The sequence below is a fragment of the Agelaius phoeniceus genome, chromosome 1 (assembly GCF_051311805.1).
Source record: "Agelaius phoeniceus isolate bAgePho1 chromosome 1, bAgePho1.hap1, whole genome shotgun sequence".
Classification (NCBI taxonomy): Eukaryota; Metazoa; Chordata; class Aves; order Passeriformes; family Icteridae; genus Agelaius; species Agelaius phoeniceus.
The window spans coordinates 38894699-39183056 of NC_135265.1; the positions used below are offsets into that span (position 1 = coordinate 38894699).

A 288358-nucleotide genomic window follows, 5' to 3' on the forward strand; every position below is an offset into this window, starting at 1 on the left:
TCTTTAAGGGGCAGAAAACTGCTTTACTGCCTCCAAGGCATTTCTTTGAAACAGGAACTGGAGCTGATCTGTTCCTTCATAGTCACAAAAGTGTTTCCTGACCTTAAAATTCACCAGGGATTTATTTGGTTGGGCATTTTAAGGCATAATATTAGATCACAATAGCAATCTTGATCTAACAAATACCTTCTAAAAGCTTGGACAAAAACAAAAACCAAATTTTACTTCTTACTGAAATGGCTTGTTTGAAGTTTTGCTTCCCCTCCATAGTTTCAGAAGGTTATTATCCTCACTTTGTTTTAATTAGAGCTTCAAACCAGCACTATTTATGCTGAGCAAGCCGGGTCTGGTCCAGCTGGGCCACATTTAGCACACAGGTTGTTCCCTTTGCACTGGGATAGGCAGTATTGCTGTGCCTGCTGGGCTGGAAGCAGGGATCAGGGATCAGCTGCAGTCTGAGAAAGAGAAGGCAAGGGCAGCTCCTTGCCTACTCATGCTCTTCACTGCTCAGCCTCATCTGCAGCAGCAGCTGCAGCTTTGGGCTAGAGCCTTACTGTCTGTGCTCCTCAGAGGATGGTTGCTGCAGCTGTAAACCCCAGAACTGCAGAGCAGGGAGAATTAGCAGCAGTGGAACAGCAACCCCACAGCATATCCTATCTGATGATAGTATGGGTCTGTGTGCTCTTCTGCCAAGGATGAGACAGAAATCAGACATCCTGCAAAGGAGGTATTGCAGATCCCTCTGAAGGCCCTGCAGCACTTCCCCTTTCTTCTCTGGCTTGCAGACTTATAGGGACTGGAACTTCATGCCTTCACATCCTGTATTTCTGCATAAGCCCATGAGCATTCCCTGAAATCACCATCCTCCCTGCAGCAAAAAAGTGCTGAGACCATCTGTGACTACTAACAGCCCCTGTTACTCTAAACTTTAGGCTAAAGAGTTTAAAACTTCTTCTCTAGCCTCCAAGAATACTGAATACACCAAACAGCTCCAAAACCATCCCTGGAAGAAGCAGCCTGTCTGCTCCCCAGCAGTGTAAATCTTCACCTTAATCCTGCCCTGCAAGTGTTCATGCCTATGGAAATTGTGTGTTGTGTAGATTACACAAATTTGCCTGAGGGGTGGCCTGTCTGAAGTACAGCAAGACGGTCCAAGTGTTAGTGGTAAATCTTCTGTAGCACACTTTGTTCTACCCATTTATTTTGTTTTAAGTGACTTGAATCCTTTGACAATTTAAAAAGGATACACAAAGCATAACCTTATGATCATCTTCACTCAGATTGCTACAATTTAATGATGTATTAAATAATAATAATATGGTGAAGCAGTCTCAGTTTTCCTGTGTTCATTTTTATCATGTTCTGCAGTCTTCCCACTGCAGGTTGTGAACTCTTTGGCTCTCACAGGGTAATCATGAACAGGTTGAGTTGGCATTTGGATAGGAAATCCACAGGGAGGCCATAGTAGTCATTTAGATTATTCAATTACAGAAAGAACACTTTTCTCATTGTATTTGTAAGAATTCTTCCACATACCTGGAGAGACAGCCCTGCTTCTCAGATAAAGATTATCAAGAAGCTGTAGGCCTTCATGTTTTCAATTTTGTGGCTCCACATTTTTTTTCCTGTGGAAGTATATAGCTATCTGCAATGAATAGAAACCTAAAGACAAAGGGCTTGCAAGGTCAGCTTCATAGTTATGCTAGCATTCCATAAAAACAAAGGTATTTCTGGACTGAAAGTTTCCCCAAAAAATCACCGTTTCAAGCCACTTCTCAGCCTTCTTTTTAATCTTGGCACCTGATTCAAATCCAGCTGCTGAAGACTACCCCTTAAAAATATAAGCTTCAGGAGTTGTCAATAAAATCATGTGTTCTTTTCCATCATCACGTGTGTTTTGAGATAGGATAATATTGTAATGTCCAGCAAAACCACTGCCATTTATTTCCCAAAATAGACCTCAGCATAGGCTGCCTTTCAACCATCAACACTGCCTACCATTTCTGAGAGTTCAGAATCAAAAGCACCTAGAAGGAGGAAAAATGCAGATACCAAAAGGTTCCCCTGTTCAAGGTTTCTGTTCACCTGATGGAAACCTGCAGAGACAGAAGGTAGGTGAAAAGTATTGGGCTGCTTCTACTCTCTTCTCCAGGGTTACCTGGCTACCAGGATGGGCCTCTGAACAAGTCATAACTCTCTACTTCTTATAGCAGGCCAGAAGGTAGAAATAAACTCTAATGAAAATGTATATTGGTCATAGTCCTTCTTCCAAAGCCAAAATTCCTACACCAGTAACCAAGGTAAAGGAATAAAGTAGCTGCCACAATGGAAGTCAAGAATCTACTAGGTAGATTGCCTCTTTTAGTGTTGCTTTATTCTAAAAGAGCAGAGCAAAATCAGACCCAGCAGAATACAGAATGAGAACCCATTAATTTCAAATGTTGTTAATAGGGAATATTCAAGGAAAAAAGTGATACAAAAATACAAAGGATTTATTTGTCTGGTTTTGGTACAGTGCAGAATAAAAATAAAATTCTTACTAATGCATCACTGAAATGAACAATCACTGTCAATTAGTACTTGCATTCAATATTTTGTGAAATTATTTTACAGTACTCTCAATCTTCAACATTACTACTAGTGTGATTTTGCTTAATGTATACAGCATCTCATTCAAATGCTGCCACTTCTGTTAAGTGCTTTTTATGAGTTATTAATGCTCCATTGTTTTGCATGTACTTCATTCTTCACCATCAGTGACAAGATTTTTAATCTTTATACAGAAGAAACCAGGCTCAAGCAAGAATGACCTGTCAAGAATGCTTATAGCTTTGTGGCTAGCTCTCTCCTGAGTGTGATTTAATCGATGTGGTGCTGCCTGATAACATACAAGATTCAGTAACATAATAAAGTCTAGATGTTAACCATTTGAGACCATCAAAGAGAGAGGTATAGACAACTGGGGATTTGCAACAGCACAAAAACCAAGTCATCTGGGACATCCAAGTTTCTTTTTTAACAAGTGGTTTGAAGTGGGTTTTATTTAGATAGGGCAACTGCATGTTTCCATTTTAGTGCTGCTTGAGGTTTTATATTATTGTTATGTAAAGTATGGATGGCAAAGACAAAGATGTCCAAGTGCAGTTCTGTCACTGATCTTTATGTGGAGATCAGTTTAAGCCACCTTTTTGGGCAGTCTTTGAGCTCACTGTTGAGCAAACATAGCACTTGCTGCAATATACATTTATCTGGTATGAAGTGCACTAGTGCCACCAAACCACATATAACCTAGAAGACAGCCCTTGGACACCATTCCAGTACATATTTCAGGATAGACACTGTTGGAAGGAGACTTAGGAGGGCTATTAATGTGCAGCCATGATAGGAAGAGAGGTGGGCTACTGCAGTGATGATGGATAGGTGACTGAGGTCTTGGTAAAAAACCTTCTGCAGTGCTTATGGACTAATCTTCCAGACTTTTATTCTGCTCCAGTGGATAAGCACTCATGCCAGGGTCTATCCCTGAAAGCTATGTGCCTCCTCTCCTGTCAGTCTACTGCACCTGGCAACAGGTCCATGCTTTCCCTAACACGACCTTGCTAAGTCAGCTGGAACACTTTAGACGTTTAAATTCACTCTAAATCAGTCCACTAGCTCTCCTTTATCCACCACATTAGATTTAAACTGTCTGCTCTCACCTTTAGTGCCCCGCATAACTGCACGCTTTCTGCGTATAGAGGTTTGCTCTCTCCACTTAACAGTGACATCAGTCTTGATGTCCCACTTACCTACCTCTCCAGCAAGCTTTTCTGTCTCATGCTGCCTGGTTTGTGAGATGCAATGCTGATTCTGGTTCACTGAATTTGAACTTTTCATTCAAATCCCTCCTTTTGAGTTCATTTCAGTGGTGCCTACAATTAGTGGCTCACTGATCATAATTATTTTAAATAAACCATTTAGTTAAGCAATTGAGGTGTTTACAAGCACCAACAGCTTAACAGCTTGATCTTACTGCTGTAACGTGTGAGGTAGTTTCTCACTACATCTCCTCCTGCTGTTTATTACTCCTTTTTTAATCTAAAGTCAGATAGTAAATTCTTCAGGGAAGTGATTATATCATTCTTTTGTTCAGTGCAATGTCTGTCATGTTTTAGGGCACAATAAAGTGCAACACAGAAAATGCACAATCTGGTACCTGAAATCCAACATAGACTCAAACCCATTGATACAATTAAGAAAAAGTAAGTCTTAAAACCCAAATGTCACGGTGGGTTTTCAGTGACCAATAAAAACAGCAGAAATCCTTAATAGAATAACCATCTTAGGTGAAAGGCTTCATTTACAAGGCTCCTTAAAGAAGCAGTGCCACACTTCAGGAAAATGGGGAAAACATTAAAACAAATAGTTCTACAGAGGTGCTTAAAACTCAGTAGACTGAATGAATGAGAATGGCCTATTTCAGTCTATGTAAGCAGGCAAGAATGTCTGTCTAGAAACAGTTTTCCAGGACATAGCTGTCACATGCTTCAGATGAATGTTGTGCTTGCTTCTAGTACAGCTGAAGTCTATGACTTAATCTTATCTGTTTAACATCCAAGATTCCAGTTTTAGATTTTGGCAGCAAGCATATGCTCCCCCTGTGGCAACAGCATAATAACATTATAGAGTTAAAAAAAACAGATCCTTTAAGGCTCAATTACCTCATGAAACTATTTTAAAATTCAGGGTGAGCAAAACTGCAGTATTTCAGTTTACAAGCATCATTTTAGTTTACAGCTGTTTTAAAGGACCCATTCTAATGTTTTATGTCTTTCACCACCTGCAGAACTGAATGAAAATACTTATTCTATTTTGCAGAGGGCTACCAGGACCAAAAGAGCAGAGCTAAGTGAGAAAGAATAAAGTATTTTAAATCAAAGATAAGATCCAGGATAGCTGACTTTTATTACCTCTCTGCAACCCTGAAGATAGGTTAAAAATCTTGCAAGGCCAGAATAAAAACAACCCACAGGCAAGCAAGAATCTTTAAATTGGTCTATTCCCTAAATTAGTATTTATATTAATACCTATAATCCTGATACAACCAAATCAGGTTTTTAATAATTTTAATTACTGTTTTTTAACATCGTATGTTTATAAAAGGATGGGTCTCTTTAACCCATGGAATTAATTCATCTGCATTCTAAATTCTTTGGGTAGGAGCTCTCAGTGATTATTAATACCAGCTGGAGGCTCCATGGTAATATAAAATAAAGAAAAAATGGGATATATTATAAAGAATAAGCCAAATCTTGAAAGAGCACTAACTGGGGCCAGGAAAGACATTCCCCTTCTCAAAATAGCAAAGATTAAAGAGAAAAGCTATGAATCACAAAATGAAAAAAGAAGTAAGTGAAGCAGGTAAAAGAACAAGGTAAGGACTGCAAGGAGGGAATAGCGGAGAGTGAAGGGAGGAAAGGTGATGGAGTTAAAAGGAATCACTCTCTTTGGTTTGAGGTTAACCAAAGGGTTAACCAAAGAAATTATGTTACCACTGGAGGAAAGAGAGTTGAAGGTTTAAGTAAATGTCCTGGTCCAGGACTCCAAGCAGAAACCCCAAGCAGTGCCAGCTTTTCTGCAGAATAGCTGAAGGATTCAGTGAGCAATGCCCCAATGAGCTTTGCCCATATGCAGGAGAGAATTAGGATTGGAAAGAGCAGGTCTCCCTCCTCGTCTTTCTCTTTGTGAGCAGTTAAGGGATGCTAAAAGGTACAGCATGCTAGCTTTGTTCTGACAGCACAGCAGGTACAGGTGTTGCCCTTCACACCAGAAAGTTCATGCTGCTATACTAATGTTTATTAACTGCAGCTCATACCAGAGGGGCCAATTCTATTACAAAGTGGGCAGGCAAGTGTCCATGTCCTTTTGTCCTCTGCAAAGATGGCCCCAAGGTAGCACGTGTGGTTTCACACCAGTGTACCTATTTACTAGGCACCAATATGAGGCCATATATACACTTCACTCAGAGCAGCTGTCTGGCTGCAAGGCTTTCAGCAGAGCTGGGAAAATGATGGGCAGGGGGGAGGGAAATTCTCTATGAATTATGGAGTTGGTCAAATGCCAGAAAAACTGGTCTGTCAAATAAATGATTTGAGGAAAACCAGCCACATTCACTGAACAGTGAAGAGTTTCTTCACGTTAGAGCATATCCATCTACATTTTCAAGCTGATTCTGAACCAGACATAATTTCCATTCCTTCATGTCTCTTCATGGCAGGCACTGATAATCTTTTCATAAATAGTTTTAGACCAAGAATTATTATGTGAAGAAATGTATGAATAACTTTGAATTACAAGTAAGTTAAAGAGTTTCACAGTCTGTCCATGAACTATGTACTAGTGAGGAAAAGCAGCTATCTTCACTGAATAAATAATTTGTTCAAAATTACTTGCTTAGTTCAGACTTACAGACTTACCAATTTGGCCTAGATTCAAGCCAGTCATTAAGTGAAAAATTGTTTCCTGAAACTCATCCAACAAGAAAGGTCAATTTTCACAAACCTTACATGTATTTAGTCATTCTAGGTAAAACATGATTTTTTGTAACTAGCTCATCAGCATCACAGGTCTGAGCAGTGATGTCTGCCTGCATCTGCAGACAGTCCGGATCATTAACTTTGGGAAACGTGAAGTGCACCATGAATGTCAATAGTGTGGGAACAAAGTGCTCTGGGATCCTGTCAACAGCCCCTTGGGATGAGCATGGATGTGACAAGCACAGCAGCAGGTCCCAGACAGTCACTCCAGAGAGTTTAAGGACTGAAAAGCTTATCTACAACCTCCCCTCCTTCCAGGTGCTTTTCTCCAGGGAAAAGCCTGCTGCCACAGCAGAGAGCTGTGCAAGTAGCTTCTTGCTACTCCTGCTCTACAAAAGTGAAGAGGGTCCCCCTTGCCCTTGTCATGCCAATTTGGAGCAAGGTCGTGGTATAGCTGTCCATAGTAAGGATGCTATTTTGTTCCTGAAGTTCACTTCTTTTGGCAGCTTAGGTAATTCCTGCTTCTTGTTCCTTTAGCAATGTCTCAGTTGGGTATGCAAAGGTCTCTCTGGCTGTATGGTGAATTAGATCATGAACTGACCAGGAGCAAATATAACATGTAAATAAAAGTTATTTTTAACCAAGATGGGATGAATGGGGAAAACCAGCTTTCAGTTACCAATAGCCCACTGCCTGGCTTCTGGAGTAAGCAAGAATTCAGTGCCTACAAACTTCCTCAGTGCCCAATGAAACATACTTGGCAAAGCTATCCTCAAAAGCCCAAAGACAGGGACAGAGGCCCTTCAGTCCCTCATTATCCACCTCCTCAACTCACTTTGGAACCTTGTATCTATGCTGGAGATATAGTTCTTTGGCTGGGTTTTGTAAAAGTATGTTTGACTGGGTTTTCTTTTTATTTATTTATTGTTCTCCATTTAGTGATGTGTCTGCTCCACAATTTAAGAAGGTTACTTAAAGTATGTTTTTATTTACATATGATCTGTAAAATATTTGAGACAGCTATGCGGAAATAATTTGAGATAAAGTGATAAGACAATCAAGTATGTGGTTGACAGCTGGGGAAAAGGAACAATGTTAGAGGCACATTTTAGCAAAAACAGTACTAATGTATTATACATTTATTGTACCCTGTAAACACTTAAACACTTGATTAAGCCTACTTCTATTTAAATCAAGGAAGCTACACCCACACAGAAAGCAAAAGGATAAATAGGAATGTGGTGAATTAGGTCTAAACTGATGTGTAGTAACACATAACACTTTAATAGATTTACCCAAACAGGTGCTATGAGTGGAAAAATAATATTAACATCAGAATAAACGTTGCACTAATTAACTCCAGTTTTAGATTATCCCTAGATATATCCCATAAAGAGACAGCAGGATTTCCCAAGTCTCAGAAACATAAAATGGCCTTTGCAGCATTTAAAAAGGAGATTACATTCTTCAGCTTTTTTGGTTGTTTTGTTTTGGTTTTTTTTAAGGTTGTACAGCTAGCAAAGAGACCTGCTAATAATTATGTAAATTATTTGAGTCAGTATGAACTTCTTTGTTTAATATGTACCATGCTGTTATGCATATGACAATGTTTAATATTAAGGTATTGAGGCCATAGGGGAAAATCTTATTCTTAATGAATTTGAATACTGCCATTCATTACACTTTTTAAAAAGAAAAACAATTAAGGACATCTTTCCCTAGACCAGGCTGCTCAAAGCCCCATCCAACCTGGCCTTGAACACCTCCAGAGATGGCTCACCCATAACCAGGCAACCTGCTCCAGTGCCTCACCACCCTCACAGTACAGAATTTCTTCCTAATATCCAATCTAAATCTATCTTATATGCCTTTTCCCTAAATGACCACCATCCAGATGTCATTAAAAGACATTTGGGTGAAGAGCTTGTTGCCCTGATCACCTGCACGAAGCCTACATGCAACTTCTCATCCCCTGCCCATACGCCAACCACAAATGTGGCTCTGGAGGCTGAGGGGTAGGACAGTAGAAGAAGGCACCCATGTATAAACCATTTATAGGGTAAAAAACCCAAGAAACATCAGAGAATAGGAAGATTTGCCACTCTCAATTCTAATATAATTTCACTATGCACCAAGTGTTCCTGCTAGTGCCAGAGAGCACAATCAATTAACAGGATATTTTAAAGACCGCTGCACTGTTTCTACAAAACATCACTTGTAGGATGCTGGTACCTTTGCTCCAAGACTCATCTCCCCTACACATGTGAGTCATTTCTGCACAAGTTAGTTTCATTCCAGATGTAATAGTAGCATAGAACTATCCTCTGCCAGGCCTCTTTCCATAGTCTGTAACTATGTTACCAGCTATTGACTTATGTCATCTCTGAGCTATGTCATAAATTTATAGGCAGGAAATAAAAATCACTCAACTGAAAGCAGTCCTTTGTGTGACTCTACCTTTCTCATGTAAGAAATATGTGCATTTTTTAAATAATTGGAATAAAGATATCATAGTTCCTCAGGTATGTAGTTTTTGATAGCATGGAAGAAGCATTATTGCAAAGCTTCTGGGTCTTTCTGGAAGAACTAGTAGGCATCTGAAGGTAGGGACAGTGAAAACCTCTGAACCAGCCAGTTGAAAACCTACAGTGATTCCTGAGAACTCAAAAGATACTCTGAACTCCTGGTTGGAATGAGTTCCAAATTTTCATAGATTTTTTTTGGTGAGCCATTGTGTTGGAATAGCAACCTCTTCAAATCAAAGTCATGGATATCAACTGAACTCCAGCAAAGGTAGGTTTTTCCAAACCCTAAGATAGGATTATGTCAATGAAACCCTGACCTCTTTCCAGCACTTCTCTCTGTCATGTAAAACAGCCTTTAGTGAGGATTCACCCTAAATCACCTCAGCAATAAGGGGTTTCCTTAAACAGATGAGAACCAGAGCTAAGTGAAAGACACCACAAAAGAAGAAACAGATTTTTGCCTACAAACTATGATCTAACCTCAAACTTTGATTTAACCTTAAACCCAAATCCTCCTAAACAGGCCTAAGGCAGCAGCAGTAGTGACGCAACTTGCTACCCACAAGCATTCAAAAATAGTGAGGCAAAAATCACTACTTTGGCTTGAAAAGCCCAACATTGAGGGGTGAGAGCTTTTGCTGAGAATTTTGAAACCATGGGATTCGTTTTTTCAAAAATTTTTACATGGTTTATACAAACCTGAGATTCTTCTCATGGTCTCAGAACATCTGAATATGATGATTTCAGGAGAGCATTCCACTTCACTAAAAATATTAATATGTAGACTGCCAGCTTGCCTCTGCAATATTACCAGCAGAAATCTTCTTTTGGGGCTGCAGGGAACTCAGTTCAGCAACAGAACAGCATGGTAGGAATTCCTGTAGGCAGGAGAGGAAAAGAAGAAGTGATGAGAGTTGGAGTTCCTGTTAGCACCTCCTAGAAAAGGACACACATCATTTTATCATTGCCTGTGGGACAAAGGATGGTTATGCTACTGCATGTCCTCACTTTGTGCATTTTCCATCAATTTGTGGTTCTGGCTTGAAAAGCTTCAATGTGTCAAATCTGGATTAACTGAGCACCCTGTAAAATTCAGGCAGCAAAAATATTTATTTTCTGATTTGCAACTCAAACAGATATCACTAGACTAAGGTAACTAGAAGGCTGAGACAACTGACATAAAGATGGGCTGGGTACAGGTTTATAGTGGTAACTGAAATGGATATTAAGAGTTTTACACATGCAAATACAGTGCTGATGTGCTGAATCACATTTGGTCACATTTTCTGTCCCAGTCCTCATGACTGATTCCTATTGTGAGTCAGCATCTGCAACAAGAGACTCCTGTAAAAAGTTTGGCAACAGCCACTGTCTCATTTGTACCACTTTTAAAATAAAGGTTTCTGACAAAATCATTGCCTGTTCTTCGGTTTCTATTAGCATTTTAAAATATACTTCCTCAATACAGATTTCTTGGCTATTGCAGGTTAAAAATGACATGGCACTTGTTCAGTGTAAGAAACTCCCTCAAATCTAGATATTTCAGTCCGTAAAACTCCAGTGGACACACTCAGACACACTCATTCCTGTAGGAAATGCCATGTGCCTGAAGAGCAGCTTTCTCTGAAAGTAGAGAAAGATGGGAAGGGACAAAAGCAAGAAGTGGGTGCACACTGGTTTCCCACTGACCTCTTAGGATGTATTTCAACTTTCTGCTTTTTTCCATGTTTCTCCTTCCCTCCAGCCCTAGAGAGCATGGGAAAGTAAGAGCCAAGGCACAGCTTTTGGGTGAGAGGATTCTGGTATGGATTAGGAAACCTAGACAAACTGCTGAGCACTGTACTGTGCCTTCCACAGGTCAGCTGAATGCCCTTACCATCTAAGAGAAGCCAACAGGAGAACAAATCTCTGTATTATGTCCTAAAATAACCCAGAGTGGTGCTTTCCAGGGGGGTTTAGGACAAGGCAATCAGTCCTATTATTATTTTACTGAGGGAGCTCTCTTCAAATGCATGGTGATAGAGCAATAATCTACAATGTACATCCTTATCATCACTTGTGAGTCATATAAAACTCCTCCATTATCATACACCATAAAAAGATTAAGCCACATGCACATTTTAAAAGGTAATTATTACATTTAAAGAAATGAAACAACATTATGAATTGTATCAGTACATTATTTAGCACAAGAGGCGGCACCAATTTATTTTTTTTCTATTAAAGCAGTTTTTCATAATTCCTACTTTCTTAGAAAATAAAAGCTTAAAGTCAAGCACAGCTGCTGAAAAGCATTAAAGAAGCCTGTGTCTGCACTGCAGAACCAAAGCAGTGGGAGAGGTGTCAGCTAGCCACAGAAAAGGGCAGATGAGATAGGGAAAGCAGTAACAAGTGGGACATGAAATAGTAGGAGACAGCAAAGATTTACAAATTAGTTACTTGTTGCCATTCATTCCATCTATATCTACATAAGAGCAAAATGAAGTTTAGAAGAATCACAGTTTTGAAAATGTCGGAACGTTATGATAATATCAAAGCTGATCACCAAAATCTCCAGTTTGATTTACACACACATTACTTACAGGATCTGGTTACATCTAAATAAATGTGCATTTGGAAACAGTCATTCATGTGGTTGGGTGCTTCCTCAAAGGCATATGTACAGTCTGTTATTAATCTTTGGAAATCAACTTTGTTCCTTACAAACACAAATTCATGTAGTACTTTTTATATTTCCAAGTTCTTATATAATAAAATGCATCCTTTCAATCAAGGCAATGCAAGCTGACGTGCTTCTCCTTTGTGAAGCAGATGTTTTAATTGTTAGATAAGCTCCTAATGGTTTGCTTTCTTTTAAAGGAAAGCGAAAGTATATGAATGACCTCTCCTTCCCCACGGCTTTCAGAGCAGCTACTTTTCTTGAAGATTAGGAGTCTCTTGGACTCCAGCCCCAGCTTCTCTTGTATCTGCAAACTAGAGTCTGAATTAGTTTTCTCCTTTAACAAAAACTCCTGCTGTGTTGAGAATCTCTTAATTACTTTTCAAGCTTCTCCTGTTATTGTGAAACTCTGAAAATCTGATTACTGTGCTAATAAAGTGTGTGAATGCAATTTTTTTTCTATTTCATTTGAAGACTTCAAAATGCAAAGATACACAAAGTCACACAGCAAGATTGCATTAATATAAATATATGACTAGTGTCAAATGAGAACCTTATGTGAGTAAAATGTAACTGTGGGAACTATTGAGTCCACATCTGATAACGAGAAGTACTAAGGAACAAAAGTTGACAATTTAGGTGTTCAGAATTCTTTATCAAGATAGTTTATAAGACAGAATTTTTGTTCCCTCTGAGAGCTAAGAAGAAACTGCATTTAGAATCATAGAATCATTAAGGTTGGAATAGACCTGCAAGATCATCAAGTCCAACCTTTGACTGAACTCCACCCTGCCACCTAAACCTTATCACTAAGAGCCACATCCAGTCATTCCCTGAGCACTTTCAGGGATGGTGACTCCACCAACTCCCTGGACAGCTCATTCCAATGCTTAACAACCCTTTCAGTGAAAAAAATTCTTCCTAATATCCAGATGGAACCTCCCCTGGCACAGCTTAAGGTCATTTCCTCTTGTTCTGTCCCTGGCTGCCTGGAAGAAGAGATCAATCTCCATCTCACTACACCTTCCTTTCAGACAGTTGGAGAGAGTGATAAGGTCACCCTGAGCCCCTTTTTCTCCAGGCTAAACATCTCCAGCTTCCTCAGCTGTTCCCCACAGGATTTGTGTTCCAGACCCTTCACCAGTCTCATTGCCCTCCTCTGGACACCCTCCAGCCCCTCAGGGTCTTTCTTGAAGTGAAAAGCCCAGAACTGAGCACAGGATTTGAGGTGTGCCCTCACCAGTGCCAAGCGCAGGGGGAAAATCACTGCCCTGGTCCTGATGGCCACACTACTGCTGATACAGGCCAGGGTGCCATGGGCCTACTTGTCCACCAGGAATGTGTTGGATCTTGTTCAGCTGCTGTCCACCAGCACCCCCAGGTCCTTTTCCACCAGGCAGGTTTCCAGCCACTCTGCCCCAAGCCTACAGCACTGCAGGGTGTTGTTGTGACGCAAGTGCAGGACTCAGCACTTGGCCTTGTTGAACCTCTCACAAAAGACCTCAGCCCACCATCCCAGACTGTCCAGATTCCTCTGTAAAGCCTTCTTACCCTCCAGCAGATCAACACTCCGGCCAGCTTAGTGTCTTACTGAAGGTGCACTCAACCCCGTCATTCAAATCATTGATAAAGATATTAAACAGTGCTGGCCTTAGTCAATTTCCTACAACCTTTATCAAAAAAAAAACCCCAAATAACCCAAGCCAACAACAGGGTGGAAAACCTCAAGTCCAAGAACCTCAAAGCAGTGTGAACTTTCGCAGGTGATAGTGGTGCTTCAAAGGCCACCAGACAAAAGATTCTGAACACACAGTCAGAGTGGTTTCAGTGGAAATTCCTATCTTTTTATTAGCAATAAAGATTTAAAAATCTGCACAGTCAAAATTATATAGTACAAGGCCAAAAAGGAAAACAGAGCTCTACAACAGGGAATTGCAAATGTGTTATGGTTTAGCAGATGGTCATCTCTTCTGTATTAGATGTCTTTATCCTGGGCTAACTGTATCCATACAAATGGCAAAGAAATTCACAAATCTCCAAACCACAGCTGAGCTAACCTGATTTGAACACAGTGGGCCAGGATGGAAGTGTTTTCTCTTTTTTAAGACACTGATGCATCTGGAGGAGAATTAAAGAAATCTCCTGCGGGAACGGCCCCAGATGATGAGACCCTTCATCACCTCATTGGTTTTGTTTGTGAAGAAGTTTCTTCTCCATTACTGTCTTTTTAAACTCTGTCTCCTCAAGTTGATTTGGGATGTACATTCCTTCAACAATTCTTTCTTCCTTGGTAATTCATCCTTTGATATGAGTAGCTGGACATACAAGAAGACTTAAGCTAGCCAATATTGGAAATCATAGGGGAGACAACAGAGAGCCTCACCTTAAAAATACACGTGCTTAATCATCACAAAAAATGTAACAGTGAAAGGGCAGTGTGCCAGACTTTGGAATTGGTGATGCTGACATAAAACTAAAGAAACATGGCTGAATTCTATGAGGTTTTTATTTTACTTTTAGAGAAAGTAAAGTGAAGGGGAGGTGCTTCAATAAGGCCAACGGTGCTGGACCTCCATGGTATCTGTCAAAGCAGGCTGCTCCACACTGCCTACAGAAATTTAGCAGGAACATAAGCCATTGCCCTGCTGAAAGCAGCTGATCAGCTGCATCCTGCCTCAGGCTGAGCTCCTGCAGGCAGTCTTTTAGAAACCAGACATCTGCCTTCAAAAATGGCACTCAGTGTTAAAAAAAAAGGAATGGAGGCAAGGCATATCACTCTCTTCAAGCACCAGGCATCTGCATATTTATGGTGCTCAAACTCTCACACCAGTCCCATGAGTTTTATGCCACTGTTCAGCCACCGATCCTCTGCTCCTGAGAGATATCTAGGTGCATGGGCTATTACATGCAAATTATTACTGCTTGGAAAAGCAGAGGCCTCCTGAGCCTCCCCACGGAGAGCTGGGGAGATTTTCACTGGCATTATACTGCCTTTGGCTCCTTGCATTTCTGCACTGTCCACACAGCCCTTCTTCCCTACCTGTGAGCCCTGGTACGAGGAACCATTGTCACACATGTAAAAACACATCAGTGTTTTGTTAACATTTTATCTGTCTGCTAAAGCTATTGTGCCAGAAGAGGAGGGAGGGGGGAAAGGAGTAGAACAAAGGCTGGTTGCTTGCTGGCTGTTTGTCCTCAAGAGGCTGATGTCCTGACGTCACCCAGCAGCGATTTCCTGACATCACCCACCAGCATGGGCAGAGCTGAGCATTCCTCTTTTGGTTCTTCTGCTGCTGTTCAGAGTGACAGTTCACTGCTGATTATGCTGCTGTAACAAATGGGAGGGAGAACACTTCTGTATTTTTTTCTCCTGTAAACTCAGAGTAAATTAGATTTGGTGCTCTGCCAAGAACAAAATACAGTCCACTATTGTAAGAATTGTTATGGGCCAGATCTTCAAATCTTTACTACTGGCAAAGTGTGTTTGTCCAAATGTTGAGTTAGTAAAGATATCTGATTTGACCCAGTACATTTTACATCTCTGCCTTTAATTCTCTTCCTCGCAGAACACACAAGTGAATACAGCCTTTAGAACAGAAAAAAATTATCTGCTTAAATAAGCAGTTCAGGATTTCCAGCTGTAACTATACCTGATCTGGCTGATTGAAGATCTTTGTTTTAAAACAGTGCAATTAATGTTTATATTATACAAATGTGAGATCAAATATGATCCTAACTCTATTTGCATGGGTGGAATAAAATAAATCCAATGCACCAGGAGGAGAAGGAACATCTAAATAATGTAATATATAGGAGCCACAATAATAACTGCCTTACACAAAGTTGGAAATTACTTCTGTTTTCCTTGCTGCTTTTTTCTAATACTTGTTATTTTTTTTCTCCAAAGCCTCTCAGAGTCTGAATAAAAGAATACTTGTGACATTTGCTAAAATTTCAAAGTGGATCTGTCCACAATTCATACATGTTGACTTTTCCTAAACTGCTAATTTCTAGCCAAAGTCTTCTCTTTTGCACTTCACAAGGGGGGCAGAGCAGACAGCTTAATCCAATCCCAAAAGGGCAAATGTCAGACTAATTTATTTTTTGATGACTCCCACAAAAGATTTTAAATAATTCCAAAATAGCTTATACATGCATGTTATATGTCCAGACATTAAAATCCAACAAGAAGAATCCAGTAAACAAAAGTTTCATTATAATTGATTTGCCTATCTCTGTCTCACAAAATTTTCCCAGCATTGTCTGGATGCAATGATGCCTGCTGTCATGAATACAAATTACATGGTTTAGTATCTCTTCTTTGCTGTGAAAAAATGATTAAAATAGAATTTTAAATGGAATCATTTTATAAAAGGTTACAAGTTATTAGAGAAAATGCATTTTCACTGTAAATTTATTTTTAAAGGACAGGATACGGGATGGCGAGGCATTCTAGAAGGACCAGAGAGTAGTGGAGGAATTCCAGTGTTTCCATGTGAAAAAGGTGGTGCTTTAGTAATAATCTTTTTTGATAATGAGATTTGTTTTAATTAATAGTCTGTTTAACATGTGCATTCCATTATCAGGAATTATTGTGCTTCAGAGGCCTCTCAGTGGAAGTAAAGACACAGTGGAGGATGCTGTAAAGATGTTTGATGTAGAGGAAGCCACACTGGCTCCACAGCTGTGAGGAACAGATTCATACTATCATGGTGCTGTGAATGGTGACTTCTGCCAAGGAGTGCTTTAGCTTGGAGACTCAGTCTCTACACCAATGGGATCACCCATGCCAGGCAAACACTACCTCCATAAAGAAATGGACAAATGCATTTTTCACCAGGGTAGAAAATCATGTGGAATCACATTGCACAGTAATACAGATTACTAAATCTATAATGGCCATGTTGAACAGGTAGAGTAAAAAGTTGTCTAATTTTTGTTTGCATATAAGGGATAGAAAATTAAAAATATTACCTTCTTCTTTTTCATATCCTTTCTACTCTTTTTGCTTCCACAACTCACCTCACAAAATAGTGAGACTAGACACTCTAGTGTGCATCTATTTCTGCTGTCATAATACATTCTCAAGAGGTTTGCAGTAAGATAGGGATAAAAAAGCTAAGGCTTAACCTGCATGAAGGAATAAATATTGGTAACTGATACCCACTGAGAGCAAAGCTGAGTGCTTCACTCTGGCAGAGGAGATGTGAAAATTACTCTGCTATTTTCTTTACTGAGAGTACTATACCTATGATAACATGTACCTCAAAGATTTACACTGGTGTAATTGATAATTATATTTGCTAGCCTTCCAGATGTTGAGTTGCATGTTATTTTCCTAGGCCCAGACCCCTCCCTTAACAATGTTTAGGAATATAGCTGCTTTATACTACTGTTAATTACAGAGGTATGAACTGTCCCTGAAGTGATCACACTTATTCCCTTCAGTAAGTGGACGTAGAAGAGTGCTCAGCCTACTGAAGGTAATGTCAATCCCATCTGAGTTTACTGAGTTTATGTGTTAAACCACTTAGTGACTGCAGAGTATTGCATATAGAAAGATTGAGATTCTTCTGGGTGATCGCCATCTGGGATTGCTGATCTGAGGCAAGGGTGTGAAAGCATGCAGTCTGTGTGAATTGTCTGTATCCTCCCAGTTGCTGCTGCTCTGCGTCATTCTTTGAAGTATTCCCTAAGGAATGGCACACTACCCAGCTGAATCAAGCATGGTTAAGTCCTGCTATAATGTCACATTTCCAAAGCTGGTCTATTGCAGCTTGAAATAAGTTATGCTCTTTGTTTGCGTATATAATTTTTAAACCTAAAAATACTTTTACAGAACAGAGAGAATCCCCCCGTGAAAGTATGTTGGAGGAGTAATGATAAATCAATAGCAGTAAGATACTTGGGGCTAGCTTTTTCAAACTATTCTCTTGGTCTATGCTTACTCTGTGAATCTCACTGAAATTTAATTAAAGAATATTCCAAGACATTGATTCTGGAAATAGGGTTGGCATTTTGTGTTCAGTCAGATTGGTTTTGTTCTGCATGTAAAATGATTCCAAGAAATCATTTTTTTTATGGCTGAAAGTTAAGGGAAACTCTCTCACTATTTAAGTGACTCCCTCCATACGAAGACTGACTTATCAAAGCATTCCTTTTTTATCACTTAAACAGCACCTTGGACCACAGCATTTGTGCTAAACTGTAAAATGACAGCCTGGCCAGAACACACAGGTATTATTCAGAGAGCAGCAGAAGAAAGGCCCCAAAGAGACAAGTGTCCTTGTTAATGTCATTGTTCTAATACTGCTGACCTGACCAGTTTGCTGATCAGTACATTGAAGGAAGTAGAGTCTCCTAGGAGCTGAGGCCCTTCTTTTCTCAGCCAGAAAGTATTAAAAAGCTAAGGCAGTTACTTTAGTTTTGGCCCTTCAGATCCACATAGCTCAGATCTAATGTACAGTTTATGTCTGGCCCATTACCCATATAACCCCATAATACCATAGCTAGTTAAAGAAGACTCTCTTCTGACAGTACTATTCCTATTTTAATCAAAATCTCCCCCTTACTTCTACTATCTTTGGGAGTTGCTGCTAATCTGGAAATATTTTCCACTTCTGAAATAAGTCATTAATGAGAGAGCTACTACTGTGCATTTGAATTCCATCTAGAGTTCTCCAGGTATGCTAAAAGTATGAAACAAAGCCACTATAAGGTGTTCAAACTAAAGAGGAAGATCATCAAGTAATAAATGCTATTTTGTAGGAGGTTAGGGGGCATTACCAGATTAATGTATGTCCCAGTATAGAGAAGGCTGCAATTTCAATGATTGCTTCAGATTTTTAGCAATTCTGACTTTTAGTGTAGATGGCATCTTTGTGGATTTCATGCAGGGAGCATAAATAGCTGCTTTTACTTACAACTGCAGAGACCTGTACCCTCATGATGTTATAACAACATCTACAGTTATGCAGGAAATAATACTAGATAGGTATCTGACTGGCTTTGTCTTTGAAGGTGGCTCAGGTACTCAGTATCTGGAAGACAGCAGCTCTCTGATTAACAGCCTCCCAATTTGTCATCAACCAACAGTCTGTGGGTTACAGTTTGTGAAGTGAGGGACTAAGGCACAAGTTCACACATCTGAAAAGAAAAAAAATTCACAACAGATTGGATTGGGGGAGAGAAGATTATCCAGGGACAAAGTCAAGAAAAAGAATGTGTCTAGAGAGACAACAGGAAAAAATAGAGCTGTTGAAAAAGGAAAGGGAAGAAGGAAGACAAAATAGCAAGCTGTTCAGGTATGAAAGGTTTATTTGAAGAAAAAAAGAGAAAAAGTAGAAGGTAAGTGACAAAAATGGCAAAAAGCAAATACAAAGGCAGAGAAAGGACAATGGGAGGCTTACTCAAACAGAATTAAATGTGAGATGCTCACCACAGTTTTTTCTCCCTAGTTCACCTCTTCTCCACTTGCTGTAGGGGCCTTGCTCTTACTTTGGTTTTGTGTATTTTTAAAGCTTAAAATACTCAGCTCCATCTTCATTATCTCAAGGTAGTTAATGAAAGTGGACTTCATTCCAGATGCCAAAAACCTGTTTCCTACTAAATAAATTAATGAATAAGGCCATAAGCTGACAGACAAGTCAAATTTATAACACATTATCATCTGTTCCCTGAAGGGATAGGAGGGATAAAACAGCTTATTCATGGGAAGACACATTTTGCCTTGGATCACAACCTTTTAGGGCAACATCCTGTGGAAAGCTGGCATTATACAGAGTTGTCCTAACAGCCACAGTGGCTGCCAAAGGTGAGCTATGAAAGTAATCCCTGGCCTCAGACAATGAAGGATGAAGCATCACAAGAAAGCATAGGGGAATGAGAGGGGCTGTGGTTTTTCACTTTCACATAGGGCATGTGTGTTAAGAATCCTCTGAAGAAGACAGAAGGCTACCTGGTAGTTTGTGTACATGGAAAATCTGAAAAAGCCTGTAAACAAAAGAAGAAGAAGGTTTTGCTGAGGCACATACCCTCCCACAGTGCTTTTGGTTCCATGATTCTTTGCAAGAATATGTGGCTTTAGAACATAAACTGTGACAGAAGTGTGGTTTGGAGAAAAACGTTTCAAAACCTACTGTATTTATATGAAAAACTGTTAATAAAAAGAAACCAGAAATAGGCTTCATCTGAAAAACTGAGGTATCCACTACGGACAAAGACGACGAGTATTCATGCAGAAGGGAAACACATGGCAAATGAAATGTGTTGTTGACTGATTTATTTTGAATGTTTTAAAGTAAACATTTTCAGTGATATTTTTCTTTGCAATAAAGTTAGTTGGTTGATTTCTTCATGTCCCTGAGATACAAGGCTAGATGAGGATCTAAACTGAGATTCCTTGGGATAGCACACTGAGGCATACAGCCTTAAATCTTTGCTACAAGTAGTGAGTTAAGTGGGTCCCAATCTTGATCTCACCTAAAAGAATGATAGGTAGAGGTCTACAGCAGTAAATAGTGACAAACTAAACAGAAGGTGTGGAAGTGTTGGCTGCTCTTCTCACAGGAATCCTTACAGAGGTTACCAGACTTCTCCCTGAGGTTGCTGCTAACAGTGGGGAGCTGAACAGCTCTCACAAATCAGCTCTAAACCACCACAGCCTATTGGCCTGTTAAGGTAAACCAACATTGATTTTGGTTTATGCTGAACTGCAAGGTTCAGAAGCCAATTTGCAAGCCATTCAGTCTCCCCTGCTGCAAGGTAGATGCCTATGGAAGCCAGCAGAGATGGGGATGCTTTTTTCTGCTTCAGCCACTGCACTTTCACCTGCCACTAGCTATGCACCAATACCTTTATGGGAAGTTCACTGTGGAGAAGACCACAAAACAAACAACCTATAAGAATCTTCCAGCTTAGTCTGAAACTCTGATAATAACCACTTGTAGTTTGCTTAGGATCTCTGTCTTCCCATATCATTGGTAAAACTGTAAATTACTGTTGCTTCCAAGACTGCAGCTGCAACATGAGATGTCAAAAGTATATTTTTTCTGCTCCCAGAGTGAAAAGTGGTATTCAAATCACCTTTACAGCTATGCTGTGGAACATTAAAGCTCTTGTAGCATTCACTGATTCTTCCAACAGTTTTATCAATATTTGGCATCTCAACTTGAAGGATTCATAAATCTATACAAATTTAAGGGGGGGGGGGGGGGGCTGCATTTTTATCATCCATGTGACTATTATGCACATTTTGTGAGAGGAACTGAGAAAAGTTACTCATTTGTGTAGTGACACAAGTTTGCTTAGCTCTTCTTACTTTATATTTTACGTTTTAACAGAAAAGACTGTTCTTGCTCCATGACACTTATAACAAAATCTGATGCCACATAAAACTACACAAGTTTGGAGTTTCATTGTAAGTTTAAAACTCAGGTAATTTTTAGAAAAAGCCTTATTATGACATTCATTAACTTTTCATTTAATCTAGATACTGTTTTGAGCAAACTTGCCTATAGATACATTTTGGTGATCAAACTACATGAAGTAAAAAAACCCACATCACCCAAGCTTTGATGCTTCTAAGTCAGTTTTGGTTTGCATTTTGAGTTCCAGACCAAAGCCACAGTTGAGGGAAAAACTGTTATGAATCAAGAAATAAGCCAGAATAAAGAAAATGCGCATGTGAGGTTCTTCTTAAAAAAAAAAACCCAAAAAACAAAAAAAACCACAAACTTTTGCACAGTTTTCTATTTTCCCTATAAAATTAAAGAGTACTTTAAGCCTTCCTTCAGAAATGAGTAAAGCTGAAGTCTCCTGTCGGAGAGCTTGCCCTTGTTAGAGTTTGAAACAGAGACAGATTTTAAGGAGCACATTCCCTGTGGTACATTCAGGGCTGTTTTATTAAAACACATACATGACAAATAATGTATGGCAACATTAAAAAGGGTTTTATAGAGGCAATTAGGATTTTGTCCAAAGTCCATTAATGCCAATGGAAACATTTCCATTTATTTCCAAGGAGTTTGCAGTAGGTCCACATGAAAAAAGAAGTACACTGGTCTCTAAGTCTATCCTAGTCCACCCAGGTGAGAGGAAACCTGTGTCTGATTCAGATGCCTCCCTTACTTTCTGGGCTGCTACCAATGGATTTTTAATTACCAATAATGGACAGACCATTATATTTAAATTACCATCCAATTTCTGGCCCATTGTTTCAGATCTGTGGGCTCTGTGAGCAGATGCCGAGGCAGCTGTGCAACTCCCAGCTTCCATGGCATTTCACCTCAAGAGAGATGTAGCACAGCAAGCCATTTAGCTGGCATCCCCGCCACCGGGAACTTTGGTCCGGTAACACAGCGCAATCCAAGCTGCCGGCATGCAGGAGGGAAAAGCTATTGCTGAATCTCTTCCAAAACCAAATTATATCTCCCATTGTCTCAAAGGAATAATAAACCCTGGCTGGCTGATTGTGGAATATAATAATAATCTAGCTGAATTAGTGGGCATTCCTGGGAGTGACTGATTTCTGCTTTTTCCCAAGAGCATTTTTTTTTTTTTTTTAGAGATAATAATTCTTCTCTGGAAAATGGGATTTTATGTATACATAACTATATGGAAACTAAATTTAAGAAATTTAGAAATGTTAGAACCATACTCCTTGTGTGTCCATAAAAAATAAAATCCTCTTAGCAAAAATACATGGCTGTTGAAAGTGCTTTTAATGACATAATGTCAGGGCCCTGAGGGCACCGGCCAGCCCAGTTCTCCTTGCCCAGCCTCCCCTGGGGATTCCACACCCTGCCCAGGGTGAGGAATCTCTCTCCGTGTGAGATCCCCAGGACTGTCAGCTTCATCCCAAGGGAGGTTCCCAAGGTCCAGGGCAGAGCATAGTGCACTGTATTGGAAGGAATTTCAAACAAAAATGTCCTCATTGAGACTGACCATTCACCCATCTGTTTGTCCCACTTTGTCTGAACTGGATGTTTGAAAACCTCACTAGTGCATCAGCACACAGTTGCAGGGTGTGTTTGAATGGTAACACACAATTAGTTATTTTAATGTATTTTTCCAGTTAGTGGTGGATTGTGGTGATTTCTTGGTTTAAATAAGTCATACCTTTGATCCCAAGAGTAGGAACCCAGCCTTGATGTCATCAAGCAATTTAACACCTATTTGTGACCCCGACAACCATGACTCACAAGCTAAAGATCCTGTAATCTTGCCTGCAGATGTTGTCCTAGCAAAGCAAGCATTCCCAATTGCACCAAAGCTGGGGCAGAAACATCTCTTCAAAATGTGAAGTGGTTAGAGCTTTGACTGAGGGTATCAGAGACACAGGCAAAAGCCACCTGTTTTCCCAGAGGGACTCTTAATCTCACATTGCTACCTTGAAAACATGCAGTGGTGTTGCAAGGGGACAGGGGACTTCCTAATCTCTCTTGCTAATGCTGTTCCATTTTGAACGGGATCATTAAATATTAAAAGAGTGAAAGATCAAAAGATAGAGAATGACTTTTAGCCTGTTTGCTAGGCATTTCACGTTTTCAGTTCCAACCCAGTGAAGATGTAGGTACGTTTTAGAAAGAATAGACACAATGAGAGAGAACAAATAAGCCAAGCACCAAAATGCTGTAATGTTTAGGACACAATTCTGAGAGTTATAAACTGTGGGGGTTTTGTCCTTTCAGCAGACAGAATTAAATTTCTACTTCCCACATTATCAGCGATGCCTCTATCAGCAGATTGGACAGGCTAGAAACAGGAGATCATGAACTCATTGGTGACACTGGCACCATGATCCAACCAACTCAGCTAAGGTACCTGTAGTTAAAGCCCCAATGAGAGGTGTGTACCCACAGTTGTGGAACACTCTGAGCCACTGTCATCTCTCCCTACCACTTCCTGATGACTAGGTTAAGTGGATAACTACTCAGCCAAATATTTGTGGACCTCCACTGTCTAAATATCTAGCTCTGGTTATCTATCTCCCCTGAAATGTGCGGCCTCCCCTGAGAACTGTGTACTTCACAAGCTTTTACAGCATGAATAGCTAGAAATTGCAACAGATATCAAATTGCCTTTGTGGGCCTAGTCCTCAGCTATGCTCTGGGTTCCAGTTCCAAAACTTTGTCAAACACAGGAACCAGAGACAAAGAGAAACTGTGTGCTGGATTCTTTAATTGCTTTCTAGTTTTCCAAATTAACTGTAAAATGCAAGAAGCATGGATTTTGCAGAGGTAGAAATGCCTATGTAAGAAGCAAAGTTGGTCTAAATAAGAGTTCACTTGGATTAAAATACAGGAATTAATACAGCTATGGAGGCTCTCAAATGAGTTATGGGGCTAAGCAAAATTCCTTCAAATACCCATTATGAAAAAGTAAAGATGTCCGAGAGTCCACTTTTGTGTGGCTCAGGGCTCTGAACTGTGGTTAGGATACAGGAAAAAAGTCTGCTTCCTTGGGAAGTAGATATGTGTTCCTGTCTTGGGCTTTCCAGCTTCCTCAAATAAATGTTTGCTTGATCTGTGTCCTCCTCACTGCCTCTCCATGACTTTGCAGTCATGGGAACAGTTTGAAGGTGATTAAGAGAATACCCTGAAGTTGCTGCACCCACTGCTTGCTTTGTTTGATGCAGTTGAGGAAAATGAGCACTTGCTGTTTTGATTCCTGCTCCCTGAAGTTCTACAGATGTAGCTTATGGAAGAGCAGAGAGAAGCTTGCCAGGTTTTGCCTAGACCTGTAGGCAAGAGATTCCATTTATTCCCTGCCATAGCTACCACCAAGGATGAGACAAAAGATGTTTGATTTTTTCTCCCTTTGTTTGTCCTTGGACCTAGCCACTGGCAGCTGCTGTATTGGCACCAGTTGTGTATAAGATTCCATAAAGCAGAAGGAGGAATTTAGGTTTATAAAACTACAGACATTCCCCTTCATCCCTTCCAATTGCAGCCCAAATCAGGCTCTCTGGCTGGGATGGTCAGGAAACAAGTGCAAAAATGTGACTAGACTGACTTATTACTGCAGGGAACTTCCACTTCCCTGGGGGAATCCCCGGTAGAGAATGTGGGTATTTTCCACCGTGCACGAGGCAGACAGTCTGCTTTAGATTGATTGTGGTCCACTGGGTTCCTGAAATGCATTTGGTCACTCCTACTGAAGGGACTGAACGAGCCTGCTTATGGGGTTTGGTTTGCTGTGGAGGATGCAGAGCCTACACTCTAAGCATGCATTAATCATGCATTAAACATAGAGAACATTAGCCCACATTTTTCTGGAACCTTAACTTTATTAAAAGGGAACATGAGTGCCCACGGCTTCTTTTTCACTGTAAAGATGTAACTTTCCCAACAGAACCACAGAGATCCTCAGAATTTTACCCATCTTTTATCAGAAAACCAAGCTCTGATCCTGTGAATTAAGATGTTATGAAACCAACAGAAAATAATAGGAATGTGGAGGTGCTGAAGAGTGTAGAAGTAACACCTAAAACACCCCAATTTTCTTTTCTAACCTATCTTCACTTTTCAACATTTTCTCCCACATATGGTGATGAATTAAGACAGGCAATGCAGGGAATTCTTCCAGTTACAGGTCAATGCATTACAATAGCTCTGGAGATAAAGATTTTTCCCTTCAGTACATGCAATACGAGATTTTTTAAAGCAGCGGCTTAGTCTAGGATTCAGTTGTCAACAATTTCTGTTGTTTCCGTGAAACTACCATGGAATTATCCTGTGCAATTATCTTGCAGTTAGGCTCTAAGTGAGGCTCTAAACCAGCACACAGAAACAAACCTCTGTTCCGGACACTATGCAGTTAATTTATTCCCTATCTTAAACAAAAATAGAGGCTTTCATTAAGGACACCGAAGCAAGTTATTACCTTCCTCCTACCCACTCCTAATATGTTTTATCTTTATTCTTTACAATCCTAGATAGCAAAGCAGCAGAGAGCCACCAGGATTTCTGATGCCACATGGTTATTGTCCCAGTTGTTTGTTCTGGTTCCAGCTGAGTGATAGTGGGAGCAGTTCTGCTTCTGAGCAAAGGGGAGGAGGAGCTGCAAATTCTTCGTTTTTTAGGCTAGAATTAAAGAGACTTTAAAAGCTGTTTGCCACACAACTTACAACTCCTTTTGTATTTAATGGCCTGAAAATATTAGAGTGAATAAATGCTAATGATTTGGGGGTTTGCAGCATTGTAGAGCAAATAAAGAAGTCAGGCTAGCAGTAACTTGCCTCTGTGTTCACACAATCATTTTACTTCAGAATGCATTATTTGAATAACAGGCTTACCTAGTGTTCAGGATTCAATCAATGTTTTTCTTGATATAGGATGTCATTTTTTAAGTGATGAGGACATACACAATTAACTGAAAACTCAAATTTCTGCTGCAGATATCTGCTTTGCTATGCCACTTTATTCCACATGCTGAGAGAAGAGAAACAGAAAGAAGAATCCTGATCCCTGAATCACTCAGATACTGCATTTTCAAACACAGATGGCACTTCAGAGATCCGGGTACCTTTGAATTTCAGTTTACATTTGCCAACGTACAGAGCGGGATTCATCCACGTGGCAACAAAAGCAAAGCAAGATTGTAGGAAAAAAAAATAGTTTATTCTCACACTGCATCTATCTACAAACAGGAGAAAGAGAACTACCAAATAGGGAAAAAACAGACAACAGGTAGATCCTCTGGATGGTCCTTACAGCTTTGTGCCGTCATAGTAGCATAAAGAAAACCAACTATGGGAAAAGAATCCTGGAACAGCATAAAGCTACTACAGAAACTCCTCACTCTGTGCCCCCAGCACAGCTCAGGATGGAGGACCAGACCAGGGCCTGCTGCTGAGAGCTGCCTGCTGTCCACTATCCAAACAGCCCCACGGGGCCCAACTCCCAGCAGGGCAGAGATGGGGGGAACAACACAGGCTTTGACAGCTCCTGTGGAGCTGGAAAGTGGAATCAGGTAAAAAATGAATAAAGGCACCTTTGTCCCCATTCCTCCAAGCTTTGCTGATAATAGTTCAGATGGATGAAACAAACTAGCTCATTAAGACTTGGCTGGAAAAGATTGATGTAACAATCAGGCACATCATGGACGAATGAATATTATCATCTCACTTTTTAATATAAAATAATAAAGTTTTGAAAGAGAGATATGCTATCACAAGATAGTTGTCTTCACCTATACCACAGTTGAGATTTCTCATCTTTTCTCTACCTAAGAAAACCAAATCCCTTTTACCAGTTACAATTTGACAATGGTGCTCATTCAATGACTTTAACAGTGATACATAAATGACATGTCCTTTTAAATGGGAATGAACAGTAGTGCATAAACAGAAATGCAGAAAAAAAAATCAAAGTTGCATTTTCCTATTTCTTTTTTGACATGGAACAATATTTCCCTGTTTTTTTTTAACTAAACAGAAATGGATAAAATTCACTATAATTGATTACAGATCTCACTATAGCTAAAAGTGTAAAAATACCTAAAAAATCTAAATAGATCTATTACTTCTTTAAATAAAACACTTCTAAATGGAAACTTTGCTCAGGTTTCTCCAACTTCATAGACTTTGACTGACATATCTGCCCTTATAACAGACACTCAAATCAAGAGCCCTTAACAAAAGTGTCCTTAACCATAATAGTTTTAAAGCATGACTGCCTGTGCCAGGTGAAATGAACTCCGGTGTGTCTCCACAAAGAAGCTCCAAGTCTCTGTGAGAGTAAAGAACTCACGTTGCTTGCTTTGGATGTGTCTGGTGGTGTAAATAGTGTCAGCTTTTAGAAACCACACTAAACTAAGCATGGGGGGGGAAGTGTAACTGTGTGCCTTAGCACTCCAGCATGGGTGAAATCTAACAGTGAAGCATTGCCACTCACTTCAAAAGGGCCAGGATTCAACCTATATAATCCAAATTTAGAAAAGTCTTCCAAAGGATTTTTGAGCAATATTATGCCACCTTTAACATCTGAGGGCCAAACACATTATTTTGAAAGGTCAAAAGGATAAAAATGGGAGCAGCTGACTACCCTGCCCTACTCTCTTTACACTGCACAGGTAGGGCTCATTCAAAACCTCTGCTTTTAAAACAGGGCACACCTCAGTGTGTATGTTCTTTTCATAAGGCAGTACAAACCTTCTGCCTAGTTTAGTTGTCCTTAATTTAAGCCCTACCATTTAGGGCTCTGGGCCAGAGGTTACACACCAAAAGAAAAAATCAGGGCCTGACTCGCGATGACTCAAACCTCTCACTTGGTGCTGAAACACTTCAGTGCTCCCTTGATTATTTTGGCACTGGGAAATTATGACCCAGATTCTGGGACACTGTATGGCCCCATCCTGCCCCTGTCTCAATTAGGCTATTCACTCAGCTTCTTTCTCTGTGCTGCCTGCAAATCCTAGCAGGAAAGATCTGTAATGAAGCACCATGAACTGCCACCAAAGAGACATCCTGAGATGGGCCGAGGAGTTAACACAGATCAATGTGTGCCTCCTTTTAAGGCACCCTTATGCTGTCAGAGCAACACTAAGGAAATATGGTTAGAAGAATCATTTAGAATTTAATTTTATCACTTCCTGGATGGTTTTCAGGAGGTCTGTTTTCAAATGACTGAAAGGAAAAAGCATGGTTTAAGTGATTTTAGAAAAGGCAGCCATGATGTCAAGAGTGTACAGTGCACCTTTCAGCACAATGAGTAGCATTACTTGCAGGAGGTTTGCATTTTTTGAAGGACTTTCACACCTCATATTCTATTAATTACTTCATTATTAGTTCTTCCAAGAAAGTTAATGTATGCTTAGCAGATAGAAACCCACCTAGCTGACATTAGGAGCTTTTCTCCATCACAAGCAAGAAAATATCTTGTAAATGCACACAGAATAGGAAGAACTAGCTGACTGTGGTATTTTTAGGTTTAGGTGAAAATATTACTGGGATTATTTAGCAAAGAAATAGGAGGAGGAAATAAACCAAGTAATTTAAAAACAATTTCTCAACAAAGAAAATGATCAATTTTACATACAGGTAAACTGCAAAAAACACTCATGCTATCTGGATATAATACAAGAGCAGGTATCAATGATGTTTCTAATCCTTATTTACCTCAGTAACGCTTCAAGTTCTCAACTTCTGTATGTTTGGTGGCATAAGCTCCACCTACACCTCAACCATAAGTCAGAAAAAATACAATACTTCACAGCTCAAGCAGGGAGAAACTTTTCCTCCTACATGTGGAATGGTAAGAACGCGTTTTATTTTTTTAACTCTTTTTAGTTGTTAAAAGAGGGAAAACATTTTGACTTGGCATTACCCCTTTAGCCCTTAGCTGGTATATTTCTCTGTTAGAGGAAGAAAGGTTTGAGGTGATAGTTTACATAACATAGCTAAGCACATTATGTAAAGATTAAAGCAGCAGGGTCGGCACAGGGACAGACGTGTCTCATCGCCCAGTGCAGCCGGGGTTACCTGACAGCCAGTTCTGCTGGAGGTTTGTTTTCTTCCAGGTTAATATTCCCACTAAACAACTAACATTTAAGTGCGGCTCTGCCTTGGCCTCTCCCATTCCTGACTGCGATGCTTTCCACAGAGGCAATGCCTGCCTGCGTGGGAGGTGAGGTTCATTTACCTGGCCACAATCAGGCGACTGCGCCTATCTCCAGCCGGGATGCTGCACGTCACCGGGGCCGCCAGCGGCCGGGGGCGGTTTGTGCCACCCAGCCGTGCTGATGCCACGCAGCGGTCGAAACTACCACGGTGACACAAAGTGTGGCCACCGAGTGCCAAGGGCCTGGGCCCTGGCTGCAGGCCGGCCGAGGCACGGCGTACCCTCACGCCGCCCCTCCCCAGGTACCGCGTCCCTGCCCGCCCGGGGCATCGGCCGCGTCCCCTCCGGCTGCTCCCGCAGAGACAAAGGCGCTGGGGAGCTGCGGGCCGCCGGGACTGGGGAGGGGGCGGAGGAGGGGGCGACTGCCGAGGGGAACAAAGGAGCCGAAAAAGACGAGAAGAGCCAAGAAAGTTGATACCGGCCTCCGCCGCCCCCTGCCCTGTCCCGGCCCGCCCCTTGCACCTCCCGGACTTTCGTGTGGGGGCCCGCAGCAGCCCGGCGGCGGGGAGAAAGGCCGAGTACCCTCACCTCCATTTCCCCCCCGCCCCGAATCCCCGGCCGAAGGTCCCAGCTCGCCCCATCCCCTCCCATCTCCTCCTCCTTCTTCTTCTGCCCCGCTGACCCCGCCCAGCCCCCGGTGCTTCCCTTTAACGCGCGCTCCCGCCGCCGGCTCTTGCCCCTCCCCCGTGCCCGGCGGCGCGCGGCCTCCGCCAGCCCCCGCGGACGCGCGCGCCCCCATCCCGTCACTTCCCCCCCCCCCCCCCCCCCCCCCCGTTCCCTTGCCGAAGCCGCGCGCGCGCCCCCGCCCTCCCGCCCCTCCCTCGGGCCCGCGAGCGCCCGGGATAATTGGCTGGCGGGCGCGCGCGCGCGGCGCCGGGCGGACGGGTGGGGGCGCGCGCGCGCGGAGGCGGCGGCGGTGCGCGCGCGCGCGCGGCAGCGGCTTCACTTCTCTCCGGGCAGCGGGGGCAGGAGCGGCGGCGGCGGGAGAAGCGGCGGCGGCTGTCGCTGCTGCTCGGGAGAGACGGGAAAGGGGAGAGGAAGCCGAGAGCGAGGAGCGCGGGGCAGCGGGCTCATGACTCAGTGAGCGGCTGTAGCCCCTTTCCAGCCCCGCGCCCGGCCGGAGTCGGGGCGACCGCGACGGATTGTCCCGCAGCTTGTGCCCGGCGCCAGCGAGAGAGAGACCTGCGCTCGCCTGCAGGTAGCGGCGGCTTTCCCTCCGTCTCTGCCGGGGTACACCTACCTCTGCCCCGGCTGAGCTCCCCGTCTGCCTCCCCTCCCCCCGCCGGGCTCCTACCCCCCCGTCGCTCGCCATCCCTCCCCCACGGCAGCACCCTCTCTCTTCCCCACGTTTATCTGCCACCCTCTGTCTCTATCTTTATCCTTCATCTTCCCTGCCCTCTCCGCATCCCCCTGGTGCTGCCTGGTACCCCCTTGCCCCCCTTGTCATCCTCGGCCGTGCCCTTTCATAGCAACCGTCCCGGCCGCCCCCCCCCACCGCCCCCGGCCACCTCGGCATCTCTGGCGGCGCTCCCCGCTCCCCCAGGCTCCATCCAGCCTCCATTGCTCCTCAGCACCCCCACACCCTTTCAGCAACTCTTCCGTGTCCATTTGTCCTGCTCGCCCTGCTGCGGGCGGGAGCAGCGACCACCCCCGCTCCCCACCCCCGCTCCGCATGGTCCCCGCGGTACTCTCTGCGCCCCTGGGGCGCCGGGGTACCCCCTGCCCCCCACCACGACCGAGCCTCCTGGGATGCGCTGTCCCCACAGCCCCCGCCGCAGCGGTGGGCACCCCGGGCTGGAACCCTTCGGGAAAGGCACTAAGCCCCCACCCCCGCGCCCCAAGGAGCCCCGCAGCCCAACCCTCTCCCTTCCCGCATGTGCCCCCGACGTCTTCCTCTCTCAGTCTCCTCCTCCTCCTCCTCCTCTCCTCGGTTGTCTTCTACTTCTCACCCCGGCCCGGCCGCCGCCCGCCCGGCCGTGGGAGTGCGGGGGGTGTGTGGTTCTGGGGATGCTCGTGGCCCCAGCCCCTCCCGTGCAGCGGGGGCTTCCCGACGGGAGAGTGCCCACGCGGGGCCGTGGGAGCCCGGCACTGCCGTCCTGTCCCGTCCCGTCCCATCCTTCCGGGTGCCCCTCTCAGTGGCGGAGCCTCCTCTTGCACAGACTGGGCTCTTTCTGCCTCCCGTCCCGCGATGCTGTGGTCTTTTAGCCCTTTATGGTTCCTAATGAAGATGAAGTAAGGCGGCTGCTGCCATTGCTGCTCGTGGTGGACCCTGCAGAAATACTCAATTTATCTTGGCTTATAGGAAATTACGAGCGCTTTAGAAAGACATCATCACTAGCTCTGCCGCCCTTGGGACCCATCTGCACATTGCCAGAATCTTGCTGTCCCCGACTGGTGGATTTTTTTTTTATTTTTTTTTTTGGTGGTGTGTGATATCTGATGATGACTGGTGGTTTGGGGTATTCTTGTCTTATTTGTTTTTATTGTTGGTTTGTTTGTTTTTGTTGTTGGTTTGTTTGTTTTTATTGTTGTTGTTTTGGTTTTGTTTTTAGTTTGAGGAGGAAAGGGAAGGTGCCGGTGGATATATTTGACAAAAGCAAAATATTTTGGACACCCTTCACTTCAAATCGATAGTTGTAGTTACACTTGTAATCTCTCTCGGTGCTGATTCATCTCACGTTAAGGCAGAGACTTTTAAGTCCCCCTTCATTCCTTCCTCTGCCCCCTCTGCTCATTTTTCTCTGCACAACAGCAGGGAGGTTAGCAACCCCCGTCTGAATGTAGAATAGCCTGGCAGCCGGGAACCTGGACATCGTGTGTCTTCCTCTCGCCCTGTCTGACAGTTTCAAACACACTTACAGCTCAAGGAGTATCTTGTGTTTCTGTCTGTGTTAGTGGCAGCAAAATGTTTTCTTCGCGGTGTCATCCTCTCAGTTGACTTTTTCCCCCATTCTCTTACTTGTTCATATGTTTGTGTGTCTTCTAAGTTTGACCCCATTAGAAGTGTCTTAATTTCAGGCCCCTTAAAACACACTTTTACCGCAATATTGAGCATCCTAAAATTGCAGGTATTGTGAGGAGAGGGAATAGAAAGAGTTGCCTGGATGTTAGAAAGAGGAACAGGGACAGAAGGAGAAAAGAAAAAAACACCCAAAAGCCAGCAACATCCCCCCCCCTCCCCCAGAAAATAGCCAGACATCAAATGACAGATTTAAACATTTTCCTCTTGTACATGCTGGCATTACATATTACAGTAATTATATGCTCTGGGCTACTGTTACAGTGTTTGTCTGCTGGATAGTAACCTGAACTTATGAAGTGAATACAGTTGTTTTTTGGATAATAGTAATATTTATAGCCAAGATTATTCATAGCAGATGTCCTATGCATATAAGCATTATTAAATATGCTTTTAACTTTCTGGCCTGCAGTGTTAAAGCCTATGTATATTGTGAAGAGAGAATTTTTCTCTTTAAAATTAGATGTATTAAGCAAAGGTCAGAAGTAAAATCTAGGGCAAATAAAGGCCAACATTAAGTGTTATAAAAAGAGATGAGGTTGTATTTTAGCTTTATATGGAAGCAAGGAAAATGGGTACTTACTACCAAAATTGCATTATAGTTGCATATTTTGACTTTTCAGAATGTGATATTTTTGTTGTTTATTACCTCTAAGTGTTCTGCTGCTTTACCTTGAAATCTCACAACCAAGATTTAAATATCTGAACATCAGCCTGTGTAAATTTATGAACTATGTTAAATGTATTGTTGTAGCTGTACTATAGGAGAAATTGTTCTCTAGGAGTGGACATTTTTTGTATTTTAATTTTAGGACAGAAACTCTGCATTATTTCAGTTACCTTAATGAGCAGGTTTGGTGTTGTGTATTTATATATATTTAGATTCGAAAATACTGTTTTCTGTTATAAAATCAAAAATGCAGCTTAAGCTGATGAAGGGAAACTTTAGTCACATATCTATTGATGGTATTGATGGCTGTTTCTTTTAATGCCTAAACATTTTGAAGGGGTGCCATACTTCTAGAATTCTTTTTCAGTATAGCTTCACAAGATAGACAAAAGAGACCTAATTCCTCCTGAAGTTAGTTGGATGTGTCAATAATGCATAAAGAGATTATTTCTTCTACTCCATAGTGTGTATTATTTGATAGAATTAGATCTTGGCAAGGGTTTTTCAGTATAGGAGTACATTTATTTCTATTCTGTAACAAGAACACTTAGGCCTTTTTAAAAAGCGTCCTTTTCAACATAACCCTGTTGGCATTGATATTAATTTACTTTTCCTTTGCTGTCTCTTTCCATAAATATGTACAGGGAGATGAACTTTGTTTAATCCATAGAACAAGCATGGTTGTATCTGAGCCTGAAATCTCATTATTCTCCCTTGAGCAAGCCTTAAAACATATAATAGTCTAGGTGAATAGTTTTGTTCTTAATTGTGATGATGTCTGTACATAGGTAAGAGGAAAAGACAGTTGAAGTTCACAGCAATTTGAAACTCTTTGTGTATGAAAGAGCAAATTCTTCATTCAGACAGATTTGATCAGAAAACCACCCAGATATATGGGGATTGTGTGGGTGTAAGCAAGTAACATTTGGGCCTGTGTGCTTTTTATTAAAAATCTGTAGAGAAGGATATGTAACATAGGTATCTAAAGTACAGATTTGGAGTTAAAGGAAATACCTGGATTTCACTTTGGTTTTAATTTGGTTTTGGTTTTGTTGGTTTGGGTTTTTTGTTTGGTTTTGGGTTTTTGTTGTTTTTTTTTTTAATCAGTTACCACCAGATATGCAAATTCAGTAAGGGTTTTTCATGGACATCTGCCCTTCATTAGAGCAGTTTGAGAGTTTGAGAAGTCACGGCAGCTGTAACAGTGGGCTTGTAATCCCTCATCTGTCGGCATATTGTTATACTATTTAAAATGAAGGAAGACATTGAAATAGCTAACTAGTATCAGAAGTGTGTGAATAAAGCATTAACTTGACTTCTGAAATATGCTGAGGTTTCTTGCTGCTCGTGTTCTCTGACAAGTTTGTTGCTTCATGTTGCCTGAATGGAACGTCAGGAAAAAAACTTGGTTATATCCTTTACCAACGTGCTCACTGCTTTAGTAAATACAAACAGTCCTGTGTTAGAGCATTTTAGTTCTGTGTTTCCATCAAGCATGCCAAGATGTGGATTTTGTAATGTGGAAACCCACATTGTACACTTGGAATGAGCCCACAGATTTATTTCATATGGGATAACAGAGAGTGCTAAGATAGTAATAACTCTCAGTTTTTAACTAGCTGTGGTGGATTTGAACTGGTGGCATAGTTGATGGGACAGCTAACTGATGGTATTGCTGAGTGGTTGAAAAGCATAATTCACAGTGAATGGCTTTACACTTGCAGGATTATGTTTCCCACTTAACTTCAGTAACTTCTGGTTTTCGTACATATATATATGTGTGCATGTGTGAAGAGTTTGGCAGGGGGATTGGTTTGTGTGTTTGTTTTGTATTTTTTGTTTGTGGGTTGGTTGGGGTTTTTTGGGGGTGGCAGTGGTATAGGGTTTAAAATTGCCAGCTCCTGAAATATTGTTAAGATGCTTGTGGCAAAACTCTTCAGTACAAGGATTACTGAACTACTGTGGCACAAGCATTATTTTATTAGGACAAAGACATATATCCCATGTGTTCTTTCCTTAAGCATGTAAGAAATATAATTAGGCAATTTCTTCTCAAAAAACTAACTTCAGTTGTTTTTCTTTGTTCAGTGCAGCATCTGCCATGTCTACAGAGGGGCAGAGAGTGGATGATAGTCCAAGCACCAGTGGAGGCAGCTCTGATGGAGATCAGCGTGAAGGTGTTCAGCAAGAACAAGAAAGGGAGCAAGTTCAGCCCAAGAAAAAAGAGGGGAAAATATCGAGCAAAACAGCTGCTAAATTGTCAACTAGTGCTAAAAGGTACAGTGTTCTTCCTGGTTGTTTCTTCCTTTCTCTTCTTTCAGCTGGCCATCAGATCCATGTATTGACTCAGTATATTAATTTTCTGATTGTTTTATTACAACATTACTGTATCAGTGTAATAACCTTTTGAGATTGGTCACAATAATGAGACCTGTATACTTTTCCCTTTCTTTGTCAGTTTGCCTCTTTCACATGGTTTTAATAGTTGCTTGCATGATAAAAGCTGACATTTTTTTATTGCTAATAAAACTCAGACAGTTTTGTAGCCTTATAAAATATATCTCTGTATATGTATGTATGACTGATGTTGAAACTTGTCAGTATAACTTACAGTTAATTAGCCATAAACATTTCAGACAGTTCAGTAACTCAGCATGTTAGGACTACCATAATACCTCTTGCCATGAAGTACTGCCTTTTCTTTTCCCAGATGGTCAGGTCAGAAATACCTGAGTGAACAACAAATGTATGTTGGTTTCATTACTTTGAACTGTGATCTGTTTTAATACTCATTTATTTTCCCTCCCTTTTCTGATTGAGATGAAAGGTTGGTTTGTAGAATAGCTATTTAAATTATTCTATGCTATCATGTCCATCTCCAGATAACGATTGTCTTGCTGGGACCAGACAGAAGGAATTTACAGCTTAGTGTTGCTTCGTTAGTACACGTATGGTTGTAAGTCTGGGCAAGTGGGATTATAGCGATTGAAGTTAAAAAGCACTCATAAAATAATCTGACAAGAGACCAATTCTGCAGACTGTCCTAATGCAGAATTCCCAGATCTCGTTTCTTTGCTAGTCCAAGGCAGTGTAAACTACCAGACAAAACACTGGAGTTGTACCACTGTGGTGCTGTGGTAAAGGAGGAGCATCGAGCCCCTGCTGCCATAATTTATAACATATGCATGCAGTCAGAGTCTGTAAATAATACTATATAAATATGTGCGTACATCTAGTCAGGATTCGAGTCTTTGTTTTGCCCTAATCTGTCCCTTACCAATTAAATCCATTTCTAAAGTATCTTTAGATACTTTAGTGAAGATACTAAAGTATCTTCTGTCTTTCCAGTGAGGTACTGTCATGTCATGCTTTTCTTCTGCTATAGATTCCTTTCTTACAGCTAGTTTTCTTCATTTTTAATTCCCTGGAGAAATACTTTCTGGACACACATTCCTGCTGTGACATTATTAGGAGATTACCTGGTCATATCACTTACAGAATGGCCAGCAAAACTTGCCTGTGTTTCCTTCTATGACAAGAAGGGAAAAAAAAACACACCCAGCTTTCACTACAAATCATGATGTTATTAATGTAGTTAATCCTCACAGCCGTTATGGTTTCTGGTCTTCTCTTTCATCTGCTTCCTGCTATTATTATTTTTTAAATATTAGGAATATTGGATTAGTCATGACTTTTAAGGTCATAAAAACAGTTTCCAGCATCTTTAGAAAGCAGTCTGTGTATTCTGAACTTTGTACAATGCCTGGTGTAATGATGCTAGGATTCTGACAAGGGCCTGTGGACACTATCCTATTAAAAAATTAATAATGATATGTCAGAAATTGGTCTATTAATCTGAGCTTTGTATCTTCAAAGCTTAGAGCTTTTATCAACAAGCATTTTACAGTGATAAAATTACTTAAACCTTTTAAAGTTTAATCATATCTGCTTATGGTTCTGCTGAACCTAATTATGCCATCAGTTGCTGACTTCAGTACATTTGCCAGTTAGACTCTAAAGCTAGTTTCACATGTGTAGTAATATTGATTATACATTTTAGAAATATACATTTGATTATATATTTTAAAAGCTGACATGACTTACAATAGTTCTGTAGATATGTGTACATTTTTGAAGAGAAATATAATTTAGGAGTGCGGATTCTTGGAACACTTTCTGGAAGGATTACAGAAACAGTTGTTGTAGTAATGGTTTTTTTTTGTATAATTTTTTCCCCTTTTTTTGTTTTTGAATATTCAGTAGTTTGTCATTGTGTTAGAATTGGAATTGCACCTTCTCTAATTTGGACAGGTTTTCATATCACAGGTTTTGTTTCTGTGCTTTTTAATTAAAATCAGTTATGTCTCAAGAAAGCCAAGTCAGAAATTAGAGGCTAAAAAGGAGGGGAGTTGCATAAAGGAAGGAAAAATGTCTTAAAGTCCTCAATATGTAATAAGTATTCCAAAAACAGTCTGTATGAAAGATCTTCATAGTAATATTGTTATTTTAGTTCATTATGAAAGAGAAATAGTGCAGGTTTAATAAAGCCTTACTCTGGTACCTTTATTATGGTGAAAGGAGTCAACTGCCAAACAATCAGTAAAACACTCAAACAACAGAGTGTAGCACAATTGTGGCTTTTGTCAAGATTCCTTAATTTCTTTAAAAGCTTTGAAGCAGATTCAAAAAAACAGCACCAGCAAGTTCACTGTAGCTAAAGTCACAGACTACAGGCTTGATTCTAACCTGAGTTTGGAAATCAGATTTTCTCACTTGGAAAGCTTTTTTGTCCTCATGGAATTCTAGCCACAGTTTTTTCGGATTGCATTATGATACCCTCTGTATATGGAGGAAGGTTTGTGCATCTCTCTTTGGAAGACTCCTGTTTTGCTTTTCATTTGTGTTTTATGGAGTCAGTAAAAGAATTTTCAATAGCATGAGGTTTTATAATAATCAAGATTTATCAGCGTGCTGACTTTTGCTTATGTAGTTGTAAACTGCTCCGTCTTATGTATGAATATAAGCATGCAGCTTAACTGCTTTCCAAAGTGATCTGATTACAGAGGCTGTGTGAAACCACTCATATTTCTATTTCAGTAAAATTTTTGGTACTGAGATATGGAATTTCTTCTGTTAGCATTGCTGTGGATGGCATCAAGAAGGCAGAATGCCATCACATGCTGTCCTTCTCTGTTAATACTTCAGGACTAGCTGCTATACAGGTGTAATAGCTTACAGCATATGTCGTGCAGTGTACCGGTCCTTCAATTTTCCTCACCCAGAGGGCATCACCTTAAATAGCAACCTTTCTTACCCAACATGTCAAGATTGAGAAACTCACTGCATATCACAATTACAGTTCAGACATGGAATTGAATTGCTGTCCTTGAAAACAGCAGGCATCTTGTTACCTCTTAAGTAGCAAATCTTGGCATGACCTTTGGATTGAGAGAAGTGTAACCATTCTTGGCTGACATGGTAGCTCAACAAATAAATGTATTGTTTTGCTTGGCTCCTGAAGTTGCTGGTTGAAAATCTGTAAACCTTTATGTCCAGTCCTGACATTTTTAAATAAATATCTGTGCCTACAACAAATTGTGAACTGTACAACTTTAGTTGTAATCTTTTAATTATTCAAAGAAGTTGCAGCCTTAAGGAGTAGCAAATAAGTGATAGATTAAATTGGTTCAAAATTCAACAAAAGTGAGTATTTCCTGCCCCCCCTCATCTTTTTTTTTTTCCTGAGAGGTTTATCATAGAATCTGGAAATTATATTTAGCATGTTGAATATGATGGCAAAATATGGAGTGCTTTTTCTTACAAGAAATATCCTTGTAATTTATCCATCTTTTAATAAGCAGGTGAGAATATTTCTTTTCCTCCAGTATGAAACTAACCATCTTTAGATCAATTTCCTGCACAATTTATTTAGTATTGAAATACATACCAGTGACTGCATTTTTAACTATGTTCTAAGTAGTATATTCTTTGATATAAGCTATTGATTCATCTGGCTTTTATGGGTAGAGAGACATGTAGTTTAGAAAAGCAGATGTGGTAGAAAGAGTTTATTGTCATGTGGTCCTTTATTTCATTTCCTATTAATAGGAGGTTGGGAGATTCTCTAACATGTTCACATCTTTCTTAGCTTTATGGAATTGTCTCATGAAGGAAACAACTCAGTCCCTCTTGGCTTGGTACAGTAGTAAATATGTGTCTGTGAGAATTAATAATATTTGAAATCCACAATGTACTTTCATGCTTCTGAATTTACGAGTTGATTAACCATTGCACCATTACTGGAAGGCAACTGTGTTTGTTCTTTTCTGTAAGTTATATGGAGGGATTTTTTTTTATATATGTGTGTGTATATACATGAGAGAGAAGAGTCAGTTGACTTCTCTAAGACCAAACAAAGTATCAGATCTGACATTGCAAATTAAATGTCTTATGTGTGCAGCCCAGGGCTTTGATTACCAGCAAGGGCCCACCCCCTGCCCTTGTCCCCATTGTCCAATATGTAATAAACCATAGTGTCATTAGTTTAAATATAAACTGGATATATGTAATTATTTCAATATAGAGGGTTTTTCCTCTCTGACATTTTTAAACATAACTGTTATTGAGGCAGAATATCCAAATAAACAGATGCCAGAAAGGACCCTGAAAAAAAATTTTTTGTTGCCGGAGGCCCCGTTTCATGGCGGTGAGTCCTCTGTGGTCAGCGAAGGAAATGAGGCACGTCCTCTCCCATGGCAGATTCTGAGGGCAGCTCAATGGGGATAGAGGCGAGTGCCAGGGCACGTGCAGACAAAGGGCAGCTTGCACACTGGAGGTCTCTATCAGTGCAAGGCTCTCTGGGATGCTGTCCGATGATTTAATTGTAACTTTGAATGCTGTGACATGTGAACAAGCTACGTGTCAGCTGTTCTACAGAAACTGTTTATGAATGAGCTCTCAGCGTGAATGCAAGGTAAATTAAGGTTGCAACAAAAGAAATGTAAGGTGTATAAATTAATTTTAGTTTGGGACACCACAGAGCAGGAGAATAAACATGGACAGCTTGCTGAGGAGCAATTGATGGACAGTATTGTACGAATATGTTTATCTTGTTTGTATAAAAATGATCATGAATTAAACATCTTTGTCTTAGGTATTTTTGCAAGAGCAATGATGTCTTTTGAACATTAATAGACAGTACCATCTGATCAATTTTTACATCTTGAGGCAGAAAGGTGGTTTGTCTGTGTCTGCTCAATCACAGAATAGCTTGGTAAAGGGCCATTTTAGTACTCTTGGCATTAGAAGTTTTGGGTTGAACTAGAACAGATGGAGAAAATGACACTGTTTTGTTTTCAGAATGTAAGGAACGTGGGTTAGGATTTAGGAGGAAGAATGTAAAGATTTTGATCTAGGACTGAAGTTGTTGAAGTTGTCAATCCATTCTTGACGTGCCTCATACTCACTCTAATGCCATGAAATATTAACAATTTTTACAACTATATGTAGAACAAAGGAATGATCTCTGACTCCAAAAACAAGTGCAATGCCATCATTCTGTAACTTGAAAAAAGGCTGAGAAAGCAAAACAACTCATAAACTACAAAATTTAAGTTTCCATGCAGCCTAGGTTTTCTGTAGTTTGAATTTGTGGTAGTATAAGTTTCAAAATCATGGCAGAATTTTGTAATATACAGAAGAAATATTTTAAGCATTCCCATAGTTATAAGATCTCCCTTCTAAAAGTTGTGATTTGTTAGGATTGTTTCAAATGGGCTAACTTTTAAAACAACATTTTTGTTGTCCTTAAAATTCACTAATTAAAAAATGGGATGACTTTCAGTGTTACTACAATGATTTTGTGTTTGATTAAGCAGACTGTGCCTGTGTTTTTATAAAAAAATTATAATATTTATTGGAGGAATTCTATATGCTGGAGGTGCAAACATCTCAATGAGTAGAAAGAGCAAGTAAAGATCAAATTGCTTGCCCTCTACAGAAATAAGCTTGTGTGTTTGTGTGTATGTAGGGTATATACACTCAGCTATTCAAGGACTTGACTTGTAAGCATCATCTTGGGAATGTCCAGAAATCCTTAACAACAAAGTTGCCCTCCCTGGAGTTAGAACTCTGGCAGGATGCCTGTCATGTCTTTATGGGGTGACCTGGAGGATATGGCAGAATCCACGCTAAAGTTTTCAGATGGCAGCAAGCTGGGTGTGAGCATTTGGTACATGCAGGGGCATTTTATATTATATATGTCAATATACCTGAATGCTTATTTTGGTAAGCCATTTACTTTGCCTGTATTTATATGCATAGAAGTTAAAGAAAATCTAAGCATCTGGAAGAGTATTTTTATCTTTTCAATGCTGTCATTAGGTCTTAATAAATGATTATTACCTCTGCCTACAAATCTTACTCATGTATGTCCTGATTATTTCAGAATGTGAATGATAAAGGCTTGAGTTCCTGGTTCAGGCAGTTCTTCTACTGCTGTTGGTCCATTTATTCATTAGAGCCATAAAATCAATTCTTAGTGGCATAAGGGGAATTTTGATAGTGGCTGTGAGACTCCTAAACATGCAAGATTGTGTTTGGATTGTAGCAATATATAAAGAATTAAGCTGCTCTTTTTTGCTTTATATATGCCAGTATACCTGAATGCTTATTTTGATAAGTCATTTTCTTTACCTATATTTATATGCAAAATGGATAGCAGTCGTTTTTAACAAGATATGTGTAGGTCAGGCCTGAACCTTTGGCTTGTGGCTTGAGCACCTATCTCAGGAATTTGAGTGGTATTATTGTGTTATTATTTCTTTTTTAGTGTAGGGAGTAATAGAAATAGCAATCTGCTCTGTACATGAAATCTTGTGAAGGAGAAGGCAAAAAGAAACTACTAAAGATGTATTGAATTATTTTTCTTTTCCTTCCTCCTTCTACATGTTTATGTTTTTGCACTGAAGTAGCCTATGAAAAAAGCCTTGGATACAGTTTATAGGGAAGGTGGCATTCGCAGTCCTGTTTATGGCATCATAGTCTGGCAAGTCTTTGGGAACTGTAAACTCCTACAAGTTCCTTTGGGAGCTCTGTATCATATTCTGCATACTTAAATTTCTTCAGAGGTCAAGATGCTGGCTCTGATGCAGATGCTGGTGTAAGGGAAAAGAGCCCCCATTGCCAGCTGTGGCAGAGATAAGCTATTCAAGGACTTGGCTGGGAAGCATCAGCCTGGGAATATCCAGAAATTCTTAACAACGAAGTTGCTCTCCCTGGAGGAAGAGCTCTGGCAGGATGCCTGTAATGTCTTTATTGGTGATCTGGAGGACATGGCAGAGTGCACTGAGAAGTTTTCAGATGACAAGCAGCTTGTACACACCAGGGCAAGGCTACGGCTCAGAGGGATCAGGCCGGGCTGCAGGAGAGGGTTGACAGAGAACTCATGAAATTCAACAAGGACAAATGAACACCGTGGATGCGGGGAGGACTTACCCCTTGCTCAGATACACACTGGGGATCATCTCTGCTCAGAAGGATGTGGGAGCCTTGGCAAACAGCAGGCTCAGTGTGAGGCAGCAACAAAGGCTGGGCTGCCCCCTGGGAGGTATTAACAGAAGCATAGTCCACAGGCAAATGAAAGAGATTTATCTGCCTTTACTCAGCTCTCATTAGACTGTACCTGGGATAGCATTTACCAATTTTATCCCCTCAGTAAAAAGAAGGCAGGTATCAGAGCAAGTCCAGCAGCAGGTCCCCAGGCTGACCAGGGAGCTGGAGCACTTCCCTTTGGGGGAAGCTGATATCAGCCCCCCAGTATATGTAGGAGGTTGTGAAGTCCTGGGTGGGCTTATTCTGGGCAATTTTCCTTTGAGCTGGGGGTTTTTTTCCCTGCCAGTACAATATACATTATTAAGAAGCTAAATATTCTGGAGGGCAAGAACTGCAAGACATATAGTCAGAGGGGAAATAGAGAAAGAGGGTATATGAGATATTTAGTAATTGTGTAAGTGAGCCAAGGAGCTGAGATTCCTGACCTACAGAAAAAGTGTGATTTTCTAGGTGGCTGCTCATGGCATTTGTTCCATACTGGATGTTCATTTTTCAGAAAATATTTAGTTTTTATTCTACATGTCTTGCACAGTTTCATGAAACAATATAGATCAACTTTCAGTCAGAAATTCTAAGAATTATATTTTGTTACTATTGATTGATGTAAAAATGTTCATAAAGTTGAAAAAAACAGATGGAAAAAAAGGTCCTGATAGTATCTTTTTTTTCTTTTAAGAATTCAGAAAGAACTTGCAGAAATTACATTAGACCCTCCTCCGAACTGTAGGTAAGTTCACCTGGATTTTATTAATTTGGAATATGGAAATTAAATGTATGGATCTGTGGAAATGGCATAGGGGACTGAAGTAAATTTTAGTTATTTTTTGTACTGATCATTTAGTAATTTTGGAATAAGAGCTGAGAGATAATATGTTGCCTACATATAAAGAATTGATATGACACCCTTTCTGGTAACAAAAGTAGTGGCATAAATGGATGAACTCTGTGATGCATTAATAGATACAGGACAAATACCAAATCATCCTTCATTTCAGATATTAAATCAATAGTTTTTTTTTGATTCTGTGAAATGTAATCTTGGTGGCAGTTGCTGGGTATGTTTGGCTCCTTTCTTTGCAACTTGTTAATACACTGTGAATATAATGGAGAAAGGAGAGTGTTATAGGCACAAACTGTTAGTAATTTTCTGACTGTGTTTGTTGCAATCAATTGTGATATTCAATGGACACTTTCTGAGTTAGAGTATAGCATCATATAGACTTTCTGATAATGACTGTGTGCTTGCTTGGTTTCAGTGTTTCATTTTGTTGTGGTTTGATTTGGTTTGGTTTGAGAAGTGGAGGGGCAGCTTGTGTTTTTTTTGTCAGGTATATTTCCTTCTGGTATGTTTAAAATTGGCTTTGAAATGAATGATGAGGTAGACCTTGAAACCCTCACTGTCTGGTGGCTGGGGCTGTGTACAGTTGTTTTCAGATGGCTGTCTCGGGCTTCTTATCTGTCAGCTTGTGACATATGGTCAGTGTTGGAGCTGGGCCAGGGCTGTGCATTGCTGTTTAAAGAAGTCCCTGCTACTGCACCTCTCATGGTGAGGGGTTGGGCTCAGTGCAGAAGAATAGCTTCCACCCAGTCCTGTCAACCCATCTCAACTGATGTGGTTAGTAGGTTTCATTCTGTTACTGAACTAAAAAGAAAGATTGATAGAAATGGCTGATTGCATGCAGCGTTTATAATGAATCCCAGTATGTTTCGGTATCGAATTAACTAAGCAACTGGTTGTAAAAATGACAGTCAGCTTTATTGTTTTGGTCTCTTGACAAAAGTGTGTGTAAGAAAATACTCTAACAAGATTTGATGTGGTTGTGCTGGATCTCAAGATATAAGTCAAGTGGCTATGTGCCAAGGCGCTGCTTAGTGAAGTAGCCTTGCAATAATAGCATTCAAAGAGTATTTCAGTCAATTAGGATGAACAGTTTTTTGCTGGATAAAACATTTTAATAGCTAAGCTGTTCTGTCATACTTACGACTATGTGTGAGTCTTCAATCACATCAAAGCTGTTTCATGTGGCAGATTTTACTTCGGTGTTGATGACTGATGCCTATTAGCGGATTGATTTGCTGAGATGAATATGAAACTTCAGTCTGTTGTAGAAGAATGGTTAAGTCTTTGAACTGAGAGTAAAAGGCTTACAGGTTTTTACAGCAGTGTCATTTTTTTCTGGTTTTCTGAAGCCTTCTCTTTATAACAAAGCACTTGTTTCAGTGTACAAGATACTATTATATTTGATTTTTTTTTTGCTAGCAAGTGTAAAGTAAGCATTGACTGTCTGAGTGGAAAGCCCTTTAGTGACTTGCAATTTACAAAAAAAAACCAAGTAATCAGGAGGTTTCATGGGTTTGTTGAATTATTTACACTAATGATAAAACAGCAATAAAGTGCACTCCATGATGCTGTTTTGCAAAATCACATCTAACTTCATGTGTCTGCTGCTTTAATGCAGTTCTTAAGATGCAGAATTACTTCATGTTGTAATAGATTGATAGATAACCATTAGTAACTTTAATATTAGCAAATATGTTTTTATAGTCAATGCAGAATCACTTCATTTAGTTTATGCTTTGTTGACATAGTCTAAACAGTGTTTTCATTTGAACTTCATCTATCTTCTGTTATAGTTAAATGTTACAAAATAAATACATCAGCCAGGCATGATTCTTTAGAATAATGAGGAAAGCTGAGCTATTGTACAGTATATCTTAAAGTACTGATAGATCCTTTCTTAGTTTTAGTGAAATTTAGGTCATTGTTAAAAGACATGTTAGCTTTTTCTATTAAAAAGCTTAACCATATTTCATAAAGGTAAGTTCATTCCAGATGTAGGTTGCTTGAAATGGTTGTGATTCCATCTTACTTTCACTGTATGTACTCCTTCATATATAAAATAAATAATGACTGGGCAATAGGAATGTGATAATTCTGAAAACTAAATGTCATAGGAGGTGTGAAGGAAGTATTATTCAAGAATACAGCTATCTTAAATAGCTGCTTAGGAAGATCTGATAGAAAAGCTGTTGAGCTGAATTGGAACTTAGGTAGAGTATTGCAAAATAATTTGCAAGACTTTTCATTAACTACAGCAGGCCAAAGCTTCAGGTTTCTTCCATTCATGAAAAAAGCCCCAAATGGAACAGTATCTGTAGCACAGTAGCATCCCTCAATTGCATGGCAGGCTACACAGTCACTACAAGCTCCAAGGCAGCTGCAGCTTCCACTGCTGCAGCAGCTGTGATCTTAACATTTCCCCTGCCTCATCCTTGTGAAGAGAATAGACTGTAAAATCTTTGTGTTTGTTTGGAAGACAAAAAAGTCTTGCTCACAAATGTGCCTTGGAATCGGCGGATTATCACTGCTGGGACTTGCAGCATCTTTCCAAAACTGTGGAAAGCTGTGGGTTTCAGAGTTCCTACAAAATCTGTCACTTTGGCTTTAAAAGATTTAATACTATAAGAAATTAGAGTCGCCTGCCTCCCTACTTCCTTTTCTGTAGTTTGGGTACTGGGCAATGGAGTGAGTCCTCTTGGCTCCACAAACTTTGGCTCCTTCCTCAGGACTGAGACTGTATAATGTTCGACATGTAAAAAAGCCAAGCTGGGGAGGGGGCTGTGCGGTGTGGGAGGTGAGCAGTGTAATCATTGCTATTTTTGGAGGAAGGCATGTCATAAAAAAGCCTGTTATACTTCACATTTAACAGAAAGAACTGGATGGTTTTCAGTATGTGTTGTCCCATCCCTTCCCCTATTTTACTTTTGTAATAAGCTGAATTTACTGGCAAGGACAGTCCTGAATTCAAAGCAGTACCATTTATGTTTTAAATCTGCAGCATTGTGAAATTTGAGTTTGTCAGGAGATGGTATACCTAAATTGTAGACATTTGCCACTCCTGTCTTTTTTTTCCTCTCATTGAAATATCAAAGCTTGATTGCTAGAAATGGCACACATATTATGCTCCTGAGTAGTGCAGAGTATAGCTTTTCTCACAGGTGATAAGATCCTCATATTTAAGTGTCATTTTCCTATATTGCCTTACTGAAAGGGAGGAACAGTTGGAAATACTTGTAGCTAAAATAATGCCTTTTCAATCTTCCCCATATTTTCAGCTGCATTGTGCATGAGACAAATGATTTCATAGAATGCAACTTCTTGTGTAGTATTTCCCTTCTCACTGGCAAGAGGACAACTTCTCTGTGACAACTTATACCAATTGCTTACATGGGAAAATAATATTTGGAAAGTATTTCATGTATTTTTAGCTTCTTTCAATGTGAACTTAGCAGCTGGAAACAAGGAGAGCCAGCATGAAGTGAATAGCAGCTCTCTGTGGACGCCACTTGGAGCAACTGCTCAAAATTTTCCTATTAAGTAACCAATCTTACCTATCTTCCCCTTCATGTTTTCTTTTGTTGTTCTCTGGTGTGCTTTTTATCATTCTTCTCTTTTCTGTTTATTTACTGCAATTCCTATTACGTTCTTTACATTTCATTTCTTTTACCCTCTAGCAATGTAGGTGATGCTTGGGGCTCAGAAATACACTGTTAAGGACTGTGCAGCTTAGTGGGCAGAATGACTCATTCTAAAACAATAAGTTTAAAATCCTGTGTGTAGTCTTATCTCTTCCATTTGTTTGGAATCATTACATTAATTCCTTGCTTTTTATACTGTCTGCAAAATTGATAAGCAACCAGCATATGTGATTCTAGTATTTTGCTTTTGAAAACGAATCACACTGATAATACTTAAAACAGTTCTCTTTGGGATGATGTTGAGAAGAGCCAAGTGGAAAGGCAACATTTTCAGTTTGACTTAGGGAGAGAGGTCAGTGTGCCTCGTGGATATCTCTTGTACTATTAGTGACTGTATGGAGTCCAACATTTCTGTTTAATACTGCTTTGACTCTGTTTTTGCTGAAATGTTGAGCCACTCATCTTCACAACTCCATGGGATTATGTGAATTCCAACAATTTGAGTTACTGTTCTTGGGACCATGTTTATACTCCTACCTAGCGCTCCTTTAAAGCTAAAGGGATGGCACAAGTGTCAGGAGCAGAAAACAAAAGGGAGCACAATATCAGGGAAGGACTGCGAGAGAGAAGGTGGTCAGCCTTGCTCTAAAATGCAGAGGGAGAGAAGTGGAGGGACCTGGAGCAGCAGGTACAGCAAGTATCTACCCTGCAATTGTGCTCAGTGATTTTGATTGTTTGACTTGGGGAGGAATCAGTCTGTTGCCACAGGCACACGGCTGTGACTCATGTGATGCTAATGTGTGAGCAGGATGAAAAAGTGGAGTAAGAAATGCTTTCTCTGAACGTTTTTCTTTGCAAACATTTCCAGCCTGAATTCAGGCTCCCTTCCCATTGTGTTACTCATGGAGTTTACGGTCTGCCTGTATAGACTTATTTTCATCCGCTGCTAGTCACCTTCATGAGAACATATGACACAGAACTTTGTATATACCTTAGTTTGGTCTCTTTAGAATTTACAGCAAATAGCAAAACTTAGTCAAAAAGATAAGCACGAAAGTGGTTTATACTAGAGTGCAGGATCCTGTTGGTTTTGAATCCATGATGTATCAACAACCGAGGCTAAGGATGGGTGAAAGATTTCAGTACTCATTGCAACAGCTTTATGTTTTACTTTTGAGTCCCTTTCTGCTTCAAAAGCAGCAAGAAACATGTCCCAAAGATATGAAAGTTAACAATCACACTGAGATTATATTTTATAATAGAAATCATACTGTATTTTGTCACTTGAATTAGATTGCTGGGTTTTTTAACTGGTGAGGTTTTTATATTGTATTACCTTGGTACCTTGAAGTAGCTTGGGTGAGGTTCCTTTTTAATATGTAATTATACTTTTCATTGCTTTACTTATTTTCTTTTAGACAGCGCAGAACCATAGCTCATGCTTTAAGCTCTGAAGTATGTAACTATATTAAAACATTTCTTTAAAAATATCTGTTTATTTTCACTGTAAAAATGACCTTTCAATGTCATATTGTTTACAAAGCATCTGTTTTTTAAAAATAACACAGATGTTTCTTTTCATGGGTCTTCCATGTGTCAAGATGTAGTGTATTTGGAAGACCATCAAAAATATAGCTGGTTTTTTTAGTGATCTGATATCTTTGAAAATCTATGATATGAAAAATTATTAGAGGGCACTGAACTTTTTTTTTGTTGTTGAATAAACTAAGTTTTCAATATCTGCTTGATTGCATTGTTGCTTGTGGTTGTGGGGTGATTTTTAGGATTGGTTACATGCAACACTCAAAAGCTTCAGGATGTGTTGTCGCCATTGGTGGCTTGAAATGTTAGCAACCTTCATGAAGGCAGGAGAGGAAATAAAAGAAAGAAAGGCAGTAAAGGGAACCTGCCTCTGGCTGCCTGCCAGGTCTGGCAACTTCACTCAGCGATGACGATGTAAGGAACTGTCTGACAACACCCATTAATACCTCCCAGCTTAACAATACCTCCACATGATTTCTGCCAGTTCTCCCAGTTTTTGAATGATGACAACTTCTCTCCCAGGAGGAGAAGAAAAGAGAAACTAGTGTTAGAGAAGAATAAGAGTACTTCAGCCTGCACCCTGTGAGTGCAGATCTGGAAGGTCAGGGAGATGCCAGAGCACATCCCATGGCACAGCTGAAGCAGGAAAATGAGGCTGGGGCATAAGGAGGGGTCAGGAAGATCACTCGTTCCTTGAAGCAGGAAAGGGCAGAAGAATGCTCAAAAAGCAGCCTGTGATGGATATGGGAGGGTTCCTTGATATTTGCAATGTGCTCTGTGTAGAAGATAACTAAATCTCTGGTTTCAATTGTAACTTGGGGAAGGTGGTGTGAAGAACTGTAACAAGTGTAAAACGAAACACTTTGATGCTTTTAGTGTGGGGAATTCTGAACAGAGAAATTCTTTTCCAGCAGTTTCATATTGAGTTACAGCTGGTCTTTGTAAGTCAGTCTCCTACAGTGTACAAGAGCAGTCTCCAATGCTTTCAGCTCCAGAATTTTTCAGAACACCTTTCATAGACATTTCTTTTGCCTTCTCCTAAATAGCTAAACAAAGGTGTTGGTTTAGGGTGGGAGATTTTTTGGTTTGTTTTTTTGTTTTTCCTATGAGCCAGAATTTGATTTCATTATAAAACTGGTATTTTATATGCATGTTTTTGTAATCTCACTAAAGCCATCATAAAATGCACACACACACACAAAAACCCTTCCCCCCAACCCCTAAAAGAAGTGCATTAAATAAACAATCATTGCTTGCCAGCAAGGGAAGCAAAACCACCTTGACTGAGATATCATTGCTAGAAGACTTTGCAAAGAAATACCTGAATGGGTAGATTTTATATATAGTTAGTTATTTTTGTGGGGTTTTTCTTTTTTTCCCCTGCTACATGTAAACTAATTTCTAGTATGAAAACTATGTAAGGGTCAATTTCTTTACAGAAATTTGATAGAGGAGAATTATTTGAAAGTCTGTATTAGGTACTACTGCACTGAACAAGCAGGCACTGGCATTTCATGATAATCATGTAAAAAACATGCTTTTATCAGCAGCTCATTACCCTTTAGTAATTTACTCATTATTGAATAAATGAGGGAAATGGAAGATATTTTGTCTGTTGGTTGGGACTGACAGCATAATGAAGTATTTGTTTCCTTCAGTAAATGGCACAATCTCTTAACTGCCTAATACTGTTGTCTTCAGTAAACCACATTTGAGGAGAATTTGAATTCTTCCTTTCCCTGTAGTACTTAAATCTACTCCCTTTGGAAATGTATTTAAAAAAAAAATCAGTTCCAATACCACAATTGTACAGCTTTTTAGCAGCTATTAACTTTGGGGGGGGTATTCTTTGTTTGTTTGTTTTGGCTTTTTGTTGTTGCTGATTTTGTTTTGGGTTTTGCATAGTCGTGACAATTTAAGGCAATGCTGTAATTTTTCTTTTGCTCTTGATATATATGGAAAGTGTGGAGATTAACAATTAAGAGATTGAATTTAATGAAATTGTTTTCCAAAATCTCCTGGCAGAAAAGCTGCAGTTTAGGACTGAGAAGTCATGAACTAGTAACAGAGCATGCTTTGCAATACTTTGGAAACAAACTATGAAATTGATCTGGATGCTGTTTTCTTGGTGAGCAATAAAACTTATTTATGCTGTACTTACACATTTGCAGCTTTGTTACAAGCTTTTTGGGGTATCTAATTGGCTGCAGCTTTGAATCATGTAAACATGCCAAATGTTACTAATTACAATTAAGATATCTACTTGAAATAATCTTTGTTTTCATTTTCTCTGACAATTTTTTTTCACTTATTTACATGCCTTTAATTTTTCATTTTAACAGTTCTTGCAACACTTTAATTTATTTTTGTTTCAAGGCTGTGGAATTGGATTAAACAGGGTTTTTAAATACTTCCATGTTGCTTGGAAAGAAGCCAGTTACTGTGTATTGGCTTAATAGAAACCATGCTTAGCAGTGCCTCACATATGGCAGCTCGTGTTTGTGTGGTAAGGCATTATGTATTTTAAATATTACCTTTTATGTGATAGTCAAATTTATGCCAGAATCTGAAGTTTCCTCTGATTAATGTTAACATTCTGGGGTTTTTTAGGGAGAAATGTGTAGTCAAATACCTAATTTACTGTCTGCTTGGCACAAAAGCCATATTTATGTGGCCTTTGTTAACTGGAGATGCATACTGTGCCTAGAGAAGGATATAGGTGAGTGATAATATGCTTTCATGACACTTGTAGCCTTTTAATGTTGTAAATATTGTGGAGGCCAAGATGGTGATTCTGTAAGTAAGACTGAAATACAAGGGTTTGTGTTCAGTTAAGTAGATTGAGTTACATTTGAAGAATAAGCTGTACACAGTTACAGCAATTACTCTTAGAGTAACGACATAGCTGACAACTTAAATCTTAAATTTCTAAAGGTCTTTTCTGGTTTGGGTGTTGTTGTATTGGGTTTTTAAATTATTTATGTCTTACTGTAACTTTTATAGAATTTGGAGTTTAGCATAGCCTCTAAGAATTTTAAAGCTTTTAAAGGTATTTGTTCTGGATTATCTTGCTGTAGGCAGTCTTTTTGTATAAAATTCAGCAGTGACTTCATAGTAAAATTTCTTTATCAGAAAACAGTGTTATTATGCAGGGAAAAAATAGTGAATAATTCCATTCTTTCAAAATGATTGCCTCATTTTTAGTACACATTGGTTTTTGGGGTAGGAGGACTTTTTATTTCTGCTAGATTAGCTGATGTTTGATTTAACTTTCGTTTAGGAGGTACTGAGAGTAAGCACCACTGAATACTCACATCATAAATCTAATAGAGATTTTTATCCTTTTTATTATAATTTTAAAATTGTCGAAGTAAATTCTATTCTTTCTATGACAGAACTGCAGTATCTTCTGCATATATCATAATTCTATGGGTAATGTAGAAAATCTATGGTAACAAACCGGATTTTACTCTTTAAGTTGTTTTAATTCTAAAGTGGCTTTTATTTTTAAGTGTGTTATTACAGTACTTTATGATTAGTCTGTTTACACATAAGAAAGCAGTATTTAGAATTTTATGCTTCTGAGCTAAATAGATACATATTTTTTAAAGATAATTAAAGTATGCTTGGGATAACTGGTGTCAACTGCATGGTCATTTTACCATAGATGGAATCCAGAGAATTTTAAAATTCTGTACAGTCTCATTATTTGCTATCTTAGATAGCCTAAATGGGATAAATATATGTATTGCATACAAAATTAGGCATGTTAGAACCCTACCAGAGAAGATAGATGGAATGTAATGCATTTAATTTTCAGAGAAGTTTAAGACTGAAAAATTAGATGTCTGCCTAGTATGCAGTTTCAGATTTGTTGATATAAATAATTGATTACTAAGCTCATAGCTGTGGCGTTTAGGGTTGCAAACCAGGGATTTTAAAAAACCTTCCAAATTCGGGGCTTGCAGCCAGGTTGGATTTGTAGGAATATTGGTTTAAGAGTCACTGCAGTAAACTCAGTGCCAGGTTTTGCTGCAGCATGAAGTAACCATGGATGGGATTCATTAAGCATTCTAGGTTAAACTGTTGGCTGGAGTTAACTGGGCTTGAGCGTTCCACAGGAATTTTGAGAAAGACTCTAGTGTGAAAATGGACCTTCCCATTATTTCAGATTTTGTTGGATAGCTTGAAAGGCAGGGCATTCATGACTGAAACCTTTCTTGGAAGAGTGTCTGGCTTTTGATTACAGGAGAAAAGTTAGCCTTGCTCCATGTTACAGTGGAGCATGTTCCTTTTTCTGCAGCAGGGATCATGGGACACACTTGGGTTTGCTCAGTCAAAATGCTTCATGGGAGTGCACTTCTTGGCACTGCACCTCTCAGAGAACTCATACTGCTGGCTGGGTCAGAAACAGAGCCGTGGCTTCTTGTATCTCCTGCATACAATCTGCCACATTGCCTGCCAAAAACAATCCCTGGAGTCACTTTGTGCCTCAGGTACAAAGAGCAGGTTCTTTGTCTCCCTTTCCTGAGGTACTTGTATGAGATCTGCTGTAGTTTGGCTCAGAGAAATACTTGGCTGTAGTGGGGGTGAAAACCCAACATCCAAGGTGCCCTTCCTCATAATTGGCTGTTTGTTTATTTGTGCTCTGTTACACATAAAATAAGACCTGTCAGTCTATAAAACTTTCTAAAAGAGGGCTGCTTCACTGCCATGTCTTATTCACAGCAATGTCCTGTTGGTAGCAGCAAGAACAGTAAAACACTTTGACACACAGTGTGCACATTACAAAAATGAAGTGTCATATCAAAAATGGCTGTAAACATTTTCACAGTCGCTTGTCATTACATGTTTGAAGGTGGGAAATTTTTAGAGAAGACAACTCAATCTCCTTCCTTCCCTGCATGTCCAGGCTGCCTAGAAGGGAAGATGAATTTACTTAGTATGGGATTTCAATGGGCTGTTGTGGACGTGACTTCTACAATTCTAGCTGTCTGAGTACATTCCTCAACAATCTATCAACACAGTGATTAAGTATCAGTGCAAGAGGTCTATTTTGGTTTTTTTTGGGGTTTTTTTTTGTTTGTTTGTTTTTTGTTGTTGTTGTTTGTAAGCTGCAGACTTTGAAGAATAAGGTCAGGTGATAACAAGTATCATTGCTGTGTAATACTGTCTAGCTGATAGGCATCACATAATCAACTCAAAAATCTCATTTGTGTCTGGAATTACTGTGGTGTAAATCAGATTTAAATTCATGATTTAAGTGTAATGGCCTTCTGCATCACAAACCTTCCTAAGTGATATTTAATTAATAATGTATATTAATCATGACTCTTTTGGCATACATCTGGGGCTGGCATTTTCAGGTAGCTACAAATGCGGCCTCAAAAGCCACAATGTGGTGGCTGTAGGATGATGCATTCTGAAGATGTTCTACAACAACCTGCTTGCTCCTTACTGAACGCAAATAGCTGAGGGATGACAGCTATCTCAGTTTCAGTAGAATCTTTATGATTTATATGATAATGATAATTTTATTCTGCTGCCAGTACAGAGCACTTTGCAGACTGATATCAAGGTTAATTGTCACTTTGAGAAGAAGTGAAGCACAGTCTGCCAACCTGATGCTGTGCTCAGCTGAGAAAGATAATTATTATTCAAGTAGTATTTAAATGAGCCCAAATGCTGATAAATACACAACCAAAATACTTTATTTTTTTGCCTCTCATGTTTATTCACTGTGCTAAAGAATGAGGTCATCGCTATGTAGAAATACCACTAATGGACGCGGTAGTAAAGACATGCTGAGTATTTACAGGACTTACAAGGAGCGGGTTCCTCCTCCCCCTATGTGTGGGTTGAAGGGAAATACTTTTAACTTGAGTTCCTCTTGTCAACACATCCTAATTCTTCTATGTGGCTGGTTGCTTGTAGCAGTTGTACTGTTACCATATATATGACTGCCTATGCACTGTGACCTGACCTGACTGGAGCACCTGAGGCGTTCACAGTTTGTACCAGGACTTGTGACTTCTAGGGGTTATTCTGTGCTCTACGTATCTCATGGTGGTTTTAAAGGTAACTTCAATTTTTTTCCCTCTGGGCTTGGGGAATTGCAAGCAGCTCAGCACCCAAAGGAACAGTGCAGAAATATGCAAATATTGCTATAAATTAGAAGGTTGGGTTTTTTGGTATTCCTGGTAGCTTCACAGCTTTTTTAAGGAGATGATCAGCTGTATGCAACAATGCAGTTCTATATCCCAGAAAGCAATGGGGCTGTCCCAAAAACTGGGACTGACTTTATTCAATTTACATAACCCCTTTCATCCTAGGGTCTTCAAGATCAAGGTTTTACTGTGAATTTCAAAAGATTTCTGTTGAGTAGAATGCATGCACTTCATTCCACCTGCTACCCCTTGGGAGGATTTGTTTTTTCATCCTGTGCTGTTTGAAAATTATTGGCTGTAGGAGTTTCTTAGCCTTGAGAACTCTTAGTTAATTTTGATACAGCTGTATATATCTTTATACTAGCATTGCTGTTCTTTTCTGCACTGTCAAACTGACTTTTTCCGAATTCACATGAAAACTTGCAATCTATGTTTAGCAATTTTTTTGTTGCTAATATTCCAGTGAAGTAGGTGGGTTCTGTTTGCTTGGGGTTTTTTTTAGTTATTTAGGATGTTAATTTGATAGAATTTCTGGACTAAATTAATAACTGATGTATCTCTACTAGACAGACTATATTATAAATATGCCAAGAATTTGCACAAAACACAGTAAAATTATAGAATTGTTACTTTCAAGACTTTAAGAAGTAAAACAAAACTTGCCTTAGTGATTTATGTCAAGGGAATGATTTTTTTAATGACAATTCATAAATTCAAGGCTAAGCTGGTTGCATATCATTACTTTGTAGGAGGACAGTTTATTACTTAACTGGCAAGAGACCACTTGTTTGTTAATTCTGTTATTTCATATGCGTTATAGTCCTGTGGCTAAGAAACATAAGTGCTTAAATGGCTTGTTTTCAGTCCTAAACACTTCCATACGTTCCTGTAGCATTTTTAGAGTCTGTATGGCTTAGTAGCTTTCCACATGACTAATGCAGATTTTAACAAGCAAAATGGAAAAGGGCCAACTCATAATTGTTAGTGCAGTGGCATAATCACCCATAGATGGTTTGTTTATTATAGCTCAGCAACAGAAGAATGTTTCAAAGAGAAAACACGCGGGCATGATTAGTAAGCAGCACAGTGATGCGAGACTGTCCAACTACAGAAGCTGTCTAGCTGGGTTATTAATTTACTTCAGGATATGCTTTCATTTTTCTTATCATAAGGGGCACTGATAATGTCAGATTTTAGTAGCCATTTACACTGAGTTATTAAGAAAAAAATACATGAAAGGATTTTTTTTTCCTGGGATAAATGGATGTGTTGAAGAAGTGTGGTGAATGCTGCATGTTGTACAAACTACCAAACTGATTAGAGCTTGCTTAATGCAAATATGAAAAGAGGAAAAAATATCTGGCAGAAAGACAATTGTTTTTGAACAATAAAATGTTTAATCAGATGATTATCAAAGATATAGGTAAGTAACTTCAGCATTTATATTGTAGCAATTACAAAGGCTACAAAATAGGCATTCTTTCTGGCTGTGTATCGATTGACACAAAATGGAATTGGAAATAGCAGTGCAGTGTGATAAGTAATGGGGTGAAGACTCAATTGCATAAGATTTGCTGTTACTGCTCTTCAGTCTTACTTTGCTGAATTTATTGGAGGCAAGCTTTAAAACAAAAAATAAAACCAAAAAGAAACAAAAAATGCTTGTCCATTAAATAGAAAAAGATACATTTTCTCCTTATATGTGGAGAGACAGTGGTTTAGTATCTGTTTTTCAAGAGTAAATACCATTCAGTCCTAAAATTTCCACTGAGTTTGCAGATTAATTTTGCCCACCATTTCACTCACCCTTTAGCAAAACAGTTGGCTTGCAAGCCTTACACTCTTCCAGCTTCTGCTGTGTGTTCTTTCATACCCCTGAGACAGTGATTTGAATCATCAACTTTTTCTAAATATGCAGGCTGCAAAAGTTGATGAATTGGTTGAATTAGTTTTAAACTGATTTTAATTAAAATGTGTCCAGATTTTAATTCTTTAGTTTCTGTCTTAGGGTTATATTAAGTCTATTGATGTTTAAACTGAATCAATGGAAACCGTGTTTCTAAATGTTCTTTCAACTTTTTGACCATTTCAGCCAAAAATAGTCTTAAATTATGTGTTTTTCTTGACCAGTGAAAGTTTATACATAGGCAAGCCTTCAGCTAGGTGTCCATTTTGCTTCTTTATTCCTTAGTTCTTCCTGAAGAAAAAAACCCCAGAAAGTCCAAAAATGAAGTAGTGTGTTGGGGAAGTATCAAATAATTGTAGCTAACTTCTTCACCTCTTCAAATTTTATTGGTTTCAGTGATTTTGTTGGACAGGAAATCTACTTTAACCCAAAAGATATTTTTGGAGGCAGGATAAACATATGTTGTACAACATCATTTTTGATGGCATCTGCTGTACAGCTTCTATAAAATGAAATTCTCTAGAGAACAGAATATTCAGGGATATCTTAGGCAAGTGAAGTAGAAATAGCAAGAAGGAGTAAAGAAGGTGAAGCCAGGCTCTTTTCAGATGTGCCCAGTGACAGGGAAAGAAGCAACAAGCACCAAGTGAAACACAGGAGGCTCTGTCTGAACATCAGAAAACACTTTTTTTTTACTGTGAGGTGGACCAGGCATTGCCATAGCTCATGCAGGGAGGTTGTGGAGTCTCCATCCTCAGAGATACTCAAAAAAAGTCTGGACACAGTGCTGGGCAACTGGCTGGAGGTGGCCCTACTTAAGGTGGGAGTTTGGGCCATAGGACCTTGTGAACCTCTGCTGTTTCTGGAATTCTGTGATAATTAAATTGTAACTTGTTCGTTGTTTTTGGGGTTGGGTTGCTTGTTTCCTTTTTCTTGTTGAAAAGCGTAAATAGTCCAGCATTTTTTTGAGCTGGTCATTAATAGAACCTAAGTTTCAGTTTCTATCCTTTTTTGTGGGCTGAAGCAATGAAGGTGAGATGCAGTTTAAAAACAGACAATGTGTGATGGTTGCTTCACATTCTGTGAGTTTACCTTTATATAACATATAAACATGTTCATTGTGAACTTTGCTTTTGTTATAGCTTAATAAACCAGATGCAGTGTTTCTTTTTGGATTAGAATATGGCTTGTGTTTGCAGATGACTGATTGAAACTAAAGGTTGAACTTAAGAGAAGCCATGAAAGGGATGTGCACAACTTTTGCCCTTTTTGAAATGAGTTAATTTTTGGCCTGACATTTAAATTCACTAATTAAATCTTTGATTAAAAATTTTACAGAACCACTTCATTTGAGCAGCATGCAACTACTTTTATCAACTGGATTGAACTGTTTTATATTTAGACTTCTTATAAATAAAATTGGCTGACTGTTGTCTTTTAATAACAGCGAAGTTTAATACTGTTAAGTGCTTCCACTTGCTTGTTTTACTGAAGTGTATATACAGTCTTGAAGAACTCTTCTTTACACTGAACAATTTAGTTGGGGGGTTTTTTACACATTTGAAAGTTACTGGACTCCTTTGGATTTATTCCATGTTCTTTTGAATGAAAAACAAGAGCCAGCCAGCACCTTAAGACTTTCTAAATAGATGCAGCTGAAATCCCTCCTAAACTTATAACCCGTTTCACATACTCAGACACATCCAACCCCAAATACAGGAAGAGATCGATCAGCACTTAACCTCAGAGCCATCCTGCAGAGTTGCCAAGCCTCTGTTATTAGCAGTGGTGTGGCTCCTGCTCTGCATGAAGGAGGATCCCTGTCTGCACTAGCACTCTCTCCCTGGAATGCCAGGATGGGTGTAAATAGTTTAAATAACCCCTACACTTATTACTCAAAAATATTCTTTTATATCAGAGCAGTAAACATTTTGGTTCTTTCATTTTCTTCTAAAAGCAGTAACTAAATATATCAACCAAAAAAAGAAGCAAATTATACGCTTAAACTTTAATTGCCTTACAGTGGCATTCAATCCTCAAAAAAAGGCCTTGCTGATGACACACTGAGCACTGAGTAGGTTACATGAAGAACGAGCATTGAATACACTAATAAAAAGTCTGGACCTGTATTGGCTCGTTGCACTCATGTCACATACACTAAGTTTCAAATTTACTAAATTTCAGAAGTTGACTCTTGAAAGGCAAAAGTGGCTTTCCTGAGATGGAAAATAGAAGCATCTTTCACAAAAGAAGAATTTATCTGAGGGTTGTGTAGCAAAAAGGTTGGGAGACATTATTTCAGCATATAGACCGCATTAAAAAAAATTTATATGATGATTTGTTGCTTGACAAATAATCTGGAACTCTGTCGAATAAGAGCATATGGGTCAAGATCATATACATGTAATTTGGTGTTGAAATTTCAAGTTTATGAAGTTTAGGAATAAAATTAAAAAATTTATGAACATGTGGGGTTTTTTTTTAGCAATGTTTCTTCTGTTTCAGAACTTTTTGTTTTAAAAGGCCCCAAACCAAAACCTAACCTCAAATCTCAAAGAGACTCTTTGAAGATTTTTGCCTTAAGCCTAAGTATGTTGATCAAACTGGAATACAGGTGTTGCATCATTTTGGTGGGTTTTGTTTTTCTTGCTTCAATTTGATCAAATATATATATGTAAAAAAAACCCCTAGTTGTTCCTTGCAGTCCATTAACTTTATAAACCATTTTAATTTCATTTGTGGACAATTTGGTCCATTCCATACTGTGAAGCTTTGCTTCTCTTAAATTGAAGCCTTAAGAGTTAATGCTTCTGACTTTGAGTGGCTTGCTCCAATAATTTTATTATTACAGTTGGAATTTTATTATTTAATTACAGTTTAGTAATTAAAGAGCAGGCAGAGAAACTTTAACATTGTTTTAGGTAAGGGGAACAGTAGGAGAGGGATGTCCTGCTGCTGATGATCCAAGTAGTGTTTAAAAAAGAGGCTTTCCTTCCTAAACAGCCACATGATTCCTCATGTAAGAAATAAATATTGCTGAAAACCCTTTTGAAAATAGTTTCTAAATTGTTATCCAATTTTAAGTAACCAATCCAGAGGATAAATTTAACAAGAGCACCTCTGCAGCCAGTTTGTTCTTGTATAAACATTCATGTTGTAAATTGTCATATGTTTAAGCAAAAACTTTATTTACACCTTGTGGTTAGTGAACCTGTTCATCATTAAAAATGCCAGTAATAGAGCATGTGACATAGCAGTGGCCTTTTCATACCACAGAAACTAAAAGAGATTATGCTAACCATGTAATCTTGTTGACAATAAATGTTGAAAATTAGGGAGAAAACTGAGTGTATTCATGGGGACTTAACTGGGTTATAAGTGGCAAGAATTTGGGAAAAGTACTCCTTGTAATGGTAATTACCTAAAATAGCAATAGCATTAAGACAAACAAAAATATTTTGAGTACTTGAAGCTGAGAGCATCTTTCTTGCTGTGATAGCTTCTGTTCTTTATTCCTAAGTACTAGGAAAACTAACTATTTCATATTTTTGGTAACAAGGTGTCCATCCCTTGTGGTGCTTCGTGGTTTGTTCTAGACACTTTAGTTACCTCTCTTTGTTTATTTGTTCATGTTCTTCCCTTTCTTGTTACAAGGGGAAGATGGGCCCTCTGGATGTGTCACTTGGGTTTATATGGATAAAATGATCAACTCCTGAATGCATTTTTGGACTGTTGTTAATTAATACTACTAACTTATTGGAGCCATCTGGCAAGGCTTTGCACATCATCCACCAGTGTTCTCCTGAACAAATTCTGAGCATGCCTTGGGAGAAGGGAGACTGAAGGAGATTCCTGTCCAACAGTTGTATACTTTGAAGGATGAGGGAGTATGGACAGGCTGTTCTGAGCCAGCTGGCCTTAGTGCCAGCAGACAGTGCTGGCATGTTTAATTTACTGTTATAGGTGCAGTCTTTGTCTTATAAACCGTCCCAAACAGAAACTGCATGAATCTAGGCACCTTTCCATGCTGGGCATATGTATGAGGGGATATATATAATTTTTCTATTAGATTGCTTCCAGGTTTCCCCATTGCTGCTGGGTGCTATTGAAAGAGTGACTTTCATAGCTGTGTTTGGGCTGTATTTACTCAGAGCAAGGGCCACCAAGTTATGCTGGGAAATACCTCAGTGTGGGCCATGGTTTTGCATAATTGTCTAGACAGGATGTTTTGGGAATGTAACCCACTCTTCTGAATACAGTGTTGTGTTAGTATTTTGGAATTTCTGCTCAGCAGTAGTATAGCTATTCACATCTCTTAAAACATGAACTTAATAACACTAATGTTAAAAGGTGGTAGAGATGTCATTAAAATCATGTATAAATTGAAAGGGGCTTCATGTGCTGAAATGGAAAAAGGCAACATCATGCCTTGCTTGTACCAAAGCAAGGCATGTGGCTTGGTTTATGAGTCAGAAGTTTGGTGTATGAGTCCTGCTGGTTGCCAAAGTATAGCACCTGTACCCCATTTATTTTTCTGGGGCTTTTGGCATTGATGATGGTCACTGTTGCTGGCCTTCCAATGTGGAAACACTATTCTAAGGCTGTTGCTTTAGGTATGCCTCTGTAAGCTTGTCAGATTCTCTCAAAAGGTGATATGGGGGAGGGGAGGGAAAAAAAGGAAAAGGAATTATTGGAGGATTTTGTTGGCCAGAAATACAAGACTTCACTTTGTACTGGCAGAAAGTGATGCTTTTTCAAATTTAACTTTCCAGGCATAAAACACATAAGAGCTTCCAACCCAGTCCCAAACCAGAGTGGTTGTTAACCTGGTCAAAAGTTACCAAAATGTACACTCTAATTCTTTAAATGGCTGCTTGGTCACTTTTTCTATGGGATCGTAATTGATGGTGTCAGTTTTAATAAATAATTAAGCAGTTCTCTCTCTTTGATTGTATAGCAGGATTTGTGGATTATAGAAGTCTGAGGACTAAGTGTGACTGATGAGAATGGATGGCACATTACTATCAATCTTGTCACTTTTTTTACCACAGGTTAAAATTGAATTTGAGCTATTGACCATCACTCAGCATATTTGTCCTCTCGCTGTGTGTGGACCAAAAACTCACTCAGGCAATTATTAAACTTTGTGTGCCTGAAATAACCAGTGCTAGTTACATAGCCCCAGTGTCAGTGTTCCTGATTTTATTTCTTTAATTATTTACTCCATGTAGAGTGTGTGAATCTCTTGTTAATTTCTTAATTTCATTGAGCCTAATTTTCTTGTAGTTGTGCTTTGAAAGAAATTTACACTTGTATTTACTATTGCAAAATCAAACTCTCTATTCATTTCATGTGGTGAGAAAGGGCTTATTTGACTCTGATAATTATGATGAATGCTCTGTAGTTAAAAGCCATGGTCAATAAATTAAAGTATTCTAATAACATTTGTTCTTCTCTGTGTCTGTGCTTGACATAAGGACAAGTGTCTTTGGCTGATTCTGCCTGCCTGTTTTGATTTTTTTTTTTCTTTATTGCCTCAGTTATAGGCATGTCTCTTTTTTTTTTTGAGTTGTCTCGTTTTTGTCTGAGTTGCAGTTCATGATTCATCATCTTGGAGTCTTTTCCACTCTTCAGTCACCTTCAGTCCTAAGTGGAATTCTGATTGATTGTACTTGATTCCTAACATACCTTTCTGTATCATGATGTCCAATAATCAAGATGTTGTTGGATGTTTCTTTATTTAAATGTGTGAAGGGAGAGAAATAGACCATTTCTATCCACTGTATTTCTTACTTGTTTTTCCTCGCAGATTTCTGGTTTTCTTTGTCACTTTTGTTTCAGGGTTCACCAAGCCCTTGAATATGGTTGGAACATGGTAAATATTATGTCTGCCATACCAGCCTTTCCCCTAACCTAAACCAGATCAGTCAGTGATAATATAATGTAGTATAAGAAGAAATATTTATAAAGAAATAAACCTTCTTTTCTTTGAGAGAGACTATATTATTACTACTTTCAGGAACTGATTTGATCACAGTCTATGGAAGAATCCTAACATTCTTTTAGGGTTATTTTCACATAAATTTAAAGAGAAATGCTGCATGTACACATGGCAAGCTTGGCTTCTTCCATATCCCAAAAGGTTGTATATGGATTGATTATTCCCCCTTGGTCCCTTGCCCCATGACTTCTGTACCAGTATCAACTCTATTCAGTCCAGAAATTATCCCTCTCAAAAAAAATTTGAGCTCTTCTGTAAACCAGTTTCTTCACTATGCTCTGATCAATACACTCCAGAGCATACAAAATGAGCCCAAAGCTTCAGCCTAACTCATAAAACTTGCTTCCTGATTTCTCCCAACCCTTCCTCCACTGTCAGCACTCTTAGGAACCGTGGGCACCTGTTTCCCTCAAAGCCTCTCTGGGATACCACACAGATAGCAAGTCAGGTCTGCTGCTTTGGTGCTTACAAGTCTGGACATGATATGGTCTTCCCTGGTATAATTAAACTACATGTGTGTTTGATGTTAAATCACTGTCCACTTTCCTTCCCGCTGTATGACAGTTTTTTCTCCTGAGCATCTCCCAACAATCAATAATAGGCAATGATATAATGAATGTCAATTGATCTGTGCTGTCCCTCATGTTGATGTATGCCTCTATTTATATGTGTTTATTTTCAGGATAGTTTCATTTTCTTTGGGGTTTTTTTTTTTCCCTTTGTTAGGTTTGTGGGGTTTTTTTTCTTTGTTTTGTGGTTGGTGTTGTGGTTGGGTTTTTTTTTTTGTTTGTTTGGGTTTTTTTTTGGCCAAACTCTGTTCAAAGGGGAGTATTCTTTATGCCTGGCATCTATAAGCTGCCTACAACAAGTACATACATGCTGCACATCCTACATTAATCAAGGAATCTTCAGTTGCCAGGTTGGTCTTAAACAATTGCATAAGGCCATAGCATGCTCCAGAAATTATTCATGTTCATAGCTGTAAAGTTGTGCCTGTGTGTGTTCCAGTAGAGGCCAGAATGTCGGTGTCCAGCCAGTACACACCTTTTGTACTCTGAATGAATTGATGGTTTGACTATCTCCCTTCACCATGGGGGATGCAGAGGATTAGGGAATATTGCAAGACCCCTGTTAAAGCCAAAACAAGCTTGATTCTAAGGTCTGTGGAGTTGAACTTCACCTTTTGATGGGGTGGGAAGATATTTTGGTAGACAATTGAAGGTCCATTAAAATAATTCAGAGCACTAGTACAGATGAATAGATAACTTTGTTAAGCTGAGTGCTACATGAAACTTTTTCAATTAAAATGAACTGTCAAGCCTGTGCTGTTGGCATCAGTGGATGAGGAACTGTGCCATGTTTAATGCCCCCACCTCCGCACCAGACTCTGCTCAATCCCTAAACTGGGATTGGTCTACAATCCCAATTTACAATTTATATCCTCTCCAGACTGAGTATCAATAAAACATGAACATATTGAGTACATATAGTCATTATACATTTAAAATAAATTCATTTCTGGTATGACTGTCTGGAGGCTAGAAGCCTTTTATCAGGTATAGACCTCAATACTGTATTATTTTACTTGATATATTGTTTCATTCACAAAACACCATTTGTAATATTTGCAGACATCCTAACATAATATTTGGTTTCTAGAAATAGCTAAATAGCAAATAAGATTATGTTTTTGTATGACAGTCATATGTACTCTGTACCATTCTCTGGAAGGATAATGGAGTACTACTATGTATTTAAACTGGCTTAGCTTCTGAACTCTATTTTAAACCTTCATAGCAGTAAGCTTGTATGCTGTAATATATACTCATTTCTGTAATGCTAAGCTCACATTTATCAAAGCTACAGCTTCCAATAAATGGCCTAGTTTGTGAAAGCACCTCCTATAGCTACTACTTCTTCTTTCCTTTATGATGAACAGATATCTAGTTTTTATATTATTTTTATGTAATTTTTAAATCTGGTTTTTCAATGGCAAAAAATTATACAATCGCCGTGTTGTTTCCGAAGTCTTCAGAGAGGAAGCTCAGTGGCTAATTTCAACCAGTTTGACAGGAAAGTAGGAGTCTAAGAAATGCTAAATTCCTACAATAAGCCTACACACCATATGGCCCAAAGCCCACTTGTAATCCTTGTAGCTATTCCTTTCGTGTGCCAGTGGCCAGGGGGCAACATGTTCCCTTTCATCACATATTCAACGGATCGTCTGGAAAACAGGAGAGCCAATTTCTTCCAACAGTTTCTCCAGTGAATAAGCTCACAAGCAGCACAAAGGGTCAAAACCCACTTTTTGACTTCCTTTGGATAGGCAGAAGTCCCTGTTTAGGAATATGTTTAATATTAAGAAGGATCTGAGTTTCGGAAGTACCTCCAATATTAAGGGATCTGCTGTTTTGGCAAGAGCTAGAGCAGACAATTTTCATGATACTTTCCCTCCTGCTCTGTGCCTCAGGCTGCCAAATACCAGGTGCTGTGGGAGGACAGTGAGCTGACTGGTGTTCTTTAAGTGATATGGAGTTCGTCTTTGAACTTCAGCCTTCAGACATCTGATAGAGCTGTTGTTTTGCAGGCAGTAATTTTAAGAAAAGGTGTGAGGGGCTGTAGTCTCAGGGCTGGTTCCTGGTAAAGTCGTTGACTGTCAGTGAAGTGCCTGACGAGATTCAGGCAAGATTCAAGATTTCTTTGGTCAAAGGATGGGAGGATATTAATTCCTGCAGAACTGTGATTACTCCCCAGGTTCTTCAGCTATCTTTTTGACAAGAAGACAGTGCAGTATCTTTCTGGATCAACAAGTAAATGACATACCTTTTAGTATGCTGTAGCCAAGGAGATAAAAGTGCCCTCTGTCACAATTCTCATACTTTCCTAAAAGCTTGTCTGGGATTAAGAGCATACTTCCACTGTGTCTGAGCATATGTGCAAACCTACAGTTGTTGATAGTTTAGCTGTCAGGTATATTGAATTAATATTCACCTTCCAAGTCATACAGTGATATGATGTTAGCATAGACCACATTTAAAGATAGAACAAGAATCAAAACAAAACTGTGTTATATTGTGGGGGCTGGTACATTCTGGAGAAGGAAGATGAGAGAGCAAGGTGTTTATTATTATTATTAAGAAAATTGGAATTTTAGTTTATGCTTGCTATTTAAGTCTCTTTATTGTAAGTGGGACAGTTTTATTGGTGTTAAACTTAGTAGTTTTCTCAATTCCAGATTTCTGTGCCTACTTTTAATCTGTGTAGAGGTGTGAATTTTTATTGTCTTGCTCAGATGACGTGCTTTTAGGTAAGTGTTCTTGTGACATGCAGTTTACCTGTGTATGTGTATCAATCCCTTCTGCTACTTCTTCCTTCTCAGGACTGTCCCCTACCCTCAGTGGCCAGATTTCAGCCAATGCTGACAGAAGGAAAGAGGTTTCAGAGACACTGAATTCATATGAAGTTCCTGAAAATCAGATGACTAATAAAGAAGATTCTTTTGCCCTGTGGGAATATTAATATGCAAATACAACCCATATTAGACATTAGAGAATGCCCATGGGAACTCAGCCCTGAAGCACAAACCCATAATAAGCTGTTGCTTACTGGCACTGTCTGTTTCCTGTTTTTACCAATTGATCTCCAGTTTGGAGCTTTTGCTTGTTGTGAGGGCAGGAGAGAAAAAATAGGATTCTCTATAAAACTAAAAAACTGGTTCACTTCTGTTTCTTTTTAAATTGTAGCAAGTTTTGAAAATTTTGTTACTATTCTTCAAAGAAGTAACTTTGGCTAAATCTGCCTTTTCTTTTAAAAGACAGTGTGCAAAGGGTTAGATGTCCTTGAATGAACATAAGTTGCAGTTTTTCAATAATCTCATGCTCTAGCCTTTATCTGACAGTTGTAACTGGAAATATCTGTTTCATCTCAGTTCTTGAACTAGAGTTAATCCATCAATTAAGCAGCAATTTGGTTTATTTCTCTTTAATTCTTAAATGGGAGGAAAATACTTTAATTAAAGTCCTGCTAAATATTAGGAAACAAACGTGGGGCACAAAAACCTTGTAAAAGAAAAAGTAGTGGAAAAAGAAATATTATGCTGTTCAATTCTTTTTTTTTTGATTTGCAGTTATGAGAAGCGCCTCATATTCATAAACATATGGGTCTATTCCAGTGTGGTCTGTAGAGACTGTGTCACCCTGGATCAAAACTGAGCTCTTCTTCCTAGACAAGCTATGGATTTAAATTGGATCCACCAAATACACATACTACTGCACGTACATTACACAACAGTTTAAAGAATTTCTTCTTCTAGAGGGGTAGAAAGATACTATGTAGAATTTTTACCAAACTACATATTCAGGTCTTCAGGTTTGTGGTGTAGTAGTTTGTGTCAGTCCATCCCCTGCCCCCCCCCCCCCAAAAAAAAAAAAACAAACCCAAAACCTAAAATCAAAAAACAACCAGAAAAAACCACTGACCATAACAAATAACAACTTAGGCAGTCTGTTTCTTGGATAGAAGATGTAGGTCTGGCTTACATTTATGATTCTCATGTGTAAGCTACTGATTTTTTCATTCTGGAATGAACATCAGCTTGATAGGGGTTGTCAATAAAAGAGATAGCAGCATGGAGTGGATAACTGATGTTACAGTGCTGCACCAAGTCAGGAACAGTCAAACGGATTTTGTAACATATATTTATCTGGGACTCTAGCACGGGGTTCCTAGGAAATCATCTGTAGGTAGAATTTGGATCACCCTCCAACTTTTCTTGGATCCTAAGCCACTGTAGAAATTGCTTTTCCACCAGTCCTTGGAGAGGAGTTTGTCTCAGCCCGTCTTTTATGCTGACTATAGTTACTGATCCCTTAGAGTTGCGATTTGTGTTTCATTGGCCACATTTCTTTTGCCCTTATTTTCCTCCGTGTCCCTTGCACGTGTGCTGCGTGTTGTTCTGAAACAACACCAGGCGTCCTTCTGTCCTCTGCAGTGTTTGACGTGCTTTGCACAGAGACTTTGCTGGGTCAGGTGTTACACCTTCATCTGTTGAGGAGCTGATTAGCATTAGAGCTAATGATAGATACTCCTGCTGATAGCGCTGAAATCCAGAGCCCTAATGCCGCTCAATGTAAATAGATACGGCTTTGCGTTTCAATGCAATGTAAACAGAAAAGAAGCAGCTCCCTTTGAAACGCAAATGATTTCAGCATTAGGGTGTATTAGTGTAATGACAGCAGTGAAGTAATGTCTGCTGACTTCTGAGTAGGTCAAGTAGCATGTAGTGTTTGGAAGACCTGTGTTTTTTGTGAATAAATATAGCTCAAACTGAGACAACAGCTTCTGTAAAATGAATTTATTCTAATACAAAAAGACTGACTTACACAGAAATGTGTTTGCATTGTTCAGAATGATGGAAAGTGTTCTTAAGCTGCACTTGATTGCTCTAAAATTTTCAGGTTTTTGGTTATTCCCCAAACCCATAAAATAAATAAAGGTATCTTGTATTAAATAGCTGTATTTTATGAGGAATTAGCATACAAATGCTTGAGACTGAAAGTTTATAATGCCTTTTATCCTTTTTATGCTTATCTGTTTTAAATAGCTTCAGTGCTCTGTGAAGACAAAGGCACTGGTGTACATGCCGCTGATAATAGACAGTGTGACCGTATCATGTATGCTTCCTTAATAATGTCTGACATTATCAGATTGATTAACTCAGCAGGGGGCTTTAATCAGATTTAACTACTGTTGGCAGCTGTACACTGGCAGAATAGTAATACATCAGGGAGTAATATTGAACTTCTTTTATAAGCAGTATTAATCTTGAAACTAAAAAATGTACCATAAAAATTATCATTATTTCTAGTACTAATGCAAAGAGAAGTGAAGCTTACACATTGCTTGCACGATCTCAGATCTCTTTTGGATTGTGCTTTACCAAATTTTCTGTTTTCACCAGTGCCAAATATTGATGGTCTTCAGATTCTCCTTTGGTAGTTAATGGGAGTGTATCTCAAATGTAGATATTTATTTCAGGATTCAAAAGACCAATAAATCATTTATTGACTCAATGACTTAAGCAGAAAAAATAATGAAAATATTTCATGGCTACAGTTTTAAGCATTTCTGTATGTGACAAAGTAATGATAGTTGGGTTTTCTGCTTTGTCCTTTTCAAGTCAAATGCCATATTATGACACATTGCTTTAGTTTTATTTCATGCAGAATACTCTCAGTATTAATAAATAAAATGCCGCCTTCAAAGATGTTAATGTAACATTCATTCATAGATTAATAGGTCAGAAGGGACAACTGTGATCATCAAGTGTGACCTTCTGCCTATCGCATGACATTAAGATTTTCCGAGTTCATTCTCGTTTGAACTAAGGCATGCCTACTTGAAAAGACTGACTTTTGATTGAAACAAATTAATGAAGGGGACAAGCATAGTCCTTGACTATTTATCTCAGTTGTACTTCGGGTAAATTGAAGTCTGGGTTGGTTTTGGGGGGTTTTTAAGTGTAGTTAAATGCTGATTCTGCTGTTGCTACATTGTGTTTTTCATTAACTTTCCTTGCTTTATATTCCTTTATAACTTCCTATTTGAAAGCAAAATAATTCCAGTTCCTGGACCATTCTTGGTCTACAGTAAGCTTTTTAGGTTTTGACTACTGTTGTGTGAGGTGCCCATGTTCATCTGGTGTTTTGTGGCACATTATTGAGTCTTCCTTCCCAAATCAAATTTTGTTATTCTGAATGTACTCTCTGCACTTTTGTGTCTTGCATATAAAAGTTGGTGTTTCTTGATATTCCAAAGCTGCTATTTGCTTGTATTGATCTTATCAAGAAGTTTGGGTTGTTTGACCTAGGCAGTTCAGGGTTTTTCCATTTCTCCCATCTCCGTTGAAGCTGTAACTGTTATCAGTGATGATTTAGTTTACTTCAGGTTGTGAATATAAATGTGAAGACACAGAGCACCAATACAGGTTACTGCTAGACTGTTTCAGCTCCTCCTTTTTCAACTGAGCCTAAAGCCCTGCCATTTTATTTTCTGTCTTTCTTATGTTGCAAGTAGATTGGAAGAGTATGACCTTCTCTCTCCTCCTCTTCCAGATTATGAGTCTTAGATGACTGACATTCCATAGCTGGTACAGTAGACTGAGCTGTGCTTAAACAATCATTTCCTCATCAGAACAATTTTTTCAAATTTTGTGGAAAATTCTTTATAAATAGTCTTTCACACTGCCTAATTTGTAATTGGATGAGTAAATTAGTATCTAATTTGTAGCATCTTTAACGTCCTGTCAGGTATTTTTTGTTTCCATCTCAGACTCTGGTAAGAGGTGTTACACAAGGGAGCTTTGCAGACAAGCAAATGATGCAGCTGACTGCAGCTTGGAAAAAGTCCTTATTTATTTTTCAATGGTCTGACATATCTTCAGATTCATAGAGTTTCATGTCCATCTCTTCAAGGTGAGGTTGGACGGGGCTCTGAGCAACCTGGTCCAGTGGAAGGTGCCTCTGCCCACAGCAGGGAGGTTGGAACTAGATGATCTTTGAGGTCCTTTCCAATCCAAGCCATTCTGTGATCATTGCTAAAAAAGAATAAGATCATTGGCAGGAAGTTAGGTGAGGAAATTATTAAAAGTGTTAATAAATAATAAAATCACAATGAAATATGTGAATTATTTTATAGAAATCTAATTTGTTTTTTTCCCAGACTACCAAATTTCTTGCTACAAATGGTAGTGGTGATTACTGAGCTGATATTATAACTGCTGTAATGTTCCTGCTGCTTTGTTGAGTTTATAATGGAAGCATCTCAGGCAGTGACAACTGTGTGCACTTCATTATGTGTATGACAGACTTTCATTTATATAGTGTAAGCAAACAAAGAGATGTTATTTTGGATGTATTTGTAATTATACAGGAAAGTGCTGTTGGAGACCTGTAAAATAGATGAGCACTGATCACTACAGCAGAGGTGGAAGAGAGTCAATTATAACATACATTCAAACAAATCAAAGTAGCATTTGAGCAGTTCAAAAATACTATCATTTCAATAAGATGCAGTAAGAACCATCAAAAGTGTTGATAGTTCTCCAGTATTTCTGCATACTTGAGGGGGAGGGAGGTGAGAAAGATAGTAAGTTGATGAATATGTCAGGTATGAAGAGGAAATGCTTCTGAGAACAAGCAAATGTTTAAGCAGAATGTTACTAACATTGCAGTAGACATTGGCATCTGGCAGTCATGTAATTTATGACAGTGTGTATTTAAGCAGCAATTGCCCAGAAAGGCGGCAGATTATAAAAATGTACATAAAATTTTTTTTATTCTCCTTGTGCTTTTGTTATTGAGATTTTTTTTTAATTTCACAGCCATCCTTTGTAAGTCTCGTACCTCTGGGGCTGCCTTGCCGATCATTAAGGTGTTTTGATACTGTTTTTGAATGACATAGTTTTACAGATTACTTTCCTTCCATGTGACAGAAGGTGTTCTGTGCCACCTTGACAGATAAAATTGTTACCAGTCTGATGTTCTGGGAGCCCTGTGGGGTATACTTGTATGTATTTATTTGAAAATGTGTTATTTACAATTCTCATTTTTTTGTTTTATGTCTTAAGGCCTCATTAAATTGGTTTGTGGATCAAAATGAGTCTCCAGATTTACAAAAACTGAAACAACACAAAAATATACCCCAGAAAATTAACAGTAGTGATTCAAACAAACCTTTTAGAGGCATATATGGCTCACATAGTCTTATGCAATTCTATACCTAAATATGCATTTCCATGTTTTTCCTTGTTCAGGATAGGCTTGAATAGCCTTGGCTGTTTACAGTCCCCTCAGCTAGTATCTGTGTTGTATTTTTGTCACTTACTCACTTTAGCATAGGAAGGTAGATTGAAGGGGTTCAGATAGTCCAATGTGTTTTTATGTGGATTCGGTTGTTATTGGTAAGGCAGAGGAAAGAATAAATTCACTGGAAGGACTTTACTTCAAAGAGTCATGTATGGGATTCAAAGATAGGTTAATCAGGTTCTCTACTTGCTGGCAGATGTTTTGCTCCATGTCCCCATGAGCATCACCTGCTCTGGAGAAAAAATATAAGCTGTTTTACCAGCAAGAATAAATTAGAAAAACAACCAAGTCAGTGTTAGAACAGTGAATTCAGTTGTTGGAAGAAATAACTTAATGCTAATAAGTTATTAGCATTAGTATGCTAATAACTAGCCCACTTCTTAAAATTACTGAAAGATAATGCATTACCTATATATAAAAAAAACTTAGTGAACTTGCACAGTTAAAGATTTTCCTTCCTTACCGCTTAGATTTTTGCAAAAGGGTTTTTACCTTCTGTATCAGTCTTTGAATACCAAGTATCTCATGAATTTGAAGCTCCACTTGCCTCTAGCAGCTGGAAGGAACAGGCTGTCCAAAGTATTTTGGAGCTTGTGAGGCTGAATGCTAGGATTAGATCGCTTGCTTCTTTTGCAGCCTGCCTGCTGTTGCTTTAAAAACGGATTTTGAAAGTCTTTCACACAGTTCCCCAGGGTTATCTGGGTTATCCTGAGTTTTCTTTTTCCAATGAGTCATTGCTACTACTCATGATAAGCTTTTCTGTTTGGCTTTTTTTTCCACTGGTAGAGTGAGATTCACATACTTATTGCTACTTTAGTTTGGACATATGGCTGAAGAAAAGAATCACAAGTTTTAAAAAAAAGGTAATTTTCATTCTGCTCCTGTGTGCAGCCAGATAGAATTTTCTTTAGGCTTGGGAATACAGCCTTACTGGTTTACAGTTGGTTATTACGTTCATAATTGGAAAATTGCATTTTTACCCTAGAAAGAGAGGAAGCTACTTTTGCTGCAAAACATAATTATTTTTCATAAAAACTATTATTGAGTTAGATGACAAAGTGGTTATAAACCATTTTCCACTTGTCACTGCTCAGAAGAGTGGGTTTTTACAGCCCTGTTGCCATGGACCATCAAATTTTGTTCTAGGCAATTGAGTTTGGACTCAAAGATAGGACAAATAAATCCTGGAACTGTAATACCAAATAAAAGATCATACACTTTCTAGTGGGATGGTGGGCTCAATTTATTTAGTGTCTTAGAAACAGCAGAACTTTATATCTGATGAGAAAGCTTTTAATTGTCAGAGAAAACAGCATTAATCTCTTCTATAAGATCCAAGGAAAAAAAATAACTGAATATGAAAGGACAAAGGATGAGAGCAAACAGCTGTCATCAATAGATGTGTTATAGTGAACTCAGCATGCTGGAGATGTGTAGAATGGATCATCACTCCTCTAAAGAAAGTGGCATTTTCACTCCAATATTGAAGCAAATACAATTAGAGATACACTGACAATCTGCTTCTTGTGGGAGTAGATCTTGCATCAAAAGAAAAGGTTTTTCTTTTGCTGTGAACTATAACTGTAAAATAACTAGAATGTAGTAATTTGGGTCAGATCATTGTAGCAGAATTTTTATTTTAAATATTCTTTTAAAAATACGATATAATCCACATTAAAGTTGTGAAACAAAGATGCACTTGTTACTGTGTCAAGCATTGTTCTTCAACTTGGGGCACTGAACAAAAGTGAAAATAAGTTTCTGCTTTCAGAGTGGGAGGATATTACTTTTAGTTTAATAGTGTGGCAGTCTTGAAGCTAAAATGCTAGTTTTTATTTGGAATAAAAAAGCTGTTAATTGTTTTGTAGAATGCTATTGAAAATCCATTAATATACGGGAGAGCAAAATCGATTGTGCATCTGTTCACATTTTTACTGATCTTTGGGAAAAATGTCACTGCAGATTAGAAGAGTTCTGTCTTGGGATCTAAAAAATCTGTATTCTTCAAGCTTTATTAAAAAAACGACAGAGAAATGGCTTGCAGTGTCAGTGAAGGTGTGCTACCTATATTCATTAACTTTGCAAGAAGGAGATTGGAGTTATGTTGTATTATCATAAAAGGTGCTAAATTGTTCTCCTTCTGGGAAAATGTATCAAGAATTTGGTGCCATTTTAACTCAACTAAATTATTAATTCCTCCCTTCAATGGCCAGGACACTTACTGGGTAGCTGACTCTCAAAGAGGGTCAAGAGCTAAGATCTGCTTTTAGTGCTGTACAGAGCTTTTTATCAGAAAGATTGCAACTGTGGCACTAAATAAACAGCTGATGGGAGAGGGGTGGGCGTGAGAAGATGGTTGTAATGCTTAAGGAGAGAGTGAGGGCTTCTCTTTATGTGTTTTCCTTAAATAACTGGACTTTCTGAGAATTCTTACAAAACTAATAACTGTGTCCATCCAGCAAGCTGTCACCATTATGATGGAGCTAGGCAAGGATTCAGGGAGAGATAGGCACAGGTGACTGATTGTCTAATTTATGTCAGTTGTTCCAAATCTGTCCCAGCAAAGAGAATGAAAACTGTAGCAGGACTAAAAAGTGCAGTAGGACTTTAAGCTACTAAGCAGGACTTAGAACTTAGCAGGACTAATACTGCAGTAGCATGTCTAAATATGCATCACTTCTGTTATTTTTGTGTATCCCCATTTAATTCCAATCTCAGCTGGCTTACTTGCAGCTCTGTGAACTTCCAGGTCAGAGTTCTAGAATTCTTGAGTGGGATCCTATTTTAATCAACCATTTCTGTTAAATGAGCATGTTCAGTCATGGACAATTTTAAGCAGCCTACTGAAAGTAACATAGTTATTATGTCATTTCATATTGCAGCTATTTTACTTTCAAAACTACAGTGCTCAGTTTTTACATGCTGTTATTTTAAATTCTGAAGAAAATAAACAAAGATTTAAGTAATCATCTGAAAATGTTAATATTTTTATTTTTATATACGCTGGAAGACACACTAATAAAACCAAAAAGTACACAGATGTTTAAACAGTATTTCAAATAGGGTATCTACATGTTTTAGCCAAATTCAAGTATTTGTTTCAATTAAACATTTTAAATGCCAGAATTGTATTGTTTGAGGCTTTGAATGTTAAGAGTTCCTCATCAATCACATCATTGCTCTTTATGGTATTTTTGCTCAAACCATTGGCAGTATTCAAGGTTGCCAGGATGCTTTCTAGCAAGAATTCATGTTTCTTTGATACCATTTTATTTACAAATCTAGTAAATAAACACATCAACAATGTAAAAAACATTTTCAGTAATTTAAAGTTTCCCTCTAATTCTTTTCCCACAATATTGTCCTGCTTTGACTTTCTAGGCTGCAGTTGGGAACCCTAAGGGTTGTTATTCTGCTCAGTACTGAGGGTTGCCAGGCCTCTCTGGGTCAGCATGCAACTTTCACTAACAAATTCGTATGAGAGCAGGATGCATTTTGCCTCTCTGTTTAGCTAAAAACTGCAGGACAGTGTCAGGATAAATTTTTGTGATGGATACTGTTATTAAGCTTCGGAGGAGGGTGGAGTTGCCTTAGTTTAGCTTAAAAATTTTGATTCCATTTCAGACAGGTTATCAGTAGGCAAAAGGATGTCAATTATCTTGTAGAAATCAACTTTTCAAGTTACGTCCTTGATTGTTCAGTTAGGCCAGTCAGGGGATTCTTCTACAAAAATAGATCTTGGAAGAAACAGGAGGCACAAAAAGCATGGACAAAAGAAAGGAACAGATAGGAATGTTTTCTTTGCAGATGAGTGCTTGTAATTGCACGGCAAATCTCCACAAAAACTGACAGCAAGAAGAGAAGGAAAGTGAAAGAATAGTGTGTCATATAGAATGGGATCCTTTTTTCTGAACCTTAAAATTACTCAATCTCAGTTGGTAAATAGTGTGAAACCAGCAGGGAAGTGGTGAACTGTTTCACTCTTATGTGTAGACCTGTGCATATCCTGTCCTGCTTAAAACAGGGCACAGAGGGCTCTATGTAGTGCCCAAACAATCAATTTGTCTAACTTTTCTGTGTGCTTATCTCGAGAGATGAGACACAAATGCAGCATCCACAAGGACGAAGCTCTGGGAAAATGTGCTAAGGGATGCTGAAGCATCTGTGAAACATCACCTAAGGTTGTCTTTCCTGGAAGGATTATCAGATAGAGCTCATGTCAACAGAAGACATGCCAGAGAGGATGAATCGATGCCAAAGGCCAGAGCACACAGTCCCAGCTGCAAGCACTGAAGTTCCATCAGGACCATGAAGTCCATTAGCTGTTCTTTTCTCAGAGTATCCTTAGCATCCTAACATTTTTCTCTGCCCATGACCACAACATCAGAGGAATGTCAGGCTGTGCCAGGGTCCTTAAGCATTTAACCTCCAGTAAAAGCCCATGCAGCTCCATCTCTAGGCAGGTTTGTGCAGGCTGTGGTTGAGCCAGTGGCTTATATTACTTTCACACAGCTCACTTCAAGAAGCTTCCCCATCTCTTACATTTCTTCCAGATAAAGACATCATGCCTTGCCCACCAGTCCATACAAGACTTTATCCAATTTGTATCATATCAGGATGCCTTGGGAGAATAATAATTAACATAGGCATTATAGTAAAAGGCAACAAACTGCTACATCACTAGACAAATCTGCCTGCCAGTGATGCAGCCATGCCTTCACGTGGAACCAGTTCCTCCTTATGACATCAGCTTCTTTTTTTACATATGCTAATCACACTAAAATCAGTTGTTTCAAAAGTGAAGTGTTAAATTTAATCATTGTGCAAGTCACACTGCTGATGATTCAACTGGATTTCAAGATAACAGTAATAGCATCTTAGTTACTGTGTTAAATGTACAATTTTTTAGAACTATGTTCTTGCAATCAATAATTGGAGTTATTATATTGAGCATACCATTATTTTTCTTACTTCTTGTTAAGCTTAGTCTCAGGTTTAAGCACCATTGTAAAGTAGAATTCATTTTATGACTGTCTTAAGTGTATCACAAAAATCAAACAAGGTAATAGGGAACAAATGTAGACATTAAAATTGCCCTGCCAGTTTTGCAAAGGATTGTTCAAACTCAACATGACGAGTATCTGAATAGTTATCTTGTGTCAAAGACCACATTTATGCACTTAGCTTCAAAATGTGATGCAGCAATTTCATGTTTTGTATAGCAGTTTTTATGCCTGAACTCAACCTATATGTATGTATATTCTCTAAATGAATGGATTGAAAACTGACTGCCTGAACAAATAGGGGTTGCAGAATTAGTGCTTTTGAGAGAAGTGATCTAACCAAAGGACCAAAGCCCCTGCTGCCACATTTAGGTAATTGGATTCTGTCATACTTTCTGAGACAATATTAAAAACATAATTACGTATTTATAGTAGCACTTAGATTTCATTCAGTGAGAACTGATGCAGACAAGTGGGAATGTCATTTTGAATTACCCAGTATCACTGCATGTTACTGCAATGTAACAAAAATGGAAAAATGTACATAGGATGTACTAGAGTACTGCACATGGGAAAGAGAAGGAGTGTGGAGTGTGTCCAGGGGGTTGAAGCATCTCTCCCATGTGGAACACTGGGAGACTTGGGGTTGTTTAGCCTGGAGAAGAGAAAGTGAAGATTTTATGGTGGCCTTTCAGTATGTACAGGGAGCTTAAAGGGGCAATAGTTTTAAACTAGAAGAGTGTAAATTCAGACTGCATATAAGGAAGAAATTGTTACGATGGGGTTGGTGAAACACTGGAGCAAGTTTCCCATAGAGGTGGTAGATGCCACATTCCTGGGTGGCTGGAAAGGGTTGAAGAGCAACCTGGTCTAGTGAAAGGTGTTTCTGTCCATGGCAGGAGAGTTGGAACTGGATGATCTTTAAGGTCCCTTCTGACCCAAACCACTCTATGACTCAATGATATAAAAGTTAGGGAAAGGAATTTTCATAACACTGGTATAAAGTAGTTCTCCTTTCTTACCTGAAAGAAGATTCCATGCACAGGAGCATTCTGAGTGCAGTGGCTTTTGTTGGCCCTACAGCTTTCAAAGCACCAGATCAAAACATGCAAGTTGTGGATGTAGACAAAGGGCAGCACACAGAGGAGTAACACAGACCAGGAGAGTCTTCAGACATGGGCCTTGCCTGGAGGTGTAGTTTTCTGTGCTCTCTCCCATGTGAAACCCATGTGAAATTCCCATATGAAACCATCCAGCTCTGTGGAAGGGCTATTTGCATAGTCATTTCTCTACTAAATTTGTTGCAATTTTTTGGATTATTGCACCTTTCAAGATTATTAAGCAGGTCTTTCTAACTTTGCCTGTTTTTCACAAGCAAAACTGGAGTTGGATTGGATTAGAAATAAAAAAAGAGATGGCTCACCTGATAAATCATGTGTTTCCTTAGCTTCAGTATGATACCATTTGCTACTCCAGGCTGCTGGCTTTTTGCTTAACTAATCCATGAAGATTTTACTGTTTCTTATATCAATCACGTATGTCAGGTAACACACCAAATTTTAACTCTGTCTGGAAACACTCCTCAAGTAGTAAACAAAAATAACAAAAAAATATGACTTCACATGAAATGTAGTGTGTTTGCATAATTTCACTATACAGGCAAGTCCTGTATAGCTGTATCTGCTGTAGTGATATATATGCAATATATGCATCATTCTGCAGTGGTGTACTGCATAAATGTAAGTTTGTATCCATTTTTCAATCCCAGAAATAATAAATTCATTAAAAATAACTGGGCCTTCTTCTTTAAACCTCCAGTTATGCTTCACAAATTCTAACCAAAGTTTCTTGGTTCCATCATTTTCCAGATATTTATTTTTCTTTCTATTAACTTTTTTTTTCTTTGTTTTTTAATTAAGCAAAACTGTTGCCCCTGACACAAAAGATATGGCTTGTTTTGGCTGGCTGCAAATTCTGCCCACCTTTTTAGAGGAAAAAGGCTTAATATTGACTATAAAGCTGCTCTCCTACCCAGTGGTCCCTGTGGTAAAAATGTATCTATAGTGCTTTTGACCTCTGATTTTAGCTGCTTGGTACAAAAAGAAGGTCAGGACAGGGGCTTGACACCTCTTGTAGGTCAGAGTAGATTCCAGACATGGTTTTTGGAATGGAGAGATGTAGAATAAAAAGGAGTTGTTCCTTTGTGCTGCTACTCTGCTACCCTGAGCAGGTGTACTAGAAAGCCTGGACACTGGCAGTGCCATCACTTCTGGGTGGTATTGAAGTCATCCATTGGAGCAGGGAGCCAAGAATGGTATGCTTGCTTTCAGAGGTCCATTCTTAGGGCTGATAATTGTGTGCATGTCTGTATTTGTACACATGTGGATTTGTACTGTATCTCAGCAGCTCATTTCCTGTTGTGTTTATTGCACATAGATAATAAAGGCATTAGCTGTATGCTAGTTAACTCTAGCTATTAGTTGTAGTTTGTTGCAAAACTGGCTTTGCTAATTCACTTCCATATTAGTCTGTTCTGTTGCAAGTTTCAGGCTTTTTCTTTTGGCTTTGTATTGCCAAATTGTAGTTGGCAGCTTTATTACATCAAACAACCGAACTTCTTATCATTTGTCAGGTATTTGTTCAGTTACTGTCTCTGCACAATCATCTCTGAAGATGCTATTTTAGCAGTAGATGCCCTTTGTCAAATAAAAATACAATGATGTGAAGTGGTGTAATTCAAAGATGATGTATTTTTGCCAGACCTGCCATCGGTCATTCAGTTGCTTCCTCTTGTTTTTCATGAAGGTATTAGGGTAGCAAAAGCAGGGAAGCTCTCTGTTTATGTGTCTCACAGTGCTAGTGAAACAGACTTTTAAGCATCTGATGCTTTCCAAATCTGTAATGTGTAAATTCAACTGATTTAAGGGTATGGATTTACAGGGTAAATTGTTTTAAAAATAAGAGTGGAAATACTTTATGTTCTCTTCCTTATATCTTTGCTTACATGTGTATAACTTCAGAATAGAGCTTCTGAATGCTCCCTATAATTCAAAGTGTGTTTTACAAAATTTGTATTTAAAATACTGTCATTTTAATTTACTGTTCCATTTATCATAAGGAAGCAAATCTATCCTACTTGCCCAGTAGCATGACAGTCATTCTAAATCTGGACATCCTCTGAATTCTCACAATAAATCTGCTATAATTCCTCTGCTTTTCTCAGGGAATTCTGAACAGATATTGATTTTTTTTTTAAAAAAGGTGTATGCAACCAATTAAAAAAATAGAACATTTATTAAGATTTTGACTTTAGTTCCTCTGAAATATTCACACTTTTATGTTCCCTTTTCATCAATGTGCACGGGGACATTTAAGATGCTGTTTTAGACAGTTTGGTGGACTGCTGCAAGCTGATGGTAGGTGTTTTCTGGCTGGTTCTGTTGGAGCTGCCTGCCCCACTGGCAGCTCTTGGACTCTGGCAGTGCTGCAGGGCTTGGTCCCTTCCCCAGCACAGGGCCAGGGATGGGGAGGAGGTGCCCTGCTGCTGGGCAGCAGTCTGCTCCCAGCTGGTTCCTTAGAACCAGCTCTGCTTCATGAGAATTAATTAAAAGAGCTCTGAGGGAAGAGATGAGTGACTTATTATGGACTGCATTCAATTTTCTTTTCTATCTTATGGGTGGAGGTAGGAATCTGGCCGTGAGAAACCCTTTTGCTAGGACTTAATCTTTAACTTTTGCTTTTAGTCACAACTGACGTTGAAAGGCAGGAGGTTGAAGGGGGAAAAGCTTTGAAAAGGACACGGCATCCCTCAGGCCCGTGGAATTGTGCGCATCTCGTCTGACCCGCATCTGGGGAGATGATGGCAGCTTCCTGCTGCCTCTGGACTCTGACAAATGAGTTCTGGCAGCTTGGAGTGCAACAGCTTAAGGTGTTACCATCCCCAGATGCTTCTGATCTCTCTGCTGGCACTTACTACCTAGGACAGAGCTCCCCTTTGATAAAAATTATTTGTTGCTATGATGCTCTGCTGCAAAATGCACAAGTCAGTATATGCCCTGTTTTCCTCTGGAGTTGATAGGTGATCAGACAGCTGTGGATGAGTTTGTCTCAAGCTCTTTCTAACAAATATATCTAATCTTATTTGTTAAAGATAGGCAGCTATATCTTCACTAGAAATTCACCTCTGATACTCTGTGAGAGGTGGGTACTTACTTGACAACATGCATTTACACAAAATGACACATCTAATTTTCTGTCCTTTAGCCATTTTGTATCATTAGGCCCAAGTCCAAACCTCATATCTGCAGAAAAATGAATATAAGTTAGGAAATTTATGTGTCTCTGCTAGAATACAGACTTTTTCCAAGAGCAGAAATGGAAGGAGAATATCTGTATCCCTCAGAGATGGCAAAGCCATTCTGGTTCACAACACACATGGCAGAAAGTTACTAATCAAAATAGGAGGAAAAGAAGTGGATAAATTGCATGATTACAGCAATTCCACTTGCTCTGAAAATGTTGCTGTCATGCCATGGCCTTGATGTTCAGGCATACATGTTCTTACCTTCACTGCTCCTGGTTGGCTGCATCATTGCACTGTTCTTTTGTCTACAATAAATTAGCAAAGAGATTTTGTAAACTATGAACACAAGACTAAAATGGATCACACAGTCTACTACTGCTTTATGGACAACTTCCTCATTTTGCCCTGATGGGAAAGTGCATCATTTCTCTGCCATGTTCAGTCCTTGATCCCTTGGTACACTTGGTGCCCACAGCCAGGCCATGTCATCAGACCATCTGCTGTCATAAAATACTATTACTTTGGGGTCTTTTTAAACTTAATTTTTTTTAATACATAAGATATTCTTGCTATTTCTTCCCTCATGCACATTCTCTTCTGCATATGTAAGTGCAGCTTTGTAGAAGAGAGGAGCTGCTGTGCAGAGTTGGCAGGAGTGTACCTGAACATTTCGAAGCCTAATCTGAAGAAAAGCATTTTAAAGTTAGAGCATTGTATTTAACTTCCTAGTGGTTTCCTTTCAACACAGAAGGGACAAAAGGATAAACTGAAGTTATTAATGTTTCATCTGTAGCTTGTTTTGTTTTTCTGTCAGATAATTGCCAAGAAGGTTCCTGTTGATCACCTTTGCAGCAATGGCGCATTAAGGTCTACTGAATGAACCAATTAAGCAATTTATATTTATGTAAAGAATGCAACGGGATATATAAAATATAATCAGCTGATGTTGTGTACTGCTTGTCTCCTTGTTTTCTTAATAATTAGGCAACATTCATGCTTTCAGTGCAGAGTGAATAAATAAATGAATAAGGTAAATAGTGAAGCCATTATGCAATTACTCATGCTTTGGCTGTATTCTCAGCTTTTTTGCAAAACTATTCACCCACTGGCTGCTGTCTACACCAAAGTATTAACCCTATATAGTAGTCATTTTGTGTCAGTCTCCAAATTTAAAACTTTCCTTCATGGTTTTCATATTCCTCAGGTGGAGAAATATAGTGTATTTTGAGAAGTTTTCAGGATTTCAATTTGTCTTGGATATAGCTCACATGAAAAAAAAATTCATGAATGTGCTACTCATTTTTAACAGATCCACATCAGAGATCAGGACCCAAGAAAAGTGAAATTATTCGTTTATATTAATATGTGGGGGTTTAGGGACCATTTGAAGTGGGTTTCATAATCAGAACTGTGGTCAGATTTGAAGAAGCCTGTTGCCCTCTGTCTTCTGGAATTAAATTAATTCAAAGAGACAGGCTTGTGAAATTAGCAGCTGACTCATTTAAGGAGGGTTTCACAGAATACCTCTTTAAGCTGGGGAAGTCCTTCCTGACAGTTGCTGCAGATGCCAAAACTTCATATGGAATTGAGGAGAGACTGGAAAAGTGCCCAAAAGATAAATTCTAGCTACATCCATGATGGATGTAGAAGCCATGCTTTCCTTAGCTGCAGAAGATCCTTCAGTTACAGAATGGAAAGCACTGGAAAATGGACTTTATATAGTGACTCTGCTGGGATCTCTTCTGTGCATGTCCCTTTAGGCCACTGTCAGAAACAAGACTGTGACCCAGGCTGGCTCAGGTATACTTGTAGGCAGAAATGAGAGTGCATTCAACATTGCTCTGCTCACATTAACACCAGAGTGGAAGTTCTGCGGGCCAATTGGTAAAATAGAGTACTACTGACCCCCATTGTATTCTACAACTTGAGACCTATGTTTGATTTTTGAGTGTCATTGGTAGATTGCTTTTTCCTGAAATATTAAGTTCGGTGAATGAAATCAAGCCTATATTTCTGGGATTTTTTCTGATTAATATTTTGGGGGCAAACTTTTATGAATTTATCCTATGAAGTTTCTGATTGGGCAAACCTTTATTGTGTTGCCTTGCACAGCAGCAAGCAATCGCCTTCGGCGTGAAACAAATTGTTAACTTTGGCCATGTAGTTAAAATAGAAGTTGTAGAAAGTATTTACTTCATTGAGGCCTAAGCCTTCACTTTTGTTGGTTTGAGTGGTAGAGCAAAATCCTGACAGTGCTCACAAAGTATACTTTTTAAATCCCAGTATACAACAAATGCTAAAGTTGACCAGGAGGTATTTTGTGCATATAAATGCAGAGGCATGTCTAGGCTGTCTTGTACAGCACTTCGTGTTTGAGGTTTCCTTCTCTCCATCATATTTCTGCAGACTGGCAAGCTCCTTTCTTAACCACCTGCAAACAGGCAGGGCAGCCAAGGCAGGTTTGCATCATCCCAGTGGAATGACCCAGTGCTGTGCAGGGCTTTTCATGACTGCCTATGCGGATGGGGCTTCTGAGGTTACCAGTACTTCCAGAAGTTTGTAGAAAGAGCAATATCTTTTTTGGGTTTGCTTTTCAATCTTTTTGGAGACACAAACTCAGTTCAGCTGCCAAAAAAAAAAAAAAAAAAAATCTCTAACTAAGTGTAGGGGAAAAAATGGCAAGAGAGAAAGTAAAACACAGAAAAGTGTCTCATACCTTAAGCTTACTTGGACCATTGAACTTCTTTTGTATTATAATTTATTGCCATAAAAACTGGAAACCTTTAATGTAACATCTTGGATTAGCTACGCAGAGCATAGTCCACAAAATCTCAAAGAGCCTCGTGGCAATGCTAATGTCAGGTTGATAGCAGTAATAAAATTTAACATCAAGCACACTCACGAGGATTAGTTTAAAATCTACTGTCATGGAATATCAGAGTACAATGAGGTACTTGATAGCCTGCATGAGCTGCTGGTAGGGTATGCAAACATTTTCCCTTAACCACAACAGATAACCATTGAGGAAGTTCAATTCCACCACTTCAGTACCAGCAACCACTATTGTTCAGTGTGTTCTAGGAAGACTAACTTTATTTTGGTGATAAATCATCCTGAGTTACTCCACAGTTCACAAAGCATATCCCATGATTTTATATTAATTCATTGTTTGGCTTCACTTTTGTGCTATCTTGCCTGGTTTCCAGCATCTATTTTAGCTTGTTCTGTTTTTAACTAAGCACAGGATTTGGCTAGGTTTACAGGATCTGTTGCAAAAATGAAAAGTAGATGATTTTGCAATTTTTGGAAGTTAAATTCTTCTTTTACTGTGTTGCTTTTCTTTTTTTTTTTTTGCCTTCCTTTTCGTCCCTACCCCCCACCTTCTTAAAATAAAAGCTTTACTGAAATTAGAGCAGTAAAGAATAATCGGAAAACATTTTTTTGAGAGTTTGGAATTTTCATCCTTTGTCCCATTTTCTGCTTCCCAGTTATATTACATTACATAAACACCAGAACAACACCTTCTGCAAATAAAGTAGGTTTTTATCTTCTCTGCTCTGTAAGACAACATTTCTTTTTTTTGTTAGGTATCTTTCCACTTTCCACTTTACAGTTACTCCAGGTGAAATATTTTATTTAACAAACACAAAGAATGTGTACTTCCAAAACCAGAAAAAGCCATGTTTTCTTTTCCCGCATTTATTCAGTATTCTGTCTGTGGCTCCCTTAATTACTCAATTTTCTCTTTTGCTGGCATTTATAAATAGCAGATATTTATTCCAAGGTATGTGTCACCTTGCTTGCAAGGAAGAACCTTTTCCAAGGAAGTTTCAAATATTTCCTATTTTTGTCTCTTTTTTCTCATCAGTTTACTCCCTGTGGAGTTCTTTTTGTGCGTGGTAACATATTTCCTACTTCTGTTGCCAAAATCTCTTTTTCGAAGTGGATCTTGCTCTCAACAGATGTTTTCTTGAGGATTTATATAGTCCCTGCTGAAGTAGGAACATTTATAAAGGAGGAAAGTGGTTGTTTGTCTGATAGCCTTGAGGGTTGTAGGTGCTCCACTAGAGAGCTCTGCTGGCAGGTGGCTCATCAGGTGGGCAAAGCGAAGAGTTGAAAAATCAAAGAATATGCACAGGGCTGTGGTGGGTTTTGTTGCTGTCATGGTCACTCTACTTTGTAGAAGAATTAATGCCAATCATTAGTCTTAAGCAAAGAAATAGTTTTATTTAAAACATTAATATAATGGCAAGGTCGCTAGCCAAATGATTTTGTTATGTTGCAGATCAGTAAAAGACGGAATCAAAAAGGTCAGTTTGAGTCTAAAAGACACATAATTATTTGGTGACACTTCAAATTAGTGATGCGTGGAAATTATAGTGAATAATGCACAGAAAATACTTAAACAATCTCTAATTCTTTGTAACTTCTTTACAATTAATATGTTCACAATGCAAAGGGAATATTGCATTAACTACAGATGAGTTTTCTGCGGCTCATTGGTATGAGAAAAGCTTTATAGGTCCTGCTATTGTTTCCCATTTTTCATATATGAGAAGAGAGATTAAGTACCATTTTAAAAGGCACAAATACGTGAAAAAGGCTATAATTACATATAATTTCATAAGAAAATATTTTTACAAATCCTGCATTTCATATTTTTTGTTCATGCTAATTAGTTCAATGGAGTAATATTAAATACTAATTTTTCCATGTCTGCCAAGATACCTGAAGGGTTATTTTAAAAGATATTATTAGTGGGACTGGATACAATGTGTGTGGTTCCTTAATGCTAATTAATTCAGTCAGGAGACAGTCCTAATTAGCAGATGTGAAACCAGAATTTTAGACAAAAGCATTCTGTTTGGTTGTGAAGTTCATCTGCTTTCTATTGCATGTACCCTTGGGAGATAATTTCAATCAAACTGTTTTGTGTACCTATCAAAAAGCATTGTGCTGGTATGCCTTGAACCATAAGTGAAAGTTTATAATGAAAAATTGCACATACACTTCATAAATATCCTCAAGATTAAAGCTAATTTTGTTAGGCCTGCTGGTATGATCACAGTTCATTTACTTTGATTACACTTATATATTTTTGCTTTGTACCCAACTATTTCACCATTATGTCAGCTAGGTAATATTGATCTCTCACTGCAACAGTACCTAAAAGCTTTTGTGAAAATTAAATGAGGTTTTTTTATACAGCCGCCAATTTCATTGAGACTATTTTTAAGTGTCTGGGAGAGTATAGGAGGTAACTTATTTCACTGAAAATATTAATTTTGTTTTCTTAAAGTTTAGCAGTTCAACAAAAGAGAAGCCTGGAGAATATTGCATTAAATATTAATAGGTCTTTCTATCAGGGAACTGGTGGGTTTGTTTTGTTTTTAACAAATACCACATCCTTTTAGACTCCTAAATCATTCTTATGGAGGCTGTTACTTTGTCCACTGCTGAAGTGTAATCTCACCGTGTCTGTTCTCACTGGCTTTATGTTGGCTCTGTTATGTTTCATGATTTCAATAATGATTTCTTTTGTACATCTGATTTAACTCTAAAGAAAAATGTAGGTATACAAACCAAAAATAACTGTCTGAAAACAGGCATATTAAATAACAATAGTGTTAGTTTTCTATTTACTGAAAAATATATACAGTAAGTTTAAGGCTTTATAAAAGGCAAAAGAAAGCCCAGTCATACTTGCTGCAGTTGTTCTGCCCCCAGATTGTAATGCTGTGAAATCTGTGATTCACACTGCAGATAGCTTCCAGTTTCTGCAGCCTAAGACAAAGCAGGAAATTATCCATGTTGTTTATTGTAGCAGTGTTAAATCAGCTGTATGGATCCAAGTCTTAGTCTGAAACAAGGCCATACATGAGTTGTCTCTTAGAGCATTGCTACTGTCACATGCTCACTGTATTTGCCCAAATATGCTGTTAACTCTCCTGCCCTGACAGAAACAACAAAAGCATGGGAACAAAAATGATTAATCCACATAGTATTCTTTGGCCGTGGGATTCAAATTTCTTGGTTAAAATTTTTGCCCTCGTTTTTTAATGCTTTAATTGACAACAATCCCAGATTTCTGAGTCAGGCAAAATGTGCCCTGATGAAGATGACAGAATCTTGCAGCGATAATTTCAGAACTGCCGACTCTGGAGCCCATACTGGCTTCTGTTCCACTATGATACTTGTTTGCCAGCAGGCAGCATCAAATCCCTTAAAGTACCTCCTGGCTGCTTCCATACTGCAGTTTAAGTAGTTTTGGAATGCCAGCAGATTTTCTCATGGAGTACTGTTTTTCCAATTCCGAATGCTTTTTTGAGGTACATTTGTAAGTAAAACTATTCTTTTGTATGAATTCTTTATAAAGTTAGGAAAGATGTAGCCTGATTAGCAATTATCAGCTATGTTTTAAAACTAACAAGGCATTTTTAATCTGACTTGATTTGCAAGTTTGTTCCAGATTCCCTCCCTTGTAAACATGTTTATTTTCTGTTGCATGTTTTGTGCTGTGTTTGCTGGACCAAACACATGTTTTTCTCTGGTTGAAGTAGATTTCTTTGAAGCCAGTGTCAGGTCCACTGAGAGCTTTAGAAGGAAATACACTTGGCATAATACTTGACAAATGAAACCCAGTAGCACTGAATGGTAGATACAAAGTTCAGGATAATTATATAGAAAGCTGATCTGTAAGAGTAGTATTAATATTTGTGACTCTGAAGATCATCTACTCCTACTTTTCTGCTCTAAGCAGGATCAGCTAGAGCAGGTTAGTTGAATATCTCCAAAGAAGGAGATTCTACAATGCCGCTTTGCAAGCTGTTGCAGTGTTAGACCACCCTCATGGTATCAGAAAAGTGTTTTCTTGTGTTCAGAGGTGAGGCTGACCTGCTTGTGGTTTCCTGGATTCTCCTTCTTGGCCTTTTTGACACTAGGAGATCTGAGTTCACCTTGCTTTCTTCCAGTCATCAGGAACCTCTTACAGTTGCTGTGACTTTGTAAAGACAATTGGCTTGCAAGGACATCAGCCCTCAGCACTCTCTGTTGCATCCTGTTTGGTCCCATGTGCCTGTGTGTGTCCACCATAAGTGTTCCTTAACCCCATCATTGTCCACTGAGAAAGTCTTCATTGCTCCACACTTTCCCCCTGGTTGCAAGGGCTTCAGATTGCTGAAGGCAGATATTACCTGCCTTTCTGAGGCAAAAGAAGACTTTAAGTACCTCAGCCCTTCCCATATCCTTTGTGACCAGGGACTGTGTCCATTCAGCAGCAGGTGCACATTTTCCTTTGTCTTCCCTTTGCTGCTCATGTGGAATCCCTTCCCACCTTCCACATACCTGCACCAAACTCAACTCTGGGTTGCTTTGGCTTTTCTGACTCCATTCCTGCAGGCCCCATATTTCTCCTGGGTCATCTCAACCCTGCTTCCATTTCTTGAATACTTCCTTTTTGTGCTTCAGTTTTGGCAGGAGTTGCGTGTTTATCCTCCTGCTGCCTTTTCTCATGTGAATTGAAATAGTCCAGGCTGGAGGTAACAAATGAAAAATCATTGAAACCATTTCCTTATGCAAAAGTGTAAGTCTGAGTGGGAATTGCTATGAAAAAAGTAAGTCAAGATTGAAAGAAGAAGGGATTTTGAGATACTGCTGCAGGCAGTACTGTAGAATATGTTATGAAAAATCTTTTAAAATATTTCAAAATAATAGACTACAGATACAGTAATAGTCTATTGTGAGCATAACCCTCTAGAATGTTGTAGAGTGTTATATGCAAGATTTAAAAGTGGTTTAAAAACATGCTCTCAATTACAATGTGAGTTTCAAATTTTTAAGTGAAAATACCTTGTCTTTTCTTCAATTGAAAAGGCTTTATAATAAAAACAACTAGTGTTGATGTGGGTGAATGAGTAAGATTTAATGAACTCATGTAAGCACAGGCTGTTACCTAATCAATTACAACATACCTGCCTATGATACAAAAGAAAATTGAAAGATTTAAATGATCAGTGATGATTGCCAGCAGCAATTGGAATGCCAGATCTGAAAAAAAAAGAGTAGGACAGTTTAGCCAGGAAATGGGCATGAACAGCCTTTTTTTTTCTTTCTTCTTTTTTTTTTTTTTTTTTTTTTTAATTAGGGTGAGATCTGTTCTAGTACATTTGCATAGCAATCCTCAATGGATGCCATAGAGTTAACATTCTTTACCACAGTGTCAGGTAAATTGAGCATGGACCAGCACCCTAGAGAGTGGCAATTTGGAATTTTATAAGTGGATAATGGAGGGAAGTAATATTGGCCAGTTGAAGATAAGAGCTGATAAGATGAGTAATGGTCAAGTGGAAATAGGGCATGAAGCAAAAACAAATAGTTTGTATTTAAGTAAAATGGAGGAGCTGGTGTTAATGGGAGGAACTTATAAAGGGGGTTATATGCTAAGTTGAAGAGCTTAGGAAACTGATCCTTGCAGGTGCACTCTAAGGAGTTTTGAATGGGGTAAACTTCATTTGCTAAAGAAATGATAAAGGAAAAGGTCAGAGAAACAGAAGGTGCAATGAAGAGATTTGATATGATCCTAAATAGGAATATACTTCATGAACGGTGGGAAAATGTAAGTCATGGGCCAGTGACAAACAATGCATTCAGATATGATTCAAATACAAAGAACTAGGATACCCAAATGAAAATACATTGCTTTAACTATCAGTTTGCATAATGATAAGGTGGGGATAGTACTTGGAGAGCAGAAGGAAGGAGGCAGGGCTGATTGCTAGACATGAGCTGGCAGGTGTTTAAAGAGATGGGGTTATATTTTGATCTGGTCTGGAGAATCCAGCATATCTAAAATAATGGCAGGTGTCTGAGTGGTCTTTGAGAAATGGTAGTTGTGTCTGTTTGGTGGCAACATTATCTGGCAAAAATTTGCAAAGAATGAAAGTAATTAATTAGAAAAAGAGTTGTAGAATGTGTCCTCCCTATCTGAAGAGGGGCTTCTGTTCTTGAGTCCAGATGGAAGAGCTACATGCTTGAATGATTGATTAGAGAGGTAGGAAAACAGAAGATGTGACAGTTCGTGTCATGTGTCACCTACTGTATTGGACAGTGATCTCATTTTGCATCAGATCAAAATACCAAAATGGAAAAGGATATGAAAATATTAATATTTCAACAGCAAATCAATCATTTCTGACACTGGTGGAGTCTAGAGGTGATGAAAGACAGAACACAAATCTATATTCTCAAAGGGGCAGGAAAATTCCTTACAAGTGAGGCTCATCATTTGTCAGTTTATCATTGTGGAAGAGAGTATTCTGAGACAAGTAGATGTGTAAAGGTAAGTTTCTTTCCATACTACCTAATAAGAAATGCATGACATTTATTTTTTAAGAGAAACAAAAATTAGAAGAGGGAGAGGGTGATTGGGGTGGGCAAATGAAGGCGAGTGTGAAAAGGTAGATACACAATTCATACCTGTCTGTCAGTCTTCCTCATCCCTGTTGTCTCAACAACCTTGCTTTTCATCATAAATTTGTCTGATAGAGAAACTGGTGAGGCACCAGGACAATATAAGTGTACAATTGTCCATGTGTGTAAAATAAATGAGAAGGCTGAAGAAGAAGGAGGTTGTTTTTGGGGAGTATATTTGACATAAAAAGAGCAGGACCATGAAGTATTTCATTAGTAATTGTCAGGAAAATCAGCAGCTAAAAGAAATAGGCAATTTTTATTTTAAGAGGTTTTCTTTAGCTTCCTCCTCTTCCCTTCCCCAGCTACAATAAAAAGTGATGCATAGAGACGATATCACATATATCAGTGAAGTGTATATTACAGTGATGCTCGTGGTTTGCAGCCTGAGAGTTGAACATTCTTCTCTTACTGAAAGGTTAAGAGACCACAGCGGTAATTTTGACATATTTTCTCTGCCATGTTTAGTCCTACTTTTTGCTCAAGATATATAAGAAATGCAAGTTACACCAAGGACACGATTCACAGAGCTACTGTGCAAGGGCAGAGCTAGCACTGCTGAAACCCAGAGGCTGGCAGAACTCAGGGTGCTGTGGGAGGGCATCTCCATTTTTATCCATGGCTGTCTGATGACTTAAGGTAGAATAACTTCTTCTTTGGCTTGCCTAGGAAAGAGGAGCAGACAATGTGGTTTTTCTCCCAGATTCTGCACTGGCCTTCTGCTCAGCTGGCTGTGTGGCTGAAGTGAGTTCAGCTCCTTGCAGGGAGGCACAAGCTGTAAATGAGCCATGGTTTCCAGCAAGGCAGCAGAGCAGCTGGGCTCCCTCGCCTCCCTCCAGTGCAGCCAGAGAAACTTCTTGAGCAGCTGCAACTGGGACAGGGCAGCAGTCACTCGGGCAGGTCAGACCCACTGCTTTGGCTATGACATAAGATGTCTTTCATGCAAGTAATTCTACTTTAGGCAGTGAATTTATATTGCCACCAGCTGTAGGGTTGGTTTTCAGTGATGAGAAGTATTCCAGTGTGTTTGAAACTTGATGTTTCTCCCTAAATATTTGGGCATAGCAATTAATTTTTAATAATAAAGTTTGCAGTTTTTTTGGGCTTACTGTAGATAAACTAGAGGTTGTGACATAGGGTAGTGAGCTTAACTGTGTCAGCAAACAAAATTGGCAGTGGTCAGAGTTGTCAGATTCTCTGCTGATGGTATCACCGACTCAAGCACTCAGAAGACATATCATTGTTTAGGAGTTTGTTGTTCTAACAAAACAAGACATAGTTACTGTTTTTGTACTGATTCAAAACCTTGTAATCTCTTGTAATCAACAAAAAAGCTTAAAACTGAAATGTCCCCCTGATTTTTTGCTTCACCTCTATTGCCTCTATAAGGATTTGTTGCATCTATGTTGTGCATGAGAGTTGGACTGCTGATATTCTACTATTTTTGTAGAAAGTGGCTGATGTATTTTACATTAACAAACAAGGAAAAATCCATCAATATGTTCTTCTTCAGATAGATACAGTCTTAGGAAAGAAAGGACGAAAATGATGGCACATTTAGCTTATTTTTCTTCATTGTGACAAAACATAAATTGCCAGCATGTACAGACCTTTAAATTAAGGACAATTTATATCAATTAATGAGTGGATAAGGATCTGGAAATTTTTTTAAAATAATTAAAATTATCTAAATCATCTGAGGTTTCTTTTGAGCATACAGTGTTTAGGATGTGAGGGAGAGGAAGGTGCTACTAGGTGACAGAGCTCTGTAAATGATAGAATTTCCAAAAGCAGGAGATTTAATGAGGAAAATCTTCAGGTTAATCCCTGCTACCCAGCATTACCACATCATAAAAAAACCTCACCAGAATGTAACAGGTTTCTAGTATTTTCTCTAAATTACTCCATTTTCTTTGAAACATGAGGACTGTGCTTTGGACATTTTTTGTTAGGTGCAGGTTAAGCATCTGATATTCCCAAATAACTCTGAAGTAAGTGTTTGAAGTTTTGTGTAAAATCTGCTTCAGTGAATTGAAATGAAAATCTCTTACTCTGTTCAGAATCCAAGAGAACATCAACTGCAGGATTTTCAGGTCCTTCTTTCTTTTTATTATTTCCTGGCAATAACTTATACTGATGGTAGAGAAAAGCTATAGAAAACATAATGGAAGGGAAGGACAGTGAGTGATTAAGTTTGCTGCTTAAACTGAATCCTCTCCAGCTTTTATGATCAGGCCTTTGGCCATCTCCATTGTTGCATGGATCCCTTGGGTTTATTTCCCTATGGAATCAGTGTGTGCAGGTTAAATTCAAGGTATATGGTGAGTTATTCTGCTGCTATCTCTATCTTCTTCACAAAACAGTGAAGGATGTCCAGCGTCATCCTTTAGATAAAGGTTGTCCCTTCACATTCTGTAAGTTTAAATAATACACAGCCAAATATTTACTTTCTTCAGAATTTTAATACTCTTAGCTAAGTAAAATAAAGAAACATTTTAAAAAGTACTCTACCAATAATTAGGTGGGAAAATATAGTTTCATTTTTGGAGTATTAGATTTATCTAGTGATATTCCAAAGCAGGACATCTCACAGAGGTCAGCTTCCTTTGTTGTCTGAATTTAAAAGGACTTGGTGACCTTTGTGATCACCAGCTGTGTCACCATTAGTGTAACACAGAATTAAAAATATTTTTTAACCAAATCAAAGAACAGCATAAGGAAGGCTGTGTAGGATTTGTTGGTCTTCATTTTAGACCAAAAAAAAAAGATAAACAGATACATCCATCATCATGGTATCTGTTGGGGCTCTCTGAAGTTCAGAGAAAGGGTTGATTTTTTTTTTGTCACTCAGTCCTTTTCAGCTGTTACACTAATACACCTTGTGACACCTGCTGCTCATGGCCATTGTTTCTTTTTTTCCACCATTTTTTCCCTAAAACATCAGCAGCAGCAGCTTGTAGGATCTCATCTTGTGCTGATGTTTTTCTTTGTGTTTTCAGTGGTGTATGTGTTTGCAACTCTTCATTGACTGTAACATCCATTTTTCATTTAGAATTAATTGTTGGTTTTGGGTTTTGAGAAGAAAATTGCAAGAGGTGATAATCTGTGCTTCATTACTGCCACTCCATAATTAAAAGCATTGGGTTTGCACCAGAGCTGGCCTTTTTCAGTGAGTACTTTGTTCTTTGACAATTCTTGCCATTTACTTTTTTAGGGAGACTAGTGAATTGCAGTGACGATTTGGAACCCGTATTTCTTGGCTATTGGGCTAAAACCCATGCACACTAAAACTCTAGCTATTTCTTTTCCTTAGTCTTCAGTTGTGGATTTAGACAGATAAACAAATAAGGAACACAAACTGATATGTCTCTGTATGTGCTGTTAATCATTTGCAAAAGCAAGGCCTTTAAAGATCATGACAATAGGAGTAAACTGATTTGAATTATCTCACTTCTTCTAGAAGCACCTGATTGGAGAGAAAAAAAAATTGAGATTTTGTTAGAAGTGCATTCGTTTGTTTGTTTTCAAAATTAGTTGGTTTTCTTAAAGACTGTATATATAAACATTTAGATTATATTTTTACAAGACCATATGGTTCCTTATTAAAACATACCAACTTACATTAGTTTCAGCTTCTTAGTAAGTGAATGTAATACTGCTGGTATAGGAATACAATCTCAGCAGATTAAAATAGTCATGCTTTCTGCTAAATAGATGGTGAAAATGCTGTGTGAATGATAAATACTTTACCTGAGACCATCTGGATTCTTGCCAGGAATGCAAGACTGTTGTCATGAGCTTTCTCCCAATTATTTGGAATAAAAATTAATCTAGGATTAAACTGTCTCTCTTAGCAGCACCTAACTGTGATATCAGAAGTGGTTTGGCCATTCACACTATTAGATTCTGTAGAATTGCTGCTGTGACAGTAAGCCTCTTTGTATGGTTCTTACTCTTTAGCAGCTGTTAAACTAGGCGTATTCAGAGTTTCAAAGGTCGTCATTTTAATTTATGAGTTTTTTTCAGAGCTCAGTTACTGATAACTTACTTGTGATTTAATGAGCAAATCCATCTTCCTTTTGGTTGATAGAATATGCATGTAAGGAACCTTTGTGGTCTGCCCAGTCCCCAGTGAATGTGCTGAGACAGGTTTTTCTGACAATGATTCAGGCTCAGGTTCTGTTTCCACAATGTGCCACAAAAAAAAAAAAATTCCCCTTAATCTTGTTAGCCTTGATATGCTGAGTTTTAAAATGTTATGTGTATTTTTATATTCTACTCAGCTCTGAGTATAGCTTACACTTAGGCCATTGTGGGGAAGGGGACACTGTTGGAGCAGTTATACCTGAGCCTTAAGTCTTTACCAAGAAGGTAAAAAAGGATCTCTGGGACTGTAGGGGTGAAGTAGGGATTGGTGGTAGAACGAGAAATTCTCTGGATGTTACAAAAACCTGTTATATTTGTCCTGGTGACCACAAAGGTGCCATAAATTTAGTGCAGCGTATTTAATTTGGTTACTGGTTTTGTGTGTTCGCATATAATTAAGACTGCTAATGTCATTGTACCAGGAATAAACATTTTCTCTTATTTTTGGCAGAAGTTGCATGAAAGGGGTTTCAAATAGCTGTAAACAAATCTGAGCCTGACTGCTTGCTGTTGACAATAATTATTCCCAGTCTACAGGGCAACTTTATGCTAAGGTCCAGTCAAGGCTCCCATTTTACAAATTTTAAATGTTTTCCCAAGTATGAATAAATTAGTCTTCACAGTATCTGGAAAAGTAAACAAATACTATCTCATTTAAACTGTGAGAAAAGCAATTTAGGCAGATGAAATTATTTGTCACATAAAGAAAAGCTGCATCAGAGCTAGAAATGGAAGCCAGATTTCCTTATGGCATGGCATGTTCTGCTTTATTAAACTTCTCTCCTATGGTTGACATATGTCCTCACATGCTATTGTCCATCAGAATTTCCACTTTGGATATTACAAGCACTGCAATAAGTTACTGGAGTACACTGTCTTTCTGAGGGTCACCCTTCAATCCACACACTGTGGCACTTGAAGCAGTGAAACCACAAAGTGCAGGAGTGAATTATCGACTATTAGATGAGCCACAGAAGTAGGACACAACACAGGCTTTGCCAGTGTCTTATTTACTTTTCAGAACAGTTGTTTTCATAAACAGTTTGTGACACTTGTGTACACAGAATAAAAGAGTTCTTTTCAAAGAGTGTATGTATTAAAAATTCATTTATTCAGAATTCATATTTGCCTACTTTAATGTATTTGTACAGCAAGGAACCCTTTGTACCTTTTTAATTGTTATTTTTTCTAGATGTTTAAGTCAATTACCGCTGAGCAGTTACACTCTGGTAGCTTTTCTTAAGTTTAGAAAGGAAGAATTACAGAACTCAAAGTAAAGCAAGCAGCTTGATCCCTCAAAATTAAACTCCCTTTTCTTATGATGACAGAAGAATGTTCTAATGTCAAGGCTGCTCACTTAAAAATAGCTGTTTAAAAATAAACCCTTAAATTATTTTTCTTCTTAAAGCTTTTTTTGGTTATTGTTTCTGAATAGATGAGCATTTATTTTTGGATGCTGATGCTTAACATTTAAAACCTTCTCCCTACTACTCCATAAAACCCAGGAGCTGTAAAAGCAGAGCTCTTTGCTGGTGGGGTGTTGAATTCTGGTAAACACTGTCTCATCTCCTGTCATCAGAATTCAGAAAGAAAGGTTCTTTCAATGGGACAGGGTGTCAGATATTACAACATGGCTACAGTATTTCAAGCCAAATATATAAAAATAAAATTGGCGTATTAAAATAAGAACCATTTCTCTTACTTTATTCTTTGAGTCACGGTTTTCCACATGGCTATGTCTGTTGCTTAATTTCCTTTGAAATAATAGAAATGGTCAGACTTATTTAATTGAGATTTACAATCATATAACCTTGACCATGGAAGTTGTAGAGTCAAGACTATCTACTAATAGTTCATTATCAGTGCACAGATTTTGGTTTTTTTTTCTTTTCTGATTTCAGAATAGGGTCAAGTCCAAGTTACATACTTTTAAAAACTGAATAAATAATACTGTCATGCTGTGTGTAAACATAGTGTTATCTTTTGTTTTCAGACATAAATTCAGTTCTTGCCATCACAAATTGCACCACCTGCAACTTGACTCCTTACTCATTTTGGATTGGAACTGCTTCACTTAGAATTGGTCTCTGACTGATTTTGTTACAGAAATTACAGCTCTTTTACAGCATGATGCTGATGGGCTTCCCCAACTCTAAATTTTCCTGAGTGGTTTCCAACCCCACAAGGGCCACCAAGAGTAGTTACAGATGCCAGTGATTTTAAGTTATTCTCTGGTTCTCACATGCATCATACTACTAGTGTGTCTGTGCAAATTTTATTCCCAAAACAGTTATTATTTGTTAGTTATGAAGAAACAATAAGATGTTAAGTTAATTTCAAATTATCTATTTTACAAATACATTGATTAGTGGGAAAAAGAAGACATAAAACATTTGGAACACAAACCCTAAAAAGGCACATTTCCTAAATACTAATCTGCAACCACCTACAATATTTACACATAGTGAATCTGTTTCTCTGATGAAATCTGCATCTACTCAGTTATAACTTGTTCTTGCTTTTTATCATCAGTTTCCCTGTGGGTGTTTTTAAAACTAAACTATGTATTTCCTGAGCAGATTATATTTTCACCTTCTGAAATGCTTCTGAATGCAATAATGTCTGAGTTATCATCTGCTTATCTTAACTTCTGATTTATCCAACTACATTGAATTTCTATAGCAGATTCTATCTCATATTTACATATTTATGTCTCAGTGCATACCACTGTACTGCAACATATACATGAATTAAGCACTTGGGCCTGCCTATTATGGGTTCCAGTTTGCATGTCTATAACCAGCTAAGCCAGGGCTATTTCGTCTGGACTCACCCTAGTGCAGAATGGGGCTCACTCCCACATGGGTCAGCATGGTCTAAAGGGGAGCTAAAATTTACAGGTGCAAACTGCCTGCTCCTCTTCCCCAACCTTATCACATTATGGCTGCAGCTTGTGAATATTGAAGAGGTTGTGGTTGAGGTTCAAATTATTAATTGAACTCTTAAGAGTATAAATGGAAATTACCTAGTCATTGTCACCAATGCTTTTGAAGTATACTTCTGTAATTATAATTCATTACCTGTGCTGATCAAGCAGTACGTTCTGTAAGGTTTCACTCTTAATTATTGGTATCAGAGCATTGAATCAGTAATATAGTCTGGGATTTCATATGCTCTTATGACAGATTTTCACTCTTGGGTTCTAGTTGGGCTTTCATATGAGAAAGTTAATATATCAATAATCCATTCTGGTACCTCTGCAAAAGAAACTTTGGCGTAGCCTCACTGTTATTAGACACAAGTGTTCATATTGGAGAAAATATACTATGCCCAGAGTTGTTGGAATATCTTTCGTATTCAAGAATTTGAATAATACTTTAATTAATTTTGCACAAATATTTGTTAGTCCTTTTTATAAAAAGCATTTGTTTATCTCTTCTTAATTATTGAGGAAAAATTGGATTCAGTGCTACCTTTATTTTAATGTGCAAGACTAAGTGCAAGCTTAGCACATTAGAGCAGAGAATGGTATTGCAGATTTTTATAAACTATTTCATTGAACTATTTAATGAAATTTCCTAAATATAGCAGACAGTATTTCTACTGTAGTTTTAGACAATGAAATTTAAGTATCTGTTGAAAATAGTTAGCACGGAGTATTTTTAGAAGAATAACAGAAAACCTCCCTCTGGCATGTTTCTTTGCTAAATGCAATTAACCATGCTGTGTCTAACTTTAAAAGGCTGGTGTGAATTTGTAGAAAGAAGCTATTGGTAAGGTTTCTTTAATTAGATGTAGTTGTTGCACCCCTAAACACCATGCATATATTTTAGTAATTAATTTCTTTAAAATAGAGGAATAATCCGTTGCAACAACATAGTTAATGAGTATACATTTCAGTTATTTAAAGAGATTTGGTAGCACATTCTAGAATCATTTCAGGCATAATATACTCATCTAGGGATAATCCTAAATTTAGCAGCTCTAAGTAGATTTAGTATGTTGTATATAGGCAACAAAACAATAAACATGTTTTACTGTAATAATTAGGATAAACCAGGAAATGGATCTCCATAGAACTTACATTATTTTTCATATCACAACTAAGGTACGCTCTGCTTTACAAAAAACACTCAAAACATTTTATTTGTAAAAAATTTAGGCAATGAATGCTAGTAATTGTGTTCATTTTCAAACTGCTGAAAAAAAAAATCAAACCTATACTGCTCTGCTATACAATTAATTCTGATCTTTTAAATTTGCTTGTTTGCAAGTCAAATCTGTGCTGTTCAGGTTCTCAACAAGTATGTCTGCTGCATATCCCAGTGACTGGGGTCTCCCAGTGTGTGTTTAAAACTGGGGTAGGACTGATGGCTTTTATTGCTCTTTTGTTGGTTTTAATCAAATGATACTCAGTGTTTCATCTTAATCACAAAGTGTCAACCGGCATTTTATGTCTGGGTAATAAAAAACACTGTTGAAATTGAAATTTCACACCAATTTTTAATTGTAACACATCCTCAGGGCTTCAACAAATGTGGTATCTGAGGGTTAATAGAAACGATTTTCTAGGAATGCTGTGCAGAAACTCTCCTCTATAAATAGCCTTTGTGAGTTACAGTACATACATTACCAGCTCTGGAAAGTGTTAAGAAGCTATGAACTTAATTCTCTTGTTTGTTTTTTGTTCAAGTATTTGTAAAATAGGCTATGGGCACATCGATCTTACAGTCTTGCTTGTGATGGTGCATTGTGTGGAATAATTGACTTTCTGTCCCATTTATAAAGTACTCAGTCATTATTCCAGTGAATAATGTAATACCGATGTTTAAAGGGCTTTCACAGGAGGAAAAAGTGGTGTGGCTCAGTTTACTGCATTGCCTGTCAGCATTTTATTTGCCTGCAGAAGCATATGCCACACCATTTCAGTTTTGCTAAGGAAGCACTGTGTGTTCTTCAGCTATGAGGAAAGCTATAATAGGAAGTAGGTCAGTGTTTGAATGTGAGTCTCTCTCGTTGGTCCTGGATCTTTGCTCATATTTTGAGTCTGGGAACAGTTTTTCTCCTAAAGATGGGGCTTTGTTTAAAAGAAGAGAGAAACCAAACATGTCCTTCACCATGGCTGGTAAGTTTTTGGGGAGTAAAAGTGAAAAACTTAAGGTTTTCACTTAAGGTCTGGTCAGCTAAGGAATGTAAATCAACTGTGAATCTTAGCATCTTTACTAAATTGCACCTATTCAACAGACCAAAAGATCTATTAAGCTGGCTCTAAGGTGTGTGTGTGTAATATGAAAAGATATGTCCTCTACATTGTTCCATCCTCTAAAAATTCTGAGTAAATGGAGAACAGTGAAATTACCAAAAAAGATGGTATGTAAATTCTGTCTTGCAAAATACCTGTGTCAAATTGGTGCAGCCCATTATCATGTTTTTCTTTAAATTGAAAGCATTCTTGGCCAGAAAATGAGATGATCATCCAATAATTTGAGTCTCAAAGGGTGGTTCTGAAAAGACTTCCATAATAACTGAGAAGTTCTTAGGATGAAGTATGAAATGCTGTTTATTTTTGTTCCCTAACTTGCTGCATTCATACTTGACTTCTCTAATTGCAAAACCTTGTGGAAACTAGATTTCAGACAGGGCCTGTTGCCCAACTCTTAAGAAAAACAGGCAAACTACAGTTTCCATGGTTTCAGACACTGCTGCTCATCCTCTCAAGGCTGTTCTGCTCTTGGTAGGAGAAATTGAGAATGTGTGAAAGGCTAAAAGTAAGATTATTTGTTTCAGAGTTGTTTTTTCATTTTATTTTGTGCTTACTGTAACAGCTAGATTTTTTCTAGATTGTTAAAGTTGAAGATGTATTTTATCCAGCAGAAGAAAGATTTCTCAATGATTTTATGAGCTGCCTTTCTTGAAAAAGGCAGTCTTAAGATTTTTCTCCCTCTGGAAAAATAGATATTTCAGTGTTCACATTAGGAGTGTTTCTCTTGGTTTCAGGGATAGGACATCAATAAACAGTTGTTCTTTACTCATCTGTAAATACAGTTATTCAAAAATGAAATGGCTTGGAATCATTAGCCATAGACTTCTGGTTTTGAAAGAACAGTGGTTGGTTTTAGTGGGCTATCTCAATTCTTTGAAGGAAATTGTATTTCCTGGAGGAGAGGAGAGGACAAAGTAATCTCTTTTTTTGCCCATCTTTCTTTGCCTTACTCCAGCAGAAAAACAGTTAAATGGTTTTCAGAATGTTTAGTCACCTTGGGATGAATGTATTTCTCTGAGGAATAACATTGCTTGCAAACTAACCTCTCACTCTTCTCTTATTTTCTTTTTTTTTTCTTTTTTTTCCCTTTAATTATCTTAATGGCTGCCTGTCAAGAGTCTGGGAGGGAGAGGATTTCTGATTTTCAAAACTTTGATTTTGAAAGTTAGTCTTGCAAGATCCACTAGTCCTTTCCTTCAGCTCCCACATGTACCATGAGATCAAAGGTGGTCAAATAGGACCAGTTGGCACCTTGGCCTCCCCAATGGCTGGAGAAGCAGTGAGCTCGAGATATTGGTAGCCCTGGTCCTTCCCAGCCACTGCTGCAAATGGGGTTGAGCTGCAGGGCTCTACAGGCAGCTGGAAGTGGCAGGTCAGCTTGAGAGCACCCAGTCTGATCCTCATCATCTTGGGGGAGCTTTGGTGGCTCAGCCAGCTGCATCAGATTTGGTTAATAGAATTTAAAACTTGTGTGGTGCTTTATGTTGTATCCTTGGTATTTTTGAGAAGATAATAGTAAAACCAACCAGAATAGTTGGTTAGTTTTACTTTTTCCCTCTTTTTCTCTCCCTAAATCCTTCTGTGGCTAGGCAGGGATGAGAGACAGTGCTCAGAAGAGACATTCCTAAACACTAGACTGTTAGACAAACAGAAAGCAGCAAGTTCTAGTAAATTATCTTACTCTCAAACCATTGGCTCTGATTCATTAATAGTGAAACTAATGTAATATTTGGTGCATCACTTAATTCCATGGTCTGGTGTGTTACTTGCCTTCCATAAGAATAGAAGCTGTTTAGTTTTTCAAGGCAGGATGGGACACCAGTGCTCCTCAAGAAAGGGATTCCTTCCCTGCAGACTCTAAGTGCTAATACACTAAATGTAGAAGTAATAAAGCTTAGAAATACATACTGGACTTTTTCCCAATTAGTTTCCATGTAATTTTACTACCTCAAATCTGATAACTTTGTGGGGGGAAAAGCCCCCAAACCAACATGTTTTTTCCAAATTGCTCTCTCCTTTCTATTAAATATTAGATAGGGCTTTGTTTTGAGAAAACTGCACTACTGGCATATAAATTATGTAAAAATTAACTCTTGCATACAAGAAAAATCAGGAGAGGCCTGCAAGTTTGAAAAAAAATTCCCTTTGCTCTAGCTGAACCTTAGTGTTATTGAAATACTCTAATCCCGTTCCCTACTATTTATGTGAAGTCAAATGAATTCCTTTAAGTATCTTAGTGTACTATTTCCTTCTCCCCTTGTCACCAAATATCATCTCCCCAGAAGCTCTATTTAACTCCCATTTCCCAGCACCATCCCATGAGCTGTTAGAAGGAGGGAACAGCTGCTTTCCCCACTGCCAAGTGCCACTACTTGGATAGTTAGCAAAAGAAGCTGATTTATGGAGTGATCGGTTTCCTCTGTCCCAGAGGCTGGATGAGTCACTCTGGAAGGAGCCTTGTGCTCATTGTCTCTGCATCTGAGCTCATACTTCCCCTGCCTTCATGTTTCCCACTGCTAGTACAATGAGCTGTTCTCCAGGGATCTCCTTTGCAGGGGGCAACCAAACCCTTTCCAGCACAGCTTAAAAGCCTCAAACAAGTATTTTCTGCTCTGCTGTTGAATCCTCTGTTCCAATGGCTTCTCTGCTTTCAGCACTGCTCACCTCTGCAAGGTCCCCCAGCCACCATTCATTCCCCATCCGCTGCTGACTCTTTGAAGGGTCTTTGTGGTTTACAGATGCAAATAAAGTCTTCTGGGGCGTATCAGCTCTGTTCCAAGAAGAAAAGGAAAATAAACCCATTTTGGAGACTTTTGAGGATCACTTGGACTACAAGTGACTGAAAAGAAAACAAATAGAGGGAATACTGTGGTACAGGGGAGGGAGACCCAAACTAACAAGAATGAGGTGACAAGTCTGGTTATTTAATTTCATTTCAGGAAGCAGTTGCAACTCTGAATTGATTACTGAGCAGTTTTCTGTGTTTGCTTTTGACTTACTTATTGTTGTTTTGTGAATGAGTCTCTGTAGAAAGTGGCGGGGGAGCAAGCATGCCTGCATTGGAAAGTGTGTCAGTGCTCTGACTCAACTTGGAAAACGCTTCCATTCCCTTTGCTTAATGGTAATAGTCATCATCTTTGTTCTTCTCTCACCAGTCTCAGTTTGTCCTGACGCAGGGATATTCACAGGTTAGGGACTTTCCTCCTCTCCTGAGTGCAGCTCAGTGTGGCAGTTGCTCCTGTGAAAAACAACGTGAAGCTGAGCAGCAAAAGAAGTGACAGTGATGCAGCATGATAACATTTTCCTCTTGCTCTTTCTCCACCACAGCAACTTTCACTTGTTTTTTTAAGACACTAATGTCCTTCCTCTAAACATTCTGGTTCTCAAACAAACGATATTTTGTCTGTGTTAGAAGTATGTGTCACTGATCTGCTTATTGACCATGTGGAGTGAATAAAATCCGCAGATACTTTTGTTCCCAGCATCAGGATGTTATTCATTAACCTTCCCTGAATTCACCAAAAGATGCTGCTCAGTGCTTTCATCTGTAGCAGTGCAGTTCTTTGGTGGGTGAATGTCACAGAAAGCAGCAGTCCTGCTCTGGTATTTAACTGCTGAGAGACTGCTGCCTCATTTTCTGCACCATCACGTAAAAAGCAGTAAATGAGAATGGAAGGCTGGAAATTTGTATTATGGAATAACAAGGAGGTAATCAGGTCATCGCACTGATCTACAGCCATGGAATGAGACTAATACACAGGACAGCTGGTGAAAGTGAACTCCCTGGATTATCACCAGATGTTGGACTGAGCAGAAGTTTAGTAATAATTTGATTTGAGAGCCCTCAGTTTGGGGAGGTATGAGAAACACACTCCTTCCTCTGGGAATAGCCAAGCTACCAGCCTTGTCCTAGACCTGAACTTTCAGTGAATATTCATGATGCCTTGGGGACCTGCCCTTGAGTTTGAGCTTGAAGTGCTTGGGAAGTGTTATCTGTAGTGTCTTTATGTCTTGGCCATTATATATCAGCACATATTTTTAGGTATGTTAGATAAATTTTTAGGTATGTTAGATAAATGCCATATTATTATTAATGGACGTTCTGAAAACGTCCATTGCTTTTTCTTCTTCAGAAGTTTTGTTATTTTCTATAGGGCTTTCCAAAAAGAAACACTTAAAAACAGTAGAAATTTGGTATTTTACCAACTCTTTGTTAATAAGAAGCAGTGGTTTCATATTTAGTACTGTTTAAAATATGTTGAAAGCGGATTTAGTGGCCAATAAGAAACACAAGGAATTTATTACTGCTTTTTTTCTGCTAATTAGCTGATACATTGTGATCTGATTTGTTATGAGATTATAATTTTCCAGTATTTTGACTGTCTCATTAGTTTAATGTTTAAGTAATAACTTGCTTCAGATAATGTATTTAGTGTTTTGTCAGTGCAAATACATGAAGAAAATAGTTTTTCTTTGTGTTTGTTCGATGCTGTGATGATATATTGAAAATTACCACTATAAGCAGCAATGTATAAAGAGTCTGTGGTGGATTAAACCTGGCTGGATGCCAGATCCCCACCAAGCTGCTCTATCACTTTGCTGGACAAGGAAAAGAAAATATAATGAAGAACAGGGAAAGATCGCTCACCAATTACCATCACCAGCAAAACAGACTCAACCTGGGGAAATTAATTGAATTTATTACCAATCAGAGCAGAGTGGGGCAATGAGAAACTAAACCACATATTAAAAATACCTTCCACCTACCCCTCTGTTCTTCCTGAACTCAGCTTCACTCCTGATTTTCTCTGCCTTCTTCCCACAGGGGTACAGGGAATGGGGGCTGCATTCATTTCACCACACGTTGTCTGTGGCACTCCTGCCTCAGTGGCAGGACTCCTCACAGTGTTGCCCTGCTTCAGCATGGAGCCCTTCCTAAGGGGCTCTGCCACCACTGGGATGGGCTCAGCCTTGGCCAGCAGCAGATCTGTGCTGGAGCAAGCTGGCTGGCATTGGCACTATCGGATATGGGGAAGCTTCTAGCAGCTTCTTACAGAACCCTCCCTGTAGCCCCCCACTACCAAACCCATACCACTCAATACCAAGTCAAATCAAGTCCTTTCAGTCCCATAAAAATGTGAATATATATTTTGAAGCACTTTCTAAGTTCTTCACAATTCTGTAGTTACTAAATTAGATGGATTTTACTCCATTCTTGTCCAGCAAGGCGCTGGATACCCATTCTGTTCTCTGAGAATGACATAGTTTAATGATTGTGAGTTTTTGTTGCACCACTAACTAATAAGCAAAGGAGTTGAAAGTCACTTAGCTCAGTGTTTTAATTTTTTTTTTCAGACAGAGAGTGTTTGGGGTTGGACAGGGCTAGATGCATCTATAATACAGATGAGGAAATTGCCTAGAGCACGTGGGCTGCATTGTACTCCCCTCAGCCTCCCCATCAAATCTGTCCTTGTTTGGAGGACAACTCTTGATGTTTAATTCTGAAGCAAAGCATTAATTTGTGAACAGATAGCCTTTGTCATCCTGCACAAACCCATGCTTTCTTAATAGAATTCCTTACTGCAAAATATTAAGTTATTGCTATTGATTAGTTATAAATTGAACAAATGAGACTATTGCTGTTATCAAACAGATACTTACAGTATTATTGCAAGAATATTGAATGATTGTCAGTTTTTCTGTCCACAAAGCAATCCACTTATAATGCAAATGGCTAATAGCCTGGGAATTTCCGTTTTGATTAGCTAATAATAATTAGCTGAAATAATTCTCACTTCTCTCTCTCAAAACCCCCCCCAAAAAAAACCAAAACAAAACAAACAAAAAAAAAACCCCAACCAAACAAACAAAAAAACCCCTAAATTCATGTTTTGCTGTGGTAAAGAGGAACATTATGGACATCTCTATAGCGAATTTTGTCTGGAGAAAACCAAAGCTGAGCTTGTCGTGACCCTCTAGTCCTTAGAAATAAGCAAACCCCACCTGATGTAGTAATAAGGTTGCAATCCTACAAAAACTCAGGCACCTGCTTAACTTTGCTCACTCTTCTTAGTCATCTTCGCTTTTCACAGTGTGTACAAGTTTTCAAAACTGGAGCCTAATACCAAGTTGTTATGCAAACAGTTTGTCTTACACCATTTTGTTAGGGCTTGCTATATGTGGAGGAAAAAGATGTTCACATCCAGGGTAGAAGGCAAGAGAGAAGATCAGGGAGAATTTATTTCTAAAGGAAATATTTCTTTCCCATTAGTCTGAAGGAGAGTTTTCAGATACATTTTGGTGAGACTATCATGGAAGGATAAGTTGGTTATTTTTTAGTCTGGTATTATTAATGACTTTTTTGCACTCCAAAGTCTTTAAAAATTGTTTAGTCATCATTCTTTTTGTTCAGTGAGGCATAAAATTTAGTATGGTTGTACTGCTTTGAAGACATTTTGGAGTATAACTGTAATAACCAGAAGATTCTTTTAATATTAATAGGTAGCTGAAAGCACACTTTGACCTGCTTTTTAAATTAAATAAACTGAAATGGTGGCTTATATTCATTCAGCCAGTCTTAAGTCTAACCAAATACAACTTAACATCTAGTATATCCTCTTTTCTGTGATAAGACTCTGAATGAAAGACGACAATCTGCTCACATTTCTTATAATCTTATCCTTGTAAGTATTTGCTTTATCTTCTGTTTAATACAACTAGGCCTGATTATTTTTCCTGTGTAGAGGAGTTTGTAGCTATTGTGTGTTTAGCAATTTGAAGGGAATCTTAAGTTTCTTCAAGGTGCTACCTTATTATTCTACAGAGTTGTTCTAGAATATGCAGTTGGGTCTTCTCTTCCGTGGCCTGGGTGCAACCAAAACATAACTGGGAATTGTACCTACCAGTATGTGGAGAATTAAAATACATTGCAAATACGGAACTTGCCTTGGGTTGCTTTCTACATCAATCTTGATTTAGAAACCATGTTCCAAAAGGTGAGGAAATAAGGTTCAGATCTGAGATGAACAAGGTTGTATAAAAGACTTTGTATTCACTTAAAATGAGTAAATGCACATATGACTTTCAGTCATTTGAAATTGCTCCACTTTAGCAAACTTTCAATGTTAATGCAATGGGAGTGCTCTGCAAGGTCACAAATGGTGAGGCCAGTCAGCCTACAGCCAAACTCATGAAGCCTGACCTTAGAGGTGTTTCTGCTTCCATGGGAAGAGAGGATTTAAAATAAGTTGTTGTCCTCACTCTTTCCCCTGCACTCCTCCCTTTATTCTTGCCTTTCTCCCTCTTCAGACAATTCCCATTTGCACTGTTTTGGCAAATGCAGCATCAGAAATTACTCTGATAACAACTAAAATCTTGACCTATTGTCCTCGTGTGAGGCGTGTTGTAAATTCTTGGAGAAACATGGAAACTAGGTCAGAATTAGAAGCCAACCTACGTTCTTACTCTTTTTTCCTCCCTCTTTAATTTAACTGGAATTCAGTGTCTTACTCTTGTCTGTAAGCAAAGTGAACAAAAATTATGGATGTGATTATAGCCTGTCCTTGACATCATTTCTGGGTGAAGTAATGTAGTGCAGGTCTCCATTGATACAGAAATAAAGGAGAGAGGTGTAACACCAATCAATATTTGTTTAACTGTGCATCCATCTTTATTAGATTAAAACTTTGGCTGATGAAAGCTAATATTGTTACTATGAGACACACAGAATTCTGTAAAGCTTGACATAGCACTGTCCAACATTTTTATATAAAAATAATGATACAAGATCAATCTGGCTTTCTAACTGAATTAGAAATTGGCAAACAAAGGGATGTCAATACACCTGTAAACCAGGCACATTTTCTGTTGGGCTCCTGTGGGAGTCAGTTCTTCACTCTGTACTGCATAACATTTTAATCAGTAAGCTGATAGGAATAAAATTACTTGGACTGTGCATGTTTCACACGAGTGATTGGGGGAGTCCTAATGACCAGCGAGGGTTATTCCTACAGAACAACACAGATAACTGATAAACTGGATGTGAGCAAGTGTTACATCCTTGTAGAGGGAACAAGCAAAGGACATCTGAGCCTGAATTCCCAATTCAATCATCTAGAAAGGCTAACATCCTTGTTTTCAGTTAATATATGGAAAGGCTAACATCTTCCTTCTGAGTTAGTGTGTGATCAGTTTGTACTTTTCATTCATAGCTGAGGTCGTTTTGATTGGCTTTTTTTATAGGTTTGAGTACTTGTCAGGAGTGAGTTAATTTGATGGGGAAACATAGTTGCAGGATTGTTAAAGCTGTGTGAAATGTGATTTCTACAGTTAAAGGCTAATATACACCTTTGGGTAGGCTGCCTGCTATTTATCTCTAGTCAAGGAAGCAATAAGGTTTGTGTGATATGAGTGCTAGTGTGGGATTTGGAAGACAAAAGTTCACTTCCACATTCTTTTATAATCTGGCCTGTTACTTAGTCTCTGTGTGTTTTAGTTGCCTATGTGTAAAATAGGAATAGTATGTTTCCCTATCTTGCAGGGTGGTTGTAAAGATAAATTTCCTGAAATTTTTCATATGCAGCGATGCTAGAACAGTGGAAGCCATAGAGATTTTCTTCCAATAATATTTCATGTGAAAAAACATTTTCAAAAACTTCCCTGTCTGGTTTTTAAAGCCAGATAACAATAAGATCCTCACAGATTGATGGTTGTGGCTTCTATTTTTTAATTTGTCATCTTTAAGAAGTGAGTTGGCAAGCAAGCAGAATAGCAACTGAAATATTCTACAAGAAAAATTCTACAAGAATATAGCAGATTTTAATGATCACTAATACATGCAAATATGTGAAAAAATTCCACTACAACTGAAATATGCACTCAATATAATCAAATTTCAATAATTTAGTAGATTGGTGTAAAGCATAATATACTAAAAAAGGGTTTGGGAATCTTGAAGATATTTGGGCTGAAAAATCAAATGCAATGGTAGGAATTTAAAATGACGAGAATGCCTTTTCCCCCTCATTTCCTCAATTTTTGTCTCATGCATCTCTTTTGTTGTGATCATGCATGTAACACACATCTTAAAAGGAGCATTTGTGTTACGGTTCTGAATGACAAAAGTGGCTCGCATATGTCAGAGCCTCATTAGTACCAGCAGCTCCTCACTGTAAAAAGCTGGGTTCCCTTGTACTTAATAACCATATCTGAGCCTGTGAAGACTTTGTCAAGAGAGCAGCAGTGCAGTTGTACTTTGTGTTATGTGCTCACTGAACTGTCATCTTAAACCAGACTTGTTACCTGGACTGACTTTCTGTTGTGCTCTTAGCTCACAGAAAATCTTAGAAAATATCTAAGTTTATTGTGAAACGATTGTAAAGTCGTTATAGCATTTTCATTAAAGGCTCTTTGGCTTGGCTGTTTAACCCTTTTGTAGCCCAGTGAGGAAACTGTAAAACATTTTAACTGGGTTTCTGACAGTTTGTTGGATTGACGCAATGTGGAATTGATGCAATATGGAAAAACTCTGAAGCACTGAAACCACTTTTATTTCTGATTGCATTTTAAAAGTTACAGGAAAAGGTAAGAAATTAAACTACAATTAAGAGCTGCTAATTATCTGATGTTTGCTGAAGTAATATGTTTTAAATATGTGCCTCAAGAAGGATTGTGTGCTAGCTGATGCACAGTACGCTCATTACTAACACAGTGGTAAACACTGTAGATTTGTCTTTCTCAGTGCATGAGGCTTGACTCACAGAGGCCTGAAGCTACTCCAGGAAAGACAAGAAACCCAGTGCTCTTTTCCCTCAAGATTCATCAAAGGATGAGTCATCTGTTAAAAAACAGAGTAATCATCAGGCTATTCTGCTTTTCTGATGACTATTACTATTAGAACAAAGCCTTTGAGCCAATTTTTTTTTTAATTTAAAAAAATAAAAATAAAAAAGAGAAAAAAGAAGACATTACTTTGATCTCATTCATGGGACTCAGACTGATTTATGGTTCAGATTCTGAACCACTGTCATAGTTAAGTCCTAAGGTGGAAAATACTGTGCCACCACCAGGCATAGCTCCAATGGCAAAACCTCTTGGCTGGGAAGCAGTCAAGACTGTATGGAAGCAGCTCCTTTGCTGATGAGGTGCTGTATCCCATTCAAGATACTGATGTAAGCTCCAAGGCAAGCAAGCACTTTCCTTTCTCTCCTTACAGCTTTCTCTCTTTGAACCTGTAACCTTATGCATATACTTTATGCAATTATGCATATACTTTATTTCAGATGGCAGCTTTAATAAAGTCATCAACAGTGAAATTATTCATTTTTACTCAGACAACATCCAAGAAAAAGCATGGGAGAAGTGGGGATGAAGATTCTCCACCAACACACTCTCCATGCAAAAAAGCCATCCCTGACTGACTGCATGAGGTTAGAGAAAATGTCTGCAAAAATGTCTTCAAAAAAGCTTCATCTCACAGAAAAGACAGCATTCACAACAGGGCTCCCCCACACCCCCTGATCCTTATCTTCAAGAAATCCTCCTGCCTGTCTAAGAGGCAAAGGAGGGAATTCACAAGGACACTCTTGGCACAGTATTTCTTTTACAGAAGGAGAGAAATGCCAGGTGATATTTTGCAAAGTCCACAGGGGTTTTTTAACACAAGGTACCTCATGAAGTAGATACTAAAACTAAATAATACCGTCAAGATTTGAAATAAAAATTCCATTGTTATGAATGAAGGTGTTTCACACAACTGTCTCAAAGTACTGCTTAGAAAATCTTTTATGATTGCAGTTGACTTTTCAAATCCTATAAACACTCTAAATGCCAAGATTAGTATTTCTTTCCTATAAATGCTTAGAACAGGTTCAGCATTGTGCTTAATCCATTTACATTTAAGTTCGAAGCATAGATTTCAAACATAGAAGCAGATGAATGTAACAAGGTGAATTTACTTCTGAAAATTGTATTTATTTAGGTCCTATGCTTTAACTGGTGTTTAATTCTTTATTCCTGCTATTGGTATCTGGTGTTTTAGACATTGAGATTATTCTCACTTTTATAAAAAAAAACCTTTTAGAAAATGATAATATACCAGAACATTTTCCAGTCTGGTTCCTGAGTGACAGCTGTGGGCTGCCTCCTTGTTAAGTTATAATTTCTCCCTTCCTCAACAAGCTTGTCTCTTTTTACTTTTGCATTACAATCTTTTGGATGCAAGGAGAGAAATTTTACTTGTTGTGTAGATCCTTTGCTCTACTCTTCTAGATAGGATGGCAAAATTACCATTGCCAAAGAGTGATAAATTCAAGTATCGTGTCCCTGAGAGCTCTCTTTAATCAAATGAGTCAATTCTCCCGTCCTTCATTTAAAAAAAAAATCTCTTTATTATGTTTTGCACAGTGGATTCTACTGCCTTTTTAGTACATTCTCTGCTATGGGAATGTAAAATTTCACATGTCATTCAGAGTAAAAACTGTCTGCCTTTGGGGGAAGATACAAGATTTTTTTAAAGTGGCAAACATAAAATAATTTTCCCTTAATGTCATCACATAAAAATTTCTAACAGAAACTGCTGGTTACATCGGCTAGCTAGCAAAGACCTTAAATGATTTCTTTCTTTTATGTACAGTACAGGTTATAATCAGACCCTGTATCAACACTGCATGCTAAGAATTTAGTGATATAAAACTTTGCATAGAGGTAAGGCAGCATTGTAGTGGCCCAAAGCCTGGATTTCTCCCTGAAGAGTAACTTTCATTAAAGCTTAATTATGAACCTGAAATTAAATTCATATCCAAAATACTTTCTTATTATTCAGGCTACACTGTTGTTATCTTGGCAGCACAGTTTGTTTCAGCCCTTAAAAGGCTATACATGGAAGGATTCCAAGTCTGCAAGTTCCAAAGCAGTCCTGGTTTTACCCTAATCTAGTAAGCATATGAAATATCTGATCAGGTTGTATGCTTTACCAGATTAGTCAGTCAATGGATGTTCTTTGAGGCTAGAAGGGAGGTAAAAAGTCCATAATAGCATTCTAATGTCTTTTTCCTTCTACTGAGTGCAATTGACAGTCATCACCACTCTCTAACATGGGCAGCATTATTCCATGAGCTGCCAGGGAGATTAAGGTCAGCACTTGAATTTGAACACTCTCTCCTGAGAAAATGGGTTTTTTTTGTTTGCACCTGCTTTATTTCTTACTTGCACTCTGCTTCACAAACAAGATGCTTTCAAAGTATTTGACTTGAGAAGTATTTTGCTAAACCATTGTAAATCTTCATTTGGCTTTTACCAAATGAAATTCTTCATGGAATTAGAGACTGTCCTGAACTGGAAGGGACCCACGAGGGTCACTGAAAACCTAATTCCTAGCCCTTCCCCAGACAGCCCCAAGAGTCACCCCATGTGCCTGAGATTGTTGTCCATGTGCTTCTTGAACTCAGACAGGCTTGGCGCTGTGATCGCTTCCCTGGGGAGCCTGTTCCAGTGCCAGCCACCCTCTGGTGAAGAATCATTTCCTAACATCCATCCTAAACCTCCCCTGACACAGCTTCAGGCCATTCCCTCAGGTCCTGTCAGTGGTCACCAGAGAGGAAGGATCAGTGCCTGCCCCTCCTCTTTCCCCCACAAGGAAGTTTTAAGTGCAGTCAGGTCTCCCCTCAAGTCTCCTCCAGGCTGAACCGACCAAGTGACTTCAGCTGCTCCTCATATGGCTTCCCCTCGAGATTCACCACCATCATCATATGCCTGTTCATTCCTCTATTCTGATCCTGGTAACAGAAAGGAAGAAAAGAGAAAGAGCAGATCCCTCTTTACTGAGCTGGCTTGCACACCAAGCTCTGAGAGATAAATGTTAAAGGTTTTGAAGCACTCTCCTGTTCTTATAAAAAATCCATCTCATTCAGAAAAACAAAATGTAACAATGCTTATACTCCAGGCAGGCTATTGTAAATGTACACTTCATAATTAATAGAACTGTACATCTGAAGTGAAAACAGAATTTTGCTGTTTAACTGATCCATAGATATAATTGCATTATTCTGCATCTACACCTTGTCTACCCTCCACTCCATTCCCTCAGCTGTCCCTGCAGCTGAGGGAATGGAGTGGAGGGACTTTCTCCAAGTGTTTTCCTCTCTAAGACCCAGGCAAATACTAAATAGCTTTGAACTGTAAAGCTATAGCATTGTAAGTTTTAATGTAAGTTAGGACAACCAAAGAAATATGGGTTAATCGCTATATAAATTATTATAAAATTGCAATTTTTCCTTTTTTTATTATTTATATATCACAAAAGTGTAAGATGGAGTCTATCATCACCAGTTTCCTCTTCATGCTTACAGGTGGCTCTTGGCAACATTATTTCCTATAATTCCATAAAATTTCTGCTGAGTTATAAGTGTTCAGATACTCTGATAATGCCAAGCAGCCAAGTGATGAAGTGGAGGAGAGGCTGTGGGAGATTGCTTTAAATATATATATGCATTAAGGGTTTGAAAGCATATCTCAGATGTTTGCACTTCTCAGTCCCATCCTAGCCACAGAGGGACCTCTGTCCAAAGCACAAGGATAGGAAGAAGAGAATTTTGATTAAGATGATAAAGGAAACAGTTTTTTATTGCCCTTGTCAGTGGGGGTCATGATATAACCGTGCCCAGGACAGAAAGAGGGGTGTTAAACATGACCCTTCTGCAGGCAGTCATGCAAGCACACTGGTGTTGGCCACCAGTGATGTGTGCAAACTGCTGGTGACTTACTCTAAAACTGCAGGCACTGTAGGATCTAAACTGTGAAGTCCCACAGACAGACACAACCATTAAACTCCTGATCAAAGCTGGGGTCTGTTTTGCTTTGCAGACCCTGGCTAGATCAACCTGGTGTCTGAATGTCCTGTGCAAATGTTTTTCATTGGTTTAGTACTATCTTGTGGATCTCTTAACCACACCTCATTGTTTGAAGCAGACAGCTTATCTCTCAGTTGAACTCTGACAACATAAATCAGTGTTGGCATTTCATTTCCCCTACCACCCACTACAAAAAAAAAATCTAACACGTGCTTACACGGCTCCTCATACAAGAGGCATTAATTTAGCCCAGGGTGTAAGCAGTGGTGTTCCTGATATTTCCCACTCAACAATTTGAAAGCCTGTAAATGCAGCCACCAAGATGATGAAGAAAGGGAATAGCACTGAGCTGAGAAAACCAAGTTGACAAGTTACAGAAATAACGCTGCCCGAGGTTGAGCCATTAATGAGCAGAAGAAAACAAACCTCATCTAGAAGGCCGCCTGTCACTTTGAGTGTTATGCTATGAATATTTAAATGAAAATATAGTAAAAGACACACCATTTATTTCTTCTCAAAATCAGGAACATTGTGCCGTAGATAAACTGTACAGAAAGATAGCATGGTTTGAGAGAAGGTGATGTGTTGCTAATTTGAAAGAGGAAAGGACCAAGCCCAGGTGGTACAGAACTTTGTGGACAGCGAGGACATACTATGTGGCAGCACAAGAACCCCAAGACAAGCAGAAGAATGGGTCTGACTCACTTAATTTTGCTTGTTTTCCATAAAGTAGAAGAAATAAGTGCTGCTGCTGGCTGCAATATGGAAGCTTTTCTTGCCCCAGTATATTCCCCCTTATATATGGCTGGCTAGAAATTAATTACCTTGACTAACATTCGGCGACTGTCTCTGCCTCTCACAAAATAAAAAAATAGAAACATAAAACAAAGACATCTCTGACACTGTACTGAACAATTTTGGCAGCTGAAACTGTGTTTAATCTATAAAAAGGTTAGTAATATTTAATACTTCAATTTGTATGCTGGGAGATTTTCTTTTGTTCCTAACAATTCTATATTTAAGATTACCAGGGCTTCAGGCAGAACTGTTTGGGTAGTAAAGTGATAAACTGACACCAGAATAAGGAGCAGAAAAAAACCCATTATGCTAACAGCAGCCAACAGCAGTTAATGGTTTTCAGCTGTTGCAGATCTAATTGATCTTGTTGCTATAACAGAAAGCAGTTCTCTGTGATTCATATGCTTTCTTACTGGAACATATTCTACTCCCTTGCTGTTTTTAAACCTCACTAACTCTGTTTTTTCCCTTTTCTTAAATGCCATTACTAACAACACATTCCATTTAAAGCTAATATTAGTCAAATAAAAAATCTGTTTAGTTTGCTGAGCCTTAAATTTTCTCTCTTCATTAAAAAGAAAGGCCAAACTACTTAATTTCAGTTGTGCATTTCTTATATGTATTAATCCCCTTCTTTGAAGTGTCACACCTAGTGCTCATTATTCTTGATTTATACCTACCTTGAAATCCATATCTGCCACAAATGTATCAGATGGGATTAAAATTATGTAAACATTTGCCATCAGCTGCAGTGTGATTCCAAAATCTCTTCTCAGTTCTGCATGTGGAGCTTCCATTGATTCCAACAGCATCTAATGTTTTCTGCAGGACGTGGTGTGAGTAGTACAACTGATACAGCTGCCTGTACCATTTGGTTTCTACATACTAATGCTTTTCTTTTTTCTTTTTTTTTTTTAATAGCATTTGGAAACTTGTGATATATTATTTAAATTTTACGGAAGCATTAATTTGAAGATTTGAAGCATTTTACTGGAATTTTAATAACACTTATTATATTAGGAGTGTTTTCTTGGTGGAATTTTATTTTTTGTCAAAAAGAAACTGGAAAAAACAGGAATTGTGTGAAAGTCAGTAGAAACATGGATTCATAGCTGTAATTCTAACTCATCAAAGGAGAGTTTGTTTTCTTATTATAAAGATGAGTGCACATCAAGGGGGAATTTTCAGTAGAAGTCTTGGGAATCTCAGTGGAAATGCACATTCAATGTTTTGATATTGTTCAGATTGCTTCTTCACTTTGAGAGCTGCCTGTCCCTAAGCAGGCAAACTGCTCTACAAAATGACTTTGCCTACTAGTTTTATGTAAAAAGAATCTTGGCTCTCAGCCTTTGCTGTAGTTGCATTGCTCCCTGTATTATTTAAGTTAAATACCATGTATTAAGAAACTTGAATCATCTTTCTCCGGGGGAAAAAATAGTTTTGTAACTGTTTAAATGTTGGAAAGTCTTATTATACTTCCTGTTCATTCCCTTTTGTTCTTGTAAAGGCATCCATTGCTGCAATGGAAAATAAAGTAACGTTTCCAGGCAGGAAAGAAATGGGGATTTTTTTTTTTCTTTTCTTCCTTTTTTGTTTCTGTTGCTGCATTGTTCTGGTTTGTTTTTTTAAAGGTTGACACAGAGCCCCCTGAGAATTTTTAGCACATGAGAGTAGATAACCTTGTTCTTTTGTTCACTCATCCCTGCCCTGTTCTGATTGCCTGTGGCTGTTTTCTGAATATTCCATTTCATATCCGTTTAACACTTTCTCCATTCCTCTTTCTGCCTTCATTCATCAGTTCAGCATAATGTTACATCCAATGCATCAGCAGAAAGCTCAACATGACCTTCAGACAGAGTCTCATCAGAGCCTCATTGGAGGAACAGTCACTAAGAACAAACCAAGGTTGTATAAATGCAAAGAACCCCCCGGCAGGAAAATGCTCAGGTTCAAATTTAGCATTGCCTTTAATCCTTTTGCTTATCAGAGACTTGACACTTAAAAGATTCTGCTGTTTTCCCCTGTGATGAGACGCTCTTCATATGCTGCCCTCCCTGGTGTCCAACGCATTTCTCACAGAAAGTTGTCCTTGGGGAAGTATGGTAACAGCTCAGAGTAAATCCTGGGCTGTAAAAGACAAGAAACTCCAGTACACCTAACTCAACATCAGAAAAAGGCTTTCCACATACTTATCAGCCATCTCCTTTTTGAAAAGCTAATAAAGGAGCATCTTGGCATACCTGGAGAATGAACATAGCCCCAGAAATGAATTGACATGAAACACAAATGATTTCTGAAGCCACTCCTAACTGTAGTTAAAGCTCAGGTTTAAGAAACACGTTTTTTCTGAATAGAATGTTTAATTTTTCCATTCAAATACTTTCTTAAAGGGATGTGAAATCAACCATTACAGTGTGAGGTGAGGCAGAGAGAAGAGTAGGTAGGAAAAGTGATGCAAATGTATGAATGAACATGTCCCATTTTCATGAACAAAGCACAAGCATCAGGAAAGGCTAATTTTACAGTAGCCTTTTATATATGAGCTTGGAAAATTTTAACTTCAAGTATTAAAACTTTATTAGTAGTGTAAAAGTCTTCTGCTTCTGAGAGGGAAAACTGAAGTGCTTACAAAAATAAAAAGTAAAACAATAAAATAGACTCATTCATCTTCTTTAGGTTTTAGAAAGAGATTGAAAGACAATAACAAAATCAAGATCTCAGGAGACAAAATCTTTAACAAAAAAAAAAAATTAAAACCCTACAAATGACACAACAGCAAATAAAGTGTACACTAGAAACCTAAGCCATCTGGCAAATTAAGTGAAAATTAATGATTAAAGAAAATCTCACTGTTTGTAGTGTATTTTCATCCATCTGTGCCCAATTATAAAAGAGTTCTCAAAGAAAGCAAGCCACCGGTAGTTAATGCCAAACTAATCTAGAAAGCCTGAAAACGTCCATCAATGTTTTTCTTACAGTTTCTAATCTCTGCAGGTTTCTGATAAGAGCAGCATTAAACTATGGTGTCATGAATCTTGCTCTCACGTTTGAAACTAACAGAGATGTACTACCTCTGATCATTTTAGATTAAGGAAATACTATCTTTCAAAAGCACGCTGCAGATAGAATTATAAAAGGGAAAACCCTCTGTTGAGATCCATTGCTGTCACAGGCCGGAGCAGAGCAGTAGCAGTGAGCCGTACCTGGGCTCTGGGAGCTGTGACCCGAGCGGATCCTGCTCCAGTGCCGCCTGGGCAGGCGGAGCAGCGCCAGTGACACGCCTCGCACGGTGCCCTGTCCTCCTGGCTTCACAGGGCTCTGCGCCCCAGGCACAGGAGCTGGGCTGTGAATTTGCAAATTTCCCGACACCTCGCATTGTACACGCGCTGCAATTTCACACCCTCAGCTCACACAGCCACCTGCACGGACTTGCTCAGTGCCTGAGATCCACACAGCAGCTGTACATTGTTCTCTCTGCAGAGAATGGACTGATCTGTATTTCAAGGAGAAGAGCCCTTAATTCCTTTCCTTATTTTGGGCCCTAGGATTATTTTGGGGCTCTATGATGACTTTCAAGTTCTGGCTGTGACACGATTCTAACCTAGCCACGTTTGCTCCACAACAAGGCACATGGTGACGTGGTGATGGGTAGAACTAGTGTATAACCTTCCTTGGGTAGGTTGTGCTTTTGTCCTTCTCAGAACAAATGGAAAGAAAGATACATCCAAAAGGCAATTTCACAAAGATTATTTGTTCTCTCTCTTGATGTCCTTAACCACTAATTGAAAAGGAAAACTAGTTTCTATACGCTGAAGTTATTCTTTATGAAACTCCTCCATATTTAGACGTAACAGTATTTTAGACCCAACAGTACCAGAAGAAATCACGAGGAACAAGTAATTTGCTTTGTGCTATTTCTTTCCCAATGTTTTTTTGTCAGAGAACTAAGTGAATGACAGAAAGACAGTAGGTAGTGATATTGACCTGAAAAAAAAAACTCTTTTTGTGTGGCTTCTTTGGTACCTGGTAGTTAAGGCATAAGCTTGCAGTTGGGTGGGCTTTTTGGTCTTGGGGATTTGGTTGGTTGGTTGGTTTTGTTTTGTTGGTAATTTTTTTTGATTTAGTTTAGTAAAAGGTTATTTTTCTTTCCTGGCTTCTTGCCTACCATATTAGGGAGAGCAGTTTGGAGCTGTGATCAATGGGGAAAAAATGGCGAAATCTTTGGGAAAGGTGTCATCATTTTCTCCAAATAACTGAACTGTTCACCATCAGATTACTAATATTGTCTCTTGAAGTATGGGCATTTTATTGATTCTCAAAGTCTTTGTACAAGTCCTCACTCCTGGAGTGCACTCAGACTTGAGAAGTTCATATATATATATATGTAAATAACATTTACAGTTTTAAAACTAAAACTCAGTGACATCTGTTTTCTTGAGTGGACCCATTCGAAGTTGTTGTACCCAACCCCTTTAAATAAAGCACTTGAATTAACCCATTACACTCTTCTCACAGCAGCCACCATAAATCAATGTTATCAGCTAGCTGGTAATCATAACATTTTACAGACCTATCAACATCCCTTACATTTTGTACATTAAAATTGTCTGTTCAAATGTAGACCCTCGTTTGATGTGTCATTGGTTTTGGCTGCAGGTCAGGCTTAGACGGTCCTTGTAGCTCCTAGGTTGTGTTGGTATAGAAGTATTTGTGCAGCCATGCAGTGAACCAGATCAGGGACCTAAGCCAAGTTACAGGGTAAAAAAACATATTAGGTTATTTTTGAGCAAGATCAATTCCCTGTACTAGCAAACGAGGCAGGAACAAAAAAAGCAGGGAAAACATGAGAACTAGTGCCAGCATACCATTGAAATGGAGGCATGTCAGGCCATGTTTTCAGTGTAAACTTCCAGAGCATTGTAAAAGATTGCTCCATCTAAATGCCAACATTAACAGTAATTCAGGAAACCTCTTTATTATTGTCCAAGTAGAAATTACGATCTCGACAAATTGATCTAGAATGCAAAACTCATTTTTTAAGCTTGGATTGTGTAATTCTTTGATAAACATTATTATTGGGGTGGGAGAGGTGGTAAATTGATTGCTATGTTACCTAAATGACTGATAATGCTATTTTAATATTGCAAATTAGATCCTGCTTCAAATGAAAAACCCAAACATACCTGCAAGGGGCTTGATTATGCCTCAGTTTTTACCTGTGTATTCCCATTTATGTCAGCGATGCTGATTAAAAAGTAATTTAGGGCTAAATTTTGTCTCAAAAGTTTCTGCTTACTCCTTATGTGCACAGCATTCATTGTTGTATGTCTTTTAATATAGTTTGCACCGTTTGTAGCTTCATATATGTATTTTATTTTCAATTCTATAGGAGTTTATGTTGCACATCACCTCTATTATTTCCAGACGTGCAGCAGTAAAAGAGGAAATTCTGGTGTGGTAGTTTGGAAGTTCAAATATATTATTTCCTTTCCACTTCTTCTCTTCTGTAGATACCCATTTTAAATGCTGTAGCTGTGTACACCATATGGACACACAAAAATTACCTGGCATATGTCACATGTAACATCATCTACATGAATTGAATTTTGATTTCACATAACCACACCTCAAAAAAATTAGAAAGTACTAATATTAAACTTCATATTTTAGGAGGTATCTTACCTGTGTCCTGTCTGAAAGTTCAGCAAGCAGATGTGCCTTGGTGTTGGAATGAAGTATTCACTTCATTCCACTTGAGGTTTTAATAATCAACCTCAAGGAAGCTCTGCTCAGCCAAATGCTGCTCAGCTAAACATGGCTAAGAACTTGCAGCTCTAACATTACTTAAAGTTGAGGCCACTTTAGACTGGAGGCCCTGGAGTCAGGGGGTTGTCTTCTGGGAAGTATTTTTTTCTTTTTCCTACTGAGAATTAGTGTTAAAACTCTTAAGAAAACTCTGTGTTTGTAAAATAGGGAAAATATTTGGGTGATGACTTAAATATTCCTTGAAGATAAGTTTTTATACATGAATTATTAAATAAGGTTTGTCACAGTAGTTTCTCTTTAGCCCACTCTCAGTTTCCAGTTTGATGTTCCTAGCATCAGAAACAGCTGCCATGTTTCTGGGATAACTCTCCCCTAAATGATGTTACCAAGCACACTGCCTGCAGGAATTCATCCCTTTTCAAAACTGTCCTCTTTCCAAAACTGTATGGTAGGAAAAACTACCAAATTAGAATTACTATTCTGTAATGAAATCACCAACCTTTTAAAACCCATTTTGAAAATTGAGAAATCTGCAAAAATTCTTGGCTTTCATTAAAATTATTAGAAATATTAAAAAGCTAATGTTCTACGAATACTGCAAACGTCAGCAGACACTTGACATGGATTCTATGCATCACCTCACTGGTTGATTCAGCTAGAAACATAAGTGTGTATATTTTAGACATATTTGTATACCTGAAAGGTTTTGCCTTGCATTTCTTTTTCTTTTAAGGAGTGTAAAGTAAAACAGATTAGTGCTTCCTGAAAAATAAATAAGAAATCATTAAAGCAGTCACGGTAAAATCAAGCCATAGGCAAAGTTGTATCTTGTACAGTAACATGATATTCTCGGTGTGTGCCTGTTTAATATCTTTTAAGCCACCCTTGGGCAGGACCCCACTGTAAACAAGCTGTCGAGTTTGACTTGGAACATCCTTTTAAAAATAACACTAATAAATAAACATTCTGTCTTCACACATTTTGCTGCCAGGGATTCTCCACTTCCAAACTTAAAAGTGTAATGACTTTTAAAGGTTTGATGCAATAACTGCAGTCTTCTTTACTTTCATAAATATGAATACCTCATTTTCCATTGGCTTAATATTTTAAAATTAAAACTTCTGTTTTATTTTATAATTATATACTGTCATATTCTAATAAATACTTATATTGAAATCAGCTCTGTTAAATTCTCTGTCTGGCAGTGTCATATAAATCAATAATGGTTATATTAGGCAATAATAGAAGAGGAATTTGAGTTTCAGATTATTAGTAGCTGAATAACAAGCTACACAAAGGAAATGGTTTGCAGTGTACAGTGAGATTTGTGCATTAAACAAAAAACAAGTGAGACACGTGACCTCAAGTCTCTTCTATGATGCTTCATCTGAAAACTGTTTATCTGAATATATCCTTCAGCTCTTCTTCCCTGTGCTGCTTTCATCTCCTTGTAGCTGCTCACTCTCCCCTCCAAGGTTCTGTTGGCTCCAGCATTTGCTGCCAGAGGGCTCTGGGGGAGGTTTGGGGTCTCTCTGGATTCAGTGCAGTGTTGCAGGGATGATCCTATGAAGCTAAGCCTGCAGTAAAGAAATCAAAACTAAAGGACTTTGGGAGCACTCCTGTCCCCCGAAAAGTGGAATGTGTTATCCCACATTCTGTTTCCATGAGTGCCCCAATGTTGCCTCTGCTCACAGGTACTTCCATGCAAACTGGGGTCTGCCTGGCTCTTTCCATTTCTGTGAGCTCCAGACACAGAAGCAGCAGGAATTCTGAGTGTGGCGTTTCACCACATCTGACTCTGAATTAAAAACATATTTTCTGAATAGCAAGCCCAAAGAATGCATTCAATTAGATGAACAACCTGAGACACTGTTGCCACAGCATTTAAAAGGAACCACATTTGCTGGGCTTCAAAACTGACAACACTTCACTCCACATTATTTGACACTTGAATTGCTATTGATTTAATCCTGCTTGCTACAACTCCTGGCCTGGTTTTTTTAACTTTTTTTTTTTTTTTTAAGTTATACTACTATTCAGCTTTATTACATGGTTTCCCTTTGGAGAAGATGTGTGCATGCATAGCCAGTGTTGACAAATCTTAAAATTTTATTGGGACTCTCATCTTTCTTGTGTTTTTGTGTGCATGTGCAGTGCTTTAGGAGATGTGTGTGCATGTTATAAAATTAATTAAAATTAATTCTTCCCTTGCTTGAGAAGAATGAGATGTCCTTTTCCTTTGGTTTCAGAGAAAACCAATAGTATGTGTCTAAAAGTTAGTAATGAAGTTAAATAAATGGATACATGTTATTACTTTATCATTTTTATTTAAGTTCTTTGAGTTAGCAATGCTAATTTAACATTTTTTGTGTGTTTAAGACTTCTACACAGAATAAAAGTGCATTTTAAAGGCCATGGAGCAGCTAGATAGGTTTCTCTCTCGGTAGCATAGATGACACTGCTGTCAAAATCAATGAAAACTGCAGAAGAATTCAGTGAGTTCTGTGTTGCTGTCACTTCACATAAGTATTACTGGCCCCATAATGCTGTTAATTCTTACTGGGTCACAAAGGACCACGGTGGTGTGTAAGGTACTCTGCGTGTGAATGGCACAATGGCTGCAGAGTAGTTTCATTGAGTGACCTTTTCCATTGTACTGCTGGAAGTTCAAAGGAATTTCTTAAGCAGTAACTGAAGGTTCTTTAATGAACATTGTTTCTCAGCTTTTACGGGTTCATTTTGAAGGATATATAAATACTTTTTTTGGAATTAATTTTCTCTGCTCCATTTCTCTGCATGTGGGATGCAAATGCTGTCTCAGTGTTGAGTATTACCATGGTTTTGAAGGATGTTCAGTACAGGGGATGTGCTTTGTGCATAAATTGTGTCTTTGACAGTGGAATTTTCGTGACAGACTGTGGAACCATCAGATAAATTTCATTTGCAATGCCTGTTTACCTGCCTCATTTTCATCCTTGTCTCTATTTATTTTGATTTAGACTCACTGTTACGTGGAAGTATCACCCTGCAAAACAGAAATTTATTTTCCCTTGCATCATATGCACTTAGAAAAAAAAAATCTAAAATGCTTTTTTCTTATTTTGCCTTACTTGGTGATCTAAGAGCCAATATTTTGTGAGCCACTAAAAGCTTAATCAGTAAAGCTGAAAATTCTGTTTTTTGGTATTGCAAGACATTCCTTTCAATTCATGGTAGGTTGTGAATTACTAGATCTTAAAACTGTAGTACCATGACTTATAGGGAATAAATTTTAATAATTTTCATAGATTATTGAAATATATTCCTTATCATTTTATTCTTCCTTTAAGACCTATAAAGTTGAACTCATGATAATAAAATCAAGTTGAACTTATGATAGTAAAATCAAGTGGCATTACATGCAGAAATATAAAAAATATTATCAATAAAAAATAAATCTCTAAAACAGATCTAAAATAGATTGTGTGCAAAAAATGTCTTATAGGTATGATAAATGGTGGAACAAAAGTGAATATTATGAGCGCTCTCTGGGGATGATGTACATTAAAATAAGGCAATATCACTGGGCTCATGCATGGTAAAATCTTAGCTCTAAAATTCATTGGGTGAGTGTAGCATTTCAGAGCCATGAGGATGTGTTACAATCACATGTGTGTATCTAACATTTTTTATACAGCTGACAAATTTAATTTCAATTGAAGGTCTGTTTAATCCCTAGCCTTCACCACAACTTCCTCAAGCACTTTAAGCATTTCTGTTACTTTGGCTTTGGTGAAAATCCCAGGTGTCACAACAATTTCATATTGTTTGGATATAAAAACTGACTTCCAGTGTGAAATGACTTTGTGTCTTGGGGGTTTTTGGAAGATTTTATTCGTTTAGGGGTTTAAGAAAAAACCAGAATGTTTCTTTGGTTCAGTTATCTAATCTTTTCACAGTCTTCATTGCTTCATGGCACTCCACTGGAATTTGACATTAACAACAGCAGAGTGGCAGTGATGTCATAGGAAATTTCTGCGGGTCACGTTTGACTTGTAGGCAATTTCTCCAAGTCTTTGATTTTCATATTCTGAAGTGCCATTTCCACCTTCTTACCTCCAGCTTCTGCATTTTACAAGAAATCTGACTTCAGTAGTTAGGATATTAAAAATATGTATTAATAAACCATGCACCTTTGAAAAGAGTTATGGAATATATCCCCTGAGGGCCGGTGATAACCTTGTGGTTCATGGTCCACAGATAATTTCAATCCTTCAAGCTCAGTATGTGCTTTCATTCAAAGAGCCAGGTGCCCAGGCTTCTGAATAGCTTCATGCAGAGCTGCCTAAACAGGTGGTTACACCTCCATATTTCTCCTCCATGGCTTAATTTATGTATGTTCTCGGGTTCACTGGAAGGAATGGGTAACTTTGTATTAACTTTATGGCAGCTTCACTCTAAAGATTCATGGGCCATTTTTATGGGTTTGGTGAGGATGTGGGGTTTTTTTAATATGGAGGAACAGAATTCATATATGTCCATCCAGATGAAAGATGTTAGAAAAAGTAAAAAGGCAGGAAAAGAAAGCAACAGAGAAATGAATGGCTAGGTTTCGAAGAAGGGTATTTCAGATGGAGGCTGAACATGGAAAATCTTCAAGAGCATGAAAGTTACAAGTGCTGATCAAAACTAAGCTCAAGCAGGAAGAGAGAAGTGGAATTGATAGACTTCACAAATGGGGAAAAGTCTCACAGAAAAACTGAGTTTCTCCCTAAAGCACTTGATAGCTCTTACAGAGTGTGAGTAGAAAGAGGGGCAGCTGATTGCTGAGCTCAAGCCTAAGAGGCAGACATGGGAGTAGAAAACGGAACCCTGGCACTCTGCTGTAAAGGGAAAGACAGGATAGGCTGCAGAAATGGCAAGCAACAGAAAGGGAAGCAGAATGAAAGTTTTAATTTGGAGACACAGAGTTTTGCAAGATTGAAGGGATAGTGCTGCGTTAGATAAATAAATTGAATGGAGAAAAGAGCAGAGGTGGAGAAAAAGGCATACATGGTGGAGTCTGTAAAGAAGATGGGAAAAATCAAAGTCTGCCTCTTTCCTGAGGTGTAAAGGCATGGAAAAGAAAATTTTAAAACCAAAACAAAACTCCAGCATTTTCCTTTTTTGAATCGAAGTGATGCTGAGACATTATCAAAATTTGGTTTTGTTGCTTTGATGAAGTGCAGGGTTAATCTGTACATGGCATTGTTTCTTACAGTGGTAAGAACAGTGCACCCAGGTGGTTCTGCTTCACCAGGGGAGAATGGGAAATCTGGGTTATGGACCTTGCTGACTTAATGATGAATGTTTTTACTAGAACTGTTTGATTCAAAACACTTTCCCATGGTACTCATACAGTCTATGTATGCTTTAATATTAAGGACTATTAAATAGCTTATTCAAGTAAATATCTTATTTAGGAAACAAAGTACTCAAGTCATCACAATTAAATAATTAATTTGGTTTATTTATGTGTTTTGCTCATTTGCAATGGTTTAAATGGGCATCCTTAGTTTTAGCACGTATGCTAATACACAGGTAAAGAGAAAAAGAAATGAAAAAAGCTTCAGTAAGAAAACAAAATCTACTCTATGATTTAACACTAATCAACCATTGCTAATGTCCTATAAAATAGTACTTAAGGTAGATACTGATTTCCATTATTAAACTTAATAGTCTTTGTTGCCTCATCTGCCTTTTTCCATTATATTAAGCATGCAGACCCCATAATTTAATTATCACCTGTTAATATTGGTTCTAAATTCATTTTTGTGCTTTTGGGCTGAAGCTGCTATGATGAGCCAATTAAAAACCATTATCTGGCTGCTCAAAGCATCACATTTGTAGTTATGCTCAGTACTACATGATTCTACAGGGACTTTCAAGATGGAACATGCTGCCCTAATGCCTTTAGGGATTAGCCAAACAAAAGGAAAAATGTAAAGGAAATTTTAAATATTTTCTCTCCTACAGGATTTTAATTTTCAGATCTCTTGCTTTGCTGTACATCACAGCTTTCCTTGCAGCTAATTTGCATAGCTGTAAAAGTGTAGTGTGTAGCTGAATTACAAGAGAGACTCCTGAGACCCTGGGTTTTCTTTAAATCCCAGAGGAAGAATTTGGTTCAAGAATGTACATAAGGTACTAATTGGAAGGATCGTGTTAGATAGCTACTATTTGAATGAGACTGCTAAACTAATAAAATACAGCACATCATAACCTCAGAGATTTGATAATGAAAAAAGGAGCATTTAATTTATGTAGTTGTTCGCAAAGCAACTAGAAAGAACAATAGCCACGCATTGTATCACCTCCATTACAATGTTTATTAATACAAATTACTCCTTTCCTCTTGTGTTATCAGCTTGTTGCTGACTTGGAATTTCAAGTGGAGGTGTTTCAAGTTGATCAAAATTTGTGCTTTTATGCTGGCTGCCTGAGAAATGGCTGATATAGATGTTGCACCACAGAATCTGTTAGAAGGGTAGATACATTTCACTTAGAAACATTTTTTTGTGTGTGTATGTCAATCTGTAGCACTGTATTATAAACTTCCCAGTCCTTTTAGTAACATGGATGTATAGTAGTCTAGTGGCAGAATATAGAAACTAAACTATTTGATCTGCTGTAGCTGCACTCATAGACTTGCAGAACACTGAGTGTAAAGGGACCTCAAGGATCACCCAGCCCAACCTTTCTTGGCAAAGGTACAGTCTAGACAAGTTGTCCCAGCACTTTGTCCACCTGAATCTTAAAATTCTCCAGTGCTGGAGAATTTACCCCTTCTTCCCCGGAGAGATTGTTGCAATGATTGTTCTCATTGTGAAAAATTTTCCTCTTGTGTGTAATTGGAATCTCCCCTTGTCTTTTCAGAGTTACTGCTTGTAAAAAGGAAGTCTCCATATTCTTTGTAGTCACCCTTTAAACACTGGCACATGGTAATAAGGTTTCCCCAAAGCCTTCTTTCCTCAAAAAGTACATTTCTCTGAGTCTTTCATCATATGGCAGCCTGCCCAGTCCTTTGCTCACTTGTGGCCTTTCACTGGACCCTTTCCAGCCTGTCCACATTGCTTTTTTATAGCAGGGACGAAAACTGAGCGCAGAATTTCAGGTGACAAGTGCTGAGTGAAGTGGGATAGCAAATTCTTTGTTTCTGCTGGTGATGCCCTTGCAGTGCAGCCCAGCATGCTGTTGGCTCTCTGCTGCAGCAGCACACTGCTCACTCAGATTGAGCTTGGCCACCAGCACCCCCAGCCCCTTTTCCACAGAGCTGCTCCCTGGTCTGCTTGGTCCCAGCCTGTGCTGCACCCTGTGTTTTCTGGTTTGTTTGGGGCTTTTATATTGTGCTGCATATACACAACACCAGGGTTTAAAGTTTCTAGAGGAGGCAGAGAATCTTCCTGTACAGAGAAATCCTCTCTTCTGAAGCACAGCTGACCTAGGAGCTGTTTTAGGGGCCTTGTTTGCCTGTGGTATAATGATGGACTATCCTTTTGCCTCAATTTGTTTGGAGCACCACTGTCTTCAACTTGGCTTTTCTTGGACCAGTTCCTCAAGTGAATCTAACATCATTCCTTGGACCACTGCAGAGTTCCCTGGCATCTCTATGGAAACATCTTCTTATTAGCATGAAGTGGAATTACTAGTTTTAAATGAGCTTGATGCTTTTCAAGGGAACAGAAAATTGCCAAAGAAAAGGCTAGCCACAGATGAAGTCAATGAGAATTCCCCAGCTGATGGATATGTGCATGTTTGGGTGCTGGTTTGTTTCGGTTTGGTTGCTTTCTGCTTATAATTTTTTCACTATTTTATTATGGATGTGTATTCTGTGTTTTGTCAGGGAGAGCTATTAGGAACAGGGCAGGAACCCTGCTGTGCCTTAAAATTAAAATGGGGAAAAAGGCTCAGGCGGGAGAAGAAAAAAAATAAGCACAGATAAATAAATGTGAATTAAGTTAGCAGGGTTAAGTAGTTTTGACCACAAATGGCAAAATAAATGCAGCTTATCATTCTTAGAAATTCTTCTGCTTTTTTGAGTTGGTCTGGATAATGGTAAGCTGTATATTATATTTTTCTCATTAAATGAGATGCTCACTCTTATTCTGCCTCCCTGTGTATTGGCTAGTCTGTTTTTCAAGTTTTAAGAAAAGCAACAGTTCAGCAGAGCTGTTTATGAGCTTTTCTCACCACTTCTCCCCCCACCCTTCTGCCTAGGGAAGGTCCGCAGGACAAACTTGAAAAAATCAAGTTAATTTGGCCCCATTCAATATTTTAGCCAATCTGTGCACACATTTGGGCACTCCTGCCCAAAGTTATTTGGAGGAACAGTGAACAAGAGCTGGAAGGTGTGAGCTGGGTGGGTTGAGGATTAGTGAGGAGATGCTGACAGTGTTGGATTGAAGCAGAGGGCAGTTGTGGAGAACATCTATATCTGACAGGACATTAGATTATTGTCCCAACAATTTTGGAGAATGTAAGATATATCAGGAAGAGGCAAGTTTTCTTTTTATTCATTGTTCGCATAATATTTGAGATTTGGGTAGTTTTAAATGTAAAGGAATCCTTTAATGTGGATTGTAGCCCGTAAAACAGCTTTGAGATTACTCAGTTTCATAAAAGAAACTCTTGCTTCCCTAAAGAGACACAGTAATTTTTCTTGTAAGTAAGCTGAATAGTATTAGTATTATCAATCACTGTGTCAAGTGAATGTGTTTCATGTTTGTGTTAGTAAGTTGCCAAGACAGTTTGGCAAAAGTGTAATGATTCTAGGATATATCACTTGACCCTTGCAATTGCGAAGTAATTTGGAGTTTAGAGTGAACCCCCTACTACTGTGAGTTCACAGTTCAATTCTTTATAGGCAGGAATGTATTTAGCACAATCCTTTAGTTTCCACAGTTAGGCAAATCTAGCAAAATTAATAATATTTTTTATAATGTAACAATTTGATCTCATTGTGTTTGAGTAAAACTAATGCTTGAGAATCACCAATTTTTAAGTATATAAAAACAATTATGTTTGGCACTGGGTGGTACACACAAACTAACTGGATTGATTTGCCTTCTTTTTTAAGAGACACATGCCTTTAGCTCAGATAGTCCTTGAAGGTTTCATCTATGAAGAACTTGCATATTATTTTGTTATATTTTTAATACTTGCTTGATAATTTTGTATTTTGCAATGATTTTCTGTGTTCTGATGAATGGGAACATTAGTCTCTCAGTAAGAGTGTCACAGGCTGTGTATATGCAGTTCTGTTCTGGGTAAAGCTCCAAATGTTCCTGCCTTCAAAGCATGTTCTGAAGCTCTGTGATTTGACTTTACATTCTGGAGGTACTGACTTTGCCGGAATAACTTCACATTTATAACAGGAATCAAAGTGGTTTGTGCTGAATGAAAAATGCTGTATCTTCCTCTGACAAAGAGGAATTACTCTTTGAGTAGAGATTAATTTTGCTGAAAATTTACATTTGAATTAATATTAAGAACTCTAGCTTTTGTGTCATTATTTACTTTATTCTGGCAGGCCTTAATAATGAGATAACAAGCTCTTTCCATAGAGTTAAAATCAGAGTGTTTCCAACATGCTGTTTTAGAAGGAATTATATTGTTGTTACACTAAATTATTGAGTGCTTATCTTCTGTTGTCTTCATGTAAGTGTTCTACAGGCAGCACAACAGTTTGGACAACTCTTTTTGTACAGAAATGTGTCTTGATAAATTGCTTAGAATGCCATGAATCTTCTTCCACATGAGGAGATGGTTCCCTAATGGCATCTGAATTTGAACATTGATTAACTGATGCCTTTTAACCATTGTGACTCTTCACATATTTAAATAGTTAGAAGGTTCAGTCAATATTATAGAAATGCTCCTTTAGAAATCTTACTGTTACAGGAGGTCATGAGGCTTCTTTCTCCCTCTCATATTGTAGCTCCTAACTCAACAGCTTCCTCCATTCAACAGTTGTGTGAAACTATTTCCATCTTGAGATGTCATATTTTATCTGGAACAACTTTTATATAGCAAGAACATAGAAAACCACAAAAAACTATGTTAGTGACATAAAACCAAATAGTACTGGAAATTGGCATTCATCAAACTTTAATTATGTATGGATTGCTTAGCTTGGATTATGGGAGATGGTAAGTGCCTTTGCTGTAACTGCTTAAGCAAGAGTAAATGGATGATAATGATTTAATATGGAATCATTGTTTATCATACATCATGCTGAGACACTTTCTTTTTTCTCTCACCTTTGGTTTATTTGGTGGCTTTATTTAGTAGGCAACTAATTAAATACAGAATAAATATCCAGAGGTCATGGTCCTAGCTATTGGTATCCTCTGTTGTAGGAGTTAAGATGACTTCTTTTTTATGGTCTTAATTTTTCCTGAGATGGGCTGGCTGCTTCCAACAAGATATCAGATTTAAAAGCCAAACATGCCCGCTGGATGCAGAGCACTTCCAACTTGTTCTCCTTAGACACAGATAGCTTGTGACACTGAATGTGATCTTGAGCTGCATCACCATAATTCTGCTGTGGGTACTGAAAATATGACTGGGCAATTGTGCCTCATTAAGGTTTTACAGTTGGCTGTTTTGAAGTATAAATATAGTTCAGAATGGAAAATGCTGTTTAAAATAAATTCAGTCTCTGCATGGGCTGTGCTACTTGTATCTGCAGTCAGCTCTTTAGAGACATGAGGTTCTTTCAGCTAAGCCCATAGAAACATTGGCTTTTAAGTCATTTTAGAGGTCATGGTGTGCAACACCATACAGTCTTTTTCATAGACTGCTTAGATTTCACCTTTCCACTCAGTTTTTCTACCCAAGTCTCTCTTTCCTGGATGTTGTTGTAGGGCCACATTCATGTATTGATGACTTCAAGCCTCCTTAATTTATTAATAACCAGTTTCTATCCATTTGTTCTAACACAAACATTCTCTCATAGATTTAGCAAATCTTTTGTCCCCAGTGTTTTTGCTGCAAGCAAGCATCTTTTTTCCTGGGCTGCATTTTTCAGCATGAAAAAAACAAGCCCCTTCAGCATCCTCCTATAAGATAGGCTTATGTTTTATCTCTGTAACAGTCCTGTTCAGCACCTAATTAAAATTGGAAGTCATTTTTTGAACATGGGTAACTGAAATGATACAAAATACTTCAGATTCTCAGTACAGGCTATACAATGGTATGAATATTCCCTGTTCTCTACTAAAATATCTTGCCTTGCCCTTTTCATGGTCAGATTCAATTATATGGCTCATATTCATCCTCTGACTGCCTAAAATAGGCTGCTGTTTCCAACTAATGAGTTCCCAGTATATACTAGGAATTCTTGCTACTAGTCCCATGTGCCCTTTGGACTGTTACTTTCAACCCAGTTCTCTTTCTGGGGTCCTCAAGATCATGCATTTCTTCCCACAGGACATTCAAATCCTCCTTCTCTAGGAAGACTCTACCTACTGACTTTGTATCCTCAAGAAAATGTATTAGCGCATCTTTATTTTTATCCTAAGGTCATTACCTAGAACATTAAATAAAGCAAGTCCCAAACTACAAACCCAGTATTTTTGGATGAGATTAGTCACTTTCATGAAGTATGGCTCCTAAATGGTGATTTATTTTTTTTTTATAGACACAATATGCATTGCTGTGAATTAGTTTTTCATGTTGCCTCAGAGCTCAGTGTTTTATACCCAGATACTACTTGAAACTTAAAACCTGGTGCTTCAGAAGCTGCAAGGTCACGTCTGATCCAAAGGCTGTCTTCTCTAAGGGCCTAGCAATCTGTCCAGATTTTCACCAAACACCAGGCAGGTTAGATAAATGGGCCTCTGTGGATGCAGCATTTGGCAGATTAGATGCCTGTTATCTGTTCTCTCCACCCGCTAACATATTGCTAATTAGGTTTGAGAGTGAGGTGAAATGATTCATCTTAGCAGAACAGTGAGTGTCTTTAGTAAATCTTTACTCTACTTCAATCCCAATCCTCTCGAGAGAAAAAAGAAAATAGAAAGTGAGAAATGGTTCTGGGGTTGTACATGTATTTTTTATGTTTGTTTCTTTGTGGCCCTTATCTCTAAAAGTCCTTAGATTATCATTAAGTCAGTGAATATGAGACATTCATGTCAATTAGTGGTAAATGCAGAATAAATTCAGATAACCATACACTGAAAATGTGAACAAAGAAGTACTTGGGATAATTCTTTTGTATGTTTGTGTAAATACAGCAATGAGAGGGGTAGTTCATCTTTATGCGGTACAGAAGACGACTACACAATGGGTAGAAAATACAAGCGCATGGAAAACAGTAAAACTGACATTCATGATCTTCCAAGCACTTGATTTTTTAACTTAATTAGGATTCTTTGAATGCTGGTTGGTTACTTTTTTGTTTACTTTTGCCCATGTGGGATACTGAGTTCTATAGCAGCGTGTTCTGTGGCAGTTCCCTTATTTCTTCACAGCCACAGTGGTGATGAATATGTCATATCTAATGATCTGCAGTACTCTAGGCTCTTTTCCCCCTGGAATAATCTGACAGGTGATCTTCTCATACATATCCTTCAGTTTAAGTTAAGAATTGTTCCTGAAACCGTGCTATATGTACATATTTCAAGGGCAGTGTTAACAAATGCCCATAGCTTGCTGTTTGTTGTAAGGGATACCAACCTGCTATAAGATATTGCAGAGCAACAGTAAGTAATTACAGTATTTGCTGAGATATGAATGGCTGGATTAAACAGATACTACATTTATATTCAACTAGGTGAACAGTGAGATTGATATATTGTTCCTCACTTGCATAATACAGTATGTACTATAACACTTAAAAATGCTCTGTAATTGCTTTGGTCCTTTGTTGATGTATAAATGGCATATTTGTATGCATCTGTGTAACTGCCTTGTAGAATTTAACAAGTTGAAGAAACATGTGACTAAATAAGTAACATTAATCTTTTTGTGGAAAAAATCTGTCTGCTCTGTGGATGTACAACTGCTGATGTTTATTGATGTAAGAGGAGAACTTGTTAGATAAGTGTCCCTTGGTCCGTAGATTCATAAGTGTTGTCTGAATATTAATCTGCCAGGTTTTGCTTGTCTCATGTGGAGAAAAATGGCAACATTCTTGCTGTGGGCACTGGGTTTGAGCTGCTTGGGTCTAGCTGATGTTTTTTTCTCTGTTCAACTGTGGGCAAGGAGCAAAAAATGTTTCCTGCTCTCTTGTGCTTTCATAAAGACAAGGGGGAAGAGATCCGTGAGCTTTTTCCTATTTGAGCAACTACCATGAAGACTGGGGAGATGAAAGATGGTTCTCTCCTTCTATCCTTCTATCTCCTTCTATCTTGGGCAGCTTTGTGTCCTTATGACGGAAAGATGCTGCAGATGTTGAGAGTGGGTCCTCCTAAAACTGCATTTTGCTGTGGGAATTTCAGTCCTGGAGTAATGACACCATTGGCATCACAAGACCAAGCAATGAACATTTCCCCACAAAGCTGCTTAGATTATTTTGAGAATAAGGACACTAGCAGCTGTCACCTTTTAAAGATACTTCTGAAGGTGCGCAAGGGGATTGGAAGTGCTTTCTCAGATCTGTGGATCATGAAGGTAAAAGATGAGGCAAGGGGAGTCAGGGTTAATTAAGGCAGTTCTGGAAACCAGCAATTGCTTATGGCTCTGTTAATCATGCAAGAGCTGCTGTGAGACTCCTGATGTCTGTGGCAGGGAGAGTGGCCAAGGATATCTTTGCATCTGATAGAGCAGTAGTCTGTTCTTCTTGGAAAAAGCAGGCCTCCTTAAGCAGTTAATCTGCAAAGGAAATAATGGAAAAGCCAGTTTAGTAATTGAAATGTATCTCCAGCTATAGGTAATAGGGTTTTTTGAATTTAATCTCCTGGCTCATGGAAGGCCCCCTGCTTGTGGTCCAGTTGGATTCTCTAAACATTGACCTTTGGAATTAGCATCCAGAAAGCTGTAGTCTTGGACTTTTGTAGAATTGTGTAAATGTAAACACATCAAATGCAGCTTCCTTGTAAATGAGGGACAAAACCATATTTGGTCATTTGCACAAAAAATAGTCCTAAACTTGAACTTTAGGATGAAGCTTGTAGTGTTTATATTCTGACATTCAGGGAATGCAACCACTCAAAAATGTTTGATGCAGAAGTTCATACAGTGAGAAATCTCATTGGGAATCTGTAATTTCCCACCCAAACAAAAAATGTTATTTGGAGAAGAGTTTGGGAGAAGCTTGAAATGCTAGTTTTCAGACTCTCTCATTTTCTTTTATTTCCTTTTAGTTTTTCTTTTAAAATTTCAAGCATTTTCAAAATTGCCCTCATGAATTCGTAAGAAAGGCAAAAAATGAAGGAGTATGTGTATAGAAGAGCAGAAAGCAGAACTGGTATTATTTTCATCCCTTAGGAGGGAGAAATGCATCCAGATGCAGAAAGGCCTCATGCAGTCTCCTTTATGGCCTGAGTAGGCTTGAATCTGCACTTTCCTTTTCCTGTGAAGATGTCTGGGGAAATGCTGTGCTGTGGCATATTCGATGGAGGTGCACTGGCTGTGTCCTTGGGGAACTGCTTGGATTTGTATAAATAATCACTCCTTGATTGGAGCAGGAAATGGAGCTTGGGCATTTCAGGGCTGTGCTTGTGTGAATTGGCTTGAGGGGCAGAACAGTTCTCTATCAGACATCAGGAACTATATTACCTAAAAAAAAATTTCTGTTTCCACACAGGGAGCTCAAGAAGATTCTTTGATGTCAGATTATAAGTGAATACAGATATCATTTAATCTTGCAATGAAAATTTAAGACAATTCATAGAAACCTCTCTCCAAATCCTTGTCACAGCACTCTTTTGATAAAGAAAGTAGAACTTCTCAAATAATAAATACAAAACATATAAAATATTTTATTAGCCTTTTAGCACATTATGTTAATCTCCTGATAGCTAATATTATGAGCAAGTCTATGTCTGGAGAGAGTAATAACAGAGATCTTAGGAATGGAAATAATGTCTTTTTAAGTTCCCAAAGAGGATTCAAAGAGTTAGTTGATTGTTATGAAAACTACTGCTCTTAGTGAGCATATTAAATCGGTAGAGCATTAATCTGATTATTTGTAAGATGTTGTCCCTTAAGAATGTATTTCACAATGTAGAAAGCTCAATTAAAATATGCAAAATAAAGCCATGAAAATGAACAGCTTTTTTCAAGTTAAATATTCTAGTGCATCTGATAGTAATATTTAGTATTGATAGATACATCATGTTCCACACTGAATCAGTAAAGTGTTAGAATAGCATTTAAATTGTAAAATTCAGTGCTTTCTTTATGAGCTTTATTATAACAGATATAAGAAATTGTTCTCAATTATTTTTCAGACATTTCAAAAAATATGTTTTATCTTGTTGGGGTAAAAAAGGAAGAAGTACTGCAGAAGGAAGTCTTGGTTAAGAGGAAGTCTCCAAAGTCCTGTAAAGCTACAGATATTTAAAAGCTTCAGATCATTATTTGATCTGGTATCAGCTTCCTTTCTGTACAGTTATGTATCACCTTTTCTATTTCTTCTTTCCTGAACTAAACCTAATTTTAATGCACCTTCTCCTGTCTGACTCTTGGAGTCCACAAGCTGGTGGTTAATGGACTAGAAACTTTTTATTCCTTTAATAACAGAAAGATTTTCAAAGTCAGCAGTGGAAGAGGAGAAAATGGAAGTGCAAGTCCTAGGGGTTAATTGCAGCTTTGTTCCCCTTCTACAAATTTTCTCCAAGACCAGGCTCTAATATTTTCATAGTGAGAGTACAAATTTTTTTCAAGACATCTGTGTTTCAATAGATAGAGATGCCTAAAACTTAAGTTGGGTATATAAATGTAATCCTGGCGTAACAATACTGATTTCGCCTGACTTAATCAGAGACTTAGCTGGGCTTTGTGGTTTCACAGAAGGCTGTTTGTTAACCACACTGTGTGGGCTCCAGCACTGCAGCTTGTCAGCAGCTCCCTTCATCTGTTCCTGGAGCAGAGGGGCTTAAAGCAGCGCTTGAAGGACAACGTGCTAAAAAATTAGCATTCAGCAGTTTTGCAAAGACGCAGCGCGAGCGTAGCAAGGTCAGGTGCATAAGCAAAGAGGGATTTCCAGTTGCCATTTCATGAATTAAAACATCAGATTTACTCATGGTCGGTTTTGTTTATGTGACTAAACTAAAAACATCAACAGCTTCACATGTGATTAGTATTAAATACTGTTCACTACATGTTTCATCATGATAGATGCCCCCAAATTCAAAGTATAGCCTGAAACCATCTTTTAGTCCCCTGAAATTCAAATGGGTTTAAAGGATTCTCTAAAAGTTCCAAGCCATAACCCTAATATCTTGTTTCTGTTATATGAACCAAGCCCTTGTGAGTATTTTACAGTATTTTTCTGGTGTTTTGTGGTTGTTATTTAAGCTTTACTGAAATACTTTAACCATATTTTTACTGTGTGTGTTTTAAGTAATGCATCAGATGTGAGACGTACCTGTCACACAAAATGTGTTTCCAACTCATGGAGATTTGAGTCCTAATTTAGCAAAAATTGCCCATGTAACATTTCAGAGGTCAGAGATACTTCTGATTTTGACTTTAACCCAGAATCAATCAAATTACTACTCTCCAGCAGGGAATGAAATTAGAATTAATTAATCATGTTGGGCCCTGCTTCATGGGCATTTTCTTTAGCCTCCTACTGTGCCCTCTGAAAGAAAGTGCTAGGATCCTGTGGTAGGCAAATACGGAAAATAAATCAACATAGTAGGAGCTAGAAATGGGCTTATACTCAGAATGATCAGGTTTACAAGCCAGACCATTAGGTACCTTCATTTGAGGCTGTCTTGCCTCAAATACTTGTGTCCACTTGTGATTTATCTTTGTTGTCTGGTGCTGCACAACTCACTGTTGCACATGTTCTCCCCCTGTGACCATACACGCCCAGGGATTTCTTCAGCAGCGCAGCATGGATAAGGACACAGCAGAAACTGGGGCTGAAGGGGTTGAGGACTGCTCCCTCTGAAGGTGTAACCAAGGCTTGATTCTTCACAAACCTGTGGAGGTGGAGGTTATCTGGTTCAGATAGGAACTTTCTTATTTAAATACTCTGTGTGGTCCACGTGGAGGGTGCAAAAGAGAGTGCAATGTGTAGTTGCTGTAAAGAGCTTCAAACTGTTGTGGGATTTTGTTTAGATTTGGCAATATTTTACTTGAAGTGGCTTTGTATTTAATACTTATTATGTGCTTCACTTCTGCATTTTATCTGCATTTCATTAATGGGAGTAGTTTCTTTACAAGCACATGCCAGGCTAAAAGAAGGATGTGAGAGACTTTGTCCATGTGCAGTACAAGTGACAGATCCTAAGTGTCAGAAGGGTTTGGCTGTGTTGGACCAAAGTGTCTTCTAAGAAAGCACCAATTCTCCTCTCAGTGTTTGAAATAGGCTGGGTGCCATAAAACACTGCTAATGCCCTATATATCAATATAGCAAAGATTTTTACATGTGTAAAATAGAAGCGCGCATACTTAATGTGGTCATTTTTTAAGAACTGAATAATGAACAATATAATGAAAAGTTGCATAATGGGAGAGGGGACTGAAAATCCCAAAAAGTACTTCAAAATCTGAAGTATTGCAACCTGTCTCTGCATTTATCAGGAATTACTGCTCTTTTCTTCAAGACTCCCCACAGTATAGCCCCCACAATTTATTTTGTGAAGTATCAGCTGATTTGAAGCAACCAGTAAGATACATTTTGAGATCATTATAGAATGTAAAATCGAATTCTTGCCACATTTGGCAAGAATCAACAGCTGTGCAGCTGCCTGTTGAAGGAGCTGGTAGGCCAGAAGAGGTGGTGGCCTCCCCAAAGACAGACAAGGATTATGTAAGGGTGTGCATCTTCTTGGCAGCTGGACAGTACTAAATAAAGCAAAAGCAAAGCCAACAATAAAGATGAAATTATATTTGTAGAACCTATAGTGGTTTGGGTTGGAAGGGACTTTAAAGATTGTCTGTTTTCCCCTGCCATGAACAGAGACACTTTCCACTAGACAAGGTGGAAAGCCCCATCCAGCCGGGCCTGGAACACTGCTGGAGATGAAGTATCCACAGTTTCTCTGGGCAGCCTATTCCAGTGCCTCACCACGCTCACAGCAAAGGATTTCCTCCTAATATGTAATCTGAATCTGCCTTCTTCCAGTTTAAAGCCATCACCCCTTGTCTTACCACCCCCTGCCCTTGTGAAAAGTACATCTCCATCTCTCTTGTAGCCCCTTCAGGTTCTGGAGAGCGCTCTTAGGTCTCTCCAGAGCCTTCAGTTCTCCAGTCTGAACAACCCCGACTCTCTCAGTCTGTCCTCATAGGAGAGGTGCTCCAGGCCCTGCTCTGGACTCACTCCCTATGGCGGTCACAGGACTCTCTTGAAGCTTGTGGCAAATCTCAGTTTCTGTCTTTTGTGTGATGGTCAGTGTAAGCCATTGTGCAGATGAGGGGATACATTCAAAACTGTAGCTGCAATTATAACTGCAGTTTATAACTGGAGTGTTTCCCAAGGGCATCCTGCTCAGAGTCAGTGAAAAATAACAGAAGTGTAACAGTTTATCATAAAAGATCAGTTACCAAGACATGTTTGCACAGGCAGGATACAGTGATGCAAACTTTTTCACATAACTAAAGTCATTTATTATGGAACTTTTACCAAAGCTATAGATAAAAATGTTCATATACTCCAAGGATATCCAACTACCTTTCTCTCTCCCTAGTAGTATTTATGCATGTAGAAAGAACAAAGTAAAGAGAGGATCATTCCCAGAGAGATACCACATTTTAAGAGAAATTCATGAAGAGATGCAGCATGCAATTCATGTTTTGATGCAGCATCTACCAGGAGGCTTACAGACTCTGTTGTATATTAGCTGAAGAAATTGTTCAGCTTTCTGAGGACTTGTATAACATTCATTTCAAAGGAGTTGTAATTATAGCAATGTCTTCTGAGAGAATATCTTTTCCTCAAAGACAAGCCCTTATTCAGGTGGTAAATGTAATAAAAATATGGTAAATGTAATAAAATCACAGCATTACCACTCAGGTCATACTCTTATGCATGTGTTAAGCAATTCTTTTCTGTTATAATTTTTCATATTTCATCTTGAAAGATTTTTTTTCTCTAATTTGTAGCTATACAGATGAGTCTCTGAGGATAAGGAAGGCTGAGTTTTCATGCCATTGACAGGCTGAGAAACTTGAATTCCAAATTTTCAGTTTCATCTTGTGACTGTTTATACTTATTTGTGAGGCTTTCCATTTCTTATATTGAGGCTGTGCAAAAGAAACTGTAGAAGTAACTTGAAGGATAAAATAAAAGACCTGAATAAATAAAACCAAGAGATCTTAGTAATATATAGAAATTAGAAAGCCCTCTTATCACAGTTATCCCTTAAAAAAAACCTCTGTAAGAAAACATCTTTCTGAATGAGAACTTCACTTTTGTAAAAAATAGAAATAAAAACCTGGGAAAAACAGAGGGACCCCAAGTCCAGAACAGTATGCATAAAACCAAAATATTTCTTTCAGTAGCTATACCCTTCTCTACATTTTGTCACATATCAGATGAAATTATTATCCCTTTGGTCCCCACTTTGAAAATTTCCTTGCTGGCAGCCTGAGTAAGCCTGAGAAGTGCAGAGCTAACTCCCATGCTGTGCCATTTGAACACTGCAGATTTTAAAAGAATATAATTTTCTTCTCATTGCTGTGTTTCTCTGTCTTTGTTAAGTGTGGGAAATTAATGTAGACTTTGGAAGAGTTCCATCAGCTCTGAAACAGCCAATAAGGAAAGAGTCCAAGAAGGCTCAAAATTCCAGCAGCAATACCTAATTTATCCCATTATTTAGGATTTATTTTGTTGTTTTCAGTTTTCTATATTACTTATGCCGTCTTTAACTGCTTGAGTGTGTTTGAGGCTCTGAAGCTCACTTTCAGGAGTTCCATACTCCAAAGACTTCACACTGGCTGCCCTGACAGGGGAGTTTAAGCAAACTGAAATGAGTTGAAAGGTGGGGTAGAGTGGCACACATCCTCAGAGCACAAGAGTAGGCAAGAAGAGATATGGGACAGATTTTTCTTTTCTTAAGCTGGTTGGTTACGTGACCCTAGAGAGGTCAAAGGACCTTGTACTGCTTTGGCTGCCCTCTGCATAATGGTAAGGCATCTCTCCGAAAGCATGGGATCCTTGGATAAAAAATTTTTGACAGCATTGCTTTATGAAGAATGTCAGAGACACAGATCTTTGTTGTCCTTGCTGTTCCAGCTGTGCTCTTAGTGATTAGTCTACCACTTGGATTTTTTTTTTTATGCCAACTCTCTTCTGTTTTTAATTCTTATGTTAAAGATTTTTAAATACGTTATTTTCCCCATCCCATTTTATCCTTCATCCTCAGCACAGGACATTGTATTTCATACAGCTCTTGTCTATTTTGCTTGAAGGAAAATTAGATATTATTTTGTTTTAGGCAGTGACTATTTTGACACCTCTGTCTTGCAGTTATTTCTCAAATGACAGAGTAACACTTTCTGTATCTGCACACAACATATTATAAAGGAAAACATGAAAGACCATGGTTATTTTATTACCATTAGATTTTTTCATTATAGGTGTTACTTGCTCCCCTACTGTTACATTGACCCACTGAAAAATTGATAAAAAGATGGTGTGAAATTGCCCTACTGTACATTCAGTTTGAGTTTGCTCTGTGCCATTTACGAACACTAAAAGCTACTTTAGTATGCAAAAGTAATACAGTTCTTGAATGTTCTTGAAGCAAAGAACACCTATAAAATTTACCTCAAATGCTTAAATAAAAAAATAACACACAACCTCAGAAAAGTTCATTCTAATTTTCAAATTGAGCATGGTTAAATATAGAAGAATTGAATGCCTTGAGAGTTCCAAGCTTATTAAAAATAATCTCCTCTTTTATATATGGGAGTTTGTGCTTTTTTTTCCCTTTAAATCTGGAACACTTTGTTTTAATCAAGATTACTGTTCTGAAAATGCAGCTTGACATATTAGCCAGCTTGAAGAGAATGGAAACTTAAACTGTCTTCTCTCCCACTATCAGCCAAATGTTCAGACCTTCACCTTTTGATCCCCTGGGCCCGGGTTCAGGAATTCTGAGCTCTCTGCCAAAGCTACAATGCAGTGTGCTCTCTCTGTAGTAGTAATTTATATGTACTGTCAGTAGGGCTGGGGCTGTCTTTAGACCCTTCTGTTGATAACCTCACATTTATTTTTAAATTTTTTAATAGGAATTAATGTCTTCAGGATGCTACCTCTTATTTACATGGAAAGATACTTCTCCAACATTATATCAAAGCATAATAGTATGAAAAAATACGAAAAAGAAAATTGCCTCAAGTTTTATCTTTACTGGGTAATACTTCTCCATCCCTTTGCATATTTCAATACACACTCACTGCTTCACAAATTTAAAGACAACAGAGCGAAGCATTTCTTGGGCTGTCCCTTCTTTTCTCCATCCCCAAAGTGGGAGAGAGCAGTTCAGGTCTGTACAGCTCTGTGGAGGTGCCTGAGATTTGGATCTCTCTGCCAGCCCCAGGCTGGGGGTGCCCTGAGGAGGATGCATAGATTAACTCCATAGATGTACAGCATATGTTGGAGGACTTGCTGATTTGTACAAAGGCATATGCTGAGTGCCTTGCTGAAGGAATATCTACAATTAGAAAAAGGATCCAGGATCCCAGTGTCAGTGTGCTCTGTGCCCACTCTGCTCCTTCTGAGACACAGTTACATTGAAGAACAGAATTACTTCTATAAAACTGACAAAATTAGAATGGTGGAGGATTTAATTAAATGAGATAACTCTGAAAAGTGCTGCTTCATCTCTTCAGAGCATCTCTTCAGAGTAGTGTGTGTTATTTGACTCTGTGGTTCCAGGGTAGCCTGTGTAGTTTTTTATGTTGACTCTGACTTATACTGGCAGTGTTCTTAGCACGTTTCTAGTTTTATAGGCAAGAAACTATAACTTGTTAATTATAATATGTTGCAAGATATGTGTAAAACAGGAGACAGAAAGAGTCATACTGGAGAAATATGATGCAACTCAGCCACACTACAGCAGTTAATGCCACTGCATCTTTTGATGTATCCTTAACCTCCCTCTTATCTGTGTCCACTGACATCTTTCATCCCATTGACGTTGCACTTAGAAAAAGTTTGGGGTTTAAGGTGTGCGAGTTGTGTGTTCAGAATAAAGATCTTCTGCAGCCCTGCTGGCTCTGCCCAGAGTAGTTTTGTGGAATACCTGATCTCAGGTGTGCACCTAGTGCCAAGCTGGAGAGCAGTTTGCTTAGCAGCTGCATAAAATTGAGAGCTTGAGAGTAATTAAAAGGTGAAGAGGAAAGGATTGGTGTTACGAGTTACATTAACCTCTGACCATGTTTTTGCAAAAGGATTTGTGCATGGTTAAGAAGTACCATTTGCCAAGTGTCAGTGTTACTGCACTTTTCTTTGATACCTGCCAAAATTCTTTATTTTTACAGTTTTTGTCTATATTTTCCTTAGGAGACCAGATGTCTTTGAAAGTGTGAGAAACACTGTTAAGTGTGTCATGAAGGGGCTGAAGGGAGAACCTAAAGCAGTTATGTTTCATTGAAATGCTTTCACATGTTATTTCTACAAGCCTTTGAATCAGTGCTGTTTCAAGTAGTGAAATTGAATTCTAGAAATAAAACTCTCATGGGTTCAATATTTTTGTAAACATTAATATATAATAGGAGAAATAGGATTAAATTTGTTTCTCTAAGTAGAGAAAAATGCAGTGTTGAAGAGGCTGGTGAAGCCACTGAAACCAAATATATTTTATGGTATGTGATATAAAATTAAAATATTCCGGAAAGAAAATGCTTATCAGTTGTAAAACAACATTGTTTATATTTATATATTTTTAATCATATTGCTCAAATCTTTTGCCTCCTAAGTTTAAATTATTTTAAATTTCTTTGCTAGAATTTCAAAACTGTAATAAAGTTTATTATTTTCAGAGTAAATATCTGCATAGCATATTAAAACCAAAACATTCAGTGTTCTCTTAGTTTATAAAACCTCCTTGGCTGATGCTTGAATTGAGAATCATATTCTTTATTACTACACAGCGGAACAATTTTAATTGCTCCCTTGAACATTACAATACTTCCAACCATGAAAAACAGCATAATAGCCATGAGAGTAAGCCTGTGTTATTTCAGTCACCTTTCCCATTTGACAGTGAAAATCATATGTTTAAAGAGAGAAGCTGCAGTCCTGTAAAAGTAATTTTTGAAAGCTACTGCTGACATGGTAGGGAATGGAAGTAAAGGAATTCCAATGAGGAATATGATCCACTTGTCCTGCAAAAAGAGAAAAATCCTAAGTGAAACTGAATGAGTAAATTTTCCAAAAAACTTTCATAAGCTATCCTTTAAATACCATAAAGTGCATTATTTGCCCCAAATACGAGAATATATTCAATACAAAAGGCAGAGTGTGACTAAGAAAATAATCTAAATGACAATTAATCAATGCTTTGTTTCTGGTTGAGAATGTTACAGGACAAAAGTACCCAACAAAATTGAGAAAAGCTGGATTCAAACTGCCTTGTACTGAACAGGAAAGAATCTGGTGAGCTTCAATAAGCCTTAGATCAGCCTGCTAGGAAAACCATTTGAAAATATGGACAAACTATTTTGGCAGAAGTCAGTCCGTTTTTTTCCTTTACTAAAGCACTTCAATGGAAGAATCTATTCAGTGTTATGCTAGTAAGAAAAAAAATCCACAGAAATTTCATAAAGATGTTGCAGGATTTTTTTTTCTTTTTAAAAGTGAAATTTTGTTTCAATTCCAGAAATGAGTATGGAAATTCATTTTCTTTTCAGTAAAAAAGTCTCATCTAAATTTTTGTTAATCTGATGCCTTCAGTTCCAGATAAGGTATATTTAGGAGAATATCAGCATTTCTGATACACAAAAATCAGCCTTCATACCTTTAGGGTAAGGTACATGCTCATCTTACTGTGAATGTATATATATAAGGGTTGTTCAAGCAGCTTAATATGGAGTTTTTTATGCCTTTCTGGGATGAAATAGAGCTATTGTTGGGGAATAGCTTTGAGTCCCACTTACTCCTCTGGCTGGCCCATGGTGTCACAGACTGCCCCAGTGGCTGCCCCAGTGCCGTGCACTGGCTTTGTCAAAATGGCACTTTGCATCCGAAGTCTTGTGCAGTGCTCTCCCTCCTGCTAATGTGTGTGGAACAGCAGCAGTAAAATTGATGCATAAGATGATGAGTTTACAAGACTCATTAACGTGACTGAAATTCTAATGATCATGTTCTCAGCACAGGCATATGGAGCACTAATCTTTAGATGCAAATCAGAAGAATATTTTTCTAAAAGGACCTTTCTGTAGTGTGATATCCTCAACAACTTTATCTGAAATGACAAACAGATAGGCCTTTCAAATAGTGTGCCTAAATAGAACTCTTAATCATATTGCATTTCCTCCCTCACCTGCTGTGTGACATTGCTCACAGATTTTCTGTGTAATTACTGACTTTTGACTAGCAGTGGAAAAAATATCTCACTGCTGTATCTGGCCATTCTTCCTCTCTCTCATTTTGAGTACTTGTTTACGAGTTCTTAGGGCAGTATTTATGTTATTTACCATTGTCACAACTGAGCAATTTAGATCATTTAGAATCACCATTTAAGGTAATAGTAAAGTGGTTTTAATATGATGTTGTAGATGTGCAGCTTAGCAAGGTTGGATGACAAAGCTCACTCTCCTACGTGGATGAAACATAAAAAGGAAAACCGAGTTAGAGCTGAGCTAGAATTATTTGCACAGAGACCGGAGATGCAAAAGGGTAAGGGAGACCTTCTCAAATCATAGGGTTCAGAATATGCCCCCTGAATTTCTAAACTCCTATTGGAGTTTGGGTGCACCTACTTCCAGTCTTAATCCCAGATTTGGTTAACAGTTTATATCTAATGGAATTTTAACTACATGTGTTCCATTAGTATTAATTCAGCATGCTATTAGTCACTTAACAAGGATCTCTTGGAATAAAATGTCTCACTGGCTTGGGTAAGGAAGGATCTGTTAGTCTCAGAAGAAAGGAATCCCACACCTTGAGAGGTGTCCCAGCTCAAGAGGAGAGTCACCTGGCATGCAGTCCACTTGCAATGTAGAGGAGAACTCCAGTTAGACTTATCCAGAGATCTGTGGTACTTCCATGTGCTCCTTATTTGTTCCTTGACACATGAATCTTGGAAAAGCCACACACTATTCACGTGTTGATCACACAGTGGGTGCTCCAAGCTCGGATGGATGTTTGCTGTCTCATCTCTTTCTCTGTGGGTGTCCTAGAGGAGTTCCTGGCCTGGCTATGGCTCGAACATTTACCTCCTTTGGAGCCTGTACCAAAGTACTGCTGGTTTGGTTAAGGGGGGTTTGGTTTGGTTAAGGGGGTCACAACCACTCTGAAATAATTCCCTGGCTCAGTGACCAGTTTGAAGTTAGACACTTCTTGCTGATCTAGCAAGTAGAAATGCTGCATACAATAGTTTCATTGCATTAATAATAGGTCTTAAAATCCCGTGAGTTTGTTTCAAGTTACCTAAAAATATCAGGCCCTAAGTTTCGTATCTCTTCCTCTTGTATCAAACTTTACAATTGTTTGTAGAATACATTCTCAGTCAGAACACAGAATCCAGGTTGTTACTTTTAGAAGATTTAGTTACCAATTTTAGAGCCAAACTCCATTTTCTTTTTGTGAGTCTGTTCTATTGATCCATTTCTCTCCAGAGGAAAATGGGGTCAATACCTTAAATTGTAACTATGAAATGAAAGGATACAGGAGAATCTTATACTGTTGCTCTCTGGTTTTCACTTTTTTAGATTCATACCTCCTGTTTATCACTGCCCCTCATTTCTACCATTTACCTTTACCACAGGATTGATCTCACACTTGCTCTTCCAGAAAGAGATCTTTTCGTGACTGGAAGAAATCAGAAATATCTGCCATTTCCTCTGGGAACTTATTCCAATGAATTACCAGTGTCATTACTAAAAATTCGTGGTTTATTTCTGATTTTAATTCATCTGGCTTTAGCTTTCACATACATATTGAACTTTGATTTGCTAAATAAGTTACCTTTAGAGTCCAGTATTCAGCAGTTTCTCTTTCACAACTTTCCAGTTGACTCAATGTTTCTTTTCCTTATAGCTCTGCAGATTTCCTCTTCAGATTTTTCTGCAGTATCTCTTGTAAATGCACTGCAGTATGCTGGGAATTCTTAGTGATTCCCTTTGTGTTTTCATGAGCTTTGGGTTCCTCTCTTACTATCACTACACATTATGGACAAGCCCTATTGACTGCAAATTCCTCTAAACATTTTGCTTTTCAACAGTCTTTGAGGCATTCTGTGTTTTTATCAGGAATCACCTTTCATCTTGATAATGAAAGTTATTGAATAGTATTTGTTTTAGAACTCATTTGTGGAAGAGAGTATTGGAACCACCTATTTGAATCATGAATATATATTCCTCAATCATGGCCATTATGTGAATGCAAAAACTTTGGGGGAAATTGTGGGATGTTGTTAAATTAACAGCCGAACCAGAAGTTTGCCCATATGTAGGACCCATAAGTTTAGCCAATTCATTCAAATGCTCTATTTCAGTGCACTTTCACATAATTTCCATCGCAAGCTTGTCTACTGAAACTGTCTAGTGCTTTTTGGGGCAACAAATCTTTTTTTCTCATAAAGGTTTAGGAATTCTTTATTTATTCTGGTTTTACATGCTGCTGTCCTAAAAGTTCTTGACAGAATTTGCAGAAATTCTTTAAATGAAACTGCATTCAATAGTGATTTGAGTATATACATTTTAGAATGGTTTCTGCAGGTATTAACTAGTTAAACCAATAACAAGGCAGAGTACTTCAATAGTCTGTTAAAGTTTGAAACAAATTTCTACTACATACAGAGCATTTTCATTATCATTTCTGTGGTGCAGCCCTTCAGCCATCTGAATTCTATATAATAAATCACAGAGGGAGAAATAAACTGTTGATGTGAAAATACTAATGGCATGTGGATGTGGCTGTTGCAAGGAGATGATATGAAAGATTCTAAAATTATCTTAATTGATAAGTATAAGAAGTATTATTCTTGTTTTACAGACTGCAAACAATTGTGTGGTGTATATTGCAATTTCCCTGATGGAAAAAGCAGTTTATAATGAAACATTAATTCTTGTGACATGCATTAATGCATTTTGCCATGCTGGGGAGAAGAGGGTGTCATTTGAAAGCAAGCCTGCATTATCACAAATACCATGTTTTTGTTTTTTTAAATATTGACTCTGACATTCTTACAATAAATTAAGATTCAGTGCCAGGATTATGAGCTTCTTCCTTCTTATGGTTTCTGCTATGTGATACCCATTTATCAAACTTAAGTGGCCTAATCAATAGAGTGTTTCCGTAGCAGATAGTAATTGCTTTAGACTTATTACCTATACTAACAGACTTTGAGTTCTTACCATCATTCTTCACTGAATATCCCAAGTTGCTTTTTACAGCAAAGGCTGGTATACCACTCTTTTTCCCTTAATACATGTTAAGTGTGTAAGATTGCTGTGGAAGAACTGATAAATGGGTGGATTATTTAAACTGACTCTCCACAATGTACAGATGTACACAGTAGCCACATTCTCCAGTTGTTTATGCTCAGTCAGTGCTGGGAGGTCCCTTGCTGTTCAATTTTATATTTTTGTTCATTAGAAGATACATTGTCTGAAATAATACTTTCATTGTGCTTACCTTTTACAAGCACTCTGCATTTTCAGATTAACTGAAAGGTTTATTGGTGCTGGTATTAGAAAAATTAAGCTTTTATGGCCAGTGAAATGTGTTTTTCTCTCCTGAGTTAATGACTTGTACACCTGGCACTTTTATGGCATTTAATGGATTTTATTTTTAAACAGCTTTAATTAAGCTTGTGGTATCACATGACACAAGCAAGCAATGGGTTTTTTTCCTTATCTCACAAATCAAGATATTAAAATGGATTAATTAATAGATAACTATGGCCTTGAGATCTTATTAGAAGACTAAATATTTCATAGTTTAAGAACTGGATTATAGGATGCTATAAACTGTAGATATTATATCATCTTTAAATACACTGAGGCTCACCCTCCTGCTTTTACAGGCATTTGGCTAATTTTTTTTTTTTTACAGCTATATACAGAAATTACCCTTTTCATCTTCAGATGTATGCCTCATATACTTGGTTTAGATTGGTGCTACTGCAGAAAAGAGAAAGATCCATACTGCAGGGTAGGCAGATCATCTAAAATCCAGAAAGCTGGATGGCTGCTTTATTCATGTTTTTCTTATGCTTGTCATTGCCTTATTGCTGATTTCTCCCACTTTGCAGAGGGAGAAATCCCAGGGTGACCTTGTCCAAACTGCACTCTACAGCAACAGGAGAAAAATACTGGGGGGAGATTTGTTTTGCTTTTTTTAAGGAAGTTGTACTCTACTCAAAAGAAGTAGTATTATTCATTTTCAGTTTTCTATTCAGATTTATTTAAGATTATCTGCCCCAAGGGATAGAGGGAAACAGAAGTGAAGGAAAGAAAATCACATATGGATATGTAATATTCATATGGACAGGTGGAACATAATGCTTTGAGCCCAAACTGTTGGGAGAAAATGTGTGTAGTTCTTAACCCTGAGAGAATCAGTAAAGCCTTAGAAGTCCAATCAAGTAATAAACAAAGGATTTAAATAATATAGCAATGACAGTAAGTATTATGGATGAATGTTTTCATTTTCATAGCTCTTGAAACTTTAATGCCTATTTCATTTGAGCTTCGACTTTTTTCATAAGGACCAGAAAGACCAACCATTAACTTCAAAATGAACCATAAACCCTGGAAGATGAAGCAATTCATCTTACTTGTGTGCATAGCATCTGCCATGGTGGATTTCCAAGTCAATCTATAGATGTTATCACACAGTAAAAAGCTGAGTGAAAATAATGCAGATTTGTAAACTTGGTGAGCCCTTCTCTACCACACTATTATTTCAAACATTTAAGGGCACGTATTCTGGATGTCTAGTACTGCATATTTAGAAAGCAAATATACAGCTGTACTGGGGGGACAGTGCTTTGCATTGAAACATGATTGAAAAAAGCCACAAGAGGAGTATCAGATTAATCACGTTTCCCTTCTTCTCCATGCATCTACTTTTCTAAGATTGTAAAACTAATATTAGACTTCCTTGATCTCTGAAAAACAGATCTGCAAGTTAATCCTTCTGTAAAAAAATTATGGCATTTATCTGCCATTTTTGTGTTGTCATTTTGCCTTACATTGGATGTTCTTATGTCATTTATAAAAATTTAGTTGTTATAACTTAGAAAAGTTATTTATAGAACTCAAGCTTTAAAAGCTTACCCATGCAGCCAGAACATTTGCCAGGTTTACACTGCCACTCTGTTTCAATGGCTAAAAGTAAAAACAACTGAAGATAGCCTAGTAAAAGAAAGTCTGGAAAGGCAGGAAGGAGGCGAGGCAGTGGTATTGTTTGTAAATGTATAAAAATCAGTATCCTAAAATTCAGAATGGCCAACTTTGACGTTTTTAGGAAATAGTGTAGTTAATTTATAAACAATTCTTATATTTACTACGCCCTTCCTGTGGAGATCCTCATTTCATCTGAAGTGTTTCCGTGGGATGTAGCAGAGAAGATAACACTTTAAAGCATTATCTTATCTTCAAGTTGTTTAGTTCAATGACATATTGAGGGACGGTTGCCACCTACTTGTTAAAATGTGAGGTGATAATAGTCGTGCTCATGGTCTCTCACGCCTGTGCTGATGCTGCAGTGCCAATGAATAAGCTGGGGTAAAAAGATTGTAGTCTTGCTGCAAAACTAGATTGTGAACTCATTATGAGAGTAAAACTTGTGAGAAAAACTATTGTTTTGACTTAGTAATTTTTCCAACCACAGTGGTGTCATACCAGCTATCTTCTGTTGCTTGTTAACAGTTGTTTCATTAAGCAGAGAAATACTTTCATGGTTTCATGGACTCATAAAAATGCAGTTTGAGGTAGCTGCTTGTGCTGAATCAAATTCTACCACGTGCTCAAGGGAAACCACAAAAAGTCCTGTTCTTCAAATTTTCAGAAAAAGGTCTGTGTCTATGATTTTGAATTTCAGTTATATATTGGGAAAGGGAAATCATAGTTATATCAGAAGTGATCATTTCAATTAAAGTAGCAGTGTAATGGTTCATCTGTTTGCCAGGACCTGTCACCTCTTTACCAAAGGGAAGAAATTACCATAATGGATGGCTTAGAGGCACAAGAGTAACTAATGTTTATGAGAAATACAGTATGGTCAGGAAAAGCTAGTTCCTTTGATATATGTATCATTGTATTTCCTCTATGGATGCTGTGTGTAGTGGGTAAGATCCTTCAAAGATTGTCAGAGCAATCCTGTAACTTCATCAGGTGTTGCCTTCATCAGTTTAATGCACATGTGTAAAGCAGTGCTTAAATGCACTTGATACAGTTTCTGTAATCTTTCATCCTTGAAATTCCATTTGCCTATAAGTGCACTGAATTCTTTGGATTCATTTACACTGAGATTTATTCAGATTAGTATGATTCACTACCTGTTTGTTTAAAAAAATACTGTGTTAACTTTCTGGACTGGGACCATGTTTTCATTACATGCTATGACTGTATTACCCAAAGGAACCTTGGCCTTTGATTTGGATCTCTTGTCACCGCTCTATGAAAAGTAATAAGCAGCTCTCATGGATTTGGTGAGATCAGTGTGTTTAGCTCCAGTTCCTGGACAGATGAGGTACTAAACCTGTGATAAGTTGGTGTTAGCAAAGGGATATACGTCATACAAATATTTGGAGTTAGAATTGTGAAGATGTCAGTCAACCCTACTTAGCTGGATGTGCTTGAGAAAAAAATCATTCTCAGCAGCACAGATTTTGGAAGCTGAGGGGATGTAGGACTCCCAAGGACTACAAAGACACTCACCTCTGTAGCTTTGTGTGCTTGCCTACAGTGAGAAGTAAAAATACATAAGCAGATAGCAATTATGACTTCCATAACAGCTATGTTCATTAAGAAGTATTGGAAAAAAAATAAAGCAATAAAAAAGAAATTACCAAGGAGATTGGGAGACATAGGCATTAAATCTAGGCATCTTAAACACAGTTATTTGCTCCCATGTCTATGCATGCACAGCTTTTATTTTGTGGAGTTGTTTTTCTTGTTCCTTGTCATGGCTACACGATTACTTAAGCCATACAATGAACTTTGCTGTTCAGATACTGTAATCCCTTCTCTGAAGTAAGATGTCATGTTTTAAAAAGCTGTAGTCCTGCTATTTTTCACTCTTGCTAATTTTTTACACACTATTTTAGCAGCAAAGGTTCGTAGTGTTCAGTGAGGTTGGGCTTGGGTCATTTTTTACATCATTTTCACTTCTGCATGTGTCATTTTTGAAAACAGATTATGTTTAACAGAATATTAGTGAAATTTTAAGGGAATGTTACTAAAATTACCTTGGCCCCCAATGCTTGAATATCTTAAAAAATCCACACCAAAGAGCCCTATTGCTTCAGTAGCCTGAAAACTTTGCTCTGCAAGCTCTGCTTCAATTGCAACTACTACTAAAAGCTTCAGGAAGCCACTGGCTTCATCAGTAGGATGTGAAGTATCTAAATTTCACAAAACAGAGTTTTAAGTTTCTGGCACACTGGTATTTTGAAGCAATTTCATTTAATGAGGCTTCCTCTTTTTGCAGGAAAATCAGTAATACAACTGTTAAATTTTACAAGGATCACCATGAGAAGAAGTTTCTGAGTATCAGGAGAGTAAAGATGATCTGTTTACAGGAGCAACCAGGAAATATATAGAGAATGGCTGAAATAAACAACTTTTAAAGAGAATGAATTGATACTGAGCTCTGCATTTCTGACCCATTAAATTGAATGCATTTACCCAGAAGTGCTAAATGCAATAAGAAACATGGAGGTAGAGCTCTGTGTTTTGATCTGTGAACAGTGACTGCTTTGGTTTCTCACACCAGAAGTATTTAAGTTGTTGCAGTTAGATATTGCAGAAAAAAATTAAATTTCTTAGATGCATTTTTTTAACTATCTTTGATTATATTCCCATCATTACAGGGAAAGATAAAGATCATTTCCCAAGATACTTAATAAAATTAAATCTTCAAAATTATTGCCCAAGTAAGTGCAAACAAAATAAAAGTTAAATGGCTTCAGTTTTAGCCACCAGTCATTTTAACACCTTTCAATCTTGATGCTGATTTAGTATTTTCAAGAGTATAGCTGCCATTGAGGAAAAAGAGCCTCTTTTAGCCCAATGTCCCATGGGTTAAATGCTCAGCCTTGTTGTTATCTTGAGTTCTTTGGCCATGTCAGATGTAGATGCAGTCAGGGACCTGCCCAAGGTACCCTACCCATGCACACTTTGGTGCTGAATGATGCACTAGGAAAGGCTTCTTGAGTGCTGGGTCATTTATGCCCCACTCTAGTGAAAAGCAAGCTTATCCTAATTTTTAAAAGCAAACAAAAAATTGTATAGTATTATAATGACTGTGGTAATGTCTCCAATTGCCAGATTGGATCCTATTCAAATCAATAGCTGGTATTAATTTGCAAATTCTACTTCAATTGTTACTACACTTAGCAAGATTCACTGAGATTAAAGAGTTAGAACCTGTCTAGAGACAGATCTTCATTTTACAATATCTGTATTGTTCAGGCCATGAGCTAATAAATTATATACTTGCGAAAACAGGCCTTCATGTAAGCTAATGTTTTGTTAGGAAAATTTACCTTCCATGGTATGTTTCATTTTTGAGATTGATTACAACACATTTTTAACACTTCTGATCACTAAAGAAATTAAAGTAGTTCTCCTCATGCTCATGTGGGTGAATGTAAAACTTATTAGCATACCAATACACACATATGGAAGATACCATGATAATTACAATTATTATCTTTTCACTTAAGGAAAAAGGAGAAAAATACAAACATTTAGTAACAAATTCCAGTACAGAGTCATCAGAAGGAAACAGTGTCACTAGTTCGGACTAACCACAACCAATTTGGCAACTTGGCATTACAAGAAATTAAGCACAATTGCAGTAACACAGAAGTCAGCTGCATTTTATTTTTATAATACCACTGAAATAGCCAAATAGGAAATGTAAACACCTACCTCTAAAATAGGTGCATGTTTGTGCCACAAATTAAAATAAGCAAAATAATTTTAAATTATTTCTATTTTAGGTGATCTTAAAGTATTTGGGAGAAAAAATGCAGGATATCATAGAAGGTACAAATAAATAATTTAATCTTTTAAGGAGAGGTAATCATCAGGCAGCAGAATATTTCATTTGGTGCAATGTCCATGGTACTACATAAAAACATTATCTTCATGCAGGAAAAAGGGGGGGGGGTGCAGTTTATGTTAGACTAGTTGGAGGAAGAAACTAAAGCTGATTAATTTAAGAAAATGACACTATATAACTTAAATAATGAGAACAATTTTGTTTAATGCAAAAATAATTTCACTCCTGAAAAGATTCTTTATTCAGGCCAGGAGTGATAAAAGAGATCTAGATCAAGTGGTTGATGGCAAAGAGTAGCCTTCAGTCAAACTTAAGCAATGGGCCTCTTGCTGCAAATGTTTGTTGAGTGCTTGAAATTTCCCAGATCTTAGCTGATGATGAGTCTAATTTTTTTTAAATGTGCCTCTTTTTTTTCCCATGTAGTTTTCTCTTGTTTGTCTGTTTAGTCCTAGATTATTTTAAAATATTTTGGGGACAAATAAAGGATATATGCTAGGAAAAAATCCTTAACAAATAGATTGAGAAAGGATCAAAATGAGGCACAAATGAGACACTTTTCAGGCAGTTTTTAATTACTTGGTTTCCAGTAATTATCATTTCATATTAATACAATAATGAGAAGCAGTACATCTGTACATAAAAGCTTTTATGAAAAACTTCCATAAAAGTTATATAAAACATATACAGTTTACTACAAATCAGTATTTTGGGCTTAGGAGTGTTAATTTTACATATTTTTCAGTTGCAAGAGTCTAGAACCTTACTGTTGAAATTTTGATTTCACAGACAAACAAACTTTTATCTTTTTTCTTTATCTCAGCCTTTTTGTTTGCTGCTCACAGTCCAGACACGTTTGAGCCTCGTGTGATCCAAGCTACACAAGTTCCTAGGCAGATTCTTTTAGGGGAATAGCTGTTCTCCCTGGTTTTCCCATACCTTCCTCCCCTTTCCCATACCTGTCTCCTGGCCCCGTTCAGTGACTGCACACTCAGTAACCTCACACAAGCTACAGTTCCACATTCTGCCCTCATCACTGGTCTCCACTGTGATACAAACTTCTCAGCCACATTCTCTGTGCTTTCCTGGTGGTTGTACTTCAGGACATAAATAATGCTGTTTCTGTTGTACTTGAAGTGACAGCGTTATCATTGTTCTCGGAGGATTTGTGTGAATACCAAGTTTGGGTTGATTACACTGAGTGTCATCTGTTCTCTAGGAAAAATGGAGATGATTCATAAAGATAATAATTTGTTTTCGTTGGGATAAATACATAAAGAAATGTGTGATGGTGGAAATCTGGGGTCTGGTGTTTAGATTAACACAGGCTTAATCTGATTTCCACTATCTGGACTAATTTTTGTAAACTTGCATTGTCACGAGCAGAAGTTCCTTAGCCCAAGGCAGTGTTTCATTTAAAGCAACACAAGCAAAGTAAACTAACTAAAGCACTGTAGATTTTTCTAAACTGTGGGAAAAAAAAAAACCCAGAAACAAGTTATTGTGGTCCTTCACAGAGGAAAGACAACCTAACAACAGTCTCATGTAACTAGCTGGAAGGATTTGGGGAGATTTCTAAAGATAATCAGTTTAACTCTAAATATTATGATAAAATCCTTGTTGCCTTTGCAAATCCTAAGAAATGGGCTTTATTCAGGTGACCTACTTGAAACTGCTGGGAACAGACTTATATTGGATGAGTCTTCACACTGGTTTTGCTGTCACAGGAGGAATTAAATAGTATTTACCTGACTTCAGTGCAGTTAGGATGTTATATAAATTTGTTATCAAATTAGCAATTTGCATTATAATTACATTGAATATAGCACAATTTTTCTTGAATTCACAAATCATATTAAGCAGACTTACAGTGTATGTTATGTTAAAGCCATATAATATGTGTGTATAAAATAATGAAATTAATACAGGTAATCAAAAACTAATAGATAAAGGTTCCAAACTTTGGTAGCTAAAAGGAAGGTCTTGGATAGTTGGTGGATTTATAAGAGGTATAAAACAAACTTTTGATAATTTTTAGAAAGGAGAATACATAAAATACTGCCTTACTCTAACATATTTGTTATTATATGGGATAAAGACCCTTATATCCAAAACTGATCTACTCTGAGACTTATCCTTCTCCCACTTGATAGAAAACTGCATGAGGCTTTTAAAAAATACACTATACTTATGTGCAAAAGGGCTCAGTTTTGTTTTGGTATTTTTTTCACTTAACATATGTTATCCATGGAGTTAATAGTTTAAGTGAATTGGGAATCTGTGATTTGTCTGGGGTAAATCTCACTGGAATAATCTCCTGTCTCTCAACACCAAGACAGGGAAACAAACCTGAATCCAGGATGTCATATTTGCTAGATCTAAGAAAAAAAGATAATGAGGGTTTTCCCCATGTTTTTGTAACAAAACAGATTTTTCATTATTTATTCCTTCATTCAGGTGGAATGGGTTTGTTATTTCAGTTTAATGCTTAATTTGATATTATTTTATTGTATCACCAGAGATTGCAAGAAACCTTACTTCCCTTTCTAAAGGGTTGAATAAAACATTTTAGTAGCATTTTGGGGTGCTTTTAACTGTAATGAAATATCACTTTTCTCCAGTTTCAGCTTAATATTATTTGTAAGTATATAACTCAGTTCACTAGCATATCTTGTCTCTCATTTCATTACAGGAATATCATTTCACCCAGGAATATCATTACCACATGTGTGCAAAAAAAAATGTTTTCCACTTTTGAAGATAGTTAATAATAATTTATCAACAAATTAACTGGTAGACAGCATGTAAAGAGTTCTAAGTTCATTTGTTGGAATAGGGAGGGTAAAAATAGTTTATGAATAGCCTGAAAATTGGCAGTGTTAAATAAAAATGGGGAATTTTTTATAGGGACTTTCTAATTAGCTTTGCTACTTTGTGTTCATTTCTGTGTACCAGGGAAATTGTAATCCAGCTTTTAAGTATCTGTTTCAGATTAGCACACCTCTTTCAAATTTTGGTTAGCATTATGTATGGTGTCAAAGATTTATTTGATTCCAAATCCGTAAAAAAACCCATAAAATGGTACTACTGGAAATACTTTAATTAGGATACTTTAGGCCATCTTTTAGCATTGTAATTTTCAAGGATAATGCCCCACTTTAATCCAGAGCTAGGTAAAATAAGAATCTGGTTTTCTACTTGCAGTCGTAGAGGAAAGAGAATTAATTAGAATTAAGAAACAAGATCTGTGTGTACTCAAAATTATCTGTATCCTTGAAGACATTTTAGCAAGACATTATGATTCACCATTTCAATTGCGTGCCTTAAATAATTTGGATTTGTTCAAAAAAAAGTCCACAGCTGATTTAATAGCTAGCAGAGGCTTCACTGAATTCATTGCTGAATGTTATTAAAACCTTTATTATTTTTTCTTTTGGGTATTTTACTGGTGTTAACTAACAAAAATCTGAACCTGTCTGATGAATATTCACAGATCCCTTCAAGAAAATATTTTGAATGTGGAAAAAGAGCTACTTCTCATCCCTTTCTCTTTTTAGACTTTATTTTCCATTATTTAGAAATGATCCTGCAATATCAGAAGTGGTTCTGATTGTCTATATATCTGAAGCTGCTTTTTTTTTTTTTTTTTCTAAGTAGAAGTAGGATTGAAAGATAAGGTAATATACCAAGTGGTAAGTCAGTCCTACAGCCTAGAGGAAACTCAGCAGGATGGAAGGAAGGGACCTAATTATCATCTATAAATACTTTCAGAGTAACTGTGTAGATGAAGGAAGGAATTATTCCCAGTCTGGGAAGATATCAAGATAAAGAATAATGGCCCACAGCTATTAGAAACAGTTTTTAACAATGGGCTACAGTTGCCATCTGATGCAGATGGTAAGTCTGCACTGAAGTCAGACTGAGGAGTTCTCCACCAGTGCAATCATTGGAACCAGTCATTCCCAGTTTGCTGATTCTGTCATTTGCAGAGAGGTCTTAGCTCACTTATTTGAGAGTGAGGTTTTGCCTGGTTTAAATAAAATCAGCTGTATGCATAGCTGATGTCGCTCTCTCACATTCCTTGTGGCCCACTGCCTTCCTCAAACTGCATTAGTCCTGATGGGATTTTGTTTTCCCTGAGTCTTCCCACATTCACTTGTACGTACCAAGCCTGGCCCAGCTGACTCCAAGTTGTACCTGGCAGCAGCAGAGCCTCCATCAGCAAGGTGGGAATGATCCTTGTTTCACTCAGGAAAATGAGAAAATCAGACCAGAGTAAAGCAGATTGAACTTCAACTCCGCCCTACAGGCCATTCACAGTTTTCTTACAGAGTATTGCCATTTTTAGGAATAAAAGGTCTGCTGGGGAGAACTCCAGAGGGAGCATGTGCCCTGCCCACATGCCAGGACCAAATTTTAAAGCAGCAGCCACAGGTCTGTGCTGGACTACCTGTAAGGCTTGGCAGAGTTTGGATAAATGAATGATTGCACGTGATTAAGGCAAGTTGGAGCACATCACCAGCAGTGTTAACACAAAGCAGTGACACACACCTACTTCTCTCTTGACTCTCAGCAGCTCCTGTCTTACTGACATGAGTGCTGTGTGTGTCCTGGATGGCAGGGGCAGGAAGAGTGGGATACTGGTGAAAAGGAATAACCATTGCATAAGAATGTGTAAGGTGCATGGAAAGCTGACCTGGTGCTCACCTGACTGGTCATTGTGGTGATAAAATCAAGCAAAATAGAAGAGACTCGTTCTCAAATGAAAATGCCCTGCCTAGCACTACCAATTATTGCTGAGAGAAAAATTTGCCACCTGTCCAATTACCAAAACCTTTTGAAGTGCCCCAATCCTGATGTCTTCCCTCCTCTTCTAGTTTCAGCTGATTTTTCTCAGCCAGATGGGAAGATCACAGCTTTAACAGTTTGGGGTGTTGCCTTGGAATGGCTACCTAGAGCAGAGGCTGGACAGAGTTAAGAGAATAAAGTAGGTATTTATTAAAGGCCTATAATAAATACACTTTGGGCAGTGCAAAAGCCTCCAAGAGGCTACAGCCAAGATGGATGATGGTCATGAGTTTTTCAAACAGATCTAAGTTTGGCCCATTTGCATATCAGAGGTGAATTGTCCAATTACAGCTTCAGGTAATGAAGTCATATTCCCCCACTTTGCTGCACCTGCCCTGATTCACTTTTGTTTATATTTTTCAGGGCCTGAGGCAAAAAGGTCTCCTTGGTTCTCAGGCCTGGAAGGATTGTTATGTCTGACCAAAGTGTGAGGACAGTTAACTAACACTCTAGATTGAGTTCAGAGTTATGAACTAATGCAGTACAAGATTTGAAAAAATATAAAAGCTAAAAACTTAAGGCATCAGGGTGTGTGTTATTTTGTAGGGGTGCAGAAACATAAAGTAACTGCGTGCAGGGAGGAGGAAACCTGGACAAAAAAGGCATGAAGTTTGCAGATGGATTACCACAACAACAAAAAAATGAGTGTGATGATGTGCACTAAAGATCCATAGTTATGTGTGTTGTTTCATAATATTTTTTTGCTACATAAATACAGTTTAATCAGTCAAATGGCATATGGTGAATAAAGGTAAGAGACAGAGTTTCTCCTGCCATCTGCTGCTCCAGAGATCATTGCCAGCATATTACAGTTCTCTTTCTGCAGCTCTCCTACAGCTTCAAATCTCAGGCTTTCAATTCCTTAGAATTGCATTCTGATTTATAAGTTTGTAGATTGTTTTTTATTTTAAAAAAATTGGTTTGAAGATATGTGGGATGATTGGGTGAAAAAGCTACAAATTCTTTTGTTTTATCTTCTTGCTTTATTGACTCCTTCAATGCACTCAGCTATTTCCTTATATTAATTTCACCTCTCAAACATCCATAGTCTTATATTCCAAAGTGTAGAAATACCAGAAGAATCAAAGCCACTGTCATCTCCTCAATTTCTCTTCTCAGAAGCAAAATGAGTAAACCAAAGTAGGAAGTTTGACCAAAATTTCCAAGATGTTGCTTTCATTTTAAAAGTCAGATACTCATTTTAGAATGTACTTTTTTGGTATAATTAATTTAGTAGATGATTTGTAAATCTTCTTGACCTCTATGCAGTGTACTTTAATGCTATTGGATGAAGAAAAGAAAAAGTAAGGTTGTGGTTTTCAAAGGATATTCATGTATTTGCATTCTGCTAGTCAGGACAGGTGATTTCAAACACTTTTAATTACTTGACTTTTAAAGAAAATGTCTTAAAATTGTCATATCAGATTCACTCCTGCAATGTCCTGAACATCACTTGAGCTCTATTTGTTGTGTTGCTCTTCACCAGCCTGTGTGCTGTTTACAGGAGAAACATTTAATTTTGGTAAGGTAAGGCATTTGGAGAAGTGCATAGTATTTTTGTTCCTTTGGTAAAGCCCCTGTGTTATGGAAGCATGTGTGTTTGCATTAGGGCAAATAGATAATTTGGTGACAATCAGAGTTTTGAAGCTAATTGTTTCATTGACTCTAATTGGCTTGTTCTTCTACTTTCTCTTACTCTAAGGGGATGAGCTGCTTAAATGGCAGCTTTTTTAGGACTGACATAATTCTTCCTTATTTTTTGAAGTCAAAAGAATAGTGCTTGCAGGGAAGAATTACCTGACTGACTATTTATGATGTTGAAGTGAGGTAAAAGGTAACCCACAGTATTTTCCATATTTTTATCCCTCAAAGTGATGAATCGTTTTCTGAGAAAGAAATAGGACCACTATAGTGAAGGGAGTATGAAAAAAGCATTTCTTCTAATATTTATTCCAAGGGGGACACATCCTAGATCTATACCAAAGTAAGCTTCCCAAAAAGGAAGAAAATGTCTCAATAGCTTCCCTACAAAATGCATTGTCAAATGTTTTTCTGTTGTCGTTGAAAACTTGTTATGTGATCTGGTGACAGTAGGAGCCCAGACAGGGGATGTGGCAGCAAGGCTTACGCCTGTTCTGTGCCAGCACCCAATGGTGTGACAGTGCACCCCTGCAGCTCAGCCCAAACCCAAACCCAAACCCACAGCCACGTGTGAAGCAGAGCTTGCTGGGTGCCAGATCATCACTGTCTTCTAAGAATGTGTAAAGTTGAAACACAGCTTTTTGGCATTTTAGTAATATTTTTTTACTTTTTGCCGCATAACAGTACCTCAGGACAAAATATAATATTGCTCTTTAATATTGCTGCTAACAGAAAATGCCGTGAAAATACAGAATTTTTCCTGATTCAGGTAGGTAGATCACAGTAGAGCACAGAGTAAAATATGGGGGCTTTGTTTCATCTCTCTTTATTCTCTCTCCCTCCCCCACTACCCTCTTCTCCCCCTCCCCTCTACTGCCCAATATTTTCTTTTTCTTTTTTCTCCCCTTAATTTCAGGGGGGTTTGAATAGCCCTGTAAGGAGAAGAAATATGCTTCAAGGAAAGAGGCACGTGGGTCTCTAGAGCACAATAGGAACATAAAATCTGTCTCAGAGGCATAATTAGGTTTGCAATTAATTAATATTTGCAAACCACTTTGAGAATCTGGGTGCAAATTATTATTATTTTCATGATGTCACTGCTGAGACAGATGAACAGGAAGTAGAAACAAAAGGATAATCAGTAGATTTGTGAAGAGCTTATACTGCCGCATTAGGATCATTAACAATTGCTTCTTCTTGTGTATCATTATTATCCAATATTGGTTTTCCCACTCTGGTGAAGGAAAAGTACAAGAGCTCTAAATTTATGAAATCTTATTGGCCAATGAGACAGAAAATACAATAAAAAATGAGAGGTGGAGAAACAAATATTTTCCTTTCAGTGATTCTGAATACCAGGTGAGGAAAGGGAAGAGTCATCAGTACAAGTAGTGTGTAATTTCATAATTTATTATTATTTTTTTATTATTGTTATTATTATTTTGTTTACACCTGGTAAAATCTAAAGTGCTGTCCCCACACAATTTTCTAATTTCATAAAGCAATTTTATTTTAATATATGCGGGCATAAAGGCTTTAGATAGTCCCCAACTGATTTTCACTGTCTGATAATAATATATTGGACAAAATAGCATTGCTATTTGTGTGGGAGTTAATGCTTTTGAAAACAGCTAATACACTTAACTACAGTGTATTAACAGTGGGCGTTCTGCTTATTTTTATTGCAAGCTTTAGCACTGTGCAATTTTCTTGCAACGTGTTAGCAATAATCCACTCCATGTTGGCACTTAAGTATTTATTGAGCATTACCGTTAAAAACTTACGGGAAAAAAATGGATATCAAGAAAACCCACATTGCATCTTGGTGTGGCATGGTGTCAATAAAAGAAAACAGTGATGAGGAAGTTTGGGCAGTTGTTTTTAAGGTTATCAAATGCTATTCCAAAAGAGATATTACATATTTATGGCATGTTTTTTGCACTGCCTTTCATAGAATGATAGAAGATGCTGAGTAGGAATGGACCCACAAGCATCATTAAATCCAACTCCTGGCCCTGCACCAGACATCCCAAGAATCACACCATGTGTCTGAGAGTGTTGTCTGTGTGCTCTTAGAACTCTGTCAGGCTTGGTGCTATGACCACATGCTTGGGGAGCCTGTTCCAGTGCCCAACCACCCTGTGGGTGAAAAAACTCTTCCTAATATTCAATCCAAACTCCCCTGACACAGCTTCATGCCATTTCCTCGGGTCCTGTCACTGGTCACCACAGAGAAGAGATCAGTGCCTGCCCTCCCTCTTCCCTTTGTGAGGAAGTTGTAACTGCAGTGAGGTCTCCTCTCAGTCTCCTCTTCTCCAGGCTGAACAAACCAAGTGACCACATAAACACATAAACTCACTTCCCTGTGCTATGCCTCCCTGGATTCCCATGGCCTGCTCGGCACTATGGAGGATGAAGGGTCATGGCACAGACATGCCTTCCCCATCCCGGGTCCTGTGAGGCTGATGGCAATACTTGGCACCATGGAAAGGGAGAGATCTTCATGGACTACTGATATTGTAGGGGGCTTTATGAAATTAGGTATTTCTGGCTGCACAGGCTAGTGGGGCTGGTGGTGGGATGAAGCTGTTTGCCAGCATCTTCAAGCAAAGGTTTAATAATGGCCTAAAGCAATTATTAAAGTGTCTGCCTTAAGTATTTGTTTGGAAAAATGTGGTTTAGAGAAACAAATACTCTCACAATTTCAAGGAATGAGTGAATCCTTACAGCTGAAAGAAGTTTCTCACATAGCTTCTGAATGCAGAATTACACATCTTGGCTGTGGTATCAGAAGTGTGCTCAGACAGTAGTGGGAAGCAGTGTCACAAGGGGTGTCCTCCATAAAAAGCCTTCCAGTTTGTGTAGCAGCCATTCATCCCAGCCTATGAAAAATGTTCTGCAGGAATGCCACACTGCAGATGGGCAGGTCTGCACAGAGCTACATGGGAAGCAGTGCTCAGAGTCAAATGCTAAACAGAAACACTAAATATGGGGAAGGTTAGGAAGGGTTTGTTTTGTTTTGAGTAATACCACCCAGAGCCCAGATACATGGGGGTAGTGCTGTGGCCAATAAGACCCCATGTCACTCCCTGGAGGATGAAGGGTAATCCATCCAACTCCTAGGGTATATCCACCTAAATGAAGGGTGTAGAATAAGTAAGTTCATTTTAACTGCACATTTGCTAGCACAGGTCTGTAAAGGAGAGCATCCTACAGCCATCTGCCATAATCTGAGATTTTGAAGTGACTGAATTCCCTAGGAAAGCCATGCTAATTTATCTTTAAACTTGACTGATAATTAGTGGGTTTGTTTGCGCAGTTATCTGATCATCAGGCATTCCTTCTTCTGTCCTGGCTGAGTCGTGAAGCAGGACTGTAGAGCACATATAATTCTTCTGCATGTTTCTTAGAGACTGATTTTTTTTCTCTTGGTATGTTGGAATTGACTATGCAGTGTCTTAAAGCATCGGGCAGGGCTTTGGTTTCATCTTAACACGGTTAATGTTTACAAGGGGTGGCAAAAGCATGAACGTTCACCTAGGCTGCTTTATTTATTCTCTTGCGTGGTGTAAAGAAATTTGGAACCTTCATATAAAATGTCTTTTTGAGGGGGATTAGGTAACCATGCAACTTTCTTTTTCATTCCCCCTTTTTGTTACTGGCTTACACCTGTCACTCATTTTTTATGTGATAGAAAAAACTCTTCTACTAATAACAGAGGGGTTTTTTTGTCTCACGGATATTTACTTTATGCTTCACTTAGTTTCATTCAAATCAAGATGCCACCACAAATAAGAACCTGATAAATCTCAGTGCCCCCTACTTTACAGGATTCCTTGAAAGATGTGTAGCAGGTGTTTACAGTTAAACATCTGCATTGTCCTTCATTAAATTTTGTTTAATGATTTGTATGCATCAGTAGCCCCTTTGATACGTGACAAGATATAAACATCAGAGGACAAAAAACTAAAAGCTTTTTTACCAATCTAGGCACTCCTAAAGAAAACCTCACAAAATATGATCCTTGTAGATGTATCTATACAAAGATTGAGAGAAATCCTTATCAAACACAGTGTTGCATTTCTTCCTGGTGTATTCTGTGGGTTCTTTCAGTGTGTTAAAAAACTTTTGGAAAAAACAGTATTTTCACTTGAAAATATAGCAAGGCCTATAGTCCCTGGTCCCCATATGTGCATATGTGGAGTGACCCAAAGCAGCTCAGTGTACTCCACACTGAGATGAGGGCCCAAGTCTACAGTGCCATGAGCCCATCCTTTAAGTCATCTCGTTGTACAAGAGCTGTTTAAAGTACTCCTTGAGCATGTTTGACACATTCAAACATACGTTTCATCTCATCTGCCTTCAAAGAGCACTTAAGTAACACAATACATGTAATCAAACATTTTTTTCTGGATGATTGATTATCACATGCTTCAAGTGCAAGTTTCTTTTAATCTCTTTTTTTCCTGGTCCAAATTAAGGCTTATATTTGAAAGGTATGGAAATGTATAGTGTTTATATGGTAATCATACTTTGCTGTCACTGTTTCAAGTCACCTTCCAGACAAAAGAAATATTAGCTGCTGAATGATCTGCTGGCTCCATAATTAACACAGGATTGATCACTCTTCCCCCATCCCCTACATTAGCAGGCTGCAGAGCCCAGCCTGCTTATGTCTCTCAAATATGTAGAGCCACAATTTCTGTCCTCCCACCAGATGCTATCCAATTTTCTGTGCAACTGAGTATAACCCTGTAACACAGGGCAAAAGCAAGCCAGTTTCTCTTTCCACAACTACTGTGGCTTATCTAAAGAGCAAACAAATTGCTGGCAACCAGTTTGTGTGGCACACCTGGCCCCCAGATTCTGACTAGGTTTCTGTCTTGAAAGCATAAGAAGGACTACCTTAAGAGGCTGCAAAAGAAAAACTTTTTCCAAACTCTACCTTCAGCAAAACTGAGGTGAAAACCTTTGCATGAGGGAAGATGGCTAGAATAATGACTCCTAAAGTACAGGAGTGCTGTTGGCTACTATTGTTAGGGATAGAGAGATCATCTGTATCTTCTTGATAATTGTCACAGGTCAAGCTCTGTGGTTTTTCTTTATGGCTCTTGGAAGAAATATAATTTCATCTTTTACAAAAAATTTTTATTGGTGAAGTGAAAGTGGAAAATTATGCAAAAATGGTTAGTAATGATTCAATCACAATTCATATTATTCACACTCGTTCCGTAATTGATGCTGATAAGAAAGCAGAAGCCTTTTGTTCAGTCCCTCAATGCTTAGAACAATGCAGTCATGCATTTCATTTTAAACTTTGTAAATTACCTATTTTCTGAAATTGCAAACAACCCATTTCTAAACACAAGCATTCCCTGTTATAATCCTTTCATTTATTTCAATGTGAACAATGTCATTCACTGGCTCCAAGCATATAACTAAAGATTCTGAATTTTAACAATTAATATGTTCTATGTTTAATACTTGGAAAATATTCAATTATATATGGTTATTTATTAAGTGGAGAACTAATTGAATGTCAGTGCTAAGCAGTGTGTCCCTGGAATTTAAATAGAAGTGTGAAGAATCCCAAGAGACTGTTATATAGCAAGGGAATAGGAGTATGAGAGTAATGGGTAATATAATATAAAAAGCAATAGACTTCAAACTTTAGGCTGAAAAGCAGGAGACTACTGTGTAATTTACCTTTTGCTGTAACTAAATAAATTGCTTTCATTGCAGCACTGGCACAATTTAGGCAGAAAGGGGCCAGTGACCCCTGCCTCTCTCCCACCCCTAGGTTTTCCCCAGCATAATAGGATTGGAACATTCTGCTGGGAAGTGAGAAATGTAGGTTTAAACTATGTCAAGCTAGAGAAGGAATTAAAGCAGGAATTAATTCCATCTTGTCTGTATTCTAACCCTCCAGCAGTATTTTAGAAGTGAGCACCTATTGTGTTATGGTTGTAAAAGGAGGAATTGTGGTACCTGAACTAGTTAGGGTGGATTTGGGGCTCTGAAACCCTAGCTGACATAAGAACTGCCTTACAGGCCATAAAAAAAAAAGATACCTAAGCTTAAGAAGGAGAAGAATTTGAGGCACACCCTTCCCTTAGTGTTTTTCTTGGCTAGTTTGAACAGCTCCCAACTCAACCTTACTGTCTGCTCTGGATTCCTTTCTGAGGCATCCTATTCTCCCACAGACAGGGACCTCAGGCACCTAGCCCAGTCCTGAGAGGCTCAGTGTGGACTCCAGGCATTTAGGATGAGAAATAATGACCCTCAGCATTGCTGGACCCACATCCCTTCTTACATATAATGCCAAACACATGCTCATCTCCTGCTGCTGCAGGAAACATCCTCAGTCGTGCAGTAGTAAACTGGCCTCAAGTTGTATGGGGCACTGTTCTGTTGGCAGAAGAAAAGCAGGCAAGAGAGATATTATCCCATCCATTAAAAAGGGATATGATGTTTGGTTAGATAGCGGTGTAGACTTTGCAGATGTGTGGTGTGAAAAATTTAAAGAAGGTGGTTACAGTAGCAACCTTATACAGGGTGTGATGTATGGATTGCAAACCATGGGCTCTGATTGATAAGAAGCAACTTGAAAGAATCCTGTTTCACAGACACACTTCAGGGGAGAGGAAAAGAAAAATAACAATACATTGGTGTATGGTCTTGATTCTGCTGTGTAGACTTCAACACTGAGCACTGAAAATGCAGTATTGTATGAAGTACTTCAACATCAGGGAAACCAGAAGTGGTAGTAATTGAAATAGCACATGGTTTTACTGCCTGGTTTTATTTTTTTGTTACAGCCTAAATTATGGCTGGTTATCTTTGATTGTTTTTGTGTTATTTACATTATAAAATGTTATCACTGTAATTAAATCCATACATGTATTTAAAACAGTTGTCATAATGTAGTTCATTTATTCTGAAACAGAGGTTCCTTATGTTCATGGGTTTTTTTTGCTTTAGCAAAGGAAATAGCTACACTGCTACAGTTATCATTAAAGCCTTATAAAGCATTTTCAAAGTAGAAATGTTTTGGTACCAAAATAACGCACATGTGAGTAAATTCATTGCATTTGTCAGGTTTTGACCAGGCCAGGCTCCCAGGCTTACAAATGGTTCCACAAAACTTTTTCAAAAACATTAAGCTCACATACCAATATTTTAATACCAGTAGTAGACCAATGGATGCTCTCTGAAGTACAGAAGATTTAGCCAGGTGTTCCAGCACTACTTATCTCCATACTGCACTTGGTCCCATTCTTCCCTCAAGTTCATGATCAGCCAGGCAGAGTGCACTGGAGCCTAAGTGGGATCAGCCTTTGAGCTATTCCCCCTTTTTCCAGTAGCTGCACTGAAATAACCCTCAGTCATTCCCTTCGTGCGGGTGTTCCAGCTCAAAATGCTCTTTTGCATCTGGCTCTGTACCTGCAATGTTTGGGAAATGTAATTGTTCTGGCACTCAGTGTTCTAGTTTTTGCATATACCTCTTTTTATATCCCTGTTATTGCTGAGAAAACCAAACGTATTTGTCTTTTGCACCTTAACCATGTTCTTGAGAACCAAATAAACATAAAGTCTATGTCTCTTTAGATTCCTATCTTCAAGTTATTATTGTGCTCTCTGAGTTTGTGGTTTGATACACTGATAGTTAAATGGAAAGATTGCTGACATTACTGGTAATTTACAGCTTCTGTGTTTGATCTGTCAAATGTACTTTCAAAGATTAAACATGGTCTGTTAGTGGTACAATTGCCTCAAACTTTTTAGGCTGCAAATTCAAGAAAGAGGAGCTGCTATTTTCCTTTAAACTCCTGTCTTTCCCTCACAGCCTCTGATGCTGTGAGGTGTTTACCTTCTGCCCTTGTTAAGGGGCTATTCTGAATTCAGGTAGCTGGAGGCATTTTAGAAGGTAATCTTACAGCTATGCTTTCTGCCTTTTATGAAAAGTAATAATTATCATATTTCTTGAGTCTCAGTCATCTCTCAGGCTGCATAATGCGAATGGGAACTCCACAGGCAAAATTAAGAAAAGATTTCATTAGCAGGCTATGATCTTAAGACATCTATTTTTGCAGAGAGCTAAATTGGTGGTGTGGTGTTTTGTTCATATGGACTATGGTTTCCTTTGAAAATATACTGCATGCATAATTCTTAGCTTTTGAACAAAAAGGTTTTCATAGCACTAAAAATTTAACAGCAAATGGTATTGTAAGTACTAAAAGGTGCACCAGAGTCTAACTCTGGTTTCTTTAATATTTACAGTGGTAACATTAAAAAAAATTTAAGACAAAATATTTGAAAACATTTTTATTTTAACCTTAGGAGACTGAAGTACAGCTCTCAGATATGTTTACAAACACTCATTACCTGCAACAAAACTGTTTTAAAAGCTCTGTTTATCGGTAGCTTAAATAGCAATACTGTTCTTTGTGGCAGGGCTTGGTTAATTTTTTTACAACTAAAAATTTAACCAGGTAAATTAATTTAATAAAAGAGGGAGAAGTGTATGTAGTATGTTAATTCAGCCACGTTCACCTCAGCCCTAGCCTGAAGCAGAGCAGAGAGGGGGTGGGAGAGGAGCACAGATCTGGTGGAGGGAAGCAGCTCATTGCCTCCCCGTTAGTGAATGGCCCACGCGGCCGCTCAGCACTAAATGTTGTCTGTTCCACGCTCTGGAAGTGGTCATTCATTAAAGTGTTGTGCTGGCAGCATCTGTTAGGCCTTTCTACAAAGACTTGGTGCCTCCATTTTTCACTTGAGCTAATGTTTTTTAAGAACTCTTAAAATAATAAAAATAAAATTAGTTTAGGGTCAGTACTTGAACCAAGAGCCTCGGCTCACTCGAGAGCACTGATTTATTATGGGATGGGGAAGGATAGGGATGGAAAACATTGTTCAGACTTATGTTTAATCAGACCGAGTGCTTTTAATTAGCTGGAGAAGAGGATTGTGAACATTTCTATTTAAGTGTTCCTGCTCAGAGAAATACTTTCATTAAGAAATGATCAGCTCACTTGGCATAAATGAAGAACTCCTTATTGGTGTCTTTTAACATAAGATGTCTTTTAAAATTGCATATTCAATGTAATAACAAGGAAGATGAAGCATCTGATAACTTCCAGCTTTTTTTTTCCTCTTACTTTATTTTTTTTAAAGCTTGGGTAGTAATTGAAGCATAATTAGAGAACTTTACTTAGATCTGGATCTATTTAATTGATTTAAGCATGACTACACAGAAGATTCATTTCAGTTGGTGCTTTTATATCACATAAAGACATTGTTCTTACTCTGTTGCTTTTAAGCTGTTCATAAAAGAGTATTAGAAATGTAATCAAGGCAAGGATGAAGTATCAATGTGGTATTTGCATCATTAAAAATTAAAGTTAAGGGTGTTACTGAGTTATGTTTTGACATGCAGTGAAATGATACTTTACTTTCTACAACACTTCTGTTGCAAAATATTTTATAAGTGTGCGAGGATTATGCAGCTAATGTCACTAGGGACCCTTTTTTTAAAATACTCACCACAAGCAGAGAAGTAAATTTTTTTTACTAGGACTAAATATTTATTGTCAAAATTGAATTTTAGGAAAGTAAGCCTCTTCAGAATTAAGTGTGAGATTATCCAAATGATGTTTGTATTAAAATCAGTACTTAGTCAAAGGCACACAAAAGGAGAAAATGTTCCAAATTTTGTAATTGTAATACTGAGGATCCCTTGTAGGAATATTTAGATTGTTTATTCTAGAATGTTTCCCTGGACAAATTCTTTTTTATGGCCCGAAACCGCTTTTTTTTTCCTCATTAAGTCAGATGTGTGATCCCTTTTACTTGCTTAATTTGAGTCAAATAAATCTTTTCCTGACGTTATATGGGGACTTACTATATTGAGTTATCGTATATTTTCTGCTAAATAAAAATGAGTATTAGAAAAGGGACACAAGCAAGCACATGCAATGCTTTGGTGATGACTGGCCTTGGCCAGAGTCTGTGCCATGGTAAATGTCATATACCTTTGTTTTATTCCAGGACAAATTGTCTTGAATATCTTTGTATTTCCTGTGTGTGTGTGCAAGCAGTATCTATGGGAAGTAACTCCTCAGCCTTCTGTCTGTGTGAGGATGCTCTCCCCCACCAAAGACAGAAAAGGATCCTCTGGCCAGTGGGGATAAGGCTGAGGAAGTGGTTTCATGATGGATTTAAGCCTATTTAAGTCCCCGGGGTCACTGGGTTTGTCCCTCACTCTCCTTTATCCGTCAGCCATTCATTGCTGCCTCTCTCTGTATCAGCACACGGCTTGTCGCTTCAGAGAGCTGCTTTAGCTAAAAAAAAACCTTTTTTTCTGTAGTCAGATTAATTTTCAGTCCAGCTGCGCAGCTGCCCGAGCACTGATGCCAGCACAAACAAGAGAGCTGGAGCACACAATCATGGACAACAGGGAGGGCAGGACTGCTGCTCTCAGTAGCAGTAAAATAAGGTGAAGTTATTCAGGGAACTGCAGCCTGTGTGTGAAACAAAGTCTCAGTATAATTACAGATTTATTTCTTTCAAATCCTCGTACTTGTGAGTAATCCTAAGTGAGCAGAACTGGGTAAAATTTCCCATTCATTCCTTTTTTTTTCATTTTAACTCAAAATATTTTTTCCAATAAACCAGGTTATTTTGCTGGAAATATATATATACACACTGATACCTTTTTTGTCTTAATTAATTGAAGGTCTTTTTGTCCATCTGTTTGTTTTTATTTGTTCACAGGGAAGGGTTTCAGTTACTCATTCTTAAATATTTTGTAATTGATTGTTTTCCCTCTCCTCCCCCCCTCATAAAGGAGCTTTTTATCTTCATGTTACAACTGGAAATGAGACATAATGAAATTAATTGACTCTTCTGCCCTGTTTGATGACCCAGGAGCCTCTGACAGTTGGGAACTGAACCCAGATCTCTCAGATTTCAATACAGACTGGTATGAATACAACCAGAGACCCTAAAGCTACAACATGTCCTTTGAACAGATTACCCCCAGCTTTTGCCAGGAACTGTCATGGAAAGCTTTTGCAGCAAACTGGCCATGGGGTCCCCTTATTGCTTTAATTACAAAGGAAATAGGTGTTCCTTCATTCAGTGTTGACCCTTTAAATTTGTTAGGCAGTGGAGCTCCTGGGATCAGAACATGTTTCCCTGCAGTTTCCCTCACTTGGGAGAATTATGGTCTGTATTAGAAAAATTAATTAACAATTTGAGAGGAAATTTCAAATGTAGATGTTACCCACACTGAGGAGAACAAAATTAACTCATTTAATGTCAGATTTTCCATTAATTATATAATTAGCCTCCTGGCACTTGAGAAGAATTTAATATAAATACACATTTTAAGTACATAAAATTGTGTGACCTTTTTTTGGGTGAAGTGGGGCCTTCTGCCTTTGTCTTTCTTCCCCTTCTTCTGGGTTGCATGTGAGCTGCAAGGTGCAATTTACTAGAGACAAGGACTATCTGAGAATATTGCAATTATAAAAGATTAAGGGAAAAATGGAGCAACTGGAGAGATTAAGAGAGACTCCCAGGCAGAACTTGTGTCTGTTAAGCCTAGTACAAGAAAATAAATAATTCTGTTCTTTACTGCAATGTTTTCTCTGTTTCTTTCTCTCTTTTTTCTTCCTCTGTTCTCCGAGGATAGACTAGACTTATAAGCCTTTAGTTGAGTGGTGGTTGTGCAGTGTAGTCTGGGCAAAGAGCCTCTCCTATGGGGCAAAATTATTTCTAAATATGCTTGGATCATTTTGGCAGTCATCACATGTGTACATGGCCTGTACAAAGAACCACCTCTTGGGGTTGTCCTGAATATCATTAACAGAGATAAACTGAACTATGTAGCAAATAGTACACTTTGCTTCTTTAACTGATTGATGCCTATATTACACAAAATGTGTGTTTGTAAAGCCCCCCACAGTTCCATGAACAGAGCAGATGTGCATGGTTGCCTGTGTCATACTGGCTTTAACTGTTCAAACTGAGTGGTGACAACAGAGCTAATGCTGTCCTGAACTACACCCCTTTAAATCCATTTGAAGCCATGGACTCAATAAGACTCGATACTGGAATTTATTTCACTTCTAAAATATAAGAAGAGTTTGTCTTGTAGCATCAGGGTATTTTGCTTTTTAAACATGAATTGCTCTGGTCTGTAACAAAGGCTTTTGACTTTCTAGGACATCATAAAAGGTTGTTCTCTTATTTTAAACTACTGCACAGCTGAAGTCTGAGAAAAGATGGGTATTTCTCTGAAGTGTTACAAAGCTTCAGCAGAATTCATACCTGATCAGGATCCTTCTGGAAAGGCTCTGCAAGGCGTGCTTCACTTACTGGGCTGGAGCAAACTCAAAAAGTGTTCCCTGTGTTGGGTGCTGCCAGTTCCAGAGTCCAGCTTTGAAGCTCAGAATAACACATATGCATTTGGGTTAGTAATTGAGCACTTATTGAAGAGGTTTCTTGAATCATGACCTGAGAGTCTAATTTGGGAAGTGCTGAGCAACCACACCTTGGCCTCAAAGATATTTGTGAGGTCTTCACATAAAAATGTCTAATATAGTTACTTAAAACCCCAGACCTCTAAATAGGACATTGGTTTGGTAGTTTGAGCCTGAACTTGCTTGTCAATGACAGCTCATGTATTTGTCAACTTTTTTCAGGCATATTTTTGGAAATCTGAAAAATTTCCCTTTTGCTAGTTGCAGCAGTTAGTTTGGTGGCAGCCAGGAATTCTGCAGCATAAAAACACATCTCCTGTCTGACCTTGAGATGTGTTCCCCTTTTTTGGAGGGAATTTTCCTCACCAGGACTTGCTGTTACCAATGGGGACATAGCAAAGTGTCATACAAGTGTTCCAGTTCAACTAGATTGGACTCACATAATGGTATTAAGTTTTTTGCCCGTGATTTCTCTAGGAGAATACCTCAACACCTTATTTTGCTGTAATGCTGAAAGTCATTGAATTACATGATGCTTGGGTCTATTCCTGGAATTTTTTGACACACAGAATTTCCGCATTCAAAATAAGTAGGGTATTTACATTGTTGAGCTAAAATACTTAGCAGAAGAGGTTTCAGTCTGAAATCAGTTGAAGGTACTCGTGATGTTTTCTGTCTTTTGGTTGGCTTCTATTAAAATGCTAAAAGCTTGAAATTAATATTGGTTTTCCTACTGCTTTTGCCTGGTGCATTCCAGAAGTCCTTCTCCCCTTGCAGCTCCTCTTTCTAAAGGCATGTAAATTTGCACAACCTCTTGTTCTTCATATTGTCCTCTCCTCAGTGCTGTGACAGCCTCTTTCAGCACTTTCAGGAAAAATGGTTGAGCTATACCCCCTCTACTGGCAAGTGGTTTTATGCATTCGACTAAACAAAATACAAAACTAGATTTGGAAGGACCTTATTTTTTCTTAGAATCAGCACAAAGTACTTTGCAGACTTGTTATAGCAGGATTGGGATAAAAAGTAAATGTTTTTATTCTCTAAGAGGAGAATCTGAATCCCAGAATATGTTCCAAATCTCATACAGTTAACTGGGAGCTTCTACTGCCAACTTGCCTGTGTTCAGTAGGAGTAATATTCAGCTTATTGTTGGCATAATAGGCTTTGTAAGAAGAATTTGCCTGCTTTATTTTTTACCATCATGGCCATAATTTCACCTATATCCTGCAACAGAAGGGGAAGAACTGAAGAACTTGTGCATATCTGTAGATTTTCCCCTTCTTCACACCTTTATCCCCTTTTTCACACAACCACGGACAAAGTCCTGGGTAGAGCTAACTGCTGCAGGAACCTCTGGAACATAAGGTCTGAATAAGCCTTCCTCACCCTATGGATAGAATTTGAGTCCACACTTATGCAGAATGAGGAAATAAGTTGTATTTAAGTCACAGAATGTTACATAACTAAAGGTTTTCCATATCCAGTGTTCCGGGATTTTGTGCTTCTTGTTGTTAGACACCCAATAGAACATATCTGAGCCCACGAATCAGTTTGTTTCAGCTTGGGAAAAGAATTTTAAGGTCATTCTAGAACTTGTCAGGGGATGAGTTTCTAAATAATATGAAGGAATTCAGAGTTTGATGACTTGCAACACGACAATTATAAATAGCATGAAACTGGAAAGATTTAGAGTGTATTTCAGTGTCAAGCTCTCAGTTGTCTTCTTTGATGCACTTCATCAGTTTGAAGGTAAAATCCCAGATCTTAGCTAAACATAATTGGTATATACATGGCATAATTCCATAAGAGGTTTCAAAGTAGAGCATCTTTGTAAATCAAGAACTTTGCAGTGTTCTTTTCACAAAGTTAGAACTATCACAAATATATACAAAAATCATGAAAGTGCAAAGTCACCATTAATCAGTTATAACAATTGTACTTCCTGATTTGATACGGCTTTGTGGATATGTTACAATCTACATTTCAGATGCAGGATTTTTTTGCTTTAAAGGTCAAATGCTTCAAATATATTGCATTCCTAATCAACGTTGCATTTTATTTGCCAGCTGGAAATGTACTTTGACTTTGTATGTTAGAGAAGGGAAATAGCTGTGAGCTGTTTTTTGGCACAGTACCATAGTTAGGAACAAGTAAAGTAAGGAAGAAGAATGAACTGAGTTATTTCTTGCTCCATAAAATTACTAAGGACAAGAAGATTGTATTTGTCAACTCCTCTGTGTATGTGATAAATGATAAACACATTAAGTCAGCAAATACACACTTTCAGCAAATAGGTAATTCTAGCTGCTGATTCCTAGGTCATGCATTTGCTTGTCAGCAAGCAGAAACAATTGAAGAGGTAATTTGAAATCTTAAATAAAAACCAGGTGCATCTTCTCTGACAGCCTTTTATTTTTGCTTTAAAGGGTAGCTGTCACAGCATGTGCTCAGTGGCCAGTCCTGCTCACTCCAGAGGCTGCAGTAATGTAGTGGAGCCAATTGACCATGCTAATATTTATTTAAAAGAAAACATCAGGATGCAGAAAATCAAGTTAAAAGGAGTCTGAGGTTAGATGTGCTCTGAAGAGGTAACGCATATGGAAGATAGAAAGTAGTTGTACTGATTTTAGAAACAATATGTGGGAGAAGCTGTCTCCTTAGGCACATGTTTGCTTCAGGATCTGTGTGTGTGTTTGTGTGTGACCCAGTCCCATTATGGGAGAGAGACTCCACAGTTTTAAACTTTAAAATGAAAATTTTAGAAGAGGTTTATTTTAGATAAATACTTTGAAAGAAGCTGACATAATTTAGGAAATGGTAAATGCTGTCTGCAGTCTAGTCCAAGTATATAATCCATACATAGACCTTGCCAGCATTCATACTTAGCTGAGTAAATGAATGTGATGCTGTAAAATCTCATTTAGCCTAATGAATAAACTCTTTATTTCCTATTCATACAGTAAGTTATTCCCAGGGAAGGTAAATGTGAATATAGACTAAAAGATCAAATTCAGTCCCTCCTGTATGTTCAGACATGCTCTCTTTAGATGTTTCTGTGCCAATACATCACTATATTGCAGCTCTTTGGGGGTGACATCTGCACACCAAATGGTTGGGGGTGAAACTCCCAGGCAGCAGACAAGGCATCATTTCCCCATAATTTTTTAGCGTGACATTGCTGACATTTTTTTAGAAGTCCTGCTTCACTCTACCCCAGCTCTGCTGTGTCCAGGGCTGAGACCCTCGTAATGTTCAGTGGAACTGTCTTTAGCTGTGTCAGGCAGTCAGACCATGGTAAGCATGACACCTCTGTGACATACCAGTGGCTTAAAGGAGAACTTAAAATGTGTATTTTTCCTCTTGACTGTCAGAGACTCCAGAGCAATCACCCTTATGGTAGGTGTATTTGGTTCTGTGTAAGCCAGGATAAATGGTGCCAAGTATCTGCTGAGCTGAATAGATCAGTACACAAGCCATTTCTAGCCAATTTATGAGGTCAGAAAAATCTTTTGCTTTCTGCAGATTGACAAAATGCAGACCCAAGGTGTTTGCTGAGATATAAATAAGCGAGTTGACTGACTTTGATCAGATTTGTCTTTTTCCTTGTAATGAAACATTTTCATTTTCTAACCTTGAATAATGTTTGGAAATGCAGAGCTTTCACCTGCCTCTTTTCATTCCCTTCCATTCTGTTGCCTCCTCTGAAGAGAGGAAGCTTTTTATGCAGTTTTCTCTAAGGGGAAAACATCTTTCGCATTGAACCTGGGAGAATTTTTATCTTATTCTATTTTTCTCTGGTAGTGTGTGTTTCTTTACATTGGATCCCATTCTGACGGTGCTGATCTTGGGACAGAGTTTTGTGTAATTATCTTTATTCAGCTGTTTAATTTTTACTCCATTGTGAGCTTCTACAATCCACTTCCATGATTTAAAAAAAATATTTCTGTAGCCTTTTTGTTTTCCTAATGATCTTCCTCAGCCAAGTTTAATCCTCAGTAAGCCAGCACAGCTCTGAATTGTATCATGACAATGTTTGTCCCATTACTTTAATTTATGAGAGTTTTTTTTACGTATGCATGTGTTAGAAAAGGGGGGGCGTTTTTTCATTCTGCTACAAGCAGCTCTAGTTGGTACTGACAAACTCTGGAAAGATATATTTTCTGATTAGAACACACTGGGGAACATAAAGAAAAGCAGGATGTTTATTCTGGTGAAAATGAAATCATGGGAATGTGTTTGTCCTCAATAGTGCACGATGTATTGTGATTGTCCAGTGTATTTTTTTTAATATGATACAACATGACAGACTCATAAAACCACAGAATGGTTTGGGTTGAAAGGGATCTTTAAAGATCATCTAGATCAAATAGGTGCATGGGCAGGGCCATCTTTCATCAGATGAGGTTAAGTGCCCCATCCAGCCAGACCTTGAATACTTTAGAGACGGGGCATCGGCGACTCCTCTGGACAGCCTATACAAGGTATTCTCAGCACCCTCTTAAAAAGCATTCTTCCTTATATCCAATCTATATCTACCCTCTTTAAAATCCTTGCCTGTCAAGGAGCCTGTCAAGGTCCCTCTGGATAGATTCCCTTCCCTCAGACCATACCAGCTGCACCCCTCACCTTGGTGCCATCCACAGACCTGCTGAGGGTGCTCTCAATTTCACCGTCTGTGTCATCAGTGAAGATATCAAATAGTACTGGTCCCAGTACAGACTCTCAAGGGACAGGTACTGCCCAATTTAAAGAAGAAGAACAGAGCCTATAAAAACCTTTTTAAATGAAAAAGAATGAAATCAAATATAATTTTGTATTGCCATCTGTTCTGAGGCAAATATGCTGATTCTTTTTTTTTGGTGGTATTTTACCTTTCTTTTTTTGCTCTGGTTGCATTCATCTGGTTACAGAAAACAAGTGTGATTCCCTGTGATAATGGGTGTATTATTCTAAGCTCTGTTATTAGGAGAATGCCTTTTGTGCATCGGTTTTCATATCTGTTAATACAGGGACAGAAAATCACAGAGCAGCAGAATCATCATATGAAAGATGTTATATTAGTCATCAAGGGAAAATTGCCAATTAAAGTATGTTACAAATGCCTCCACTCTAAATAGTGTTTATTCTGCCCATTGACAGAGATTTTGGTTGCCTATCTTTAAGTAAATAGATTCCTTATAAACAGTGAATTTGAATATGTGCTGAAGTATTCCGCTCATTAGAGGTACCACAGTCAGTTTTCTCATTTTCCTCTCCCTGCAGGATGCATTGCAGTGAGGCTGAACCTGCTTCTGTAGTTAAAGAGACTCAATTACAACAGACAGCCACCAGCACACTGAGGTGTTGTGTGAGGAGCTTGGGTCTCTTCACCTCAAGCTCTAAAACTTGTTTCCTGCTGTCGTGTGGTACAGCAGGTACAGATGTTCAACACAACACATCCTGGTTTTGAACTTCTGCTGAACAAATGAAATCCTGATTATAATGTTTCTCTGAGCTGATAACAAGTCTTGTATTCTGTGCCTGGTTTGGGTACTTATCGCATGCTCTATAATCACAAAAATCAAAAATACCCCCTGAAAATCCAAAACTAAACTCTTAAGGGTCTTCTGAAATACACCATCTTTGGGTAATTGAGAACTAAATAGGCCTTCCTTATTAATGCCTTCTGGTAGTGTACTGGCTGAAAAGTAATGCTATAAAAGAAATTTATTTCAATTCCTAGAATATAAATCTTCACTTTGTTGTCAAAAACAGTAAGCTGTTCCTTGGAAGCGTGGGTAGTGAGCATCTTATGTCCTTAAGTAGCTTCATGTGCACAAAACACTGTTGTTTACCTCAATATGTATTTTTAGTACTAGGTCCTAACATTTGGTAATGACCTGCAGATAATTAATGACTCCTCTTTATAGTACTGTGAATATTTTCATTGGCATCACCCCGTAGAAACATTTTATTAAATTTTAGCTGTTGTAGAGCAGTGACTTGCAGCTGTGCTATGTTTGACTGCAGAGAAATAGCTTCATAAAACTATTCTTTCACCCCTCAAGTCCAGGTCTTCTTCTTTGTATGATCCACAGCAAAGGACTAGGCATTGCTCTTAACATTTCTCTTTTTTCTTCCGTGTGGTTGTGTAAGAAATCTTATTGAATGAATGAAGAATGTCTTTAGTGTGGGTTGTTAAAGGATTTGAGAATATATTTGGCACGGGAATGGCTGCCCACCCCCACGCCTCAGTCAGGAGTTTCTGGTTCTGGGCTGGTCTCTGGTGAGGAGGATTGGTGTGAAGTATTTTAATGAAGCAAACTACAGTCTTTAAAATGCCTGAAAAATAATTGTGGATGTATATTTGAATAGGCATTTTTTAGATACTGATTTTTGGGCATCTGTGGTGGCTAGCATAATGTGACCTCCCCGGAAAAAATAATTTCCAATGTACATGTAAATACATTTTCTGAGATTTGGAAGTAAGTATAAGCTACAGAGCAAGAATACTGTGGTGAGTTTCACTGCAGGTCCTGAACAAGGAGCAAAAGGTACAGAGCCACTTCTGCTCATGGTGTGATTACAGGGGTAATAAGTTAGTGTCAGCTGAAGCCCCAAACCACTTGGATTTTATTTGATTCATTAGTAGTGTATTAAACTGAGAAATTCTGGTATTGAAATGTACTCTAGGTAGCTATAACAAGTATGCCAAGGCCATATGTAATGAATAACTATAATGTTTATAGCTGACAGATGAAAAATACTTGAGGCTATTATAGGAAAACAGAGATGAAAAGGAATGAAAAAAAGAACTTTTTTTTTTTGAGATAGGTCAATGCAAAACTTATAAGTAACATTGTTGGGGAATCCTAATTTCCCAAGTTGAGAAACATACATTTAAATTGTATTTGAGGCCCTTGCCACATTAAATCTCTCCTGACATTTTTATAAAATATGTGAAAGTTCAGAGATAAAGTTGTTCATACAATAAGGTGTAGGGACATTTTAGATAAGCTCTCCAAAGCTTGAAAAGTGAAAAAAAATAGGTTGGTATTTGCAGATTTTCCTCCTTCTGCGAAGTAAAATGTATTTATTTGGTTTATGAAGTCAAAGTAAGGAATGAAATAAGACAGCAGTCTCAACACAAGAGTAATGGCTGTTGCTAATACTGCTTCATTTGCAAAAACATAAAATTATTTTTAAACCACTTTTACTACCCACTGTTTATGCTAGTTTGTTTACCACAAAAGCCTGTAGACAATGGCAGAGGGATTTTGAAGGACATGCTGTGTGTAATTTCTATTTGTAAATATTATGATTCTGTATTTAAACACAGTATTTACAGTCACATCCGGGGAGGCAGCTGACTGCTCACACTTGGGAGCACTTCTTATTCACACAGGCATGTTTTTGGGGAAGATAAATAGACTTTACCTGTCAGTTTGCCAGGACCTCAGTTTCCTGAATTTCAACACAAAGGGTATTTCTTTGCTCTAAATTTTTTCTGAGGGAGTGACTGAGAGGCAGGGGGAGTTTTGTAAGGTGGTGTGATTCTTAGAAGTTTTGTCTATTTGTGTAGTTTCTGCTGTAGTAGCACAGCAAGCTGGAACATGGAATTGGCATGCTCTTAGAAGTTAAAAAAAAGAAGGAAAAAAGAAACCCTCACTGCAATAAAGAACAGAAAGTTAACCTTGAAACCAGACTGATTATCTTTCCTTCAGTTTACTAATTCATTTTCTCCTGTCTAGTGCTACTCTGTTTGACCTTTTACCTCTGCAGAGAAAGTATTCATGTAAAAGTGCTTCATTTTTTTATATTGTAGTAGGATTGGAGTCCTGAACCCAACAATAATCCCTATCAATGATAAAATTACTTGAAAGTAAGTATAAAAATGCAAATGAAAATAGAAATATGCTTTAAATAGGGAGTATTAGTTTATGAAGAAATGTACACCAAAATGTAATACAGCTAGATTTGTCAAACAAGTTGATAGACTTCCCAAGGTGATGAGTTCTCGTATTTCACACAGGAACCGACATTTCAGTTCTGAATGTCAGAGAATTGTATTTAAATCATTCTGCACAAGCAGAGACTCCCTCTAAAGCGACGGGAATGGAAGTCAACCAACAAGTGTGGTTCATATTTTCATGTGATTCTGAAATACTGCTGCAAAGAAAAAAAAAGACTTGATCAAAGCTTGGTGGTTTCAGGGACCAAACCACCATACCCTGCTTTTTTATTTTGAAGGTTTGGGGTCAGGTTTTTTTGATCATCTGAGGTTACAGTTTTAGAATATTTTTCCTAACATGATAAACTGAAAACAATTTAAAGTAGGTCAACTGGTTTAAATTTGAATCTACAATTATACACACAAGACTTTTTTTTTTCCACAAGACTTGTTAAAAATAGGTGATTTTAAAATTGCAGGCACAGCATCATGCACATTTTATGTTCTTATAAGTGGTTCGTAAATGCTCTCTTTTGTGCACTGTACTGAAGTCAGTGAGAGTTTTATCCCTGGTATCACTGAAATCCAGATCTACACTTGAGTACACAGAACTGAGCCTTCATTTCCCAGGAAAGTTGTGTGTCACTCACAGCTTCTCTGTTTTGGGGTTGGAAGGGTGACAAAGTACTGGAATTGTCTGCCCAGAGAGGTGGTGGAGTCACCATCCCTGGATGTGTTTAAAAAAAGACTGGATGTGGCACTCTGTGCCATGGTTTAGTTGAGGTGTTGGGGCTGGGTTGGAGTCAATGATCTTGAAGGTCTCTTCCAACCCAGTGATTCTGTGATTCTGTGTGAAACCAATTCAGTATCATTAGGAAAAGCCAAGTAATGTATTCCGTAAGAGGAAGAGTGCTCATGTATTGAATGCTGCTGAACTGACTTCTTCATTGTGTACATCATGTTCTGAGATTTTTCAGGACCAGTTGTGGACCCTGTGGTATCTTTTACACAGGAGTGTGTCTTGATACGAGTTAAAATCTACAGGGAATTTCTGTATTCTGACATTTTCCCAGTCACATCCACCACATTTCACAGGGATGTATGTTTGTGTACCCGAGTGCCTTTGGGTGGGAGAGGGGGTTGCTTTCCAGAGCACTGCTCCAGTCCTCCATATGCTATACATTTAATTTTAAATACAGCATTTATGTATTTCAAGGGAGCTGCACTAACTTGCTAGTGTTGCCTCAGGGAGAAAGAAATTCTTTCATGCAAAGATTGTCACGGGCAGTGAAATGATAGCTGAAAGTAGCTGGCCTTATTAAGCAAAGTTCCTGGAGGTGTTTACATGTCTATGTAGCTGTAAAATAGCCTTTCTTCAGTCCTGAATTTTTTTCCCTTTCTCCCAGTGTTTCAAGTTAATATATATATTCTTATATGTGAGCTTCTGTTTAGAAAAAGATTGTGAATAAAGACTAAATCCCATTTGCATTACTTATGTGGGTAGCTCAGTTGCTTTCAGTGTGTCTACTTGAACAAGTAAAATAAAAACAGATTTAATTCCAAATCCTTTTACTAACCAGCAGGGAAGAAGACTCATTGACCATAATAATAACAACTTAGCAGAGTACTAGATGTCATCTATAAATGATACACATTTTTTAGTCATTAAGTCACATTAAGCAGTACTAAGTTTTGCCCTCAGCATAAGTAGTCTGTTGCAATTGCATCTGTCTCTTCACTCTGCAGAGAACATGAAAGGAAGATTGTGTTTTGCCCTATTATCTAAGAAATTGCGAAGCTATGGAAAAAAGATTACTATTAATAAACAAAATTTTCTTCAAAGGGCCATGCATACAGTTGTGAGGAAACAGCTGCTCTCCCTTCCAGAATGTACAATTGGCAAGTACATTAATTTTAAAAAAGATTATTTTGAAGGCGTCAAAAACAGTAAAAGTGCAGAAACTGTGACATGAATACATATGCACATTGTTGTGATTCAGTATGATCTGACAGAGGAACACATTTTCCTCTTAATACATAAACTGGTAAATTCTAAGTCTTTCTCAGGCAGCTGGGTTTCTGCTAAATTATCACAAGCAATACAGGTGAACCATTGGTGAATTTGATCATATCCAAGTTATTTAAATAGTAATATGGCTTGAATTTTCTCCACCGTGCCTTCCTTTTGCATTAGAAATAGAGACCAGGGCATTTTTCTGTTAAAGCTCTTAAATTACATATGGTGTTTTTGAAGAGTATCTGAACAATGGTTACAGCCATTAGTAGAGATACACATCCCTAATTAATGGGTGAATAACCAGTAAAGGCAGGCAGGTGTCTGGCATGTGTCCCCATGGCATTCTCAGGGAGTCCACCAAGACCTGGCACATGCAGCCAGAGTATTCCCTCCTCCATCCATTGCCAGCAGGGCTGGAATCAGCAGTGATAATCTTAGGAGCTGGGGTGTTTTTCCACTGAGAGATGGATTAGTGTAAAATCCTGTTCATTCAAAGCAGACCAAGAAAGAGTCTCCAAGTATAAACAACTTGGACAGGAGCCATCTAGGCTAGAACTGAACCAGACCACAGGATGAACACTTCTGTAGCTCATAGCCATTTACTTCAGCTGTTTTCTTTGAATACACAAGATTTAAGCAAGCTTGATTAGGATTATAAAGATAAGCAGTAGCACATGATAAAAATAAGCAATACAGCTCTAGTGTTTATAGGTTATGCCACATGTTTTTTTTGCATTGTGAATTTCTGCATGACTAGTGCAATGTTGTGGGATTCTCCTCGTGGTGGTAGCTCTGACTCAAAAACCAGCTGTTTGTCACTTAGTGCAGACACCCAGTAATAGTACAAGTAAATAAACAATGATGAGAGCAGGTATCACCAGCAGGTGAGCCAAGGAGATGAGCTGGAACTGAAAATGGGAAAGAAAACAACACAAATGTAATTTTCATCATGCAAAAAACATCTGTGTGAGTAAAGATTCCAACTTGTTGTTGCCAAGGAAATTATAATAGCAATTTCAACTGTTGTTGGTATTTTATCTTGATGTAGGGAACATACACAGTGGTTATAAAAAAACCTGCCTTAAAAATGTGATCCTTAATTCTTCTATGACAGTCATTGTTTATGACTAACAGATTAGAAGGCTGGTTCCCTCTTACCAATTAGAAATGTCAATTCTTCATTAGACAAAGTGTCTATGATGATCCATTTCTCATATGGATCATGTGTGAGGCCCTGAAAGTAGTGAAAGTGTCACCTGAAATCTTGAGAGGAATTTTACAGAGCTCTGATTTCCTCAACTCCATCTCTGAGGTGAAGACTGCTTTCACCAGCAGGTACCTGCACACTGGCTGTTTGCCTTCCCATCCTGAGAGCAGAGGCAGAGCACTTCTCCTCCCAGCCATACCCTTTCATTGAGACCTTTATGTTACAAACAAGCATCCTTTTCTTAAAGCAATTTTGCCATCATTCTTCCCACAACAACTTTGTATGTTTCAATCCTGCTTTTAAATACAGGCAAGGATGAAACAAAGCCATTTATAGGAATGGTTTTCTAATCAGAAGTTCTGATCCATGGGGCACCGTGGAGGTGTGTGTACTGAGAAGAATGTAGCCTCATGTAGCTGTCCCAGGTGAGCTCCCCTTTCCTGAAAAACACATTGGAACAGTCCTGTTCTTATAGTGAGGTCTGTGGCATCACCATTTTTGGGACTATTGTAGCAGCAGTTGGTAAGTCCAGCAACAGTTGGTAACTCCAGGTCTGATTTTGAGAGGATTCCAGCCATTTCAGAACAGAAGACTTCCTTCATAAGCCCCTTCGTAACTTTAGCTAGAAAGACTCTCCTAAAAGATCCGAGGAGAAAATGATGTTGATGAAAAAACAAGAAATTCCTTTATATTTAATTTTCAGTTTACCCTGCCATGTATCCAGATAAGTCCCCTCACCCCAGAGACATTAAAAAGTCTCATCAATATTCTTGACTTAGAAGAAGCCACATTACTGGTCCCAGTCTGACTCTGGCACGTCACCATTCGTTTTGGCTGGCAAGTCAAGTGGTGTAAAGTTCAAACCTCGGACACTGCTAAGAAAATTGCCTGTAAATGGTAGTTTTTTTTCTCACAGAAGAAGTCAGAGAGTGGGCTGCAGTGGGGGCAGTCAGTCTCAACCAAGGGTTGAGACATTTTAAGGTTTTTTTTTACCTTGGACCTGTGGCTGGTCTCCATATTTGAAGTAAGAGGATAATTTCAAATTAAGGGAAAAAGGTTGTGAAAATGTGTCATTTCCAGTAATTTCCAAGTGTGTTTTCTTCTGTTCACCAGAGATCTGGAGAAATAAGACAGCCTCTCAACTAAATTGACTAAATAAAAGGAATCTGCTTTTGAAGTATATGGATTTCAGAATCAAATTTCCTTTTTCTGTGCCTGTTGGCTTTATAGGCTTGTTTACTCAGGAGGAAATGACTTGTTTTATAATGTGTTTAACATCATGTTGGTTAATCTGTGCCATAATAAAGAGTTGTTTCCTTGTGTAAGCAAGCATTTCACATGTAAGCATGTGTGAATCTCCCACTGAAATGAGGGGGGGTTTGTATCGAAGCCTGTTACACTGTTTGCAAAATGGACACAAGCAGACTTGTTGGTTACACAGCTGTATTATATGCTTGAGATAAACTGTAAATAGTTATTTAAATTTGCTTCTCATTACTTCCCCTCATTAATATTTTGGAACAGTTTTACTAGAAACTTATGCATAAAAACTGAAAGTCTATATAAAGTGTCACAAAACACAGAAATCTCAGAATCGGGCCACTCAGAGTAAAAAGTTGCAAAATTATCTTGTCTCATAAGGTTTCAAAATTTCTAGGCTGTTATTTAGACAACTGCCTAAGGACTCTTAAAGAATACAGTCTTGAACAAATCAAACTTCTTTAGAGGCCATTGGATATATCATTTGTGAGCTGGGGAAAGATTCAATAACTAGTGACCAGCTAGAAGCCCAGCTTTTTGAGGAACAGCGAATGTGCAGACATTGAACAATTCTACTGCCTTGCCTTGTAGCATTCGTAATAATCACGAAGTGTGGGTGTACATATATTAGAAATAACCCTGTCTAAAACATTCTCAGTTACTGAACTGTCTGACTACTGCAGATTATTTTACACTAATATTTTTTAAAGTAGTGTAAAGATCTTTTTTGGTTATGACTTGAAAAAATTTCTGACATGGAATCAGCAGTCCATTATCTCAAAGTGAAGGACATGTTAGTTGAAGTTCAGTTGATCCATTCATCACTAATACATCATGTGTGGCTTTTTTGTCATTTTTCATCATGTCTGATAAAAAGCAAGAATTTGCCATCATTTTTTTATTAGTGATCAAATCAACATATCAAATGCATTTCAAATCCAAAGCTTTCAGTGTGTTCCACACATTCATGAGAAGTCTTTCTAGTATGTTTGAGCTGGTCTGCTTTAGTCCTGTCTACCTCTCTCTCCTGCATTGCCTCTAAGGTTTCCACAGAAACTAAAAAGTCACTGCTGTTTTAAAGAATGCTTTCTTCCCTACTACACCTCTTAAATCTTCCAGCTGCTCTGGGGTTTGTGTGTTATCTGTCTGCACTTAGTCACCTCATCCTTTTAAATTAGATTTAAAATTTAAAAATACAGTGCCTGGTGGTGCCACCCCACTGTTGCATGTCATGGATTCTGATTAACTTAGAGAAGAGATAATGGTGAATTACAACTGTTGTCAGCAAAGGGAAATGTTGTGAAATTAAAAAGCAGTTATATTTTGAAAAATAAATTACAATCCTGGGAAAGGAAAAAAAAAACAAGGAAAAGCAAATTAGCAGGAACATGGAAAGAATATCACTTGGCAGCTTGCAAGGTTGGAGGTCATGTTAGAAGGTCCCAGTCTATTCATTCTTCTGTAGTGTTTTTCATTCCTGGGTACTTGTGGTTTTCTCTTTTACTAAAATAGGGCTACAAATCATGCTTGATATAATTTCCCATAGAGACAAATCAGGCTGAAAAATATTTTATCTTTTTTAAACTATACAGTCAATTTCTGGTAGTTTAAAAGAGCTGGAACTTCAGATGCTGGTATTTCTTTTAAAGAAAAAGAAACAAAAGATGTGGCAAAAGGGAATTGAGCCCATGGGTGTGTAATAGGAGGCGAATGATTGTTTCCTACTCTGAGCAAGGCAAGCCTTCTGTGGAGGGTTTTATGTAATTTTCTTCAGCTGAACAAAGCAGAGAATACTTAACAAAATTGCCATTTTTAAAATCTCATTGTGAATACTCAGCATGCTGTGATCATACACTGTGTAATGGTGTTTGCAGTGAATAAATTGCTGTAGATAGTATAATATAAATAACTATTTTGTGCATTAAGAAGCAGTTCTCTTCATGATGGTTTCTATCTCAGGAATGCTCTGAGGACAGGGCTTTGGAGAATAAAAGCATCAAAGTACTCTTTGAATAACACCAGTCTGCTAAAGCAATAGGATATTTTTAATAATTTTTGGCAGTATTATTTAGAAGCAAATAACAAAATCAACTAAGTGATACTTACTTTGGTCTTAATCTATTTGATATTAATAATGTGGCCCAGACTTACTAATTTTAAGGACAGCTCAGCTTCACAGCTTTGGCCAATAATTTTTAATGGCTCCCATGATAGGAGGGCAGATAAAATTTATCACAAGAAAAAAGGATTTGCTTCATACAGACTTTGGGCACATTGATCAGGTGTGCTGCAGGTTTGTTGCAAGCAAGAAGGAAGCAGGAAGCCCTAAGTAAACTGCATTCTCACTTTGGAGGATAAATACACCTTTAGAAATACCTTGCTAAAACTACAGAAGACTGACAATTTAAAAATGCTGTACCATACTGAATTCCAGTGGTTTCAATAAGCATATGAAGCAATGTCAAGAAATACCCTGTAATGCATTATTGCTCCTTTGGCAGCTCACTGGGATCAGTTTTCCTATATGTTCTTCCAGTCAGGTATACCACAAACATATTGATTCCAAAGTGTACATGAAAACAGTAACTGGCTTCAATAAAAAGCACACAATAAGAGCAGGATATAACCACTTTGAAAGAATTGCAGCCTGACTTAGAAAAATGTCTTAATATCCTCCTTCCCTTGCTGCTTGCCTAAAAGTACTTTTAAAAAAATAAAGATGGTCCCTAATGAAAAATGGTCTCAGTCAGAAAACTGAAAGACCTGAAAGAAAGTCTGATTCAAGATTTTCAGCTGAATTCTCTCACTGCAATGGAAACTAAGTGGTGTAAATGATTTATCTGATGTCTCTCTCTGCCAAAGCCTTTCTGAGTGACAAGTGGCCCAATCACTTCAACCTCTGTTTCCATTATGAATAATTAAGTCTAGTGAAAGATACCTACTCAAAAATCATACTTATCTAATAATATTGATATTCCAACATTTGCAAGACATAAATTCCCATTTATATTGTAGGGTGACCAAAAATACTGGATCTAGCATAGACCCAAATTCAAGTGTTAGGTCATGGTAAGGCAAGATTTTTCACTAACTGTTGACTCTATTTAAAGTAAAATGAACAACTCTTTAAAAATGTGAATGTATATTGCAACTTACTTAGAGTAAAGAATTAATTTACTTAGAGTACTTAGAGTAGATCTCTTGGGCCTCAAATTTAATGCTGAAAAATTTCTAGGTTTGGTCTAGATGATAACTAGTAAGAACAATGAGCATCTTCCAACACTTTAATAATGACATTTCTTTCCATCATCTAGATGAAGGAATTGAGGTGGTATGATAACTTTAATAACTTATTTAACTTATTATTTGAAAAGGAAGATTTTGGGGATTTTCAGCAGATTTTCAGGGGGAGAAAAAAGACATTAAAAATACTATGCATTCTAAAATTGGGGGCTTTATTTCTTGAGGAAAAATTAAGTCATCAATATTATAGCCCAAGTAAGCACTTATCTCTAACTCTGAAAGGGTTTATTTCTTTAATTGTTCTTTGATTTTACTGCCTGGAGACTAGCCTGCTAATTTTATTCATTGCAGAGGTATTATTAACCACACAACAGCACCCATTGCCACAGGCAGTCTCAGTGCTCGCTGCTATCTCTTTGTTTTTGTTTTGTAGAAGTGTATTCTTTTGGCTGCTGTGGCAACTGTTTATTACATACATTTACCAAAGTACCTCCTGATATCACTGTAGCATCTGGGTAGGCAGCTGTGACTCCCTTTCCTTTCCCTACTCCACTGTTGCTGCAGCTCCCACTCTTCTTGCTCTTCATTTTCTAGGGAAGGAAAGAAACAAAATTACTCTACTGTAATAAATCAGCCCGTTAGCATTTTTCACCCCCTCCTCACTTCTGGAAAAAGGTGCAAAACTAGTAGATTTTTTTGATGGTGTTTGATGAGGGAAAAGGAAGTGGAGTTTTAGGAGAAGTGGGATCCGCATGTACCTGAAGTGGGGAAGGATCCACCATGATGAAGGAGCAATGAATTGTCAGCACACAGAGAGAGGGTGGGAGAGAAACTACCCTCAGGCAGAAACTAGAAAATACATACACTACAAAGAGAAATAGCCAGTAACAAGGGAGTAATAAGGCTCAAGAGGTGGTGGATCAGGTGGGCTTCCGGGTTGCAGAGAGAGTACTGGGACAAGAGCAGAAGAAATTCAGGAGATAACCTGTACTGCTGGCACCATCTGTATCCTAATACTGCCTTTATCCATTAAAAAACTGCAGAAACATGGCAGTGGCTTACAGGACTGTGATGCTTCTCAATTTTTGCACTTTGTTGAATAGTGGGTTGGGGAGGTGGGTGTGAAACACCTGGCTATGTATCAGTATAGCTGCTGCTGATTTGCTTCTTCCCAGACTGGGATTATCCAGCACTCAACTTCCCCAGCACAGCCCCATTGCTCATCTCATGGTTGTCCCCAAGCACAGAGTCAACCTTGAGCTGTGGTGCAGACAAAAGCAACACTTTTGCTCAGAAGTTAGTTTCATTATTAGCACCTTAGTTTCATTATTGGTATTGTGTTCAGAATAGACAGCAGAGAGTATACTAAGTTTATTTTAATGAAGCTTCATATCTGCTTCTCAAGAGATGCATCTCATTGAAAGCTGAATCTGCAGTCTTCTGGTTTGCTACATCCATCTTCTCACCTCACCAGCTGCGCTCTTAAATTATTTTGCCAATCTTATTGTACTTTTGTATCCACTTTGCCCTCTAGGCAAATGGCTTCCCAGAAGCATTCAGAGAAAGCAGCTACAGGCAGGATCTGCTCCTGTATATCTATCAGATGTGCAAGAAATGGGATTGCAAGAAACTGTGGTAGAAATTAGAAATGAAGATCATTCTGTAATGAGCTTCTCTCCTCAGAGGGAAAACTCCTAAATATTGAAGCCAAGACTCTGCACAATAAAAGACAAGGAAGAGAAATAGCCTTCCATGTGTCTTTTTTCCTACTGTTGTAAGTTACCAGAGATAGTTGAGAGGGACTGCATCCTCCACAGACTGCAGCCTGGCTCTGATGTGTGTTTCTGTGTGCTAAGGCAATTCAGATTACATAATGCAATACTAGGAGTGAGTTGCCATAGACAATGCCATGGAAAGTGAGTTCATGGGCGTTACTGTGATATCCTGGTTCTGCTTTATTCTTCACTGTTATAAAGACTCCCTCTCTCCACAAGAATCTCTCCATTTCTTTCTGAGTCCTGAGGAATAGGAAGGCCTCCAACCAACGTGCTTTCCTGTTTTATTTGGCCTGATCAGTTCCCTGCTATGCACTGTTCATGTATCAGATCTAGAAAACCATTGAAGTTAAAATCCTACATGTTTTGTGCTACAGGCTTGCCTTTCCCTTGTGTTAAAGAGTATCCATTTTAATGGTGGATACCAGCAGGATTCAGAGACCAAGAATAGAAGGGAAGACACTGAAATAGTCCTCATTTTCCATTTTACCAGCATTACAAGTTTATGTTACCTTCAGTCACATATGCTGGTAAAGAATGTGACTCCCTCATTGAGAAATATAAGGTAGATTAAAAATGATAACATTATTTTGACCAATCTGTTTTGTATGACTACTTGATAATCAAGGTAAACATACTTATTTTTTTGACCTTCTGTATTTTCACTTTTTAAAATTATTCTCTGGAAATTACATACAATTGTGTACAAATGACAGCTAAAAATCAACCGTACTTTAATAACTTCTCCAGATAGGTTTTTATCTGGTATATCTCATGGGTGCTTTTTTTTTCATACAACTTTCCTAATACATTATTTTGCATTTAATATTTTAGGATATTTTAAATGCAGGGGAAGCTTGGTGTTTATAATACATTGCACTATTGGACAAGCAGTTCTTAGCAGCACTGCTTTCAAGTGGCTGCCTACCTAAAACATACTGAGGGAATAGAAAATACTCCATGTGGTAAGCGTATTTAAAGCAAAGTTAATTCAGTTCTAGTAGCATTTAAAGTGTTTTGCTAAGAACTGTAACTGATGTCCATACATTTCACCTGCAAGTATCTATGAAAAGCCATGGCAGAACTGAAATATAGGAGAAGCAAAGGAGAGTGAAATAAAAAGAAGACCATTTTACATGTTTTCACTCCTTTGTCCTGAATTTCATACACTCATATGGGTGTTGTTCTGGAAGAAAACTTGCTCCATGTCCACCTATTCCAGCTCTTCCACTGAGCAAACCTCTGCAGAGGTGAAGTGTACAGTATTCTGTGGAGGGTCTCATCAGCTGCAGGGGAATAATAGCAGCAGACAGCTGGCTCTTGGCAAGTCATTAATAACTTCAAGTCTCCAGGAGCTCAGCTGCACCTCCTTGGTCTTATGTTACATATTCCACTTGGGAGGTAACACTGGAAAACTGGGGAACAGCAGTTCAGAGCCACACTACAACCTCTCTGCTGGTTCCTTGATTGCCCCACCTTGCAGAGTCACTGGCTTGTCAGCATCTGGGCTCACACTGGGAGGCTGCACTGCTGGTCTCACAGCAGACCTGTCCTCCTAAGAGTCCATCCTACTACCTTAGAGTTCATGCACTTCCACCTGGAGCTGCCCAGCCACAGTTGTCTCTCCCTTGGAGCTGACTGTGTAGCAGTAGGTTCGTCACAGGCAGCCCGTGTGTGCTCTGGCCCTGGGTCAGCTGAGTTCAGGACAGATTTAGTCTGCCTTTTGCTGACAGGGTGCACATCTAAATCTGTTCTTCCAAAGATTACAGAACTTCAGGCACTGAGCTCTTTGGTGCACTTTCTTTGAGATCTGTGGTTTGGTTGCCAGTAACTTTAACAGTGCTGGAATATAAATCATACTGAATGTAAAACATTTGGGCTTCAGTGTGTTGGGCAGATATCTATGTAGAGAGAAGGGTAATTAAATCCTCTTGCATTTTAAACCTTACAGAATAAGGCTCTGGCTGACGTCTAGTGCATTGGGAATTTTCTCTGGTGAAGTCTGTTCGGGTTGCCAGTATTGTGGATAAATAAAAGACTTAACAATTAAGAAAGAAGGAAAACAAAGATAATACACCTGTCAAACTTTTTGTATTATTAATGCACAAATGAAAAACCGTGATGCTTGTGCATGCTGTTGCCCTTAATACCAGCTGTTGCCTGTGCACATGGGCTGGTATTTCACATGGCTGAACAGCCCTGCTGCCAGCAAGCACTTAAACAGGCAGCGTCAATAACAGCAGTCTTCCCACACTCCATACAATTTAAGCTATTCTTCAAATTAATAATAATACTTAATAAAGCTTCATCTCTCATTTGCAAAGAAAACCGTCAATTAATGTTAATCAGCATCCTCAGAATGTGATCAGGCTGGGCTTGTAGCTGGACGTGCCGAAACAGTTCAACTGGCAGATGGAGCGTTTTCCAACTATTCTAATTAATGACTGCTCATTTCAAATGTTAATGCAATTAAATAAATAGGCAAAACAAATAAAAATAATATACAGTATGAAACTGCCACTGTCAGAGAGATTTCTGATCAAAAAAGTCAGCCTCAGTCAAATGCAGAAAGGGCCAAACCAACCCCTCCTGGCTAAATAAGTTCTGAAAGAGCTAGGGCTAGCTTTTGTTACTTATTTCCAACCATTTCTCTGGAAATGACATTTATATCACTTCCATTTTAACCTCCTGGCATCGACTGCGGAATTGCTTCTTTAAGTGTTAGAACATTTTCCTGCAGAAAATGAGAAGGGATTCCTTTCACATATTATGGGCTTTTTTTGGTGTAAGATTTAGATTTGCCTTGCTTCTTGTCTTTTCTATTTGAAATAATTGCCTGCATTTTTTTAGGAGTTTTATTTTCTGTGAACATTGTATACCATACCACTGATGTAGGACTGCATTTGTTTGGGCTTATAAAGAGTTCAATTAGCCCCTTAATGCCTAGTTCAGTCACAATTAAACCTTCCCTGTTGACTCAGGATTGGTCTTTCTAAAGGCAGTGGAGGTGGTTTTAATTATTCATTCTCTGGTTTGTTTCTTACAGCAGTCTCAGCTGTGCTTTATTATTCAAAGGTTAATGCAAACTGAGAACTGGGTAAATTAAATTTGTTTGGCAGCTAGCAACCTGATGTATTATCGACACTGTGAAATATGGATGGCAACACTTCTGCTATTGTGCCACTTAAAAAGCCAGATTTCATCTTTAAAACAATTGCTAGTTTTGTTACTATGGCTGATAGAAAATGAATGTTCCATAATGTTATAGTCTCTGTAACCCATTATTGTTGAGAAAGCAAGGTAGTTTAGAAAGCCAAGAAGCATTAACAACTATAATAGAAAATGGATGTAGGTACCATGACTAATGAAGTGCTCTGCACAGGGCTGAGTCGTGCAGCTGTATTTAGGGAATCGTGCAGTCAGAAGTTTTAATGAAGGGAGCCCAAGGAATTGCAGGTGAAAGCAGGTTTTATTAACTTCCAGTGAACAAAACGAATAGTTGAGCAGTGAACATGACATGATGTCGTATAATAATTGTGTACCTTGGGCACATTGTGAGGCATGGAGCATAGCCAAGAGCTTTCAGCTGCTCTACACACTGAGTGATTCCACAAACCCCTGTTCGCTGCAGAAACCTTCACTGCTAACATAACAAGAACTGTTTCACAAGAAATCCCTTAAGACAATACCACATCACTTTTCTGAGATATCTACCAGCACTGCCTTCCTCTAAAAAATATTAATCAGATATCTGGAAGTCACTGTTCCAATTGATCGTAATTAAAATTCAGGTCCTGTAATCAGCAGTCTGTGAATGGAAAAGTCTTCATATGCTTTAAGAGGCCATCCTGAGTAAAATACATATTTGTATGGACAGGTATTATGTTGTATGAAAGGAGGCTGTGTTGGATTTTCGAAGAGTCATGCCCAGGAACTTTTATTAGTTAGTATTTTATTTAATCTTTTTCAGGAATTCACCATACGGGTGAGAGACTTTTCTTGTCTCATACAGGATTATGTTTTGTACATTTTGAATATTATTTCAGTACTGTGTTTTAAACCAAGGACTTTGAATTAACATAATCAACACTTCCTGTTGTATTTAACATAATTAACATAACCCACTTCCTGTTTATATTATTTAAGATAGGGCAATGATTGCAGAGTGAAGCAGCCTTCTGTGGTAGTGACTGGAGACCTTAGGTTAGGAACACGTGCAGCTGCAAGGTTGCTTGTACCCTGCTCAGTCTTTAGTACAGTCTGTGCTGTGTAATGTGTGTAATTACACTGCTGCTGACTGAGGAGGTAGGTGGATGAGGAGGTAGGTGAAAATAGGATGGCTTGTGAAGCAAGACAGTGACAAGACATCTCAGCAAAGTCTCTGTATCCTTGCACTGTAAATACTTCACATCTGCCCACTAAAATATTTGAGATAAGACAGTTGGGAATTTTTCTGTGCTTATTTGAATAATTTATGATGTGATTTTAATTCTTCTTCCTAGCTGAATATATCACTTCTCTGACAGAGCTTAGGACATCAGATGCATGTTCTGTCTAACTTAATGAATGTGATACACAATTTTAGTTTCTGGTGTTACAGCAAAACCAGCGGTACTACTGGTAGAGTATAACTGATGCAGTATATCCTTGATTGCATGTGATTATTATATTTTTGTTTTCTATTTTAGTGCTGGACCCAAAGGAGACAACATTTATGAATGGAGGTCAACTATACTGGGGCCTCCAGGGTCTGTATATGAAGGTGGAGTTTTCTTCCTTGACATAACCTTTTCACCGGATTATCCTTTTAAACCACCCAAGGTTAGTAGAAGGATATTCAAAGTCTGATAGGAGTCTTCTCCTGCTGATATTTTTTAATGTGTATGTTGGTATATCATTTTAGGATGAAACATAAAACTTTCAAAGCAATAATGAATTTTTAAACTTGACTCTTTTGATAGAAAGAATTTAAATAACTGGCTAGAGTTTGCTTGCATGCTGCCAGTATAGCTGAATGCATATGGATTTATTTAGAAAAAGGTTGCATGATTTCCAGTAGCTATTTTTTTTAATTTGGATTTGTTTCTAATATGAAAGTGCTTGTATTTGAGTTGCACCCTTTATAAATAGCTGAAGATACTTAATCTTTCCTGTTGACCCATATAATTCACCAAGGTTGTATGGCTGTCTGGACAAAAGTATGCATCTATTTCACTACCCCATATAGTATCTGCAGGTGCAAGATATTATAAATGATTGCTTTACATCAGTTTTCTGGAAGAATGTGGAAATATGGGAACCAAATTCCAGAAACTGGAGTGACAGAGATTTACAAAAATCCTTAGTAATTCTTTTTATAATTCTGTCTACAATGATTCCAGACAGAAACAGAGAACTTTATCAATAACATAAAGGTGACAGATCATTACCATGATTAACTTGAAATGTCAAACATGAAAAATCTAGTGGTTAGGAAGACTGCAAAAGAAAAAAGGTGGAATGTGGCAATACAGAGCATCATCTCTAAGCAGAGGTAATAACTGCTGAGGAGGATCTCAGAATGAGACTTTATTGCTTGATCACAGGATTATTGCAAACCACCTGTGTAATGTATTTATAAAAAAGGCAAACATGCTCCTGAAATGCATCCTCTGGCCTACAGAGAGAAGGAATTACCATGTCAGATACATGATGCTTAGAAGTCCTTATCTGGAAGACTGAGTGCAAATCTTTACACATGTGTTCAATAATAAGAAACCAGGAAAATTTATCCCACAGTGCTGTTAATAGAATCAAATAAATTGATGGGGCTGTCTTCCATGAAACAAAGTAAAAAGAGGTGTATTGTTCACCTTGCCACTCTGGAGTGTGTGTCTGGAAGACCCCCATGGAAGGAGCTATGAGATCAAAAATATTTACCTTGTTTCTGACACATTTATGAAGGGATGGGTGGGCCATGTTGGTCTATAATAGAAGGATATTGCATTAAAAGAGAGAGAAGTCAGTTCCTGTTTGATTACTTTGAGTAGATTGTTGAAAGATAAGTGCCTACATATAGAATTTTAATGCCACAGTAGTAATGTTTATAGTAGTAAATAACACTGATATTACCAGGAAAGGTTTTGTAAAATAAATGAGAGATGTGAATGTAAAGCACTTGTCATTTTGTAAATTGAACTTTTCAGCCAGTAACATAAAGATGGGTGAGTATAGCAGTATTAGAGATGGTCTAACTTTGTTTCCCACTTTTAGTGTTCCAGTTTAGAGAAGCCTTGATGTCACTGGAGGTCTTAGAGGAGTTGTACACCTTCCTGACTGCACAGTCTCAGATTTAGACAGCTGTTGTCACATGGTGAAGAAAGAATTTGAAAATGTATGATGTCTCCTTCAGTTTGTTAAAGTTCTGGGCATGCTGGGCTGGGTCAGTTCTGTTCTGTTCTTCCCCCATCCTGTTTTTCCTGCCTCCCCCCAGTCCAGCCCACTGTCTGGACAAGGTATTTTAACAAGCCCTATTTATTTACTTCTTTCTTGGGCTAGATCTGTTTGTGCTAGCTGCCATGCAAGGGTTACATTCAGTCCCCCCAAAAAGTTAAAATCATAATTTTTGGGGTATAAAATTGCTTTATGGCATATAAAATAGAGCTTGAAGTTCTCTCAGAGAGCTAATACATAAGAACTAGCTCTGAAAGACAAGTTACAGGTAGGTCTTTTGTCATTCTCTCTGTTGAATCTGTTGAGTCTTGAGGCAGTGTATGCAAGACACCCTTTTAAAATAGAAGTTGAAGGTCCAGTTTGCTATTTCACCACAAGGTAAAGTCTTTTTCAATCTGCACTCAGTTGTGCTCAGCAACTGTGTTATTTTGAGATATGAGTAATGCAGCTGTGCATTGCTTATTAATGAAATGTCAAGCAAAGAGGTGGTTCTTGTCCTGCTTCCTAATAGATTTGATTGTCTGCCTTTATCTTGATGCCAGTTGTCACTGTAAGAAATGTGTGCATCTAAATCATATGAAAATGCACTGCTTGATAAAGGATAAGAGAATTGATGATGCCATATTGTCTTAGTAAACAGCCAGTTTTATGTTGAGGGGAATTGTCATCTGTAAGAAAGTAATTTGTGTGTGTGCACAGGGGACTAATGTCAGATATAACTGTGTCATAAGCATGTGTTGAACACTTGGATTCTTACTCTGTTCACTTCAGCCACAGTTCTAAATGACCCCCCTCTTTTCAGTCCTGCTGTATGACCTCGCAAACTGTTGCTATTTCATTACACCTATTTTCCAGACCTTATGAAACTCATTCATAGGTAAAATAGATAGGGAAATCCCTTTAATTGAGCAGCATGAGAAGACCACTGCTTATCATAAGGTAGCTGCCTGTCAGCACTGCTGGGAAAGGGTAGTTAAATATGTTCTCCCCGAGCTGATCTCTAGCAAAAGAAAGGTACTGAGTATATGGAAAGTAATGCAAGGCCTCGTGGTACGGTGCTATCTGTGTGCTGGCATCTCTTCTACTTCTCCAGAAGATTTGTGATATTTTGTGCTGTTTTCAGAATCATGGATTATAGGGTTATGGGCATAGATTATTTTAGATTTCTTTGTAGTTATATTTTAATTTTTTTCAAACTCCTTATGGCTCTATCATCTTAAAAAACCTAGGGATAAAGTACAAGACTGTGAAATGTACTGAGAAAGACATAAAATGTATCCTGAGTGTTGGCAAGATTACTTCCCTGTAAGAACATAGCAGAAAGGGTCTAATTCACATTTTTCACCATGATTGAATTCATAAATTACTCCTGAGATTTCTGTGGGCCATTTTCGTCCCTCATTCACTATGAAGTAAGGAAATATTTAAACAAGTACTGTCAAAATTGATCTTCCAAAAATGTGACCACAAAAAACCTGGGAAGAAACAGAAACTGTGCTTCCCAGATGCAATTACTTGACCCAGCCTAGGGTTCCAAAGGCAAATTCCCATGTCACATAACATATTCACTGTTAAGGGGCCTAATCCACAGTGTGTTAAAATCTGCAGAAAGATCCCTTTTCCTTGTCTCTTCTCAGATGTTGTGCACTCCATTATCACATCCATACATGTGTATGTCACACATGGATCTTGAGGAGGGTAAAATAATTTCTTAGTAAGAAAAACGCATTGAAAATTTATTTTGGATATGTGTCTTTTATTTTTATTACCATCATTAAAATATATTTGTGTAAACACTGTTCAGTTTGTCTTATACAAAGTTCTTGATATTTTTTGAGGGATCCAGATTGCTTCTATAAACACTGTTGATGCCTGATCTGATCACTGGGTACCCTGTTGCATGTTGGTAAACATTAATTAGAGACCACATTTGTACAAGTAAAGATGTTCTATATTTTGGCTTTTCTTTTTAACAAATGTACAAAGTAATTTTCATTTCCTCTTCCAGATAGTTAATCTGCTTCTCTACTTTCCCTTTATCACATAAAAGAATCACTCTTTCATTCAGGTTTTGTTTAACAAAGAAAAAGTATCTATACACGTTTTCACTTTTAGGTATTTCTTCAGTTTTTGTGGCCTCCAACATTCTTAAGATTTTCAAGTTTTATCTCCATTTTCCGCATTAATTTTCCTGTGTGACCCAGTTCACATTTCAGGTTTTGTATAGCAACGTGTCACTGTCATCAGGTTTCCCTTCCAGTCTGCCCCAACAAGTCTTTCCCCTACGGATCCATAGTTTTCATTTTGTCTGTCCTTGCCTGTCAGTGTTTTTCCGAAGTTAAACCATAGTCATAGAATCATATTATGTTACTCTTTACCATCACAGAAGAAACCATGTGGTAAGATGGAGTATAATTTGCTCTCACACTGTTAATTTCTTCCCCTTTGAAGTCAGTCTGTTTCAGTATTTCAGCTTTGTCACATGCCTTGAAACTGCACTCCAAATTTTTTGAGCCAGAGGTCACTGACCTTTTCAGCTCTGCTTTCCTTATAAATCAGTGGCATTTGGCTTCACTCACAACTGCAGCACACTCATGCAGAGGAAGGAGTTGTTCTTTCCCAAAAAAGTTTACCTCTGTCTGACCAATGCAGCTGATAGGAGTGATGGAGGGCCAGCCCAGCCTAACTCTGATTTAGCTCTACAACCAGAAAACAAGATCCTTAGAACAGCTTATCTGAGAACTAGCAAATTAGTTTTGGCTTTCTGGGAGGCTCTAATCAATTAAAAATATTTCCTTGCCTCTGCTGTGAGGAAGCTGCTGTAGCACTGCAGAAATGAGCTGAGCACTCGTTGGCTGAGTCAGCAAGGAAGCGGGCGGGCTGCACGATCACCGCTCTCCTCTCGGCTGCATCCTCAGTGTCACATTGGTTTTATGAGATGCCAGAGTGAAGGGAGGTATGGAACACACTAAGTGAGGCATAGATGTGGTGATGAGCTCACTTTCTGCCAAAGGCCAGATGCTGCCAAGGCTTCAATTTCGGTCACAAGGTGAGGTTTCACTTCAGCCCAAAAATACAGCATGTAGCAGAAGGGACTGAAAAATAGACAAAGCTGTGCCCTGTTCAGAGTAGAAATGAATAAAAATGCTTAGATGACCTGCCAGGGAAATAACCTTACATTTTTTCAGTGACTTAATGACCCCCTCAACCTTTTTTAGAAATACCTTTGAGATTTCTTTTTCCTGCCAACTATCTTCCTTTCATCCTTAATGGATTCAGACAGTTCACCCCTTGGCTTTAACAGAGGAAAGGTCTCTCTCTCTGTATCCCATTCAATACCCCAAAGCTCCTTCTTTGGGGTATTGAATTATTGAATGGGATCTAGCCTTGCATAGGTGTCTCTTGTGGGAGGATGTGTGTTTGTATCTGTGGGTGTACATCTATGATTATATGTCCATGTGTATTTGAGTAGGAGGTATCATATATTTTAGCCTGGTCTGACAGAAAGAATTTCACCACAATTTCTCCCCTCAGTCCACATAAGAAAACAGTGAATTCCCCAAGTATGCAAGGTTTTGATCTGAGATCCTTTGAAATTTAGCCACCAGTACAAACACTGCAGCTTTAGGTACACTACACAACTAAAGGAAAGGCAATAATTTCATTGTCCCGCATACTGTCCCTCTGGAGCAAGAAGCTTTGACAAATCAGGAAGCCATACCAGTCTTTTGCACAGGTGTTTGTAGAAAAATGAATGCTCTTCAAGAGAACTTTCCTCCCAGGAATTGTCACTGCAATGGAGTCTGCATTTTCCTCAAGAATAATCTTTATTAATTACTTCTACTCTCATATTTGACTACGTTCAGTCTATTACAGTGTCAATTCAATTTAGCTGTGGCTGATACAATATGGATGTTTCTATCATTATCCTAGTATTCTGCTAGCTGTATTTTTGGATTTGAGTGATTTATGGAATCTCTTAATCCCAATTCTACAATTAATCTTGCTAGGGACTTTAATCTCAGCTGACTGAAAAATGGCTCATAGGACTTGAAATCTGCAATATGCTAAATGACCTCTAAATCAAAATTAAAATAACAGAAAACTGTTTTCTGTTAAGTCCTATGTTATTCTCCTATGTAAGTCTCATATGCCTAACTAACTGAAAAATTGTTCTCAGCACTTGAAAGCCTAGATGGTTTAAATCAGCTGTTGGACTACAAGGGAGGCCCTTTTCCTTTTTAAATATAATGCACAATGTCTATAGAGTCTGATCTTAACGGCAATATTAAACATCTCTTCAGGTTTTTTAATACATAATTGTAATATAGCACTAAATATCCTTTTGTGGAATTCTTCTTCTGTGGTAGACGCTTTCAACCTATTTTGTAAGTTCAGCTTCATGTCTGAGGGGGCAATACTTTTTGTTCCTGGCTTCTATTCTACATGTTCATACTTGTTTTTATATGTGATTGGCTGTTAAGGACACTTTTATCTGCAGTGTAATAGAAAAACAGTGCTTACAAGGGTAGATGCAAAAAAATAAACGTTCCTTAGTATTTCTAACCTACGTTGTTAAAATGAACATTACTAGGTAGACATGCACTCTAAATTGCATTTATCACTACTAACACAATTTACACTTGAAGCTCTAAAACTCCTTAAGTACAAGCCCATTTGTCTGATCCCTTTCTACCATCTCTGGAACCCTGATGCAGGCAGGGTTTCATTGAGCCTCCTCTAGCCCCCCTTCCCAGATATTGCCATCATAAGGGCATCCTTCAGACGCAATGCGCTCCTGTCAACCTTATCCTTTACATTCATTTGCCTCGTCATACTTCTCTCATAGCCTCTGTCACATCCTATTAGCTCTCAGTGCCGTGCTGTGCTGCTCCCAGCTCTTTTCAGCTGCCTCCTGCCCTCCCCATCCTCCTCCTCCTCGTGGTGACGGTGTGGCGTGTTCCCACAGCACTGCCTCCCGCGGCCCCTTGGCTGTGCCTCCGCGCTCCCTTGTTCTCCTTGCCCAGCCTTTCCATTTGCATCTTCTCGCTGAGAGCAGCCCGGGAATCCTTCATCCATGACAATAAATGGAGTTGGCAGGTTTTCCCAGCAAGTGAAGTCTTTGGGTGTTTGCAGGCAGAAATCAGATGCAGGGGAGTCTTTGAGAGGGAGAAATGGACAACCTACCAGCAGCAAGGCCATTGTCAGAGGCAGCAGGATCAGCCCCAATCCTGCCCTTCTCAGAACAGCTCTTTCCAGCAGTGTGAGCGGCAGAGTGCAGTTCCCATGCTTGCACCACCTGCAGTGAAACAGTTTGTTCCACAGATCACATCCCTGGGATGCTCCAGCCCTGGAAGTGTTGAAGGCCATGTTGGATGGAATTTAGAGCAGCCTGGTCTAGGGGGAGGTGTCCCTGCCCATGGCAGAGGGGTTGACATGGGATGATCTTCAAGGTCCCTTCCAACCCAAACAATTGTGTGAGTCTGTGATGTCTTCAGGTGGTGCTGAACCAGCATGCAGTAGTACAGGGCTCTGGACAGCTCAAACCCAGGTGCAGTTTAAGAAAGTGTAATGTCTCCCAAAATGACAGAATGAGACTTTTAAAGTGGAGGACATAGATGTGAGCAGAAATATGTTAGACTGAGGAATCAATAATGATATTTTATTGTCATTAAATGCAAAATATGTATTTGATAAGGCAACACCATGGAAATCTCTGAGATTTCCTTTCAATTCATTTATCTGATGATTCTTCTAGTAATTGGTAAATTGAATTGCCAATGATTCTTCTAATGAATAGCCTCCTTATTCACTTTGTTTACAATACACTAATTTATATCAGTAGTTCCTATTGATTTATTTAATCTTGATGCAAACAGCTCTATCTAACTAAACTCCTCCTGTTTTCCTTACCAAGGCTTAGGTGGTTTATCATTTCTTCCAATTTCCTGTGAATACCCAGTACACAAAGCTCTTTAAGAGGGCCTGTAGAGGCATTGTATGGGGAACATCTTCTGCCTCACAGCATTGGTTTTCATATTGCTTGTCAAATATATTTTCAGAAGACAATTTGTCTGTTGGAAATTTCAGAAGCTACATAATTCTGCTGTATCAAGCATGTTTACTACTGCATAAAATCCATGTGATCTAAAAACACATAATATGTCAATGTTGTTCCTTGTCCTCTTTTACACACACACAGATAAATATACACAGACGTGAGAGAAAGATTTTTATGCACATTACTATAAAATGAGAGCAGAATGATCAGGACAAAAAACCAAAAAGTTTTGAAGTCAGTCTGCCTAGGACTTCCCATGTATGGAATACCTAAATACCCATAGGCTGTTGGAATTGGGTGAGGAAGAAGAGGCCCCTGTTTCTTAGAATAAAATCTAGGAATAAAGTCTCATGCCTGGAGCACCATGCAGGAGCACTGTGGTGAACTGAGAGAGGTGTTCACGTAAGACAGTACAGCCTGCATGCTTTGAACTTAAAAGGGAGGTTTTATTTTATAAAAGTTAAATGGTCAGTAAATCTTAAAAAAAAGCTACTCTCTTATAAAAGAACTTTTTTGCTGACTTTCCATAAGGAACTGCTAATTGTAAGAAAGATTATGCTGATTATATGAAAATCATTTTATAAAAACTCACAGTGACTTTGTCAGAGAAAGCTTTTGATGCCTGGCAAATTACCATCTTGTTTCTATTCTGAACATCCCTAACCCAAACAGTAATCCATTTCCCTTGTCCTCTCCTTCTCTTCCTTTGTTTTCAGAAAACTTTGTACTGTTTAGGACTTTTTTTTCTCTCTCTTGGATACATCAAAGATTACCAAGGTCCCTTTTTACTTATCCTGCTGTTAAATCTGTGTGCATAATGAGTGCATTTATATAATATAGTTTATTGCTGTTGTGCTTATTCAATTTTTTTTCCCCTGAAACACTGTTCAATGAGACAGTGTGAGTACTTACTCAGCTTCATAATTACAATGAATATAATGAATAATTACTCACATTGCATACTGATTCATTTTCAGTAATATTAAAGGTGAACTCATGTGGATGCTATTATATCCATTTAAATTATTACCACTTTTGGCTACTAATGTCTTGCATGGTGCATTTTGCCAAAGAAGCACAGCACAGTTTGCATATCAGACTTCTCTGTAGGTCAAGCAAACGTAGTTACAGTTCATTATTTCCTGCTAATGCAGATATCATGTATTTTCCTTCAATAAAATTATTTATATCTGTTTTTTACCAAGTAAAATTAGATGTAATCAAGTGTTTTGAGAACTAGATGAAGTTCATTTCTTGCTGTAAACTTAAAATGTACTCTTAAATAGTGAACATCATATGGCCAGTCATTTTTTGTACACTCTTTGTGATGAATCATTAAGTATCTCAACAATTGTTCATGTGCATGCTATAGATATGTACTAACAAACTGGAAATAATCCACCCTGTCTTAGAAAGGCAGCTTCAGTGCTCATAGATAAATGAAGTGCACTCTGTAAGAAATTAAAGAGTGCTAATTAATATAAAGGTTATTGCATGAATGTTGTGTCATTCAGAGCTATATACACTTTTCATTTAGATTGTTTTATTTTTCTCATATGACTGAAGAGTGTAGGCCTGATCTTGTTTTTATTTTCTCTGAGTGGACAAATGTATTGCTTATAAAGTCTGACAAACTGAGATGGGAACAACTTACTCTCTCCTGAGCTCTATGAACATCATCATAAATGGCATCATATTTTATATATATATATATATATATATATAAAACCTTTTCTGTATGCAGTACAACTTCTTCCACTTCAGGTAGTGCCACTGCAGTTTTATTAAAGCAGAACTCCTGGGGAATATTTGAGGAAGACAGAAATTTCATCTCAAGCAGGCATGCAAGATTCCATCCTTGTAAGAAATGAAAGTTCTTGAAAGGAGCTTCCCAAAATCACAGGAATGAGAGCCCTGGGAATCTCAACTCTACTTCCAGTGTTAGCTGAGCAAAAGGAGGTTGTTTTTGTTTATTTTCAGGCTGGCTCTGGGAATTTTTCTTGTCTCCCTACACAGTCACCAGGCTCCAGTGACTGAGAAGCAGGAGGTGAGGGTTTGAACCCAAACAGGCTGATGAAAGCAAATCCTGAGGGTACACTGTAAGCCCTTGCATGTAATTTGTAAAACTAGGGAATCATTTCTTCCTCCTGATATGTTTTTGAAGAAGATTGCAACTGAATTCAGTGAAGTCTGAAAGCGTGTGAGATGGTGTACCAGGCACCATAGTGACTGTTGTGTTTAGACCTCTGTGCAAAAGAAAGATATTAAGTTATTTTAAGACTACATAATGCTGGGAAAATGGTCTTCAAAATCACTCTGAGATGCTGAAATTACTTATCTTGCCTTCAACTAGTTGCCTCCAATCACTCAACTGAAATCTATCTTAGTTTCCTCTTCCCAGGTTTTATAAACAGTCTTTTTTCAGTCCTAAAACCTACTCAGTGAACAGCCAGACATAGCTTTGCATGTTTGGCATTCAGCAGTAAATGACAGATGAGTTTATTATTGTTTACTTCAACACTGATTGAATAAAATTTGATTGAAAATAAATTCCTTATCATTACCTTTTGGAAGTTTGTTTGTAGTGCTCACAGTTTCCAGAAGGTAGTCCCATTTTTCCCTATTTCCCATAATTTGCATTTTCCTGACCTATACTTTTATTCAATAAAAATTAGGTATGCTTTTTAAATTCCAGAATGAAAGAGAATAAATCCATAGAGAACACTTATGGTTCAAGAAAATCCATAAATTTCTCCTCTACCATTTAATTGTCTGAAGGTAACTTTGCCTGCACACCCACACAGTCCTTAGAGCCCCACATGAGGTTGTTTAGGTGTTTTCATTAGGGGATAAATGGAATTAGAGTCCAGCATTTAAAGGAAACATTTAAGTGACATCAAAGGTAGAAATATGACCATAATAAAGAAAATGCAGTTCCCCTGGGAAGGTATTAACACATGGTACAATAGGAGGACCCTGCATAACCTTATAAAGTAGGTATGGTAAGCACAACGTGCAGAAAGTTCCATCTCAGCACTTCCCACATTATCAGCAATTTGAGGCACTACATGGATGAGGAAAGCAATGTGTCATCCCATTCGTACTCTGCTGCCTCGAGGTGAGAACTCTGTTACCTGCCACCTTCAGGCCACAGTTCCAGCACATTAAGGCTGTCATTAATACAGCTTCTTCTGCAATTCTAAACACTGTGATTATTTTCTTTACTTAATTGAATTGATTTTTCAATATTAAAATTAATTAATAAAATATAACATATTGTCATTATAAAATAACTAATACGTTGATTATTTAAATATTTAAATGCCTGCCTGTCTTAGGTGACATTGGTGACATTGTCAGCGCTAAGCAGCAAGCCTTATCTTGCCTTTCTCAATCTCACAGGTTTAATATGTACTCATAGTGAAAAAATGCTATATTTTGGGTCTAAGCATTTTCTAAAAACAGCCTTCCAACTGCAAACAGATGAAGTCTCATGTACAAATATCCACCAGGTGATGGCAATGGAGTGTTGAACAGCTCATGAATGACATGAACTACCTCCATTCATCTCAGTGGCTCTGAATCCTGCCAGATTCCCAGTGTCCTTGTTTCAGTGCTTCAGAAGCAGCTGAGGCAGGGGAACAAACGTGTGGCAGTGTCTGTCCTCTCTGCTGGAGGCAAAACACTTACACTTGAAATACACGCTCAAATCGATGACCTTCTCTGAAGCAGGTTGCAAGCTCAGACTGACCTGTCTATAAATATTTTAGAGGGTATAATTTAATCTGTGCAGTAGATTCAGTGCTTCCCCCACATTCAGTGAGACCACACATATCTTATTACTCAGTATATTTAGATGCCACTGAATGAAGTCCTCAAATTTTTCATTGTGGAAGTATAGGGAAGCACCTTAGTTGAGGTAAAATACTTAAACATAGGCTTTATTCCAATGGTGTACTGAAAAGTTAGCATACAATACTTAAAATTAAGCAGGTGTTTTTACTGAGTCTTAGGACATCCTGCTAGGGAGCAGTCACTGATTCACTTCTAAGTGGAGTATAAGAGTTCCTGGAGTTAATCTACCTAGGGAATAAATGAGTACCTGCAATTCCTAGGATGGTCCTCCACACTATCTCCCTTTCTGGGCACTTTGTGTAAAGTAGTTAATGGCTTTTGAGCATTAGTAACCTTCCTTGTTCAAAATAGCTTCCCTTTGTACACAGACATTTAATTTTATCACCAAATTATAATTATTTAAATAAATAACATTTTGATCTCACAGAAGACTTCCCTCCAAATGCTGAATGTGCTTAGGCTTCTAATGAGGGGGAGAAAATAGATCATCTGGCTAAAGCATTTGGATTAATTGAGATGATTGCACCAGAAATATTTTAAATTCTCAGAGAAGTCCCAGAAGTGAAGCACTTAGGCTGGAAAACAATAAGCAAAACTGCAAGTGAACAGGAAACATGAAAGAACCTATAAATATGTAGGGTATGGAGTAGCAAACTGTGGAATTATCCAATTAATTATCAATACCTTTAAATATAGAAGCATCTAAAAACTGATGAACTTGCTTAGTAGGGTTCTTTGGTGCAGAACTCACTGGTGCATGATAATGGGCTCCAAAGCATTTTTCCAGATCTATGTGGAAAAGTACTTATGAGAAAAAGTATTTATTGTTGAATGCAATGTTTTAATACCATAAATCTACTATCTTTTCTTTCCATTATTTTGTCCAAGCTTCTTGATTTAATACAAAGGGGCAGAATTTTTCAGTGTGCTAGAGAATGATTTCTGTAGGTTTTTTTTAATAGAAGTAAACCAGGTACTGTATTATTTCACTTGTATTCTCTCTTCTGCTTGCTGAGTGCCCTGATAATCCCTCTCAGATCACTGAGATCTCTGATATTGAAGAAAATGAGAAGAGCAGCCTGCCTGTCACCAGTTTGCATTACTCTCCAGACAGGGATTTATCTGTGGAAGGGCAGGGTGGGTTTGCAGGCACTCCCACTTACATTAGCACTGTCCCAGAGGAGGGAAGGGCACAGCTTCCCTGAGTCAGGGAATGCTTTGCCTGCTGTTGTCTCCTGCCTGCCCAGCCCTTCTCCTGGCAGGGCTGTTGCTGGGGAGGTAGATGTCTGAAGTTCTACATCTTAATTTCAGATTTTGGGAACATGTCGTTGAAACCACCTGGGTGTGACTTGTTATTTGCGTAGAACTGATGGAGAAATTAGTCCTTGATGACCTCCTGTGGTTTTTTTCACATTTTCCCTTCTTATCCAGTAGCCCCAGTATTCATTCTGAGCTATGAAGTCAATGTTTCTAGCTGAGCTTCTTTTAAAATAAAAAGCCTGTGTCTTCACCTTGAAAAAAGAGGACATTATTCTGGGCTAAAATAATTTCCTTGGTTTGTTACCTATGGGATCACCTGGAAGACCATATAAAATAGATACAGAAATCATCAAAATAAACTACTAAAAAAATCCCCAAAGGTGTTTGTAAACAATTCTACTGATAAAAATGTAACCTAAAATTTGGAAATAAAAGCATTTTATTTGAGAAGCCTTTCTTCAAAATATTTCACTTCAATTTTTTCAGGAGTCACTGCTGTGATGCCTCTGCTTTTTTTACAGCTTAATCTATTGTGTCAAATGATGAACAGATGAAGACAGTAAAAGAATCTGTCTTGCTCTGCCTTCCTTCAAAGTGTGAAAGAGCTGTGCACCTGAGTTATGAACATTGTCCAGATTAGGGGCTGGAATTGTTGGGGGGTTTTTTTTGCCATATACAAAATAATGAGATTGATAAGACCAAGGCAGCAGGAAGCTCTGGAAATGCATCCTATTCTCAGCCTGCACAAACCAGTTTCACTGCTGGCCACAGTTGCAAGAGGCAGAGTTTATTTCCTTTATTTTGTCTTGCCCAGTCTCCAACCATCAGTAGCAGCCTGGAAAGCAGGATGTTTGTTCCTATGGTTTTTCAGTGTTTAATAATTGTGCCATTACTGGCTTGAACACTGTTGTACCGAGACTCCCTGTCCTTTCCAGGTAACCTTCCGGACAAGGATCTACCACTGCAACATTAACAGCCAAGGCGTCATCTGCCTGGACATCTTAAAGGACAACTGGAGTCCAGCGTTAACCATTTCTAAAGTTCTCCTCTCCATCTGCTCCCTCCTCACAGACTGTAACCCCGGTAAGATGAATTAACTTTCATATCCTCATTCATTTGTCATTCACATTTGGTCAGCTCGGTAATATCTGGTTAGTGCTCTGGTTTACTGGTACCTACTGAAAAAAAAACCCCCACAAAAATGTAAATTTTAGATGCTATTCATATAAATAATGTAAAAAGAAAGCAGAATTTCAGAAGCTCAAGTGCAGTTTTAGTACTGGAGGAAAAAAAATTTATTTCAGAAAGTTTGATCAGTAGAAAATACCTTAGTATGTATAATTTGGATATTACAACCAGGATATTACCACCAAGAAATATTAATGAGTTAATAAATATTGAAAAGGAAAGCTTTCATTTAAATATGCTGATAATGTGGTCTCTGAAAAGAGTATTAATAGCACAGACAATGATAGATGCCTAATGCAGACTCTACAAATAATGAAAATTAGTTTAAATGAGGTTTATTCAATATCTTGGACAGCCAGCATGAGTATTCAAAGCAAGCTGTCATTCTTATTAACTAGCATAGCACTTAACCTCTCCCCTCAGCTCTTTTAGATTTGTTTTATGCCATTGACCACTAGGTCTGTAATTTCCACTTTCTCTTACCCTATTTACAAACACATAATTCTGACTGTAGCCTTGGAAAACCATAATATATAGAAATTACTAAAGAATCATTGAAGAAAAATTATGTGATCTGTTTATATGTCATGAGGGTTGTTGCTGGTTTGTTTTTTATTATACACTTCAATATTATTTTTAATTTGCCCTAAAGGGGCAAATTAAAAAAGGTCTAAAAATTGCTTTGAAAGGGGCAGAACGTGAGATTCTGGCATAATCAGGGGCTGAACAAAAAGCTGTAATAGAGTATTGAAATATTTCAAAACTCAAAATAAGGTGAGAACAAGCAAAGATGTGATTGACTGCTTTTATTTTCATGTGGGTTTGTTTCTGTATAGAACATTGAAACCTGTGGTGTTCCTTTCAGCTGGGAGGTGGAGTGATAGAGTGTTACCATTTTAGGCACATTTATTTCAGGTGGATTGAATGCTCTCTGCTAACGTCTCTGAAAGATTGATTTCTGTTAGTGTTTGGCCAAAAATATGCAGAAGTGTCTGTGGGTAGTCAGGCAGATAGATGACAGAAGTTACAACAACCAAATTAATATTTGCTCATGTGTCTTAGAGACCAGCTAAAGAGCTAGAGACACTGCAAAGCTGTGTAGAGATTGAGAAATGGGCAGTGGATGCGTGCTCTCCTGTAGGAATAGATACTCTCTTTGGAGGGATACAGTCATCTTTAAAGCTGGACAGTTTCCAGCCGTGATTTGAAATTTAGAAATTCACTACTTATGCCTTCTTAATCTTAAATCCTTACAGATGCTGTCAAACAACAGTTTTAGCATATCAAGTGTGTAAGAGGAATACTGAAAACAGTTATCCATACCGTATCACCATGTAGAGCAAGTTAATACACAAAAGATGGGAGGTTCTTCCATTTAGCCTCTTTCAGTTAGCAGCCATAGGCATTGTCTTGACCACAGTAAATAAAGCAATTTTATGACATTTCATTTTCAAATCTTCTCTTTAATTATGAAGTAGTTTTGGATTTTTTCACTGCTTCATGGTAAAATTTTCCCCTTTTTTGATGAATTAGCACAATTTCTTAATTTGAATCCCAGTCTCACAAGGCACTGGTGGCACATATTTTTGAAGTGCTGAGTAATTTTTGCCTTCCTTGGTAATTGCCTGTTTTGTGTTAGGTATTCTTTTATTTAAAAGTAAACTTCGAATGTTAGTGATGAACAACAGAAGGCTTGCAGAAATTTACAAGTCCTTACTTTTCATCATATTGCCTAATATGATTTTTTCTGATATCTTATCATTAAAAAAATATTGGTCACTTACCATCAGATGGAGGGATGGATGGATGGATGGATGGATGGATGGAAAGATATGTTGCTGTTACATATGCCATTGAAGTATATCACGTATATACACATAAGTAGCTACAGAAACAAGCATATATATTTTTTACAGCTAGGAGTAATTTTCTAATCCCTCAGTCTAATCCCTTCATCTAACTAGTCTGCCCTTTTCTAAAGGCAGAAACACAAGAGGGGTCTCGATTTGATAAGCAACTTTGAACTCTTTTTTTCCACCATTCATCAGCCAGAAGCAGATCAGGTCAAATGGAAAGGCAACATTGAATCTCCCACAAACATAAACAAGCAGGATGGGCGAGTCTTCCACCCTGGCCTCCCAAACGAAGAATCAAGTATCAGTTACCCCCTACTCTTACATTTATGCAAATCTTCATTAGAACAACAAATAGGAGTAAGAATGGCAGCTAATTTAGCCTCAGTCATACACAGTGATTAAGCGGCGCTGAAGCACAGCTGCAGCTTCATTGGCAAGCGCTGCTATTCTTCTCCAGCAGGCTGAGCAAATGAAAAGAGGTATTTGCTCCTGCCGCTCCTGTCATTCACACAGTAATCTACAAAAGCCACGGAGAGAGTCTCTTCCCTCCCTGGTTATACATCACCGCCCTTTGTTCCCTATCACTCCAGGCAGGAGCAAGTTTGTCCTTTTTAAACAGCTAATACAATCCTTTACTCATAAGCTGTCTCAGACCCTTCAGTCCTGATTATTATTAATTGTCTCTGTTTTGCTTGGCAGTATCAGCCACTAAACTGTGTTAATGAAAGGTCTGAATTTTGTAACAGCTGGCTGACTTTTCCATGGGGGGAAGGGGTGCTGTAGGGTTTGTGTATGACTGAACACATGTGCATTATCTGGGAGTGTGAGAGCCAAACGTATCAGAGGGATGGGAGAGATGGTGGGATGCACTAGCCCAGTCCAGGCATTAGTATTTTCCTTTGAGGTGGTACTGGAGGAGCAACAACCATGCCTTTCTACAAATCAGGGCTCCAGTCCTGTAAATACTTTGGCATGTGCATGAGCAACCCCACAAAACCTGATAGATACCTTCACCTGCATGAAACAGAGTGAGTGAATAAGTGAGTAAATGTTTATAGCCCCTATGCTTGAATACTGAAAATGCCTGCTTCCAGTGTTAGCTGCTAGGGCTGGCCTGTGTGGGCAGTTAGTTACTGCAGAGTAACTCCATGTGTGGACACTCCCCACTTTGAAAATGTATTAAGTTACAAAAACCTGTCTTGCTTGGACTAAAAGTCAACTACACTTTACGTGTTCAAGCAGAGCCTGGGGAAATTTCCATACTGCCTTAATCTGAAGAGCTTTCAAGTGCAGTGGCCATTGAGGTTTTGTGTTTTACTGAGTTTGAAGTGCTAAGCAAATTAATTATTTTTTATAGTTACAGAGCTGGTGATGCTGATCTGGGTTAGAATGTTTATTTTTCTCAGTTGACCATTGCCATCCTGGCCCTGCCAAACATTCTTGAGCCCCAGGAAAAATATCATTTGCAAATGCTTCAGAGAAAGTAAATTGTAACCCTGCAACACTTTTCTTTGCATGGCTTCCTTCTTCACATTCAAAATCTGAACTTGGCTGGCCTGATTATCCACGATGTCTGAACAGTTTTAACATCAAATCATGTCTGCTTAATAGCACCCAGCTAAGCCTTGATTAGAGCATGAGAACAAAGCCTACCTCTCCCTCACACCAGCCTCTTCCTTTCTGGTGTCATCCTCTGGCTCTGGCTCCTTACCATTTTCCCCACGTGCAAGTTCCACGGTCAGTGATGATTTTATCCCTCAGTTGACATTCTGGGAGCAAATGCTTTCCTGCTGCTCCTGGCCCTCTTCCCTGCAAGCTCCTGCGATGGGGATGTGCCAGGGGGTGCACACAGAGGAGGAGTGGCAGACTGAGATGTGGCCAGCCACAATATTGCTTTCCCACAAATATTAGGCTGAACATTTGGATGGTAGCTGTAGCCAGAGTAACAGCTGAAGGGCTCTACAGAGCCTCACTTGCTTTGCTCTTAGAAACTTCTGCCTGATTCCTAACCTGAACTGACTCACAGGAATTTTATACCCACTTGTTTTTAAGCAAGTCTTGTCCTATACCTTAAGTGACCATTTTTCTGTTTTTCACTCTTGGTGTACTAATTAAGAACCATCCTCTTCCCTTGTTGTCTTTATTGGATGGACACTATCAGACCTGTGTCTATGAGCCTCCTTCTGTAAGAGAGGCTTTCTGTTCCCCTGCTCATCCTCACTGCACTCAACCCTCCTGAATGCTCCTGACTCTTGGAGTTCACTGGGGCATGAGGAACAGCTAGGCAGACTAACCTGCTCATCATCGCCATCATCCAGGTGGAAATATTTACTGCTCCCTGTTGGATGTGCCTATCTCACTTGGCAGCCCCACTGAAGGTTATTTCTGTCTTAGCCCTGTCATTTTCACTGTTTGTCTGCTTTTACCCAATTGAGTGAAATGGTGGAGAAAGGAAAAAAGAGGAAAAGGAAAGAGGAAAAAGGAAAAAAAAGAAAGGAAGAGCAGAAGAAAGAAAAGGCTTTTGCTAGAAGGGGCAAAACATCTGCATTAACCTCTGGCAAAGGATATGCTCAAAAAACTGCCTGCAGTACCCGCTTCAGTGGGGTCAGCACTAGTCGAGTTGGTTGCTCTGCTCTCAGATGCTTCAGTGACATATTATCAGTGTAAAGATGCTTGTCTGGTTACCTTTTAAACTCACCAGAAAGTGTGAGGCAGTTTGTTTAGTGTTACCTGTAAAGTTTGCTGTGAACGTAGTTTGAAGCATGCATGTCCTCACAATAAATGTAGTTGTGAGAGTAAATGAGTGGCTCTACATTACTTTAGACAAGTAGCACTACATTACTTCAGTGTGAGACCCATCAATTTTTATAGTAGTTGCAGTTTCACAGCATATCTGAAAAGTAGAGTATTTATGTTAAAAAATTCTGCAATGTACATTGTGGCTTTCAAATATATTGTACCCTGGTTACAAGTAGATGTGCTGTTTTTTACAAGTACTGCCATGAATCATGAATTTACTGGATGGTTTCATACTTTGTTAACCCACATGAAGTAATGTGGCTGTGCATTTTAATGACTTACATTTATCTAAGCATAGATAAGCAAAGTCAAAGATCCTAAGGTTATGGGGATCTTTATGTGTCTCACTAAGGGACACAAGACATGCTTTTAAGCTTTATTCATATGAGTCATCCTTACGTTTTGCCTTTATCTTCCCTAGAAACCTCTTGTTTTTATCACAGAGTAGGTATAACAGGCAATTTTGGATAACATGCTATTGTTCTTTTTCTGTTGCAATTACAAGTTATCCATGTGGTTTGGCATGATTTAGGTTTGCCAAAAGATATTAACACCCTTACATACACCCACATGAAGGTTCTGGTATTTAAGAAAATTTGGTGGTGGGATTCAGTTATTACATTATTCTTTTTCCCTTTTTTCTTTTTTCTTTTTTTTCCCCCTTTATCGTTTTCCTAAGGGTGTGCAAGGTTCTGTACTCTTGTTGCTGAGGGTATAAAATCCCAGTTCTGTCATCTTTTGCAGAATAGGATTCAATAGTGTAATTTAATGCATATCTTTGATCCTCAATGGGATCTAAAACAGCACTTTGGAGAGTGATTTTTCAACATAATCTTAAAAGCCCTAAAAGCCTGAATGGTATTTGCCCTGCTACAAAGCTGCTGGAATTGCTGCTGTTACCAGAACCTCTGCAAAACACGAGTAGGTGGGGAGATTTAAGTCAGACAATGTGCAAGGGAGGGAACTGAATTAGTGCTTTCTCAGCCCATTTCCCTTTCAGACAGCAGTATACATTCTTGGAGGGAAGTTGGTGTCCTGCTGCAATGCCACTGCCCTGTCCCATAGCAGGTTTGCCTTCAGCAGCCATCCCAAATCCAGGTGTTGGAATTGCTCCAGCCAGGGTTCATATCTCCAAGTGCAACATGGATAGATTTGCTGTCTAGAAAGCTTTGAGCACCTCCACATTTTGAGTTTGTTTTGCTATTTGGGAAACTTAAGCTTCATCCGAATGTTTGTTCATAGCAATTCCACAGTCTCTACAAATTTGCATAAGGTATTGACAGAAATACCTGGACTGCCCAATATAAAATACAATAGCCATGGAATTGTCTTCTGCACCCCCCAGACAAAGGGGAGTAGGTTCACTTAAGCCCTCTCTGGAAAATGCATTTCCCACCAGGAGTTGAACTGGGGCTGCCAGTCTTTGATGCCCACTGACACACTCCATGCTCCTGACACTGCTTTGGGCTGATCATCTCTGGCACAGGGGCACCAAGAGCCAGAATTGCCACAGCCACTTAAAAACCAAGTGTATGTCAATGCATCAGGTTCCACAGGAATAGCTCTGCTTCTTCAGCCAGCAAAGCCCCAGCCATACCAGCATGCATTTTAATACACTAATAGATGTCCACTGTATCAATAAAAAAGATCTATTTTCAGAATTACTGTGATACTTGAAAATGCTTTCCCATCCAAAAAAAAAAGTTTAAAATAAATCCAAGGCAGCGTAATAAAGGAAAATGTAACATAGCTGTAATAATAAAATCTGTTCCATGCTGGAGCATTTGGCTCTGAGTGGGAATTTGGCTGACTTGTGGTCACAGCTCTGCTATTTGGCTTCCATGTTTCAACTTTAAAATAGCTACCCAGCCCTAGGTAATGAAGAACAGCTCTGTGCTCCTCACCACTCAGCAGCCTGGATGTATCTTCATTTCTCTCCATTATTCCATATATCTCAATCTAGCAGGAAGCATGTACCATGTTCCTCCTCATCTGGTGCTTCCCCACAGCAGAGGCTGCTTTCTGTCAGTGCTGCTTCACATCAGGTGTTCCTTCTGCAGTTTTATTAGACTTCCCAATTATCATTCCTTCTTTTCCCCTCACCCCCAGTTGTGAAGTGAATTTAGAAACTCTGGATGACAGCAAGTTCGAGGGATGAGCCATTTCTCATTCTCCTCATTCTTGTAATTTTTTTTCTTAAAGACATAATCTGCATGTTTTGCTACTATCAGAAACTGCTTCAGAATCCAATCTGATTTTTTTTTCTTTTTCATTTAACATCTTATCAGCTTTGTTCAGTTTATCAGAATGGACTCTTGGGCTTTCCTCTGCCCAAGTATATGCTGTTGTGGTTCTAGTGAAATTTTGTTTCCTTTTTGAACATTTTTGTCAAGACAAATAGAAGACATTAAAACTATAAGTACTCCTTATAAACACTCATTGAAATTATAAATGCTCATTCTTAAATAATCCATATTTGAGGAGATTTGTCAAATGTGATGAATATTCTGGAAAATGACTGAAATACTTTTAAGTTGGTAAAACAAAATTAATTTGTCCCATTTTATGAGGCCAGCTAAGCCCTGCTACTTTGATTCTTTCCTGGCACCCACAGGCTACCAGGTGCAATGTCACAACACGGTACTATCAGACATACAACAAGACAATCTCATTTTCCCATATATCCTTTTTGTAAGCAGCAGAGGGTCATGTAAACAATGAAATTGCTCTGTTGTCTGAGATTATTTATATTCTTTAGCTTGGAGCTGTTTTTTTCCCTTTTCTTCAGAGTTTGTATACCGTACTCTGTCAGGAAGTGGGCAGGTTTCTGGGCTGTTTCAGCACAATGGAAAATGCTTTCTTTGTATCTGAAGCAGGAAAATATTCTATGCCATGTCACTCAAGCATGGCAACAAGTAACACAGAGTAAATGAAAGTTAAAGCAGCCAGGAGTCAGTTCTGGTTTGTTCTGAGTTGCAACATAACCTTTCTGTTCCCTTTTACATTTCTGACATGGGTTGTCTCCAGATGAGATGAGCTTGCTCAGGAGGCTCTGGCTGAGCAAAGGCAAAGTGCAGTGTGGGGTTGCTCTGGTGCCTCGGTGCTGCTGGATGGGGGGCAGATCAAATGGGTGTTTGGCATAAAGGCCATCCTAAGAAGTTGTCCTAACAAGTTGTCCTAAGGGAGCATGAAAGGAAAATGCAGCATGAAACTGGTGGAGTTTGTTCTGCTCTCAGTGAGTGCAGAATGACTTTGTCAAAGATGGGGTTGTCTTGAGAAAAACATGAGCAGAGATCCCATCAACTGTGACAAAGTTCTTTTTGCAAGAAAGTACTTGTGTATCTATAAATACTGTATGTTCCCCTCCCTATTCTGCAGAACCTGCTATATAGGTAAATTTACATATTTGGACTGATCATATCACAGAATCTAGAACTGACTTTTTGGATTCATGGTAGCTCATCAGTGCTTTCTCTTTCTATTCCATTTAAAAGATATTGTGCTACACCACTTATGTTGTAGTGTGCATACAATACTAACTTCTATTCTATAGTTTGAATCACTTACAGCTTCTCATATTCTGAGCTGAGCACACAGTACCAATATGTTAAAGGCATTTAGGCACCTAAAGCTGCTGGCTGACAGCTGGCAGGGTTTTCAGTACTTCCCATGGGATTTACACATCTGAAGTCTCACTAGGAACCTCTCAGCACTGCCAGGAAGAGACTTGCTATACATCTGGTCTTTAAATATTTGCAGACACATACACCTATATATCTTCAACTCTGTGGACATGATCTATAAACATAGTATTAAACAGATGTAAATGCAAGAAATGCAGCAGCACGTTATGAAAATTGCATATAGATATGCATTGAAATAGAATTAATTTCCTTTGCCATGAAAAGCTGATGAAACTGTTACAAGATTTGTTCTTATCAGTTGACTAAGTCCCCTCAACATGAACTCATAACTGTGGGGATTATTATAACAGCAGGGAAAACATTTGTGAACTGTCATCCCTTTAGTAGTTCTCAGGAAAATATGTCTTGGAATATCTCCTAATTATGTGTGCAGGGGGAGGAGGCTTGGATCAGGATTACTATTGATGTTGGCCTAAATCATTGCTCTTTTCAGTTGCACTTTGACAACACCTTATGGGTAGAAGACCATTATTTGTGAGCATAGAGGCTTTTAGTGTGTTTAGATTTAGGCTATTCAAAGCTCACAAGACTTCATTAAAAAGATTAACACAACTATAGAAGTAAGATTGTTTAGAACTACTTTGTTTTAAACCCCCCATTATGGTTTCAGAAGTCTACAGTCTGTTTAAATAATTTTTTTTTCTGAAAAGTGTCTGGAAATATTTACATGAGAAAATTGGTGGGTTTATGTAATTTAGAAAGCAAATGGTAGAGATTAGTTTTAAAAATAAAATCTGGATTTTGTGGTATCCAAGGCATGATGCAGTCATTAGCTATAGCTCCAGATGCCAGTCACAGACACACTTACCCTGTTCCTTTTTTTTTTGATGTGTCTGGAACTCTGCAAAGCATGATGAGTAGCAGGAGTACAGTCACTGTCTAGCAGAAGACCAGTGCTACTCACTGGGTCAGGTGCATTGCCTGCAGCTGCTCATCCCTCAGTGGCTCAGGGACAAGTGTAACAATCCCTCAAAGCACTTTACTCACACAGTAATACACAGGAGAGGAAATTCCCTCTTAGCCACAGCTAACACATTATGTGCTGAAGATGACCTTCATGCTTTTACAATAGTAGCACAGGTGCTGCATGGCTACCAAGTTTTCTAATTATTTTTTGAGTTTCCTAAATCACCTTCTAGTATTCCTGCACTATATACTTTTTGTGTGTGCTTATTAACAATTTGATATATGAAGCATCTCTTTCTTTTAACTTTTGCTAAATATGTGTGGGGTTTTGTTTGTGTTCCTTTCTTGTCATGGAAAAGATAAACAAGACCTTTTTTTTTTTTCTTTTTTTAAATCTTCTTTACCAAATTACCTGTCACATCTTGTTTTGTGGATTTTTTCCATCTCAAAGAAATCACCTTAGATTTCAACCATTCCTTAAATGGAAAAGCTTTGACCATGCTGTTAATGATTTCTTGTCCTTTTCAATAATGTTTCTGCTCCTAATTTGTTTTTGCTTAAGGAGATGTGAGAAAAATTGAACTTCAGACATAATAATACCTAACCATCAGTTTATTAAATGTCATCTGATTAAATCAGAGACTGACTAAAATCCAAATCAGTAAAGTAGCTTTGTACATCTGTGACAAGAAATAAATGTAAAGGGATGTAACTGGCACTCATAAGAAAAAAGAGTCTTGTCAAAACACTTAACTGTTCCTAATTTTTATTATTCCTCAGAAAGGGTTTCTAGAACATCTAAAATACAGTCTTATCACAAAATGGAAGTAAAGCTGGAAAAATACACACCTGACTTTTGGGTTTGGTTTTATTTACATGAAACTTATAAAAGCTATATTATAAATAAACATACTGGACTTTTAAAAGTTGGTTGATTTCTGCTCAAGAAGTTTCTGCACAGCATTTCTTTAAGCTTAGGCTCAACCATCATTAAATTAAAAGTCCTTGGGAAAATGCATGAGTGATGGATGCTACAAATACAAAAGGTTACAATCCATTTTCTTTCCAATAAACATGTGTAATTTAAAATACTACCAGTGGAGGTTTCTTATGCCCATTAGCTCAGAGAGAAGACAGGTACTCCAGAGCATACACATAATAAATCTTTGTGTGACCCAAGACCAAAATAAGTCACAAACATTAAATGTTTAACAATGTGAAGTATTTAAATAAAGCTCTTCGTTATTTCTCATATATAAAATACAGATTTCTAGCTTAATTTCAATGAGTTCCAAGGTAAAAAGTAAACTGCCTTTTAAAATATACTCTTTTATTTTACAGTCATTAAATGTTTTTTCTATGTTTCATGCAGGTTTTGTCTGCCAGTACAGACATGCCTTTAATCACATTGGAATTTTTTTTTTTAATGAAGTAGATACATCACTTGCAGGCTTAACCCATTCTACTGAATATATTTTTCTCACTAATATAACTATATATATAAAGGAAAAATACATAAAACTAGAAAATCAATAAATTTAGACGTCACATTCTAATTTCACAATACTTTAATCTAATATTCATTATTCCCAGTCAGTAAAAATAGCTCAAATCTCAGATGGAGTAAACTGGCATCAGTCCTGCTGAGCTTTTATACTCCAGATTTTTCGTTTAGACTTTGTTCCATTTTTCTAAGTGGGAGTTTGTTTTGTGTGTTTGTTGATTTTCTTTTTCCCTGTGTACCTTTTTTAACATGAAGGCAAGGACAGATTTTCAAATTTCTTACCATACGTTTCCAACTGCCTAAGAACCACCCTCAGGACCCTAATTAGCACAACTATTTTTAAGACTGATTTTTCCTGTTCCTAAAATACAATTATTTTTGTTTCACCATAGAAATCACATTGCTTCACATTCTTTAGGCTCCTGAAAGGAAGCCTGCTACATTTGGCTAACAGATTCGCAGTAGGAATGTAGAGTCAGTCCTGAAAAGCAAAATTTATAAGCCTGGATGTGTTAGCTATTAAATCATTTAGTCTCTCACTTTCTTGCATAAGATTTCAGAAATTAGTATTCCTGAGTTATTCAGATTCTACCTTCAGAGATGATTTACACTGCTGCAAGACATGTCTCTCATATTTTGCATGGCTAATTTTCTACTTTATTCAGCAGGGGAGGAGGAAATGGTTGTTTGTTTTTTACAGTTTTGCAGATCTATCAAAGGCAACAAATAAAACAAATTATACGCAGTGTGGGTTTCAGAATCCCTATTTTCACAGCAAATTAAGTTCAGGTGCATTAGTTGGAGTTGTAGACAGCTACTTAAATAGCAAAATATATGATGCAATTGTCCCAAATATAAGGATGGGTTGTACTGTAAGATTTCATATTCATGTGGGATACAGAAATAGAGCTTTGATTAGTAAATTGTTTGTAGAATTTTCCATCTGTACAAGGCTTAGAAAAAGGCCCTTCTATGGAGTGGAGCATTTACAGCTCCAAGATGAATTTGATTTCAGAAAATTCTCAGGGGCTGGAATCCTCGTTGCTTGGGTTTTTATAATATTGATTAGATAAAGTGGCTGTATAAAGTGGCATGAAAGTAGAACTTACTGTAAGACATAATATTATACTAGCAGAAGGAATTCCTTAATGACCTTCTGTGTCTTTTTCATCTCTACCTTGCATAGCTTTTTTTCTATGGCTCAATCTCAGAGCTCTTTATGCCAATGCCTGAAATCATTTTGCAAAGTGATTATTATTTAGTCAGGCATGCCACTGGAGTCAATGTGACCTCTCAGGTAGGAAAGATAACATTTCCAAATAAAGTTATTTCAACTGTTACTGAATAAGAAATTATTGCTGTAAATATCACAAATTCAATCTTTTTTCAGTGTTGCAATGTAACTTCATTGCAACTAATCCAGGAGTAAAACTTGCCTACATGATGAATGCTACTTATTTTGTTTAACCTGTTTTTTCCTTCTAGTCCTATTAGAACCTGTTCATAATTAGGCGTAATTATATTCATGTTCTGAAATTAATCTAGAAGTGGATAGTCCAGTTGGTTGCTAAAATGGGGTCATTTTCTCACTCACCTGCTGATTCCCCAGTCATTACCTGTATGGATAGGGAATGGAGAGGCCTGACTGCTTTTTGTGTTATTGGGTAACAGTAGGAGGTGTGCTCACACAAGGCACACCTAAGTTCCTATTCCTGCTCCAATGGATGTTCAACCTGCCAAGGTATTTCAGGCCTTGGGCTATGAAAGAGTTTCATTTAGTAGGCCTTTAGAAGGGATAAAAATCTTCACTAACCCCACCTTTTGTAAATAAAGGCCTCTTGTATTCTTTTGACATTTTTATGGGATTCTTAATAGCAGTTTTGGAATTAAATTTGACAAATTAATAATGAGGTTTGGATTTAAATTTGACAAATTAATCATGAGATTTAATCGGACAAGAAGGGGAAAATCAGATTAAACCAAAATATGCAGCATTCATAGCACATATAGGCTTTTCTGTTTTCTAAGGATGAATTGCAGTAAAAGTATAAAGGGAGAGATTCAAGAGCAGGATTCAGAGAACTCCTGGATCTGACCTAAAACGGGTATGTTTAAGTTGAAGATTTTTTATATTGCTCACATTCAAACACTCTTCTAAGAGTGAAAATGGCTTTAGGACTCATTTTTCTCTCAGTGTCTAAATGCCTCTAAATGTTTAAAGACCAGACCATGCAGTAGCACCTGCTCCCTTCCTGTCCTCTGGGAGTCCACATGGCAAGTGGATCCTGTAGGACCTCCTGGTTTTCTTGCAGAGCAATCTGCCTTTGGTACATGTGATTATAGGATGTCTAACCCTTCACAAAGCATGGTCACAGAGAATAGCTTTACCCTCAGTTGCTTAGGGGCTAAACTGTTTGCTCAGGATGTGTAAGACCCATAGGTCAATCCTTTGCCTGGAGGAGGTGATTAGTGGGAAATAAGGAGAGACAAATCCAGAGGAACACTGGTTCCATTATTTTTAGACGGAAGAAATACCAAACACACGAGCATTCCTACAGAATGCTATCCCTCCCTATCCCTAGCTATCCCTCACTTAGTGAGTCTTCAGACACATGAAAAAAAACACATCCACAGTGCTTTTCTGAAAATACACTTATGACCCTATGGATAAAAGCCAGTTTAATTATGGGTCTTGGCATTTTGGTTGCTTGACAACATGTTGAGATCCGAGGGCTGTGATTTTCTTATTATCCACTCAGAGCCATCTTCCACAAGGTAAATGCATATTGCTGTAGCTTCTTCAAATTTTATCAAACCACATGCCATGTAATGTCTTTCAAATTAAGTTCTACAGTTACTAACACCATTTTATTATTTTTTTTTCTAATAGCAACGACTGCTTCCCAATTGAGTAAGTTATTATGAACAGACACATTGCTAATGTATCTGTGCTTTTAATATTGAGACGCATCCAAGCATCAAAGTGAAGTGTGTTATTTTAGAATTTTAATTGTTCCAGCATACTGGCACATCTAATAGGTGCATGTTCTTCCTTAATTAAAGACAACTCTTCAAGATCAGTACACTGTGCCTCGCTGATCCATGATTGCCTCAGCTAACTCCCAGTCAGCCAGTAAAGTTTATAGAAATCCTGCTAAAAACTGAAGACTGAAAAAAAATCTTTCTCTTTAAACAAGAATGATTTCCCTTGGCAAGATACAGAGATGAATCACTGCCAACACTTTCCTTTAAGAGCTGCGTTAATAAAATTGGGCCAGATAATACTCCTTATTTCTGAAACATCTTTTTCTTAGGCAGCCTCATATTTCACACAGGTCTGTGGTAGGTAGCCTGACAGCAATCAAACACAAGTCTAGAGAGAGGAATTAATTTCTCCCTCCACGTTACAAAATGGGTATTTTTGTAAATGGATGTTTCCTAGACTAGATTTGCAGAGCTCTTTTATTTTTTAAGATAGGTAACATTTTTTTCTCCAGACAACAGTTTGGACATTGTAATCAAGTCACGTATGCCTTAATATTTGTGTAACTGCAATCGTGCAAACTTAACAGAAGTCAAATGCATTTCTAGCAATTCTGCAGAGCTCAAAATTTAGAGTCAAGTCATGGGTGGCAGCCTTTTTTGTGACATACATCTGTACAGCCACATTTATGAAGGTATCTAGATACCTTGCCTGGGTGATGGAAAAGCTTTAGTCCAGCTTCACAGTTGGGAAGCTAAGGCACCACTGTAAGAACACTTAACTTTCTTTCTATATATATTAGAATGTTTCTATTGAATGTTGAGAAGTGAGCAGACAAATCTGTAAAACTAGTTTCTGAAAATGAGAATAATATAATGAGACTTCATTATATGTCATATTATATGGTTTCTACTGTGAACTGTAATTTCTAAAATTGATATTAGCTTCACTGACTTTTTCCTAGCAGACATTTGATCTTTCTAGAATGTGCTCCTTTCTCCTCTAGTGATGACCATTTTTTATTTTTACTGAAAAAACTGATTTTATTTGTTCTCTTTTTGTAATACAGTGTTCATTGATCGCTTTATCATTCTTCTGTATTGCCTTCAACAAGCCCCACAGATGGTTAAATACATTCTACGTGGACAGTTGAAATTGTGATTTTGTGAAAGTCAGGAATAAATTGTAGTTCAGCTTGTAGGCTGTGTAAAGCAATTCAGAGCCCTGCTACCCCCCTTTGTTCTGCCTTGAATCACGCTGTTGTTCCAGTTTGTGCGCGTGTGTTGATCAGGCTCCCAACCGCGAGCTCGTTTTATTGCTGCACAAACAGGGATTAGCGCTGCCGCGCTCCTTTTCACTCGTGCCCTGGGTTTCAGCACTCTTCTCAAAGGTGAGAGGTTAGTGGAGTAATTCAGTGGGCCACTTCACCTGTCTCTGCCCCCAAATAATTACTTAGTCTGTGCATTATTATTAATGACAGCAAAAGAGAGCAGCACTGCTGCTCTAAGATCACTGAAGGATGCTGTGATGCCTTTCAGATATTTCATTTTCTACATCAAGACTCACAGTATCCTTGACATGGTCTTCTAGGAGTTCACTGAGTTTGAAACAGGTGATATGTGGCTAACTATGAAAACTTCCCGAGGCAAAGTGACACAATAAATAAAATTACTCACAAACAATTCATCTTCTCTTAATCCCTTCCTCTTGGAGTACTAAATTGTTCTGTGACATATTTGGTATAGCATGTCTCACACTGCCTTTGCAGTTTTCGCTGACTGGTCTTTTTATAACACTAACCTGGATACCACTGAAAACACCACAAGAAAGTATAATTACATATTAAATAATTTTAAATTCAGGGTGGTTTTGGTGTGAATCAAACTGTCACCATTCGCTGTTAAGAAAACTGGTGTTTCGGTGAAGTGTTAGTTTCTGTGCTTGTCTCAGTCCTAAATTTAATTTTTTTTTTTTTTTTTTTTTAGTTTCCCTTTTGGGTCTTAAAGATTGGTACAATATTAAAAGCGAGAAAATTGGACTCAGAAATCTTGGCTTTCACTGCAAACCAGTACAGGAATATATATTCTGTCCTGCACTGCTATGTGCAATGAAAGCACCAAACAAAACGTAGCTACTGAAAATATGCACTTTTATTCTGGGGAAGTTTGGTTTTGGGGTAACCAATCCTGCCTGTACTGATGTACAAAGATAACTCCAATGCAGGTATCCTGTAATAACATAGAGAGCACATTGACTTTTCCTTAAAAAAAAAGAGCTCAAGCACTCCACATTTTTTTCATTGAAAAATAAATACAGCATAATATCTGGTAAGAGAGGCTGTTTTAAAAGAAACAAACAAACAAAAAATAGTATTCCCTAAACCAAAAACTCTTCTAAATGTGTAACTGAAGTTAAAATAACTAGAAAATTACTTGTTTCATGTCACACATCCTGTCCAAAGAATAGGAAATGTTTAATTTTTGCTGACTGCTGTTTCAGTACAGGTAGATCTGTAGAGCCTCTCAACAGGGTGCTCTCACACCTATGAGCATGAAGTCATTTAGTTCAGGAGAAGGAATAAGACCTTTCAAATTACATCTAACCTTTGGAAATTCTTCCACGTTAATTCTGTTCTTCAACTGGAGCCCAGCTCTTTACAGCCTGATACAGAGCTGAATCCAAACCTGGACCAAGAAAAAAAGTACATTCTAAATATTTGGCTGAAGAGATTTTTATAGTGCTGTGGGTTTTTTTTAGGTTTTAAGGTACTCCAGAAATCTTCTGAGAACCCACTTGTGGTGATGTAATAACTGGCTCCATCAGCTGTTCTCTATTAAAACTGCAAAATACTGCCGTGGAAATAAAATTCTACTTTATAAAAGCTCATAAAAATATATAAAATGCATACAAACACCATAATGTACATTTTAAGTCTAAATGTGTGTCTCTTTAACCATGTTGGCATTACCGATTGGAATTTCATTGCATATTGTGTGGTTGATGGGGAAGGCACACTGAAGTCAAGCTGTTAAACACACCATCTCTGTTTTTTATTTCACTAGAGAATGTTTGCTGTATTTTTAAAAGAGCATTGCAAAGCCCAGGAGATGAATTCTGCTCTGAAATTGCTATTTGCTGACATAGAAATAGCTGTAAAAATACAAGCTGAGAAAAATACAGTGTAGCAATATATTTTCATTTATTTGGGGGGAAAGTAGTTTTTAAGGAAGAATTATAGTCTGCCTTCTGAATGATAAAGCAGTTTAACTAGCATTAAACACAGCTGAAATTTTGTAATGACCCAACCTCAGCTCATCCAAATCCCCAATAGCATTAACTCCCTAGAATTGAACTGTAAATTTGATTAGCCTTACAATAGACATGAGGCACAAATGTTCTTCCTTATACAGTCATATTCAGTGGCTGCAAAAGAAGATGACAAGGTATTGTGGAGCAGTGCATCCAACCTTTTTAAGCTAGGGACAAGCTCCAGCTCACCCAGCTTTCAAAATCACATAAATACAGGGCAATTTCATGAATTCTAATATAACATGAGGATTACATATGGTGAGGTGAGGAGGGATTTAGCAGCTGCAGACTTCCTATAAATCATCCAGAAGATTTTTTTCATAGTCTAGTTATTTAGATTGACATTTTCCTTGTAAAGTACATTGCTGAACCATAGCCTCTGTCCTTGCCTGTATAATATGGTGCCTTTTTTAAACATTTTCCTTACTCATTCACTGTCCTCTGATGTGAAATTTGATCCTGTAATTCCTGTTGTGTTAATATTTTGCATGGAGTTAATCACAGTACAGGATAAAAAATTTCCTTCACACAAGTTAAAGGTTATGGAGGCATCCTAGGGTGGGGTTTTAGAAGAAATAGTAAATTACAAGGCCTAAAGATTTCTGGGTCCAGAGTTGCAGCAGCTCCTCCAGGCTGGCACAGCCACCAGCACTCCAAAGGCTGGGAAGCCCATTCCTGCCCACAGGACAGGGAAAGAGCTGTGCACAGAGGGTGCCATCCCAGCTCTCAAGCCAGCCACCACACATCTGGTGATCTCCTGCCAGGCCATGAGTTGCATAGATATGCTTTTTTATTAATTTATTGTAGGCTTATTTTAATTTCTTTCACAAGATTGTTTCAGCAACACAATCCTGGCATAGCTTTATACTCCTATCCCCTGGTAATTGTTGTCATTTGGATAAGTCCTGTTTAGAGTAAAATTCTGAAATCAACCCTGATTCATTGATGAATCATGCTACTTCTTTAAGGAAAAAAAAAACATTAAAAACTAGAGCAGTTGACTAGTTATAGAAACAAATTTCTTGCATCAAGATTAAAAATACAGATATATACAAATGGAAAATAAGAAAGCTTTCTGGTAGTGGGAAATGGAAACAAAAGAAAAATGTTGTTATGAATTTTGAGATCCAATTTTCCTTTTCATCTCTTAATTAGATAGTTTATGCAGTGGTTATTTTATAAATACATATTTGGCCCTACTAATGGATATTTCACAATAACCCTTAAGCAGTGCAGCCCAGCTGAGCACCAGGTGGTGCTCAGCCATGTGCTTCATAGCACAGGGGGGTAAATGGGGACCATTGTTTCTTCCTCATACTTGGTATTCTGTAGGATTTCTTCCTCATACTTGAGACTTTGTAAGACTTGGGCACTATAGCCAAGGCTTGTGCATGTTGGGAGTTAAATCTTTTAATTGTTTTAATTAAGATGCTTCAATTTATCTTGTAATCTCGGTGTTACGCCCGCCCGTCACGGCGAATTGCGCAGCAGTGGTGACTCGTGACTCATGAAGTGTTGAGAGATGTGTCTCCTTGGACCTGCTGCCTGGAGCTGCCCACACAGCTGCAGGGAGAGACCAATGGCATTTCTGGAGCTCACACACACTGTCTTTACATCCTGTGGCACAAATGCAGCTTCAAATTGGCTGCTACGCCCCTGCTTGGGTGCCTCTGGTCTGAAGTTTACATTTCCCTCCTTGCCAGCTGTCCTGGCTTCCCAATCAAAGCAGTTGTGCCTCCTGATGGCTTTATGGCTTCACAGCAACTGCTAAAATAAGCCAGTTCTTCAAGCACCTATTAAAGTGCCCTTTTTTAAGTCCTCATACATATTTACATGTGACAAACCTCCAGACCCTCTGACAGAGATGTGAACTAGCTGAGCCTTGCTGTCAATAACTATTTTCCTATTCCTTGAAATAATTTCCTTGCTCTCAAATGAACAAGTGGCTGTTCCAAACTGTGGGTTTGGTTTTTTATTCAATATTGTTATAACCAACAAAACACACAGCCAAATTGAAAAAAAATCAATGTTATTGCTGTAATTACTGAAAGTACCTTTTAGTAGTGTTCGCTTTGCAGCTGGCTGTGGGTGCAGCTGGTCCTGCTCATGCTACAAGAAGCAAGGACATCTCTTTGCTTCATACAGGCAGACACCAGTGAAGGGAGGCACTGGCTTGGGGGAAGCACCTGAGATGATTGAGAGTTGATTCTCAGGTCACTCAGAAGGAATTTACACACCCACAACCAAAGCTTTGTAGACCTCAGACATCTGACAGGCCGTCACCTCCACTCTTTCAGCTGCCAAACAAAACACTGCAGAGACAAAGGCTTGAACACATGGATAAATAAACAGCCCGGTTCTTTACATTCCTGGACTTGAACACATTTCCACACCTTACCAAGAACACCTCTCACTGATTCTCTCACCCCAAAGGAAAGGAGACACCGTCCCATGCTGGAAGGAGATTGGGGGAAGAGCCTGTACCTTCCAAAGCCTTGTAAAGATGTATGGTTTTGAAATACCTTCTTGCTCCTAAAAGGAGATATAGAGGAAACCCCACACCAGGAAACCAAACATTCTAATTATCATCGAGGTTTGGGGATGATGATGTGATCCTCAGTAGCCTTGCAGTATATCGAGGAAATCAATTTACAGCTCCCAATGTGAAATTCACGCTTTCGCAGAAACATTCATCCTGCGCATGAATAAACTTCCAGATTTGAACTAGATAAACTTTACTACAGCACATCACTGTTCATTGACTCATACAAGGTTTTATAAAGATCTCAGAGGCATCACTTTAAATACACACTAAACCTCAATAAGCACTTGCCACATTCCAGAGGGTAAAGCTGTGATATTCCTGCAACCCTTCCCAGCCAGATGCCTCAGAGGCCAAACCCCACCTTCCTCTACAAGCATGAAAACCAGGATATGCCTCAAATTTTGCTTCAAAGATTCCTTTCAAGTTCAACCTTTAGTCTCCATTTCTCCACAAGTCTGTGGAAGTGTTTCTTTGCACAGGGGCCTTGTGTCCAAGGAGGATGTGGGAATTTTCAGCAGTGCTCTCACACTCATCCCCAAGCTGCCATTACACTATGACAAGGTTTCACTGTTGCTACTTAGGGAAACCTTTTGTGAAGAGAAATGTTGCCCTTTCCTATTGCTCAGGTTCCCCATTTACCCTGCAGTGCTTCTCAAACTTCATTCCAGCCACAAATAACTTTTTGCTGCTTAAGAGCCTGTAGACTGTTAACCTCCTGTTTGCACAGGACAAAATCCCTCAGATAATCCCCTATACAGTTTCTCTTCCTGGCTGTGGAGTTAAAGGTGATATACTTTCCAGTTTACAACTTTTAAATTTTATCTTAGATCAGATACACTTCTTTTACACACATGCATGTAAAAATAATCCAGTCCAGGCCTCAGTGACCTCCTCTGGGTATATTAAGATATTAAAGGTAAGCTCAGGCAGTAAAGTGTTTGCAGGACTGAGACTGCAGGGACTTAGTACACTGCAGTCACAGTGATAACTTGTCTTGCTAATTTAGAAGGTACAAACTTAACATTCAAATCACAGGCTCTTCCTGAAAGTGCAGGTTATGCATGGAAAGGAAAGCGAAAGAATTTTTTTTAGCAGATATTACTCACTAATATTCACTAATTACTCACTATTACTCACTAATATTCTGTGAGATTGGCAGTCAGCCAATGAAGTGATTTTTGGCTAAGCCAACATGTTTCCCCTATCACAAACTCTTATCATCAACAACCAAACAAAAAAGTCCAGATTTACTCTGCCTGACAGAAGGCGTGACATCTTGTCCTGGGAATTTCCATGGTTAACAGCTCAAGCACCACACTCAGATTACAACTGCACCGAGAAAGCCAATGCCCAGATTGTTCAGTGGCACCATCTTCAGACAACAGCAAAGCTGATTAATACCTGGCTTTCACAAGAAGTCAGCTTCATCTGTCTTAAGTCAGGAAAAAGTGTGGTATCAGTGCCTCTGGACATGCATGGTACAATCTCAGAACATTTACTGTTGCAGCAGAAATATCAAGAGCATGTGTTCCCCTCAAAAAAGGGGGGAAAATATAAATTTTGTCTGCTTAAAATGAGAAAAAAATGTTGTCTGAAAAAGAAAAAAGTTGATGAAATACAGTCATTTGTGGGAATGTCTTGTCTTGGGTTGTTTTATTTAGGGGACTGATTGGATTTGATTAATTATTTGTGAAGTAATTCATAACCATATCATGCAGCATTCTGGACATAGGAATGCTCAGAAAGATCCCATAAATTAAATTTTAAAATCCCATTATTTGGAATTAATTTCTGTTGCTTTGAAAATAGTACTTGCTGCGCCTGATTCCTTACATTTCTTTATGCTTTGAAACTAAAAGTATTTTAAAGAAAAAAAGCAACATTCAACCTGATAATAGAATTAGAGCTCATCCTCTTCTTAGGTCAGAATATGAATAGTTGTGGAAGTTCTAATACCATAAATAAATTACATCACCTGAAGGTGAGTTTTAGCTCAAAATAAAATTATCAGAACTTTTTTTTTGTGAGGTAGAACTATAGATAATTGTTTCAGTTATATGTTTATGAGACATGTCTAGCCAATTGCCATCCATCTCACCTTCATCTCCTTCCTTCCCTGCTTTGAAAACAAGGCTGGTGTGTGTGGGCACCTTGACAGACCTAAGAGAACTGAAGGAATGTGGATCTAAAAAAGGGCTGGCGTGCATTTCACATTTTGTTTTTGTTTGTGTTTCCTTTTCAGCTGACCCCCTGGTTGGAAGCATTGCCACTCAGTACATGACTAACAGAGCAGAGCACGACAGAATGGCCAGACAGTGGACCAAGCGATACGCCACATAGGAACCTCCTCTAGGATTTGCTGGACCTGTGCAAGCACATTCACTAAGTGCATCAATAGCCCTTCCCTTCATTCTTATTTTTTATTAAATCTTGAACCATTTTGTGACAAAAGGTTGTCCTTACTTCCTATTTTTTTTTTTTGTTTCATTTTTGGTTTATTTTTTATTTTTATTTGTTCTGGGTTTTTTTGTTCTGTTAACTTGAAAGTTGTTTCCCTCAAATGTAGACAGGGAATTTTGGTTATCAGTGCAAAGAATGTTGGATCTGTAATAGTATAGAGCTTTATCAGAAAGCTTTGTATTAATGTGTGGGGTTGTTTTGTTTTTTTTCTTTCATGTGGTTTTGGGGAAAACAAACAAATTCAGAATTATATCTCATTTCTACTTAAATGTAGTGTTTAGGGTTATTTTTTTGTACTGAAGTCTTTAATGGTGGGTGCATGCTACTGGGAACAAGTTTTGTATAAAAGCTTAAAATCAAGAATCACTGTGCATTACTAAGACTGTGTTTATCACTAGCCTTCTGTTTCCCACACAAAAGGCTATTGCATTGAACAAATTAATATGTATTTTGATTTACTTAAAAAACAAAAAAAAAAGTGCTTGTAAATTTCTTAGGGACCTGCCACTTTTGACTGTGGATCAGTTGATGTACACTTGTATTATTAAAGCACTCAATAAAACACTGTGGCTGATAAATGCACTTCTTGCAGGATGATGCTTTTGAGTTTATGCAGCTTAGGCTGCTTAGTCCTCACATAATACAACTGCAGGTTAAAAAACTATTTTTAGACCTGAACTATTCACTTCTTCTCAACAATGCATTTCTTAACTTAGAATTCTTCATTGTGTCTTTCTTCATATACAAACATCTTCCAAGTTCCAAGGCCTTTCTTTCATATGTCTCTGCTCAGCCTTGCTATTCAGAAGCCTCTTGCTGCATCTTTTACACTGTGGCTTCACTGTATCCATCTTGTTACATTTAAAATAGTTGGCAATAAAAATAGCCTTGCAGTGAAGGCAGAATATTGATGTTGATTTTATACAGCAGGCCTCATTTTGCCTTTCTCCAAGCTCTTTGACTGTAAAAGCAACTGTTATTTAAAAAAAATAAATGAAGGTTTTCGATGGGAAAATTGAGCCCACTGCACCAATCATTCCCAGCACATTCAATGATAAGGGTATTTCTATTCAGATTTGACCTTCAGGCTAATTTTAGATATGCAGCCATGGAGGGAAAACTTCTATTTGGCTAAGGAAATGTGTGGGTGTTGTGATTTAGAAAATATATACTGTGATGCTGATAGCTGAATGTTCTTTGTGTTGCAAGGCCTATTGGAAAATCCCTGTCTCATATAATTAAATGTTACAGATGCTATATACAGTGCTTGCTTGCCCTCTCCCCTCTCTCCTTGCCTCTTATGTTTAAAGAAGATCTTATCTTAAAGAAGATACATTACAGCAGGGTCACTGTAAACAGGGAGACAGGGAGACCAAATCCCATCACGCTGCAACCCAATTCAACCATCATGAAAACTAAAGCAGTCAAGGTGACACCACAGGGTGTCTCTACACCCACCACTGCATTGCTCAGCATTTCCAGGCTCTTTTGTTTTTCTCTTGGTCATTTGCTAATAAACTGAGCAGACATTCAGCTTCAATCTGCTGGTGAGTTGCCCTCTGCATGAAGAAAAGCCTAACGTTGATGTAGCTGTAGATGGTTTATAACTACCACCCCAAGAACCATGGGGATCTCAAAGAAATAATAAGATCAGAGCAAATAGAAAGTCTTCTGCTGTCTGTAGAAGCCAAGTGTTTGCAAGCCCAGCCGTGCAACATTTCAAGGCCAATGGATCCTAAATGCAAACATGAAAGAACAATGACATTTCAAAAACAAAACAAAACACAAAACTCAGACTTCTCTGAACCAGAAGTTCTTACAGTTCAAAAGCTGTGCACTTTGAATTTGCAGGTAAGTTGCACAATCACCTTGTCTTGGACAATATAAAATTACTGTCTTAAGAACCATGAGGATCTCAAAGAAATAATCAACAAGGACCAACCCACATTGATTAAAGCAGATGCAGAGTCTTCTGGCATCTGCAAATTTTTGCAAGTCTGGCCATAAAACATTCTCCTCTGTTTGCAAATCAGCTCTATTTGCCTCCCAAGTAATTACTTTTCTTCATCTGCTAAACCTGGGAAATATGAAGCATTATTTAAAACCTGCTGTTGTTGCTGAGGAGAAATGAGCCATTCCCAACACAATTCAGTCTGGCAACAGAGGCCCGGTAAAAATTATGCATTGGCATAATCTCTTTTTCTCCTTTTTTTTTTCCCTTGGTCTGGGAAATAATTGCACTTTATTTTGTCTCACCTTTGCTCTTCATATCATCTCTGAATGATTCTAAATTTAGCTGATTCTAATTCTAAATTTAGCTGATTCCTGCTTCTTCTTTTATGATAAATCATCTTTCTCATTTCTTCTAGTTGGTGAAGTCTGTGTGCGGTTTCAGACAGCTTGGTATGAAGATCTTAAGTGACTTGCACATACTAAAACATTCAAGAGGTGACAGTTGGCCTAAAACCACATGCAAAGGCCATCAGTTCAGCAAATCTCAGTATTTTCTCAGGGACACACAAATGCTAAAGCTGGGACTTGTTCTTTAAAGACGTCCTACAGCTGTTCTGAATTCAATTGCAATATCAAGTAAACAATATTTAATTTCCAGTAACCCCAGCTAAACGTCACTGTTCCATACCCTTTGAGTTCAACTCGATGAAGCAGAAATCAGGGAACTCTCCAAACTGCGTTTCCCATTCACAGATTACTGAAGTGGTGTTCACATTCCCCCTGTCCAACTGACCAGCTGATTTCCCTCTTCAGAAAATTGCAGAACAACAATGCTTAAATCAAGGTTCCCAAAACTGCCCTGTATTTTCAGAGATGGCATTTCCAGGCTGCTGCAGGAGTGAGCAGGGCCATAACCCTTTTGATTGCATGCATTGTGGGTGATTGCAGCCAAACAGTTAAAATTCATTACAACCAGCTGCTGTGCCATGAATAAGGCAGGGGTAATTCCTCTTGAAAGATCTTTGTTCAGGTTTTCATACTGTGGGCTGCAGATGGATGGTCAGGTCCCATGCCCAAGCAATGGATAGCAGCTCACAGCCCTTCTTCCCTGCTACCCTCTGCAATGATAAGCCCCAGAGGGGTTGGTACCCATAAACCCCAGAATTGAGTTCCTCCTCCAAGCCTTCTCAACCTTTTAAATTCTGTCCTGGGGCCAGTGCATGCTCTAGACACTTTCAGCATGCTTGTATGGTGTACCTTAATCCCTCTGATTAATTTGCCTCACTCACCCACTCCTTCTTTCTGGATCCTTTCTTCTGCTTGATGAATTTATCACTCAGAGCTGAGAGACCACCCAAGACACTGATCCCAGTTCAGTGTCTTGCTGCTGAAGTTGCCTGAGCATTGTAGTTCAGCCCTTCAACCTCTGAAGCAGATGCCAGGAACCTGCCCCCAGGCCCCTCTCCTTTCTCCCTTGTCTGGGGCAATTTCTATTAGAACAGGAAAGCAGAGGTGGCTCCAGTGGAGTAAGAAGATGCCTTCAGGCAGTGTAGCAATTCCCAACTACTCCAACTCCAGTGGTATCCTGGGGTCCCTTTTCTCCTTTCCAGTTCTCAGAAATTTGTCTCTGAAGATGGACATCTAACTGCAGGCCTGCTTGTGAAAACTATAGCAAAGACCCAGTGAAAATTCTGTCACCTCCAATGTCCAAACATCCAGCCTTGGCAGGCACAGCTCCTGCAGAGCCAATTCTCCCTGCTGTTTTTTTTCATCCTCCATTGGTCTTTCTTCTCTTCTGCTTTTTATTCCCTTTCCTTTCTCCTCCTATCCTTTCCTCTATGACATCAATACTACATCTTGATGTTTCCTTCTCTCTCCCTCCCTTGCTTCAGTCACAGCTCTGTTCATGATCATGAAGACACCACGTCTGTAACACTGGAGCTGCTTGAAGTCCCCTGATTTTTAGGTCTTAGAAGCAAGAAAGAGCTTTGTATGAATTAAGTACTTCCTCATTGTGGCATGCCTGGCACTGGCTATAAACTAAATCACTTCTCCCACACACATCATTAGCAGTAATGAAATCCAGGCTGGCCTCCTTAGCATGGCATCCATATGCAAATGAATTTCCTCAGCTCAAAGGATCTGCAGAGCCAGTGCATGGCTGCTTGGGATGCCTCCAGCAGCCCCTCTCAGGTCACAACTGGAATATATTTGGGGACTACTACTTACCAGGAAGAGTTTTATGATACCTTTAAATCCATCATTCTGCACCCTGATTCCATCGTGAACTTTAATAGGGAATTATGGCTCTCTGGAATAATGAAAAGAGCAAAGGAAAACATCCCTTTCATGTCTACTTTGATTGTGAAAGAAAGTAGTCATGGACTAATGGAAGGTTAAAACAAAGGCAGGGCTACTAAGACACTCTAATCCCTTGCCAGTGCTAAATTAGAAAAAACCCACTTCACGTAACAGCTGAGTAAAAGACGTATTAATTTCTATAGACTTTGCAGAGCAAAGTCCAAAAACCTCATTATCCAGGTGTCCTAATAGTACATGTGGATGATCAGATCATGCATTTCAGGAGAGGTTTTCAAGGGAAATGCATCCACTAGGAAGAGCTTTCCAGCACCTTCATCTCCCCACCTCAGTCAGGCTGCCCTCCTTGACAGTCCCTTGGGAAACAAGGGCTGGAAACAAGAACCTCGGGTCATTCCTTTTTGTCACTTCTCCTCAAATACACTCACTCACAACAGGCATTTGTTGCTGCAGAATCAGTGCTGGGGTCCCCTTTTGTGTCACCGAGGACCTTGGGGTCAGGCAAAACAAAGGGTCACACTTCAGTTTCTGTGAAATGCCTCCTTTCTTTGCAGTCGACTCCTAGCCTTTGTAAGGCCCTGAATGGAGCCTCTTCAGATGAACGGGGCTCCTACCACACATATTTCAATACTGCCCTGCTCCTTTCTTCACTTGTCATAAAAAGGAAGTGCTTTGCTCATCAGCTTTGGAAACACCTTGTTGATAGCACAGCTGAGCTGTGTGCTTGCCCACCTTCAAACTCTTCCTTTTACATTTCTTGGACACCTCTCAATTATATGAACCTTTCTCTAGTAATCTCTGTACAGTGCCGGGGATCTGCAAAAATCCTGCTTCCTTTGTCCTCTGGACCTCATGCAACCTTCATCCCTACTCCTCTCTGCTGCTTCCCATTTCCTAAATCTGCTTTTTCTCTCAGGCTTCAGGCACCCAAATCCCTTCTTTAGCCCAGCAAACACCAGTCACCTCTGCTCCGGGCTGCTCGTAGCCCAGCGCTGTCTGTGGTGCTCCAACATCTCACTCAACGTCTCACTGAAGAAGGGAAAAGTCCACTCCAGCACTAGAGATTGCTGCCATCTTCGCAAAAAGAGAGAGAAAAACCTGCTTAATTATCCTTTATGTAGAAGAGAATGTAATCTTCCCGGTGCTCAGCACTTTCACTAAGGTACAAATCCTCTCTCTGCAGATCTCCTGATCTCAAAGTTCACAACAGCCCTCTCCTTTGGTCTTCCAGTATTGCAAGTAGTATCAAAACAGTTTATATTAAATGCCCTGAATGTTGAATATCTAATAAACCAAATGAAACTTCCCCCAAAAAATCTGTGTGGTGGTAACTTCATAATCTTTTACACAGGAAGCTAACTGAGTAAATTAAAAAGTCGTTCATGTTTCCTGTTCTGCTTCATTAGGTCTTGTCCACCCATTACGTCTTGCTGCTGAATCAAAAGAAAATCTTCCTGAAATCTACTTAGAATTTAAATCCTTATTGCAAAGCATCAAAGAATAATTACAATGTGTTCTTTCATATCAAGGTAATCTAATCAGAAAGTCTCATAGAATTATTTATATACATACATTTTAATGACAATTTAATAATTTATAGTCTTAAAGAAATAATCTCATTCTATTCTATTTCATAATATACATCATGAAATACTATATTTCATTACCATGTACATTTTCCATTTTATCTACTTAAAAGAAATGCAGATTGGAATAAGTTTGATCAAGTATTTTCTAGTGGAAGAAGACGACTATTTCTTTTGCAGTGTAGCACACACAGACTTATTTGTCTTAAAAACATAATACTATTTGTAACTTCTTCCTTTCAATTTGAATAAAACATTGAGTGAGATGTGCAAACAAAAAATGCCAGCAGTCACTCACATTAGCAGCCCTGCTAATGTGCTGGTTGGAGCTGTTAGGTGTAACCACTCTGTCTAATGTTCAAAGGAGGCACTGAAACTCTGGAGGCAGAAGAACAAGAGATGCAAGATGAAGCAAAAGAAGATGCCAAGAAGAAACAAAAAGTAATTAGAGAAATAAACACCATCCTCCAGCAATGTATATACATCCTTTCCTCTCCTCTCCCCTCTGCCTCTCCCCTGTCGAGCTCCCAGGAGCAGATAAGTGTGTGTTTTGTTGCATTTTTAATATATATATCCCTGCTCTGGACACCTGCTGGCACCTCCAAGACCAAAGAGGATTTGGTTAAACCTCCAAGTGCCCCCAATGATATAGTGTTGGCTGAAAGCACAACCACCTCCAGTGCTGCCCACAAGGGTGGTTCCTTCAATGCAGAAGGTGAAATTAAAAAAAATAATGCTAACAAGAACTAATGGTGAGACCCTTAGGAATTCAAAAAGGGGGAAATATCAGTAGAAATCTTCTGTAGGTCTAGCAGAAGTAAACTTGTCTGAATAGGTGAATTAAGGATCAAATTGTCATCTTCCAGTTGCAAATGATTATTCCAAAGTACAGAGCAGCTTTTCCCTGTCCACTGTTGCCCTACACCATGGCAAAATGGGAACAAGACACTTCCACTAGACACCTAGTACACAGCCCTGAAATTTATAGACTTGCCTTGTCCAGTGAGAAACATATTGAAATATTAGTTGCCTAATCCATACTGTTGCACACTTGAATAAGAATGATTAAAGTTATCAGAAATATTTAAATCTGCTAAAGTAAAATCAGTCCTCAGGCTGAACTTCCTAACACTAAAGACTTGTCTTTTAAAGACCTGTTCCTCCAAATAAACATTGCTGCTTCCAGACAGCAGCAAAGCCCACAGCTAGGAGAAATGAGAAATATCTCCATGTGTCTATTAAACCGTTTGGGAAAAGTAAAATATATTAGTTCTCCAGGGAAGTGGTAGGGTGCTAAGTAGTGGCTGAAATTACTTCCCTTTTCCCTACAGCAGCTACCACAGTGCTCCACCCTTCCTGAGCAGGAGGGACAGACCACAAGACCCATGTACAGTCTCTACCAGCCTGCTCCATGGTTAAATTCATGCACTGTGATTTACAGACAGCCTGTAGATCTGCACAGCCATCCTTGATCCACAAAGCTCAGCACACGTTTTTCACAAACAAGACCTTTTATATGGTAGGTAGATTTGCCCAGGGGGGAAGACTTCAACAGTATTTTGTAATAAAACTCATCAGGAAAAAAGTTATTAACTATTTATCTGTGTCACCAGTCCTCCAAATATTTATACAGGTAACTGTATTTCTTGCATGTGTATGAGATCTTTCTAACCAATCTGCTTCAGTTGGCCAAATAACTTTTATCCATTATATTGTTTTTCTTACATATTTATTTGGGGTTTTTTTAAGTATTTTGCTTGTTAAAGTACCTACCTTCAGTATGGGTTTGCTTTAATTTCACAGAAGTACTTAAAAACACTTCTGCACGGATTTGCCACACAAATGTTGCAGCACTGAAAATCTGAATATAAAACACCATGTAAACCTAAATTAAATTGCCCTATAGGAATTGATTTTTATTGTCCCAGCTGATAGAAAAGCAAAATGTAAAAAGCACTGAAAAGTAAATTCAATTAAGTGCTAGTGATCTGGGGTGTCATTAGTAGCATAAGCAAAGAGAGATGTTGATTTACTACTTGTTGTGTTCAGCCTGGCTCTGGTGCTCTAAGCAGCTGTGCTCTGCCAGGAGGAAGCAATCTGGAAGTGGAGGAGTGAGCTCCAGACATTTTCTGTGGCCTGTCCTCGGGGGTCTGATGGCCACCACAGGTGGCCCTGGAGGTGGAAGCTGGATGGGAAGTGGGTAGAGTGGTGAAGACTTTCCGTGCTGACCAGGTCATGCATAGACTATGAAAAAAGGTGGTTGCTGAGCCAGGGTAAGTAGGACTTTTACTTGAGGTTAAAGAGAGCTGCCCAGTGGCATGATTCCATTTCTGTTTATTGAAATTTGGCTGCAATGGTTTTTTGTTTCCTTTTTGGTTTTTTTAGACTGGTTCTCTGAGCTTAAATGTGTTCCTGTTCTTCCTGAGTTGAGTTCAACTAAAACCGTGTATTCTGGGTGTGTATTTAGGAAACAGTGTCATCTGAGGTTGTGGACTGTAGGTACCTTCTGACCTTTAGTGTCACATGAGGGGGAAAAAAGAGAAAGGATTATGAGTATTTCTATGTATGATCCTTTTCACAAAATAGAACACAGTTTTGTTTCGGCAACTGAAGCCACAGGAGGTGCCTCAGTTCTTAGATAACAGGTGATAAAACCGTAGGATGTATTTTCTGTTTCAGGTGAAAGCTTACTGTAAAAGGGAGGGATTTACCTGCAACCTAAAGGACACCTATGGAAAGTATGAGAGACCTGCAAAGCACCGTAGCTTTTAAATCTGAATTGAAAGAAAGATGCTCACTGGAGGTAATAGTGGCCTTGAATCAACTTCAGTTCTTGTGTAAATGAAGAGTCTACACTTCTCACTCATTCATGGGTGAACTCAGATGGGCTACACTGTCCGTCTTGTAACTTTCCTTTTCTCTTGTCTTTCACAGACTTCACAGGTCATTGTTTTGTCAGACTCCAGACATCGTGTGTACCATTACACCTGTGGAGGTATATACACTGTTAATATTAAACATTTTTTTCCCTGTTTATTTTTCTTATTTTTCGTCCTTTTTTTAAATTCTTTTTCTTTTTTTTTTTTTCTTTTTTTCTTTTTTTTTTTTTTGGTTTGGTTTGGTTTTGGTTCCTTTTTTTTTTTTTTTTTTTCTGGCAAGGGTAAAAATAAGGAACTCCTTAGATAAAACCAGAAAAATGTGTAATTAATTTGTAGCATCCAGTGAGAGCTTTCAGACCAAGCAGTAAAAGCTGACAAAGTGAAGCAAGTGATAATATAGTATTTAAGTGCAAAGTACTGTACAACTTCAGTAGGGGAATCTGCCTACCTGGCCTTAAAATGCCTATATGTGATAATTCTGCCTTAGAGAAATTGATACATTCCCATTCTTTCTCTCTCCAAGATCTCCTTCCATCTCTATCCACGAATGAAACCAATTCCAATGAATCAATGAATCCAATTCCAATGAATTCCAATGAATCAAGCAATGCTCAGAACTATACTGTTTTCAAAGCCAGTGAAGTAACTGAAGCTAATTAAAAGAGCAAACTTGGAGGCTTTACTTTTAGGAAAGTCAAGTTTTGCTATTTGTTTGAACCTTAACAGGATGAGAGAGGGAACTGCTTTTTATAAATCTTGTGGTTTTCAGTGTAATCCTGGCTGGTTCAGATTTAGCTTGGCCTTTAAACAACTAAGTTCTGAGTTTTACTGTTAAATGAAGTTGTGGTGAGAACTAGGAAGTGGTGCTGCTGCTAACCAGTGTGGAGCTTCCTTTGGGCTCTGCTCAGCCTTCCCTTGTGAAAATAGCCAGAAAGTTTCAGGGAGGCTGAAAACAGGGAGACTGCACTCTCCACATTTTCCAAAAGACAAGTCAAAACATGCCCTTGGTCTAAAGTAATGGCCTCTGCTGGAAGTCTGCTAAAGCCAAGACTTAAACCTCAGTTCCCCATCCCTTAGATGTGGCACTGATTTTTCCTATCAAAAGGCTTACTTTTGTCTATTCAGTATGGGCTCCTGGCCCATAAACAACAATTTTCTTTCAGTTTAATTAAAACACTTTTGTCTGCCAGGATGCCATCAAATCTATCTTTAATTGTATTGCCAGTCATGGCTCGTTAGCCCTGTAGGCACCGTGGTCAAGCTGAAATACTAAACAAGTAAACACTGATGAGAACAAGTTGTGAAGATATTTCATCAGTTCATAAAATGCATGAGAGTGAAGATTTTTCTTCTTTTTTGAAGGGGCAAAAACCGTCCAGCAATGCAGAGGTGACACATTCTGAAAAAGGAAAGCAATCAGCACTTCAGGCCCCTGTCTTTCAGGCTGAGAGTTGGGGTTTGACTCTGGATTTGGCCTCAGCATTGCAGGGATCCTGTCTTGCTCCTCCCAGTGCTGCCCAGCAGACCTGCTCTGGCCTGCTCTCCCTACTTGTGTGCCACTTTGTGCAAGACTCCAGTTTTAAGCACGCAAGGATTCTTTTTGGTCTTCTAGCCTCTCCACAAGATTACTTGGACTTTTGTTTGTTATGCAACAACCCCATTGGTTTACTGTCATTTTTTCATATTCTTTTGCTTTTCCACATGTTTTTGTACTATTTCCAGCACTGGTTTGCTCATAGCTGACTAACCAAGGCTCTGTGGAGCTTGCATGATCTGGTGAAGCACACTACTTCCTTTGCTTATTTCCTTTCCTTTACCACATCATCAGAGGTTGTAATATATGATAATGCACATGAGACATAATTTCTATTTATAGGTACAGACAGATGTATATGAAGTGTGGAAGAGACAGTGCTGCATAATGTATGAGAAAATTTCTTTACAGATGAGCACTTATCTTTGTATTTAAGACTCTGTCTATGTCACAAAACACTGGTAAATCCAGACTGGAAGAAGGGTATCCTGTCAGAAATCTCAGCTGTCCTCTTGCTGTAGGGCTTTGCTTTTAGTTGCCTTGTTCTATTTTTTTTTTCTCTTTTCTTTTCTTTTCTTTTCTTTTCTTTTCTTTTCTTTTCTTTTCTTTTCTTTTCTTTTCTTTTCTTTTCTTTTCTTTTCTTTTCTTTTCTTTTTCTTTTCTCTTCTCTTCTTTCTTTTTCTTTTTCCCCTTTGAATTTATTTTCATTACATTCTGGCCACTTCAGTGTATTTGAATTTCCTGTAAATTGACTTACCTCTTCTCCAGAAAGATCTGACTTAGTCCCTGGTATCCTTATACTAAAACAGGGCTGTTAGAACGACCAGGTAGAATGCCTGCTGCAAGGCCGGGGTTGCAGGAGCCTCCCCTAGGAAGCATGGTTATTGCTCAGCTCCTCGACTCTCTTCAGTTGAAAGCTTTGTCTCTAATGCTCCAGCCCGGATTTTAGGGTATCAGGGATTCAAATGCATGCGGAAGCCCGAGGATATGGCTTGACAGCAGCGCTTAGATGAGCTAATGGCTCCCTGGTGTTGAAAGGGAAAAGGCCTTCTCACCTCCAGCCATGCATTTCCATGCTGGTGAGGACTCTTGCTGAGCTGAGCGAATTTACTGACCTTGCAGGAACCGTGTGTGTGTGTGTGTCTGTCTGTCTGTCTGTGTCTGTCTAGGGATGATTTAGCACGGGATGGGATTGAACAGCCTGGGCAGAGGTGGAGGGAGCAGGACTACAGGGATGAGCTGTCATAGTTCTGAACCTCGTGCTCCCACCCAGCCTCAACTGAGCAATTCCACGCCTTTCTTTGCCCCGGCTCTAGTGTGCATCTGACCTGGTGTTGAGTCACCCCAGCGTGCTAAATCCATAGGAAAAGGGTGGGTTTTAGGGTGTCGAGGGTGTGTGTCTGGCCTGCCTGCCCAAATGGCTTAGAGCAGGGTTGGACAAGCACGAGAGCTGGCGTAGGAAATCAGATGGGGAATGTGCAACCAGGGCTGGGAAGTCGGGTGGGATTGCAGCAGACAGCAATTAAATTGGTTTAAGCTGTTGTTTTGTGGCAGCCTAAACCAATTTTAGAGGTGGCTTAAGCCCAAGTGTAAGGATACAGTTAGGTACCAAATTAAAATATTTTCTTCAGTAAATCTAAATATGAGCGGTGTATAATTGCTTTCCTTCATTTCACAAACACTCACATTAAGCATTTTTAAATGTTGAAAGTATTTATAGCAGCTCTTTAAGAACTGTGTCCCATTGACTGCTAGCCACTCCTGTGGCTGCGGGAGCAGTGCCCTTGCTAAGAGGTTTCTGCTAAAAACCCTTTGATTGCCTCCCCGTTTGGAGCAGGGTTGTGCCAAAGAGGAGACCGTGTCTTCTGGAGAGCTGGGACTGGAAACCGAGTTTTGCCTTACAAAGGTGGATCGGCAATCATTTTTGGCACTAGCCTTTCTCTGTGTTTTGTTTTTTCTGCACCCGGTTGCTGTAGAAAGGAGGAATCCCTGCCTAGCTGCCTCTGAGGGGTGGTGTCCATCGGCTCTCTGCAGAGCCTGGAGCAAGCAGGTCGGCTGTGGCAGCATTCCTGGCCAGGGCACGCTAGCGTTAGGGGTGCTCAAAAATACAGCACCCTTCTGCGGCTCTGAAATTGCCCTGGGGGACGCCTGGCTGCTGTAATCTCTCTTGCCCAGCCTCAGAGGTCCCTCTTATCTCTCTTGCCAGTGTGAATTGATCTCTGGGCAAATCTGCAAATGAATGGCTGCAGATGGGAAAAACAACCGGGGATAAATGCTTCCTTTGTGCCTGTAACTGCCACAAATGCCATTAAGGGACATGCCAAAACCTTAATGAAATAGTGCTGGGTACTTTCTCCCTGTCTCTGGGGCAAGCCAAAATGGATGGGAGCGTGATGCCTTGCCTTGTTTCACCCAGGGTCTCCATCCAAAAAACAGTCATTCTGTCCTTACACAGCACTCCAAAAACAGTGGAAATGGCTTCAGCATCCTGCCAGGTCATTTTGCCTTGGAATCTGTTGGCCCACAAAAGCTGCTAAACATAATTACCGAGTCCCCAAACCAAACATTAATAAAGGAAGCAGCGATATCTGAGGTGCTTCATTTAGGAGTTGGTTTAAAAAACAAAATCCAGAAATGTCAGTGGGAATGTTTTGCTGGGCTCAGTGTGCTGTGGGCCTGGATGTTGCCCCATGTTGTGGAAGCTCTGTGCTCGTGGCTTCCGAGCTGCATGCAGCAGCAGTGCAGGAGGAAGCCTGGTGTGTCTGGGGCTCTCGTTACAGCAGGAGCAAAGCAGTGCTGCAGGAATGAAACCAATCCTTTCTCTGACTACTCACAAATCTATGCCATACATTTCTCCTTTTGGTACCCTATAACTGAGCACATCCAGCTATAATGAGGAACTGCATGGACAGGCAGGTAAAGTAGTGCAGTCGCATGAGATCTCACCCTGTAGCTCATTATATCCAGCTTGTGCAGAATGTGATGTGTTGGCACCACGGGGATACTTGGATCTGGATTCACTCTTCACCCTGTCTTCCCCATGGCAGCTGCAGATAGGCTATTGATCTTTCTCCTCATTAATCAGAATAATTTTGAAGAAGAAATAAGGGACTCATTTCCTATCCATTCTTTCCCTCAGTTCTTTAATTTACAAACAGCTTTATTTTGAGCTTTTCCTGTTTCCTGCCTCCTTTATGAGGCACCATTCAATGACTGCAACTTATTTGGTAGTGATATGTGACTCACAAAGTGTCTGGAGTTTTGCTTTGTAAAGCATTAAGATGTGAGTAAAAAGGGGAAGAGGAGTGCCTTGTTTTTAAATAGGATTTTTTGTGCTGTAACTCGATCAAACGCTAGGTAAACGGATTCAATTGTCCAGGATGGAGGAGGGAAACATGTACAGTCACAGTCATCTTTTGGGTTTACATTTTTAAATGAAAATGAGTTCATCTATCTAGGCAACATATACATCTCCCTTTACTCCAACCTCAGAACCTTTACTTACCTTCACAGCCCTGCTGTGCAGCAATAAAATGCTATTATACTCACTTATGTTCAGCAATTTGTTTATTTTAATTGAAATTCGTTTTGCAGACAGGAACTGAATACTTAATATGCATTTTGCAGACATGGTTTAGTGGTGGACTTGACAGTGATGGGTTTACAGTTGGACTTGATGGTCTTAGAGGTCTTTTCCAACCTAAGTGATTCAATGGTTTGTTTCTTACCCTCAGAAAAGGGAAGACGGCAAGGAAAGTAAAGGACTTGCAGAACCCAAGCCAAGAGGTTTACAACCCTGGTAGAGCAGATGGAGACTTGGTGTCTAAGCAAACTGCAGCAAATCTGCGTGCTGAATGGAGAATTTTCTACTTTGCCAACAAAAAATGTGAAACAGAGAAGCCTGCCTTCTACTTAGGATTTCACTGCCTGAATCAAAGACACATGGAAGAACTCCTACCCTCTTTGGATCGAGTTTGCATTTTTTTTTCTAAGGAGAGAAGTCATATCCAGTTATTTAACAAAATTATTTGAGCTCATGATGATTTTGCAAAGGACCCCCCACACAGGCAGAGGAATGACTGAAGCACAGGAAGGGGTTTGGGTGTAAGGAAGACACTGAGCAAGCTGATGTAGTGAGCACTTAGGGACTTTTAGGGGTCTGTGGAACTCAAATATCTAAATAACAGTTTAAACCAATTTAAATAGCAATTAAACCCAAAAAGCCTAAAGTCTCTTGTTTTTAAACTCTCCTAAAGCTGACAGCTGAATGCATGTGCTGTGGCTTAGGCAATGGTTCCCTGGTTCTAAATGTGGACTTGCATTTCATGTCCACCACCCAAGCCTAGTGACTTCCCAACATGACTCATTATCTGTCTTGTTCTCATTTTTTTCTTTAAGTTCTCTTTTTTATTTTTTTTTACTCCCCATATTAGTGAACTTCTGTGAAATTAAAAAAAAAAGGGTCTCATTTTGATGCAAATCACACAAGAGGTTTGAATGGATTGTTGTTACTTTTATGGTATGTTAGGTTGTTGCAAGGACCAGTTGCTAAACTCCCTAATGTGATGCAGCAGGGTTTATATATGTATATAAATATATATATACACACACATATTAGAGAAAATGTCTTCACTGAAAGGGTGCGCAGGCATTGAAACAGGCTGCCCAGGAAAGTGGTGGAATCACAAATCCTGGAAGTGTCCAAAAAGAATGTGAATATGACACCTGGGGACATGGTTTAGTGGTGAACACATTGGTGCTGGGATAGCAGTTGAACTCAATGATCTTAAAGGTCTTTGCCAACCTAAATATTTCTCTTATGTGTATATATACATGCATACTACAGAGGGAAAAGCAATTGTACCCATTTCAGATTTGTTTGGACCCTTGTCCGAGTTGTTTCTTTATTAAGCAGTGCCTCAAAAGGTGGTAGGAGTCAGGGCCATGCACCTTGACTCTTAAAGACTACATGTACAGAATTCCTAAAATACCCAGTGAGGAATGAGCCATAGATCACAAAGCAGAGTGGGAGGGTGTTATTTAGGAGGAAGTTGTTGAGCTCTTCACTGCTCTCATATGGATGAGGCTTCTTGGACAGGTTGCATTAGGATGGCATGATAGGAAATTAAAACTCTCTTACTTGATGCTTGGAGAACTAGATGTGAGATTCCCAAGAACCTATCCAGAGGAAACCAAATGGCTGCTGCCAGGAAGCAGGTGCTGCACCTAGCTCTCAAACTGTGTAGCAGGTTTGTAAGGCATTGTTGAGGTCACGATTAGGAGGCATGGTTAGGAGGTGATGGAGAGCTGTGTGCTTTTGATTCCCCTTATCAAAAGGGATTTGGGGTTATTGCAGAAGTTCTGACAGCTCAGCCATGTTTGCTGTCTTATTGTGCATACTGCGAAAGGTCAGTCCACTCTGGCTCAGGGAAAGGCTTTGTAGCCAGAGTCCTCCTGACAATAAACTATAAATGTTTTGTCCATCAGAAGGTGATGATAGCTTGGTATTGCACAGTTTTCCTGTGCTACTGTAGATGCCTCTGTTGCCAGAATTTATCAGCCTGGCAGCAATTATAAAGAAGACCCCATGGGCTTGGGACTTGCTCTGAATGTCTTCAGAGAAATATTAAAATGTCTTGGGTTTTCTCACTGAAGAGTCACAGCTTACTATTCTGAGCTCATGAGAAAAAAAAGTGGCATAGTTTAAAACTGAAATCTGCCTCTACCATTAAAAGTGAAGGATGTGATCCTTCACTCCAGGGGTGATCCCAGGGGATGGACACCCATCTCTGCAGAGCTGCTGCATGCAGCTCTCTAGCAGAAAGGTGCACACATTCCCTGCCAGAGAGAAGCCTGGGGCACCGGAGAGGGACCCCCACACTTCTGCCTGGCTAACTTCTTCACTGATTATTCCTTGGCAGCAATAGTGAGGGGGAAATCTTTGATTTCCACAGCCTTAGTCTATTTATATATGCAAGACTAAGAGCTGTAAATATGAGGTCTGTTAGTTGAGCTAGTACTGGAGCTTTGTTATGACGTTGTCATCAGCATATCCAGTAGCTCTAGCAGCTAATAAAAGCATATTTGCACTGTGGGGGAGTGAGAAAATCCAACTGTTAATATCTTGGAGCCTGTGTAGAATATTCTTACCAAACAGTTTAAAAGGTGTTCTCCAAGGGGCTCAAGGAGAGAGCAGGAAGCATGAGGAATTGCCAGCTGAGGTGGTGATGTTGTGGAACCAGAGTGCCATAATTGTGCAACAGGCTTAAAGCACTCCAACCAAAGCCATTACTCAGCAAAGTCCTGCCAGTGTTAAGTGCCTTGCTACACCAAACCACCAAAGGCATGAAATCTGTGATACTCTGAAGAGCTGAACAGGCTCAGGTGTGGACAGGGGTTGCGGAGAAGAGCTGAAGAGCAATTTATATTCACACTCATTGCCCTAATCAGTGACCCAGGAGAGGAGATTAATGCTCCTTTCTGCTTAGCTGCAACCAACTCTGAGTTTGTGTTCAGTGCTAGACTATCAAGAGGAGGATACCCTCTCCTCACTCCCACATATTCCTTCAGTTTCTAGGAGGCATGGGTCAAACTCCTTTTGAGTTTGAAGGGAGATGAGCCCAAGTGCCTACACATCTCAAATCAATGTTTTAAGTGCAAGGTTACCATGTTAAAGGCTGAAGGAGGTTTCTACATCTTTCAGGAGTCAGCCTGGGATTTTGAAGCTCAAATAAGCAGAAGTGAACCTTCCTGCATCAATCCTCCGATGCTAAAGTTTGGGGTTAGGAAAGGACTTTGGAGCCCAGTTTTGTGGTTTGTATTTTCTGTGGGATCATTCTGGCAGCTCCTTAGTGTACAGGCAGGGGGCCTGGATGTCTTGAGGGGTGTTTTGAATCACATTTTAGACATATGGCCTCATGTTACACCTCTGTGAGCTGTTGCTGGAAGGGATGATCCAGCTCTTCCTGTTCCTTAGCCCCAGTTTCCAGTTCATCACTTTTTGCCTCAAATCTCATCCCTGCACATCTGTAGACAAACCAGCACAACTTGCTAGCCTGATGTCAAGAGGTTTCTGGGGCGTGTCTGGAAAGAGCAGTTTTCTGACAAAGGGAACCTAGGCAAACTTGAAATGGAGTAGCACTGGTTGCCAGATCACAAAATCCAAAATAATGTGGTGAGAACACCTCCCCACAGGCAGCCAGTGTTAGAGAGGAATTCAGGACTGACCCTTCTGGCAGTGTCCTACCATGGTGCTGGATGAGGGGGGGCAGCAGTGGGGGGCCAGCCCCAGCAGTGTCCCTTACTCCCTAGTTCCAGGCAGTTCCAGAGATGGAGCACGCAACACACAACTGTAAGCAGTCTAATCACAGCCAAGCAGTTTCTGACCTCATAAAGTGCAAATTATCCCATGTGGGATGGAAAGTGCCTCCAACTCATCCTGCAGGAAGTATTTTCAGGATCTGGCCCTGATATAATGGAGGACTTTTGCTGCATGTAAGGGGTATGATTCCAATGAACTGGTGAGTGTACTTAAGTATTTCTAACAATTCCTTCCTTGTGGAGAGTAATTGTTCTTCTCTGTTTAAATTCCATTTTCTTTCCATCTGTTTCTGTTTCTAGTTTATATAAAATGACAACTTTTTTTCTTTAACACTTTTATCAAAAGGTAGGAAATAAAATGCTCCAGTCCTTCATAAATGATTTTTTTCTGCCCTCCTTCCCCCAGCCCATTCAGTTTTTAGTGGAATGGCATGCGTTGTCAGATATGCAGCAAAAGGAGAAGTACATAACCCAGAACCTAATAAAACAACAAATCTAGTGTGCCCTCCTGGTCTGCAATCCTTCAACAGGCTCCCTTCATTAAACATAAAGCCATGTGTTTCTTAAAACAGATCACATCCCTGGTGCCACAGTGTGGTATGTGCTGTTCCCACTGTATTTCATGAGGATTTTCTAATTTATAGCAGCACAGTTTTTATTCTTACAATGTTGTTTTTTTTTAAGTACACCCTCCCCCCCCAAAAAAGGCAATACTGATATCTGTGAAAGCTGTAAACTATTTAAAATTGATCAAAGCAGCAGTACTTAGTTGCAACTAACCTTGACAGCTCAACTTTATTCCTTGCAGTGTCTGCAGCAGCCCAGCTATGTCTTACTTCTTCAGGCATTGTGGTTGCCCAGATGAAAGTCCCAGTTAAGTCCAATGGCTCTGGTGGTGTTGTTCTGCATTTACACCAGGCTCCCCATGAACAGAATTTAGCTGTGAGCTTCCGTGTGCTCCTGCTGCGTTTCCATGGCACAGGCAGTGATGGAGCACCCAGGAGGACTGACAAGTCACAGAGATCTTCCATTTGTATTCTGCCAGCTTGCCCCAGCTCCTCTGTTTCTATTTCACTATTGTTTTAAAGCAAAGGCTAAGGAGGCTATGGCCATATGCCTTCAGCTGGTGCTCAGGCTTTGGGTGACTAAAAGCCCTGGTGAGCACACCAATGGAGCTCCTTTGTACTTGATTAAAGAATGAATTGTTGCAAGCAAGGGGAGAAAACCAAGTTCTCTTGCAGAACAGGTTTGTACCTTGCCATTTGGATATTTTTAACTATAAAAACAGCTCTTCAGCTCTTCAGAAGCAAGTGTGGTGGATAATATGTACTAAAATTGCCTCTTTTTAAAAATTATTTTAAGGTCAAAAACATCCTATAAATCTCCCCACATGTAATTCAGGGAGGGATGAGAGATAAAATACACTGCTCTTTGTTAGAAAGGTTGCTTTCCATTTACAAGCACATGAAAATAGCTTTTTATTAGCTGAACTCTTTCTGATTTTCTACACACAACTCTCCTAATAGTATCTCAGTGGGCCAAAGTTTCCACTGAATTAAGTGATCACAGTCAGATTGACTCAAATGGTGTCTTGGTCTTTTGCACAAACAGAACTTCTGCCCCGTTACAAAAATAGCTGCAGTGTTTATTAATCTAATAAATTCTTGAATTTAAAAACCCACATTAATGACAAGGGTTGCTAATTAACCACAGAGCTGAAAATTCAAAGTAGTTACAGCAGACCAAGGCTCAGTTATGGTGACATGAATGTGAAGTCATTTTACCAGTCTGTGCTGCTACCTCAGACTTTCCCCTCTCTCTGTAAGCAGAATTTTGTTCAGTCTGCCTAATTATCTTTTATCTGGGCTTAGTTTCAGCTCAGTAACACATCTCCACCTTGCAACCAATCCTTTGGCTTTTGTGAAAGTCTTTTTTGTTGAGAACAGTGCCATTTTGGTTTTCGTTTAAAGAGAATTAAAGATCCAATTATGCAAATTAATTTTGAAAGCTTTTTTTGCCAGTCTTCTGGGAGGAAGGTTGTTGCACAGACTTAAAACAAGGGTTCTTTTGCTTTGAAATGCATCCTGGCGTGACACCCGCCTCTGCCTCCTGGCACTTGGCTGGCAGCTGAGTGGGAGACTTTGGGCACTCTGGGGACCTGACCTGGAGGAGCTCTGTGGGCAGGGCACTGCTATTCTCCTGGAAGAAAAAAATCTGGGCTAGAGAAAGGCAGAGGGCTGTATTCAGGTGTGATACAGGAGACCCTGGAGCCCCCAGACACATGGGGGTGACCACTGGGCTTTGTGTCGTGGCTGTGAGACTTGGAAGTTGAACCTCTGCCCTGTTCTTCTGAGGATTTAACAAGGGCAAGTGAGATGAAGAAATTACTCAGGGACAGGGTGGAGTTTAGCACAGAAAAAGCATGTTCAATCACAAGCCTATGTTATTTGGGCTTAAAAATTATCTACTGTAAATATTAGGGCAAGACAGGGAAGAGCAGAGACAATATAAAATAATATTTGCAAGTACCCTGTGCTCGGTGTGATGTGCAGGGTTAGTTACCCTTCCACTCATTTCTGTCTGACAGGGAAAAATATTCATGTGGAAATGCAGAGCTCAGGAACTACATGGAAGAATGCTCAGGGGCTGTGAAATAAGCTCCAACATTCCTTGTGCCCCCTTCTTTGTATCCAAATTCTTAACAGTATGCAAAAGCTGCTCAAGTAGCAGTAGAGTTGCTTCTTACCCATTCTAGGGGAGTGTGGAAAATCATGTTACAGAGGGCAAGTGGACATTGGCATTATGCATCCATGCCCTGGAAAATACAAAAATATTTCCATGTTGCTGCTGAAAGAAGGAAACCAAAGGTGGGCAGGCCCAGCTGTGGGTTGCACACCAGGAATGTGCAGCCTCTTGCAGAGCCCCAGAGAAGCTGGGGGGACCTCCCTGGGCTGATGTGATTACTCATTGAGAGCTGTGCTGCTAAACTCCCCCAAGAGGCAATGAAACTTGTGGGAGTTCAAGTGTCTGCTATACTTAGCCTGGGAGAGAAAGGATGAGGGGTGTGATGCCTCCATGGTGCCAGGAACAGGAGCAGCTCCAGCCAAAATACACTCCCTATATCTGTGGAAAACCTTCATTGCTCTGGGTCTTAGTGTGGTCTCAGAAGTCTGCAAAGGGGTCTGTTTCTCCCATGGCATTTGGTGTCCCCATTGCACACTTGTCAGGCTGGTGTGATGAGGACCATGCTAGCAGAGCCTTCACTGCTCTCCCCTCCTGTTCATTAACAAGCCAGCAGTCAGCAAGAGATAAAGACCAGCTTAGAGAGTGGACTAGAAAAAAATTATTTGTGGGATTGTTTTCTGTTCACAGAAATTTCCTCTTGTAGGAAATTTCTAAACTAGGAGGTAGAAAAAAGCAGCAGGGTTTGACAAATTGGATCCTAATGAGAACACTGCAATGGAAATGCTTCTCAAAAATGGGATGGCTCTTACCATTCCTTCTCTGGATGTTGAGTGGGGTAAACCTCAACAACACAGATGTGAGTAAGAAGAAGTTGAGGTCATTAAAACTCTACGTGTGCTTGAAGTAAGGATTTTAGAATGGCAAGACCTTCCCCTTGGATTTTGCCTTTTTGATTCTGTCAATTTGTATAAAGGGACTGCAAAGAAAAGGAGAAGAATATGTTTTAGATGGACCTTTAACAGTCAAGCAGAAAACATTGGGCAGCATTTTCAGAAAGACTGACTCTCAGTGTCCTTTCAGTATGTTCCTTTACACTCACTAGCAGGCTCTGCAGACCACTACAGTGATAGACAACTGCAACTGATGCAGTAATAGCCCTCAAGAGCCTACAGCATGTGACAGTGTCATAACATTTGAACAAAAAAGCATGTCAGGAGCAGCTACTACAGCGTTCACTGAATGCACTACTCCAAGAGAAAACACATCCAGCTATGTGCTGCTGGAAGGTTTGGGGTAGAGGCAATATAAATATTTTTAATTTATTCCCCTCCTTTTGGAAAACAAAAAAGGAGTTGGCAGTGAAGCGAGGGATGTTACAGGGAGAACAGGAAGATTTACATGAAAAATTTTGACTTCATCAGTCTAGTACCAATGCCACAGAGGCTGCTGCCTCAATGAGCATCCCCACAGGATCCCTGATAAAGCTGTTTAATATACACAGGATTGTGCTTAGCTGACTGAGGATGTGATGGGAGGGTAGGGTCTCTGCTGAGTCTCTGATGGACCTGCAGCCCGGGTCTGCAGGCAGCAGTTATGCCCTCAGGGGAATGCAAGAGCAGTAGTGCTTGGGCTCCTCCATGACTTGTGTTATTTACACTCCTGAAGATGCAGTTAAATATCTGTCCAGTTGTTCATTCAGAGGACTTAAAAATTGCCCTGATAATAATTAAATATATTCCAGGATGAAATAAGAATCAAGACTTTAGAATTTACAGTGTTATAAGGTGCACAGAAAAGTCTCTTACTTGCAAATCTCTGCTTCTCTTAGTCAAATTCATGCAAAGTTTCCATTACAGCTGGTGGCAGGTAGCTCCCAGTGCAGTTCCAGTACCATCCAGAAGACATAAGTGAGACTCCAGTACATAATAGCCACTCCCTTGGGACAGCTTGCTAAGTATTTCTTACCATGAAACAACAGAATTGATTAGAGCAGGAATCAACACTCTGTAAATTTTGGGCTGAACAGAGCTGAAACTTAAGGCACTGGAGAGAAGAGACTATCCAAGACACCCTAGGAAGATCTGGGCTTTCTCAGAGTGGAGGGAGGCCAGAGACTGAAGCTGACAAATTAAGAAGCCGCTTGATTCACTTGAAAGGTCTTGTTCTTTTCCTTGTTCTGACTTCACTGAAGTTGCTGCTAAATTTTAATAACCAGAGCACCAGGCCCAGTCAGGATCCACTTTGTTCAATACAAAAGGAGTGAGCACAGAGAAGAAGGTTGGGGCAAACTGAAGTGGGACACCAGAAGTCGAGAAAATGAAGAGCTGATCCAGCACAGAGGGAGTCAAATTTCTTCTGAACTTTGCTGGCACAAACCAGTAACAACTTCAAACAGATGAGAGCTTGTTTTTCTCTTACTTTCCTTTCAGAATGTACTGTATATGAGCAAATCACTCATTCATCAGTGCTTCTACTCTTGGTGTTGATGGCTTTTGTTGATTTTTTTGGTGGAGCTGGGTTTTGGGTTTCTTTTTTTTTTTTTTTTTAAGTTTTGCATTTCTGCCCAAACAGCACAAGCACTAAAACAAACTCAAGCACAGCATGTTTGGAAGTGGTTTGAATATGCTAAAGATCAAAGGGAGATGCTACCCAGGGTCTGATGTACACTTGTTCTTAATTCAAGGTTAAAGAAACAGTGAAAACAAGGATGTACAAAATAACCCCCATTGAGAATGCATCTGGGAGGTGAAGGGAGAGGCATTCCTCCCTAGAACCCCATAAAACTATGCACATATGCTTCTCCCTATTGTTAATCCCTTTTGCTGATGGGATGTGGAGAAGATTTTATACAGTGGTGCAAAATGGAAATCTATTGCAGGAGGAAAGAGTGCTGCAATCCCAGAGGGACTCTTATGTTCAAAACAAAATACAACAATGGAGTTAATTAGCATTGCATGGTTCACAAAATCCCCTCGAGGGGATCTTTCTCTGTTCTAAATCATCACTTGTATGTGAGATAGAAAAGCTCCCACTGAGAAGGCCCCTTCCACAAACTTTTAATAGATATTACCACGGTTTTTCATCATTTGCCATTGGCTTTGAGAAAGGTAACAGCTGAGCCAGGGCTATTCAGCTGCATTAACCAGCTGCATGTTAATACAGAAATACTACCCTGCTCCTCCCTTCTGCCTGCAAACCGCCCCCCCAACAAGTTAACCCTTTCCTGACACATATTTCTGTGTCACTGTGACACAGATACACAGGCAGAGGGGTTAGTACAGGTTGACAGTTAAGCAAGGCAGGACCTCCCTGTGCATATTAAACTTCCTGGTGTGCAGATGAAGTTATCCAAATCAGATCTTCAAGCTGCTGTGTTCACACCCATTTGGAGGGACAGAACTTACTCCAAAGGAGTCACTATGACCCAGTATCAGGGAGGAAGGCAAAAAGCCAAGAGGAAGGACCTGGTCTCAGGAAACCCACAGAAATTAACAGCATGCTTCCTGTCTCTCACACTTGTTTTACTGTCAAAGTCTATTGGTACAAGACTCCCAGCAAGCCCAGCTCTATCCTCACTGAAATTCCCTGCACCCACACAGTGCAGTTTCCAGTGGGGATGAACACTGGATGTGTGCTCTGCTCACTGATAGCGCTCTGTGAGTGAGGATCAACACTTCTCAGCTGGTTTGACTGGCCTCCAGCCGCCCTCCCGCTCTCTTTTGTGCCATGCCAAAATGCATCAGAACCTGCACATCCATTTGCAATCAACATTGGCCAGATGGCCAAGGCTGTGTTTCAGTGTGCAGGCTTGCACTCCAGTGCAGCTCTCTCATGACTGCAGTCTGCTGGAGTCAGCAGCAGAGCTCCGCTGAGGACAGGACTGCGCTGCCTGATGCACCGCCCCACCGCTGAGCCTGCATCTCCTCCTCTCCTGGGGAGAGCCAGGAAGCCCTGAAGAAATGCTGCAACACAGTAATCGTTGTGGGAAGACACAGCTAATGAACTGCTGGAGCAAGAACATGTCAGGGCACCTTGTAACTCTCAATCAGAGGCTTGGAGGTGAAGTGCTTTGTAAAGAAAGAAGTCAGATTCTGGCAGGGTTTGTGCTACCTGACAAATTCTGATGGGTGAGAGGGGCTTTGTCATGGATCATTCCTACTAAAGTATATTATAATATGATTGCCTCAGGTTAGTCAAGACTGCTGAATACTTTGGGACTGGCAGGGTATCTGGTGAGACCTAGCCAGAGAATTGTAGCATCCTGAGGAAAGCTAGGAGGTAAGTCCCTTCTTCCATTTCAGCACTGGATGTGTTTACTGCTTTCTATCTTAGCTGACTGTACTGTCCTTCTCCCCTCACCTGGCCAGGGTTTCAGGGAACAGCCTCAATTGCTGGGCCCCAAGGGCATCCCTGCTTGTAAGCAAGAATCTCCCTGTAACAGAGGAGGGAGAGACATGTGGAGAGGGCAGATTGTGCACAAGCACGGGTGTGCAGACTGCCAGTCCAGAGTGAGGAACCTCAGCAGAAAGTCTGTCCTTCTTTACATTTTATTAGCATTTTAATTTAATGGTGGTGAGCCTGATGTGAAGGTGAAGACTGGTCATCAATTCAAACAAATCATAGGCTAACACAAGCCCTCTTCCTCCAGTCACGACCTAAATATCACACCCCAGATCCCTTCCCCCCTCCCCTTCCTGACTCTCACCCAGCACACCACCATGGCACACCACCATGGCACACCACCATGGCACACCACTGCCTTCCCTTTCACACACCAATAGCAAGTGACCAACCCAGGCAAGAAGAAATAGTCAAGCACATCACTGCCTTGGAAATCTTCTGTTGGCCTCCCCCTGTCCTGCCACTATGCCAGCACTGCTGTCACCTGCTTTTCACCCTGTCCCACCCTGGGTCCAAGCAGCTGAAATGTACAACCATCCAATGGTGACACAATCCTTGAATGCTCAATGCTGTCTAGATGTGTTCTCTCCCACTCTGGCTGAGAGCCTGCTCTGAGATCACAACCTTGTGGCGCTGGCAGGACCGATGACATAACGTTTCATGACTCTGCAGGCATACTCATAGCCCTTTATAGAATGTCCCCAAGCATTTTATCACACACATGAGGAGATGTTTCACAGTATTCTCTCTAGGCACTGCTCCTGGCCCAGAGCCTAGGCACTTGAACAGTAAACTCCTTTTAGGACTTGTGTGAATATGCACAGAGATAGCAAGGCAAGAAACAGAGGATATAATTAACCACTAAAATTCCTCACAGTCATTACAAAATGCCAACAGACTCTATTAATCTCTACAGAGAGCACAAAGTGGAATTTAAGTACAGGCAGGTCTCTGTTCCTGTTATAACAGTCTTACTCTCAGATGCAAGGGGCAGAGGTGGTTTCCTCAATCTTTCTGTGTGCCCTTTCTTTCTTCTTTGGGAATCTATTGTGGCGTAGCTTATGATGAACAGCCTGCCTTGTGCAGACCAGCAAAGCCTTTTGAAGATGTGATCTGCCTTATTGAAACTCAGCCTAGCTTCTAGGAGCAATTTGTAGAAGTGGCTCAAATCTTAGGGACCTGCTGCACAGACTACATTATGGTAGACGGTAATTGCAACACATTGCAGCCATCTCACAGCAATGCTACACGTAGGCTTTCTTGTTCCATTATTTTAATACATTTCCTCAGTTCACTGTAACCCAGGTTGTTCACCCAGGGACCTTTCACAACACTGCTTCCTGTTGACTCAGTTTACCTGAGAGGAAATATGGAGAAACCTGCAGTGTAGGCAAGCCTGAAGTGACTACCTCCACTTCTGGGTTTGCTTCATTATAGAATAAACCTGGAATAAGCAGCAAAAAAAGAAATCTGAATCTAAAAGCCTGCAGGAAGAGCTGCTAGGAATCTATATAGTGTTAGTCTCATGAAACACACGGAGATGATGAAAGGTTCAGCTAGGTCCCTAACCACCTTGAACTGCCTCCAAAGGAAAGTTAAAGCCCTATTGTTTGAAATTCTTAAAATTTTCAATTGGGAAATTCCCAGTAGAAATCAGGCCTGCATTGACTAGTCCTCCAGTGGTCTTTCCCATCCTCAGCTCCTATGATTTATGTGCTTATAAATTCCTTTGTGTTCCATGCTTACCTGGAAAACTCGCCAATGGCTGCCATCCAAGAACACCACAGTGGTGTTGTGTTAGACCATTCTTTCTGGTTTCCCATTTTCTTGTCCCTGCCTGAATCTGTATATAAGAGACCAGATGCAATGTGTCTTCTGCAGACTGGAAGGCCACCTTTTCCCACTGGGACATCCATCCAGTTTGATTCTGCCAAGTGATGGGTGAGACATGAAAGGTCCTTTCCTTGCCAGCTGCTGCCAGAGTATCTTCCCTTGCTGCACCTTGCTCAGGCTCCTTGGCTTCAATCCTGCTCTATTTTGTTTAAAGAAGGCTGTATCAGGAGAAACAGAATTAGCCTGGGGAAAACTGGTCTGAACTCAGAACCATTTCCTTACCACCACAGGATTTTTGGAATATTTACTTTGCATCATTTTTAGGATCAAGTTTTATTTCAAAGTGGCCTAAAAGGGAATAGTTTGTTATTGCAACTCTGTTTCATGTAAATGTGCCCGAAACTCTTCTTTGCCATGTATACAGCAGTGTATTTGCATATCAGAAGATTTCACAGAGCTTCTCAAGTTACTGTACATGCCTAACTGCTTACAATTGCCACAGCAACACTGGGGGGAAAGAGCTTTTACAAATGCTTCGCCAGACAAATTACATTTTTAAGCAGAAGAAGAACAATTCCTTTCTCTTAGAAAGATGTTTTCAATGAGGGCAGAATCAGTACACTTAGTTACAATACTGGAGTGTCAGATGTTTATTGAGTCAGCAAAGGAGATATAAAAAGAACTGGCAGGGCTCTGCAAATCACTTTGATTTTCAGCAGTGACTCTACTACGATAAACAGTAAATAATGTAAATAGCAAAGGTGTTCTCATTCACTGAGAAATGAAATGGGAAGTCAAAATCCATTTTTTTTTTCTTGTGATAAGAAATCTTTTGAAACCCTCTGATGCCATTTCTTATTCCATCAGTATCACATTAACTTGATATGTTGCTGTTAAACAGCCGCACTTAAATACATCAAATGGATTAATGCTGGCACTTTATCAGGTATAGTTTCTGTTTCTGTAACATGTCTCTAGACATATAGAAACTACTTAAAATGAGAAAGGAAGTTTCTCCTCTTCGCTGATTCAGACAGCTGTGAGTAACTGGCTGATATTTCTTGAACATCCGGATTAGTGCCAGGCTGGTCACAGCTATGACAGGGCAGATAAGTTAAGGGGACTTTGAAAATTGCTCTAAGTGACATGAGTAAGCACAGATTCAAAGTGCTCTCAGCTGTGTGGGAAAGCAGGCAGAGGCATAGTGAGGAAGAGTCCACAGACACATTCAATCTAGCTGCAGTTTTGCCAGGCATAACTCAACCAAAGCTGAGGTATAAACTCAGTGAGCTGTCTTGCACTGTCTTTGCTTATCTGGTATTGCTCTATGTAAATCCTCAGGCTGAAGGAAAAGGAAGGGAAGTAGTTGCTCACGAGAGAGAGTAACTTCGTCACTGATAAAGGAAAGCACTATAAGGAGTGAATCACTGGGCCCCATTTACAGGGCAGTAAATAAATTCAGTGCAGTCACTTGTTACTTATTATATTAGTACTAAAAGTAAGAATGAAAGCTATTCTCTGTCCCAGTCTCATTGCTGGTTTCTCCCTTGAGCATGCAGCAGTTTATCTCTGTAGGATAAGCCACTCCACAGGCAGGCAGGCAAGCTCCCTTCCCTTTCTACTGCTCCAGGACTCATGTGATTCCTACCTTACCTCTGCTCAAATAACCTTGAGCTTGTGGGCCAGGGCCTCCCTCCCCCTGCTCTCTAGGAACATCACTAAATCACTGCCAGCCCTGGCACGAAGCCTGGCTCCAATTGTGTCATCCTGGTCTTGTGTCACAAGCTGCTGGGGCCGCGGCGAGGTCAGGGCCTTTGTGGTGGAACAGGAAAGGTTTCTCCAAAAGGAAAGCTGAACCCAAGGAAAGGAGATCCTTCCATCTCCAGACAGATCCTGAGCTCCCTGCCTCCTTGTGTGGGACAGTTAGCAATTTCCTCCCCTCTCAGCTGCTGCTGACACATGGCTGGATGGCTTCCAGCATCCTCTGTGCACATTGTTCTGCAAGTGTTTGTCTTAGCAAAGTGCAGAGCCAGCCGCACCTTGCAATTAATAAATATGTGTCAACACTTGGTGCAAGCCCAATTATTATCATTGCCCCAGAATTAGAGGGCTGGCACAGCCCCTGAGCCACCCGAGGGCCTGATCCTGCCAGGTGCTCAGTGCTCTTCCTTTCCACTGGCAGCAAGCAGAGGCGGAGGCCAGGAGGGAATGACAGGATTCAGCTATCCAAGGAGTGATTTTTTATTTAGCCTCAAATTCTAGAAGAGATTATTCCTGTCAAGAGAGAGGAGAAAGGCAAAATGAATAGCCAGGGGCCATCCCCTCAACAGCTATAGAATAATGCCCCTCACTTAGCGGCAATGGATCATTGCTGATCTACATCAGCTCAGAATCTGATGCTGGTACACATGAAATGGAGATTATAAAAGGAAATTAATTACAGTGAAAGCTAACCTAAAAGGTGAATATGCATGCAGGGATTCCCATACTGGTTAGAGTGCAGCTGTGCGGCGCTTGAGTTGAATTTCTAATCCATCTTGACCTTAGAGAACTCCCCATTTTAATGCTTGGAGCAGTGCCCCCCCCTTGGAGCCAGGGTCACAGTGATGGACCTGGAGGGAGGATTTGAATCCTCAGGCCTGATTATGATTTGCACTAATGCCTCTTTTCACTGGAAGTGCTGTGACATTTACCTAACACCGTGAGCACTACTAGAATGAAAAAGAAACCATGGAGGATGATCTTGAAAGGAGAATATTTTCCTGAAAATGCAGAGGGGACATGTTTTGAAGATATATGCACCCTAAAGGTGTCTCTTCAGGCTTAGTCTACAGCTCTTCTTGATTTCAAGAGTTCAGCATTGCTCCTGCACCAATGCTTCACAGAATTTGTGGAAGTGCCAAACTGGTCTTCAGATACCTTCCTAACTTGAGAAATACTGTCACCCCAGCAAGCAGGGGATGAGGCTGTCCAGCAGGATTTGGCTGCATCTGAAGGGACAGGTGGTTCTCATCCAAGCTGCTGTGTCAGAGGGATTCAGGGTTGGGCTAGAAGCCCCGAAATGAGTAGGGCTTTACAGAGAGCAGTAGCCTGGAGTACGGTCAGGTGTATTGACACTTCCACAAGTGCCCAGGAAAAGGTGCTTGCTGCCATTTACTCTTTTCCAGATCTGTTGGTCTGAGCATTCTCACATCACTTAAAGCAAGAGAAGGGCTGGAGTCAGTACTGGTGCTGACTTGAATGGGGAGCAATCTGTGAAATGTGCAAGGATTTCTAAACCAGCTGCATTGAAGGAGGCCTGCTGCCAAAACCCAGCCCCGCCCTAGGCCTGGCAAGTGCCCTTGAACAAAGCAGAAGTGTCAGCTCCTCCAAGAGCTGCCATTACTCAAGCTGAGGTTACCCCAGCTCCCTCTGCCCCTTCTGATGCAGATCCTGCTACAGTATCAAGGCCCATTGCTCCCCAATAAACCAGAATAGGTGAACTGCCCCATACTGGGTTAAAGTGAAGCATCTTCAGGTGCAGCAATGCTGCAGGGTCGTGCTGTGGTTAGATAGAAGGGCTCTCTGCTGCATCATGAAATGCTGCAATCCCTACAAAACAGCTTCTACACCCCAGTCCTGCCTGAGGAACACAGAGAAGCACCAGAGATCTCTGCCAGATGTGGAGCTAATTCTTTGCTTCCGTTCATATCTCCAGCTCATTCAACATTTCTTTGAAAGAATAAATCCAGGAGTTTGACTCACCATGGGTAACTATTTCTATGAACTCTTACTATCACCTGGCTTGATTATTGTGGAAATCAGTTCCTGCATTAGATGTTGTTAAATTACCTCTTCATTTTCCAAGGTCACACACATAACTTAGTACCAGTGTACCCTTCTATGTAATAATACCAAGAAATGGCTTTTCCTGGCTGATCTTACAGTGAAAATTGTTATCATGGTGCAGGACTATCTTAAGTCATGAGCTCAGGGTTGCCCAGCCTGATATGACTGTTAGAAAAGGCTCCTGAGGCCCATCAGCCAATCCAGAGGCAGTGAAGTGTTGAATAATATAAAATAATATAAAATTTTGATTTCTTGTGTGATCAAAGCCACGATCCTCTGTGAAAGGCATAGAGGACTGTCTCATTTTTTATAACACCTGTTTGCATTTCAACAAAGCAACCCAAGCATGAATCATGTGTCAGACCTCCTGAGCAAGGTGGCAGATAAGCGGCTTCCTGGAGAGGCTGGGTGCTGCTGTGCGTGTCTGTGCCCTCGTGCTCAGCTGCCATCTGCTCAGGAGAGCAGAGTCCTCACTGAGCCTTGGGGCTGGCACTGCCACAGCTCATAGCACAGCACTACTTAGCCCTCATCATCTACATTTTCATACCCACAGGCTGCCTATAAACTGCTGAAAAAAGCAATCTTGTTTTCCTACTAAAATTTCTCCCAGTCTCTTCTCATGACACTTGACCAAAATCCACAGTGCAGACCTGTCTATGTTTGAGCTGCTGCAGCAGCAACACTGCCTCTTGTTGCTTATAGCACCATCTATTCTTATTTTAAACTTCTCCAGCTAAAAAGGCACCTTCTTTCTTCTTTTTACTTTTGTTTTCTGTTCCTAGAGTACCTGGCTGAGTTATATTTTGTAGTGGAGTGGGTTTAGTGTGCAAGCTCTGTGGTAATGAGAATAGCATTATGGTTTTTAAGAGGGAGCTTCTTTCCATTCTGTGGTAGGGCAGCAAGAGCAGCCCCAGCCCTGAGTTCCTTTGAGCCCCTATACTAAGTTGCTTGTGGGTGATGTTGATTTGTTCCTTGTGTCCTTTAATAGGAAGAAGGATTTTCCCAAAAGTGTGCTGGCACAGCTGAAATTCTCCATGGTGCCTTCCTGTTTCTGGATCACCTGCTCTTCAGCAAGAAATCAGGTTCCTTCTGAAGATAGAAGCAGGAGGGGCTGCCTTACAGGGAATGCTGAAAGCAGATACTGCTCTTTTTGATCATTACTGCATCATGCAGTGCAGACACAGTGTTCCTGCTTTGGAAGTGGAATACCTGCCTCCATCTCAGCACTACTTTTGAGACTTTCCCTGACCCTTTGCCTTGGTGTCTGGGTTTTGGAGAGCCTGTTCTGCACCGGGTCTCAGAGCCACTGGCTTTAAGATCTTGTTTGTGCATTTTGAGTACAGGAGCTCATTAAATGAGCTGATTAATGCCTAGATCCTCAAAGGTTTTGAGGCACCTAAATCAGGTTAAGCCTATATGATCCCAGGGGGGTTAGGTACCCCTGTGTTTTTAAGGAGCTGGGTGTAGTGCTCTGGTTTTGGAGGAGGAGGAGGACGGGGCAAGGAGTAAGAACTATTTTTCTGCAAAATGTGCATAAAAGAACTGAATACTAGAAATGAAGGACCCTGAGTTACAGGCTATAGAACTTGTGAAGAATAAATAGTGAAAAAAAATTTTCATTTTCTTCCAGTTTCTCAAAATATACTGGGGCAAACCACACACTTTTCAACACTGACATGCCTTTTTCATCTTAATTGTTCTTTTTCCATACTGTTAGTCTGCCAATGACCATTATCCCCTTCAGGCAAGGACTGTGCTCTCCTTCTTGTCCACAAAGCATTTGGAAGATCCCGGGCAATAAGAATGTGCCTTTCAGAACCAGCCAGGTAGTGCAAGGAGTTGTGCTTCCCTGAAGCACCACATAATAGGAAGAGCACAGTATCTTGACTCTTTGATAGTTTTTATTGGCCTTATGTCCTGGTGCACTGGTCTCATCTCCTTTTCCTGATGACTGCTGACCTCCAGCTTCAGCTGGGAAAGGCCCTGATGAATATCTGAATGTCAGGGAGGGTACTGTGGCTGTGCCTGGGCATGAATCCTACCACAGGGTTCATTTATTCATGTGGGAACCAGGCTACTTCCCAGGCACAAGCTCATGTTGGAAGAGCACTTCTCCTGTCAGGAAGGAGCTGAACCACAACTGATGGTGGTTTGTGCCAGGGACCCTGCCACTGCAGCTCAGAGGGCTGGGGGTGCTGGCTGCTGAGGAGTTGCCCCCTCTTACCTGTGCAACCACTCAGTGGTTAAGAGGGTATTATTTACCCCTGGCAGACATAAATATGTGCCAGTGCTTATCTTTTCTGAAAACAAATTAACAGAGATGTCTGTTGCTGGAGTCTCTGAGTGTGCATGGACACAAAGTCTGCAGGCAGAAAAAACAGCTCCCAGCAACAGCTCCCAGCTTTATGCAAGCACATTTCTTCTTTTGCCAGGCCACGTCCAACCAGAAATGGCCTCTCCCCATTCAGTGGGAGAAGGAAAGGCGGTGCCCATGGAGCCCATTGAAGTGGAGCTGGAGGAAGGGATGATTAAGACATGAGAGAAGAAGCTCTGCTCACAAGGCATTCCCAGCAAGGGTTCCAGTGGGACATCTGCCCATGAACCCTGCAGCAGCAGCAGCAGCCGCCTTTCCTGGACCTCCAGAGACACCGGGAGAATTTCCTCTTCAGCTATTTTCAGGCAGCATCTGCGTCTCTCACCAGCCATGGATGCCACAAGGCATGGTGCCAAAAAATCAGCAGCTTGGCAGCATCTCTACATGGACTCAAGAAATATATTTTGGATTAGCTCTACCATCTGCCTCTGACAGGTGTTCTTCTGGGAGGATGGGGGAGGAGGAGGGCACCTGAGGGCACCAGGATCCAACAAAAAGTGTTTTATAGGGCAATACACATTGTAGCAGCTGGTGCTGATGGAGGAGGAATAAGGAGGAAGAACAGATTTTAATTCCTACCTTGGAAAAATTAGTAAACTTTGCAGCCCAGTGTCACTGAATCTGCACAAATCTGAGTCCTTACCCTTTGAACTGCTGCAGGGGGCCAGGGGAGGTTCAGAGTGAGAATCCCCAGTGTTATGTACTGAGGGAGGGAAGGAATTTTCTGGATACATTTGGAGAGTAACAATATGACATGTGCCTTGATTTTGGGTAAGTGGAAGTTTGAAGCATTCACAGGCCACAGGTCTGGGATTTTTGTCAGCTGTGACAAAATAACTGCTGTCTCAGCTGACACCACAAAGGTCTCATCCTTCTTTACTTATTTATGGTTAATCATTAATATTTTCCTGGAAGTGAAACTCTACTTGTTCTCACAGAACTACAAAGCCACATTTCTAAACAAATATCTTATTTGTGAGAAGACGAAACCCTGACAGCAGTGAATGGTTTGCTTTCCGCTGCACTACAGAAACACCGTTTCCTGTCCCTCCCATGAAAAGAATTTGTGGCAGCAGTCCCTGCACAGGCTGCACACCTACAGAAACCATGGGCTGCCCACGCCAGCAGCACCAGCACCTGCTGCCTGCCTTGCCTCTGGGGACAGATGCAGGAGCTGCAGCTCTCTCTCCTTCAAGGCTCCTGCTATCACCCATCAAAGCAGGGTGACTATCCTGCCTTAAAACTTTTTTTTTTAATCTGTTGCAAAGAATTGATTTCCACAGAGGCAGAGAAAGAGAGGTATGAGGGTATTTCTGCTGTTTGGAGACAACCTGTATTAGGACCAACACTAGATTAATCTAGTCCACATCTTGCCTGGTAGATGTTCCTGCTGCTGTCCTTGCTGTGAGTGTTGGACAAGTCACAAAAAAACTGGAGAAGGCCATCACCACTCATTTCTCTGCCCTCTGAACTGTTGGTCCAACATCTGCTATAAAACCTGCAGAAAGTGCGGGGATGGTTCTTCCCACAGGGGCACCTCCACTTCCATTGCCTTCAGAACTGTTCATGGGAACAGACCAACTTTGCAGGAGCCACTCTTCAAGACATAAGGCTGCACCAGTCATGAAATAATTGCACAGAGGGGAATAAAAATAAACCCACACTCAGCTCCTCATGTGGAAGCCATTTTTACAGAAGAAGGCAGCAAAGAGGGGATGTGAGGAGATTGCTGTTTCATGAGTTTCCAGATAAACACTGATAACATATGACTGCAGCTGACCTTGCAACACCATATTGCTGCTTCTATTTTCTTTAAAAGTACAAAAAGCTGTGTTGCCTAATGCAAACAAGACTGACAATGGAGAAACAAGCTCACAGCAACTCCAGCAGCAAGGCTGATGACTACAGTATTGTCTTTCAGTATTTCCTGTTCTGTCCACCTGGATCATACACTGTGTGATTCAACTCTAAAACATGGCCCTTCATCATCAGACATATGGTTTCCCAATCCCCTGGACTGAACCACTGGGCTTTCTTTTTCTTCATCTTTTCTTCATCTTTTCTTCATCTTTTCTTCAATACATGTAGTATTTTGCAACAGTCCTGCTATCACACATGTCCTCAGGAGGTGTTCCATGCACACCTTGTTGGAGTTCCTACCACTATATTTCAGGCCTAATTTCACGTTAGAGCTTCTCCCCCAGTGGCACTGCAAACAAATCAGAGTCCTGGTCCAGGCAATTTTAATTGGATTCTCATGTTGAATAAATGCAAGTAATAAGAAAAAAAGTAAGCTTTGCTAAACCAGGAAAACCTTGACTGAGCTCAGGGAAGCTCATGATGTACTCTTGGCACATCAACTATCTACACTTGTAGGGTACCAACAAGTTCTGGTTTTATTCAGAATAATAAATAGCATTAGTGTGTGCTTCCTGGTGGGGATTTTCTATTTTTATCACTATTTTTTTTGCTCTCAATCACAGAAAAAAAATACACCAGGTGCTAATGGCTGTACAAATTGGGGAAATTGAGACTGAGAATTGCAATGACTTGTAGATAGGACAGGACAAAAGATCAGCAACCATCAGTTAGTTGCCTGTGAGTACTGCTTATATGTCTTATGATGTGGATACAGTTTAATAAAGGCATTAATGTCTTTGGGCACCTTGTCATTTTTAATGCTAATTTTTGGTGTCGTTTATTTTTGGGATGAATGCAAGAGAGAGAGAGCAAACATCACATTAGCCCTTGTGAGAAGTGCCAGCAAGTACTTAATACACATCTATGTCAAGCAGTACAGAGGCAGAAAAACCCACCCAAACATGTGCTGAGAGGAGCTCCAGAAAGCTTCTTCTCACTGGGAAGAGAGAGCTACCTGAATGCTCCCAAGGTCCTGCCTGCTTGGATGCTGGAAGGGGTCCTGGTGCCATGCAGGACAGTCTGTCCCAGTTTTGCAGCTTGGGCCTGTGCTGGCAACTCCAAGCATCTCAAGACCACACAAGCCACAGTCCTGGCTGGCCCCCCAGAAGTTTGTAACACTTTGTGTCCTCAGGTATTATATGGTGAGCCATGCCTGATCTTCAGGAGCACCTGTGAGTTCAATTGCTATGAAGCTGGCTTTCACAGAAGTTTTATGAATTTATTTTATAGATGAGATTTGCCCTGTATTAGGTTTACATATATATATATTAGACAATAAACTGCATGGCTGCTGTGTTGGTCATTAGCAGATGTCACACCAAGGTTCCAGGGTCACCACATGATGTACAGACTGGTTGGGCTGGTTTCAATCAGGGGGGAAAAAAGAAAATGATGTTACTTGGCTCAATTAATAATGAATTAGAGGGCCAAAATATAATAATCACCAATCAGCAGATGTTGTGGAAAACAGGTCAAGCAAACTGAATGTGTTATTGTTATGCAGTTATTTTTACTAGATGATATGTTTGATATAGTGCTTTGTGCCATTTAGTTTAAATTTAACATTATACAATTTCCATTGAGCTAGCCTACATTGGACTGGGAAATACACTACTAAGAGCTCAAAAAGCAATAAAAACTGTATGGCATGGTATTAAGGGGCTTCTATCAGGTTTTTGTAAGCATCAACATTATAATCAAGGGCATTCAACGTCTCTAAATTAATGCCCTGGAAATGAATATAAAATCACTGCCAATAAAATTTGCAGATGACATAAAGACAATTATTAGTACAGTCCACTCATACAAACTGACCAAGAGCTTAGCAATCTTGGATCATTCTGACAGAATGTGGGTTTATGCAGTGAAAAGTAAAGCAATTCATTTAGCAGTATGGAATCAAGCCAAAGTTATAGACTTCATCCTGTAAAAGAATGGATCTGAAAATGATTATAGCAGAAAAGCAATTCAGCGTGGACTCCAAAGGCAATTGGGTGATAAAACATGACCAGTCTTACTCTGAGACATCTAAACTGATGATTACTGTGTAGGACTAAGGAAGTGATTTTCTGGGTAGAACACTGGGGCAAGTTATATTGGAGTACAACATCTGGTTTTGGTGTCCTCGGGTTTAAAGGGTATTTGAAACAAATCCGAAAGGAGAGAAATCTTTGCAGCAAGAGATGTGAGGGCTTAGTGCTTCAGCTTGTAGTAAAGCATATTGAAGGCACTGAGTTATAGCATGAAATACTTTTGCTGTAGGCAGGAAATAGAAGTGCTCCCCAGCCTGGGAGAGAAAATTGTAGTAAGGACTAATGGCTGGAAACTAATGCCAGGCAAGTTCAAGTCAAATAAGTAAGGGTTTTGTTTGTTTGTTTGTTTGTTTGTTTGTTTTTGTAGTGAAGGTGATCAACCATTGGAGCACATGACCAATGGAATAAGTCATTCTCAAATCATGGCATCTTCAAATCAGGCTGTGCCTTTGCCAAATGCAAATTATTAGCTTCATTACAGACATAACTGCAAGGAATTTAATGGTCTGTGATGCACAGGAGGCTATGCCAAATATCTAATGATCCCTTTTCACCTTAAGTTCTGTGCATCAGTAAATTATAGCAGTGGATTCTGGTACTACAGGATATTGCCAACTGGGAAAGGATGAACTGGTGCTTTTGGCATCTAGGGAGGAGTGGAGGATGCTTCTAACATCCAGAAGTTTGCTACTTTAGTTATAACTTTACCGCTAGCAATAATATTAGAGGGCAAGAAATAAATTTCACTTTGAGGGATGAGAATTTCCATTGCTAAGTTGTTTCCTGTCAACAGGCTCGGAAACAGTTTTTCTTTATTTTCTTAACCCAAAATTTATGCTTTCAAATTTTGTTTAAACAAATGTCTTCATTTGCTTAGCAAATGAAACAAATAATCTGGGGATTCCCATTATTATCTGTGACAAATAGTTAATACTATGCCCAGTCCAAAGACCACTGAAATTAAAGGAAGTTTTTTGAATAGAAGTTTTATCAGATTCACTGACATTCAGTAAGTCATTATGCAGCTGTCTGGTATCCACATCTGTTCAATAGAATGGGCTTCAGCTACTTTGGCATAGATCTGGATGCACACCAGGGATACCTGTCTACATTGGTTCAAACTCTGCATTCTGTAGGATTTTTTTTTTTAATAAACCCAGCAAGTTATATTGTGCCAAAATTTGAATTATTCTGTCATACAGTATCTTTTCCACAACTAGGAAACTGTTGACTTCCATCAGTTTCACCATACCAATAACAAATAATTTTGGTTTTCAACTTTCCTATTTCCCTCAAAAGCAAGAGACAATATTTTAGAAGACCTGAACAGAATTCATCCAAATTCATTGCTTTTGCTTTGCTCCTATAATAAAAATGCCCTTTTCTAGAATTATTCTTTGTCTGTCTTTCCTGCCTCTGTTTCATCAAACCTTTTGAAAACTTGGCCTTTAGTACTACCTGAAAAAAATGTTTTTAAGCAAAGTAAAGATCTTGGATGTGCACCATTAGAGCCAACTGTACTTCTGCTGATTTCACTAGAACTGTAAGTCAAATTTTCTCACTATTAATATCAGTAAGAATGTTTTTTGTGTATAAGTGGCATTAATACCGAATACTGTACACTGAATGAATTAGAAAACATAAAATAAGGCCCCTATTCATCTACTGGTGTTTTCTACCACCCATCTGTTTTTTATAATAATGTTCTTGCCCACAGCTGATGTGGAAAAAAAGATGTACATACTGTTCCATGTACATTACTCCAGTACATTGCCTCTGCTAGCCAGCACAGCATCATAAGTAATGATAATAATGATGATAGCAACAGTAATAATAATTTTATATATATATATACTCCACAGGCAGAAGAATATGTGTCAGTAGTAAGATGAAGAAGGAATTTACCTAATAGGAGGTTCACTGGGTGACAAGAGAATAAGACGGCTGGATCCAGCATACTTGCAGATTATATATTATAAGTGTCTATATAAAAATATTTTAATATTTTATTTATTTAGATGGTCTACAAAATTATACACACCATTATATGCATTTCAAACACATGGGAAACATGTTTGAAATGTATATAATGTGAATGGGAAACTTTTCCCATTCAGAAAGCCTGACACTACTTATTTTATTCTGTGATTGAGAACACCCAGTAATACTGCTGTGTTCAGATCTACTATTCGAAGTATTCTAAGTAGACCAACTATGCTACTATTCTCTCTAAAAAAAAAATACACACACACACACATACATATATATATATATATATATATATATATATATATATGCTTTATTGATGTATTAACATATCATTGGAGTATTTTCCCAGCTGGGAATGGTAAACTGTCAGTGGACAGTAGATACTTTGAGGGGAGGGGAGGATACAGCAGAAAAGAAGGAGAATCCTCCAAGTGGGAAGCTCATTGTGAAACAGAAGAGCTGTGATGTGTGATGGGCTCCCTAGCCTGCCGCTGGTACCTCGAGGCCATGCAGATAATGTCTCTTTAGTGTCTCTGGTCCTTCTCCAGTAGTCCTTCACCACACAGCCGTGTTGGGAGTCTCTCAGATGTGATTGTAATGAGGAACCACATCGAGAGCGAGCTGAGTTAGATGCGAGAGACAGCAGGATAATATCTGCCTTTATTAGGGGACAGATACTGCCTTGAAAAGCCAGGACATGGATCCCTGCTGTTAGGATATGAACAGAAGGATTATTAAATGAATGGGTGTCATAACAGAAATAATAACACTGACCTCTAGTTTTCATCAGTCTTAATGTTGTTCCCTCATTATAACAAACTATTTACCCTTTGGCCTCATTTTATGCACATGGGAATCAGATTATTGCCTCATAAAACAAAGGAGCAGTGAGATTATCACTTAAGTAATGGTCCCAAGCATGCTGTTAGCACAGTGTCACGGACTGCTGCTATATGGCAGGGCAGCAAAACCCCTTTCATTAGGGCACAGTCCCAGTAACACGGGCAGTGGAGCAAGTAGGAATGTCACGGGGTGAGCGAGCACAGCTTCCCGTCCACCCTCAGAGCAGTCAGTCCCCAGAATTTTATCCCTGCAACTTGTTAAACCTCGGAAAGCCCATAGCCATTTAAAAGTGATAACTGCTGTGTCTGTGCCAAATTGCTTTATCAGTTCTAGATAGCCGATTTTTCACACACACACACACACACCCCACCCCACGCCCTTGGTATTTGCTGATAAAATGTTTGCACACTGTTACATGGGGAAATACAGAGCTCCTGGGGGAAAAAAAAAAGGAAAGAAAAAAGGCCTCGATAATTTAAGAGCTGGCATTTTAGAACGAGAATGTCAAGTAGTTTAGATCTTGTTGACGTTGAACCCTGGGGCTCTTCCTCCCTCCTTTTAATTCATGTTTAAAGCAGGCAGAGTGATCCTGTGTTAAGGGGTGTAGTCAGATACCTCTGCTGGGGATTCTTCTGACCAGCTTCAAGCACACAGCAGTGACAGAAGTCCACGGAGACAAGGATCTGTGGATATAATACTGGCATTGTCTACACTTTCATTTCTGCCATACACTGGCCTCTCTCCTCCTTTGCATTCATTGTCACTACTACATTTATCTGGGGAGGGAGGCCATTGTAGGCTGAATATTTATTAATCATTCTTACCTGCTTCTCTTTTTGTTCTTTGCTCCTGTTCTTTTCTGCACATGGAGACAGAAAGGCAGCAGCATTTCACTGCAGAAGTACTTACCCAGCGCTTTTTTTATCCACAGATCTCCAAGTGCTTACAAAGGTAAGTGCTAATACAACAATTATCATTCCTGGTTTTGTCGAACCAGAGGAGTGATGCTAAGAGAGAAGCTAAAGGGCACACAGCAGGCCAGTGATACAGTGTGGGAAAGACCTTAGAGTTTCCTCAGTTTTATGCTATGTGTTTCTTAAGCCAAGAAGCTTGGTGGAAAGGCCTCTCTTGTCCATAATCAGAGAACTTTTGTCCAGCAGAAGGTATCCTTGTTTTAATGGACAAGCCAGCACAACACAAATATTATCTTTACTGTAGCAATAGGGTTACTTTCTTCTCAGCACTCTGCAAAACTCCTTCCCAATCACTGCCTTCTGTAGAAATTACTAGGCTAATGGGGTAAGCAGGCTGCAAAGAGTGCATGGGGATTAGGAAATGAATATATGCATCAGGAGATTTACAAGAGGTCACTAAAGCCCTGACTATTAGCAACTACCTCTAAACAGCCCTGCCTTCCAAATCTCAGGGCCGACCACCCTGGGTAGGCAGAGCTTTCCCCAATTACACGGACACAAGAGCAAAATTTTGATTTGCCTGAAAGTAGTAGTGTCTGTATAATATCACACTGCTCATTTCTTGATCTTCATTTCAGCTTTGTTTTTCTTCTGAGAACAGTTATAAAAATAAAGTCCAGATTTTTTTTTTTTAAGCGCTGATGAGGATGGCAGTCTGGATGTTTCAGGGATTAGGTAATGGGAGAGACAGTCTTTGGCTTGAAGTCACCCATTCAGCTTTGGTCAGGTCAGCCTTGTGTTAGCATTTATATTGTCTGCTATCCCAAGTGCTGAGAAGTTGGTGGTCCTGTTCTGATGTGCAGCTCAAAAGGAACATTTCACTTTGAACACGAAGAGCATTTGTCAGCAACAAGGATGAGGACTATATGAGCCTTGAAAATTAAGCAGACCCGAAACTTCTGGGCTGTGCCAGGATTTCATTTCACAGGAAGAATCTGTGGATAATACTGCACATCTCTTGCAGGTAATAGATCTAGGGAAAAGTCTTCAGTGCAATCAATCTAACACCTTCTCAAAGGTGGTATCATCACTTTAAAAGAGGCTGAACATGAGTATTCCTTTTCTTCAGTAAATTCAAGATTTAACCAATCCCTTTTTGGCTCATACCAGCATATGAACTTCATGTAATTTTGTATATTATTATCTCCACTGAAAATATTCTGTAGTTTCTTTTTCCCTCCTGGTATAAGTACAATATCTATAACACAGCACTTGCAGCCACTGCCAGTGCCTTGGACAGTTGTGAGGGGAAATGTGAATTAGAGTGGATTTGAAAAAAAAATCCTTTCCTTAATGGTACCTTTGTAACTGATTAGATTTGGTAATGGACTTGCAAATGAAGTTTAAACATTAATCTAAGACTCAATTAGGTAGGGTATTATGGTGCAGCAGAGGTTTTCTCCATTCCCCAAGCAAGTGAAAAAAACCTTGGAAATTAAGACAAAATCAGCTTCTCTTCTTTCTTGTCTTTTGAGAGGTTTAACAGAGGTTGTTACTGAATTAATGAAATACTATTGATTCGTATATCCTTTCTACTAAGTGAAATGAAAAGGGATATCACTTACAGTTCCTGAGCAGCTTCATAGTGCAAATGGCAACACCACTGCAGCTCATCAGGCCTGAAAACCCCAAAACAAAACTGACCTCTCTGGAGGTCACATCAGCGAGCTGTCTGACTTCTCTGAATAAACTCTTCAGATTTAACTTTTCTCTGGGAGTCATAAAGTACACTTTTCAGTACGACCAAGTTACTGGACCCCATAATGTTTGTTCACAAAGGTGCAAACTCAAAAGTTGCGATTCACTGCTTATTTAAATGGGAATTACGCATATCATTAAAGTGTGTGCTTAAGTACTACTCTAAACAGGAATTCTTTCCTGAATCCAGAATAGCAGCAAAGAGGAATTCCTTCCACTGCAGGCTTTGTGGGGTGGAATGGCATAACCCACATTATGTGGGAGGTCAGATAGGATGCTTGGCTGTAGTCATCCAGTTTGGATCTCTAGCCTGTGAATAGGACACATCATTGAACAAATACCAACTTTCCAACTGGACTACGTCCAGCACAAGCGAACAGTGTTTAGAATTATACAAAGGAAATAAAGACAGGCTGGGGTAATTAAACACAGGGGAGATTTTTTCCATTCACAAGCCCTAGCCATCAGTGTTTTGAATAACTTGTTCTATTAAAAAGCTATCTTGCTACAATATATTTGAACAATCCTTTATTCTGTTCATTCTATTAAGGTTGCTCTAAAATTATTCCACTGAGTATTGCCAGCAGCTTTGAGAACTTTAGCACACAACATTAAGTAGAAAAGAATAAAGACTTGGCTAAAATAACACATGGCAACTTTCTTAAAAGGCACTGTCAAGGCATTTTATACACCTTTGCTTTTACTCTGCTTTGTTTATAATATTCCTCTGAGAAGCCTGAAAATTCTTGGCTCTTCCCACTGGCATTTGATGCATTACATTGTGAAAATAGATGTTGTCTCCAGTGGCAGTGGGAGTAAGCTCTTTCCTCTGAAGACTCTCAGCTTGCACAGTCTGCTGCTGGGCTGGATCAGCAGCAAAGGTGTCCCAATAGTAGCTCCTTTGCAGCTGTGTGATGAAAGGAGCATCTGAACTGGCAGTTCATATAAACCAATGACTGTGAGACCTTAAAATATAAACTCCTGCAAAGTAACACCTACCATCTGCATGCAGGCCTAAAAATGTCTTTGTACACGAGCCCAGGAGATGCTGAGTTTGTTAAAGAACAAGGCTGTCCACTGCAGTTTCCACCAAGATCCATCTCCAGTGGAAGACTTGCCCCTCATGTGCCTGGTGATGCCTGGCAACGAAAGACATTCCCCAGCTGCTGCAGGTGGGACAACCTGAGCGGGAGGACTGCTCTGCCAGCTGGGACCCTTCGGCAGTGGGCTGACAGCACTGATGGTGACACAGGTGCACAAGCCTCACAGCATCAGCTGGGCTCATGTAGTGGAGTGAACACTGAACAAGGCAGTGGAGCCATCCCAACCATCTCCATTAGATGTGGGCTGACAGCCTCAGCTGCACCACTGAGTTAGAAGTCTTTGCCAGGTGGTGCTTTGAAGCAGGGAATTGCTTGCCTCTTCCCCCATCTTCTTGCCCACTAGTGCTTTTTGCAACACATCCACCACAGCTCCTCCATCTCACTGTCATTTGGCTGCCTGAAGAAGAGCAGGAACATGGACCAAAGAGACTAGGTACTGATTCAGCTCTCTCTGAGGTAGCACCAACAATCTGCCAGCTTCAATTACATGGAAAATATTAGTTTAGTAATGTGGGGGCTTTTTATAAGCCCTAAGGACTGGTTCTCTTCTCATCTATACTGGTGTCAATCAGAAGGATGTCAACAAGAGCTAGTGAGACCCTGTTCAAAGTGCAGTGTTAATTTCCTTTCCAAATCTCCTAACAGAGTGTAGATGTCACTACAGAACTGTTGCCTGACAGCAGTCAAACAAAAGCATGCTGAAGTAGTACCTAGGACTAGCTATTAAAAAACCTGCTTTGATTAGTTGAATCACCATCATCTCCTCTCCCACCATCTTCTTTCCTGTTTCTCCACTGCCTCCTCACGCAGACCTGGAACCATGCAAAGTGACAGGTGCTGATGACAGAACCCTGAAAAAATACTAAAATCCAACCCAGGAATGCCCCAGGGAACAAAATGGAATTTCTTGAATTCAGAAAAAAAAACAAGGCAATTAAGATTTCACAGCATTATGGAGTGGGGGTCAGAGGTATTTCCATCCCATTTCACAGATCTTCTGAATGCAAGGCTCTCTACCAGCATTACATCACCCATCTTTAAGAAGAACAGCAACAGCTGTTCAATAGCACTGTGTAACACTTCCTGACAGCTTATGACAAAATGGGAAGTGGAAATTGGACCTTTCTTTTTCAAAGATCATTGCTACTATTTTACTCACCAATTGTCTCTAATGAATTGTGTGATTCAGCCCCAAGAGAACTTGCTTGAAAAACTGTTCTCCCCAAGAGAGCTACTGTGAAAGCCCTTTTTGATAGTTTTTTTTCCGGATTTGACAATTTCCTTGACATTAAATCCCCTTCCTCCCCCTCTCACGAACCTGTGTGAGAGTGTTGCTCACTCTCTGCTTTCCTTTCCTTCCATCTTTCCATGAGAAGGATTAAAAGCCTCTGTGCAAAGATATCAATGGAAGTTTTGTACCTTGAACACAGTCCTCCAAAGATGAATATTTGAGGGAAGACTGAAGTACTTTTTCAACCATTGTCTATCAGTTGCATTTTGAAGTGCTGATTGAATCTGACCTGTTACAGATAACAGATATTTAAAGAGAAACAATGCCCTGCTTCATTAAGGCTCTCGGTTTTCAAAGTACATCAGTCCTTGTCATGAGGTGATGTAAATTTCCACTTTGATACATTTACAGTGTGTTGGCCCCAACAAGATCTTGTCCCTTATGTTTTCTTTGAATTAGCCTCGTGTCATCTCTTTGCCTCAGACACAGAGCTCAGACTTTTGCCTTCAATACAAGCAAATAGCCTCCCATGAGATGAGAGATTGTGACCATCCCCTCAGCCTGTTGTACAAGGGAGGCAGCATGACTGATGAGTCAGATGCTTCAAGTGAAGTATTACAGAGCAGCTGAAGCATGGTACCCTGCTAGCAGGGTCAAACATGTCTGAGCACCTTTCTATTTATGGGATGCTTTTGAGACAATGTGGTTGAGATTTATTTTAATATATTTGATTCAGGACACACGTACGGAGTTGAATTTTTGTCTCCATACCTGTACTGTTTCTCTGTGTGTGCATGTGTGCATTTTTATGTGTGTGTATGTATTTATTGTAGGTATATTGCTTTGGTTGGCTGCTCTTCAGATTCAGGATACAAAAATTCAACAGTTTCATAATTCACTACTCACATTCACAGACCTTTTCAGCCTCCTAAACCATAACCACTCTCCACGTTTTGTAAGATCAGACGACAAGGACCACTGATTCATAATGGTGCCTCATAACAGTGAGTATTGAAGTTGGACATGGTATTAGAGTGCAAAATTGCAGACAATAATCACGGCTCAAAGCATATCTCTGACATAAGCATAAATATTGCTCATTAAATATTATGGGAGAGGAATATAAAAATCTTACTTGGTCTCTCATTGAAGCAGTAAACAGCACAGCCAAAGCACCTGCTACGAACAACTCTGTAAATCTTTATATAACATATGGCATCCAGGAATGAAGAATTAGTTTGTCTTCCTGTTCATCTACATTTTGAGGAAAGATACAAGATCCTGGGAAACCAAATCTAAACCTTTCCAGAGGTGCTCAGCCATGGGAACTTCAGCATCCTGTTTGAGACCTCAGTGATTCTCCCTGTGACTGGAAAGCACAGCTGCTTCCAGTAGCCAACACAGTGATATAAAATATGACACCTCCATCCTTTCTAAAGCAGGTCCTCTGCTAAAGTCAAGGAGAATTCAGTGTCTGTGTCAGTAGTCAAAATAAGGTCTCCATATGCAGTTTTCAAGTCAGATGCCAGCAGGGATTTTCTTCCCTAGGATATGTCCCTGGATTTACAAAAAAATTAAAAATTTAAAAATCATGCTAGCACTTGTGTTAGTTACATCAGTACAAAACCTGTATATACACCAAGTCAAAGGCTTAGGATTAAGAACATTCATTTTGGATAGTGTTAGTCCACTGGAAGCAAAAGAATACATTCAAAACCCTAGTCCAGGCAAGATAAACCAAGCCATAGCACTCACTGAGCTGATGAAACTGAAGCCTTGCAGGCAAAGCCAGGCTTCAGACCAGCAATCACCTCCATGAAAGCAGGCAGGCAGTCCTGTGCTGCTCTGCCTGCACTCCAAGCCAGCCAGATGTGAAGCAGCCAAGAAATCCTAGGGAAGCATGTGTGTTGGATCCAGTGTGTCATATGTGCTCTTGATTAGTTTTCCATTTCTAGTCTTGGAAGATATCCTTGTCCATATGTGGATTAATTATGTGTCACGTGCTCCTCTTGCAATCAAGAAGCACTATCAGCATTTTCCTGCAGCTACAGAAACACCTTTATATTGAAAGTCTTATAGGTTGGCATCATTCCCTAGAGCAGAAGGGGGAAAAGGAAAGGAGAAATAAGCTTACTAAAAAGGTTTCTTAGATTTAATTTTCTTACTGGGAGCTATGGTTTTACAGGTAAATAATTAAACCACAAGTATCACATAGGTAGCTGACATAGGGCTCCTAAATTTATACTGACCACATAAAAATTACCAGCTACTGAGGGATGCAAAATATTTACTATAGCTTCAGTAGTCAGCGCTTTTAAAAATCAGGCCACTTGATATAGGCAGCTAAACAGGCACATTGGAAATGGTTTGCCTTAATTAGCTCCCCAAAGTTACATAGATTATTAGAAAAATAACTAAAGAAGCATTTTTATTCAGGAGGCAAAATTTAATGCAGCGTTAAACTATTAAGCGTAATTTGCATGAATCGTGGTGTGCACACACAACTCCCTCTGTTTGAACTTTACAGCCTTTCCATATAATATACTAGTAATAATTTTCCTCTTGTAATACTCGTTACATTTCTCTTGCTTTGGGGGATATTAAGTGAACTCTTTTGTAGGTAAAATGACAACGGCAAATGAATGGTAAGATTGTGTAGCTGAGTGGATAAAATACTTTAAAATGTGGCACTATGATAAAGACACCTCTGCAAAGGTTGCAAATCATTTTTCATTTTAAGGTCAGTGTTCATGATTCTACTAACATTTTTAGATGGGTTTAAGAATGAGGTTCATTCTGTTTAAATGTATCACAGGGCTGTATCTGTAGAATGCTTTCTGTGCCTGCAGAGAACCTGCTCCTTTTCCACAGCAAGGGGAGATGCAACCCTCTATTTGTATGAGCTCATCAGGAAATTATTTAATTTGGCACTACATATTTTGATCTCTCTAGATTCTTTCTCCTCTAGGTCAAGAGGTAAGCTCTTTTTTACTAGTCATAGGCTCAGCTTGCACTAATAATGAGGGTCATGAGCTTATAGATAAGGAGGGGGATATTTTACCTTAAAAAGCTATCTCATGAGAGATTGCCAGATATAAACTTCAGGAATTTCCATGGATTTTATACAGGAGAATTAGGGAGGCACTTGGAGTGGGGGGCATAAAAGAAATCTCTCTCCAATTTATCACTGCAATATTAGGAGATTAACTTTCTACAGGGCTGTCTGCACCAGCAAAACTACTGCCCACCTTAGGGATGAGCTCAGTTGCAGTACTGCACCTGAGGGCAGGCAGGGCTTGGTCCTACCACCATGAAAACCTTCTCCCACTACTGCTGTGAAACCAACACAGGTATTCCTTGTGGCTTAGATCCATAACAGCTGATGTATGTAGGTTTGTCTGGACAAATGCATTCTGAAAGCGGCAATTTCCTCTGCATTCTTGGGGAGAAATGTCTTCAGGAAGATGCTTTGACAGGTTAGGATTTTTTTTTTCCAGATTCTGCCTTCAGTTGACTTCTCAGAGAAAAGAGTAAAAATAGCAAAAGCAAAAGAAGTAAACTGTGGTGCCCCCAAGTTTGAGAGGAATTTTTCAGAAAAGCATCCTAACTTTGAGGAGCTTGATGTTAACTTGGGCAGAGCCTGGGGTTAGGCCAAAAGGTGTGTTAGGAAGTTTGTGCATGAACCCAAATTCTGCCCCTATTACTCCATGTAACAACACAGACTTGAGCACCTTTTTCTTGAATTCATACTCCAGAGGAGAGCTTGATGAGTCTTGTGATTTTATGTTGAGACTGGTAGCTCAAGCTTTTCTGTCTCACTTCTGGAAACAAAGACTTTTTCACTGGCATGGGTTTTGCTCTCCTCACAGGTCTCCTAGCACATACACAACTAAGTTCAGTGCTAGTGTAAGTGGGCACAACCCTTGGTTGCTCAGCTGAATTGAGGAGCCCACACCAGCTGTGAACCTGTCCCAGTCTACCTGAGGAGAGGTGTTATTGACTACTGGGAGTCAATCTCACTCATCACTGCTAGCACCATAAATATATATTAAGATCCACCCTCTCCATCCCTTCCCGGCAGCTGCACTGCCTCTCACCTCCTCTTTAATTTAGTTTAATTCTCCATCCTACCCTGAGCCCCAAAATAAACCCCCATTATTCCCTTTTTTTTTTCCTGTTTGTTTTCATGGGGGATGGGGGAGGAGGTGTGGAGAAAGGCCCTAGGAACATCTCAGCCGCAGTGGTGATTTTGCAGCGTTGCTAAATTAATTCTCCGGTTAAAGCCGGCGCGCTGCGAGCTCCCCCTCCTGTCGCCGAGACGGTGCCGTCCCGCCCGGCTCTGCTCGGGGCGGCTCCGGCTCGGCACCCGTGGTACCCACGGCAGGACAGAAGGATGCTGGAGAGGGGCTAATTTTGGAGGAAAACACCTCGGAGCCGCCAAGTGAGGTCTGGCACTGAAAAAAAACCTGGCATGTTGGAAAGCAAAGCAGCTTTATGCTGTACACTAGAGCCATCATGGGCAAGGGTGATAAAATTGTCTGGCACAGCATAACACTAGCCTTTGCCAGGACATCACTTATTTTATACAACTGCATCTTTAAGAAGGAAATAAATGCTGAAATTACAAGAAAATCCCTTGTTTCTTTGCAATCTCTGTATCTTCCTTTGTCATGGTTTAACTCAAAGGGCTTGGGATATAAGAAGGAGAAAACAGAATTTTTCAGATTCTGTAAGCCTGCCCCTGAGTCACAGAGGAACTGTGAATGCAGACTAGTGTTGAGAGAGGGCACCACATGCATTGGAGTCAGAAAAATTTTGTGCAGGCTCTCCCCATCTCTGCATTCTAGATGCAGTGTGTGTCTGTACAGCAGGAAGAAGAGCAGAACCTTGCAGGAGGCGTGAGGGATGGGAGAGCCAGATCCAGAAGTGCATCTGCTGTGAATGCTGCTGAAGGCTCATCTTCGCACAGAGGGTGGTGAGAGCATTTTAAGAAGGAATTAAGTTTTCCAAGTGAAAGCTGTGCTGAGAAATCATCACCAGCCAGTGTTGCCAGACAACAGGCAATCACTGTGGATCTACTCTTGGGTCTGATGTGGTTTAGGGCCCAACTAACAGTGAAGCTGAACAGAGCAAGTCCAAGAGATCCTCTCACTTTTCCAGAGGTAGGGTACATTCTGAAGAAACTGTGAACCAGATACTTGAGGTGTGTAGCTGTTCTCTTGTTTACAAACCAGAGCCAACAATCGTTGGGGGGTGGGGGGGAGTAAGGGAGAAATTGGATTCAGGCCCCTCTTGAGTATGAGCTGAGAGCTGCAGGCTAATAGGGAACAAGAAGAGCACTATTTGAGGTGAAAATGAACTACAGGACAATTTCACCTGCATCCCTATGCAACTTCCCACTCCTGGGAGGCCCTGGAAATGAATGGAAGATGGTCTAAGCCATTGGTCTAGGATGGGGAGGACACAGGAGTGTTGACACATAGGGAAGCAGGCTGGGGAGAGAGGCTCACCCCTGGAACTGAAGTGATTCATTAAAAATCTGCATAGAGTACAACAAGTCAAGCAGCTATTCATTTAACACTGCAGGTGGGAGTAAAGAATGCAGTACTTCATTTGTGGGCTTGCACAAAAGCCTAAGCAAAAGTCTGAGAGACAGCAATGTGTGTTTGCACAGTTTGCAGCCCAGCCAGGGAAATCTGGCACAGCTCAGGTACCACTGGATAGATGTTTTCCAAAAAATTCAACTTCTGGCCTCCCCACTCCCATCTCTAAAATCCATCAAGGCCATTCATAGGGCCCTATAAACTATAGAGCACAGTTAGACCTTGGGACAAAACACATCTGCATTTCTGGGCAGAGACTGTGCCTGCATTGTGAGCTGCAGCTGTGAGCTGAGAGGTGCATCTATGAAGCAGGGTAGAAGGAGACCACCATACAGGCAGAGAGAAACAGAGCTTTACACCTGGTATAAAGGCTTTAGCCCTTCCCAAACCAGGGGACCAGGTGGATTTAGAACAGCCATAACCTCCATTGGGCAATTGGGGTGGGTGAAGATGCTTGTGAGTACCCCATGAGCCTTTTCCTCTCCTCCTTCCCAATATTTTCACACATGCTGGAAGCACATCCCATATGCCAGGAGCCAGGAAGGATGGACAGATTAAATTCTCACCCCCATGAGCTGCTTCAAAACATCTTTAAACCACAAGGCTAATGAGAAGTATTCTTAGTGAGATCCAGACCCTTCCTCTTAGTCAGAACTTTACATGAGACAAGTTTGCTGGTTTCAGTTGGACACTAATGTTACTTATTTTGGTTTCTAAAAGTAAATCAGAGTTTTAATCTTAGAAACAGGCAATGAGGAAACCTTCCAGCCATCAAAGTGACGCTTGACTCAAAAAGGAAGAAAGAAGGCAGTTGTTCATAGGCAGCTTCAGAAATCAAAGAAGCCAGAGCCTCCACTTCCCCAGCCACCACCTTGCCAGCGCTGCCTTGGCACCAGGCTCCTCTTCTGAAAATGTGAGTGGGTGGAGTTGTATTTGCAGGCTGGAGGGAGTTCCTGAGCTGACACACTGCCAGATTTGGGCCTTGTTAACTGTTGCTTTGGCTGTCAGATGCTGAGATTATAACAGGAACATTTTTAATAACGGGGGGGTCAGGGGGGACGGGGCAAAATTAAAAAGAGGCTATTAGATTAAGCAGCAACCCTGAAACAATCTGTAAGTCACAGTTAAGGGACAGAGATCTGGAAGATTTGCCAGGTTCAAAGGTCTTCATTATTCATGTTCCAATAGTTGACTTGATGGATTGTCTCTAGACTGTATCCCTTTATTCCTTCCATCTCTTCCAAAGACAAATGCTTAAGACAAATCTCTAGATGGAGGGATAGCCTCTGTAATAGATTATTTCTTATTACTTAGAAATTGGTTAATAATTTACTAATTCAATTTCACTGCTCCATCCCCCAGTTCAATTAATCTTTAGAATATAGAGTAAATGCTGTTCTTTGTTCTTCCAGTACTAATGAAGAAAGAAACTAATGAGCGGACCTGGCCTTGATACCTTCCTAAAGATGATTTAGCTGCATAGTAGTCACATTCTTTTTGTCTGCTTTTATTTACTTCTACTTCTTAAACACAAAATCCATCCATAAACCTGAAAGATGTACAAGCTGGTTATGAGCCCAATTTCAAGCATGCCACACAAGCCTTAGTCTAAGAAAATTCCATTTCTTGTCAGAGTGTTACGAAAATCATGCACACCTAATACTCTTCCATCCTGTAGATAAATATTTTATACAGATACTTTACACATACTCAAATAAAACAAGATATAGAGACTTTCGTGCAGCAACTCAAACTCCTGTCTAGCACTCTGGGAAGGTGCTTTAAGATTTAGCAGATGTAGGGAGTAACTTGTTTCTAACACATTTTATCTGTGGCTCTGAGGCCATAATGCATTTCAAAGAGATTATTTTTAATCTCGTCTGTCAGGAATTACACCAGCATTGTCAATTCAGCCTCCTGATATCCTTCGCAGCCCCGTTTCCCATACATCTATTACCTTTGCTTTCTTACTTTTCTACTATTGTTTTTTCTTACCCAGTCTCTCCCATCAGCACTCAGAATGTTTCCAGCCCTGCCCATAACAGCATACCCAGGATATGCAGGAGTCTGTGATTGATGGCTGCTTGTCTGCCAATGCACAGGTGTGAATTAGGAAACCAGTTCAGACTCCAGCCAACAGACTTTTGTTCTTGCAGCATGTTGTGTCATCAGTGGCAGGGTTGGACATAAACATTTAGGGCACCAAATGACACATTTCAGTGTCCAGATACTTTTTGCCAAGTGGCAATTCACACCTAGGGAAAAAAAAAAAAAAAAGAATCTGTCAGAAAACCTCCAAACAGCAACATATATAAGCTTACTTCATGTAGCTGCCACTGATACAGGAAACAGACAGCTTTTTTGCCCACATCTCCAAGTTTGCTGAAGCTCAGTTACAGAACAAGGGTAGTATATTAAGCCATTTAATAGATGAATTACTGTCCATCCAACGAAGGGGAGAAAAGCTGCTGTTGAACGTGGGAGAAATCCTATCAGTCAGGACAGGGCTCCTCACAGCAGGCTCTTGGCATCCTTTTCCCCATGAACAAGAGCACTCAAACCTGTGTCTGTGTTTGCTTCTGAGAGCTGTGTAAGCAAGCATTGGTTAAAAGGCTACATCCAGGTCTGTTACAGGCCAGCAGCACTCATTATTTTTTTGTCTTCCTACAGGGGTGGGAAATTCCCTGTGCATCTTATTTTCTACTTTGCCCTTGAGCATAAGACAGGGAAGGGCTTGCTGTATGAAATTTGCTTAACAGATTCCTAATTCTACTAAGCAAACACATCTACACACCACAAATATATTAGAATTGTGAATTGTCCCAGATCTTTGGCAGTAGGGGAGAAAGATTTTCCAAGTGACTGAGTAAATTGATGCCTCCAAAAGCGCTGTAAACTGATCTATTGGGCATCACTCTGAGCTTCCTTTATTCCAGTGTAAACCTGGAGTAAGCTTGCTGAACTCTAAAGAGTTATGCCAAAGCAAAGTCAGAATGCCTCTCTTGACTTTTTTCCTTTACTGCGCTGCCTAATCCCATAGCTGTAATGAAACTGAAAAATCTCTATATACAAACTCCATTGGCCAGGCTATCTTATTGTGAAACTCACAGATATATCCCAACCTTATAAAAAATCATTCAAGTGTGACACTGTCTTCTCTCTTGCTTTTTTTGATAAGCACAGAGGAAGGGCTGCCAATAGCACAGAAACTGGAAGACAGGAAAATAATATTTCACAGCAGCGGAAAAAACATAACTGAATGGATATTAAGGCAGGTAAATTAAAGAAACCAACAATACCTGTGTAACACATCCAAAACACACAGCTACAGCACAGATGTTAAGGCAACTAAAGGATTCTCCCAATGGCAATCTTCGAGTTGCAGAAAGCAGCAGCATTTCCACTAATGAGCTGCTTCTAAAAATCTGCTCCTTTCCAATGGCTTGATTTGAAACATATTAAAGTAATGAAAAGAATCTTGTTGGCTTCATCAGTCAGTACCTGAGGCTCAATGAACTTAAATAAAAGGCAAACTGGTGAAATATGGTAATTTTAAATAAACCCACTGTTTCTCAGGTTTCTTCAGCAGATGATTGTGCTGCATTGTTTGTCTTGTGTGACACTGTATATTTAATGGGGTGAATGTCATCTTTGTGTGGCATGGACAAAAAATAAATGGGCAACTTCTGAGATTAGCAGATGTTTAAAGCAAAAATCTGGCAGAATTAGAAGTGGCATTGGAAAGGTGTTAGTCCTGCTTCTGCTATTTGAAAAATCTCCAGGTTCTTTGCCAACAAATTCCTAGAAAAAATGGTAATATGCCATTTTCTTATTAGCTGTTTTTAAAAAATCATATTAATATGCCTTTCATATCAGCCTACGCTATAAAGACTGCCTGTAGTTTCAATACATAAATTCCGAGATCTGAGATGCAAATTTCATTTTTGAGGACATGACAATTTATGTGCAAATCTTCAAAGAGCAACTCTCCTTCTGACTATACCTAGCAGAGGAAGTACTCTTGACATCTGTTGTTCAGTGTCTTTTATATATTTTTTTTCAACCTCAGTTTTGAAAACAAACCCTTTCAGGGTGTGGTACAATTGCCACCCAAAGTGCCAGAGAGTTGTGCAGTTTCACTGACACCTTAAACATTGTATTCTCTATAGGAGGCATGTTCTTCTGCTTTGTTCTAAGCTTACACATCACTGGAGTCTTACCAGACACGTCTCTGGGCTGGGAGACATCTTACTACAATAGATTTATTTCTATGAAAATATCTATCGACTTGGGGTATGGTTAAAAAAAAATAAAGGAGTTAAATCCCTTGAAACAGGACTTAAAATTCTGCAATTATGTTATTATGGCCTGTTCATATTGTGGTAATGCCTAAAGCCCAATTATGGTGTAGGAATGGAAAGTTCATGTCCAGAGGGCTCCTATTTGTATCACATCAACTGATGCAAGAGGTGGTGGTTCTCAAACTGCAGGTCCCTGTGGACCTGAGAGGCTGTAGAGCATTCCCTGTGTGTTACTGATTGGCCCAGAGAAAGCTGCTCCCATGGACAGCTGCAAGGCCCTTCAAGGAGCAGCCTGGAAGCCTGGAAGAAACAGGAAATATGGAGAAGGACTTTGTGTAGTGGCATTTAGTGGGAAGAAATGGGGGAAAAGAACTATTGGCCATTTTGTATGCTTGAAGACAATGGGAGAAAAAATCTGCCTGACTGGACATACTGGCCAAAATTCAGGGAATCACTTGCAGAGAGTTAAGTAAAGAGAAAAGGAAGAAGAAATTGAAAAGGTAAAAAACAATCACAGGATCATGGTCATACAAATATGGAGAAATACAGTGCTTCAGGCTACTGGGAGAAGGAAAGAAAAGACAAAGTCAGAGGGGTAGAAAAGCTACAATAAATTCTTTGAAAAAGAGTTGCAAAACAGAATTAAAGGAAGATCCTTCTGCTCCAGTTCTAACCCAGAAATGTTGAATTAAGAGATTGGCAAAGAAACTTCATTACACCATGGATTTTTCTAAAGCATGTCTGTGCAACCAAAGAGGTTGCATTATTATATAATGTTACATAATTATACAGTACCTTGTGTGAACACTCTAGAAGTGAACCTTTTTCCAATTTGGACTTATATTGCTCTGGGAAGGCTATTAATTGAACCAGAGACAGCCTTTTTACGGTGGGATAGGAGTTCACAGGTAGGGTTATGCTTGTTTAACTGTATCTGTATGGTTGCATTGATGTGAAGGGTGAAACGTGTCTGTGTGGATAAAGTCTGAAATATCTAGCTGCCCTTCAGGCCATAAATGATGGCATGACATCATAGACATGATGTTCTTTAGCTTAGCAAGAAGCCACATTTCAAATGCACCTTTTATGGTGGTATGGGAACAGAACAAAACAGCAGAAGGTTATTTAACAACAACAAAAAAGGTATTTTACAGGTACTAAGAAACGTTTAGGTTTCCTGAGCTTGTACTTCCATGTCAGCAATTGCTGAATATGCTACGTGGAACTTTCATGAACATGAATGACAGAAGGGATAATGAAAAAGTGTTATGTGTGAAGTTTAGTCCATGCTGTGAACACTTCTATAACCTTTGGCATAATCTAAGAGTTACCATGGTCTATATCAGGAAGAAAAAAAAAATAGACAATACCCTCTAAGAAATGTTGAAATGAAGGGCTCTCTAAAGCTGGAGTTTTTAACAACTTACACTTTTTGTTTCAATTATTTACATGGGAAATGAAGAATACTTAATCGCTCAATAAAGATTAAAAACTATATGATTCAGGTGTTAAATATAAGTACTGGTTAACAATCAGATGCATGTTCTATTCTTTGCTTTCATGTACTGGTCAGACAAAAAGAGAAGAAAAGAATTGCAATACACTGGTTTCTCAAGAATGCAGCATCAGGGATCTGTAAAAGTCTGAGTGATTCTATTGCTTCCTTTTGAAGGCTCTGATAATAAGAAGGCCTAGGGAGAAAAATTGCAGTTGAAGACCATTGAAGTCTTGAACTGTAGTCAAGCCACAGAGTGAAATTACTGAGCCCTGAACACCTCTCCTGATCCTTCTCTGTTGAGAAGAACCTTTGTTAGATGAGGAGCCAGAGGTTGAAAGACTCAATTGAAATCTGCGCTAAATACATTTTCTAAGTTAGGACATGTAGATTTTTTTTCCTCACATGGATTTAGAAATCCACAGAATCGTAGCAGATGGGAAATCTCACATTTTTAATAGAAAGAATAAACCAGAATATTACCAATTCAGTGCATGAGCAAGCAAAGCAGAATTTCTTCTACTAACCCATCTGAGCCAGAGAGACACTTACTGTGACACTGAGAAATATTTGAAGGTGCAGGAAGAAACTATTGTAGGTCCTTTTTATTTAAAATAAAAATATTATTTATAAAGCAAGAAACCCTTTTATCTCAAATACTAGGAAAATTACTTTGTCCACTTATTACTGAGTCCTTAAATAACCTATTCAGTACAACTGACTGACATTTTATATGTCTTATTGCAGATCTGCATCTCCACAATGAGTGATTTTCCAGGGTATGTATTCCATGGTCAATCTAACATTCTGGTAACCATATGATAAATACTGTCCTTTTTAATCTGATTTTATCAAAGTGATAAAATCAGAGGCAGAGGCATAAACTGTGAGCCTACACTATTAATAAGCCACCTACAGTAGTTCTCCTATCTGATTATTTTGTTTCAAGACAGAAGCACTCCGAGGTTAAGCTTACACCAGAAAAAGATCTCTTGGATAGCTGTGCAGGCAATACAGTGGTACAGACTGAATGCAGTGTCAGGAGGTGCACTCTGTGCTGGCAAACCAGTCTTTTAGACTGGCTTTCACTGGGCTACACCTGCTGTTATCCCAGCATAGGCATGTCATAACCATCCATCAGCTATGAATTTACTCCAGCAGTGGACATTGCCATTGGCAACTTAGTGGTGACAAATAAAAAGCAAACACAAGTTTAAAGAACAAGTTTTACTTTCCTGCATGCTAGCAAAAGAAGAGAGGCAAAAGCCGTGTATTTGATGCTGTTTGACACTGATCATTTCCAGGAGTCCATTTGTCTGGGTCATGTTAGCCCACATCTTTCAACAGGAATGCCATCACCCTGGGGTCTTTCCTGTGGCAGTACTGTTTGATGATAGTCCATTTACTGCTCAGTCTAGTATAATCCCTCCACTATCTGAGTTTCTTCAGAACCTGAGTACTGCTGCCAAGGAA

At 39.1% G+C, this 288358-nt stretch overlaps 1 protein-coding gene across 2 annotated transcripts; it reads left to right on the top strand.

Moving 5' to 3' along the window:
• Nucleotides 1-30207: 30207 nt before the first annotated feature.
• LOC129129369 (ubiquitin-conjugating enzyme E2 E2) lies at nucleotides 30208-231565 on the top strand. 2 transcript variants are annotated; one of them, XM_054647298.2, is made up of 6 exons: nucleotides 30208-30518; nucleotides 35103-35286; nucleotides 43298-43348; nucleotides 194810-194942; nucleotides 208665-208812; nucleotides 230766-231565. In XM_054647298.2, exons 2-6 carry the CDS (start codon nucleotides 35111-35113, stop codon nucleotides 230861-230863), a joined length of 606 nt encoding a protein of 201 aa, XP_054503273.1. In that variant the 5' UTR covers nucleotides 30208-30518; nucleotides 35103-35110; the 3' UTR covers nucleotides 230864-231565. The 2 variants fall into 2 exon arrangements, with proteins under 2 accessions (XP_054503273.1, XP_054503204.1); XM_054647229.2 differs by having other exon boundaries at nucleotides 30210-30518; nucleotides 35098-35286.
• The last annotated feature ends 56793 nt before the right edge of the window (nucleotides 231566-288358 follow it).

Bases quoted from the DNA above. Each gene is read 5' to 3' on its own strand.
- LOC129129369 (XM_054647298.2), top strand. From the start codon at position 35,111: ATGTCTACAGAGGGGCAGAGAGTGGATGATAGTCCAAGCACCAGTGGA. The intron at 194,943-208,664 runs GTTAGTAGAAGG...TGTCCTTTCCAG, and splicing joins ATCCTTTTAAACCACCCAAG to GTAACCTTCCGGACAAGGAT. The intron at 208,813-230,765 runs GTAAGATGAATT...TTTCCTTTTCAG, and splicing joins CCTCACAGACTGTAACCCCG to CTGACCCCCTGGTTGGAAGC.